Below are 288358 nucleotides of genomic sequence, written 5' to 3'. Positions count from 1 at the left end.
CACCTCCCATATCTTCTCTTTCTCTATACCTGTATCTTCCACAAAACTGCTCTACGCCCCTTCCATTCTCTTCCACTTTCTTCCTTCTCCCTATTCTTCTTCTTCTTCTTCTCCTCACCTCCTTTCTCTGTCTCGTCTCCCAGAGTCCATGATCCTGTTGGGCTCCATTGAGCGCGCCCAGCTCCAGGCGCTGCTCTCCCTGCAGCTCGGCCGCCCCAGACGACTAGCGTACATCAGGGAGCGAGCCGTCGAGGATAAGAAACGCCTGTCGGTCGTGTCAAACGACAGCAGCGAGAACAGCAGCCACCGGGCCAGTCAGGAGGTCCGCTTCCAGGTCAGAGGTCACAGTGGGCAGAGATGTAAAAAGTGTTTCCAGCCATTCAAAGCACATTATTTTCAAAGCCACAGGAAGAAATGCCTTCAAAATGTAACTGCAGAGTTTTGCATGAGCAGTAAGGTCACTTTTACTAAACAAAAACAAGGAAATGAGCACCACCTACATAATCTCAAACTCCACTATTGATTGGCAAGTGAGACCGAATAAAAAGCATTCTCCATAATATGCTCAATCTTACTAAAGTAAATGTGGATGTACTAAAGCAATACTTAGAGTCTACAGCCATGCTAGCTGCTCTGTGAGACACATAGACACATATTATCAGCTTTGGGCTGATAATCTTTATATCGTTTCCCATCTAGTCAGTTAAATAACATTTGCTCAACTGAGACTGATGGCAATGTTTTCAGATTTTTGGTCATAAACCAAACTAGTGGACAAATTCAAATTTTGACCTGATGATGGCGCTAAACGCAAAGTTAAGGAATTACTAGAGTGAAGTTACAATTTATTCTGAGGACACATTAATGTCTGTACCAAATGTCAAGGCAATACGTCCAATAGTTGTTGAGATATTTCAGTCTGGACTGAAGTGGCCGACTGACCAAACGGCCGCTAGCCATAAAGGCCACTAGCATAGCTAAGACTAACTTTGTAAGAGTAACATTTTTTATGCAGCTGGATTCTTTGTGACATCCTCCCTTTTCAACATCTACTAGAGGAACACATCCAATATTAGTTTACTTGAACTTTTTTGGCTTGACAGTAAAAATTGAGAAAGATATTTTAGGGAAAAGAAAGACAGAAGAGAAGAATAACTTTAGTAAGACAAACATTACAGGGTCTGATTCAGAGTCATTAATCTGCTGCAGTAAAAGAGACGTTTGGAATAAGAAGGAGGGTAAAAGTGTGAGATGTATTCTGAAACAGTGTGTTTATGTGTATGACAGATGGATAGCTTAGAGCGGTATTAACATTCATTATTAAGCCATCAATAACAATAATAAGGAGATGGTATTGTGTGTGGGTTTGTGTGTGTGTGTGTGTGTGTGTGTGTGTGTGTGTTCTTGTTTAACTATATTTGTGGGGTCCAAAAACCGGGAATACAGAATACTTGTGGGATCCAGACAGCTTTGTGGGGCCAAAATGCTGGACCCCACAACTTTAAAGGGCTGTTTGAAGGTTAAGACTTGGTTGGGGGATTAGGGTTATAATTAGGTTAGGGTAAGGGTTAAGTTAGGCATTTAGTTGTGATGGTTAAGGTTAGGGTAAGGGGCTAGGGAATGCATTATGTCAATGATGGGTCCCCATAAAGATAGTGAAACGCACTAAGACAAAGACAAAGAAGGGAAATAGGCAGCCATAGTTTAAGGTAGATGTCTAAATTGGTTCCAGGTCCTGCAATGTAGTGCTCAAAATGTCTTCATTTCTATCATCATTTTGCAGTGAGTGGCTAGGTAAAACACCCTCAGGCATGGATGGATGTGGGGGTGGGAGGAAGGTGTGTGTGTGTGTGTGTGTGTGTGTGTGTGTGTGTGTGTGTGTGTGTGTGTGTGTGTGTGTGTGTGTGTGTGTGTGTGTGTGTGTGTGTGTGTGTGTGTGTGTGTGTGAGATTTTCTTCACTTCTCTGACTTTCTACGTCTTTTTCCTCCCTTTTTTTCCTCCACTTTCTTCCATTTCATCGTTTGCTTTCCTCACTTATGCTTTTCTTCTAATGCACTGATTTGCTTAGCTGAACAGCCAATCAGTGTGATCCTTCTCACCAACTTCACAGAATTACAGCTGAATATATTTCTAGATTTACAGCATTTGATCTGTGAAACATGTTATGGCTGAAACCAGAATATTCCCTTACTTCCGAAAGACATTAACATAACCCAGCAAAAATATTTTGTAGGTCAGCATGGAAAGTCATTAAAGTCATGTAATTTTACATTAAGGCCAACAGAAGAACCCTTTTTTTTTTTTAGCTCTCAACTCCCGCTGGTTTATTTTCTTTCCTGCTGTTTCCCCCTTTTGATTTGCTTCCATCTCATCACTCTGAAGAACATCCATTTGTCTAATGAGTCTGCAGAAAGAGAAAGAGGGGTTGATCTCTTAAGCAGGATTGGGGTTTGTGAGTTTTGAGTGCTGTTTCTTATGCCTCTGTGTCTGTGTGTGTGTGTGTGTGTGTGTGTGTGTGTGTGTGTGTGTGTGTGTAGATCTCTACTGAGGACTCATCCTTAAGCCCTACTCGTCCAGTCCCTCTGAAGCCCCTCAAACCTGCACTGAAGAGATCCTCTGTGGTGGAGAGACCCACCGAGATCCCCACCGGTAAGAAACACACACATTTTGAAGGAGCACAGTACAGTTTCATGTGTTGTTTTGCTGTTTAAAAAGGCAAAAGCAGGGCTAACTACTTTATATGGTGTTTGCTGTGCTGATTGGTAGGTAAAAGTTGTAAGCCATTGTCAGATAGACTACGGCTGCAACTAACAATTATTTTTATTATTGATTACAGTTTTTTTTCAATTGCTAACAAGCGTTTACCTAAACTTAAGATACCTACCTACCTACCTCACACAATTAGCCAAATTGTGCAAACCACATTTTGTTCATTAAATATCAACTCTACATTTCAAAATACAAAAAAACATTCTCTTCATACACTAACTTTATCAAACCACGACAAACCTGACTCAAATCATTCGGTCAAAACACTAGAACATTTTTTCCCCCAAGAGGAACAGTTGATGACATTACAAAAACTGCATTACTTTTCATGTTTCAGTTCTACCTGCATACAATAGACAATGTGAAATCCATTGCTTTTTGTAATTCAGTTTCCTTTTACTTTAAACCACCCTATATTTTTGGCTTGAGGGGGTCGAACGTGTGCATTTTTGGCAACAAATTATGTAAAAGTAAATGAGTCATCTTTACTTTATAGAATGTACAGTAGAAAGAATTGTACGTGACAGAATTGCGGAAAGCTTTATTAGCAACAGGAAATTGCAGCCAGTTATCAACATATAATCGAACCTATGTCAAATACACAATTACAGTGAAACAAAAAAAAGGCACAGAAGGTGCTGCAGTGATGATGCAGCTGTATTTGTAATGCTTCTTTAGATGTGACCACTAAGATAAGTTCTGCAAACAGAAGGGACATAAGTATCAAACAAACGGAGACCAATGATGTCTGAACATTTCACTGTTTATGAATCTCTGTCTCTCTCTCTTTCAGGTCCACATGATCATTCGGGCATTGCTTTAAAGAACCTGTTCTGTGCCAGTCCAGACACAGAAGCCCTGGAGGTGAGAGAGCCCTGTCCTCAAATACACCCAACATACACAAACACACACACACACACACACACACAAAGTGGCTCGCTTCCTGTCGTTTACACATTGTGCACACCCACACAGTCCTATCAGTCCCTCCAGGAATTTGCGATGTCGGATCACAATAATTCATGCAAATTCAACCAATCACCGTGAATTCAGTGTGACTCGCAATTTTGACCAATCACCGCAATTTTACCGCAAATTTGACCATTAACCGGAGTTTCCTGCGGCTTCAACCAATCACAGCAGTCCCAAGTGTCAGACTTTGTATCAGTATGTGACTCTGAGAGCCACTGACCAAGCGGGAGTGAGAACGGGTTGATGTAACACACGTACGTCGCTGAACTCATTTCCTTGTTTCTGATATGAAGAGGAGATGTGTGTGACTCGAACATCTCACATTTACCAACAAAACATACAGCGAAAGACCGTCAGACCGTATGGCCAACCTGTATACATTTTAACATCAAAGTCCACTGTAACAATTTTTCACTCTAAAGTCGCTGAAAGCTGCTGCTGTTTCCTGTCGGCTCTCTGCAGCGGGCGGGGCTGCTGCAAGTCCAATAATTGCTTTATCAAACCGTATGAATGTGTGTCCCAGCCCAGGCCAGGATAGGAAATTAACTAACAATAAAAGATGAACAAGCCATTGACAGAAATGTTCAAATTTGATTCATTCAATAAATTATTATTTTTTGTCTTAAATCCACCAGACTTTTTCATATTATCCCAACATTTTCAGCATCCTGAGTCGTTTTGGTAAGGTTACTAGGAAAACTCAGCCCAGAGTAGTTTTATTCTCCCCGAAACAAGTTTATTTTTATTTTTAAAGAAGAATACCACAAAAAAGTCGCAACTTTTTTTTGCAATTTTACTGTCTCTTGCAACTTCATTGCAACATAAATACAAAAGATACACTTTTATCGCAATCTTTTACAAAAGCTGCCGCAACAATCTCAAAAAAAGGCTGTGAAATCCTGGAGGGACTGTCCTATGCTATTTCTCTCCATCACGCTCTACATTTCAGTACTACCCACACAAACAGATAAACACATACATACACTCACACACACACACACACACACACACACATACAGTATCTCAGTCAGCCTCAATATAAAAACTTTTTCACTTTGTGTCAGCATTGCATCCTGCAAGGCTTTAAGAAAAATCTCTTTACTCTTGCTCCGCCCTGCCAATGGCTTGTTTCTTAGAAATAAGTTTTCAATTAAATCCCCCCCCTCACCCCAGTGCTGAAGTGAAATTTGGTCATGTCAAAGTGGCGGTGCACTAAAGTGTTTTTGCGATGACGTTATTGTTAACGTTGTGTGCTTGTCTCTGATCGCCCGGAAGAAAAACAACAACATGGACAGCCCCATGTCTCCTGAGCTCAGGAGGCCGCCCAAACGAGTCCGGATATCCGTAGTGGTAAGAGCCACCGATCATGGCTATCGATATGCCTGGAATCCACCCGGCAACAGGTTCATCAGCCAATCAACCGATTGTCATTCTGCCATTCCATTCCAGGGCTAATCCCAAATGCCGATGGACTGAGATCTGGACCAGGCTCAGCCAAAGCCAGTCTGTGCCATCGTGCCAAAAAAGTGTTGAACACCCTCCTCCTTGTACAACCTGTAACCCTGCTTACTGTCCTTTCACTGCCTCTAGTTGCTTATGTGATTAGGTAAGGCTAGGATCCATTCAGCTTAACCTCTTTTCATTGGTCTGTTGGTCAGTTGAGGTTATAGATAACACTTGACAACTGATATACCACTACTGCTAATTGCTAATTATTAGAGGACTTGTTTTTTACCACATGGTTTCTAGTTTATACTTAGGTCCATTTTAATTTTGTTGCTAATAAGAACTGAGTGTACCAACTGATACTCTACATTATGTGATGCCTATTACATGTATTAAAGTATTAAAGGCAGAGGTAGGCAAATAAAGCAATGATAAAACCACAAACATTTGCTAGACCAACTTTAGAGTTATATAAAACACAAGATAATGCAACATGACAACTACTTATGGAGACCAAAAATGTTCCAAATCTAAAGAGTAATTTAACACCCTTTGTTGATCTCCAGTGTTTTAATTTCTCGAACCTAAGGATAGCCTTTAGAAAGCAAATTTCATCTGGTAAAACTATGATAAATTACCGTCAAAATCAAGATGTGGTTGAGTTGTGGTCAAGTGGTCTACAAGGACGAGGCTGTTCAACCAAGCATGCTATGCTGTCCATCATCAGCTGTGTCACCCGAGGTGTCCAATCAGTGACAGCCTCACAGGGCAGGCCTTGTTCCTGGAGTGACTTAAAATCCCATCGCATTTGTTGTAATTGATGAAAGAAACTGTGGTATTCCATGTGTTTACAGGGGTGTGGTGGGAGGGTTAGAGGGGCAAGTTCCTCTGTGCATGCAGCGTTTAATATCCGAATAGGAGACTCTTAATTTGGAACAGGCAGGTATTTGAATGACCACGTTCCAGCACCAGCTCAGATGAGATGATGATGCATGAGAAGTCCTGGGAGGTATTGGAAAATATCACCACAAACGAGGATGTAGCCTGCTGTCCAATTACAAGCAACCACATCCACTCCAGCAGCGGTGCATGCCAATCAATGAAACAAGCGTCTGATTATGAATTGAGAAAAATTATTCCCCGATACAAGAACATCCAGCGTTGAATGACAAATTATTAGACTCAATTTCTGAAAATCAAACACTATCAAGCATTGCCTAATCATGCATTCAGACAAATTCACACATTTTATCTTTGTCTGTTAATCAGCATCAATGATTTATTCATAATCTAGCTTTTCTCACATTAAGTTTGCAAATCATCATGAGATTCTTTTTCACCTATAATGTCATTCCATTTACTAGGAGCCACCACCCAACTTAAAGAGTTACTTTGGGGTGAGCATGTTATCCACGTTATTCTTCTGAACATTTCTGTTTCAATCCAGTATTACAATGCAAGGCCAGATATTGACTTTCAATTTAATACTTGCTTTCTTACACACAGTGGATCTTTGTCTTAATAATTTTTTACACTGTTTGTTAAAGTCACAGCTATTCAATTTTGCCACCCCTTTCTACTGATTCATTGCCACCATCCAGACATTAGAGAATCATAAGTTTTGGTACTACTATATAATCAAGAATGACATAAAGCTGTGTTCATACTGAAGTGAATTTGCCTCGCATTATTAGGGTAAATTAGACTGCCAGTCTGTGTTTATCTACCCTAAACAACCAATGCACCACATGTAAAGACATTAGCTAGTCCTTCACAAGGACCATGTGTTTGTGTGAGTTTATTTTTGTGATTGATCCCAAAAATGTCTTCTCTGTTCTCTGGGATAAGCCCAAATTTTTCGCTCAAGGTGAAACAACTCATGCGGATGCATTTTTAAATCAGTTTGCACTGCCTACAGCAAATTTGTGTCTGTTTGTGCTCAGTCACGTTTAGTGTTGGGTAGTAGCAACGATACATGTAGAGAAGCTGCAAGTTCAACTACATTACCCAGTAGCAGTTGGGTAGCGTAGCTACTTTAGGCTGGACCAAAGTAACTGTTAGCCTTAAACACGAAAGTCTGTCCCTGACATACTGAGTAAGTGATGAAGTTACACCATTGGTTGGTCGAATGTTGGAGTTTCCACATTGGCCTTTGCTCTTTCAAAATAAACCTCAATAACGTTCTCCGGCCGTTTTTACAGCGGGTCCACTTATTGACTGCCATTCATTCCAAATCTGGCCATACATGGTCCACCCATATACTACTGTAGTGTTTTGACCTAGTCTTGTTCCACTAAGTAGCCGGGTTCTCTGACAGATATTAACTTGTTTTGTAGTGTAATAAATTACTCCACAAAATAATGATGATGCATTTGTTCACCTAACAGTTATATAATACCATACATAGCTTGTCAAACATCAACAACTAATTATGTGTGTTTTTTACACATATGGTTCATTTCCTTTAATAGTTAAAACAAATGTTTAGTTTCCAGGGAGACAATATTTTACAAGACACCAAACTACCAAAAATCAGGTCTTTCAAAGATAGGGATCTCAAAAAGCTACTGCCCAATGCAATGGGTGACCTTCATTTATTTATCCAGCAAAGTTGCACATTATAAAATGTCTACATGTTAACCACAGAACTTACTGGAAATGTGTATTTGTCCCCAACATCACTTGAATGTAAATATAATACAAGAAAACACACAATTCTTCCTTCTTATTCCCAGTCATTATTGTGTCTGTGTAACTCTATTATCACTATTAATGATGTATACTTGAGGCACTTAAGGAGCTCCATTAGTTTCACATGTCAGTGACAATTATTGAAGTCTGTACACATTTTCAATCATTCACAAGCACAGAGCGCTGCTCCGAGGCCAATGTGTATACCTATGGTAAACAGCTGAGAAATTACACTGGGAAGTCTTCATCTTGTTGATAAGTAAGAAAAAACACTACAAGATTGGGTTCTAAAATCATGCACTGCTCCCATTAAATCGGCTAAGTCTCGGCTATAAACCCCCCCAAAAATGACCCAAAATTCAGCACTTTGGTTCCTTAACAATCCATGCTGCACAGTTACAGCAGTCAGACTTGCCTTGAGGAACTAAACGAAAAGTACAAAATGACTAACAGAGGAGGCGCTGGGAGTGTTTTTTCATTTGGTGGCGTAAAATGTGAACCCTCAGGTGTGTATTTCACACCATGACGCCACAGTGCTTGTGTTGTGTTGCAGCAAAAGACCATGGAGACTTTATTAAACCAGAGGAACTGAATGACGAAACACATTTCTTCAACTGTAGTAATGAAAAAGATAAATCAAAATAAAATGTACTAGTTTCACACATTTACAGTAGAAGCGCTGCTCATTACATGGTCTGTCTGGTTTTGAGGCAATGTCTGTGCAAAATCACAGCACGTTTGCACTCAGTCGGCTTACAAACACATTGATTGTCCCGATGGGGTGCTATATTAAAGGTCAGAATCTTAAAAAACTTCATAAGCCATAACTGTTACACTACAGTTTTTATTTAGGTGAAATTCAAAAGGGATAAAGTGTCTCGTTATTGATTTACCACAGCATGCTGCATTATTCCTGGAACTTGTTTTATTAAGCTTATTAGTAGGTACAGTACAGTGGGGGTCCAGGGACATCCAATAGTCATGTAGATGGTTTCTTGGCACCCCTAGCAAAATAAAGCCCTGATCACACAGGAGTAATATTACATGGGGGCTTCGTGTGATTTGAAATATGTGATACGGTCAATAAATCTGAGGAAAAACAGACATTTAATAAGTGTAAATTTATCACATGAAACAGAAATGGGGTTTTCCTATTTTAAGGTCTGGGGTCTCCATTTGTTAAAAGTGCTGTGAATAGGATTCAAGGAATTGTGTGATTGATTTATAAAATGAGTGTGCATTTATAAAATATTACAAAAATAGGGTTGTTTTTTTCAGGTGAATCTAATATTTTTGCTCTAAATTTGACAATTTTAAGACAAAAGACTAAATACATTAAAGGTGCAATATGTAATACTGACAGCTAGTGTTTAAAATAGTTACTGCAGTACAAATTCAAAATACTGGAGAGAGTCGTCTCCCCCGTCCCCTCCTCCCCAGACTCAGAAGTTCACGTTGGTTGCCCCGCTGAGACCGCAGCATCCACAACAATGTTGCTAGACGCTTGTCTCACATAGCCAGACATTACTTCACAGCACAGCGGAGTAGCTAACGTTAGATGCTGGCTATATTGACAGTCATAAAAGCCCGTGCTCACACGGAGCTCTGTACCCAACTGACAGACACACTTTATTGGCTTAGAATTACGGTAACAATCGCTAAACACACTGCAAACTCACGGTCCTCTCTTCTCGATTCACAGCCTCCCTCTCTTGGCTTAAAATAACTCACCGTTGTCGGCTACGGCAGCTGAACAGGCTACACGTTGTAAACTTGCCTGGTCCTCCGGTAACGTTATCAGTTAGCAGGGTTAGCATGGCGGCGTTAGCCAGGACCAGTCAGGATCACTTTACTGGCTGTGTCGCAATTGTTTTTGCGAGTAACCAACTCGGGTGCTATAATTCAATGTGAGTACATGATTGTTGAAATGACATAAAATGCCTGTGCCTTGTAGCCGTGATAAATTAGCCTGAAGCTAATGCTTACCTGTTCAGGTGAAAATTAGCCAACTTGGCGTCCTTTTGGACTCTCTGTCTCCATCTTTAAAAACATCTCCAATGTTTACCAGGGGTTTGTTACGTCTCTGGTCACGCAACTGTTAGAAACATGCTGTTTTCTTTTAGGTCGGGTAGAATCTATCTCCGTTGATTCCATTTGTTTGCTGCTTTCATGGCTGTACTAACGTTACAGCTGTAGCGCGATGGGATTACTTTTTACAGGTATATCTGGCAACCCGACCTGGCTGTCAAACTGGGCAGTTGATAACAACACACAGGCCAAAACACAAACAGAAATTCCGTCACAGAACGGAAATTTCAAAAGGAGAAAATACTGTCATTAGCATTGTTGTCAGAAAAGATAGTATTTCAACTTAGCATGTCTCCTAAATAGCTGATGACACATTGGGGTCATTTTTGGATTTATTACAGTAAATATATTACATATTGGACCTTTAAATTCGAATGAAATGGATTTTGTATTTTCCACCAAAAATACTTTGTGCCAGACTATAATGTAGGAAGATAATCAAATATGAAAAATATGGTGGAAAAACAAATAACATAATAGAACACTAAAAATAATAAATAAAATGTGATTTAAAAAACAACAACATTAAAATGTTACACTTTTGGTTGCATTAGACTATATTGCAGTCTTGCACTTGATAAGAAAGATACAACAGCTACATTAAATATTTTTTGTTAAGCACTTGGTGAACAAATCTATCTCATAAAATAGTTAACATGAAAGCTGTAGTAATAAGTTCATAAAGTTACATTTCAGCACGTTTATCCCCTGCATACGCTGGAACTTTTTTATCCCTGAGTAGTTACACAATGAAGAGCCGCCTCAGTAGAAACCTTTTATTTCCTGAGATGAAATAGAAATACCTATACATTTGTATAGTGTTTAGCATTACTTGGTGGATACCAGTCAAGTTTTCAATGGCCCTCATTTGCCACAGCTGGTTGTAATTTAATAAAGTACAGTGATTTGTTAAGTGTACCCATGAGGAGCATACTGTATGGTCAGTGCAGAGACAGATGGTACATTAGTAGCGCAGTGAATTTTTGGAAGTGTGGATATGTTAGTCATTATTGCCTTGCCGTTAGCTAATTAGTAATAAACCCCTGTAGCACATGGTGCATGTGCATTTACAGTACACTAAGCCTGTAGGCTTGTTCCCCCTGTCATCAGGGGTTATTATTAACATTCAGCAGTGTATAAGTGTATGTGGTGGAGCAACCGTCAAGGCTCTGTGGGCCCGAGCAGAAATATGGACAAACAAATGTATCAATTTTTTCTCCCATGACTTCCGAATTACACCCCCGCGGCGGAAGAGAAATCAAGTTATTACACCTCTCCTTCCTTTCTTTCAGCTCCACTCTCACAGTTCCTTTCTATTTCATTCTTTGTTTCTGGATCTGGTTTAATCTCTGCTTCACGCTCTTGGTCCATCTTTACGACTTTTTCAAAGCCCTTTTTGTATCTGTCATACAACTCCACCCTCCACTCCCCTCTTCTCCTTCCATCTAGGCTATGAAATATTGATGCAGAGTAAATTACATCAGTAGTCTGTTGCAGAGAAATGATGCCATCCAGCCTCTAGGTCTCTCCTGGCTGTTTTTCTCATTATTTTCCCCCCACTCTTACGTCTTTGTAATGCCTCCATGCTTTATTTATGATAGTTTGTGGGCTCAGTTTTTTTGGAACCTCGCCTCTCCGTCCTTATTTCTTTTTTTAATATTTTTGTTTCTTGAGATTGTTGGGCAAAAGTTGTCTTTCTTTCTTGACATGGAGAAGTTGACAGGGATATAGTTTGTGTACTCTATCTCCTTAACAATTGTGCGTGCGTGCATGCTTGCGTGCGTGTAATAGCCTTCTGTCTCAGCTTCATACGCCACTGCATCAGTATCACCTACTGCGGAGAGCGAGGGAAAATAAGGCCCAGGGACAAAAACAGGTGAAGGAGGTGGTTTGTGTAATAGATATGCATATTGTTAGTTGTCCACCTTTGACAGCAATCAAAGAACATTATATAGAATTTAGGGAGAGAACAGCAGATCTTAGAGCCTGTTACAACTTTGGTGACTGCTTTTTGTAAAGAAGAAAGAAGATTGATGTAAAGGAAAGAATGAATGACTTAAGAGGAATGATTTGACCTTGTCAATCTTTTATCAACCGTTTTGACGTGTTTATCCAGCTTTATTATGAAAAATAACAGCAGAATTCACAATCATGAGTGATGCAGGGATATAATGAGCTAAGTCCCTATGACATCTGGAGACTAGTCTGGCGAGGCCAATTACACACATTTCACTGTTGTTGGCATCCAGCTGCATAAAATTTAGGGACATTCTATTATAAATGGCTAATGTGCAGTTTAGAAGAAAGTACAATGTCTTTCTTTCAATTGTTCAGAACACGGATAAAATTAAAGTGTGTCCAAACTTTTGACTGGTACTGTATCTTAGTGGCATCAGCATAAAAATGGAAGAAATGGATGATGTTTTGGATTTGCACCAGCTTTTCGCAAGTTCGAAATGAGCCTATTGGTAGCATCATTGTTTACTAAATTTAGATTCACACAGCACTAAATTAAAACAGATTGCACCACATAAATCACTTCCTACAATAAGTTGTTAATAAATATTCACACCTAGCATTTGACAGGTGTAAACTGAACCAACGGATAAAACTAGGATTAGCTTGCTAAACCCATTTAAAGTGAGGAGTTAATGGGACATTTCTGTATCATGTAACCTCAAACTTGATCAAAATGCTGTTTAATAATGAAATAAACAACTGAGATTTAAAATAACATTTCACAAAAATAACATACATACAATAATATACGTTAAATTACAAAACTTAATGCTAATAACTTCAGACTAAATTACCAAATTAGGTTAGCATAATTGGATGTTTCACCCTCATTCTGAATTACATGAATACTAACAACTTTGAAACACACATTTTATCACATAAACAAGCCAAAGTCATCCCAAGACTTAGTTATGATGAGGTAAACAATTGGCTAATAAAGTAACAGAAAATGTAAGTTCTCAATGTTGTAATGATTTCTGACTCAAACAGTCCTCATTCATAAAATAGAAGAGTTTACTGTATAGGACACTTTTGTTCAAGAACCATATAGCAAGAAAGGGGGATTTTGATAGAGTTAATTATTAAACTCAATAGGGTCAAGTAGTGTTAGTACTTTCATAGTAGGTTAAATGAAAGCAATTTCTAAGTTGTAGAACAAAGACACTGACTCCATTAAAATTGTCCTTCAGTTATCTGATATGTAGAATATTCAGGGGACAGGATGAAGTTTTCATTTCTTGAATCATTTTAGACAACACAGAAGAGATTCAAGGGAGAGTGTGTGAACTTATCTGGAGAAGATGAGTGTGACATACTGACTGTAATTTGTTTTGTGAATTGATTTGTTGCTTGATATCAGATTCTTTCAGGGTGAAGAATTAATTGCATTTTTTAAAGCATCAGTGGAAGGACTTACAATATTAAAAAGAACTTTGGGTGGTTTTCACTCAGATATTCTCATGTTTCCAAGGTGCAGCTAGTGATCTCGGGTTTGTTTACCAAACAATAGGGGTGGTCACTACCACAGTGCGATAATTAAGATTAAATACCCACCATTTCACAACTTTTCCCAAAGCTGTTAAGACACAGTTCACAGCACATCATTATTGTTCGCACTACTGTAGTTTGCACAAAGTCATTAATGATATTTCACAATTGTGTTAAAGTCTCTGCAATCTAATCAGATACACAGATAAGGCAGTAATTTAATTTGAAAGCAATAGGCAAAGGGAGCATCATCAGCAAGAAAACCAGCAGTTAATTGCCTGCACATGAGTGATAAGTAATTATTGTTGCAATGTTTCCCTGATGCACGATTCAGTGGTGTGCAGGCAGCAGTTAGAGAAACAATCGCCATCACTGCATTAAGCATAAGCATGAGGGACAAACTTAATAGTGACTTTTGTCATCACTGTACCAATTGAAACTGCTGTTCAGAGGACAGAGTTAAGGGTCCTAATGATAATTATGTCAACTTCAGGGTTCACACATATCTAGACAGGCTGCATCCAACAGACACTGTAGAGCATCAGAGCCTGATCAATAAAAGTGTATCACTAATATTCCATTTGTGTTTGAGATCATCTGTGATCACCAGTTCCATCCTGCTCTGTGTCATCTTTGTGTGGGCAGTGTGTGCATATTAACAGTGTGTGGCTTCCCTCCGTGTCGCCAGTGCACGGAGCTCAGAGCAGCCGAGGTATACTCACACCTGGCGGAAGACACGAAATGACAGATCTCAGCGTGACCGTGCGTTGTGACCATGGAGGGGAAGCCACAGTGTTCATCTGCGCACACTGCCCACACAGCTATGACACAGAACTGTATTAAATAACAAAATATCTCTTTAAGAACAGTAATAACTGTAATAATAAGAACATTTTCATTAATCAACAGCAAAGCAACTGTAAATTAGCCAGATTTAGCTCAGCAGTCTAATTTTCATCTGTTGTCCCTGGCCAGTTTAAAAAATGGCAACCTAAAAAATTAAAAAAAATACAATAAAATGACAATACAGTCAAAAGACCAACATAAAAAAAATGCACAAGTGACAAACAACACATCATCATACAACAAGCAATAAAGCGGTAATTTCTTGCTTTTCAACCGCGGTAGAAAAAACTACATACCGCCCCAGCCCTAGGTGGCGGAGCAGTGTTGTGTAAGATCTTATAAACTAGACAAAGGTTACCATATTTACTTAGGTTTTCCCAACTTAAAAGTTTGTCTATTTAAAATTTGACAGCTGTGATAACTGTTGGATTTCTGATCAAGAACTTTTAGAGTACGTTTATAGTTTAAAATGGTTTCCTTGTGGATTTGTTAGCCTGAGCAAAGCTAGTCAAACAATAAGTAAAATGTGAGATAATCATGGCGTTCATATACATAATAGCAGTTTTAAAGCTGAGTGATTGTCTGACAAATCTCAAGTTACTCAAATTAAATCTAATGCTTTTGTATACTTTTTACATGACATTTGAAGGACAGGTTTGAATCAATCCAGACACCCAGATACTTGTATTTAGACACAACTTGCAAGTTTTGCCCTGATATCAATATATCTTGGTCAGGAGTGCTACATGGTCGCTTTGAAAAGAACATACCAACAGTTTTACTAAAATTTTATTTAAGACATGATTTGTCAAGCCATCTTATAATGGCTCATTGCACTGGTAAGTTTAGAAGCAGCCTGCTGCTTTGTGCAGCTGTGCACATAAATCACTGCATCATTAGCAAATAACTGTATTTCTACGTCAGGACAAACCAAAGTCAGATCATTAACATAAAGGCTGAACAACAGTGGCCGAAGTATAGAACCTTATGGAACACCAGTGTAAGTTTTATAGGCACTAGATTTATGAGTATGAACCTTAAGATATTGTGTTTTTTCCTTTAAATATGATTCCATCCACTTAATAGTATAATTTGAGAAGTTGAAAGAAAGTAATTTGCTAATAAGTATTCTATGATTCACAGTATCGAAAGCCTTTCTCAGATCCAAAAAAAAAATAGCCCCAACAGTACCACCTTTATCCGTCATGGATTTAATGTTTTCCAGAAGGTATAGGGTAGCAGTTTCTGTGGAGTGTTGAGCTCTAAAACCAAATTGCATTGGATGCAAGGTGAAGTCACTGCTGTTCAAATAAAAGACTATCAGCTCAGACACCCACTTCTCTTTCACCTTGGGATACAACAGGCAGATTACTAATAGGTCTGTAGTTACAGACAAGCTGGGGATCTCCTGCTTTAAAAATTGGTGACACAATAGCAGTTTTCCATGCTTTCGGAAAAATCCCTTGAGAGATTGAGAGGTTGATGATATTTGTAATGGGTAGGGCTAAGGAATCCTTTAGAGACTTGAGTATTATAGAATCCATGCCATAGCAGTCTTTGGCTTTGGACATCTCGAGTCTGTTAATTATCCTTACTACCTCATGAGATCAGAGATGTTTCTTAGAAATAATTGGGGTTTGGAAGTTTGTAGTTTACAGTCCACTAGAACTTTTTCATCTAACTCAGTGAAACTTTGTGTAATCTCGTTTACAGAGTTTGTAAACGAGATTTTGATGATCCACTATTATTTACACCAACTAGCTTCTTAATATGTTCCCAGATTTGTTTGGTGTTACCTCTGGCCTCATGAATAATACTGATAAAAAAAATTGCTTTAGCCTTTCTCAGTTCTCTGGTAACACTGTTAGTACATCAGTGTTAGTGTAGTACACACTACACTAAATATCACATTTTAATATATAATTAATACATCTCTACACTACACTACACTAAATATTTCATTTAAACAATAATAAATAATAAATAACCAGCTTTTCAAAATAACAGTTGAAATGTGCAATTTTAAGCTCGTTAAACTATTTGCAAAAAAAAGTGCTATAACAGTTTTACTGGCATTGCTCCCATTATCCTCCGTGACACGCTCTCGTCCACTTTGCCCGACAACTCTTCTCCAAAACAGCTCTGAGATAACAGAGCTCAGCCCATAGCTTCACACACTCCAGCAGATAGTATGCGTGAAATAAAAACAGGACACGTAATTTCACTGTGTGTAACTACGCTAACTAACCGTGTGTTGTGAACCGCGTGTAGTGATTAAAAAAAAACAGACAACAGCTGTGTCTCAAAGACCTGGCAACAGCCGGGACATTGAGAATCCACGCGCGAGAGGATGATAGTTCCAGTCACTTCGTCATGTATTCACTTCGTGGAAACAAGAGAAGAAAGCCTCACTGATGTGAAGAATAGGAAAGAGAAACATATATAAATGTTCTCTGCCCACCGTATGCCAACACTCCGGTAAGTCCACTCACCCCGTCTCTGCCCGGGCATGCCCCGGCTGCCGCACATTTGTTGACAAACTCCGACGCACACGCGACGGTGAATTGGTGATTGTTCTCACAGACACACACGCTGGCTATCCTCCAGACAGCGACGGACCACGTCTCTTTTTCTTTCTCTCATTTCGGCCGTGGCGCGCGTGCCCGCTCGCGGTGTCAACCGCGTCCGCGCTATTGTCCGAGATTTTTTATTTTTTTTGATGACCTAGTTAAGGCGGTGGGGTTCCCCAGCTTAGGCGGGCCGCCCGACCTGCAAAGTGCTGTGGGAAACCCTGGTGACATCCACCAGGCCGGGTGTTGACACGATCGCAGAGAAGCTCTCCCCGCCGTCCAGACTACAGAAGCGGGCAGGGACACGGCGCCTCCAATCCACAGGCCCACCGGCAAGGTCTCTGAATTCCTCCATTGGTTGAACTTGTGCAGTTGGCCCAGGCTGGTTTACACTGGTTTTACAAGTTTGAATTGGGACCGAGGCACTGATGGACATCACTGGAGAAGAGCAAACAGACTGTAATGATAAAATGATTGCTTGCCTGGTATTTGGCTCTGTGTTTCGTCTGACGTTGGCGTGGGTAGATGAGTGTAATGAAGGTATCTTTTCCATAGAGCTTAATACATTGATTGCAGTTCAAAGCCATTGATGCAGAGGAGTCGAGCCCGTCATAGATATAAATATCATTCATTAGAAAGGGTGGACCTGTTTCTAAAAACGTTTAGATAAAACTGTAGGCTAAAAACGCAAGGTAATTTGAGAACTCAATTTTTAAAATGTGTGCAGATTAATTAGTGTGTTTGAATGCGGATCACATGTGAAAGTCATTTGTCTTGAAAAAAGAAATTATGTCTTTTACTACTTTTTAGCAATGACACATATATTCACTGCCCCTAGAGGATACATTCTATTGGCTTTGGTGAATTTCAAAATGTTCACTTGATGTATCGACACGTTTGTACAGATACTCATGGTTCCCAGACAATGTATCCTAATGATTTAGATGATGACCTAGCTTTTCCTTATCTTGAAAACTGTTGGATGGATGAAGATTATTGCTTTGACATCCTGGCATTATCATTGTGACCATGTTAACATTCTGATGTCAGCATTTAGCTCAAAGCACCACTGTGCCGAAATATAGCCTAAGTCTTGTTACCAAAGAAATGGTCTCAAAGACAAACTGTCAACAATGAGGCCTGTGGAAAATCCTGAGTATCCAGGACATTGGTTTTGGAAAACACATTGCTTTTGAGGTTTTTCAAATGCTGTTTTTAAATGCTTTGGGCAACACAAATACAATTCTATTCAGAAAAGATAATGGATCCCGTGCAGAACGCCTAGTTACACACAGGAGTTTTGAAGAATATTGACACCAACCTCTCAGAGTTCTGTAATCTACTTTTTTTGTTGTTGATGTAGGAGTCCTTCTGTGGTCAGCCCTTGTGAATACTGTGCAAGAAGCAATCCTGCTTTGTTGATACAATTCTACTCACATCCATTGTAGTAAGGTGGCAGCAGAATTTCCAGATATGGTGCCTCAAAACCTGGCTACATAAAATCGAAACTTTCTAAGCAGACCCTTTTTAAAGCAGAGGCTTTTGGATTTAGATTAGAAGACAAAGATGTTAAGCCTTCCCTTAAGCAAAATTGGAAGTGTAAAGAAAGCCTTACCACCACACTTTCTGTCTACTGTGGGCTGAAAAAAAGGAAGTATCCTGGAGGGGAGGCTCCTTTTTATCCAGATTTCCACAATCATAAAACTCTCTACATTATACATTTTTTAGCAGAAGACATAATCCTACAGTGTGCGTGTGTGTATGATACAGCATTCTTTGGTGGTAGATTGTGTGTGTTCCCCACTGACCTAGTCTTGGATGGTTGCCACTGATTGGTTGATTGGCTCACTGGATGGAGGGAAAGGAAGAGCAACAAACCTTTCTAATCTTTGTCACGGAAACCGTGTAGCAAGCAATACAGCTTTATCGGCCTATTGTCAGCACGCTGGAGCGTCTCACATGCATCTGCACACACACACACACACACACACACACACACACACACATACACACACACACACACACACACGGTCATTCAAATTCCATTTGAATATGCCCACACGGTTGCTCTGACTCACAAAGTTTACTCTCCCACTTCCTGTACACACAAACCAACACACTGCCTAACTCATGTATCCAGAAGCAGAGATTTGCTCTCTTAATAGAGCAGCTAATCGCTCTGAAAGAACCAATTTTGCATGCAAAGTCCAACCTCTCTCTCTTTCTCTCTGTATCTCAAAAAAACACCTTCTTCTGCAAACACTCACACACACCCAAACACACACACACACACAGTGATTTGATTTTTGCATTTGTCATTAGTTTACATTTTACCCCTGGAACACCAGTGTGTCTTGGTGACATTCAGAGTGCCCTTGTGACAAGCAGAATGATAAGTGAGACAGCAGAGATAAAGTGGTGTGTGTGTGTGTGTGTGTGTGTGTCATCAACTCTAGGCACGTCTGGCCTGTGCTTGCATAATGCTACAGTAGGGCACCTCTTTCTACCCAGCGGCAACAGTTGCTAGGGTTACCAACAGGTCGACCACCACAGCGATGAGGATAAATGAGCTCAGGGCTCCCATCAGCCCCTGGATCTCACTCACTCTGCCTTTCTCTCTTTCTCCAACGCACGCACACATACATGTTCTCCTGCATTCAATCCTGAGAAAGAAAGTACCTGTACTCAAGCACATGACTAAACACTTTGAAATCATATTTCACAGCCCATCACACACACATAGAGCTGCATACACACCCTGCGGTAACGTTCTCTCTCTCACACACACACACACACACACACACACACACACACACAAACACTCAGTTGTTTATTTCCATTACCCAGCTTTCTACGGTATTTTCAGTGCTCCTATGCAAAGCACAGGGTTGCTAGTTTGACTCCAGCTTGTCAAATAACGTCTGCAGCCTGTCAGTTATGAGTTGCGAGCTCTTGAGTGCGCCACAGATCTGTCATTATAATGATCATCTGCTCTGACATCTCATACATCACATCCCTCGCACTCATTAAATGTACTGTAGTCGCTCCTTTAGTCACACATCACATTTTTGTCCATCTGTCTCACGACGGTGTCGCTGTATCACACTCATGATGTGATGCATGGGTAGTTATGTGTTTTGCATATGTCATTTCACCTTCTGTGCGCAGTGTTGCGCAGTTGAAAAGTACAAATAAGTGTTGAAGATAATAACCAACTGGACACTATTGTTAATCTACTATTTGTTTACCATTCCTTCACTGCTTCTGTATTTGTGTTGTACACTTTTGGTTTCTTCATTTTACTGTGTTTGGAGTGTACACTGAATATCTTTATTTTTCTGTACTGACCGCTCTCCTGTCGCTGCTGGTCTACAGGACGACGTAGATGTGGAGGATGACATGACTATTAGAGAGGTAAGACAGACAGCCGGTCACACAACACGTACACACCTTACAACCAATTAGAGTACAGCAGTTAATTAGAGTCCCTCAACCAATCAGAAAACAGCTATTTGACAGTTAAACCTTACACTGTAAAGTACTAAAATAGCTCTGAAAAAAAGAAACCAGTCCAGTGTTCGTCTGAACTGAAAGTGGTGACATTGAGGGAAACGTGACATGAATTTGTTTGCATTTATGTATTTGTGTGATTATTTATTTTTTATTTTTTCATTGAAAGACAGTATGTCATATACCTTCTTTAGTTAAAGGGTTTAGTTCTTCCATTGGTTTTAGAAGATCATTTCCCTTCATTGGGAGTACCACGCATCCTGTGAAAGAAGTTATAATAGTATAATAATGTCTTCTTTGGTTCTGGAGAAGACATAATCCTGATGATGTCATAAAGATCATCAAGGTTGGACTACATTTATAACAGAAAACCTGCATTACAAACTGGGTGAATTGACTTTCTATAATGTGGGTGTTTACCGGCAGGGAGAGTCTAACAAGGGGCACTATTGAGTTGTATTATGGGAAGTTTAGGATTCAGTGTTTTGATCGAGCTTGATCCATGCTAGGGACTAAAAGTCAGAATATCATGGCCCCTGTTTCTTCAATTTTGTCAATTTCTTCAAATCCCATGAAAAGACTAAAACCAATAAATTGTCAGTCTATCTTGCTGTGCTTTCTAACTTCCCTACCTTGTCTGTTGCGCTCAGCCTCAAATCCATTAGTTTCAACTGAGTACCTTAAACCATTTTCAATTCGTAAAATAGCAGGGTACTGTAGTTTTTATCAAATGTTTTCAGATGCAGATTAATCCACATTTGGTGCTCTAGTGAGTATTTCTGCAGGTGGTGTACATGGGATTTAGTCAAAATAATCTAAAGTGTGTGTTCATGGTAAATTAAGCAACAGGTCAGCCAGGGCAACAGTGTGGCTCATTGATGCATTTTTTATAGTTTTTGGACAACAACTGAGTTCTATGGCACAGGAGAATAAGATGTATCAGGCTTTGGATTGGTTGACAATCAGAAAAACGTAGAATGTGACCATCTTGTCCTTCACATTCTCTATAAAATACAGTTGATTCTTGGTATGCACATCAGTCTTCAAAAACCTGTATTTGTCTAACTCAAATCTTGGCTTGGCAGTTCCTGACATCACACTTTGACAGACCTGACTTTTCATATTCCTCAATATCCCCAGATGGGCCGATTACCCTGGAGTCTTATATTTTTGGATATGACATCATTCATAATTCATCCATCAACAGCACCTTTCATTTCCTCTCTGTCAGCAGCACATTCCTCACACTGTCTTCTTCCATCCCCTCTTTTTGTCTCTCTGTATCACTCATTGTTCACCTCTCATACACCTGCCATGTCATTGCTTCTCGCTACGTCTCTCTTCCTTCTTCCCCATTCACCTTCCCCACACTCCATCGTTGTAGGCCTCATATGATTTATAGAGTCATTCAGTGCGGTGCATGGTCCACTGATTGTCTATCAGAGGGAGGTGATTTGTCAGGAGGTGGTATGGGATTATTTGGTGCCTTTGCCTTCTGATTAGGGACTGACACCAGGCATAAAGACATCTTCTTTTAACAGCATCTATTGTGCACGCTGTCACTCCAGGTTTTATAGTCAGACAATCAAACAAATGTTTGATTTGCCAAAACAACAGGGTGTAACACTGGGGGTCAACCTTTTATTAAAGATTAAAGTCAAGTCAGTGTCATCTACCTCCCGCTATTCCTCAGTGATGTTTATCCCTCATCCCTAAACTCCCTCCTCCTCTGTGTGTTTTGCAGATTACAGAGTGGGAGGAGAAGCAGCTTGATGAGCAGGTCAATTTCAACAACTGCAAGATCGACCCCGCCCCATTCCAGCTGGTGGAGCGCACATCGCTGCATAAGGTCTGATTGTAAATACAGCTGTTGTTTAACCTGTGTGTGTGTGTGTGTGTGTGTGTGTGTGTGTGTGTGTGTGTGCGTGTGTGCGTGTGTGCGTGTGTGTCATACTGAAGCTGTCCTCGCTACTAGGTGTGTCTACAAGTGCAGCAGCACGTATTGGTAGATTTAGGAAAGCTATGTTTATTTTTATAGCACCTTTCAACAACAAGGCAATTCAAAGTGCTTTACATAAGATATTAAAGGCATTAAGACAAGATTTTAGAAAAACACATTGAAAATAGTGAAATATAATACAAACTATAAAAGAAAACCCAAATAAAACAGTAGAGTAAAAATCCAAGCGCCGTGCAGAATATGCATATGTGCTCCCAAATTTAATTGATTAGAAGGCAGTGGTTAACAGATTTTTTTGTTTTGTTTTGTTTTTAATATCTATTTTTATAAGTTTTTCAAACAAAGGAAAAAAACAATGACAAATACATTATTTTTTACTCAGATGTCTAATTACTGATTGTCACTAAGTAGACACCTACAGTATCCTTCAAATAGGATTTAGTGATCATGGTTATGCCCTGAAAGATCAAGTCAACAATTAAGGTATATTTTTATACAGTGGTCAAACAGCTAATTAACACACTTAAAAAAAGATAAACTGGACTGTGGAAGAGACCATGTCAAAATCCATCACTAAATTCTGGAACCCTAACCCAAATTAAAACAAATGGACAACCTGTTTTAGACCTTGGACATACAGTTTTCAAGAATTTATCACATGTCTGAAGGTAGGGAGACACCATAAAGTTCCTATTACACTAAAAATATTATGCCCAATACAGTAAGTATTGGTGTGATACCATCTTGATCCCCCAACACAAACAGAAGCATAACAGAATTGAACTGCCACCAGTTCAGATACTTTTGGTGATGCTGTGGTGTGATTGAAGCAGCCCAAAATAACACACACACACACACACACACACACACACACACACACACACACACACACACACATTTAAGCCATTTTTCCCCTACTGAGTGAAGGAGAGTAAAAGTGCAGTATACAGAAAGGAGCTGTAGCTTGTGTTGATTTAGTTTTCTTACTGCAGCACCCTGAAAGAGGCTCTGTCTCCAGCACACACAGGCTACATTTCAATGTTGAAACAATCACTTCCTACCAAGCACACACATATAAACACACACACTGACTCTTTCTGTGGTGTGGCAGTGCCTAATGTCCCCCATTTATAATGCTACCTTTTCTTTCTCTCTCTCTCTCTCTCTCTCTCTCTCTCTCTCTCTCTCTCTCCCCCTCCCCCCCCCATCCTTTGGGCTCTGTGTGAATACTCTTTAAACATTTAAGAGAGGGATCCTGCACCAATCCATCTCGCTCCCCTCCCTTCACTGCACACTGCCAAAAGCCAATACCACGCACAATCTCCTTCAGCATATTAAACACAGCCCGCCGCCACTTCTGCTGCTGTATGCATCGTGTGTGTGTGTGTGTGTGTGTGTGTGTGTGTGTGCATGAATTTGTTCTCTCTACATCTTGCCCTGCTCTCTTGCTCGGCCTCTCTTGATCTGGCTACCGTTTATCTCAAGCTGTTTACTGTTGTTGTGGTTTTGTGTTTGCGTGCGAGCACTTTTGTTATGGACAAATCAGTTTCTTTGATATTTACATCACAATATGTCTCTGCAATTACTGTGGTTTGGGTTTTGGCTCAGGGCTGCTGTTAGTCCATTTGAGATAGTGGCTAACAGGACATAAAGCAACCCACACTATCATTCCGTACATTTTCAGAAAAGAAGAGAACTCATGAAGCTATTGCATATATTATTTACAGGATAAATATCACAGTTAAAACAATTTAGCAACAACTTTCTCTCCTTTTATGTCTCTTTTTATCAACAATTTCCCAGACACCCTGGATAATAATGAAAACTCACTGTCAACAGTTGTCTGCATTAAAAGGTAGCTCCAGTAATAAATGTCCACATTGTGTTCTGTGGATTTTCCAGAGTGACCGCAACATTTCTTCAGGAAAGGATATACCCTTATTTGCTTTCTTGCTCAAAGTTAGATGAAAAGATTGCTACCACTCTCAAAAATTAAGCTGCAGCTTGTTAGCTTAGCTTAGCACAAAGACTGGAAACAGGGGGAAACAGCTAGCCTGGCTTTACCCAAAGGTAACAATATCTATTTATCAGCACCTCTAGAGTTCACAAATTAAACATACAATGTAATTTTCTGCCGCTAGGGGTCTCTCAATGTATGGTAATCACAGACTTTTAAGGATGTTGTGAAGTTGCGTGGAATTATGGGAGTTGTAGTTTTAATTGTTAAACACTATCGCTACCGATTAGAATGCATCTGTTCACGGACAAGTTTATCCATTCAAGTTTATTCACGTTACGTTTATTAACGTTTATTCATGTCATTCTAATAGAATAGCTGCAGTTTCCCCAACATAATTGCGTTTTTCTTGATTTGATTTGTATTGGTAGCTGACCAGTTAGCTAGTGAGCAAGCAAGCTAATATTAGCTAAAACGACAATATCACAATATATTTCACTCGTCAATGTCACCTTTTGGATGTTTTAAACACCGGGGTGAAAGGGGTTTGTTGTAATGTTACGCAACGATGCTGAGAGACAGGTGTGGGTGGGGATGGCTGGGGGAGTCTCCGGTTTGGCGTCCAATGGCCATGTTGTGCAGCAGCAGAAGATCTCCCAGCTGCCCTGAATTATCTCCCCTTCACCGGATGCGTTAAAAAAGTTGAACTCGTACGACAGGCAACGGACGGTTCCTATCCAACAATCCGCAACAGACATCGAACTATTGACATTATACCGCTATAGCACATTTAACCGACCTGACATATCAACATCCTGGGCAACTTTTCTCCACGCAGCAGCCTTTCTGTTTATATCTCTATAGCCCTTAGATGAGCGGTCATAGAGAATTGGACATCCGGACACTGACAGTCGTTCTAGTCTCGCCGGCATTTTTTTTCTACTTGCTTCCGATGCTTTCAACGGTGTAGTACGACGTCCACTGGGGGCACATTACGGAGCTGATTTCAAGTGCCAGTGTGAAGGCGGCGTAACGGAGACGTATCCTTACGGAAGGCCGCTGTTCTGACTCGGGTGCCTGGGTCTGATATGGTCTGTTTCCCAACGGTTCATTAAACTGCTGTTAGCATTGTAAGCACCCGGCGCTGGAATTAAAGGAGAATTCCGGTCGATTTCAACACGTAGCTATATTGTTTGTCACATAGTGCTGTCAGTAGCGAGAAAAACGAAAATAATCGGTGTTGGCTACACAAAGTTATGCTACTGCTAGCTTTCGCACCCAGGCAGCTGAAATGGGGCAGGTTTTAAACGTGCTTTTAGCCTTTTAAGATGTTCGAGATGTCATTGGAAGTGCCTTGCCATGTGAACTGATTCCTTCCGAGTGAACACAGTGAATATGGCTGCAGTAGATGTGAAAGAAATGCATCAAAGTTGTGCTAATTCATACCTCTGTTTAGTTCCGATGTTGAGACGGCAGTAAGACGAGTGCTTAGGTACCATCTACAAACTACAACACCGAAAAGAGATACAACAAAAATATTTATTAATTTAATGATTAAATAAGGTAGTGTCTCCAAACTTACATCAATTGTAACTTGTCACCTGCTAGTTGTACTACAGCACTTACTTTAAAAAAATAAGGAAATGCCTATTTTAGAAAATATTTTTGCATCGCTTTTCGGTGTTGTAGTTTGTAGACGGTCCCTAAGCACTCGTCTTGCCGTCTTACCACTACTGACAGCACTACGTGACAACAAACAACATAGCTACGTGTTGAAATTGAATTCTCCTTTAAGTGCTGACCAGGTTTGGATTGCTGTAATTATAATGGCTGGCTGCTAGCTGGCTCGGGGCTAACGTTGTTAGTAGAGACTCAAGTCTGCCATACACATCCCTGCTGAACCAGTCATTAAAGTGATTATTAATAATCTTAAAAAATAAATAAAAAAAACTCGTCATAAGCATTATCAAGCAAAATCGTGTCTCAATGTATTATCGTGTCTCAATATGTATTATTAATGATATTGTGGACATTATTGTAATTGGTATTATCACAGTATCCACCAAACTTTCCTGAAATATTACTATTAGAGTTAAAATACAGAAATTGCTATCAGCATTGTTAGCATCAGTATGTTTCAACTCCAGCATAAACTAAAACCAGTATATGCAGGTTTTCAACAATTCAGTGGTAGTTTGTTTTCTGTTTTAAAATAAGCAACATGAACACTCTGATTGTCCCTGTATCACATTTTCCAAAGTGATCGTATCCGATTTAACTGAATGAATCTATTGTGAATTGACTTGTCAGTGTTGGATAATTGAAGTCAGTGGTGCATTTCCCTAACAGAGCATCATTTTCTATTTATAATTAAGTAGGAACCCAGCACAGTGTTGTCTCTGGTTTGTACTGTTTTTAACGTTTCACTGATTGTTCCCAACCACCTCTGCTCTTTTTCTGCAGACCCACACCATTTTCTCCCTGCTGGGCCTCGACCATGCCTTTGTCACCAGCATTGGACGCCTCATCGGGGTGGTTTCCCTTAAAGAGGTAAGAATCTTGTCACAGGTCATTTTGGGGTGTTTGACTTTTTGGTGGATTTGGTGGTTTTACATAATTATTGTGCATATTATATCAGTCTCAGTATATAAGTCAGTGTTGGTTGGTTTCATACCTCTTGAATCTAAACTCACAATCCATCGATCCATTACGATAACCTTCAATACCTAGTCTCATCTCATGTAAAAAGTTGTGACTGTCATCATTTACACAGGCAGCATATTTACTGCTTTCATGATTGTAAAATCACTGTCAATATCATCAGTAGTGCTGTCACTGTGCTGTACACACACACACACACACACACACACACACACACACACACGTACACAAAGACATTTCAGTCAACATTAAGGATTCCTCCTTCCTCTGCGTGTTATGTACTGTGACAGACATATGACTGCTTAATATTGCTGTCTCTATCTATTGTCTCTCTATCTGTTCTCTGTCCCCCTCCCTCTGTCTATATCTCCTGCCTCACAAACAACTGAAAATCCCTCGCTCTTTGTGAATTGGCTAGGAAATGGTGGATTGTTGCTAAGTGCAGTGCTGCTTGTCTGTCCCTGACATTTAGGCTTTTTTGTTCTGCGTTCCACAAGCAGACAAAAACAGATAAAGCCCAGCCTCTCCCAGTCTGCCTGTCACACAGACACGCTGTTATATCAGAGCTTTGCTGGTCCATGTGGAAGAGAAGAATCACAGGGATGTGTCTGTAATTATAGTCCATTATTTCCATCCTACAGCATGCAGAACTCAGTAATAGACTCGCAAGAGATGGGAAGAAAGAGACTGTAGAGAATCACAGCAAACTTTCTCACAGATCCAATATGTTGATTAGAATGAATTGGATCTGGAAACTTCCAAGAAGGTATTTTTAATTATCAAACATAAGAATAAAGTGTCACCATTTCTTTTAGTCTGTAGATCCTATATCCAACATGTAAAAAGTAAAAAACAAATATAATGCGAGAGGATTCTGTTTTTACTTGTGAGTTTCTATTTGTATTAACATTTCCCAAAATCAGCAGTATGTACAGTAGCAGCAGCAGGTCTCACCTTATGAGTTGACCTTTTGTGATCTACTTTCACTTCTGCCATGTGTAGGTGGCAAGGAGAGCTGCAGAGTTTAATAAATGTGCAGTAATTTCCTCTTCTTCCTTCTCCTCTGCTTATTCTGTGAAATGTTTCAGCAAACAGCAGCATAGGTCAAAGTCACTCTGACCTCACTTTCCAGTGCACATTACCCTCTGCCCATGATCTTTCTCTCCATTACATTTTGAAAAAGAGGTTCCTGTGCAAAATAGAAAATGGTTTGTGTGACTGTGCATCATATTGTAAACCACCTATCTTTCACTGTAGAGCAAGGCCAGCACAGTGTCAGGGTTAGCAGTTATATTTCCACTGGGGCCACCCCTGCCAAAACTGTATGCAGCACAGCATAATAAGGCACTGAGAATAAAATGAAAGTTACTAATGTAACTACGGTTCTATGGTCCCTAATGACTGCCAGAGGCAGTGCTTATAGGGGTGATAAAATGATTATATAGGGTATTTCACACTGTTCCTTAAGGTCTCTTAATAGGGTATTTAACACTGATTTGGCTGAAAATGTCCCGGTTGCTATTTTATGGGCCCTTATGCATCCCTGTGTTTTGGTCCTATTTGGAACGAGAGCTTTTCTTCCAAATATGGTATGCTCATGAATATTTAGATGAGCTGCGCGCTGATTGGTTGAGCGAACCACATACACATACATTGGAGACGAGACAGCAGGTCTCATATTTCAGACACTGCAATGTGTCATTACTAAATTCACTTCTGAGACTTTTTTATGCGAGAAATCAACTATATAAAGCTCAAATATGGGCCGTTTTACGAAAATTGATGGTTAATTGCAAATTTGGTAAGACGTGTCGGACTTCATGAGCTCCACACAGTCTGACGAGACAGCTTTCTGGGTTACTGGACTACCGGGGCTCCGCGGAGCTGGCCGGCTGAATTTCAGATGTCTCGTTCATTCATCAGGAGGAGGCAACACTGTCCAATTTCAATTTAATGCATTTTTGTGAATGTGAGGGGTTTCGTTAGCTGCTAGTGTCCCTTCACTCCTATGGGTAAAGATCGTGGCTAGCTAGCTAGCTACATTTTCGGCATAACTATAGTATATTTACACTTTGAATTTCATCACGGCATGTATATCACAGCTACCCTTAGGTCTTACAAAGCTTAGCTAACACTTTGTACGATTTCAATTTAATGCATTTTTGTGAATTTCAGATGTCTCGTTAGGAGGAGGCAAGCTAGCTCTCATTGATAAGCGCTCCATCCAGCTCACTTGCGGATAAGAGGCGTTTATTTCCCCGATCGTTTGTTTAAATAACTCAACACACATATCCATTATAAGATCAGCTGGAACCTGTGGTAAGAGATTGCGGGCGTAACAAGCTCGCTGTCCGCGCTCTCACTCTCACACACCGGCCATTTAGCAGGAAGAGGGGAGAGAGAGCAGAGAGCTGCAGGTCCTGGAGCTCCGTCAGGGCCTCGCCATTTGGTAGTCCAGTAACCCAGAAATGGTGACTTTGCAGGGGTATGGAGCGCGGGCTGCCAGCCGTGATGGAGATCCATCTAGCTCACAGCGGGCCGGGGTCTGTGAAGGATAACATGCCGGGCGGCGAGGCAGCACCGGCCGCTGTCACGTTAGCCTGCTGAACTCCGACACACAGTCGGACAAAATTTGAAGTTAGCCATCAATTTTCGTAAAACAGCACATATTTGACCTCTACATAGTTGATTTATCGCATAAAAAAGTCTCAGAAGTGAATTTAGTAATTAAATAGCAGACGAACAATGTATACAATTTTTGAGCTCTGCGTGACCTAGATTCAGAAGACTAAGCTGACCTGAGGTCAGTGGTGTAGCCTATGTAAATGTTGGGGCGTGACAAAGACTAGAGACTAGAGCCAAATAAGGTAGCAGTTGAGAAGTTGACGTAAACTTTTAGCTTTGTTGAGATTCGCCCGTTTTCAGCAGCAGTTTCAAATTGTGAGATTTGCAGAGGAAAGAGGTGTCAATGGGATTTTGAGGTTCTATGTATGTCCTATTTACCCTTCAAACTGTAGTTTTTCAACTATGACGAGGTAAATCGTTTTTGCATTCTATCACCCCTTTAAAGCACTGAATGTTCCCTTTGCACATGTGCAGTTTGAGTATGTATACCAACAATGTCACTTGTGACCCCTGGATGACCCTGGAGAGACTATATCTTCCGGTGTCATCAGTGGATCTGTTCCTATGGAATCTTCTCGCGGGATCACGATGATTCTGCGGTCATTCGGGATAGTTACTTTCGTAACTATTTCATCTCTGCTGACCGCCAGAGGCAGTGCTTAAAGGAACACGCCGACTTATTGGGACTTTAGCTTATTCACCGTAACCCCCAGAGTAAGACAAGTCGATACATACCCTTCTCGTGTCCGTGCGTGTTGTAACACTGTCTGATGGTTGCACCAGTGGCTTAGCCTAGCACAGAACCTGCAGGTAACTGGTTCCAACTAGCCTACTGCTCCGAATAAGTGACAAAATAACGCCAACGTGTTCCTATTTACATGTTGTGATTTGTAGAGTCACAGCGTGTACAAAAAACAACGTAACATGAGACACAGCCATCTTCTAACCGTAAACAAATCTGGAACTATATTCTCAGAAAGGCTTGCTGCAAAGCAAATCACTCCGCCCAAGTAGCAGAAGTAGCAGAGCTTCGCCTTTCTGAGAATATAGTTATAGCTCAGAAGGGGAACCCCACATCCTGCACAGAAATGTGGATCATCCATTAAGACAATGTATGAACGCAAGCTGAAGGGTGGGGGTGCAAACGACAGCCTGTACAGCAAAGGGTAGCATCGGCAAGAAAAGAACAGCTAGTCAGCCTGCTGCCAACTAAACTATGGCTCAGCACTGTGAGCTCAGGGAAGAGGGCACGTACACCATTTAACCCAACAGAGGTTGCGCAAATGGGACGCTGTGAAAACAAAAATAAGTAGTGACAACTAGGGGTGGAACAGTACATGTATTCGTATTGAACCGAAACGGTACGGGCGTCTCGGTTCGGTACATGAATTTACATGGAGAATACATGGTATAAAAATAAATAAAACTTGCGTGCAAATGAATTAATGTGATGTGGAACTACTGTTATACGCGTTTCTTAGGGACACCTTATCTTTAGCCCCGCCTTAGCTCTGAAGCTCCCAAGCTCCGCCTACATCATGTCGAGTCGGTCCCTTCTTATATAGCCTAGCCTACTGTCTATGGTCGGTCCAGTGAGTCCACCGAAGCAAACTAGTCCCTTCCATATACAACCAAACACGGATGTAGCTACTGTAGCTGTATCCCTTCTTGCCTCTACCACAAATGGCTTCCAGGCCCATTTGCTTCGCTGTTTGCTCCGCTGTTTGCTCCGCTGTTAGCTCCGCCGTTAGCTGTTAGCTCCACTGTTAGCTTTTAACTCCGTCGTTAGCTGTTAGCTCCGCCGTTAGCTTCGCTGTTTGCTGCTAGCTCCGCTGTTAGCGTGTGAAGCTAACGCCACAATTCGCCAACTGCTCTGTGTAACCGAAGCTGCTCTTTTAACACCCCTGCTCTGTGCATTCACATATGAGAGCAGCGCTTGTCTCCCATATCACACTAGCCTACTAGCTGATTGTCTTATTTTGTTTACAAGTTCCAGATGGAGTCTGGAGATGATGTGGGGTAGCCTACTTATTGTTTACTGTTTACATCTTACTTTATGCTCAGGGGAGAGACTGGATGACACTAGGTGGTACAGTCTGAGACATGCACAATAAAAAAAATTGCCTTCTGCATTTTTGTTATGCTTTTCCCTCCATTGTACCGAACCAAACCGTGATGTCTGAACCGAGGTATGAACCGAACCGTGACTTCAGTGTACCATTCCACCCCTAGTGACAACTAACGAGCGGGAGGCACAGACGCCGCCTTCACCGTCAATGGTTGCTAAACCACTGAAAAAAGATAGCTTCGGCGAAAACACAGCCATGAAGTTAATATACAGCAATGAAAAAACACCTTAATACAGAGAGCGGGTGGCGCAGACGCCGCCTTCACCATCAGGGGTTGCACACCACTGTAAAAAGTTAGCTTTGACGAAAACACAGCCACTAACTAAAGAAAAAACACAACTTAATACCGAGAGTAGGAAACGAAAAAACACCGCTGAGGGTTGCAAACTGCTATACAAAGTTAGCTTCAGTGAAACAGAGCCATTGATGCAAAAGAAATGCAAATGAAAGAAAAAACAACTCAATAGTGAGAGGGAAATGCAGACACTGCCTTCACGTCAAGGGTTTTAAACGCTGTAACAAGTTAGCTTTGGCTGACACTAACAATGTAAATCACATACCTTTCACCCAGAAAGTAAACACCCTACGGGTAAGCCGTCGCAGCCCTTGGAGGACGAACAAATTGTTGCTGCTCTGACCAACACGGTCACAAGGACTCCAGTGACGGCAATGTAGAAAACGTTTAAGTTCAAGGCTTTAGCCAATGTTAAGTAAATTGTGCAACTGCACGCAAGAAGAAAAAAGGAACAGATCCCCTTATGCAGGGCATGAAGTTAACTTTTTTGACCACCAGCCACTGTGGCAAGATCCAGGGTACAAGCGGCCGAAATGGGTTTCCTCAGGAGGGTGGCTGGCGTCTCCCTTAGAGATAGGGTGAGAAGCTCAGTCATCCGTGAGGAGCTCGGAGTAGAGCCGCTGCTCCTTCGCGTCGAAAGGAGCCAGTTGAGGTGGTTCGGGCATCTGGTAAGGATGCCCCCTGGGCGCCTCCCTAGGGAGGTGTTCCAGGCACGTCCAGCTGGGAGGAGGCCTCGGGGAAGACCCAGGACTAGGTGGAGGGATTATATCTCCAACCTGGCATGGGAACGCCTCGGGATCCCCCAGTCGGAGCTGGTTAATGTGGCTCGGGAAAGGGAAGTTTGGGGTCCCCTGCTGGAGCTGCTACCCCCGCGACCCGATACCGGATAAGCGGACGAAGATGATGATGATGATGATGATGATGATGAGCCACTGTGGCAGGTGGATTTTTAAATCCACTTGCCACAGGGACTTTTTACCAGCCAGTTTTCTTCTTTTGCGTCATAAAGGTGAAAAACAGGAATTGCTGTGTCTCTATGATCCTATCCTGTCCTATTGATGGTAGCCTACTCGTGGACATTGCGCCGTCATCACATGCTGTAGTAGGGGGGCCCGCCTTGATAATCCTGCATAGGGGCCCGGTGTTGGCTCGTTACGCCACTGCATATAAGAGATAAGATGACTGACAAAATCAGGAGTAGCCTACGCGCACCACAACAACAACAAAACACTGGTGAATGCGCACCATAACACATGAATTTTTTTTGTATAGTTCTTAAAAATAAAAAAATAAATAAAAAGGAAACTTGTTTTGGGGAGAATAATACTTATTACTATTAATGAATTACTCTGGCCTGAGATTTCCTAGGAACCTTACCAAAAAGGCTCAGGATGCTGCAAATGTTGGTAAAATATGAAAAAGGCTGGTGGATTTAAGACACAAAATAATAATTTATTGAATGAATCAAATATGAACATGTCTGTTATTGTCAGTGGCTTGTTGATCTTTACATTGTTAGTTAATTTCCTATCCTAGCCTGGGACACACATTCATACGGTTTAATAAAGTACTTATTGGACTTCAACTTATCATTGCACTTACAATAACGAGCGTAGCTGTCCTCAATTTAGGTCATCCTGTACATCTCATCTGCATTTTTTCCTGCATCCACCGTGTGCGTTTGTGTGTGATTGTGTGTGTGTGTGTGTGTGTGTGTGTGTGTTTGTGTGTGATTGTGTGTGCGCGTCAGTCGCGGGGGAAACGGAGCAGCCGTTTAGAGTGAAAAAACGTTACAGCGTAGATTGATGTTAAAATGTATACAGGTAGGCAGGATGGTCTGAAATGTTTTGCACGGTCTTTCACTGTATGTTTTGTTGGTAAATGTGAGATGTCCGAGTCACACACACGTCTCGTCTTCATATCAGAAACTAGGAAATAAATTTTACCCATTCTCACTCCCGCTTGGTCAGTGGCTGCATGTGGGACTGCTGGGATTGTGTGAGTAATGAAAATGCGATAGGGGGCCCTGGCTGTCAATCAGTGTCTTCCAGTGATGCAGGCCCCTGATTGGACCAGGCCCGTAAGCAACCGTGTACCCTGCTTACCGATAGTTATGCGTCTGAATCACTCAATTCTCATTGGCTACCCGCCAATGTGGCAGGTAGATTGACAGTGTTACCCGCCAATTGCAAAATTCACCCGCATTTGGCGGGTGGTCGGGTGTTAATTCCATGCCCTGCCCTTATGGCATATAGATATAGATATAGTCTCTCCCAGGTCATCCAGGGGGTCACAAGTGACATTGTTGGTATATATACTCAAACTGCGCATGCACAAAGGGAATATACAGTGCTTTAAGGACCTCCTCTGGCGGTCAGCAGGGATGAAATAGAACCATGTACCAGATAAAATTGGCAGTTGTACATATAGTGCATAGACTTGAACTCTTTTTGCCTTCCTCAGTAACTGTCTTGTCTTTCTCCATCCAGCTACGCAAGGCCATTGAGGGCTCTGTGACAGTGAAGGGTGCAAAGGTGCGTCCTCCTCTGGCCAGCTTCCGGGACAGCGGTACTAGCAGCAGCGAGAATGAAGCCACCGAGCTCCACAAGCTGTGGGATCGCCACAAGAGCATGCCGCTGCCCCGCGAGCACACCCCCTCCGAATCCGACGAGAAATCCCAGTGAGGGAAAGTAGAGGAGGAGGAGGAAGACGAAGAGCAGGTAGAGGAGGAGAAGGCATTGAGATCTTTAATCTCACAAAGCCACAAAAATGCAAAAATCCTCAGGGCTTAGGATCAATATTTAATTATGGAAAGGGTCTTACTGCTAGCCTCTTCATAACTCCTCATTTCTCTCCTCATCTACGCCTTTTTCTCTCCACCATCCACTTTGCTTCATGGACTCACCAGTGCTCACTCCAGGAGTCATGCACTGACCAAGCCAGACACTCCACGGGAGAGAGGAAATCAACTCAACCTGTGCCAATCTCTCCATTTACCTTCGGGAACCCACAGCAGAGTGAATGTGGATAGGGGTTGGGGGACTCATGTTGGTTGATTCCAACAAGGTACTGGGAATAAGTTGATCTTTAAAAAGGGATTTTTTTTTAGCAGACTTTGTTTAGCTTGTGAATCTTTAGAATTGAGTTCAAAGTTTGGACCTGCAAAGGTTTTCTTTTGAACAAGTCTTCCACTTGAGTAGAGAAATTCAGCAATGATGACAAGGAAGAATAATGTGTGTGTGTACTGTACTTTAAGTGTGAGTGTATGAAATAAGAAAATATGAGTGTGCATGAAGAGGGAGGTAGCAAACGACTATTTCTTATAGAATTTTTTTATTGCCTTTAGAACACATTTATTCTTTGTTTTCCAGCTTGATTAATATAATTTCTGACTGATCAGGTGGTCTGGGTTTAACTGGAATTTGCCATGGAACTATTTTTTTGTAAATTACTCTACAGTTTGTCCCATTGACAAGCACTGGACTAAGGGGACTAGTGTTTTAGTCTGCTGTTTCTTCTTGTTTCCATTTTACCTCTTTTCCTTTTTCTTCTCATCTCTTCACTGCAAGTCTTAATGGTCAGGTTGAGAGTACAGTCTATGCAAGCAGACATGCCTGTTGGGAGTGGCGGAAGCACCTGTTGCCCATTTCATAATGTACACTTTTCATACTGTAGCTACGGCCTTACATTACAAAGACACATAGAAACGCACAAAAAAGATTGCGGTGATGCACTCTGAGAGACGTGGTTTTCTGTTTATCTAAATATAGCTCTTAATAACCGTTCCAGAGAAGGTTGGGGCGGATGGAGAGGGCAGGAAACGAGGGAACAGGGAGCAAATGGATGGCTGAAAGAATGAAGACATCATTACCTAACCAGCTGCTCTGGGCCCTCTCATCAATCTGCCTTTGATCGCCGTGTTAGCTAACCTCCATTACTATCAGAGACACAGACGCGCCACCCCCCCACGCACCAGCTATATGATGTAATGGTACAGGGCTCAGACAGACACTGCTCTCAACATATACAGCAGCAGATGGCAATATGTGAGCAGAATCAGCTTGATTAATGCAGAAAAATAGCAATTGAAGCATGATCCAGTGAGATTAAAATCACTAAGAGAAATCCATAACTGACCAATAGTGAGTTGTTTAACCATTTAAAATGTATCTCGTTTACTACTATAAGTCCAAATCGTGACAAAATTATCGCTCCAGCTACTAGCCCAACGTAGATGACTGATTGAATCTGGAACTTGAGCCATGAATGATTAATGGCAGCATGGTTTCTGATTCAGCAAGCAGTCTGATATGACAGATCATGTATAAGTACAGTGTATTTAATAATTCATGTCTGCCATAATGCTTGAGGCTTGTCAGTGCACTCTCTGCTCCTTGACAGAAAAACATTGATTTGCTTTTTGCTTTTCCTCCACCCCTTCATCTTTTCCACTACTGACCCCAGATACGTCCTTTAAGAAACACTCCTTTTCTTTAGTTTTTATCTTTAATGTATTTTTTGGACTAGGCAAGGATATCCACTACTACCTACAGAATCTGCTCTACTGTTTGGATGCCTCATACCCAACTTCATTGTGGTTTTTAGCATTTGACGTATTAGGTGGATTTTATTTTTGGTGGTGTCTTGCTGCGCACCACTGAGTAAAGTAAAATACACACAGTAAAACAGCACGGCTTGGCATGACAGAACGCATGTGATATTTGTTTTAGAACTCAAATGTACCAAAAACAAAAGCTTGATGGAAATGAATATGGGACTAGTGAATTATGTTGTGTCTTGGTATGTTTGCCATCTTGTGCCTGTATGTTATGTGTCTTTACAGTATCTTATTTTATACGTATTGAGTCAGATTATTTCACTTTGATAGGCATGTTCCATTCACCCATTGAGCTTTATTTATCGCTGATTTTAAACTGGGGATGATCTCTTTGCAAACTTATATTTACAGATTAATATATTTAACATCATTCCTGTAATTTAAAATCTTTAATAAAAATGTAATGTCTTAACCAATCTTAAATCTTTGACTAATCTCTATTTGAAAGAGATTTGGGGTTCTTGTTTTATATTGTTTTATTCTCACATTTGACTGATGTTTTCACAAAGAGATTGATTTTAATGCTGTCCTTTATGGGTTTCTTATCTGTTGACATGCTGTCTGTAACATTTCTACTAAGACATGTATTTTTAAAGTACAAATAACACTAAAGGGGTGAAGGCTTGCAATGGCTGCCGGATAGAGAAAAAAATGTTATTGTGAAGCCAAGGGAAGTTAATGTTGAAGGGACCTGCATGTGGTCTGTTGGTGACATGTTCATTCCACAAGTGCCTGCATCGACTCCTCTTCTTTATCAACAGGAATAAGCAATCCCCTAATGTTTGGGTCTGGTTTTCTAGTCATAGGCAGGTAGACAAGGCACTTTTCACACACAAATATGTAAGCAGGGTGGATGATGTGTCAGTGGGGTGTGCAAATGTCACCGTGGCAACCTGTTGTTGTCGTCAGTGCCCCCCCACATCTGTTACCCCTGAGACTGACAGAGATCCACTAGTCTGATTTGGTTCTGTTCATTTATTTGCGCTTTTCATCGATTTTCATTATTCTGCCTTCTGCCAGAGCTTTCCCCTCTGCAAATATTTCAAAATCTTTCATCTCATTTGCTACCAGACACATATAGACCCAGGTAGATGCATATTTATTAGTCTGTATTAATCAAAGTAGAAGTTGTAAAAAAAAATTGTTTTTCATTCTTTTTATGGATGATCTTGTAGGTAGTCAATTTGTGCAATAACTGTTGTTCTTCTCATTTTGTAATCCAGTTTTAATTGATGACATGAAAGCAAGATAACCTTATTTTTGTAAAGAAACCTGAAAAGTGTAAAAAGATGTATGTATATGAGGAGAACTGATGCTCACATAGGAGCTTGTGAGTGGTGAAGTGATATTTGAATGATGGTTTAAGGGGGAAAGTTTCCCAAAAGCCTAAATAAAAGCTGTCAGAATCTCACTAGAATCAGCATTAAGATATTTAAGTACAGCCTTTGTTCAAGAAGAGAAGTGGCTTAGATTCTTTATTTCGGCTTTTGGAAACCTTCCCCGTCTCATCTTAAAAGGCTCTGTGGTGAATCTGCTGCATGAACTGTAGCTGGCGCCCCCCCCCCCCCCCACCACCACCATGTTGAGGGTTATCTTGTATGCACTCCATGGGCTTAGGGAATGTACATTGTACTGGAGGTCCTCCACTACAGCAAACCCCAAGGGCCAAACCAGACGGAGCTAAACAAAATCCAGAGCTATTTTTCACACCGAAAAATGAAACATTGTTTTGTATATCAGGGATGAATAAATGAGATTTTAACAATTATTTTGTTGAAGATTTTTTCTGTTTTATATCTCCTGATATTCTGCAGCTGCCTGTCCTCTTTTTCCATTCAGTAACAGCTGGAAAGCACCTGGAGTGTTGTTTTTGTGTTCCGATGATAATCCCAGTGGGGAAGCAAACACTGTAATGCCACAATAATGTTCAAATTAGTTATTTTTGTCCCAAATCTTTTTAGAGCACAGGGATTTAAAGGCTGTATACAATATGTGTTCCTGACCATGCATTTTGATCAGATGAGCATATTCATACCCTATAATTCAATCTGCCCAAATCTACCTCAGTGAACAAACCATTTAACGAGGTGTATTTCTTGCTATTGGAGAACAGATTTCCAGTTTAAGCTTATTTCATTGCACCAGTAAAGGCATTTTATTTAGGAAAATACACATAAATACAGACACAAATAAATTAACTTTAAACAAGAACTGACCAACAGATTAACAAACGTAAAGGCAAAAATACAAAAAGATTATGAGTCTATACTAGTATAGCCATACTAGCGTCTTAAGCATAGTGGTACAACAAGAACACAACAAGAAGTAACTTTACAGCTACACTAACACTCACATATCTCTATGGAAATAAGCTGAAAACAATGTGCACCACAACCAATTCTATGAAGTGTTTGACCGATGGCAGCTAACAGTTAGGTTTTTTTTAAGAATGAATTCAAAATTATGGCAAACATTTCATTTCACTTGTGGGAATGCACCAAATTTGTATCCCACTCAGGGTCTGGACCCTCATTGAACATGTCGAAGGCTTCTCCAAATACAACCAAGATATGCAACCTTCATGCCCTTATTTAGAGAACTCAACCAGTGTAGACTTTGTGGCCCTTCTGCTGCATTCACATTATATGGGATAGAAGGTAGAGATTTGAAATATTCCCATGTTTACAGCATTTATGTCATCAGACAATTCAAGACAATTGAATGATATAAGCATTGGTTGGGTAAGAGTTAAAAATTGTTTGCATTGATTACATATAGCAGTATTATATCTGTTCTATTTTGTATAGGCTTCGCCCTCTAAAGGCAGTGGCACACCAACTCGATAATCGGCCGTCGGACAGTCTGGCGAGGTTAGTGACTCGAGTCTGTTTGGTGTCTTCCATGCCGTCGTCTCACCGTCCGAGGAGCTGTCAGCCTTCATTTTGGCCGACCTGACTTGTTGCGTCGGAGGGCGGGCAGTCGGACTCCATGACCAATCTGACTGGTGGAGTGTTAACCCGGAAATGACGAGCGGGATAAGCGTAACTAAGCCTCTCAAAATCTGACAAAAATATTTTAGACTGACCTTTATCGATCTGAAATGAAGACAGATTCAGCAACTGCATGGCCTATTTCTCGCTTAAAGGAGAATTCCGGCCAATTTTTACGTTAATCTTGATCGCTATAGCTACGCAAGTACTTTCAATAGAAAAAACCCCGACCCGAATTAGGGCAGGCAACACGGAGTAGCTGCAGCTACGTACTACAAGCGTCCCCTGAGCTAAAACGGCAGTTGTCAGGGCAAGTTTTAGAGTGCCTTTGTGCCTCTTAACAGACACAAAATGCAATTAATATGTCTGTGCCACATGAACAGGGTCCATACGTGTCAACAAGATGCGTTTTCAACTCAGACATTGTTTAAATTCACCTACCCAGCCAGATTTTTCTATCGAAAGTACTCGCGTAGCTATAGCGATCAAGATTAACGTAAAAATTGGCCGGAATTCTCCTTTAAAATGTTTTTTAAAAAAAAGGTAAAGACATTTTACCGAAACGGTGAACTATCTTCGTGAAATATGAGATCGTATTCTGAACGAGCCGCCATTATGCCCATTTTTTTGGGGCGACAATACAGATTAGCGCCGCTTGCTGTTATGGAGACATATTACACGCTCAAGTCGGCGTTCTGATGCACTTTTTGGACCTCGGGAGCCGACTGATCAGTCCAACTGCCTTTTCTGCCAACGGTCGGCCGTCGGGTTAGTGTGTCAGGGGCTTAAGAGCTGTTGCTATTGGGTTTATCCCTCGCGCATGCGCAGTCGTGAAGATTTCTTTCACGCCCTAGTGCCCAGCACGGGCCTCTCTTACGTCCACAGTTACTGTCTATTACAGCTGCGCGACCAGAGATCTGCTCCCTATTTTTCTTCAGCAACAAGCAGTTTGAAGACTTCGAAGAACAGCGTTGTCCGCCAGCGTACCGACTCACGGACCGGCTGCATCCGGCCGCCAGATCTCCACCCGAGCTACGAGGCGTCCCTCAGCCCCTTCGGTGGGCTGGCACCCTGCGGGACCCCCAAGGAACCGAAGTGGCAGACGATGGCAGCCAGCCGGACAGTTGGGTAAGGTAAGGATACCACCAGTGGCGACACCCAGACATCCCGGGAGGGGACCTCTTTGGCGGGCACGAGTCCGCTGACTCATTCCCCCCCGAAAACGGTTCTCTTGCCGGCTCTCCCTCCTCCCCATTGGCAGAACTGGAGCTCGAAACAGCAGAGGATTACGGAGCCCCACCACTTGGCTGTCTCCGCTTCCAGAAGAGGAGCACTGCACCAGTGACTTTTTTCCTCCGAGTCCTCCATGTCTCACTCACTCCTATCCACACTTGACAGCAAATGATGCACTGTTGGATGTGGTTTGCTGCTGTCTCCATCCCTCCTGCACTTGGCTGTGAGGAATGTGGGGGTTTTGCAGTTATTTATTGTGATATTATTTTTTTATCATTATAAAGCACTTTCACAATCATGACATGGGCCTTACGATCAAATCATGACATGGGCCTTACGATCAATAATAGGCCAATTCATAATCATGACTAATCATTGACATAATCAAAATAATATATTGTTTGATACATTAAAACTTGTTCAGTGCGAATAGAAGAGGAATTAGTTTATGTTCTGCTTGTGGACCTTGTGTCGCAGGTGGCATTGACTACATCAGCTTTGCCCTTAACTCAATAGCAACAGCTCTTAGAAAGCGAAGCCTGTACGAAATAGAACGATAGTTACGTATTGTAACTCCAGATTCTATGAGTATAGCCATAGCCCTCTAAGATCCAGGCCACCTGCTTCACTAACAATGGCTGAAGAAAAATGCTGATGTTGGGAGCAGATCTCTGGTCACACAGCTGTAATATACAGTAACTGCGGACATAAAAGAGGCCCGTGCTGGGCCCTTGGGTGCGAAAGAAATCTTCATGACTGCGCATGCACGAGGGATAAACCCAATAGAAACAGCTCTTAGAAGGCTATCATAGAATCTGGAGTTACAATACGTAACTATCGATACAGTAGGCACTTCCATAAAAATCTGTTTCACAATTGTAATTTATAACACGTTTGCTTGAGCAGTATTTACATCTCAGAAACTGGTAATTATGGTAACTCCAACAACAGCACCCCATAATCTATTGCAGACTGATGAGTTTAATGGTGCAGTCATACACTCAGTTGATCCTTATCGAGTCGTAAAGTCAGGAAAGTTATTAATTAAAAAATATTAAAAATTAAAAATATTACATGAAAATGTTCATCAGAGCATCCATCCATGACGTGGGACACAAACAATACTTCCAAGTGTTTTCTACCACCCCTACAAGAATGAGTTTGGGTGGGGCAGGGGAACTAGCTCTGCTCAGCCATGATGTCCTTCTCTTATAATACCTCATTGTGCAATTTTGGTCCTTCAGCATGTGAACCTTAATTTCTGACACAGCGGCTGAAGTGTTGTAACCATGAACCACTCACAAAATATTAAAGTAAGTCAAGTGCAGCACTTCAATGCCAGTAATAAACTCTAAACTCAACTAAAATTGTGTTCCTAGTTGTGCTTTCCCATGGGGAGTGTTAAGTGCTCCAGTAATGATCTGCACACTTTTTTCACAGTCTCAATTTTGTGACTATGTGTTTGTTTCTTTGTCAGTGTTTTTCTGTCCCCTCCATCTGGTGCTTCCTCATTCACAACACACACACACACACACACACACACACACACACACACACATACATGCACACACACCTTCATCATCTGTTGTTTTGCTGTTTTTGAATGAAAGGAAAGCATCTGGACTGTAATGGGTGAAGAGTGCGTAATGAACTAAACAAGTTCATATTCGTTGAGTAGGCTGCAGCTCCTTCCCGTGGGGGGGGGGTGTGTGTGTGTGTGTGTGTGTGTGTGTGTGTGTGTGTGTGTGTGTGTGTGTGTGTGTGTTTTTGTTTTTGTACCTATATAATCCAGAATCCACTCTAATTGCAGTAGTGATGTGACACCAACACCTTCCTGTTACAAAACTCGGTTATGAACATGTGTGAGTGACTGTATGCCTATCTGAGTGTGTGCAAGTTTTCAAGACCGACAAAATACTGCTGCAGTAGCTCATCTGTATTGCGAATGAGGTTAGAAACACTTGAGTGGCGTTGGGCCCTGTTGAGCAGGGTGCCATCTGTCTGTGCTGACGTGGCCCTCGTTCTGATGAATAACAAATAAAGGTGTCACTTGAAAAAGTCTTCCTGCCACCCAGTAACTGCTACAGTGTAGGAAGTGCTTGTCGCACTTGGAGACTGATTGATGTAATCGCTAGTAAGAGGTGCAGACAGGCCTCTGGAGACAACTGCACTGTTTTTTGTCTGTGTGTATGTGTCTTCATCAATGTCACAGCTCGTAAAAAGGAAAGAAAACTTCAGAAAAGTATGTAAAGTACATTTTTGCTGTCTGTCAGTCTGCAGTTTTATGCGTAAATGTAATAATCAGTTAGGTGTTATGGCTTTGCTTTTAAAACTCAATTAGATTTTGCACTAACAAACTGAGGGAAAACCCAACTCCTGGTTGTCTTGGAAGTAGGAAATAACGAGTGTAACAAGTGCACTAGCTTTAAAAGTGAGTTTCTTCAAGTGCTGTGGATAGAGACTTAAAAGTAATAACCAACTTTATTTATGGTAAGTGTTAAAAGTGTACATTTAGAACAGATAAAAAATGATATATTATTTGCGATTAAATATTTTAGCCAATTGACAGCCCTAATTTCTATATTTTACAATGGATCGAATGACATTTTAAAAAGGGGTTGCTTGTAGTGACAAACACACGAAGAATAGGCTAACCACCAACAGCTCCTATTTAGCTTCTTCTTAATCACTGTTATGCTTGTTTATTGGCCTATAACTTTTTCTCCAGTTGCTTTCAATGGAAAAACCTTATATTAATGTACGCTACCTGTCTGGGATCAAACAGCAGACAGACAAAGTTAGCGACTAGCAGGTGAACAGAGCATTTTGCAACTAAAGAGACGGATAAATAATATTAATAACTAAAAAATGCATTTCCTGCAGAAAATGCTTGTGAATGCTGAAAAGCTAAATTGCTAAAGCTAAACTGGATTGCTGGCATAATTGCATAAGAAGAAGGTGAAGTACAAAAAGTCATGGTATAGTTTATCAAAAAAAGTGATAAAAAGGTCATAGCAGCTAAGCCGAGTGAATGTAATTAAAAGACTTTTCTCAGATCTAATGATTGTAATTGGACTTCTTTAACTTTAAGTTTTGTCTTTAACCTTTTTTATGGGGGGGCATTTTAGGCCTTTCTTTTTATAAGACATCTGAAGACATGAAAGGTGAGAGAGAGGGGGAATGACATGCAGCAAAGGGCCGCAGGTCGAGTCCAACCCGCGGCCACTGCACGGAGGAGTAAACCTCTATATATGAGCGCACGCTCTACCAGGTGAGCTACCCAGGTGCCCATCTTTAAGCTTTTTGAGTGTCATTTATTTATAATCTCCTCTAGCTTTCCCAACGTTTTAGACACAGATATGTTGACAATAAGGGTCCAAAATGATGTGAAAAATAGACACATAACTACCACAAAGGGACACAAACTGACTACAAAGAGACTCAAAACAACCCCAAGGAAAACAAAAATGACAAAAAAGCGATAAAACACGACTACAAAGAAACCCACGAGACACAAAATGTATGGGGCAATTGCTTTTTTTTTTATTATTATTGAAAAACGTCACATTTTTTTGAGGAATGGCGTCTAGACCCCCCCGCCCAAATATGCGAACCTAAGTCTTCCACAAAGCCAGGGAAAACACTGTATAGTAGGTTGAAAAAAGTGATAAAAAAAAAATAGTATAGTGTGTCATAAAAAGTCATAGCATAGTATGTCGGAGAAAGTCATAAAAAAGTCATAGTATAGTATGTTGAAAAAAGTTGAAAAAAGTCATAGTATAGTTTGTTGAAAAATGTCCAAAAAAGTCATAGTGTAGTATGTCAGGAAAAGTCATAAAAAGTCAAAGTATAGTATGTCAAAAAAAGTAAAAAATAAAGTCATAGTATAGTGTTTTGAAAAAGTCATAAAAAGTCATGGAAGTCATAGTATAGTATGTTGGAAAAAGGTCATAGTATAGTATGTCAAAAACAAGTCAAAAGTCATAGAATGGTATGTCGAAAAACGTCAAAAAAGTCATTAAAATGTCATGGTATAATATGTTGAAAAAAGTAATAAAAAGTCATAGTACAGTATGTCGAAAAAGTGATAAAAAGTCAGTATAGGATGTCGGAAAAAAGTCATAGTATAGTATGTCGAAAAAAGTTAAAAGTCATAGTATGGCATGTCGAAAAAAAGTCAAAAGTCATATTATAGTATATACGGTCTGGAGGAATAAAATGTTATGGTATAGTATATTGAAAAAAGTCATAAAAAGTCATACTATAGTATGTCGAAAAAAGTCATAGTATAGTATGTTGAAAACAGTGAAAGTATAGTATTTAAAAAAAAAGTCATGGTATAGTACGTCGAAAAAAAGACAGTAAAGTATCAACATCTGGTAGTTTCTGTGTAATAACCATGAATCAGTGCTGCAAAATGCTAAACTGCCTGTTTCTATTGTATTACACGGTAATATTAGAATAACAGAGGTGTAGAGATTACCTGGAAATGCTTCTGGTAGTTTCTGTGTAACAACCATGAATCAGTGACGCAAAATGCAAAACTGCCTGTTGCTATTGTATTACATGGTAATATTAGAATAACATAGGTGTAGAGATTACCTGGAAATGCTGTTGGTAGTTTCTGTGTAACAACCATGAATCAGTGGTGCAACATGCAAAACTGCCTGTTTCTATTTTTATTACATGGTAATATTAGATTAAACAAATCATCCAAAGGTGCAGAGATTACCTGGAAATGCTTTTGGTAGTTTCTGTGTAACAACCATGAATCACTGCTGCAAAATGCAAAACTGCCTGTTTCTATTTTATTACGTGTAATATTAGAATAACAGAGGTGCAGAGATTACCTGGAAATGCTTCTGGTAGTTTCTGTGTAATCTATGCAACTCTGTTATTCTAATATTACTTTGAAATGTGTCTTTTCCTGCATGCATGTAACCCTGTACAATCTGACCAGCAGTTAAACACCTTCCACCATCAAGCACTGGAGACTGGGATCGTCGTAACTCAGTTTATTTGACTTAGAAAGGGTGAAACTGGGAAATTAAACAGAATGACCAGCACATTTTGCAGCACTGATTCATGGCTATTACACAGAAACTACCAGATGTGTTTCCAGGTAAGAAGTCACAAGATTAAACATATAATTTGTAAAGTATTACCTTGAAACAAAAGCGAAATGTTTGGAACATAAAGGGTGGATGAATTTCAGCATTATAATATGGTAATTACCAATTTTAAATTCCAAGAAGTTTTATCTAATTTGCGCTGATAGTCTCCTATAATACTGTGAAAACATCAACATATATTACCCCATTATTACCATGTTATTACAATATTAATATAACTATATTACCATTACCCAGCTATACATATGGTTATTATCAAACCCTTTCCTACTTATTAGATTGGTAACTGCACGTTATTACATCTGTTACCTTTTTATTACTCCAGTATTACATCTTATTACTGTGATGTATTATCCAGTTATTACTTTGGTAATTACATGTTATTACCTATATATTACCTCTTTATTATCACACTGTTACCCCACTATTACCATCTTATTACCAAGCCGTAATTTGAAGTGCTACCCAAAAGTCATTAAAAAGTCATGGTATGGTATGTTGAAAAAAGTCATAAAAAGTCATAGTATAGTATGTCAAAAAAGTCATAGTATAGTATGTTGAAAACGGTCATAGTGTAGTATTTAAAGAAAAAAAAATAATATAGTATGTCGTGAAAAAGTCGTTCTATATTTAGTCAAAAAAAGTCATACTATATTAAGTCGAAAAAAAGTCATAGTATATTATGTTGAAAAACATAATAGTATAGATTCAACATTGTTGTACGAAATAGCTCTGAACAACAATCTCTTCTTCATGTAAACCACGCCCAACATGTGGTTGTAAAGCAACCAGAAACCAACATATAGTTGCATGATTTAGTTTAATTGGTGTCACAAGTCAAAACACAGAAGATTCTGGACCTGGATTGGACATTTACTATGAAAACACTTCACTGCAGACAACGTGGCAGAGTGGTTCATGTAATGGACTTCTAATCCATTATGCTCTGCACGCATGGTTTTGAATCCCATCCTAATCGCACTGCTGTATGTTTTTCTCACAAGTTTACATGGTAACAATATACCTATCTGCATTCTAACAACTGTCTTTGGATCAGTAGTATCAGTTTCTCCCACAGAAATGTTTGTGGTCTTTTTTTCTCAGTATAGTATGTCGAAAGAAGTCGAAAAAAGTCATAGTATAGTATGTCGAAAACGTCAAAAAAGTCTTAGTATGTTACAAATGCATAAAAATGTCATAGTAGAGTATGTTGAAAAATGTCCAAAAAAATTCATTGTATAGTATGTTGAAAAAAGTCAAAAAAATGTCACAGTATAGTATGTTGAAAAGAAAAAAAAAGTCATAGTATACTATGTCGAAAACGGTCATAGTATTGTATTTAAAAAAAAGTCATAGTATAGTATGTCAAAAAAGTTATTCTATATTTAGTCAAAAAACGTCATACTATATTAAGTCGAAAAAAGTCATAATACATCAGATCGAAAAAAGTCATATTATAGTATGTTGATAAACGTCATAATATAGCTTCAACATTGTTGTATTAAATAGCTCTGAACGAACAATCTCTTCTTCATGTAAACAATGCCCAACGTTGTAAAGCAACCAGAAACCCACAAACAGTTACAGGATTTAGTTTAATTGGTGTCACAAGTAAAAAAAACAGAAGAGTCTGGACCTGGATCAGACTTCTACTATCAAAGCACTTTAAAAGCACTGTAAAGCAGATGACCTGGTTGAGGGGTTAATGCAATGGACTGCTAACCCATTGTGCTCTGCATCCATGGGTTCAAATCCTATCATAATTGCACTGCAGTATGTTTTTCTCACAAGTGTACATGGTAACAATATACATATCTGCATTCTAACAGCTGTCTTTGGATCAGTAGTATCAGTTTCTTCCACAAAAATGCTTGTGATCTCATTATTTATTTATTTATTTTTTTTTTTTTTTCTTATGTTGAAAAAAAGTGATTGTATTGTGTGTCGAAAAGGTCATAGTATAGTATGTCGAAGAAATTCGTAGTATATTTTGTCCAAAAAAGTCACAGTATATTATGTCAGAAAAAGTCATTAAAAAGTCATGAAAGTCAAAATATAGTATGTCAAAGAAAGTCATTGTATAGTATGTTGAAAAAAGTAAAAACGTCATAGTATAGTAAGTTGTAAAAAGTAGAAAAGTCATAGTATAGTATGTTGAAAAAAAGTCATAAAAAGTCATAGTATAATATGTCGAAAAAAAGTCGTAGTGTAGTATGTTAAAAAGACATGGAATAGTATATCGAAAAAAAGTAATAGTATAGTATGTTGTTAAAAGTCATAAAAATGTCAGTATATTTTGTCGAAAAAGTCATGAAAAAGTCATAGAATAGCATGTCAAAAATGGTCATAGTATAGCATGTCGAAAATGTGATAAAAAGTTATAGTATAGTATGACGAAAAAGTGATAAAAGTCATGATATGGTTTGACAAGTGTTTAAAAAAAGTCATAGTATACTACATTGAAAAAGTCATAGTATGTTGAAAAGAGTCATAATATAGTATGTTGGAAAAAAGTCATAAAAAGTCATATTATAGTGTGTCTAGTAGGCGATCGAAGATTGTACGGAAGAATAGGATAACAATACTGTGAATGCTGCTGAATCAGCATTCACACAATAATAATAATAATAATAATAATAATAATAATAATAATAATATAATAATAATAATAACTGCAGAATGCAATTTCTGAACAAATTGCGGTGTGAATGCTGTATGTTGAAAGGCTAACACCACTGGATTGCTGGCTTGAATTGTGTAAGAAGAGCAGTGAGAATAGTTGAAAAAGTGGGAATGGGTTTAGTTAGTATGAGAGAACTGTTATGGGTTTAAACAGTTGAATAATACTCAGAATGTTTGAAAGATGTGGCGTAATTTAATTGTTTTTAATTGAAAAAGTGGGAATGGTTTTAATTAGGATGAATGTAATTGAAAAGGATAATAAGAATAATGTCTTAAAGATGTGGAATATTTTTTTTGGAAAAGGCTAACGCTACACTGGATTGCTGCCTTAAATGTGTAAAAAGAAGGTGAAGTAGTGAGAATAGTTGAAAAAGTGGGAATGCGTTAAATTAGTACGAATGTCATTGAATAGTTTAATAACACCAATAATGTTTGAAAGATGTGGAATTTAATTATATAATATTTGTAGTTAATTTTAAGATGATAGTAAACGGGATTGCTGGCTTCAATTTGAATGAAGAAGCAGCTAAAGGAGAATAAATGAGTCTGAAAAGTGGGAAATGTGTCAGATTAGGGAATCTCAATTGACTGACACACACACACACACACACACACACACACACACACACACACACACAGTCACACACAACACCTACAACAACAACCGTCACAATAAAAAAGCTTGTTATACACTTTTTATTGTTAAAAAAAACATATTTATTGCATGTCTGAGAAAAGACAAATTCCTCATACAATTTAGTTTGACGCTACAGACAAAGTTGGCGGCTTGCTGTAATTGTACAATGTTAAATGTATAGTACAAATTTAGAAGATGCATATAAAAAAAGTAGATTATAGTTAAACATGCAGTTTTGGAGGGTTTCATGGTCTGTGTGCAGTATGTCATAGTAAAAAAATGAAAGCCACTCAAACATATCTGACTTTGGCACTCCCCGGTAGTAATTCATTAATAAAAAGATACTGTGGCAGACAGCAACCCCCACCCCATTGATGAAAGGAAAGATTTGACTTGATTGTGGTGCCGGAGAAAAGGTCCAGGGATCACCAATTTCAATGATATAAATAATCATTATTCAAGTCATTAATGTTAATGTTAAATGTCATAGCAATCTTCCCAGAAGTTGCTGTGATATGTTCCAATGGACCAAAGTGTGCTGAACAGAAAAATAACTTGGTATTCACAGACATTTAAATTGTAATGCCTTTATCGGCTTGATAGGAGAGTGTACCTCACAACACTGTCATAAAATAATATTTAAAAAAATAGCTGAGATGCTGTGAGAAGATGAAGCCACATTACAGTAAGTCAAAGGTGAGCTTCACTGCGATAGGTGGGGACACCCAGGGGCTCCAGCCCACCCAGGGTCGTGGTCCGGCGGACACTCACCACCAGGGTACCATCAGGATTAAGGGTCCCACTGACCGACAATGGGTCCATATCCTCCGGAAACAGGGACTCATGGGTGAATGTGTCACTGATGCTTCCATCATCTAGTACCTGAAGGACAGAGACAGAACAGAAGGTTAAAGAAAGATGGGGCTGTGCATGTAGGGATTGATCTGTAGAAGGAGGGGGCAGCTGTTGGAAAAGGGTAAATAGAGGGAAGAAAAGATGATGAGAAGAAAGGTTGTCCAGCACTGGAGGACGGGAGGAGAAAGTGAAAGGAGCAACAGGGCCAAACAAGGTGCGAGGGCGAGAAAAGAGAGTGAGAACCAGTGATAGAGAAAAAAGTGAAGAGGTCAATGCTGCTCAGGTGGTGGAGAGAGACAGAAAAGGGAGGAGAGGGGAAAGGAAATGAATACGGACTCGTTCTCTCTGAAGACGTTTTTTAATGCTGTTACAGGCATTTAAGGTGAGTTGAACGTGGGTTTATGCCAATTTGTTTGCTGACCCCTGTTAAAACGATTTTCCTCTGCACAGCAGAGGCTTTCCCTCTTCTTCTTCTTTGACTCTCACCTTTTAAACATGATTAACATCAAACAGTGAGGGACGAAAAGGAGAAGGCTGGACGGCAGCAAGCAAGCTGACAGAACATGTCTGAGTCTGACATGATGGATGCAGTTTGTTTGATTCTTTCTACTTTTGTAGAACTGATCAACCCCTTTGTTCATGAGAAGACAATCATCTATATGTATATCTATATACATATATATATATATATATATATATTGTTTTTTTGGGGGGTTTTTTCAGCGGTGGAAAGTTTTGTACTTTACTTGAATATTTCCATTTTATGCTACTTTATAATTCTACTTCACTACATGTCAGAGGCAAATACTGTACTATTCATTTAGGCTACATTGACAGCTCCATTCACTGGTTACTTTGCAGATATATGGTCATCTTATAAAATATGACACATTGTTAAACACATTATATTATGTACGTCCAATTAGCTCTATCTTTACCAATGTTAAAATTCTGCTAATTTAGTAATGCATCAGTAATAATAATCCAGCAGTATAACATAATAACTAGGGCTGTCAAAATAACGCATTCATTTCGATTAATTAATCTGAGAAAAAATACATTCCAAAATCCATTACATGTTGAACTTTGACCCAGAGCCGTTCTAGCTACCATTCGACTGTAAAATGAAGGAGGGAAATGAGAATGCACTGCATGGATCATTAATTGGAACATTTACTTATAAAAATCTTCTTCCTGAATAGGGTTGGGTACCGAAATCCGGTGCTAATACGGCACAGGTGCCTTCACGACCGGTATCTACCAGACCGAATAGTTCGGTGCCACTGATATGTTTGCGCTTCTCTCCGATGCTCTGAAACAGACGTTACAGGCAACAGAAAATTACACTCAACAGAAAATTACACTCAACAGCAGCTAACGTTAGCTACCGCTAGCTAGTAGGCTAGCTGTATTAAACACGGTTACAATGCTGACAGCTAACGCTAAACGGTGTAAAGTGTGACTGTATTTCACTGTAGAGGATTCCGACACCGGGATATAACAATGTGCAGCTGCCGTTGTTGGAAAAACACAGACATGTTCAATGAAACTGGTAAACTACAGCCTTGTGGTGCATTCAAAGTTGTTGTTAAAGGCCCTTTTCCCATCTGGTGGTTGTTTTTCTCATTCAACAGCAATTTACTAGTGAAATAAGTTATTGTTATAGTTATTACATTATTATTAAATCATTTAATTTTGACCATATGGCCTAGCAATAAACAAGCCATTCTTTAATGTTGCCGACTGTTGTTTAGTACCCTTCTTTTTTTTTTCTTTTTTTTAACTTTCTTAAAAAGTATCGGTTAAGGCACCGGGCAAAAATTATGTATGTAATTAATAAGATTAATTTTTTTAATCGATTGACAGCCCTAATAATAATACTTAATACTTAATAAAACTAATAATATAACACAAACATTTTTGATGCAGGACTTTTACTTGTAGTAATATGTTTTATGATTTAATTTTTTTAGATTTTTATTAGTTGTGTAAATATGTGAAATGTTTATATTTTATGGATCAGAATACTTCACCACCACCACAATTGCTCATCAAAGGTTACGGCATGGAAACCAGTTGTGCATAAATGAGAGAAAATCCACGCAAACAACTTTGTGAAACAGAAATTTAAAAAATTATTCTGATCCCCTTGTGCTCTCAGATTTAATGAAAATTATAAAATGAATTTATTCATTTATAAAACAAAGAAACGCAGCAAATCCACACATTTGAGAACCTGAAAACATTATAGAGTTTGTGCTTGATAAATGACTTAAACAATTGATCAATCAATTTTTTTTAAATAATCTTTATCTTTTTAATTATATTTTTTAATTAAATTACCAATTATTTCTGCACTAGTGTGCAGCAGTCGCTGTTTCATTTTTATCATTACTGTCAGCAGAAAACATTTTATTATATTATTGGCTTTAAGCCAAGTGTGTGTGAATCATGTTCACATATGGTCTACTTTACACACCCTCAAAAGTACAACAACACACCTCTGCTAATTTAAGCATACACACACACCTTCTGGGCATGAATAACAACATGGTGGTTGTAGGCCATCACCACTACGTCATGTGGCTCAAACTGGCTGACGTCAGCTGACATGTAGTAGCTGTCTCCCAGACATCGCACCCCGCCACCTGTGCTGCTCTGTCGGCCTGTCAAAGTGCCACCTACAGGAGCTGCCGGGAAACAACAGAGGAGGGTCTGCTTAGAACAATATAGAGCATGGATGGTTAAACATTTTATTCCATACATATTGAATATTTTGGAAATATCAATGGGAATGTTGAGAAGTATAAATGAATGAAATGTATAAGAATTATGAATTATAGCATGCTTATGCATATAGATTATAATACATGATCTATTTTACTTTCAGAATACATTTACACTGTACTGTAAATTTATTGAAAGTTTAATGTATTTATACATTCAACTTTTTCTTTCTCTGTATTATTTTAAAGTAATTGTTCTTTTCTTTTCATTTTTAATGTCATTATGGACTTTTGAAAAAAGAAATATACTCTATAATGAAATAAAAGTGAACTCCATTAAAACCCGTTTATTATAAATATCAGAATGACAAAATAACATTTCATACTAATCGTTTTCTTGAAACATTTCACAAATAGTGGTTAATTTTTACATTTTACACAATTTAGTCATGCGTTATGTATTTCACAATGTCTTTGGTACTCCATATGTTCAGGCCAAGCATCATCGCTCTGTTGTTTTTTGTTTTTTTGGTATTTTATGTTCGGAATAGAACACAAAGGCCATTAAACACCACGACAATGAAGCTTCTGTTTTGGCTGTAAATGTGGTTTACAGTCTGGAAGGAGACAATCTTTCACTAAAGAAGATACTCAGTGGGAACATTTGTAGGTCTTCTTTTTCATTTTATTTGACATTTGAACACTAAAATATTCCAAATGGGTCAGTGAAATCAAATTTAAGCCTGATTATTGATTATGCTATAATCCACCTGTAGCATCACACTAGTAATAAACCTTTTTGGTTGTTACTGCTTTGTGCGGAAGAAGAACTGTTTTAATACTTCATATTAGGCTCCTGTGTTTTGGATTAGCACTCCAGTTTTTATTTTATTTTTTCACCAATTATTTTTTTATGTGGCTCAGTAGACAAAGTCTGGAGCAATACAGGCTCTTTTTTTCTCACAGAGAAAGCACAGAAGCTCTCATGACTCTGGCTTATTACTCTGTCTGAGCAGCAGGTCTTTTTCTTCTCCGTGGCATTTGTTCTTTCAATCAGCCCAACACTTTAATGTGATATACTAATATCTCCTTCCTGCTGGTGAAGAAAGTGATTGAAAAAGGCTCTACCCTATGCCTCAAAATATGCTGCCAAGGTATAGGCAAGGCACTAAAGCCTTGACTGTTCCAGAGCTGTTGATCATGGTGATGCTTATGTAACTTTTTCATAATATAATAACAAAAAATACCCAAGACAGCTAGACTGGGTAAACCCAGCCCAATCTGCTGGCAATTTGATTTCGCACTGCAGCTCAGGCTGGAAACCTGTACGTTTATCTATCCTGCTTCCGTTCCAAATCTGCGGGGACCAATCACAAACTGGCTTATCCACCTGGCGCGCTATTGGCAGGTTTAACACGATGACGATAAAAAAGCGACGGCAAGCAGCTTTCTGTTTACATTCAACATGGCAACAACCGAAGCTCAGCAACCTGTTGATGTCGCTGTCGCTGCTGTTTTAAAAGATTTCAAAGGCAAGTTTTCTCTGAAAACGGAACAGAAACTTGCCCTGGAACAATTCCTACAAAAGAAGGATGTGTTTGCCTTACTACCGGCCGGCTTTGGTAAAGCCTAATTTACCAGTTAGCCCCGCTGGTGGCCAAAAGAATGGAGCTCAGCTGTACGTCACCCGGATCGTTGGTCTGATTGGTTGAAAGACTATCCAATTGCATACAGAGTCATTTGAACTATGCCCATTGATCACGCCTCTTGTGTTATAATGTTATAATACTCGGACTATCTACCCTGCAATAAAAGAACAATGTTGTTTTTTGATTTCCTCATCTTCAACATATATCATCAAGTGGTAAGGATGCTGACTTTTTGTCTGACTATCACCAAGGAAACCACTGTTCGTGTCCCGTGTCAAACCAAAAACGTTGACTTATTTACTTTACGTACCTAGGTTACTTACGCAACATACTTAACTAACGTCACGTATGAAAGTTACGTAAGAAACATACCTATTTTAACCCAGGAGACCACTGTTCGTGTATAATAATGCCAAAGAGGTACAGAGAGAATGAAAAATGTGACACCAAGGGGTCCTGACCAAACAATCGTATATGACAAGTGCATATTTAAGACCCTTTTACAGGATTTCATCATGTCTACTTCTTTACGAAAAATGTAGGGCCAATTCGTTCAAAAATTACTAAGAATTTTGAGTGGTAATCTTGCCACATTATAAACTGCATTTGAGTACAATAACAGAAAGCTTGGCATAGCAACAGTAACTAATGGGGACGGGGCTTTGCAATCAATCAATTTCCTTACCAGTGTGTCCATAGGATGATCTGCTGTGTCTGCTGAAGGGGGCCAAACAACTGGGTCCTCCGGGGCTCTCTTCTACAAACAGACTGGAATGATCAGCAGAGTCAAGAAACGGCTCAAAAAGGGGATCCAAAGAATCAGATGACCCACCCAGTGAGCCCTCTGACCGATGGGAGCTGGAGGTGCTGTAACGTGACGATGAGCGGTAGGATGAGGAGGATCTGCGGCTGGAAGATGTCAGTGATGCCATGGCAGAGGATATGCACACGTTCTCAATACGCCCCAGCCTCAGAAAACAAGATCTTTCTCTAATTTGATTTCTGTTAAACCTCAGAATGAATACTGAGAATACAGTCAAAGAAGTGGTTTATCAAAAGCCATTAACCTCTCACTCACTGTCAAGGGGTCTTTGTTGTGGGTTTTTATAAAGCCCTGGTGCATTGTGGGTCAGTAAAGCACAGCATGTGCTCTGTAGTGTTCTTCCTTTAGCCATAAATGGCAGTTTGTCTAACCACTGGTGCCAGGAATGTAACGGACAAACTGATAGGAGTGGAGACCCCTTCTTATTCAGACACACAGCAGAGATAAGGCTGAAGGGGGCCACTTGGAGAGGCTGCCAGCATGTGGTCAGAAATAGCAGAATGGTGGAGTGGTCAGGTTGTCCGTTAGACTGACTGAGCACACAATGTGAACCTTATCAATAATGCAAGACAAAATTGGCCATTTAAGTTTCGCAAACCTGCTAATGGAATTGCAGACACACTCTAAGTTCAACTCTGAAATGGAGAGTGCTTCCTGTGAAAACAAATGTAAGGCCAAAATCACAAAATGTGCAAAAGCCAGGATAAATACAGCTCAGGTTGACCTTTAAATTCCCTCTTTAAAAGCTTTAATTGAAATGACATTTACCTATTGACAACACAGTTGTCCTCCAGGCAATGCCTATAATGTCAACAATGACATTCAAGACTGTCATATTATTACTTTTATGCTTTGCACGTGTGATTTTTTTGTATTTTGCCTTTCAGGATAATGTAGCCTCAGTATTAGCAAGGAAACTGAAAAAAGTGCAGGATAATAAACAGATTTCTAAAATGTAGAGACTGTCTCCTTCAGCTCCTCGCAGTCAGCAGTAAAGGAGTTCATCCATTCAGCTCTCCTGCCAGAGGTCCAGTGTCCCCACTGGGAATACTTTTAGTCTCTGGGTGGCACACCGTGGTCTCCAGAGCCCACAACACAGTATCTCTCCTGACCTCCAACAGATGGTGTATAATGAGGTGCACTCTGGCTGAATTCAGAAGAGAGGGAATGATGAAATTATGCTAATGAGGCAAAAGCAGACATGCCACAGAACAGCTGAGGAGAGAAAAAGAAAATCAAAAAAGCTCCATTTAGCGTTTTTGGGCATCAATTCATCATTGTCAAATCAACCATGAAACTCCCAAACAGTACTCCTAAACTCAGAAATTCTCTGTGAACACCACGGTCAGGATAACTGCTGTGTCTTATAGCAATGTTTTTTGAATGCCATGTAAGTGTTGTAACTGACAGAGTTTCTGGAAAAGTAGCTGTTTGCAGTGAAAAGACAGTTTCTTGATGTATGCATATATCCAGCAGAGTTCTTCCTAAATGTAATTCCTGACATAATGTAAAGTTCAGGGATGTTGGTCTGTCTGTCCACCACTTTGGTCCAGACTGAAATAACTCAACTACTATTGGATGGAAATTTACAGACATTCATGATCCAATAATTTGTTTTATGACCAAATAGCAACTAGCAAAACTAGTTACAATCCAGTTAGCCTCAGCTTTGTGTTTAGTACTAATTATCATATGTTAGCATGCTAAAATAGTAAACATGGTGAACAATATGCTGCATTTACACAATGTTGGTAGAATTGGAAGGATGGGACAACCTCAGGCATTATCCCGTGATGGTTACCCCCACTGCTAGCTTTGTAGTAACATAATATGAATAGCATAAGAATAGCATTAACGTTAGTGTGTATAAACTCCTTCTAGATTAGTATTGGATTGGATTTAGGCTAGATGTAACCATTATAGGTCATTTGGAAATATTGTAGTTGTCAAATTCCTATTCCGATATCTTTAACTTGAAATTAAATTTACCTCTGACTCAATTGTAATTACAGTCTAAACGACATGACATGAATGCGGCATTATACCTGCCAATCATCAACATGTTAGCATTGTCTTGAGCATTAGAATGTTGATGTTAGCATTTAGCTTAAAGTATAGTCCCACAAAACTGCTAGAGTCTTATCAACATTTACATTTGTTTGCAATGATTATACTGTCTCAAAAGTAATGCAGGAATGATTTTTTGATATGAAAGACATACATATAGAACCTGTAAAGAACCATAGATATCTGTCCTGTATTGATGTATTGAATTCAAAGACTCACAGACATCTTAAATTTCAGAAATTAAACTTCAGATATTTGAATTTACTTAAGTCTTGACCCAGATACTGCTGGTTATGTTCAGAATCAGTTCACACCCTGTGTTGCAGCCACTCAGGTCGGTGCCCTAAAAAGCTCATTTTTTTTAGCTCTGACAGATTAATCTTTTTTTGTTTACCTTGCCAGCTGGGATTATATGACATAAACCTAGGCTATATTTTGAACATGGTTGTGTACCATAATAAGTTGTTTAGGTTGTTTTAGAACCCCCATTTTTTGCCAGACTATCCACTTTGTTGGACAATTACATACATGTACCTCTTTTAGGTATATTGTTTCTAAATTTCAATTTAGACCTACTCAACTTTACTCTGACATCAGGAACTAACTTAGACTTTTCTTTACTCCTTTCAGGCAATTATTGTTCTTCCTTTCATTTTCACTCATTTTTAGAAACCTCATCAAAGAGCATCTTATTGACACTCCAACAAACCAGAGCTGAGGGGTCCAAGGACTCCAAACCCTGATGATCACACACACCAGGCTGTGTTCGAAATCCATCACGTCCTGTCCTGTTATTTCCCTCCCCTCCCTCTCCCTCACCCAACCCACCAAATGGATTACTGAGCTTCCCGGGGGCCCATGATGTCATGGAAAAATGAAATACACCAGGTGTAGGATCATTAAGACCAGCAATACTTTGTGCGGTTTCTCTGACTGCTGCCCTTTGCCCTGAAAATAACTCAATAATGATGATGTCATCATGTCAGGGAGCTAATTGCAGCAGGCTTTATGGTGTGTGTACCACAGTGAATGTCCAGTCGTAAATGGTGTTGAAAGAGGTGATAGTTCATTATATAATCATAACCATAAAACACTACATTAATGGAGCTCTCCACTTCCTCCTCCCATCTATCTGTATATATTGTTTAATTGTATTTCATTTTATGCTATTCTAATTTAAATATTTATATATGTGTTCTATGTGTGTGTAGGAGCTACAACTTATATTAAATTGTGCAACTCTGTTGTAAAATGACAAATACATGAACCTTGTAACCTTGTATGACATAAGAAATAATCACATCACACCAGATTTGTATTTTTTGCAAAGAACAATAACAATATTTTAATAACTCAAAATAATATCAGATGCAGCAAACAAAGATTCATTGTTCAAATCCAAGGTGACACTATTCAAATAATTACATTCAGCTAAAACAGGAAGAAAAGTATTAGAAAGTAGAAAAAAAAGGAAAACAGGATTGAGATTTCAGAGGGAAGAGAAGGTTGAGTGTGTGTGTTTGACTGATGCTGATATGCAACCGACTTAGGATGTGGATGGGACAGTACATTCATTTTGGGTCATCTATATTTCTACTCTGTTAGTTCATAGTGTCTTTGTCTCTGCTGGGTGAGTTGTATGGCTTTGCTCTCTGAACTCTCATAAGCCTCATTTCATTATGTGTGTGTGTGTGTGTGTGTGTGTGTGTGTGTGTGTGTGTGTGTGTGTGTGTGTGTGTGTGTGTGTGTGTGTGTGTGCCCAAACACCCCCGAGGATTGTGGGACGTTTTAATTAAGACGGTGGAGGCTAATGTGGGTTAAACACAGACCATCTCTCTCTGTGAAGATGATCTAAACTCAGGTCCTACAGCAGTTTTCACAGTCCTAGTTGTGTTCACAAGTTTTGTCCTAATATTCACCGATGGGGCCCAGTGGTGTGGTGAGAGCGGTCCCCAGGCCCTTCAGCTTTGTTCTTAGATGGTAAGTAGGCTATAGGGTGACAGGGGCTGAACGGAATATTCATACGCCCTCCTGCCTTTACACTGTCCGACAGATGCTTGTTTTGATGTCTTTTTATAGCGCTGGGTTCTCCTACCACTATCACACACACACACACTCACAGAGAGATATTCTGGAGCACTTCTCTCTGATAAGTATCCAATGTCAGTGCTTGCCTGAAGCAACAAACTACACTGCCCAGAGACACACACACACACACTCGCACAGAAAGAAACATGTGTCACCCTAAAGACATCTGTCTCAATTAAGGACAGCTGGGTGCTCTTCTGTTATTGCGCTATGAAATATGAATCGCTTCCGAACAGAGAGCGAGGAACACTTCCCTTGATCACCCATTGCTTTCCACAAACCGCTAGGAGTTTTTCTGGGACAGCTATCCTCAAAAGATGTGGTGGTGAGGAGTAGGTGGAGAGAAAGGGAACGGAGGGTGCAGATGGAGTGAAGGGGAAAAAGACTCAAGGGTGAAATAAAAAGACAGACAGGAGAGCGATACGCATCTCCTGTTCATCAGGCGGTTTTATAATCGCAGGCTAATTGCCTGTCGGCAAAGGTAGCACTCAGATGTCCTCTTGGTTACGTAATGAGCCCCCTGTGGGGATAGATGGAAGGTGGGAGGGAAAGAACAAGAGGAGGGAAGGGTGGAGGCAAAGAGGAAAGGACTGAGACAAAGGGGGAAAGGAAAAGACAGGACAGTGACAGAAGGATGGAGAGGGGAGACATTCATCAGGCTGTCTGTGTGTGTATGTCAGCGGGTACTCTAATATTTCTATTCTTATCAGGACAAAATGTTCTCACAAGGATAGAAAGATGAAGAAATGTGCCACTTCGACGAAGGGATTAGGATTTGGATTTAGGGTTCAGATTAGGTTTAGGATGGGGTTAGGGTAAAGGTCAAGACTGGATGAAGGAATGTGGTCATGGTCCTCAGACATTTAAAAACACATGCATGTCGATGTGAGAGAGACAACAAGATAGCTGGGTGAATGAAAAACGCATCACACCAAGGTGCCCGTCTTCTCTCTCACACACACACAGTTGCACACACACATACCATCTCACACACACACACACACTGTTCACACACACTGCTCGGGGAGAGGGTGGAGGACACTCAGAAAGACAGACAGAGCAAATGCACCGTGGTGGACAGAGCAAGCTGATAAATAGAGGATGGGGGAGGGCGGAGAACAATAGCACGCTCTCGTCACCGCGCCAGGACAAAAGCACAACCTCGCCTCGCCAGCATCGGCCGGCTTTTAATGTCAACCAAAAGGACAATGACGTAAACCGGCCCGCTGTATATGTGAATACACACAGTCAGTGCAACAGGATATTTGGTGCCTCTGTTGATCAGATTTGAGAAGGGTTTTACTCTGCACTTATTTTAAAAAAGGGAGAAGAGAAAGGAAGCCAAGCTATGGCTGGAGTGACAGCAGGGAAGATGTTATGATGATGATGATGATGATGATGATGATGATGATGATGATGATGATGATGGAACAACTTGGGAGGTCAAAGGTGAGGAATGAAAGGCACAGCTTCAATGGTTCCCCCTGAGTTGTTATGTAATTATCCTGACTGGGACTCCTCCTTTTTATGTAGTTTTTAGTTAAGTTAGCAATGTCATCCAGTCTGTATTTTCAAAACAATTTTCAGATGTATCTACTGTATGCTTTTTTTTTTATCTCCAGCATCAGTAAAAATTCAACCTCCAATGAGAGCTCAGCTACACCAAACACTGTTTTAAAGGGAATCACTACATTGGAGGGGTTTCGGAATGGATATACAGTGCAAGCTTAAGGAGCTTACTGACATCATACAATACAGCCACACACACACACAAACACACACATTTGCACAAAACGTCAAACATACAGACTCTCACGTTGAGGCTTTTCTAAACAGTCAAACAACATTAAAGAAGGATGTGGGGACTGAATGTGCTTTAATTATTTGTAGAAAATAACTACGCACACCAGGCTTTTTCTACACAAACACACACAAATGCACACACACAAGCACACACACTGAGGATGAGAGAGAAGTAGCGTTGTGCGTGCGGGTAGGATGCATTGATGCTCTGGTCCAATGGGATTTCCTGAGTTGTGTGAATGCCAGTCCCTCTGGGAGAACCTCAACAGAGCTCCTCATATCACCATGGAGATGCAGGAGGTTTCTGCATGCGCACATAAACATGCCATTTTGCAAATATCATAAATAAGAAGAGAAAGTATAGAATAAAAGGCAAAGCTTTGCAGGAGTCAGTATTAGAGGAAAGAAAGAAGAGCAGTTAAACATGTTTGAAAAGAAAACAACAGGCTCTTTTTGAGGATCATGACAGATGCCAAAACAAACCATATCACAGTATCCTCTTTTACAGTAATAATAAAATAAAATAAAAACTTTTTTCACATTTGTATTGTATCTACAGCCACATTAGCTTCGTGCAAAAAAACACATACACTGGCACGCCATATAGGCAAAGAGATCAAAGCAAGACGACGCATACAAAAATATAGAAAATCTCCAATGCAACTCATCTCTTCACAGAAAAAAACTCTTTTCCACCTGTGCCATTTTCTGCCCAACAACTATCGCCAAATGGTCACTTCAGAAACATTCTGTCAGCGTTTGTTGTCGTCGCTGCTGCTTCTGCTGCTGCTTCTGCTGCTGCTGTGTATTTTTTTTTAAGACAACCAAAGTTCTCGGTAGGATCTTGTGTGGATTCCTGCATGGAAGACCCATGCAGGAATCCACAGGACCACAAAAATATCCAGTAGCTATAGTTGATCATTATGGCAGATGTCCATCATAATGATGTTTGGAACTATGAACAACAACATGTTTGAGTGATAGAAAACTAGTACAATAAAAGCATATCATTTCTCTTTTTCTTTTTTAAACTTTGTAATTTTAAAATACATACTATCTCCTGTCACTTTGAAGACATTCCAGCATATGCTCATAATTGGTAGTGACAGGGTTAAATAGTTTGGCATACTCAGCAAGCCATGCCCAAAAGGATGCTATTTTGTGTCTTGCAAAGGAGGGGAGAGGGTGGGAGGACAGGGAGGTAAGGGCAGGTCCCAGGATCGGTGCCAACCCTCCCTCCCATGGGAGATGCTGGGGAGGTGGGAGGGGGTTATACAGAACAGCTGAGATTGCAAACCGCGCTCAGGGCCAGGTCAGCCCATCGATTTCAGCACTTGCAAAACACATGCAAAGATAAGTCAGAGTTTTGGACTCAGTCATGTCAGTCTGTCTGCTTGATGGTGGCGTCAGTTTTTACAGTCGCTACGCAGGTAGGGACAGAGCCGGAAACTGTGTGCGTCACTTCCACGAGTACATCACTTCACATCCAGCACTCCTGTTTTACAATGATAAAAAAGATTGTTTGGACGCCTTCAAAGAAAATAAAAGTTGATACATCGAATGGGGACAAAGCAGTCACGAGGTGGTAAGGAGGATTTGAAATGCTGCAAGTAAGGCAAAGACGGATGATTTATGCTTCAGTCAGAGAGGGAAAAAAACAGCATGCACAGAGGTTCAGAGACGCCATGGAGGAGAGGGGAAGTTGTTGCAAAAGAGAAAACCCTCCAAAGAGCTTGGAGGGATTAAACACTGAGGTGAGATGAGAGAAGTCATTGGTTGTTTGGCTCTCCTGCCCTCTCTTCCTCCTCTTCATCCTCCTCATCAAGAGACACAACCCCAGAGGAGGCCACATCAGAGACCCTCCTGTGTGGGTCGTAGTCAGGTGGGTACTCCACACCGCTGCCGTCTGCCTGGCACACAGTGCTCTCATAGTCCTTGCAGGGGGTGTCGTCATCCTCGCCGGGTGACAGGTACGTCTCAGAGTAAGATCTGGAGTAGCAAGGAGAGTCCTGACCCCCGCAGGGCCTGATGCCCCGCCCTCCCCCGCCAAGGCTATGGAAGCCGCTGTCCCCCCCACCGCGCCCGCTCTGCCCTGCCCTCTGAAGTCGGGCCAGCAGCAGCTCCTCCCCTCCCTGCAGCGCCGACAGGATCTTGGCCGCGAGCTCGGCGGCATTGCTGTAGGAGTGGGTGCCACGGTGGCCGCCCAGGTCACGCAGAAGGGGGTGGTGCTCGTCCAGGCTGCAGAGGCTGGAGCACAAGGTGTCCGGGGAGCCTACCGTGGGGGAGGGCTCTCCGCTGCCACCTCCCTCTCCGCCTCCTCCACCCTCGCAACAGGGCCCTCGCAGGCCGAGGTGTTGGCAAAGCTGGCTGTGGATCAGGTCCTTCAAGTATGGCGGATATGATAACACATCTAGAAGGAATGATATAGACTGTGAGAATGAAGTCCTGAAGAACAATGATAAGAGAATATGAGATGAGATGTTGGTCCTTAGCCTGCATTGGAAAAAAAACTCTTTCTAGTCATTATTTACATTTTTACTTATTTCAAGATACCCTGTGGAGTTTTTGATCACTAGCAGCACTACAGAGCAATGTTTTGATCAGCAGGTCTTCATTTAAGTTTGTATCTCATGCTTCACTAACGCGTGTGCCTTCCAATAGTTTTTATGCTCTTCCACAGATTAATAGTTGGCCCCAGTCAAAGTCCTCGCACACTGAGTCCGACATTTTCGTTTTTTTTCATATCTGTCATCCAAAAAATGTGTCACGCATAGAAACCTTGCACACTGAGTCCAATGATTATTCATTTATCTGTTGCGAAACATTTCGCAAAACAATACAAAATGTGACGCTGCTGTCACTCTGCCTCTCTCTCCTTCTCCTTCATTTCATCCCTTGCTTCTCTCCGTTGACAATTACCTCTCTCTCTGTCATCTCTAGAGAGAGTTGCCCTCTCCATCACTACACTGTTGCTCTCCTTTTTCTGTCTGTGTATGTCCGCATTCTCTCATCTTCTCCTCCTCATCATCATCATCATCCTTCTGAGTATTACCATCTGACCTGTTGACAGTAGACATTGCATTCTGCCAGCGTCTTTCTGTGCTGCATTTCTGGATAGGCTCATACCTTCTCCTTGTCAGAATACATCAAAATGCTTGCTTGAACCCGTACGGAATTTATTTATGACGGATGAAATTTTCGGAGGCAGTGTGTAAACATGATTGACACAACGTGAGGTCGTATTTCTTTTTTAACATCCGAAAATTTCAGACTCAGTGTGCAAGGACCTTAAAAGAAGAAACAGGAATGCACCAACGAAAAAGAATCCTGCTACTTAACATACACAAATGTAAACAATGTAAAAGAAAACACGCTGTTTGGCCTCAAAGGTATACACCATGTGTTTTGCTGAATGTACACTGAATGTAATATAAGCTCCACAGGGTACCTTGTAAGAATAATAAGTTTGCTCTGTTTTTTTCAACCAAAAGCCAGTTATTTATGTAAAAAAATAAAGTTTGATTTCTTTCTGTTTCCACTGCAAAAAGAAATGTCTGAAAGAATAATATCAATATATTGATTTTAAAAAGCAACCAATACACAAATTAAGGTAGCATGTATTAGATACCACAAAAATACCTGAGTATACAGTAGTTATTACCATAGTCCACAGTCGAATGTGTTTCAAAGAAATATGTCAATGAGAAGAATGGAAAAAATATCATTCACTACATTACAAGGGTGTGAAAAATACCAGCAGTGGAAAATTATGAGAACAGTATGTGGGAAAATGTCAAACATATCACTTTATATGTGAAAAAATAAACAGTTTGATTACAGTGGGGCTAAGAAAAACAAACAAAGCTAATGTGCCCTCAGAAAAGTACTACAGCACTGTTTCCATGTAGAGTCGATTACTGTAATATCACATACAGGCAGGTACGAGTGAAACTCCATTTACTAAATGGGCTTTGCCAGAAGGTAAGAAGCCACAAATGGATATATGAAGATAGAGAAGCAACACTGAGCTGAATGTTATTAGCTGCAGACAGTACAGGTTATTGATGATTCAGTATAATCAAGATGAAAGCTCTGGTAAACACACACACCCATGGTCAAATACACTCTGTGTATTTATAACCCGCTCACACACCATCCTCACACACTGTGACACTGTCTCTGCAGCAAAGGAAATTATATTAAAGTTGCAGGAGGGATATCAAATTGCTCCAAGGAACAAAAAGATGTTGGGAGAGGATGTAAACTAGGGCACTGGGACAATGAGAGCTACAGAGAGAGAGAGAGAGAGAGAGAGAGAGAGAGAGAGAGAGAGAAAGAGAGAGAGATGGATGAGAAAGAGGCTGTGTGATGGGTTATTAGGAGGAGGGGTACCAGATGAAGCAAATTAATGTGATTTACCAAATTGTGGTGTAGAGGTACAGTGTGTGTGTGTGTGTGTGTGTGTGTGTGTGTGTGTGTGTGTGTGTGTGTGTGTGTGTGTGTGTGTGTGTGTGTGTGTATACCTGTGCTCTGTGTGGTGGGCTCGTTGGATGGCAGAAAGTCCTCGTCATATGAGTCATCGTTAGATTCGTCGCCGTCCACAGAGGACCAGGCCCTCAGCTTAGCCTCGGCTATGGCAAACTGCTCTGCCACACCTGCGCACACACATACACACATAAGTTTCACATGTGCACACGCAAATACATGGTTGGCATGGTAACAGGGAGGTAGCAGTCCATTGTGTCTCCATGTCATGTAACTGTTTTTGATTGGCAGGCCTGTGTGAAGAACAAAGTGCACTCGTAGTATTGGACTGGACAGAGACAGCATTCCCATTACACTCAATGTTCTTCAGTGGTCATTTGGCTGGTGCACTTTATATGGCTTTTACTGAGTGCAGTGGTGGAATGTAACTAAGTACATGTACTGAAGTACTGTACTTAAGTACAAATTTACTTAAGTACAAATTTAAGGTACTTGTACTTTACTTGAGTCTTTTCTTTTCATGCCCCTTTCTACTTCTACTCCACTACATTGATCTGACAGCTTTAGTTACTAGTTACTTTACAAATTAAGATGTTTTTACACCAAATTTTTTTTAACTTTTTTTATTCATATAGCACCTTTCATGCAAGCATGCAGAACAAAACATGTAGTTTTTATAACAACAACCAACAATACAACGGCCTACAAGTCCAACTAAAATGATTAGCATTTTAAACACAGGACTGTTTTGATCGTTTACAGCTTCTAAAATGTGAGGATTTTTCTGCATTGAGTACTTTTACTTTTAATACTTTTAGCACATTTTCCTGATGATACTTACATACTTTTACTTAAGTAACTTTTTAATTTTTTTAATGCAGGATTGTTGCTTGTAACAGAGTATTTTTACAGTGTGGTTTTAGTACTTTTACTTAGGTTAGGGATCTGAATACTTCTTCCACCACTGACACCTGTATGCATACTTTTTTATGTCACTGACCCACATACCACACAAGAAATAGGGATAAAGAGATAATGTACATCAACAGATAAGCACACACAAAACTACACCTGTGTTCCTCTGTCTGTATGACAAAGAAATAATACCCAGCAATGTAGGAGGTTACTTAGTTTAATGCAAACCATAACAATATTTTAGCAATATTATTTCATGGCAAAATACAAGCTAAACAACATTTAAATTCAGACATTTATGTTTCTACTACGACCAAGACTTCATCACTTCAACAACTTCCACCACTGACTGAGTGTTTGATGCTTGTTATGCAGATAGATAGATAGATAGATAGATAGATAGATAGATAGATAGATAGATAGATAGATTTTTATTGATCCCAAAAAAATGGGAAATTCCAGTGTTGCAGCAGCAAAAATATCAGACACACATCACACATACAGAATATACATGAAGTAAAAGGATACAATATACATGAATAATAACAGCATAGAATATAGAACAAATAGTTTAAAATATCTATAAGTTGGCATGCAGGTTGCATTCCTAACAGTGCAGAGGAGACAGTAAGTTAGAAGCTTAAGGCACAGACAAAATCTGTATGTCACTGGGAATGCCAAGTAAAATAATCGGTGTTGATATGATGATTATTGTATTGATGAGTAGGGTGGAATCACCTGTATCATAATGGCTCACGTGTTAAATTTAGCACAATGTGCATTTCCACAGCAATAATTTCATCAGTGCAACAGATTAACATCATACCCACCCCTCTGCTACTATTAGATTGTCTTTTCACAGAAGTTAGTTTAGTTTCATTCATTAATTAAGTCTTTGTCTTTACATTTGATTTTGTTCTCTATTGATATAACTGTAATTAACATCCTGAACTATTTTTCTTCATATTCTGCAAAATTCTGCATATTCTGTGTGTGTGTGTGTGTGTGTGTGTGTGTGTGTGTGTGTGTGTGTGTGTGTGTGTGTGTGTGTGTGTGTGTGTGTGTGTGTGTGTGTGTGTGTGTGTGGGAGGTCTTTCTTGTTTTGTCCACCTCAATTACATGGGAGCAGAATATTAAATGCACCTCTCGGTATAATGCAGTCTGATACAACACATCTACTAAGTACAGCTTAAAAAATGACCACATAGTTAAATGATACAGAGTAAAAAGAAAAAGCACTACATGCTTGTATTGCATTTATTGGATGAACTGCAGTACAGTACAGTACAGTACAGGTGTATTTCAAAACCTAAAGTAAGCTGCTGTGAAGTGTTTGTGTAGATACACTTTATTTACCAGGTTTATCTTCCTGACTGCATATTTATGTAAAAGCACGTCATCTGCTTTTTGTAGCATGAAATAAATTTATATTGTAGTATAATCCTATAAACATTATATTCATGTAAAAACATAATTTTGAATGTTAGAAAAAGCTGATTTTAACGGAGGCTGTATTCCTGTAGTGGTTATTTCCCCCCACTATCAGGCCACAGAGAGGACATCAATGTGTGTGTGTGTGCGTGCGTGCGTGCGTGCGTGCGTGCGTGCGTGCGTGCGTGCGTGCGTGAGTGCGTGCGTGCGTGCGTGCGTGCGTGCGTGCGTGCGTGCGTGCGTGCGTGCGTGTGGCTGAGGTGACTCAGCTTGTGCCAAAGTGCGACAAGGTCCAAGTGACCAATCACCTCCAATCATCATCAGGAGCTAGCCAATCATAGATTGTTTTTCGTTTTTTCCTCTTTATCTCTGTGCTCAGACTTGTCCACTTCCACACGATCCATCTGTTTTGTATTCTTCCCTGTTCATCCGCTCTCTCCTTCGACTCACCTGACTCTCCTCATTCCTACCATTCCATTTTCTTTCACAGTGCATTTCAGTCTTGCCCATCACTTCTCATTTTGATTTCTATCTCTCTGAATCTCTCTCTTCATTATCTTTATGTCTGTCTGTCTCTCTGGTCAATGCTCAGTATTCATGCATTGTCTCCCATGGAGAAAGATCAATACTCTCATTCATCTTCCACTGTAGCTGGGTTCTCAACTCTCCTCACAAACACTGGCACGTCCTCCAGCAATTGCAGTCGTGCAGGCTGTTCTGTAGCTCTCTTTTGAAAGACTTTTCTAATTCCTTTAACTTAAGAAGAAAGAATAAAGAAAGTTTTCACCTGTATGCATACTTTTTTATGTCACTGACCCACATACCATACAAGAAATGGGGATAAAGAGATAATGTACACCAACAGATAAGCACACACACAACTACACCTGTGTTCCTCAGTCTGTATGACAAAGACATAATACCCAGCAATGTAGGAGGTTACTTAGTTTAATGCAAACCATAAGAATATTTTAGCAATATTATTTCATGGCAAAATACAAGCTAAACAACATTTAAATTCAGACATTTATGTTTCTACTACGACCAAGACTTCATCACTATTATCTGAAGTTGTCTGAACACACAGTGATACAGTTTGGATATACTGTAACAGGCTGTAGGTGGAGTGTTTAGCAGTTTTACACTTATAAATATTCAGTAGGTTAGAAGGCAACAGTAACTCCTGTGGGTAAATATAACATATGTATTCAACCTGATGCATTGTTAGATTGGGCTATATCACTTCTAGCAAAGACATTTTTTTCAATTACTAATGCCAATTTTCCACTTTAGATTTTCCAAAAGACCCCTTTGCTGCTGAAATATTGAAAACCTGGTAAGTAGGACTTGGTCAGGCCACATATACCTCTGCTACACTACAGTGCACCAGAAACTGGAATATGCCATTGGCCACTTTTTAGCCCCTTTCACACATACACTGCAAACCTGAACTTATCTAGACATTACCATTAGGAGCTGTGTATGAGAATGTAAATACTGGAATCAGTTGGATTGGACATTAAATGGATTTACCTGGCCAGCTACCTAGTACAAAGTTTGTGGAATGTCCGATTGAGCCCATGTGTGAATGGAGCCATTCATTTTCCGGAGAATTTACAGCAAGCGAGTGGGCATGTTGATGACGTTTCTATCATAAGGCTCATTAATTCGTTGGAAAATAAACATCCGAGGGTGAAGAAAAAGGGTGATTTACACCAATGAATATGTCTAACTGGAGAGATGACGAGATTCGGGAACTTCTGTCGGTAAGGGTCAATGCCGAAATCGTCAGACAAATTCTTCAGACAATGTCTGCACCTGATTCATTGGACATTGTCTGGAGTTCAAATGAGAAAACAGCTTAATACACACATACTCACACATGTTCTCACACTTTCTGTCTCTTTCATTCACACACAACACACACACGCACACACACACACACACACACACACATACGCACAGTGACATAAGCCTCTCTGTGTCAGCCAAGGCTGGCAGCCAGTTTCATGCACTACAGAGAGACACTGAAGGATTACCTTCAAATAATGTGTGTGTGTGTGTGTGTGTGTGTGTGTGTGTCAGTCAGTCCATCAAAAGGATAACCCCACATGCATTTTCAAGTCTCAGGGTGCCTCCTACAGTACACAAACACACCATTGCGTGTACCACTGTAAGTAGCTTGCATACAGACAATACACACCGAACTATGAGAGGCCGTATAGGCCAAACACTCACTTCACACATTCGCACATTCACACGCTCACTGTACTAATGTGCTCCCTGACATTCACGCACTGTCCAGTCACCAACAGCAACACCATCAGCAGGCTACAAGGAGAGAGTTGACAAAAATAAAAGGAGTCAGCACAACTGGCTCCCTGATGGAATGGATGCACGATGATGTAAGCTGAAGAAACAAGGAGAAGTATAACATATAGAAATGTCTCCCCAACTCTTGACTACTAGTCAACTTACAGTGTAATTGTAAATAAAAGAAAATGGTGTGCAGAGCATCAGAAATTCTTGCTAAGGATTAGACCCTGTTTATGTGCTGTGTACAATGAAGCAAGGCTTAATAAACTTAATGTAATGGCCAGGTTAAAAACAAAATATAAAATTAAAAAAAAAATCATCTAAAGAGCTGTTACAGTAAAGACTATTTAATGAATGATGATGATTGATTTTAAAAGTTTGAAGAACTATTTTGCCTGCCTTTATAAATCATCTTGTTTGCATCATCATTACAGTTGCACAGGAAACCACTTTCCTAACCAAAGAATACTGAAATGGATCCTTCATTATGATGATGGATCACAAAGATGGGTGCATGAGAAGAGAAGAGAAGTCATGTCAATAGTAAGATATAAAAGAGGAAAAAAATAAATGAGAACAGAGGAGGCACAAAGGAAAATCGCTCAGTCATGGTGGCACTAGCCAGGAGCAAAACCTGACTGTGCAAATTAACCTTGAGAGTCTGCATTGCAGGGAGTGAGCGAGAGAATGGAAGAAGACCAGGCAGGAGGGACAAGGTAAAAAGACAGAGAAAAAGAGGAGATGAAGAGAGAGGGCAGAGATCAACATACAAAAATGGGACAATGCGAATAGGATGAAGGGGGTATTGAATAGAGGGGGCAGGAGTGACTGAAAGAAGTAAGTAGAAGTAAAAGATGAGGTGAGTGAGTAAAAGATAGCAGACAGATGAGCTGTGAGTGAGCGGCACTCCGAGAGGAACAAACCATATGTATGTGTGGAGGAGAAAAGTTAAGGGCAATGAACGTGGCTGCATACAGCAGCTAAAGAATCCAACATCCCATTTACACCTGTCATTAACATGCAATCTGTATCTGAAATCTGTATCTGGATTATGACATCTGATCATGGGCCTTTGAATTTACACATCTGGAATTAAAAAGTAATCTTCTTATTATGGTTCTCTGATCAGATGGTTAGTATTGCTAAGCCTGTCCTGACGGCGTGTAGCCACGCCCTATAGCATCCCCTGCTTTATCGTCAATTTTAAAATAAATGGGACCATAATTTACAAAATGAACATCATGCTGTATTGAAGAAGACTTGAAAGTAGCAATTGAGGCCATAAACTCATTATATAAATGTTTATTGAGGTAATAAATCAAGTGAGAAGTAGGGTCATTTTCTCATGGACTTCTATAGAAAAGTTCTTTTTGCAACTGGGGGAGTCGCCCCCTGCTGGAAATTAGATAGAATGCAGGTTTAAGGCACTTAGGCATTGGCTTCACTTTTCAGGCCCGGACGGTTTGTCCATTACTATTATACAGTTTCTGTTTTCGACAGATGCAGAGGTGACCTTTCAACTTGTTGGGTGGATATGAGAAAATAACCATGATATGTCATTGTGATGTCATCAGGGTTATCTGAGTTTGAGTTTGAAGACAACGGATTTGATGAACAGAAAGCAGTTACAAATGGTTGATGCAGTGTTTGAAAGATGCCATGGAGTTGCATGATGGGTAGTATAGGATCCAGTGTTTTTGGAGCGTGAGCAATACTAGGGACTAAAAGTCAGGATGTGTTGGCCTCTGTTGCTTCAATTTTAGTCATTTTTAATCGATGTTTTAGTTTTTGCCTTGACGAGATAGTGACAGTGAAGACACAGACAGTAAACTTTGAGAGAGACATGGCCAGGACTCCTCTACCATTCTTTTTTAATCTGTCTCTTGTGGGCCCCCCCTGGAACTCAATACTAGAAACACTGGAGTGCCCTGTTAAATGAGGCAACGCTGTCCAGATCATCTCAAGGGGCTATCCTTCAATAAATTCTTCATAATTCACACCTTGCTGAGATCTGATCACAGTGTGAAACAAACAACCACCAGATGTGGTCTCACTGATCCAATAGTATTCAAATTGCAATGCAGTCTATGGGCATTAATACCTTGCATTAACATTTTCATATCCAGATAAGATTCCCAAAGTGCATGTTAACAGCATGTTAAAATGGGGTAAAAATTACAGTTTTGTGAAAAGTATATTGTTGAAAAAACTAGGTTGTTTGAAGCAAAAGTCTGCAAATTACTATTGCATTTACATGTGTTTACCTTTTTGTTATGATGGTTTTTCATTTAATTGGGATCTCTTTTGTGACCTTTTATCGTTATTTCATAAACTCTCTTGCTTAACCCTAAGCCTAATCCTACAGTGTGTGTGTGAGTCACATCTTCAGTGTATTTGTTCTAAACTGATCTGTGCACATTCAAAAACCCTCTGTCAGCTTAAACTTTGAGTATAGCTAAGCAGGGTGTTTCTCCTGTATTTATGTAATAAACAAGTCAACAGAAGTCTTACCTGCAGCGAAGCGTGCCTCCTGCTCTCCCTCAGTAAGGTCAGAATAAGAGTTGAAGTCGGATTCCAGGGCTGCAGGAGTGTCCATAGGCTTACACCAGCCTTTCCACTCTATCAAGTGGGCCACTCTGCCCTGAGCCATGGCTGTAGGCTTTGTCACATGGTCCTTCACTACCTGTGAAATACCTGCAATGAAAAAGCTTGGGGTTATGCTACAGCATAACTTTTGTGATGATTACACATTTTAGTATGTGCCTGAATGCTTTTACAGAACATACAAATACCTATGCTTGAATATTAGCTTGCATTAGAACTTTTATGTTAAATGTTGCACTCACCATGTAGGGAAGATCGCGCTAATGCAGCAATCTCTTGAATGGTGAGAGCTCTTCTTGATTTTGGTAACATTTCAATGGTGTCATCAACATTCACCTGAAACGACAAGAAAAAAGTATGACTCAGGGGGAAAACTGGTGCAGTAGCTCAGCTCAGCATGAATGTGAGCCAGCATCTGAATCAACCTGATCTCACAGAATTCCGTGAAATGAACACGGCCCCTTAACTCAAAATCTGTGTCAGTTTCTCGGAATAGCAAAAAATTCGGGGATGAGCCCTCGGAAGAATTCCATGAAATGAACACGGATTGCCGAAAATTCCGTGATGGGCCCACGGAAGAATTCCGTGAAATGAACACGGCCCCTTAAGTTAAGGAAAAGGTCGTGGGTGGGATTACGTTTGCATGGCACGCGGGACAACAACGGGACGGTTGGGTTTAGGTAAAGAAGAACGGGATGGTTGGGTTTAGGAAAACACTAACAGGACGTGGGACAACGGGACGGTTGGGTTTAGGAAAAGAAGAACGGATGGTTACGGTTGGGTTTAGGAAACGTGACACGTGGGACATGATCCCCGGTTTCCTGGGTGAAAGTCCTGTGTTTGACCCATCCACCACCCACTCACTACCGTAGTCGCTCCTAATGCTACGTCATCTTCTCATTGACTTTACATTGGCATTGTTTTCCGTGGTGGCCACACGGAATTTTCACACATTCCGTGCCACCACCATGTAATGCGATGTTAACAGTTTGTGATCATTTCAAAAAAGGGTACAAACGACAAGTTGTGGCTTTGTCTTGGCTGGGCGCAGTGACTTCCTGGAGTCTTGTTGCCCAGCAACCAGCGGAGACAACAACTAGTTTGACGTCCCAAAATGCTGTTACATCCCAAAATGTTGTTACAAAGTTACAAATAATTATGACATCTGTTCAGCTAATTGTTGCTGTCTAATGAAACATATCTGCTTTGCATATTAAAGGCATGAAAATTTCACTTTATGAGTTTTTTTAACATTAATATGCGTTCCCCCAGCCTGCCTATGGTCCCCCAGTGGCTAGAAATGGCGATAGGTGTAACCCGAGCCCTGGGTATCCTGCTCTGCCTTTGAGAGCATGAAAGAAAATGAAAGCTCAGATGGGCCAATCTGGAATCTTACCTCCCCTTTCCCTGCTTTGCCCGCCCAGAGAATTTGGCCCACCCATGAGAGAGAGACATCATGGCTTTCAAACGAGCAAAGTGGCAGTTGGTCAAGGCCACACCCCCACCCTCCACCTTGCCCCCCCTCTCTCCTCCTCAATAGCTACAGACACAGAAATGGCACATACTAAGGAAAGCTCATTGTGGGACTGGCTCTAGTGGCTGTAATTCTGCACCAAGGCTGAATTTTGGGAAAGAGACTTCAGATACAGTATTAGGGGACCACTGAGGCCTATATAAAAGCATCCAAAGAGCACCATGTCATGGGACCTTTAAAGCAAAAAAAGGGAACTTTTCCCGCTTCTGTCCCCCTACAGGTTGGAAGCAGAATTGTCCATTACATTACATTGTCCAGTTAATTCGAACTACAGATCCGCTAATCTTGCATAATGTAATGTAATGGACAATTCTGCTTCCAACCTGTAGGGGGACCGAAGCGGGTAAAGTTCTCTAGTGTTGCTTTAATTCACATAGAAGAGTAGAAACCAAAGTTGAAAAAACTACAAGCCAAGGATACAGGTGTTTAGTTGCAGCCACGTGTTAACTAAAGTGGTTTGGCTAATGAGCATACTAATAGCTTGTTAGGGTAACTGAGCAGACTCTTCTCAACTAACTCAACAACTAAAGAGTATGTTGCTGCATCTATGGCTGCAGACAAGAAGGCATAAAAAGAAATATAACTGGTTCTAGATTATTTGCACCTTGTCTGCACATAGTCAATACACAAGTGTACCTCTCCAGTGGTTCCAGGTGTGGCTGTTAGGAGATTTCTGATCAACTGCAAATATGCAAGTTATTGTATAGGACAACTTCTTGAAAGGAAACTGATAAAGCTCTGTGTGCAGACAGCTAGGGAGGTAATTTCCCAAGTAGTGAGTTAACAGAACCATACAGTAGACAAAAGATGGACCCCCCCCCAGTCTGTCCACCATCAAATCTGTCTGCTCTGTGAAGTCAAACCACAAAGGGTGTATCAGGTGTTGACAAGAGTCTTTGTCTGCTAACTCTTTTTATAGCCCTACCTGTACTCACGTGGAAAATGGGCACGTCAACAGCAAAGGCCACATGTTGAGCTGACGCCACCATGTTGTTACTTAATATGGGTCAACACACTTGGCTGACTGAGCAATTTGATGACGGTTTTAGGCAGACAACTATCATGACATATCTCAACAGATACAGATTGTGTCCAGTCCCATGACTGACCACAGGTCTCTGACATACTAGTTTTACCTGCTTTCATTAAGAGACACAACACTGAGCAACATCACTAGCTAACAAGTGACCCACAGTAGTAAACATAATAATAATTTGAATTGTTGAGTCATTTTGAACTTAGATCTTCCTTTTTTCCTTCCTTTCATTAATGATTCACCATTCAATACTGACCACATCTGATTTGCAGTGAATTAGAAAACAGGACAGCACGAGTTAGATCATCCCAGAAGCATCACCCTGACCTTTTCCTGTCAATTCCACTTAATAGCAACAAAATACCAACCGAGTAACAACCAAACAACAACATAATTATCTGTCAGAAGAGCAAGAGCAAGAGCAAGAGCAAGAGCAAGAGCAAGAGCAAGAGCGAAGGGGAATCCCCAGCTTGTGATGGTATCAGAGGCTGCCGCCAGGCGTGATAATCCTCTTGTGCCGCAGAGCAGCTCACAGATCAGAGGGAGGATAATCTGGAGGAGATGTGACATACACTCTCGAGGAGGGTTAGAAAGATATATTGTGTTGGTCTTTAATTAAAATCAGATGTCAGACAATAAATGTTGTCCACCCACAGCTGAATGTTTTATTTGTTTTCAAATAGTTGCCCAGCGAAATCATTTCAGTATGGTGTAGGAGGATTTTATACATCTTCAGGGAACTCAAAAACGTCTTTTCTTTCCCACTCTAATGAGCCTAAACTTGATTTCATTACTATTTTTTAATGCTAGAGACATTTCTGCCCTGACAAGAATAAAGTTTAGAAAGACAACTTGCCATTTAGAGGCACAAAATGGCCAAATTGAAGTATTACATTCAAATATATCAGTATGAATTTTTAAAAACAGGGTCCATCTGTAAGCTTGAGCATCACCTTGACACACAGCTCCACTTAACAGCACCGCTCGCTCCCAGCTCCCCTCTCCTGCTCCCCCACTGCCCTACTATACAGCAGAGCGAACACGGAGGAGGACATGAGCAGCACTCAGAACAGAGCGAGCGCTTCAATTAGACCTCTGTGCCACAACTTTTCCATCATTGCACACTCCAACAACATGCAGCATACTTAGGAAAGACTTGTGTCTAAAGATATTTAGCCCTCATAAGAATAGCAGTACAAACACACACACGCATCATGTCAAGCAGTCATGAATCTTCATGGTCTTGTGAACACAGACAGAGAGGCTGTCATGATGCTGCTCAGGTTCACTTTTATCTTTGAAATCATTGGTTAACTGTTGTCTCTGTGAGTCAGTGAGGGCTGAATAATGCGGCCTGGAGACAGCGCAGAGAGAAACACAACAGATTCTTCGACACAACACGTACAGTATGTTAGGAGCTAAGAGCAGGCAGAACGCAGGCTGAGAGTGTGTGACATAAAACTGACCTGACTAGTGTATTCCCACACACAAAAAAGCACTCTTCAAGGATTTAAAAATATTAAAATTAAATTGTAAAGTCAAATTTAATAACCCAACATGGCTGTTCAGTAAGCCTGAAAAACAAATGTTAGTGCTCAAGCAAACCCTTTTCGTTATTGTACAGCTGTCACACCACGACACAGGTTTCCGAAGGGGCTAAGACGCATTTGTATTTATTGCTCTGTTTTTTAAGGTAATTAAAATGACATCACAGCAGAAATCTCTTTTGTACCTTTGTCCTGGCTGATTGAGTCAAAGCCCTTATCTTATTCATCAAACGTCAACTGCGAAAAACAATGGTGCAGACGCATTTTGCCTGTTGCTTGGGTTGCTATTTGTTCAGTAGCACATTCTTGTGTCGCACACATATACAGGCATACATGGAAGTCATTATACCAAATTATATGAGAAGGCAAGCCGTGAATTGTTTCAGTGGAACATAATGCCGTGATATCTGCTTCCCCGGTGGAAAATAAGCTGAACATCCATCTCTTCCTTCGACATGCCATGTTTCTGTGCATACCTTTCTCCTTTTTTCTCTCTCTCTCTCTCTATGTCTCAACTTTTCCACAATGGGGAACATTTCTATGGCAACTCTATGGCAATTCCTCGCGGTATGCCTGCCCGCCTGAATTACTGATGATGTTACACACTCAGAACACCAACCAGCTGCCACAACAGCCAAATTAATAACTCTTGCACGTGCCTTCCTGCTTTCATTCAGTGTAGACATTGTTGCTTAGTGACGCCATAGCTAACACGGCGTCAGAGATGACGCATTTCCAACATCATAAATTAACTGAATCTCTTTGGCAGCTTTAAATATGAAGCAGAAAAAATGCCAGATATTTATTTGAAAATTTTAATTTATTTTATGACCAACAGGTCTGATAACTTTACCAAATGTACAATTGCTGCTCCAATACTACTTTGACAAACAACTCAAATCTGAAATGTAAAGCATTAGAGATTTGATCAGATCAGCAATCCAGCCAACCTCTCTCTCATAGTGCCCAGTATTCAATAACAGGCCTGTAGCAGTATAACAGTGAATAGTGAGAGGCTGCATTTCATAATGGATCACTTAGGCACTGCTAATAATCACCTGGCTGGCTCACAGCAACACATCACATTCACATCCAGATGGTGCGCACTGATGGATAAAAGAGGCAAGGTGGATTCATCATCCTTATTATCATCTTCATCATCATCTCTGAGACAATTGCAAGCATCTCAATTGCTTCTGCTCTTCAGGTCCAGAATTTCTAGACTCAAACTCTTAACTGTATAGCAACAAATGGCATGTACTGCAGCAGAACCGATTTTGCAGGTTTCTTAGATTATGATGGTCCTTGTAGATCTTCAAAACCCCTTATTTTCTTACCTAATATCTTATCTACTTCATTGCTACACATCTCAGGAGCAGAGTATCCTGTCAGTCCATCTGCCTTTGTCATATGAAACCCCACAATTAACTGGATCAGAAAGGAAAATGTCTTTCTTTAAGCTTTTAAAGTCAAATGAACGTTACAAATGCAGCATTTCAGAGTTGATCTAGCCATGCATCACAGTGCAATCAGTCTAGCCGTTCAGTAGTAATCTCATAAATAGAGACTGTTATGTTTTGTTCGAAGGCAAGAAGCATTACACTCAGTGACACTGAGATTCCATTTAAAATCCCAAATTAAAAATTAATTGTTAATTACACTGAATGGCTTCCAAAAAAAAAGATAAACCAACTGGTTAACATTAATGAAGAATAAAATGGAGAAAGAACTCAGGGTTGAAACACACACATTAATAAGGTAATTATCAAACCAGGAGGGGTTAAGAAAATACATTTCTGTTTCATGTGGCGAACTACTGAGAGACTGTCATCTTTGATTAGGTATATCTGGCCGGCGCCTAACTAGGTTATAATACACAAGGTTGATAGTAGCTTGGCTCAAATCATGTAAGGTGATCTACACAGAACATCCAGTAATCTGTGTAACAATCAATACAAATGTCTACAGAGATTGGAATTGAGTTTTCTTATACAGTTGGAAAAACAATACTGCAGGCTCATTTAAACATTTAGGTACATTAAAAAGGCATTTTTTATCAGTTATCTGATGGTATGATATTATGACTGAAATTGCAACACTAATTATTTAACACAATAATAACAACAATTGTGTAATTTAATTTAGGTACTGTCCTTTTGTCCCTTACTGTACAATGAAGGGTCACAACAGCAACACCTGACAGGTAGCCTATAAAGAAACATTATTGTTTATTTAAAAACAATAAAGTTGTTCTTAAGATACAAGTGTTGCTGGAGTTCTGGCTCTTTTGGACTATTTTCCTTCAAGCACCAAGTAGATGAAGTTGTGTCAGCATTCTCCATTAACCCTTTTATTGTCAGAAATGACTATAGGCTACGACTTTTAAAACAAAAATAGTTTTCAGACTCTACGAAGTGATGTAAGCCGTTAAGACATTGCACGAGGTGTCAGTGCAGCTACATTAGCTAGGGTATACGCTAGGATATTACCAAAAAAAAAAATGTTAAGGGCACCTCGCTGAAGTCCAGTGCGCTCAAAGGTGCTGTCAGAATCAGTCTGCGCGCCAAGCAGGTCCGCGTGCTCCCCAAAAGCGCGAGGTCAGACAGGGAGCCGGCCGCGCTCCAGTCCACGCGCAACGAACCGTCAATGGCCACTGTCAGGAGGAAGAGAGCCACGTAAAGATTATATCAAATCAACAATCGCAAAACTCATAGTCTCCCCGCACCATATTCTCACTCCAAAATGAACAAATAAAACTAATAATATGACAACAACGCTTGCACTTTAACGTGGCAATAAAATGTTATTTATCATAATATTTGTTTTATTACTGGAGCAATAATTACTAACTATGAGTTTCAAGGATTAAGCTAATCCTTACGTGTTGCTTTATGGCCAAAGTTGCAGTCACCATGCCAACCCACCCATGCCTCCACGGTGACCCCAGCGCAGCCACTATGAGGGACGATGACCTTGTAAGGGAATGTAATGTTGCCGTATCTCACTGCAGTTTCCCCCCAAAGAAAACCATATTCAAACATCTATATCAAATAGGCCTATAAAAAATAGGTAATCCCCCCAAGTAAATCTACGCCCACCAGCCAATTTCTAAAAGGCTTGTTAAAAGATACCTCGGCTCTGCTACAAAAAAGAGGGTGTGTAAAGGCAGCTGTGAAGCAAAAAGACTCAAAGAACTGTCTGTTTTGAAAAATCAAATTGTTCTGAATAAAGAACTCAAAATATTGAAATGGAATGTTGTTCAAAAATTACATTTTAAATTTCTTTTTACACCACCATCAAGATGTATAGGTGTATTTTAGGGCGTCTTTAGGCTTTTACCATGCACTTTCAGAAAGTATTTATAATCATTGTATTGTAGTTCTGGAACACCCTTCTTTTTATTATGTTTGGTACAAGTCTAAGTTAGGCTTATCATTCATAGAACCCTTTATTGTACGTATTGTACGTACTCTATTGAGACTAGGCTACTGCACTTGTAGTGAGATAACATGGGGGTTTGGGCACAGAGGCCTATACTTCCATGCACTTTAAAGCCATGCCATGTCATGCAGGTAAGGCCCTGGCAGCAGCCCAAACCTGTTTGATATTTTATGAAGTCGGTTATGCTTTGTCGGAGGGAGAGAAGCAGTATAACACATGAAAAGCACAGAATATGGAACATGCCTGTGATGGCATTATGCAATTTTTATCTCCTTGATGTGCACATTATCTGACGTGAACAGGCCACGTCATCAACACAACCAAACAGAGGCAAGCTACGAGACCAAAAGCAGCGCTACATGGATGGAGCGCAAATGTCACTAAGCAACCTCCTGGCTGCAAACGTCACATAACTGCCTACAGATACAGGACTGTTTCGTTGACTACATGACTTTAACCTTTCTATCAGCTGCCCTCGTCATGACCTGACAGACTCGTGGACCATCATGGACCAAAGGTGCTTATAAACGCGCTCCTGGGCCTCCTGCAGCGTGCAGCAGAACATTTCAGTACCTGGACAGCTCCCATCCGCCACATACTGAAGCTCCCTCTCTCTCACACACACACACACACACACACACGCACACACACACATGCAATCCTGTGCGTGCTTGCCACTCTTCAAATCAGATTTGCAAAACGAGATTAAGAGGTGGGCCTCGAAATGTCAGTGCCTGGCTCCTCTTTCCAGCCCTCCACTGCAGGGAGGCGTTTCTAGTTACTGTCTGTGAAAAGAAGGACTCGCTCGATTAGTCGCCAGCACCCATCTCAAATAGTGAGTCCAATATCAAGACCAATCACTCATCCACCGGGTCAAAGACCTGCCGTTCAGCGTGCCGAGCTCAAGTTGCCCACCAGCAGAATTCAATATGTGCCGTTTAATTGGGTGTGATGAGATCAGATGCCTGGTGTGTATTGTATCGTTGAATCTAGGCCACCTTGGTCAATGAAAGTATTGTTAAGAGGAGTGAAAGATGTGCACGTGTTTTGTATAGCACGAGATTGATGTCCAGAATTTGACAGACATTTGAGCCCGGTGGATGTAGGCAGTGCAGCCTGTAACACCCAGAGGGATTTCATGGTGACACGTCAGGAACTGATTGTCAGAAAATGTTCACATTTCGCATGGATCGCCACAGCCTCCTCCTCTCCGTCGATGAGTTTGTTGGGCAGGTTTATTGCCCTTTACTGCGACACGCAGAAGCCTAGATAAATGACAGTGGCATTGCTCACACTTCAACAGAAATATTTTGCTTTCACATCTGCAATGCACAAGTCCGGTAAGTCATTGTAGCCACAGCTTTGTAGCAATGACCCTGAGCTAGACCAAGGATGCAATTCAAGGGACATGACTGTGGGCTATAGATCTAAACGGAATGGAAATGAGCACATGTAATGGAATAAATTGATGGGACTGAGTTGCATTTTGGATGAAACACGGAGACACATAGGCTAATCATAATGATCTTGATAAAACTGAGGTTAGTCTTTTTATTGAAACTTGTGGCGGCTCTCTTGAATCTGATCCATCCATCTGTGGCTAATTTGTTCATTTGTTCTGCCTTTTTATCTTAATTAATCTCCTTCCCCTGATCTTTCTAAAACGGAGCTGCAGCGCCAAAAGTGTGTCCTCCTCCCTCAAAGCAAATTAGATTGCAGTCTTCATTTTATTTCTATTTATTTATTTATTTCACACACACACACACACACACACACACACACACACACATTTTCTCTCTGTAGTTCCCGTTGTCGTGGAAACTGCAGATAGAGAGACTTCGGCCGTGCATCGCTCTCACTCTCTCATGTCTTCGGGCTCTCTGAGAGACTTACGAGCGAATCAACACAATTAGGTCAAGACCAGCAGCAGTGTGATGTCACACATACAGGCTAAATATGAGAGTCAAACAGGTGGCTGCTATTGGCCTACTGTATATCACACTGTTGATACGTGCACATACGGTGGCTTTATGTGGGGTTTATGGGACAGGGCATGTCCTTACGCACTCCGCGACAAGAAGACAGGGACAATGCGCTATAATCGTCAAGTGACTGAAGCGACAAATTACATAACCAATTAGAGGCGAAGAGAGGAACTGTAAGCATGGATATGACGGATAAATCACAGTTTGAAAGGTTGCATATATCATTACCATCACCAGAAGAAATAAGCGACCACGTCTGTGTGTGTGTGTGTGTGTGTGTGTGTGTGTGTGTGTGTGTGTGTGTGTGTGTGTGTGTGTGTGTGTGTGTGTGTGTGTGTGTGTGTGTGTGTGTGTGTGTGCGAGAGAAATGGACAGATGGATGGATGGATGTGGAGAAGGTTTGATTTATGAAGGCTATACAGAGGAGACCCAATCGAATAAATATATCTGGGGGAGACACGCGTCAGAGGTCGGGGTAGCACATAGAGTACGGGGCCCTTGGCGACATGTAGCCGCCAGCGGAATGGATGGGAGACACGTACAGCAAAGGTGTAAACAACCATGAGAACAAGTAGCCTAGATGCAGTGGCAACAGGGAGCTTGTTTCTTGGCAACAAGCAAATGATATCTTGCTGCATGTGTGTGCGCCTCTAAACACTGATGGTAATGAAGCCCGTTTAAATTTGCACATGTATGCGACTGCAAACTAATCTAGTTATTTTACGTTAACACCAAGAAGCGGTTGTGTCGAAATTCTTTGAAATAACGAGTAATAAACCTGAAGATTTTGTTCGGTCGCATGCGTAAGGATACGAGCAAAAAGGTGTCCTACCTTGCAACTAAACTGGGTCAGCGCGGTCAGAACCATCGTGTCCGGATGAGTCTTCTCGTCACAAATATAACACGCCGTTTAGTAGCGCATCCCTCAATGGTGTCAAGAGCACCTCTGTCTTCTCTGCCTCTGACTTGCGTGCTCACCAAAAAGCTTCTTGCAACTCTCGTAGCATCGCGATGTTTAGGGTGCAGACACCAGCCCCTCAAGCTATTCCCCACTACCACCCCGCTAAAATGCACCCCTTCACGCACACCATTTAACATCTAATATGATATTGTTTAGATTCCAGTAATCTTTAACGGCTTATTATTAGGATCCTCATTCATATGCATATGACTCAGCACTGCTATCATATGTCTCATATCTCGGACACAGCATGCTGTGCACTTCAAGCACCCAAACTCACTCATAGCCAGCCCCTGCACCCGCGAAAGGCTGCAGCAAAACAATGCGAAAAATGTCAGGCTTCCTCCAGCGTGCTTTTATGAGAGCAGATTAAAACAACTCTTACCAACTGGCGCTTTGGAGCTGATACAGCCCATTTTTGCAGCTGCATGTAGAGCCTTTTAGAAGAGCAATCTACCAAATCTCTTTCCCCAATTTCCCTGCGTAAAAGACGTCGAGCGTACCTCACTGATCGAAAGCCTCTGTTCACTCTCCGCATCTACGTAGGCTCCGCTGGGTTCGCGCTGCTGTGCTCAGACCGCCGGATTGACGCCGAGGGCAGGGGGAATGTCCAGCAACTTCTTCTCTGAGTTTTCTGGTTCTTCTTTGTTTTTAACTTGCTTCAAATTCATATATATACAGCCTAATGTTGTTGTTTTTTTAGCTTGAGTCTTGTGTTTCTTGAATAAGTCTCAGCTCTACGTCACCGGTTGAAGGGTCGAGTCCTGCGGTTCAGCACCACAACGGACGGACAGCGCTCTGTGAGGTGGCGGCAGCATGGGTCTCTGTCCTTGTCTGGCAGCTGCAGGGGCTGGGGTTTCCCCTCCAGGTCACTGCCGATCAAGTCCACACCACGCACCAGCACGGATCTCTGGTCACGGTGCGCTTTGTGTTCGCTCTTGCTGTCGCCCGATCAGGCAGAGTCATTGGAGGGTGACACTGATACAAAAAAAACCACGCTTAACTGCTTATATACAGCCCAAACGAGTTTCCCGCCTCCTTGTACTGTTTCCCCCTGCTAGGTATAGAAGCGGAATGAGATGTGATTGGCTGGTGTTAACTTACATGCAGCAGACATGGGGAGAAGGCGGAGTTAGCGGTGCACACAAGAGATGCAAGTTGTCAACCAAGGATTGCATTTCTTCTCGGCTGACATAATGATAAATGAGGAACATACTTCATATTTCAAAAGGTCTAAAAAGAAAAATAGCAGAGTTGATGGCAGCTTGAAGGTTATGATGCTTAGAAATAATAATAACAGCAACTCAACTTACTTGTGCGGAAGGTGAGATATTAATTCATTTTTTTTCCCCTGTCGAGAACAATCTAACAGTCCGAGCGAGAAAAGGTCGTGTTGGACCTCTACGTGCCCACAGGCTTTATACGTGGTGTTGTGCAGCGATGCAACAATATGACCATCCAATTATGGCAGCAGGAGCACATGTGAGGAAAGAGACATTTTTCACACGCAGTCTGACACGTTTCAGGACATCAGAACCCTATTTCATACTCCCACACTGTGATGTGGGATGTGGCCTAGCTACAGGCTTATTACGCCCTCAAAGTCCATGCACCCAAATATAGGCAACGTTTCTAAAAATAAGCGTTTGACATGCTCTGTTCATGCGTGTTCAATCAAAGTAACCCATTATAGCGCAACGCACTCGAAGAGGGCGTGGATAAAAAAAGATTGGTCTATTGTGAGGCCTATTGTGGCCTATTTGTAAGCGACCCACTCTTGTCTCCAGGCGGGTCGGCGTTGAAGCATCTTCATTCTCCCACCGTCTCTCTTAACGCCCACCAGGACTCTAAACACAGACCTGCAGAGCTGCTGACCCACGCGGCAGCACCCCCACTAGCCTAGTATGTGTTACCTACCGGAGGACGGATCCGGGGATATCTAAAAGGCATTTTGAATTTTAGATTCAATTCATCCACAAAACAGGATGATGAAACGGTCCCTGAATGGGTGCCCAGTGGATGCTTTGTTACATTTAAAGATTATGAACCACAATTACGAGCACACCATACTGACGATATCTTATTGAATTTGTTCCTGAGCGCAGAGAGGTGCAATGCGTGGAATAATTTAAAGACATGGAAAGATTAATCACATATCTGGGTGGTAAAAAATATTTGTTACCGAATATTTGTTTTCAGGACTCTGAATTTGATGTATTTTCAGTCATAATACTTCCACAGATTGTCACTAGAAATGTAATTATTTATAGTGGGTGTTTGGTGGTTAATGGTGGCTGTTAGATGCCTAAAGTCCTTGTTCATTGGAAGATATTTACTCGGCAATGGTGCCGAAAGATCCCAAAAGAGAATTTAGATTGACACACCAGCTCATGTTGTGTGTGCGTAAATACGCGCGATAGCTAGCCAGAGAAGAACAGAATTATAGAGTTAGAATGAAAAGCCGTTGCTGCCACAGGTGTTTTTCCACTGTGAATGCAGCCTTCAGGGCCATCAGTAGAACATTAAGTGGTTAAAAAATGACCAACTTTATTAGTAGTAAATGCTCTTAAAATGGACGAGACACACAAAATAACAAAACTCAAAAAATAAACTGGGGGAAAATGTGCGGTATGTGCCACTTTGTTCATCAGACATTCAACACGTGTGAGGACAGACATCCGTCACACTGTTATTTCTTGCTCATGTTCTGTGATTTTACAGTTTAAAGCGCAGGGGACTCTAATCTTCTGCACTTCCTCTTTTCCTGCAATGCGCACTCAGATCCCATTTCATAACACATGAAATTGCGGCAAAGCCACAGCTTATGTAGCCTGATCAGCCCTCTCCATGCCACATGGTACTTTGTCCGGTGCTCTAGCGCCACCGAAAGGATGGCTGTAGTACGGACAGCTGTAGGAGCCACAGGAGTGCGGAGAGCCTGTTGCGCAGTACTATATGACTACAAAGCTGATTCCGCATGGCTGGTAGAACATGAGGAGATGCCATTATCAGAGCCTCGGGCCATAATGTGTCCATTCTGCAAAACTGAAACCTTCATATCTCCTTCTGTCATGAGTGCAAGAAAAAGAGTGCATAAAATAAAGACAAAAATATTAAAAATGCCAGTTAAAATATTTTCACCTTTACATAGCACATAAATGGCCAAAATGGCATGTTTTGCATATTAATATAGTTGGTTATGGTAAGCCACCATAGGATGTGCCGTAGTTAACTGCATAATATACTGTATGTATGTGTGAAAATAAATGATTATGTGATGATATAGATCAGTTTGATATAAATAATGTTAAAATAGTAAATCATAGGATAAAACAAGATAAGGGTTCCTTATTTCCTATTAATCCAATTAAAAGCTATATTTTTCTCCTTTCAAGCTTGTAAAATGGCTGTAAAACTCAGCATGGAAGTTCATTGCTGACTTTGGAAATAGTAGTTTGACCAAAAATGTTCCACTTTTTTGTTTTTGTAGCGTTCAAGCTCATTTTACAGTCTTCATCAGTGGATGCAGTTTGTTCTGACTGAACTCCATCCACTGATAAAGACAGTGAGATGCAAGTGGAATGCGTGAAACAGCAGCTGTGTTCAACTCTATTTCAGTTGGTTGGATGGATTCCAGTTGTGACACTTTTCACTAATGAAAGTATCAAAAATGTACATAAAAGCTACTGCAGCATCTGTCTATCTGCCCATTATAAAATAAATCAAGCTTTTGGTGCAAGTCAGTGAACAACATCAGTGAATAAGGTGTAAGATGCGCTTGTTTTCTGTCAAGTCAACCAAGACCCCAGGCTGCAGTGTCTGCAGAAGAAGAAAATCCAAACATGTTCAACACCAGCCTTTCATCAAGAGCAAGTCCTCTGAGCTAGGCCATCAACAGCAAAAGTGAACCAGGAGCTAAAACCTGTCAAGCAAAATTATTGAATAATATAAAAAGGCTTTTAACCAAAGCTTAGAAAACTAGCTGTTCCCTTTTCCAGGGAGCCAAGAACAGCACATAACATCGGGTCAACAAGTGCAAGGCCAGCAATGAGATTGAAGCATTCAGCCAGCAGAACAAACATGCCTTAATATCTATTCAGTTTTAGTGCTGAGACTGCAGACAAGAAGGAGATCAAGCTCCTGCAGACTTCTTGGCTTCTCGGAGGAAAATCGCATGAAGAAAATGAGGACGGATGGCATTGGAGAGGCGCCTGAATGAGTAGAGAAACAGAAGAGAAGAACAGAGTGACAGATGCTTTGACCCAGACTGCTGTCTCCAGTGGCAGAAGGAGACATCCTGTCCCCTCAGGGCTTCAACCGAGTCAGCTGGCCTTAGTGGAGAAGCAGCAAGTGTGGGACATGAGCAGAATTTGTTGGATGGACAGGAGTATTCATCTTGAGCAGGAGATGAAACAAGCCCTTTCTGCGAAGAACCTGGGTTCCAACCAAAACAAACGAAACCAAAATAGGTTATAGTTTTTTTTTTAATGGTAACAAAATATTTTCCCCACCCTCTCACTGTCCCCAACATTACCCAAACCCTCTCTGACCTATTTAGAACTTGATTTCAAATTCAATTTAATTACAGTTACACATTTTTATTTTTAATGTACACCTTAATTCACAAATATAATTATATTTTCCAAACAAAGGAATGCCTGTATAACTATTATCTAAGTTGTGTGGTGGTGGGGGTGATGGCGCAGTGGATATGACCCATGCCTTTAGTGTGGGAGATTCAGGTTCGATTCCCACTGTGATACATCAACCAATGTGTCCCTGAGCAAGACACTTAACCCCTAGTTGCTCCAGAGGTGTGCAACCTCTGACATATATAGCAACTGTAAGTCGCTTTGGATAAAAGCGTCAGCTAAATGACATGACGTGTGTTCACCCAACACTGACAGTGGTAATTATACATATAGGTTTTCCTTGATTTCATTTGTGTGTTTGATTTTCTTCTCACTTGTTTTAACCTGGTCATGTGCTTTTGCCTTGTCAATGGTAGTATCATTATTTTTTTGTTCTATTTTGTGTTTGGCCTAGGACACCAGGGCAGTTATGTGTTTTACCTGATCTATGACCTGTAGATCCAAATGTAGACATGCCGTGCCACATGACCTGTGGTGGAAGAAGTACATCTTTTACTTAAGTAAAAGTAGCTATACCGCAAAACAATCCATAGCCCATTACAAACAAACATCCTGCACTGAAAATGATACTTAGGTAAAAGTATTATCAGTAAAATGTACATACGCATCGAAATTAAGAGTAATCAATATGGAGACGGAATGGCCCCTTCCATTCTTTTTTTATATAATGAAATTATTACTGATGCATTCATTTTAACATACAGTTGATTGACTGTGTAAAGTAGTACACCACATTTATAAACTCATCCTAAATTGTGTATATACTATTTGAATGTGTACAGTAACAGGCAACTAAAGCTCTTAAATACATGTAGTGGAATAAAAAGTACAATATTTCTCTTGAAAAAGGAATAAAGGTATAAAGTAGCATAAAACAGAAATACTCAAGTAAATTAAAGTATGGTACATAATTACTTTCCACCACTGCAAATTATGTACTGTATAACATTTGAATGACAATATGCTTATAATGTTTTCTGTTCATGTATTGAGGATACTGCATGTTCAAATGTAGTAATGAGATCAAATGATGAAAGAGACCATGTGTCAAAAGAGTCAGTGTTCCTGATTGCTGCCTCGTCCTCCCTTTAAATATAACTAAATACCAAACAAAAGAAATAAAAACTCACCTGCACTTCCTATTAAGCTGTTGAGCGTCACTCCACCATATGATCTATTAATGTGTATTAACTAAATGTGTGTTAAAGATGAGAACAGGCCCATCATCTGAAACCAAAATGATGGCCCCCGGCCAGTCTAAATAAGTACAAGGAGAGTCAAAATCAGGTTTAATAAAGTCCAAACCCCAGCAGATGTCCAAAATAATTACTACAATCTGTCACCCAAAGATAAAAATAGGTGATCTTTAAATATTTTGCATTATTAATGGACTGCTGTAGTAATGTCATCAAACGAAGTCGCCGGGAGCCTCAATTAGCACTGCGGATATTGGAGAGGATCAAAGCAATAGAGTCCTTTCTACACTCATCATGCATCAAAGGTTGGATAATTTCAGTTTTATAGACTAAAATGTCATTGGCAGAGACAATATCAGCATCCTGTGTCGTTTTACATATTAAAATGTATTTAATCATACAAATATGGTCTGTCATGTGCTGTTACTGAACACATTACAAGTAATGTATACTGACAATCTTTCAAATATAAACGCAGCTAAAAGGGATAGTTCGACATTTTGGGGAAATGCATTTTTTTGCTCCTCATGAGATTTAGATTGATACCACTCTCATGTGTGTTTGATAAATATGAAGCCAGAGCCAACAGGAGATTAGCCTATTTTAGCATGAAGACTGGAAGTCAGGACATAGGCTAGTCTGGCTCTCTCCAAAAAAAATTTAAAAAAACAGCCACCTGCCAGCACCTCTAAAGCTCACTAAGGTGAAATATCTTCTTTTTTTAATCTGTACATAAAAAGAAGCTGTGATTTTACAGGGATTTATGCGCTGGAACAATTTTTTGCCAACATCAGTCACCGTGAGGTTGCCAAGCAACCAGCAGAAAGAAAGCCATAAATGTCAATACATGACATATACATTGTTTGTATGTAAGCTATAGAACACTTTATATTAAAAAAAGACAACCCAATTCTCTATTTGGACTGCTTCAGCCAAGGCAAGTTTACTTATATAGCACAATTCATACACATTGGCAATCCAAAGTGCTTTACAAGTGAGAGTGAAAGAATCATAGAGAAAATAAAACAGATTTGAAGCTGGCTGCAGTTGGAACACCTTTATTTCTCTGACTTACCGGAAGCCTTAAGTCTTAACAACAGAACTCTGATCCTGCTGAAACTACCTTGAGCAAATCCCTGCTCACTCCTCCTATGACCCGGACCTCTGACCTCCCTGACAAGTGGAGTGAGATCAATAGGATTCACTAAGGAAAAGGGACCTACATCAGCACGACAAGTGCCAGCAGTGCACTGAGGAGGCTACTGAGCAGAGCTGGCAAGCCACAAGCCGCCCCGGCTCCATTCTTATCGTTGGTGAAGGTGGTGTGAACCGCAGGTGCTTCAGTTTGCCCCTGGCAGTGCCTAATGTCGGCGCCCACGCAGGCGGCGTAGGCCATGGCATGGGCGATGTAGTTCTGCTCCTGGATGCCCTGGAAGAGGTGGGCCATAGGTCCGCGGGCAAGCACTGCCACATCCTCCCCGCTGTGGGTGGCCGACTGCATGGGGACGGCAGCCAGCTGGACGTAGTCTTTATTTTCTAGAAAAGAGACAGAAATATTGCATTTAGCCTACAACTTCTTGCGCTGCCCCCAAGTGGCCAAACTAAATCCACTAATGCAGCTTTAACTAAAGTGTGACTGAATATTTCTTACAGATGCTGAAAAGATGATGTGAAATTCTAATCATCCATGTGGGGAAAGTAAAAAGAGCAGTACTTTTATACATACTACTTTCAGTATTCATTTCTTACTGCAACAGTTACACTCCTATCTATTGAATTGTGTTGTCATATTACCTGAAGTGATCATTTTCTTTCTTGGTTTATAAAAAAATAATGCAAATGAAATTAGTAAAATGTCAGTGAGAGACAAAAAGTACACCTGATTATATTATAAGGAAAGGTCACACTGTATTATTGGACATGGATCTCAAATGTAAAGGTCATTCCAGTTGTTTTGAAATAGTTTTCTCTCTCCCACTGCGTGTTTCCACCTGTTTGTCCTTGATAGATAGAAAGATAGATAGATAGATAGATAGATAGATAGATAGATAGATAGATAGATAGAAAGTAACTATTAATTACTGACTGTTTAAGGAGTGTTTGATCAACTGAAGTCTGTGATATTCTCGTGGGAAAAAAAAACAAAGAAACATTGAGCGTGTCTTACTAGTGTTGACATCACGGATGTCTGGACGCTTGCCGTTGGTGATTTTGTGTCCGGGTCCGTTGCCGTACATTAGTGTGGTGTAAGGCAGCACATCTGTAGCCCACAGTGGAGATTTACCTTGAAAATCCAGAGAGACCATCAAACATTAACTTCGATTTATCTTTCTTATTTTTATGTTTTTTCTCTCTGCCTCAAAGTGCTAAACACATGAACACATAGGCGCGCACACACACACACACACACACACACACACACACACACACAGAGGAGGAGTCTCTGGATCCCTAGGGTGCTGCAGGAGGAGCTTGTTGAGTGTTTCTCTCCGGTTTAGCCATTAGCCTGGCGAGTCTCCCTGCTAATGGAGAGCTCAGAGTTTCACAAGCACATTAATCACTGCTGCACTGGTACACTGCTGGGAGGAGGAGGAGGAGGAGGCTAAAATAAGGATATGACTGAAAACAGTGTAGAAAGCTGGGAACACCACTACATAACATAACCCATGTGAATATTTTCAAGCCAGAAGCCAGAAAATCCCCCAAATATCATTGTTTTCCCTAGGATTGTTTTCTGTACTGGGTGTAAACGCCTCTGAAGCAGCATTTAAGACCTTTTAGGAGACACTAAAATTCTTCATTGAAAACCAAACAAGGAAAAGTCCTCATTACACTTTATATTACTTTATAAATTCCACTGTAAATGTTTCGTACCAATGAAAAACCTTCTGAGTACTACTGGTAGGGGAGAAGTACATGGAGTAAGGAGGTAACAAATTTAGCGTTTAAGAGAGACCTAGAAAGAAATTACACCACAAGTAATTACCCTGTACATATTAAAGCCTTTCGGGGTACAGACATCCCAAAAGGCTTAGCCTATATTTCCTTTCACAATAGCAATGTAATGAGCAGGAACCAAACTACGTGTGGCACAACATTCTTTTTCAACGTCAGCTTTGATTGTAAAATGGACCCAATAACTACATTACTGTTCCCCAATATTTTCACATCATTTTAAAAAACATACACATCTTTATATTTAGCTACAGCTGTTTAGGTACACTCTTTTTACCAGGCTTAGCGTAATTATTTGTGTAGCGACAATAACGTACACCATATTTATAGTAATAAGTACGCACAATACCAGGACCCATGAAAGCCATCGTTAGTTTTATTATTTGCACTTGTGCTTTTCCTATTGTGACATGTCAAAATTTCTTCTGTGTAAAAGCATGAATACATACAATGTGCTTTGATCCATTATATAAAACACTGACATCTACTACAATACAGGCCAACCAGTAAATCAGTTTAAGCCTTAATAACATCCTCTCTCGCTCCATGAATGTGTTAGGTTCAGCCCGGGTTTTACGCCTCCAAGTAAAGGACAGGGAACAGTGATGGAGAAAGAACAGAGAGTTGAAGGAATAGAGGTAAGGAGTAAGTAAGGTCAATACAGATACGCACCAAAGGGAGATTAACAGGCGAGAAAGACTGATAGAGCGAGGAGAACTTAGGGAGAATTATATAAGAGAGATAGAGAGAGATGGTCAATGTCGATGGTCAGGGACAATCAGAAGGAAGAGAGACGAGGAGAAAGCAAGGGACTGAAATAGAAAGGCTACCAGCTTATGTGTTTACCCAGGCTGTAATTGCAGGGGAGAGAAAGCAGAGGAAATGTCAAGCTGCTGGTGGCAGAGGCACACTGAAGCTGAGAGGAAGCAGGCATCACATACACACACAAAACACACACATAACAAGCACAAAATGCCACCTTGGGTGTCTATTTTCATGGGATATAAACACACCTGGAGGGGGGAATGGATGGGAGGAAAAGGAGGAATAGGGGAGAATGTCTCCTGCGTCAAAACTCAGAACTCTCTTGTCATACGTAAAAAAAAAAAACAGTGAGCTGATTTCACACGCTGGCAGTACCACATCAATCTATGCATTTTAGAAAGAGAGTAATACAGGAAGACAGTTCATAATTACCCAGAATGCTCTGCCCTCGGAATGGATATCCATTGAAGGTAACAGAGTGGGAGTGGTCAGCCATCACTATAGTTAGAGTTTCATGCTCTTTGGTGAGTTCAAGGCCCTTGGCGATGGCGTAGTCAAAAGCAACCGTCTCATGGAGTGCCATGTACGCCCGGCCAGAATGGTGAGCCTGGTCAATACGCCCACCTGACCACAGAGACAGGGAGGGGTTAATGAGGAGGGAAGGGAAAGTAATGGCTTCTGGTACTGCTTGGTAGGTACTTTAAGTGACAGAAAGGACAATTGATTCATTCTCTTCATTCAAAAGTAAGAAAAAGTGCTTGGTTTTGGAAAATGTAACCAGAAACCACTGGTTCATTTTTTCACGTATCTGTATTTAATTAGGCTGACTCAGTAAGACAAAGATTTATTTTACTCAGAAGTAAAAGAAAATAATGTGACTCAGCCACTGGGTCCAGCAAAAAGTAAACATAGTAGAGCTGTAGACTTGAAACTTGAGTCAGAATTAAATCCCAAAGATTAGGATTTGAGACTTAACTGCTGTAAATTGTTTTGAGATTGGACTGCCTAAAGACTTGACTTGAGATTTAAAGTCTAAAATTTTGACCTAGTGAAAACTGTGAATGAAAAATGAATAAGAAAACAACTATCAAGACTTATTTGATTTGTATCCATTCACTTGACTCAAACCTGGACAAGACTTTGAATTGTATCCATTGACTTTGACAACAAATACTTTACTATGACTCAAAAGTTGGTTCTGACTTGTCTTGACTGGTGACTTGTCACCAACATGCCATTGATTATTTTGAGATTTGACTCTGACTTGTCTTGGATGACTTGAGACCTGTGACTGGACTTGTCTTGAAAGTGTGATAAATCACTGAAGAGGACAGTGAAATGTATTTAAAGAGCTGTCAAGACTGTATAGCTGTATAGTTGAGCCCTTACATTGTTAGCGCTGAGCAGACTACTTGAAAAATGTCTCTTGGAATAAAACAAAACATTTGGGAAGGGGACCTACTTTCTCTTGCAAAGAATTTTAGATCAAGCTAGGGGATAAAGCTGATGTTTTTTTGTTTTTGTTTTCCGCTCCTGTCCTCTCCACCAGCTGGCAGCTGTATTGGAAAGTGAGGCAGGCTGGTTAATAAGTTGTGGTCTCAGTGAGCTGTCAATGATTGGGTGCACCATATGCCTGCTTCTATTTATACATTTGCTTGTTATTTTAAAGTCATTGTGAAGACACTCAGTAGCACCATGGAGTCCCCAGGCGGCTGCCTCAGATTAAAGAAGAGATGGATGAGGAGGCCGGTGAGGCAGCCGGGTGGAACAGAAACACGTCAGCCAACCACACTCCACTAGCACACACTGCGGCAAACTCATTGAGCTGTATGCAGAATCAATGTCAAGTCACCAGATCCACTGCAGGTATGCACTGTTCTCCAATGTGATGTATTCTGGAGGTTGTCGCTATGGCACTACCACGCAAACAAACTCAATATCAGGGCTAAAGTCGCTATAATATAAATGTAAACACATATTGATGTTTTAGCAAACCACAACAATTACCAGTGTATTCCTTTAATTGTCACCTGGGGGCCCTTTGTAATTATAACAGGATCAATGATTCAATTGATCCACCTAGAGCATCAATGTGTTTTTTCCTTATTTTTAGCAGAACCGTCACCTCTCTGCAGATTTTATTATCCAACCTTTAAAGGATTAAGTGATGGGGGTGTATGGAAGGTGGGTAAAGCTGCCGTCCTCACCTTCCACTAGCAGGAAGAAGCCTTTAGGGTTTTTCTGGAGGATGCGGATAGCCTTTTCTGTAGTCTCTACAATGGACGGGTCCATGTTTGGGTCCCTTTCCGTCTCAAAGTGCAGATCACCAGGTTCAAACAGAGCTCGGGGAGAGAAGGACAGACCAAATCATTTTTATGTAAGAAGTACAATACATCAGTTTTATCAGCCTACAGTGGAGGTGCAGCAGAAAGAAAAGCCCCATCTTCCTCCTACTACTGCTATTTTCAGCACACATGAAGTGATAAACCACAGTGTGTGAGCCTAAAATACAAAGTCTCTACACAAGTGAGCACTCAGTCCAGCATGATGACTGAATCTCGACATTTCCTCCACGCCACCACACACCACAAATAACTGAATACCTTTCAAATTTATACCGGTGAAGGCAAAGAGTAGCACAGGAATAACCATGATTTGAACATTTGGACACAAGTGGGTTACACTTGGAGCAGGGCCACTTTTTCTGCTGTCAGTGTATGCTGGTTGGTTAGAATTCCTTTACAAGATAAAGTTAAGGGAATTTCCTCCGCCAAGGAGGTTATGTTTCCGGCTCGGTAAGTCTGTTTGTTTGTTTGTTTGTTTGTCAGCAGGATTACGGAGAAAGTACTCGCCCAATTTGCATGACACTTGGTGGAAGGGTGAAGCATGGGCCAAGGAAGAACCCATTCAATTTTGGAGCGGACTTGAATCACGAGGCAGACACACAAATTATTTCTTACCTTCGTTAACATTCCAAGATAGGCCATTTGTGCTGCATTCATGTTGTGTGGGTATAATCATATTTCATGGCTAACCTGATCCAATTCCTTTGCTCTTCGTTCACACAAATACTGGAAACCAATCAATGTGTTGTTTAATCACAGCAATAAAATACAACACATCTTGTTTGTAGCGTCCATGATGTTTCCACATTACAACTTAAAGCTCAACTCTGAATATAGGACTATCCAAAGAGCACAGGAATGCACCATTGGTCTTGGCGGAGGTCTGCGCTCTCTGAGTGCCATTCTAGTTCTACAATTTTCCTGACAAGAGTTAAATGAGAAGATCAATACCACTCATATGTCTGTACCTTTAATATGAAGTTGGGGCCAGCAGCCAGTTATCTTAGCTTAGCATAAGGACTGGAAACTACATATAAAACAGATTAAACTAAAAACAGTTTTGGTCATTTGGGGGTTTAAGAGCTGCTGGTAGTGTGTTATCTTCCAAAAAAGTCAGTGAATACAATGAATAACTACATCATAATAGTAGGAAAATAACAGCAAAATGATGTCATCATGACATCATCTATAAATAGTAAACATACTATATAACAACAGTGAACCTTGCACTGTCCATAGATTTCCTAAATGGCTCACGCTGTGAATGTTTTTGCACCTTGAAAATATTATGTAGGTCAGGTACCGTAGTTTGAGATAAAACGTTCAAGACTGACATCGCTGATACAAGATGAAATAAATAAGCTGCTGAGTAAATCAAGGACACTACAAGGCTATCAATGTTGTGTTCTTCAAGGGCCTGATGGGAATGCTTTGCCTTCATATACTGCTCTGCTGCAGAAAAAAGCATAATAGGGCAAAGGGAGGTAAATAAATAAAATAAATACAAACTCACCCATGAGGTAGTCAGTGGTTTCAGGGTCAACAGCATTGAAATCTGTTTTATTCCACACGTAGTGGGCTACCTGTGTCAGGACATAAAAATGCACACACTGAGTAGTATTTGTGGTTGTTGTTAATCACAACTTGCCATGCGCGCCCCATAAACTTGAATATAAGTGGAACGAAAGTCTGGCATCAATGCAAAATTCGAATGCTGTCACTGACGTTAACACCCATCAGTCTTTTATAGTTTCCTTGCAGCAAGTTGAAAAGTTCTGAAAGAAGCTGTTGCTATAATTAAGGCTGTTTTCTTGGTTACTGTGTCTGGTTAAACAAGTGTTACCTTTCCAATTTTCATGCTCTGCCACTCATCAATGAGGTTGCGTCCGTCTTTTCTTTTGCCCCTAGAGGAGTAATCCCTGGGGTATTCGGGATCTTTTGTGCCCTTAGGGGTCATGTACTTTCTACCACCACCAATGATGACCTGGGAACACACACACAAGCACAAACACACACACATTTCAATGTAATTAACCATTCTAAAACAGAATACAATTGTTGAAAACAAATGAGAATGATCTGTGTTATGGAGAACCTCACATCTATGTCAGTGTTTTTGAGGAGCTGGGAGGCGATGTCGGTGCAGCCGTCCATCTTGGCGGCATCAGGCATGTCAGCGTCACTGTACCACTTCCTGCTGGCGCTGTGGGCGTAGCTGGCTGCTGGGGTGGCATGTTGCACCCGCGTTGTTGTTACAATGCCGACAGACTTGCCTAGAAGATTGATTTGTTTCATGCTTAATGCATAGTGGATGTATAGGCCTATTATGTACAAAATATGCACTCTGCTGTATGTTTGTGTAATATATGAATGAGTTTGCTGAATGTTTGGAAAAGTTTGAGCAATTAATGAAAAACTTTCTCAACCCCCTGCAGATACTGCATATTACAGTTATGTTAAGGTATGGGGTAGAACATACACTTTTGCCCTTTTAACCACCTTGATGCCCAACATTGCTCTTTAAATCACCGTTAAAGCCCCCCAGTGGCATTATAAAAAAGACACTGTGGAAGACAGCAATGCACTCCAGAGACACTGAGAAGCTGGAAGCAACATACAGACTGCACCAATTTTCACTGGGATTGTCTCAAACATCTATACAAATATATATATAATTACATTCACATTTACATTCACTAAGGATGTTTTTGGTTCGGTATGTCCGTTCGTTTGTTCGTCTGTCAGCAGGATAACAGAAAAACTACAAAGCCCCGATTTTCATGAAACTTGGTGGACGGGTGTAACTTAGGCCAAGGAAGAACCCATTAAATTTGGAGCGGATCATAATAATAAGGGGGTGGATACACAATGTTTTTTTTCACTTTCACTTTCGTTAGAATTTGCATTTGTGCTGCATTCATTTGGTGTTGGAATAATCGGAAATTTGTTTCCCACTGCATTAAAATTGTGAGATAGGGCATGCCTTGGCGGGAGTCTGCGCTCTATGAGTGCCCTTCTAGTTAATACTGTATATAATTCAAATCTTAACATAGTGGCTTTAAACAGCTTCACAGTTACACCGTTTCTAATTACTATACTGATTGACACATGGACAGTATATGCTTTATCTGTTTGTTCCTACCAACACTTTGAATTTCCCATTAAAGCTGTGATAATATAATGCCACTGAGTAAATATTTAAACCCAGACTGCAATTTGTATATCTGCACCACATGAATGGTATTGTTTTATGCATCCTTTTAGAAATATATTTGGTATCTTGGGTGACTCCTTGGGATGTTATCAAGAATTTCAATTTAATGATCTATCACTTTAATTGCTTATGCTATTTTTCAAGCAAAAGTGCATGGCACAAGTATCTGTTTATAGGCTCTCAAATGTGAATATTTTCTTGTTCTTTCAGTATTCCATGGTAGTAAACTGAATATCTTTGCATTTTGGACTGACTGAACATGTAATCATGGGCTCTGGGTATTTGTGAAGGGCATTCAATATGTTGACATTTTAAAATAATTTATTCAAGAAAATAATGGTAAATGTGGTTTGCAATTAGAATTTCAACAAAGAAGTGAAGTCCCTTTTCATATTTTTAATTAAACAGCTGAAGAGAGTTTATTTCAGTTTCAGATTTGAGAAAAGTCCCAAAAAATAAACATTCATTTTTGTGTAGCGGTTTTTGTTGGTTTAAATAGTCCTTTCCATCAATATAATTTAGTAGAACCATTTGAGGACTTTGCTATGAAGATCATTTCTAAAAGGTGATTATATGACACATACTTAAAATAACTTCCTTGTACTATATAACACATGCACAAATTCACACACCTGAGTCTCCAAGTGCTGTGCTGGGGTCAGGGTCATGGTCAGGGCCATGGTCAGGGCCATGGTGCGCTGTGTGTGTGTGTGTGTGTGTGTGTGTGTGTGTGTGTGTGTGTGTGTGTGTGTGTGTGTGTGTGTGTGTGTGTGTTATGAGAAATGTATGGCCGTTGGTATCACAGGAACATGATAAGAATCAAGGTGCTTCCCTTTGAAGCACATTGCCTTGCAGTGTAACCTGCGGCTGCAGGCTGCTATCGCTTTCAGTTACCTGGTGGTCCCTGATACCGCTCTGACGGGACACTGCGGCTCACAGCAGAGCGCTTGGCGGTAAAATCGGGTTTTGCTGAGGCTGTGTAAGACCTGAGGGATTTTCTTTTGTCAGGAGCCAGAACTAAAGTGTGACACGGCAGGGCTGTGTGTCAGGTATCTGCCTGCTCTCCGACAAAGTGTCACAAAATCCCATTTGTTACTTCAATCACAGCACCGTTTGAAGACATCCTGCTGCATTATCCCTTCAGAATTGTCAGCCATGGCAGTATGCACTATATTTGAGTTTATTTACATTAGCAGGAAATTACCACTATCACAAGTGCAGTAGTTGTTGTATTAGCATATTCTATTTTACATTTGACATTTAGCATAATGGCCTGACTGGTAAAACAATTACTTAATAAAGGAGTTGCCTCCTTTGAGCCTTCGTAAAACAGTGACTTTGCTGCAGTTGATCAACACTCATTTTTAAATCATTCACATACATAAATGTAAGCAACCCTTTATTTCAACCCGCTCTAGGCATTACAAACGTTAAAATGGTTTATAACACACAATGTGGTTGTAGATGTAAGTACATTTTAAAGTGATTATTGATGTATTTGTTAACAACTATAACTCCTCTGTACTTCTCCCATTACAACTTAGCAAACACCATCCGCTGAAGGAGATGCGACTAAAAACCCCGGAAATAATCTAAAAGGTGGACCTTGAGTTTTTTGTCAAACTACCATTTATAAGGTCATGAATTAATCTTTAAGCTCAAACGGAACTACGTCACATTCTGAGTCACGTGTGTTACCAGAAGTGAAGCAACGTAACAAATGCACTAATTGTAACTCACACCACAATCCTTTTCTAAACTTAACTGAGTAGTTTATGTGCCTAAACGTAACCACACCAAACATTAACGAGGTGTTTAAACCTGTGACAGTTACGTTCTCTGGTTTAGATATAAGGATAAGGACGGAAAATGCTACTGTTGGTCATAATTTCCTGCCACCGCTAGGAGCGCTACTTTATAAACACTCCCGTGGGTCGTATCAGAGGATAGGAATAAATGACTTATATAGTCGTATGGTTGGGAGGATTTGTTGTTTTAACACACTGTAAGGATTTGTTCATGTTATGCTGTTGTGCACACATCATTCATTTTCTGTTCATAGCTTCACAGGGCAGTTATAATTGGTGTCAAATACAATGTCGCTGCTTGCAATTACTTTATAGTGATTTATTAACCATTTATAAAATGTTTTTATAGTGCTTATGAATGCTTAATAGGAGGTTAAAATGTTACCAAACTGGGGGAATTATAGACACATACTTTTCCAGTGTGTGGCATCTTCTATAATAAAAACACAATGGTGATGTTTTAGCCTGTATTCTTCTTGTGGTGTCTTGTTTTGAAGGAGTTTATTTTTGCTTCTATGCACAGTCTATTGCGCACTAGTCTTACCCGCATCTTTGGCCCACTTCAGGATGGACGTGACCTCGTTGCCCTTCTGAGTCTTGCAGACTCCGTTGCGAGCCGCTGCACTAACTCCGATAGTGTTCAGGTTGGTTTTCACTCCACACAGATACGCTGTGGCTGTGGCTGCACTGTCTGGAATCTGGAAGTCCACACTGTAGGTCTGCGCACACACACACAAAAATGTCAATTTGGGCTATATACTTACAATTGACTTGTTATTTGACAATATGACAAACTTGCGATAGCACCCATGGGTGACCTATAGTTGGCACAGCAAACAACTCTCTTGGATTATATTAATGCATATATATCAATGTACTGGGCATTTACATATTTGTGTGCATTGAATGGAATGTGTGTGTGTGTGTGTGTGTGTGTGCGTGTGTGCTTGCGTGCCTTAGCAAGTCCCACGTTAGGGAAGGTGTCCATGGTCATCACTGTCTCCTCTCCTGTCTGGTTCTCCAGCTGTCCCTTGAGGATACGAGACGCTGTGTACGTTGTGATTCCCATACCTGATATACACACACACACACACACACACACACACACACACACACACATTATTAATTCCAGCCTCGATAAACTCATAACTTCCTCTACAATAATTATACAATACAATAACTGAAATGTCTCTCTGCAGTTTGTTCCTGCTGTAAAGATTAAAGTATCGTTGTACTTAGCCACATCTTCTTGTTGTGTGTGAAATATTTGTTTGCACTGCACATTGATGAAACAGACAGGAAACAGCGTAGACCAGGACCAAAATTACAAAGTATTTAAAGTGGTAGGTCAGACACTGGTTCCTGATTCTCCTTATCTTACCTTTTCAGCCAGCCAAGACTGTTTAGTGTTATTAGAGTGTTGTGTAACCTACCATCTCCGAGGAAAAACAGGATGTTCTTGGCCACATTGGTGTTGAGCTTCCTGTCCAACGCTGACTGCAAAGTCTTCCGGGCTTGTGACCTCCAGAACTCCGGGTTCTCCTCTTCAACTACAGGCGAAGACACAGATCAGACTGGTTTCAGTGCAGAAATAATAGTAGTGGTGTTAATTGTGTAATTGGTATGCTCTTTATGCTTTGTAGGTTTTACAGTATAATAACCAAAAGATGATCAAGTACAGAACAAAAGCTGCCGATTAAAGCACAACATGCTTTTTGGGGAATCGCAATTCTCACTACAGGTGCAACTCTTCTTTGAACAAACTTCAAACTTAAATGTATTATGTATTTGGTTGCATCCTGCAAAGATCAATGTGATCAGAAATTTAAAAAAAAAAAACAGATGACTGCTCTTTGTTTAGGCCCTTTGGGACTTGAATGTGTGTGTATTAGCATGTTTGTTTGTAGCTGTCATATGTCCCTGACATGCTCTCATTGTGCTGTAACAGGTAGTTTGATACAGTAGTCCACTAACAAGCAGTAAATGCTGATCAGCAGCTAGTTACACAACACCACAAGTACTGAGTGTGCTGATTTGAAAAGTTTGGAAGCCCCTTACAAAACGAGTGGGTAGGGAAGTGCACAAAAAGAGTAAAGGATTGTAAAGGATGAAAGGAAAGGTGGAAGCTGAGGAATCCTTAAGGAGGAAAAGGAAAACCAAAATGAGGGTAAAAGACAACACAAAGTTAGAGGAGAAAATAAGCGCTGAATAGGTGGTGATTAAATTTTAAAAAGCACACGGAAAAATAGAAAGGTGAGGATCATACATCAAGCTCAACATTTTCAGGCCTTTGTGATCCGAAGGAAAAACTTGCTGGTTTGTGTGTAAGGAGGAAACAGTTGGAAAACAAAAAAACTATGTGCAATTTATGTACCTTCACTACTGAAAATGTACAGTTGAAACATTTGAAATAGTTGAAATACTAAAGTTGTAGTTGAGGCGGCAGTCGAAATACAAATGCTGAAAGAAGTTGAAATAGCTGTTCAAGTGGAAGTGCTGAAGGAAAGTCAATGTGTTGGCCGAAGTGTAATGCAAGCTGTTGGAATAGATTGTGTATGAACAATGGCAGTTGTGGTTCAAAGGTGAAGATCCAAGACCTGAAAGGGTTTGAAGTGTCCATCAAGGTATAAGCATTGAAACTGCTGAAATGTCAGTTGAAGAGAAAATGATAAATGCAGTTGCACTGTTAGTTGATTTGTTGGTGGTGAAAGCAGTTGCATTGTCAGTTAAAGACTAAGAGATGAAAGCAGTTGAACTATAAGTTGAAAGAGTACGAGATGGAAGTTTCCAGAACAAGTATAAGGATGTTAAACCTCACAAACAAAGTCCAGCAGAAGAAGAAGCTGAAGAATAATACAAATAAAGATAAAAATGTATGTAAAATGTGTGCATCACTGAAGTGTAGTTTGTAGTTTTGCTTATTTAAAGCTAATGTACTTGCACTTACTATTGTTGTCTGGTGTTTGCACCTTCAGGGTTGAAAGCACTTAACTGGAAGTCGCTTTGGATAAAAGCGTCAGCTAAATGACATGTAATGTAATGTAATGTAACTGAAGTGAGCACACCGACTAGTTCACAAAACAGGTCTTCTTTTTTTCTTACCTTTGGCACTAGACAATCCAAATGCCACCAGCAGAAAGAGAGCTGAGATGACCACTCTTGTCAACTCCATGTTCAAGCTGGCGAAGCGCTCCTCTAACCTTCCCAAAGATCACTTCCACGACTGAAATAATGCTTGTCTCCAATCACACCAGCTGCCAATCGTCTTTAACAGCATAAATGCATAATTACCCATAGGCCTTTGGCAAATTTATGACCTGACTGGAAAATGTGTCGCGGTGGGGTTGGAGTCAAAAATAGGTATAACAATGCACAAATAGCTAAATGACTGAAATAGTAAACGGATAGATAAGATTCTGTATATGTGTCAGTTTGAACCAGTAAACAGTATTTAACAGTTTAAATCTAAGGCATTAATTATTGACAGTAGTTAAAGCTTTATATGATAGTGTTTAATGATAAGAACGTATTTAGGGCATTATTTATGACCCTGTGCTAAAGATCAAAGGAATGGTAGGGAATGTACCAAACAGCTATGGAAGGAGTGTGTGTGTGTGTGTGTGTGTGTGTGTGTGTGTGTGTGTGTGTGTGTGTGTGTGTGATTTTGAATCATAAATGGGCTGTATCCGACAGATAATGCAGCAGGGGACATGGTTATGTAAGTGAGAAAGACAGAGTCCGCTGGGTCTGAGCTGAATGGCACAACCACTCAGCCATCTATTTTTCAATGAATACATTAGCTAGAGAAGAATATTTGTATCTGCAATCATGTTTTGTTTGATTGCTTGTCAAAAATTTCTCCATCACTGACGGTGATGAAAAAAGAGGTAACATGGCAACTGATGCAAAAGCGTGTTCTTTCTACTTATTCAACAGGTACCATGAGTCACACTGATAATGGGACATTTATTGGTGTACCCTAATGTTCCCAATTAGTTCACTGATTAGCATTGTTAATGCGGAGGGGCAGTTGATGACGAGGACTGTGGTAATGTTATGCAAAATGAGTTAAAGACAGTGAATTATCTGAGGATTGTGTTTTTTTACAACTGTCAATGGAAGCATGTAGAGCTTCTAAAAGGAAAACATTTACATGTGGAACTACTGATCATATACTATAATACTGGGTGTGGGGGCTTCACATGTGAAGACCTAACACCGTAGTGGAAACAATTCAAGATATCTGCATCTTTCACAAAGGACATTTTAAATGCAGTGTTGGGAAGTACATTTACCCAAGTACTGTAGCCTACTTAAGTACATATTTGAGGTATTTGTACTTTACTTGAGTATTTACATTTTATGTTACTTGCTAATGAAATATTGTAGGCTACTATACTACTATACTATATTGTACCCTACTACATTTATTTGAAAATTGTAGTTACATTGCAGATTCAGATTATCAATACAAAATATTATCAACAAATAAAATGATGATGAATTATTATAGGTTAAGATAAGACTTTCTTGATCCCTGGAAGGAAATTCACAGGCTACACAGATTTACCAGCTGCAACATTAAAGTGATATGTATACATTGTCCTAAAATGGACTGTTATGCATAATGATTACTTTAAAAGTAAATTTACTGTTGGTAGGCTATTATTTCGATGACAATACTTGCTTGTTTGTTAGTACTTGTTTTTATTGTTGTTTATAGTTACATTCCACCACTGATAACAGACCTGAGTACTTCTTCTACCACTGGGGAAGGTACACTGCGTGGTGAGTTGAACTGGCTGACATGTTGTCAACCACTGTGTCCTCACTGGTGTTGGTCTCAGCAGCCAGTGGGACTGCAGACTGTTGCACACACACCCGCTGCCATCTGCTACAGGGTTATGATTCATGATGGTATGATGTTAGCTCATTACCTTGCTGTACACACGGCCATGTGTGTTTGTGTGCAACTGCAATGATCCACCATGGGGAAAAAAACGGGTCATCATGACAGCTATTAGTCGGGTAGAGAAAAAAAGTCAAACATAACATAATGGACGGTTCTAATGTTACAAGAATATAGTTACTGGAAAAAATGGACAAAAAATAAAAATGTCATTTAAAGAAGACATTTTGATAAATATTCACTTTCTTGCTGAGTGTTAGTTGAGAAGATTGATACCACTGTTATGTCTGTACGCTAAATATGAAGCTAGTTGGTTAGCTTAGCATTAAGACAGCAAGCAACTTGTCTGAACTTCAGAGGTGCTGGCAGGCAGATTTTGTTTCCTTTATACAAGATAGCTAGCATTTCCCCAGTTGCCAGTATTTTTGCTAAGCTAAGCTAGCTAACTGTTTCCTGGCTGTAGCTTCATAAATAGCGAACACACAGCATGCTATCTATCTTCAAATGTATGCCCTGTGGGGTATGCTGATGCGTCAGGGGAGCTTTATTATCACTGGCCCCCAGAGTAAATCCTGGGAGGTCTTCAGGCAGCCAGAAAGAGAATGGCTCTGTTTAAATGCTGTTATATGTTGGTCCTAAACTCACAATAGTCAATTTAAAGCCCCAAAGAGAACATTTTCAACATTTTAATAGTAGAAAATGAGAAGATGAGCCTAAATTCTCCCGTAGGCCTGCAAGTAGCTTTAGCCTATGTTAAGGATACTCCAAGTGTCATGGCATTGGGAGGTCAAAGCAATTCAGCCATTTAAACCCTCCACAGCTGGATGATGACTGGTGCATCCAGGGGCCAGGCTCAGTCCAATCTGAGTCCATGTTCCACAGAAGTAAATATCTTGTAAAAGGTGAATTTGTGAACTTAAAAGTGGCTCTGTCACTTTGTCAGTCTTTGTCCCCTCCTGTTTTTAGATTTTTATTTACAAAAAAATGGTTGTAGAAAGATATATTTGACTCAATTGTCTTCAATCTCACGTCTTTTCCATCAAACACAGATTGTAACGTATGTTTCCAATATGAAAAGCTAATAATTACTATTTTACCTAAATGTATTATATTTGGATATGTTTTTTGGGTGGGGAATTATTTCAGAAGAAGCTGTCATGAAAACCTACTGCTATACTGAATGTGGGTAGTATACAGTGTAAGGGCCCCCTCTAGTGTATTTAAGATGATACTTTAGTTGAACTCAAGTGAGTGTGAGGAAGAGACCGATGCTGTCTCCCATTCCATACTTCACTAACCAGCTGAAAGAACATGGTATAAGATATGAATAATAAGTATGATATACGTAATAATATCTTAAAGTATAGTGTTATATATGTGCAGTACTGTATATGTAAATTTTTACAAACTATAAAGTAATAATACAATGCTAGGACATATATAATAACAATAGAAAATAACACATGATACAGCATATAATACAATTCTAACAACATAGTAGTTATAGTGTATTATTATCTAGTGATATAATATAAAGTGAATGCAATGTCACTTGAAGTGTCCCTTGACCTGCGATAATTTGTTTATTTCCTTTGTGCATTGCATTGTGGCACAATAGTGTACATCAACAGCACATTTGAAAATCAATTGTTTCTTAGTATACATACTGAACTTTCTGAGTGTTTTTTATTGTATCACTTGTCCATTGTAAACACCCTGCAGACACAGGAAAAGAGCACAGCTAGAACTGGGTTTTTGATATTTGGATAAGTTTTGGATTTACCTGCCTCAGTTCACCCACAGAATACAACAGATGAAATCCTGCATCCCTTCTTCAACAGTCAACAGATGTGCACAGAAGGGTGTTCTGTAAACCATTTAAAACCCATTAACAGGCTGCAGATGCAGATAATACTACTGAAGAAATGTATTTAAAAACATTTTGCAGATGGCTTCAAATGATATTCAAGCAATATCCACAAACCATCAAGCAGATGTGCAATCTTAAGTAAATGTCAAACGAAAAACCAGAAACTCATCTCCTCATAAACTTACATACTGCTTTTTGAATCATATGCAGCCAGTCTCTTGTTTGTTTGCTGATGTAGGGAGTTGCTGGAGGTCAGGGTCCTACAGGTCACGTAGGTTTGTCTTTCAGGGGAAGATCTGGACATTAGAAACATTCACATTTAGCACACATGTTCACTGATAGTGCCTTCACAAATCAAACACATAGCCTACAGAAGAAAAATAATTTTTTTCAAAATTTGTAGATTTTGTTGCTAACAAGCTGTAGAGAAAGGTCTGGCAATGCGAGACTACTAACAGAGCAACTTTCAATAGGTGTAATTTAGTAGATTAATACATTCCAACAACCATGTCATCATCTCACTGTTTACTCATCTAATGTGTCAAGACTTTGTGAAGTGATGGATCTCACCACTGCAGATATGGCTATTACTTAAAAAAAAACCTGTGCATTCATCATCAGAATAATAGTAAACAATTGCACAAACATGCTGATCTGATGAAATGGGAAAACAAAAATATCTGCTAGTAGGAATGCAGTGTCAGTAAGTCCTCTCAGGATTTCCCCTCTGGATTCTGAACTATAACAAACTGTACAGTGCCTGTCTGGCTGCTAACCTTTTTTTATAATGTGTATTATTTGCTAGTGTCTGGGCCCCTTTACACAAGCTTTGAATGGCTTACCAGGGTGTCCCATTTCACATATCTTCATTATGTTCTATGATTGTACTTGTCTTTTAATTTTTTGTGAATAAATTGAACCTTGAACCTTCACAATACACTGTGCAAATATACTTTGGAAGAATTACATAGAAAGGAATGATAGGTCTACCTATGACGCAACAGTGTGAAAATTTCATCTGAAAAGTGGGACCAGCTGACTGTGATACTGCACCTGAGTGAAAGCAAGTTGGAGATAAGGCAGAGCATGGCAGCAGGGATAGAGCAAGTCTTGTAACAAGAGAGATAAACTGATAAAGGCAGTTTGAAATTATGGCCTGACTCTGGGTAAGGTTACACAGAGGCTGAATTACAGCCTACAAAGGTTTCTGCTGTATTATGTGTGAAGTGTTGCTTAACAGAGAACATCTGAACAGTTGAACAAGGAAACGGTTATGAGGTAGATGGGACTCCAAAAGTGTGTGGGCTGTGCAACAGAGCTCTGAAGTGATCAAATATAATCGACTGCCTGTAAATGTTGAAAGTAAAAATGTGTAAACGCTGAGTTGCTAAGTTATTTTTAGATTTTTTATTTGCTGAAGTGGTTTGCTGAGCATACACACTCTTTTGGACCAAGTTGCATTTAGGAGCGGTCCAGGACTACCACACTTTCTATTTCTGGCTGGTGTTGGGGGCTGAGAGCCAGAGTGAAGCCCACTCCCCTCCCCAGCACTGATATTTCTACTTCTTACTGTCTGGGGACTTGAACAACTTTCTTGCAATATGTTTACTTCTCAAGCTTATTCAGATGATTACACCTAGTTCTTCTGACAAAAAGGCAGTGATACATAAGCATAAGAACAGCTTTTTGAATAACTACGTTGGACAACAGTCTAAAAGCAGTGATTTCTGTGTCGCTGCTTAAGAATGCAGTTTTATTTCGAGGAGAGGCTCCAGCTAATCTGGCCTGCATGTTTTTGGACTGAGAGAAAACTGGAGCATCCAGAGGGAACCGACATAAATGCAAGGCAAACATGCACACTGACCATTCGTAGTGCGAGTGCATGGAATTTATCACTGCTACATACAGTAATTCTGTACTAAATCATGTCTTTAAGTGAACATTAAAATCTTAGTGAACAGGTCTCCTGCCAAAAAAATGTAAAAATACTCTCGATCGCTTTATGGCTCCTGTTTGATAGAAATTATTTGTGTTCTATTTTGTGGTGCCTTAACCAAGTGCCAATGCTAGGAATAAGTTACATGTACTTTTATGTCCAAAAGCTACCAAGCTTGATGCTGGTTACAAGTGAACACCCATTCTACGTATCTGGGGTTTACAGGACAAGACAGACACAGCTGTAGAGTCTGACGTGCCGCACTGCAACCACAGAAACCAGCTCTCTATCTCAGTTTAAACCTGCCCTTCTTGTATGTGTTAGGTTCATGAATGTTGGATGAAATCAGCGATTATATCAGCAAAAGAGACTTTTTTTTAAATACTTTGAGAAAATTCAGCAAATCATAATTGTGGCAATGGATAAAATCATTTCATTAAGTTATAATTAAAAATGCCCCCTCAAATTAGGCTGTATTAAGAAAATACTGCGGTGCTCCAAAACTTTAGGATGCAAATAATTTGGTTTAAAATGCAACTTTGGCAAAATTATTTAATAGCACCATATTTGGAGAATACACAATAGAAACCCATTGCAATCATTCAAATCCTGTGTATGGAAACCTTGACAGGAAGAAAGATTTAGAGCTTTGCAGAATCATTGTTGTGTTTCTGTTTATCCATCTGAAACTTTGTTTGAGCCAACTACTCATGTAACCAAATAGCAAAGATTGGAGGATGGCCAAATTTTATTTTCTGGAGTTTCCCCAAGAAGTCCAACGCTGTGTGTTCAGTCAGTGTGAAGCCCTGTCTGTGCAACAACCACTTTAGAAACAGGGGGATGACATCACAGCTGCTTCATCCATTTTCTCTAGCCTGTTGTCCGAGCTACCAGTTACATTATTCCTCCCAGCAACCACGGCCCTCTTGGCCAGCTGAAGGGCTTTAGTCAGCAGGCTGTTGGTCACAAGACACTGCCTCAAGGACTTGGAGTACCATCAGTGTCCAATCAAGGATATCATAGAACAAATGATACTACTGCCCCCATGACTTTAGACTAGCTGGGATGGGAAATTGTTTGAACGCTTGTTAGAATTAGGGGTATCAGAGGCCAGCTGAGAAAGAGGGGCACCATCTTAAAATGTGACAGCTTGTGTTTGTAATGAACGCCAGTACAAGAGTTGAGCGTTTAGGTTCATTAGTTTATAGTTTGACAAAAAAATAAATCAAGGTCCACTTACTAGCTTTTCCAGAGCTGTCGACCGCTGAATCTGCCTTCATCAGTAGATGGAGTCTGCTCGGTTGTCATCCCGTGACCTAGGTGACACAACTGGGTGTTGGGGAAGTGATAGGGGATGACAGAGGAGCCATCTCCATGACAACTAAGCAAACTTCATCCGCAGATGACGACCATGAGATGTGGGTTAAAAGCTCTGGAAAAAGCTAGTAAATAGACGTTGACCCTTTTTTTCTGTTAATTCAAAAAGCCTATATAAAACTGTGGCACGCTGCAAGTTAATATTAGGTGGCTGCAGGGGGAATGTTTTTGGAAATTCTGACTGGAGACGCGGCATGCCCATAAGAAAATAAAAAATAAAAAGAGTAGTACACAAAACATTATAAAAACCACATTCGTGTAATTCACAGAGCTTACTTTGAATGGCTTTAAGAACACAAGCACACCAGCTGTGTTGTGGGGCAGAATAGAGGTAACGTAGTATTTAGGATCAGATAGGCCAGTCCCACATTAGCAGGACAATCCGCCTTAAAACAGTCTTCACAAACGCACAAGTATGGGAGTTTTTCTTTTATTGGCAACGATCTTTATTATCTCTTCCAGTTTTGGATGTGAAAAGAGGCATTAATTTTACTTTAATTAAATATATTTTTAATAAAGTAAAGCAAAAAAGTATTTACAAATTTTCAATTAAATTGTAATCAATGACTTGGGTTGGATAATTACAAGCACCTTCTGCCGGCTGAGGAGAGAAAAATATAAATATAGGGAAATGACTTTGTTTAAGATGAGGGGAAAATAACATGGCATTACCTAAGCATTGTTCTTTGAAAAAACAAAAACGAAAAAAAAACAACCATTTATATATTTACAGAACTCTCCTGAAATGCATTTCCACTCATGGAAGCAGAAAAGGCCGTAGGATTCGTACTGTTTAACTTTGTTTTTTTAAAAGTTCTTTTTCATTAAAGTGGATTCGTTTGTATACTTTTTTTCAAGTCTTATTCATTTTATTTTATGTTTTTTAAATCCCACAACAGGCTTTGTAGGAGGTTGCTGATGTGAGCCTTCACTCTTGCTCTCCCTTTCAGTCCAGAGTTTGTTTTTTGAAGCGCAGGAAACAAGTCAAACAGACACATGGGAGGGTATTTCGGGGTTTAGGGTACCCCACAGCAGCAAAATGGTCAATGTTCATTGCCCCGCTCCTCAGTGACACTGTCCACATAAAGTCTGTGAAATCCTCGGGAGTCAACAACCGTTTACTTTAACTCCTGTCCGAAATGTCCGTTACACAGCTCTCGCCACTCTTCTTTGTAGTTTTCTATTTTATTATAAAATGCACACTCCAACCATCCAACGCCGGAAAAAAGAGAAACAAAAGCTTGCCGTCTACATAAGCGCCTCATGTAGCTCAAACACCGTACACGTGACATGACAATGTTGCTGTGCCGTGTTCACATGCTAAAGGATGAAGTCATCAAAAATATAGATGTGAACAGCCTTTTAAAGGTGTTTTAAATATCTGTCATTAAGCAGTGTCTTGAATAGTGTTGCTGTGGCGAGGACAAGCCATTTGAAAACAGGAGATAAACCTCAAAAAAATACTGAAGGAAACAGTATTATCTCCCACGGCTTGTAACGCTTCTCAGCATTCTCTTTCATAACTAATCTCTCTATTTAATTCTGTAATTTAATTCATTTCAAAAAAGACATTCAGTTGCGCAAGGAAAAACAAGAAACCCCCCGAAAAAACAAAAAAACAAAAAAATAACATGATCGAACGTTCGATCCATAATACAATCTCTCCCAGATGAAGAATTTTTTTCTTTCTTTTTTTTTCTGTTTATGCAGAAGGTTTTTGCTGACTCGGGGTCTTCTGAATCATCCACAGAACGATTGCTCTCCCCAATGATCCTCTCTGAACTCCCAACAGTTCTCCCAGCGGCTCGAGGGGCCCCTAGCTATTGTCGGACTCGTCCTCGTCTTCGGCCTCGCGGAGCCAAGTGAAGAAGGCGGTGACGGACTTAAGAGCCACGCCCTTGCCCTGCTGCTCGGCGGGGTCTTTGCTAGATTCCCACTTGTAGAAGGCATCCTCTTTGATCACGTCCTCGTCGTAAAGAGTGTCAAAGAACATCCGCAGCAGATCTGAAGGAGGGAAGAGACGAATAATGTTCACAAGACATTTCGTGGCAATTCTAACTATATTTGAAACCAGTTCCACGTGAAAAAGCTGAACAAGAACTGATCAGAATTTACGTCTGAAAAGTCTGCCCGCATTATTTTTGCAGAACACTAACATAGCAATAATGCACACAAACAAACATTTCTGAAAGTAGCAACAAAGGATAACAGGGAGAACATGAGCTTGACAGCAGCCACTCACTGGCAGGTTGCTCCATCTGCACCATCAGGGCCTGGAGGGCATACAGAGCCTGCAGCTCCTTCTGCTCATCCTTCAGGTATTTCTGCAACACCTTGGCCCTCAGTTTGATCTGCTCGCTGTCCACCTTGTTGGGGTTCTCACCTGCATGCAGTCATTTTGGAAAAACATAATTTAAAGGGACTCGAATAGCATAGTTTGAGTTAGGTTTGACTTGACGAGTATTGATGAGTAGTAACTCGCTGACATATTTCCATAGTGATTATCATCCTTATCCGAGTCCTGCATGAGTAGGTTCTAATGAGGGATGTAAAGGGTACATGCTGACTCACAGATGATTGCTGACTGGCAGACGCAGGTCATCAGAGCTCTGACAAACATGTTGGAGGAGGTCTGCTGCTCATCTAGGTTGGCCTACACAAGACAAATTCATTAACACACATGCAGAAAACTGGAGGTAATCTAAACAGCTTCATTAATAGCAGACAGAAAGGAATTTGTAATAACAGCTCGTTGGAACCTGGAACCTGTAAACATTGAAACTTTGAGTTCATCACATTAGTGATAAAGGTCTTTTGTTGTGAACGTGCATTGCATGTTTTCTTTGTGTGATTGATTCCCCAAAAATGACAAAGGTGACAAATAAATGTACTGAATCCCAGAGGATTTCATTACACATTTGGTGTGTCTCAGGTTCAGGTTCTTGAATTTAATGACTTACCATATGAAGTAAGAAAAGTCCTTTAACGCCATTACAGCCTTTAACGTTCTGGAAGTCTTAAAAGAAAATGTCTTACATGGTGTCATGCAGACCTAGTATACTAAAACAAGCTTTTTCCCTGCATTTTTCCCAGGTGCATTTTAGACAGATTTGGTCTCATGTTGATGTCTGAATAGCAGTCATGACTAGTTATCTCTCAACTTTAAGAACCAACCTGAAATGAGTGTGGATATCATTAATATGCAATTTAAAATATATATATATATATATATATATATATATATATATATATATATATATATATATATATATATAAATATAAAAATATATATATATATATATATATATAAAAATAAACATGTGCTTGACACAGACATGACCAAAGCCTGAAGCCTAAGCCTAAGATTGTGAATGGAAACAAATGGAAATGAAGATGGAAGTAAAAGAATGTAATAAATACTATAAATCAGAGTTCCCCTACCACTGGGTCATTTGGTACTTGTTTAATTGATTATCAGAGTCTAAAAGATGTTTTATTTTGAAAAATGTCCCGTCTCTTCCTCTTGACACATTACCACTCAATGAAACCCACAAACATGGAAAAAAAATGAGTAAACAAACGTCTTTGCTGAGCTTTTTCTGCTCAGGGGGAAAGGCCCACGGAGGAGGAGACAGAAGAAGAGCCTACAACTTACAAAAAAGAAATTTAACAGACAATACCAGGAGCCCTACTTAAAATACGGATTTATCGCAACAGGTGATTCTCCCGCTCTGCATAATATGTGGCGACAAGCTAGCAAATAAGGCAATGAAGCCTTCAAAACTTATTTGGCACATGGAGACAAAGCACCTTGATTTTCTGCTGTGATAGCAATCAAAACAAAATCACGGAATAAACTGGACATAAGGAACGCACTTCGGGAGTCACTGTCTCCCGTTACCCCCAGATGGGTCCGTTTGGTTGCACAGAAACAAGCGCAGGGCTCCCACTGAAGGTAAATTGTGTTTTTCATGCATTTTACATTTGTTTTCATATTATATATATTATTAGATATTTGTTTTCATGCTGGTCGTATCATTTCATTTTGTCGTGTTTATCCGCCACACCTTGAAGAACGGTCCGTCAAAATATTTCTTAAATGAAACCGGTCCGTGGCTCAAAAAAAGGTTGGAGACCGCTGCTATGAATTACACTCAAGCAGGAATACAAACCTCAATCCAGTCAAAGATCCTCTGGTTGTTGGCCTTGTCCTGGATCAGTCTCTCCAGCTGTTTGGTCAGCTCTGCAGAGCTCAGCTTCTTTTTGCTCTCCTCCGACTCGTCGCCCAGTGTGAACTCCACATGCTAGTTAGCACCATGGAGACAGAAACAGGCTTTTTGCTCATCTTTTCAAAACACTCATGTTACTTCTACTCACTCCACTTCTCATTCAGTGCCTGAAAGCAAACTCACATTCAACTTCTACACAATCACTTTTGACCCCAGTAATACGACAAAGGGAATACAGTGTTCACAATCATGAAGTTTGGTTTCTGGTGTAACACAAAAACTGGAGCTTACAATATTGTAATGTTGCACTTCATAAATGGTTTCTATTGAAATTTAATCCTGTCAGCAAAAACGTTTTGATACTATAGTGGGGTATCATACCTATACTAAAGGCCTCCAATATAATGGATGATTAACAACTGTTTAATATTGTGAAAATATTGTTCGCAAATTTCCTCAGCTAATGATGAAGCTGGTGAGCGACCTCTCACCTCTTCTGTCACAAACTTGTTGACGTCTACGTCCACGGGGAGGAAGTCTTTCCACCGGAGGCCAGCCTCCCTCCACATGGTGCCCGCTTTTTTATGGCTCTAATGAGGGAGATGCAGATTGGTTGTTAGACTGATGGACACATACACTGATCACACTGGCATCAACAGCCAAATGCACGGATTCAAATTTACATATTTGCTCAGTGTGATTGGCAAAAAACAGTACTAAGTAGAACTGCATTCAGTTAGTATTGGTTTTCAAAAATATTCAAAAACCCTTATCAGTCAGAAGAATACACTATTAGATACAATATAATATAGAAAGGATTATAATTGATTGGTTCTTACCATTCCTTTGCAGAGTAAAGTGAGGATATGGACCAGCAGGACTCCAGCTTGGCCCAGGGGGATCAAAGGCTTTGAAATCTCCCTGGAAGCATAAAAAGGTCAACATAGGTTAGACAAACAGCCAAAAGGTATCTTCTCTTGCAGATTTCCCTTGCTGACATGCTGAGGGGCCAAGTAAGGCCTGGGGACTAACCTGAAAAGTTCTCCCATGGGGATGCCTCCCTCATGGAGCATGGGAGTGATCAGTTCTGCCAGGTAGAGCCAGATGTGGGGGATGTCTATTGCCATGTCTTCAGCCACCTCCAGGAGCTCCTGAAGCCTGAGGAAACACACAGTGCACACATTTCAAAGTTTATTCAAGGTTTAAAGGATGAAAAACAAGTTCAAAATGACTTCACAGATGGGAAAACTAAGCATTTATGGCACCTCACTGACATGATACATACATATGGAAACGTCTTGGCTAAGCATATTGGTTAGAAAGATTACTCAATTTCAGCAACTGCTTTCAAACATATGACTTTTCAGAGACTAATTCACTAGCTAAAGCCTGTTCATTTTAAATCCTGTTGTTATAAACTTTATTTCAGTCAACACTAAAAACTCTGCTAACACATGTCACAGAAGAGTTTGGTCCAGCTGCACTTGCTCTCAGATTTATATATTTACTTATTACATGTAAACATATTCATAGTTTTCTATGAAAGTCAATGACACCTTTTATGCACATACTACATTACTTATTGTACTGAACCACCTCTCTGGGGATCCATACTGACCCATTATAGTACTGCTGTGTTGGGAGGATGTCGTTCTTAATAAGCTGTTGCAGAAGCAGGCCCATGTGCTCCCTGGCGATGGTGCTGCGCTCCAGCGTCGACTCCAGCCCGTTTCGCACAAACACGAAGAGCAGCTGAGTGCTGTTCATCTCCTGCACACACTGTAGAGCCTCCTGTAGAGACAGAGAAGAACATACAGATTGTTGTAAGGCTGTTAGTGGGTGCAGGAACGCTTCTGTAAGGATGAAACTGTGCCTGTAATATACAAGTATAAGGGATTCACAGGAAACAATACAGGCAGGTAGTAAAACTTTACTGTTTGTAATTGCATATTATTGATAGAAGCCTATCTGTTCAGCGATAGGCCTCCTACAGTCGTAATATAGGCTGTATTTTCAAACCAAACATTTCCTGCTTCGGCGTATTCAATGAATTACAGTGTGCCTTTTATTGTGAGGCAGCCACAGGAAATGCACCGAGGTAAAGACAGAACAAGACAACTGCAATTTTAAGTGTTTTTTGTCAGCGGGTCATTTTTAATTTTTACAAGTGAGCAATGGAACAAGAAAAAAGTGATTTGTACTTCTGTGTAAGGGAAGTCTGGATTCTTTTCATTTTCATATGCATTTCAGTGTGTACCTTCATGTCGTTGATATGGAGGTACTCCTCGATGATAGCGGTCGACTTCTTGCTCAGTTCTTCCTCGGTCAAGGCAGGCTTGGTGGTGGTCAGGGTCTGGAGAGGGGGAGATGGGGCAGCTGTCTCCCGCTTAACTGTTCAAACAAAACACATTTTATTTTATTTTAATTTATGCTAACTTTTGCTGAAAGAAAAAAGAAAAGTAAAAAGCTTTCCTGTTGTATAACCTTTTTTTGGTAAGTAGAGTATGTAGTTCAGAGTTTATAGATGGCTGATATAAATGGCTGAAATGTCCAAAACATATTTTCTGATTATTTGGATTTCCCAGAGAATTCTATTCTTAGCACAGTAGATTATTCTCAGATTTAAATATGTAGTTTAAATCTACACTACCGCTACGTCACGCGTCCTACCATTCTCTTTGCTCCTGGCTCTGTCTCTGCTGCCTCTGTCGTCCGTCATGCTCGCTACTCTGCGGACAGGATCGGCCGGCCCACGCTGCTCTCTCTCCCTGCTCCGCTCTTCGTTCTCCCGACTGAAGCTGCGCTTGGTGACCTGCAGTCGGTTACGATCACGGTCGTCCCGCCGTTCATCCCGTCTTTCAAATCGGTCAGTGCCACGATCAGAGCGGTCGAAGCGATCACTGCGCTCTCGACTCGAGCTGTTTCTATAGAAGGACAGAGGAAGAGCAGAGTCAGGAAAAGATAACACAAACACAGAGTCTGACTCTGTAGGGTCCCACTGTGCATTTGCTAGTGGAGATTCTGAATAGGCTTCAAGAATTGTGTCCTGTTCCTCACCTCTGAGGAACTCGTCTGTCCGAGTCCAGGGAAGAGCCTGAGGAGGAGGACGGCTGCTGTAAGGCTGAGAACCTGTTCAGAGTGCTGGTGGTTGGACGGCCGCCTGGCTCTGAGCCTTGGGATGAAAGTACAACATAGCACATGTTGAGTTTCTGCTTTAAGGTGCTCAAATACATATTTATTTGATTTATAATCATCACATCAGTATGGGACACCTACCAGAATCTGCAGGTTTGGCGCTGGTGCCACCGCTGCTGCCCTTACCCCAGCTCCCCCATGTGCCTTTACCTCCTGGGGCAAGCAACTGATTGTTGAAGTCAAGAACAGGAGTCTGAAAGAAGAAACTGTTGGTTAAATACACACTACCTGCTAAAACTACAAAACAGGCTAAGTATGAATTTGCTGCAGTTGAAAGTTTAACTAATTTAACCATATGGTTAGCAAATTGAATGTGTGCAGCGTCATCCAACTGGTTAATAACTCTGATACATATTAACACTGGCCTCTCTCCCCTACCTTTGTGATTTTGCTAAGGCGAGAGGCGTCAATAGGCCGGTTCTTGGAGATGGGCACTGTATTCCAGCCCTCGTCCTGGGGAGGACCACCACGGCCTTGGATGTGAGGGCCTCCACGACCCCCGGAACCTCCTCCACCCATCCTGCCTCCAGGGCCGCCACCCGTCTCTTTCTTGGAGATGAGGGCTTGCTGCACCTTCATATGCTCCCTGTGCTCCTCCAGCTCAGCTTCTTTGTGGATCTGGTCTATGGTCTTGGGGCCCTGATCGCCTCGCCGGGGCACCCAGTTGTTCTGGGATGGGATGAAGGGACAGATTGGGAGTACAGGGCAGAGGTGAGTGATGACATTGACAGTTCTATTTTTGACATGATTTGTCTTCTCTGGAGGTTTTGGATGGGAAAATATGTCAATCAAAGTTTAAAAATCTGAAAGTATTAGTGTAAATTTTCTGTTCATATCACCATGGTAACTAAACAACTTAAAGTAATAATCTTAAAGATTTTCATTTAAATAAATGTCTGTTAAGTTACTATCTATTGCCAAATAGATGATGAAAGCCCTTGCATTTGCAGTATTACGAACTGGGTGTATGTGGCGACATTTCCATGAAAAATCGCAAGCGGTTTGGGAAGTGTGATTCAAAAACACACCTGCAAGCTTATCACCATAGGTGCCGCCAAAGAGATTGAAACTTTACATTTTTAAAGAATATGCAGCAGGCGCAGTAGACTCATCACACTGACCTACTGACCTAACTGCACTGAAGTATTTCTCATTTTGACTGGTGATACAAAGGCATCTAGGAGTATTAATGCTGACAAATGGTAACAATGGTTACCTATTATTACGACGGTGTTTGTGGGAGTAGGGATGTCACGACTCTCGTTACCCAGTTATATACCACGATAAAGAAACAACAGTAAATCCTATGTACCTCAAAATACACTCCTTTATAACGTGTATTTCAGCATAAGGATAACAATATGTTTAGTGTTTCACACAGAATTAAATTGTATTTGTGGTGGTAGCTGATGGACCCACAGCTCCAAATCCTGGCATCACCACACAGCTAGCAGCATACGGTATTATCTTTAATGAGTTCAACTTCCAACAGCAGGTATGTTAAGTTTGTTTCGCTCTGCTGTCGTTTTTCACACAGAACCAGGCTGGTTAAAGTTAACCAGCGTCATAGAGACGAGGAGCTATTCACTGTTCTTCCGTGCTGGTAGGCGTTCTTCTTTGGCATTTAATGGCAGACTAGAACATTTGAGGCTTTTATGCTGCCCCCGTCAGGTCCGGAAGAATTACATCCCGGTAACTAGGGTATCTGCGGTAATCTAGGTAAAAACGAGTACCGTCACGTTTTCAGAATTTTTTGGCATCAACTTGTTAACTAAGTATCAGTTCTCATGACATCCCTACATGGGAGAGACTAGACCTGGAATGGATCAGGAGATCAACATCCTAACTTAACTTTTCTCTTCAGCCTTTTCCTAGAAAGGAACAAAGTGTGTGTGTGTGTGTGTGTGTGTGTGTGTGTGTGTGTGGGAGCCTAACTACAGGACTGCAGCATTCCTTAAGAGAAATAAGCTTCAACAGTACTGGACTGGCTTAATAGCACAACTAAATGGAAATGTCAGAAGAAGACACAAAAAGATGAAAATACTAGATACATTTTTTTTTCATGAACTAGTTAAAGACGACGGAGTTTGTGTGGAACAGTCTGTGGCACAGAGCTGTGTTTAGGAGCTGCCGTGCATTAAAGAGCTGAGAAAAACATTTCTTTCTTAGCCCATATTTTAGCGAAACACAGCCAGGGCTAAAGGACCAGTGTGTATAGCACCACACACAGTCACACACACTAAGTCCAAGAAGGTGTGTGACATGAGAAAATGACAAGATTCTCTCTACACTGAAATCCCCACAAACTGAAACTCTCATAAACAATTACTGGAGGTGCTCAAACACAAAACGCATGAATGCACACTACAATATAAAACAAAGAATATGCTAAACATGATCATGCTAAATAAAGAAATGATTCAACCTTGAAGAACACTGATCCTGTGGTGATCAGAAAAGTGTGTAATTCATTGTATTTTGCAAGTATTTCCAAGTAATATGCTGCAATGCCTTGTTAGCATGCGTGTACTGTATATGTGTGCGTGTTGTTTATGCTTTACCCGTCGAAGGTCCAGCACATCCTGCAACATGAAGCGGATCCTGGAGCTGGTCTTCCTCTCCTTTATTATTTTATCCATCTGATTGAAGTACTGGTCCATACGAGGCTGAGGATGACCACGACAGTTTGGTGAGTCCATTTCATACGCTACATTTACAACATCAAATTAAAACACAATCCAACTGCACATTTATCAGCATGCATTCATGTATGTGATGTGTGCACTTATGAATACCATTTCCCCTTCATCACACTATCTAACACTGTGTGTGTGCGTGTGTGTGTTGTACCTTGGCCTTCTCAAAGTCTAGGTCCTTGCCGATAGTGGACAACAGTCTACACAGGCACTCCAGGGACTCCTCGTCATGGTTTTTGAGCAGCTTTACAATGCAGTCATGCATGATGACCTCTGTGAGCATTTTAAGCTTGAACAGCTCACCAATGAACTTGATGTTGCCCAGTGAGCGCCTCCTGGCCTGGTCTTTAGCTTGTTGTAGCTCATCGCTGAGCCGCTGCTTCTCTTCCGCCTGCCAGAGAAACAATGTCACATAGAAAAGGGTGATGACAACAAAGGAAATCGTGTTGAGGGATGGTTAGCTGTATGAAAAATCTTAGCATAGTGGCTTCCTCCCGATATATGGTCACCTTCGAAAACTTCCCACCATATACCCAAGTTTAACTACCAACTTGACTTGTTTTTGTGCTTAAATGAAGACCCCAACCCATATATTGTGAGGTAGTACTATACCACTGAGGCAGCATCCAGCTCTGTCTGCTTCCTCTCGAAGATCTCGTCATCATCTTTATCCTTTTCGAACTCCTTCTGGCATCGATTTAGCAGCAGCTTGCGGAAATTCACAGTGTTTCCCGGCTTATCTGTGGTTTCGGCTTTAAGCTGAAAAGAGCAGAGAAAACATACATTAAAAAAAGAACAGGAAAAGACTAAGTTACTTACGGTCATCACTGGACTCCGACAAAGGATATTATAATATTCCTGTTTTTTGCCCGTTCTTTTTTTTTTTTTTTTTTTTTACATATTTGTGAAGTAATCTAAATTATAAATACATAATTGAAATTCTTCCACTATTTTTAGTGTTTCTTCATTTAACTATTTCCCCCGTTTTAAATGATTTTTTGGTCAATATCTAAGATCAAAAACTCATTCCGACTGTTCTAATTTCTGTTGTGGGTCTGTTGAGTTTTTTTTTAGCAGTAAGCTGAATTTTCAAAGGTGTGTCCTTTTTTTACTTCAGTCCTTGATGCTGACAACAGATTTGTAAGGGGGTTAGATGCAGTAAGATAATGGAGCAGGTACTGGTTTGTGTGTTACAGAGTGAGCCTATTACATTAAAAGAGTGTTTCATTATGGGTCGTTTGTAGCTTAAATGTGGCTTGGCTGCAAGTTTCTTTAACTCTATTTTAAGAGTGTGTTTTAGAGTTAGGCAGCCATGTTAGTGTCTAGTAGTAAGTAGTCTTTATCTGTCAACCAGCCAAGCATCACCGGTGTCACAGAATGTCATGAGCTCAAACCGTCCAAAAATATTGACTAAAATATTCTGACAAAAAAAGTAATTCTGACTGCTTTCAAAAGCTTGATAGGAGAGTGCGAGTATGTGAACAAGCTACATATAATAAAGTGGGATTTATGATTATGTTTTAATGGAAGCATTTTATGCTTTACTTTGATTAGAGAAAAGAGGATTATTTTCTCCGTTTAATAATAGTATTTTAGGGAACTTTATCCAGCAGAACAAATAAAATGTTTCTCATCTTTACAAAGTATTTTTCGACAAACAGGTGTAATTCTAAGAAAAATCAATTATGAAAAAAAATGCTTGTGTTGTGTGAATTTAGTTTTGGCTCCAGAAAAATGTATCATTACCACACAATAGTCTGAGGTTTTTAAATTTCAACATCATCATGCAGGCTTAGGCCTTATTAGAAATGAAATTTATTTAGTTTATCATTTAATACATATTAGCTCTGTGCACAATTGCAGGAGTGAACCACCAACAGTCAAAGAGTAAGCATTCAAGCAACACATATTTCCATGTGGCAAAGTGTGTGGTATCACTTACCCCCATAAGGCAGCGGCACATGTTGGCATAGGCCACTGAAAAGTCTGGTTCAGAAATGGCCTTTTCAAAGGTAAGATCTATGACTCCTTTCAATCTCTCCTCAGTGTCAATAGTCAGTTCCGTCACCTGTTTCATTAGCTGTTGAAACTTTTGGGGAGTCAGTTTGTTGAGGATGCCGCGAACCCGTTTAAACAGGTCCTGAGTCTTAGCATGCTCTGAATCGTTCTCAGGCTCCTCTACTGCACGATTGTGAACAACTTTTTTCACTGTAGGTTTCCAAGCCTTCTCTGCCTTGTTCAGCTGCACGTCGTCACCGAGTGACATGGTGGTGATGATCTTCCTTGGCTCTTTCCTCTGCATCTGCTGGGAGCGACGTGGACCACCAACTCCCATACCCATACCTGGCGGCTGAGAAGAGATAGGGGATGACCATTTTATTCATCGGCTATAAAGTTCAAGTGCGGAGCTCTTGAAACACACTAAGAACATGTTAACTTACTGGTCCTCTGCTTCCTCCTCCCATGCCAGGCCTGCCAAGATTGGCAAAGGAGGGTGTGAAGTCAGGTCCACAATTCATTCCTGTTAGACGACTGGGGTCCAGTTGACGCAGAGGGGTCTTATTAGCCTAAAAAGACAGAAAGAAACACCAACTGAAACTATTCAGATCATTGCTAAGATGTAATTCTGTCAACCTTTGATCTTTTTATGTTTCTAGTCACAGGGACATTAGTTACATTCCATCAGTGCTACTGTGGTGATCAAACACCTAGCAAAAATAACTATGACTGACTCATAGGATCTAGGTCGTTTTCTCAACATGGGGACAGACAGTCTATGGCAAGGGGCAGCAAGTGTATCTATACAGCACCATTTAAACCACACTGAGGCAATTCCAGAGTAACAGAAAATCAATAAACTAATAATAGAAAAATAAAAAAAATCAGAGACACATTTACATAATATAAACATAACAGAAACTATTCAAGACTGTATGGCCATGTCTTTAGTGTGAGAGGTTGCACCTTGTCTAAGACAACATCACTGATGGCTGGTAGACCCTCAGGCTTGTTCATGCTGGCTGAGATGAACTGGAAGCCCAGAAGAAACTCTCGGTCATATTGCTTCTTCTTCTCTGGGTCGATTGGCTTCCATTGTTCTGAAAGAGAAACCAAAACAAAAAATGACCACAATGTTCTTTTTATTGAAAAGATTTGCAAAATGTTTAAGTTATACTTCCCTCAGTATCAACTCAGAATGAAACTGGGACATAGTGTCGTTTACTGTAATAAAGGAGAGAAAATAAATCTAGGTCTGTGTAACTGTTGATACCGTCATGCCTCATAATGTCCACAAGGTGGCAGATAGGCTAGGAAATGAATAAATGAATGTATATTACAGTATATGTAATCTCTGTTTTGTAAGACATTACATTTTTGACGCCTTTTTTTCACAATTTGTTTTTGCTTTTTCCAACGTTTTAAATTTTTAAATTTTTCTTCTACACATTTTCAGCGCTTATTTCTACGTCCCATATTTTCTGATATAAAACAAAAATTTAAAACGGGTCAATGTGACCCGAGGTCAACACAAGGATTAAAAAAGCTGCTGAAATTATTTATTATCTTATGCTTTGATTTTGAAGGCAGATGTTCAATTAACTGTGTTTTTGTGTTCATATACTAGAACAAAGCTGCAAGAAGGCAAAGAGCCATGACCTACAATTAACTAAATTCACCTGCAATTTAAAAATGTTCTTGTTCAATCTTCTTCTTGTGCTTATTGTTCAAAAATGATGCCTTGCCATAACATAACTATCATTTTCGACTGAACACTTATATCAACAGGGGAACATAATGTAAAATGCCACTCGTTTTCAAAAAAGCAAACATAAAGGTGGATGTAAGTGAGATAAGATCATTGTTCACACTGAAAGGTATCAAGGTTCAGAGACCAACCCTCTTTGTACTGGTACTTCTTGTCAGTGTCGGTCTGCTTAGAGTCTGGCTTAATGTTCTCAGCGTCTTGCTTGTCCTCTTTGTCCTCCTTGTCCTCCCAGGTCAGGTCCGCCTCCTCTGGGGCAGGAGGGGAAGCAGCAGGGGGCTTGGTCTCTGGTGCTAGGACAGGAGCTGGCTCGGGCTCCGGCGCAGCCACTACTTGCTCCTGGTTTAAAGATGGGAGAGGGGTTAGGACAGTCAGACTGCTATCTTAAAAGTTATATGTAAAATAAAACCATCCTGGTGGGCCACATTAAAATTCATTAAGCCTGTGTCTTTGCCTCTGTCAACAGGCATGGAGTAACAGTAGGCTAATTAAATCAGTTGTAAGGGCATGAAAAGTAAATAAATGGATTATTGCACACACACCTCTTTAAAGGCATCCAGGAGGTCTCCCACTGCCTCCTTTTTGTTTAGATCTTTCATCTTCCTCTTTTTCTTTGGCACAGACACAGCGGCTAAAGAAAGGAAGACGAACACAATCAGCCTCAGATCAACTCAAACATAAATCCGACAGAAGAGTCCTGCCGAGGAAGGTTTTCTATTAATGATGGAAGAGACTACAATTCTAAACTATTAAATATTTTAGCATGTTGTAACCAACTGACCTTGCATAGTAGTTTCTACAAGGGCAGGGGTGACTGTCTGGGGAGGAGGGGTGTCCTCCCTCTCCTCTGCTGTGGGAGGGGGAGGAGTGGGCACAGTTTCTGGGGTGCGGTCATTGTCAACTATGGAAACTGGCTCTGCAGGAGATGGCTTCTCTTCCTTGGCGGTGGACTGGGGCACTGGGATATCTTCTTTGATGTCCAGGGCGACTGGAGGAACCGTTTCTTGTACCTCAGGCTGGGTGGGTGCGGCCTGGATGGCAGGCTCAGCAAGAATCTCCTGGACAGCGGGTGCAGGGGCAGGCTGATCAACAGGGGCAGGTGGGGCTTGGAACACAGGTGTAGGCGCTGCCTGAGTGATCGCTGCGGAGGTCTGTATGACAGACTGCTCACTGATGTCAGGCTCAGCGATGGGGCTGTCGTCACACTCAGTCGGGCTGGTGGCAGGCACCTCGGGGTCTTGAGGGGCTGGCAGCGGCAGGCCGTTGGGGAGGCGTAGCTCCTCTGGCTGTGCAATGGGAGACTCCAGAGTCTCCAGGTGACTGGGTGGCAACATGACCGTCGGGCTTTCTGGCTCCACCTCTGCGACACCGTTAGTCGATGGAGGTGCAGCTGCCTCCTCTGCTTTAGCCTCCTTCTCTTTCAACACCTCCTTCTCCTTTGCCTCTGTGATTTTCTTGTCTGTTTTGTCTTGTGCAGCAGAGGTGGGAACAGGGTCAGGGAGGGGTGCAGGGTAGGCGGGCACCTCAGGCGCTGACTGGGGGGGTGGGGTGGATTTCCTGGGAGGTGGGGGAGCATCCATCACATCTGCAACAGGAGCACTGGGTGCAGGTGTAGGAATAGTTTTGAGAGGGATATCGTCTGCTTCTGATAGTAGAGGGGGTGCAGGTGGCTTAGTGTTCGTGTCAGAGGAGGTTGCCTCTGTCGGGATGAGGTCACCCTTAGCAAGTTCAGGGGTCTTTGACAAAGGAGGGGGCGTAGGTTTCCCTCTGTCATCTGGAGGGTCCAGAAAATGTTTGTTAGACTTCTGAAAAGCACTATTATTATTGTATGTATGTATTAAGGCATGGATACCCGAACCGAGCCCGACGGGGCCCAACGGTACCCACCGGGCCAGGCTCGGACAGATATTTAGAAATTATGGTCGGGTTCGGTCACATCAGCGCGATAAGGCATTTGTTGTGAAATGGTGCTGCGGCTCCTTTAAGAGAGCTCTGTGCGTGTGTAAAGTGGGCAAAAGAGAGATAGAGAAAAGAGGAAGCAGACGTGTAGATGCGACTGGAGCAGAGTTGGTGGAATAAGTTTAAGTTTGGAGCCAACAGTGTGTGCGGTGTCCGAGATAAACCCCAGACTCAAAGCCAAGTTCATTCATCTGCTCACCAGAAACGGGATATGACCCTAACGTTATAGAACGTTGGCCCTGGAGGTAACGAGTCTCCCCTGGTTTTCTGATCACGGTCGGAAACGAAGCAATCAGGAAAGGTTAGCACATTGAACATTTTAAATTAAACAGCTTATTAACATGCGCTTGTTGCCCCGTGTGTGCTGATGAGCTCATCTGTTGACATTTCCGAATGCCTTCCTATAGTTGCTTAATAAAAGCTTTCCACACAAACAAACGTACATGTGTCATTAGTATGAGAAAAAAAAATGAGATTTTAACTGGGTCGGGCTCGGACATAAATTTCTTAATGCCTGTCAGGCTCGGGACGGGTTCGGAGTATATATATATATATATATATATATATATATGAGTATATATATATATATATATATATATATATATATCTATATATATATATGAGTATATATATATATATATATATATATATATATATATATATGAGTATATATATCTATATCTATATATATATATAGATATATATGAGTATATATATCTATATCTATATCTATATATATATATATATATATATCTATCTATCTATCTATCTATGAGCTCAACTATGTTTTCTCAATTCACACTTAATATCAAAACTCAATTTATGGATCACCTGTGGAGACTTTAAAGACATGGAATCACATGCACTAATCATCTAATGGGTACTGTAGCTTCAAACATGCTGATTTAATAGAAACTAAATATTATGTGACACTCCTTACTCTTAGACTCCGAAGTAGGAGTTATAGATTGACAAATTATCATTTTTTTGATATCTACGTATTGTGTTTGTGACTCACACCCTCATACGTTCCCCAACCACATGCTTATTTCAAACCTTCCTGACAAAAATCTGATTTGAATCACAATGTATTGTTTTCCCCTAAAACGGATCAGTCCAATCCGCCTCTAATCAGGTCAGTTATTTTAAAAGATGTATGACACTTCGCTTTACAAAGTAAGTTTCATTGACGGCTAGAATTAAGATTAGAGTTTCTACTGAAGTGACTTTGTAGAATAACCAAACCAACAAGCTCTCTTAAGGTGCCACATTGTCCGATTATTAATTCCCTCTAAACAAGCTGCCTTCATAGCTATCACTGAACTACATCATATAGTTGCTTCTACAGATGAAAACCCAGTTCAAATAATAGCTTGAAACATTTGTCAACCAAAACATGTATTGCTGTCAATAAACACATATGTGGGTAAATATACATTCTAGTGTCCAAATCATTTAATTTTAATTGAATTTAGTTTATAGTGTCAAATCATTACAGTCGTTATCTCGAGACACTTTACAGATAGAGTCCCTAATTATTCAGAGGCTGCCATTTAATATCACTTGGTCACAGTTTTTGTCCCTGCAGGCTGCAATTTGTATTATATTCACACAGTTAAACAATTGCAACATGTAACCTCACAAAATGTTGGCTTGTTTTATTAATTAGGCTTTTTCCCTTGATAACCAAAGGCTAATTCATGAAACATGAGCTCAACAACACCAACCTTTTTCTTTGCCTAAAGCTCCATACCCCAGTAAAACTTGCTCTTAACAGGATATTGATCTTAAAAGGAAACCATTAGCTGGGAAAATTGAAGTGTCATTTTTTACACAGTAAGTAAAATGCTTGAATTTAAGACCTATATTAAATGAAAGCTAATGACAGTCTTGAAAATGCAAATAGATTTTTTTTTTTTCTGTACTTATCTTAAAGTACTTATGCAGCACAACATAACCTTCTACTGCAAATAATAAAATAATAACTTCATTAACTATATCAGAAGTACCAATACACATACCTTGAAAATTAGGAACAATATTAAAATGATAATTTGAAAATTGTACATATATCTTTGTGTGACTGTGTTCGAGGCCCTGTGCATGTGGCACTCACCTGGTCTAACCAGTGCTGGTGTAGCAGCAGCTGTGACACTCTCACCGTTGGCCTGCACAAAAGCTGTACTTTCTGATCCCGATATGGCTGTCTGTTGGGAAACATACACACACCAGAAAGTAAGGTATGACCTTAGCGGTGAGGACAACACTCATTTTCCACTTGACTAGGTGGAAAAAAAAATAGTTTCACGTCATTCCCTTGGTGGATATATTAGCCACACGTCAGAACTCAGAAATCATAGATCAGTTGGCAATCTGCATCATTCCCCATAAAGAAGTAGCATGTGGACAGAGCATTCCATTCCAATTCCATTTAAATCTTTTAATATACTAAGCTGACATTTACACAGTAGAAAGTATAAGACCCCAGAGAAGAGGAGGTGTTGCCAGGTAACAGCCACAGACAGTAAACAGTATCTAGTATATAAAGTATAAAAAAAATGGTGATCCAAATAAATTTGATACCAACATGAACTAAAAGCAGTTTGGTGAACTACACCAACCCTGATTCATTTCATCAATGAGCGTTTAAACTGAATTTTATCAGTGTAACTAAACCTCTGATGCTCACTACATTTGCACTGATCTGATAACCGATTTGCAAGTGTTATGTCTTTTGTCTGTTAATTCACTATACTTCCTGAAAAAATGTCATTGGTGTCTAAAACCTAAATTTAAACTGTAACAGTGTGCTAGTATGTCTGATGTGTTAACCATCTTTGGTCAGAATCATGGCATTGTAGCTCACCTGTGGTGGGGTTGGGGTAGAGCCACTGCGGCCCCCTGACATAATCTCCTCTGTAATGTCTCGACCACCTTGGTTAGGGTCTCTTATTCTGATCTATGGATGGAGAGGGAAGAGATCCACTGTCAGTGTGAGAGCACAAATGATTACAGAAAGGAAAGAATAGAAAAGAATAATCTCTATGTGTGGATAAGCACTTGAGAACTAGCTTATTTCCTACCATAAAGGCAGAAGATAAGGAGAAAGGCAAAGTGTTAAAATGTTTAAGTTGAGGACGACAGCATTAAAAAGAAGAGTTGCCATCCCATGATGCAATGCCTATAGTTGTCAGCCCTTTCTCTATGAATATCTAGCTGCCTCTGATTCAATGAAAGCTACATTTCTCACATTGTGAACACTGAGGCACACAAAATCCGAACACTAACCACCATGCAAATTCCTCTGCTGCACAGCTGAATGTGCTTCTGCCAGTTAGACACCAGGAATAATGTTCGACTGAGCGAGAATCAAGTTGACCAACTTGATGCAAATTGTCAAACAAATTCCACTGCTGGCTTAAGTTATTGTGAAAATGCCTGTATCTCATGAAGGCAAAGCACGATCAGGGCAGGCAGACAACCGAAGGGTTTCCTGTGTACACACACACACAACACTCAGGCAGAGGGGGGGAAAACTGCATGAAAAAATCTGATCACTCACTCATAAGGAGTGCCCATACATTACAAACACATGCTTTCTATTCAGCACTCTCTCTTTTCTCACTCTCACTGACACTCTACATACTTACTCTAGGAAGTCAGAGCTGTCATGAAACTGGTATGAGCCACAGCGCTGCTAAACAAAGTGACGAACACAGTCCCTGAACAAGGATTAAACTGTAAAAGTTAACAGTGAGCTGCTACAGTTCTGCTGCTCTCCGGCCTACTTTGGACTTTAAGAACAACAATATTTGCTTGTCGCCACTGACCTTTCACTGGTTTAATTCCACTCTCGGAAGCATTACAAACCGTAGCGGGCCTCTCTCATCCTGGGGCTGGAGTAGCTGTTCCAACAGACTTGTGGCTGGACTTTAAACCCCACAAAGCAGGATGGCGGGTGGACGCAGCCAGTCGAGTTTTATCTCAACTTAACTCATACACATTCAGGCTGTGATAGAGTTCTACAGGCCAGCAGAACAGGACAGAGCAGGGCTGGACCTGACTGTCAGTAAGCTAGCTAACAACCTGAATCACCCTTTCTCATATGCTGAACAGAACAGGGAGGAGGAAAAAAAGGATAAAGCGAGTGGGCTTGTAAAGCTATGGTATTGGAATGCACAACCCCTCCCACACAACCCCTCCCACACAGACTAACAGACAGTTAAAGGGGCCGGAGAGTGAAGGAGGGGAAGAGTAGGGGGGAATGGAAGGGTTTCTAGGAAAAGAAAAGTTATCGTTATCAAATGAGCTGCAGCGAGCAGAAGAAACTCCCCCTTTTTTTCCCCCCATTCTCTCTGTCTGCTCTGTCATCCTGCACACTCAAGTCGCACTTCAGATTTTTTTTCAGGCTCACCCCTTCTGAGAGGAGAGGAAACCAGCACAGGAGGAGGAGGAGTGTGGTGCCACAGCAGCAGAGGAAGGCTGGTTGGTTAGCCCTTCCGGCACAGAAGGGGGAGGAGACCGGTGGCCACGTGGAGCTGAGCTATGTGCTTACACGTCCTTCACCCCCACTCCCCTCTGGTTTTTCTCTTTGACACAGCGAGAGGGAGAGCAAAAAAGTAGAAAAAAGGGCAATTTGCAAAGCTACAACTTTTGCATGTAACCAGGTACTAAAAGGGCCAAAATTGGGTCATCGGTGGCAGTTAAAAAGATGATTTCAATAGGCTGGAAAATACTTATTTTAAAATCCAGACAGTTCAAACACACACTCACCCTCTCTTTCTCTATACGACTTACATGCAACTACATACTGTAAAGGTTGAGTACCTTAGGGCAGCTGCACTGTCCTGTAAATAACGGTCACAGATTGCCCACGCTAGAGCCCTGTGTCCTGTTGACGTGTCACAAAATCTCTACCTACTTTCTCAAAATGCATCATTCCCAAAAACCAAGAATGCAAAACTGGGGGGGTGTATTTTTACACACACAAATGCCTTTGCCTAGTCTTATGGCTGAAGCACTTACATCACTCACTCAAGCAGATGTGTGCTGCAATTCCTCCAGTCACTCCTTGTCTGTCATCTTGAGTTTAACATGGGCATTTTACATTTTGTGTGGATGTGCGTGTGACAGAGAGAGTGATTGTGCACAGGGTCTTAGAGCCAGTCTTATAGCATAACACTGCCTATGGGAATGGGCCAAAGTCCACCCAAGGCAACCACAGTCACTGATAAGCAGCCAAGTCCCCCAGCGAGAGGGACCAGACATCATGTAAGTCTTGTGGCAGGAGAACAGAGTCCCAGCATTGAACACTAAGAGCATTTTCCTGGTAATACTGGTAAAAGATTAAGGGATTGACACTATGCTAAGCCTAAATTTATGAAGGATTCTAAATAGAAACTACAAATTATGTTATCTTATTTCTCTAACAGCGGATACATTTAGGAAGTTTAATCAGATGAAGACAAACAGAAAGGTTACATTCTAGCCTCCATAAAGTAAAAAAAGAGCAGACCAAAACCTGACTACAAACCCATACAAACTGTGGCAAAAGCTCAGAGCTAGCCAAAACTAGTTTAAAGACACACTGACAGTTGATGAACAGGGCAATGAAGGAAAAACTATGCAAATTAGGTAGATAGACTAGAATTAGATAAGCATGTTCAAATAGCTCAATTTTGTGCCACTCATGTTGTGAATTTTTACATTTGAGAATTTTGCATAGATGATTAAGGTATAATAAGAACATCCAAAAATACAAAACTTGAAAATCGCCTGAAATCTTTGGTAGAATGAAAAGAGTTGCACTGTGTAAAAGGTTAAAAAAAAGACGAGAGAATTTTATCTGGACAGAGGAGTCTGAGAAATCTGGAAATGTCTAAACATAATTATTTGTAAATGTAAACAGCATCAGTGTCAAATGTAAAGATGATGATTACATGAGAGGCACAAACTGGAGCTACAGTTCACAGAGAGCTACCACATACCAGACGAGGGCCATCTTAGAGAGCAAAGGAAACACTAGACATACTGTGGAACTGAGGAATATGTCGTACAGCAGCTTACTCTTACAGCACACCAAGTTAAGGTCGAGTTCCCCACTATCTGCTTCAATCAGTAAACTGAACTCTACGTCCAGACTTAAGAATGATTTTAGAATCATATTCGGAGAAATTGCAACACCCCTGACTAGCTGCATTCTCTCAAAACCATCAGGTCATTGAATTACTATGGAAAAAAAACAGTAATATTGGTTATTAGTTGGTTAAAAACAACTTTTACATTGAAAAGGTAAATTCAAAAGAGACATTGCCAAAGTGACTCTAGAAAAAAATCTACTGTGGAGCCCTTGATTTGCCTGGAAACAGGTAGCCCTCTGCTTTGGACAGATTTCCAGTGGCCTGAGACATGCCGGGCCAATCAACCGGGTGTGTTCGAGACCATGACTGTACAGAGGAGCGCTTTTGAGGCATTTTTGAAAACAACCAAGATGGCTGCAGCCATAGACTGCATATAAAGATGGAACACACATCTCCACTTCCTCCCACTGTACAAAAATGAAGCCAAAATATACCAGATATGGGCACTGCCATCTTGTGCTGGTGACATCATTTGGAGCCCGAGTCTGCGCAGTAGCGATCGGGATGTGGAGCCGCAGTGCTCACAGATCTGACACCTGCCCGCCCGTCTGCTCTCATCCCCCGGCTCTCTGAAGCACTGTGTGCAGGCGCGCCTGGCAAAGGCAGTGGTGTCAGCAGCATGGAGGTCTCCAGGGACCACGGGTAGACAATAACCTTTTATTTTTTGTTTCATAAAATGTACCCAAATTTACAAATATGTACAATATTACTAATGCTTCCCCCCAGCCGGTTAAAAACAACAATGCACTGGGTCTTTGCAAACGCAAATGATGTACCTGTTTATTTGCATAAAGAGTGGGAAACTGAGATCCGACTACGTAGCTTGAGTGACCGAGTGGTCACTCAAGACACATGGAGACGTATTCTAATGCCAGGTGTAAACTGACATACTTAGAGCTGTCCACTTGTAATCAGATCCCCCAAGATGCATGTTAATGCCAGGTCTGAACAGGACCATTGTCCATGGGCCGTTCAAATTGATATTAGAACTCATTCAGTTTGTTTGCCAGGCACAAGTCGTTAGTGGAGTGAAGGGCTTTTGGTTGGCAGTTGTCTGCATCTGTTTGAGTCCCTTCCAGACAGAAGCAGAGTCATTCGACGAGAACCGTTGTTGGACTTTCTCAGAATACAGTCTCTAGCATCTCTCACCACCTTGCTAAACCTGTATTTAGCCTCTTTAAACTTGTCCTTGTCCCTACTCCTGAACACCACCTCTTTTTGCAACCAAAGTTGTTTGAGTTTAGCTGTTAACCAGCATTTTTATAACTCAGCCTGGAGCGTGATGGTCAGGGGCAGATCTACAGGGGGGGGGCCTTGCCCCCCAGCTGCCCCCCTAACTTTGGTGTTCAAAAAACTGTGCTTGTAAAAACAAACTGCCACTATGTCCAAACGCTTCTTAAAACATTGAAACAAACAATTTATATTAATTAATAATAAATAATAATTGTAGACGTAATCTTAGTCCCCTGCCCCTCAAATACTTAGCTACGTCCCTGCATCAAACGTGCACAGCGGCGCTCTTCTGATTTTATGTTTGTTAGGCTACTTATTAGCTACAGGGCCCTACAGTGTAATGTAATACAAATAGATAGATACTGTATTGATCCCCAAGGGGAAATTCAACCAGAGCTTTTCACATCTCGACTTTTGCAGTACCTGCAGATATTAGCTGAAGCCTAAAAGTGGGGGAACTGCCAGCTAAAATCGCAGGTGCACAGGAGGAAGAGAAGGAGGGAAATGAAGAAGGAGAAGGCAGTAAACTGGAGAGACTAGGCGGGTCAGAGCAGGAGAAGACCACAGAAGGAGATGTAGAAATAAGTGAAAGAGAAAAGGGAAAGGAAGAATTGACGGTGAGGGATGAAGAGGAGGCTGCAGATTCAGAGAGAGGGACAGAGGCAGGGAGTGATCAGGAGGAGGCAGATGAAGATGACAGGGAGGAAGAGGCCTGCAGTTACCCCTGGACCATATGGTTTGTTTATATTCTCCTTCCATATAAATTGCAGTAAAGTAGCATAACATGTCATGTCACTCAGTGACATGACATGCTTTCAGTTTTTGGCTATTTCTATTCTGTTGTATATGTTATAGGGTTAGATATGTAAATATATACACATATTATCTAATGATGTTTTACAGTTTCTCTATCATAGCATTTGTTTGATCATAATTACTGATAAAATAAGACACATTCTGTTCCATTTTCCATTTTCATATGATCAAGTCACTTAATTCACTTTCAGCTAAATTCAATTTTATTTATAGTATCAAATCGTAACAAGAGTTCACTCTTCTCAAGACACTTTACAGATAGAGTAGGTCTAGACCACACTATAATTTATAAAGACCCAACAATTCCCCCAAGAGCATGCATTTGGTGCAACAGTGGCGAAGAAAAACTTCCTTTTGGGCAGAAACCTCAGACAGACCTAGGCTCTTGGTGGGCAGCCATCTGCCGCTACCGGTTTCAAAATGATCCAAAAATATTCTCCTCTCTGGTTGGACATTTGATAAACTGTCTGTATTTGGAGATGGCTGAGGTTACTCAAAACAGCTTGTAGAGCATAATACATACAGGATCTGAAGCCAAACTATCATATTGTGCATCTGGAAGTCCAATTATTTACCTTGAGATTTTCCCCTCACACAAAACTGTGGTTTTCCCTCAGTGATCTTGTAGAAGAGACTTGCTGCCTTTATGTCCTCCCTAGTCTAGATCTTTCTCCATAGGTGGATATGTCCCATTTTTGAGTATATCTTACTTAGAACTTAAAGTTCATGATGTATTCAGATAAAATTAAGATTAAATAATACTGCCAGTTAAAGTACCTGACCCACTGATAAACAAATCTTATCCAAACAGGGCTGATAACAAAAGTTTCCATTTTAGGTAAACAGTTCTATAAAGTCTGTGTTCCCTATTACATTTCCACAATATTAACAACATAAAAAAGGTATTCTATGTCTACTAGTGGTTTATTCTGCTAATAAAATGTTAGTACTTGGAAGTGTGGTGAGACAATAAGTACAATAGGAAGAATGCCACCTGGTACGTTGTTTTGTTTAGGATATTAACTAATTAGCGTGTTTGATAACTCTGTACATGCAGTGTTTTAAGTCTGACTTTCAGATATGTAATTTGGGGATAGACTGACAGAGTCAATCAATGTGTGTATGTATGTCGTAATGTCTGTGTGCTGTCAGTGTTTCTATCATGTATTTATGTGGACCCCAGGAAGATTAGCAACCGCTGTTGCGGAAGCTATTGTGGATCTGAAGAAGAATAAAGAATATGTGATAAGAAGGTAATATGTAAATCCTGAACCAGATATCCATTTTCAATAAGTCAATTTAAAGTGTAAGGTGTTTTGTGTAGTAGAATACTAACTGTACCTGTTTACGTTCCCGTTTGGTGGGGATGTGTTGGGGAGGCTGAGGTGGTGGTTGCTGCTGTTGAGGGGCTGGGTTCATAATAACGGGTGCCGCCTGCACCGATGGGGTGAACTGAGGCTGGGCGGGGTAGTAGGCCCCTGCTGTGGATCAGACAGAGATAAGAATGTAAACCAACACATACTGACTTAATCCTATAGCCATAACTTGACACAAACACGTCTGTCTGTTGCACACAGACGCACAGGATATACACACACACACACACACACAAAATCGCTTGACAGCACAAAGCTCGTGTTTAAACAATGGCATTTAAGTCTACATCACTAATGTTCTGAAAGTCCTGTTAGGCTACTTTGAGGCAGTTACAAAAGCTGCACCTTAATTGTGAAGGTTTCAATGATTTACGGTGCAACAGCTGCAGTTTTATGTCAACAGCAAAGTTATGTCATAAAAGTTAGGTAATTGCACTTTTTTTAAAATACTGAAGTCTGCTCACTGCCAACTGAGGATGTATTATATTTCACAGGGCAACTATGAACACACTTCAATTAAAAACAAAATTTCTAGATTACAAAAATAAACAATGTTTGCATTTGTGCTTTAGTATCCTGGCAATATTCCTCTGAACACTGTAGAGACACACTGCAGGAGAGCTAGTTAGCTAGTCTTTTCATAGCAGCATTGTCACAACTATGATTAATGAGGGAATAAACAAGTGAACAAATGAAGAGGTTGGGGACTTAAAAAAGACACACTGATCATTTAACTATATAAGAGCATTCACACCAAGTCACTTATTAGATAATTTAATAACTGAAATACCACAAACCATGCCAGCATGTTCTTTACTTTTATACTTTTAACAATGTGAAACTATGGTATTAATGTCTGGCCATACAGCCTGTTCCAACAAAACAAGGCCCTGCAATAGTGCAATGCAAAGTGTAAGATACAAGTTACATTTTTTGTTTTGCTACACTTAAAAAGGTATAGTAAACCATGTTAATCCAATACACTATTTGTCAAATTCAGCGAATATCTCCTCACGGTCACCTAGCTCTCTATATTCTGTGTGCACTGAAAAAAAATCTGGTGTTCCCTGTGTAAATGGAAAACAAACAGAAAGGTGTGCAAGAGCCTCCAAAACACCATTCCAGTAGGTAGCGCATAGCAAGCAACGAATGTGGGCGGGGGGAGGCAGTGTCTCGGCCAGGAAGAGATGGTAGAGAAACAGCAAAAAAAGAAAAAGGACTGAAGAATACAAATTAAAAAAGTTGTATGACTGGGAAAAGAGGAAGAACCTTGTTAACATTGGTGAGGCTTTTCAGCGCTGCAGAAACCTCCGTGATTTCATAGGAATGAAAACTGATGAGGGCTTTCGTCCTTATGGACAAGTGAGTAATAACGTTAGCTCTGTTGTTTCACTGTTAGCTGTTGTCAATAGGTCAGTTTAACCTTGTCCGTTTGCTAATGTTTGTGATGGCTGCTCCCAACTGGCTGGCTTTACAGCAGTAGCGACAGTTTGCTAATCCACAACCTGACATGAGCTAACATCGACTCTGCAATATTTCGTTTAGTATGGCAGTCCATGCGTCCATGAATCTAGGGGGGCGGAGAGTCTGAAGGGGGGGGGGTTTGTATGTTGGGCAGTTGAGTTCAAATATCAACAATCTTCACGCAGCACACTTACTGCACCTTTGAGCAAATTTGACCACCTGTGAAGTACTGCAACTACCTATCATTTTCATTATTGACTAATCTGCAGACTATTTTCCTGTTTTGTCTATATGTCATAAGATAGTGAAAAATGGTAATTTTTGATTTATCGACCAATCGTTTCAGCTAGGGATGTTAACGGCTAACCGTTTAACTGTCAAAAGCCTGATCAGTTAAACAGTTAAAAATAGTATTTAATAAAAAATAAAAAATAAGGTGAAAAAGGTTTCCAGATATCTAGCCTGCTAGATATCGGGAATGTGTCTGCGAGGCACCAGCAAACAGTTCACAGAACATACATAGTACTCGAGCCAACGCCAATTTGCTTCTGATCTGGAGCTTTTGTCGGGGAACTTCAAAAACTGTCGGCGAGTGGCAAATCACGGCTAAAGTCATAGTGTGAACTAGGCGTAACAGGTGACTGAAATAAATTATCAGGTGATGGTAATTTAAAATTTTCAAAAAATACCACAAACTCCAATGGCTTCATTTCCACCAAGCTCTTTTCTTATTGCCATCTCCAAACATTGCTGCAGTGGAGCAATGCATCTTAAGATACCCCTAAGCTTCAACTGTCAACTTGTCCTCACTCATAATAATTCTGCCACTTGAACAGACATAATTGTTTCAGATCTGTCTTTTCTCTGACTTTTAATGCTTTTGTTCCATCTCAAAATCTCCCTTGATGTTGTATCTGAAGGCAACAGTTAACAGAAGCAGACATGGCACCTAGAAGGGAGCATGGGTAGGCCCTCACACCATGACATAGCAACCTCTCCCTCTGCCCAGCCTTGCATTAGTGCCCCTTATTTCTTAAGGCAATAGATATTTCTTATGTTCACAAACTTGTCAAGTAAGCTGCAGCCAACATGGCCATGAAAAAAAAAATTAAAGTTTGCACAAGTTCAAAGAACCTCTATTAGCCTACTCAGTCAATAATGTAAACAAGACATCCAACCACTCAGTAATATTACCTGGCCTTTTAACTGGCCTCAGCTACAGTTCAGAACCAGTTGTAGCCCACTTTCAAAGGACTGGGGTAAAAAAATCCTCAGATTGCAGAGGCCTCTCTTGCAGCCCGACGGTAACAAGTTCCTGCTCTGCCTCTCTCCCCCTCAGCATGCATTTCAGTCTAACTCACATTACTGAGTCTGCATTGTTGACCAGGAGCAGAGCAGCCTAAATATAGTCAAAACCCTTCACCGGCTGGGGGAAGAGAGCACGCAAGAGGGAAAGGGAGGGAAGACAGACAGAGAGAGAGAGGACAGAGGGAGTGAGAATATGAGCCTGCTCAAAAACAAAAAGCCAGAAGGCAGAATGAGACTTTTTTTGGACAGTGTCCAAATACTAAATAAATGGCTTGAGATATTACACACAGCATGCAGGAGATTGAGACAGCAATGGGAGGGGGGGCTGCAAAGAGACGCACTTTCTAGACGACACCTACCCTCAGAGTCCTGCTGCTCTTGAGACCCACGATTCCCCATGCTGAATGCAAAACTGCGTACGGACAGTAAAAGGAGAGGGGGCTTTCTCTTCAAACCCCCTCTCTAACTTCTTCCTGTCCTCTTTACAGGTGCCCTCTCAGAATGACTTCTTTTAATGCTCAGCCCTCCCTCTTCCAGCCTGTCTCCATTTTGCTCCTCCCTCTGACCTTCCTGATTCCTCCCTGCCTTTCACTTTTTTCACCTTCCTTTTTCCCCTCCCTCCCCCTCTCTCTACAGTGTACTGGCAGGCAGGCTAAACTATTCAGTTGTGTCATTCGGAGCAGCTCTGATTTGCCTGAAGACTATCTCTCCACCCTGAATAAGTGATCTGATCCATGCTGGCATCACAACCTACTACAAAAGGGGTGGACAGTGAGTATGTACATACAGTATATGTAGCATGAGTTAAGCAAATCACTCAACTTAGGGGGTGGGAGTCTTAAAAATAGTCACCATACTCCGTCAGCACAGTGAATGTGTGTGTGTGTGTTTTTTTACCTGACTGCTAGAAAAGGACTCAATGGTCAGACAGACTGCACCACTTAGAGGACCAGAGGAGGGTGGAGTAATGATATTCTGGGACTGTTACTATGCAGTTACCAGAATGTTATGGTGGTCATTGTAGATCCTAAAGGCAAAAGGCCTAATCATTTCCAGATATATAGTATTTCTGTATAACTTCCATGTCTCTGTGACATGGTGGAAACCTGAAACAGCCCTTGGCACCTCTGCACTTTCAAAGCCAATATAGTGGTCAAGCCCATAAGAGAGCAGAGTTTGAGAGCCATGTCCCACTGTCACATGACCAGTTATTTAGGGTCATGTACCAACCTCATGTGACGACATTGCCATGCGATTTGCAGAATGACCAATGTGACACACACACCAACACACACACACACACACCAACAGTCATACAAATAGCTGGCATAAATACCAACACAGCTCGCTCATACAACCAGTAGCTTGCTATTGTGAAGAGAGTAACTTATTTGGACAACAAATAGAAATCCACTAAATTAGCACCAAGTCTGTCAGAGTCACACCAATAAACACAGCAGCCTTTACTTGCATAGTTCATAATAAATAGTTCATAATATTTATTATGCAAAATGAAATAAAAAAAAAAAAGAACTTTGATTTTGGAGATTGGTTGTTAAGTCTGGGACAGTAGAGAGTAGATGTCGGGACTGTTGTGGGACACTGATGACAAAAGTTGGTTATTTGAGCCCTAGTGCAAACAATAGTTATATAATAATAGAGTTAATAACCATTTACCAAACTTTTTTTTTTTATTTCTAGTTGAATTTTTTTGTATTCAAGTACAATGACCATCATACAGTGTACATACACTGTGCAAAGGGCAGGACATGGAAAGCCTGATAGAAAGAATTGTGTGTTTGCAGTCCTGTATTCAGGCCAGCCCATTCTACTGCTGATGAGCTACAGTTTAAACAAAGACAACACATAGTTCAGATGCCTGCTGGTGGAGGGTCAGCAAGTTTGTTTTCAGGGCATCATCATTTCTTGTGATGTAATGACACATAACCACCTCTAGAGGGTGTGACAACACATTGGATCAACAGCAAACATATGTAGTGCTACTGTATTTAGCCCGGATTTCCAGAACAATGCAGTCACAAACAACCTTGCTTAGTGTCTCTGTGTGTGAGTGGCTCAGGTGAGGCCCCAGGTAGAGCCTCTTACCATAAGTACCATATTCAGCGGGGCTCGTGCCTGGGTAGAAGCCTGGGGTGCCTGGTGGGACCGGGTATTGCTGGGGCGTGGCCACGTAGGTTGCTGACCGGTACTAAGGAAACAAAGAAGAGGGACCAGGAAAGACGGGACAATATCATTAGATACAGTCATAAGAGCAATATAAATCGTGAGTACAAACGTAGGCCTGCACAACAAGATGCTTTTCCTTCTCTTCACATTACACAGATTTAGGCAATTTAAAAAAGGTACTAATCAATGTTTTTGAATACAATGTTTACAGATTTTTTTCAAAACAAGACAAACACAACACAAGTTCTATATTACAGAGATTATATGAGGAAAGATTTGGTGGGGTGTGTCATGTTAGCTGTCCATATACACTGTCGGTACACGATCCGTTCTGCCTGCACGATCCGTTCTGCACATGCGCAAGATAATACTGTTTTACGTATCCATACGACCTGCACGATCTGTTCCACGCTAGCCTATGGCTAGCCTCCACCGGGAAGCTAACGTTAGTTTAGCTAACAGCTAATTCGGCTAACCGCTAGCTGACAGCTAGATTCAGTCTAAAATAACGTTAACTCAAACGTAATGGGAAAAGCAGGCTACAGCTAAATTAAGACTTCACAGTAATAACAATAAAGACAAGTATTGAGTGATTGTATTTTAAATGAGCACAAGTAAAGTAGAACTGACGTAACAGCTGTTATATATGTCAACGTTTATTTTCAAGTTTTATTTTGAGGGTCTTTTAAAGTTATTACATGCTGTCTCAGCTAGCAGTTAGCCGAATTAGCTGTTAGCTAAACTAACGTTAGCTTGGCTGTCGACCGGAAGCGTGGAACAGATCGTGCAGTGTCGTAAATTCTCGTACAACCGCGCATGCGCGAACATTTTGCGCATGTGCAGAACGGATCGTGCAGGCAGAACGGATCGTGTACCGACATACACAAGTTCACGCGCCAAGGGGTTTCAAGATGGCGGAGTGAGTGGCAGCACTTTTTGCAGGCTCCGGTAAAAATTTTCTTTTAGTCATGGAAATGTGATAAACTAGTGTAACAACCCCTCTACTAACCAGCTATTCAATGTAGGGTCAAAATCAAGTGACAAAAGTAAGCTACTACATCATTTTTTTTTTTTTCTTCTTTGTTTGGAATCATGTCTGACCACAACTACAACTTGGCTGCTCTCCACGAGGCATGTGATGATCTTGACATTGAGGAAGAAATGGAAGCGGAGCAACACTCATCCAAGGAAGACAAAATTAACAAAGAACACACGCCAATTAAACAGCCGAATCCAAAGAAACTGCGACACCAAAAGGAAAGTGAAGACGCGAATACTGGCGCCGCAATTCTACAAGCTGTACAAGTTTTGACCAAAAAAATGGACGAGCAGATGGAACTTTTGAAAAGTTTCGACAGACGTATTGAAGCTAACACAACCGCAGCAAAAGAAAACCGGGAAGAAATCTGCGTGCTTCAGAAAAAAATAGGAGGCCTTCAGAAAGAAAACAGTTTGTTGAAAGAAGCATGTGCAGAGCAAACCCGGTACAAAAGAAGGTGGAATCTGAGGATGATTGGCCTCACTGAAAAGGATGGCGAGGACACGAGAGAAGTTGTCATAGGAATACTGACAAGAATTGTTCCAGTGTCAGTGGAGCGGCTGCGTGACACCGTAGACACCGTTCACCGGCTGGGAAGGAAAGGCGACGCCGCTACCTCAAATAACACACCGAGAGCAATCATCATTCAGTTCGGGATGAGAACGGTGCGGGATGATGTTTGGAAGAAGTCGAAGGATGCGAGAGTGTGTAAAGACATGCACATACGCTTCAAAGAAGACTTCTCAAAAGAAGACCGGGAGGCGCGTGCGAAGCTGTGGCCACTGGTCCAAGAAGCCAGAAAGACAGGTAAACGGGCATTCTTGAAAGAAGGATACGCTGTGATCGATAACCGGAGAGTGGACCCAAACTGAACACTTGTTTTGTTACCATTTGAATGGCTGTCAGAAATTTAGCTTACAATCACTTTTTTCAGTGAAACTTTAATCTTTTCGTTTGTTTGACATAATCGCTCTGATATGTAAGTATTAACACTACCCGCACTGTTTGTTAATGCATCACTGAACATTCGAGGTTAACTAACCTGATGTTATGATTGGAGCATGGTTAATGTTACGTTGTTGACTCCAATTTTTTTTGCGCGCCAGTATATGGCAGATACTGAATGTTTACCTTGTTTACCTGTTCATATATGGCATTGCAACTGGTCACCTCTTAATATCTCTTGTTATGCCAAAATTAAGAACAGCATAACAAAGTAGGTGAAATTGATTTTATATTTAAGTAGAACTATGTTACAATAGCTGTTCGGTTTATAGGTTTCCCTTTCCCCCTTTATAGTTTTTAGAGGGCTAGCTACACAAAACATATAGATTTAGGACTAATTACTCATTCCTGCGCATCGTTACACTCTTTTGTGCATTGTTTATAGATTATATACCTATTACCTAAATGTTGTCCTTTATTTCTTTAAATACTAGGGGGTTGAAAGATAATGTAAAACGTAAGGCTATCTTTCTTTTCTGTAAGGAGCAAAAGGCTAATTGTGTTTTTCTACAAGAAACTCACTCAGCTGAGACTGACACAAAATTTTGGAAATTGCAATGGGGAGACTCCATCTTTTTCAGTCATGGAACGTCACACTCCGCAGGAGTTATGATTTTATTAAATAGATTTCCTGGGAAAATTATTGACCATAAAAGTGACTCTACCGGTTATTGGTTAATGGTTGCGACAGAAATGAACGGTATAAACTACATCTTATTATGTGTGTATGGTTATAACAAGCGAGCACAGAACAAAAATCTCTTCTCATCCTTAAGTAAGTACTTAGAGGAATGGAAAATGCTTTTTTCAACAGATAGAGTAATAATTGGAGGAGATTTCAACCTAGCCCCTGATCTTTGGTTAGACCGCTTACCATCAAAGAGACATTGCCACACACTTGATGAAACAATACTTGAATTGATCACAAAGGCCAATCTAATAGATTATTGGAGAATGAAAAACCCAACCAGAAAACAATTTACCTGGTTCAACTCATCTAATAATGGCCAGTGCTCAAGATTGGATTATTGGTTGATATCAGACAATCTCATTAATGAGGTTATTATATGTGATATTTCAGCATCACCCCTGACTGATCATTGTGTAATATCCTTGACACTTTCTCCGGGTGGAAGAGAGAATAACACAGATTCCATATGGAAATTTAACAATAACCTTTTGGAAAATACTGAGTTTTGTAATGTAGTTAAACAACTGGTTAAAGAAGTAGGTGAATTGGAAATGTCTTTTCTGAGTAAATGGGAATGGTTTAAATTCAAAGTTAAACAAATGGCTATTAGAACAAGTAAGCAATCATCAACCCTTAAAAAGATAAGACAAGGGGACATCATTAGTCGCATCAATACATTATGCAGTAAAAATGATTTGACTCGGCAAGAACAGACTGAATTAAACAATTTACAATCCCATCTTGATAATATATATTTGGAAAAGGCCAAGGGAGCATTTATTCGTTCAAGGGCTCGTTGGATTGAAGAAGGGGAGAAAAACTCCTCTTACTTTTTTAGTCTGGAAAAACAAAGATAGACGAAGAAAAAAATTCGGAAGTTAAAGGTCAATGGCATTATTGTTGAAAATCAAGAAGAAGTAAACGAAAACATCAAATCTTTTTATAGTAACTTGTATAAATCCCTTTTTTCTAAAGAAGATTGTTGTTTTTTCTTAGATAAGATCCAGGGGTTTAAAAAGACAATAAATGATAACTTTAAACAACTTATGGAAGATGAGTTAAGAATTGAGGAGCTAGACTTAGCAGTTCAACAGATGTCTAAGGGGAAGTCACCTGGAATAGATGGGTTAACCGTGGAGTTTTTGTCTTTCTTTTGGAGTGATGTCAGGGAAATGCTCTATAATGCCTATCTAGATTGTATCTCAAAAGGTAATCTTTCTCCCACTATGAAACATGGTCTCATCACCCTAATTCCCAAACCTAACAAAGATAATCTTTTATTGGATAATTGGAGACCAATTACCTTGTTATGTAACGATTATAAATTGCTGGCACTTGTCTATGCTAATCGTCTGAATAAGGGATTATCACATATTATTGACGAGTGTCAATCAGCTTTCATAAAGGGTAGAAATATACATAACCATACCAGGCTGCTACTAGACATGCTTGATTATCGAGACTTCATTAACACTGATGCTTTTATTTTATTTCTTGATTTTTATAAGGCATTTGACACTGTTGAACATACCTTTTTATTTGAAATCTTAGATTTTTTAGGTTTTGGGAGTAACTTTTGTAAAATAATTAAGATGTTTTATACTGACATATATAGTTCTGTGTCCCTGAATCCTAATATAACTCCTAGGTTTGAAGTGCTCCGCGGTATTAGGCAGGGATGCCCAATTTCTCCAAAACTGTTTATTCTAGCCACACAATCACTTATAATGCTCATTAATCACAACCCTGACTTGCATGGGATCACAATATTTGACAAGGAATTTAAAATTAGTCAATTTGCAGACGAGGAATAAATTCATGGTTGATGTTGCCCTTGATTCAGTCTCGATTTTCTCTAAAGCTTCAGGATTAACCCTCAATATTAAAAAATGTGAGCTACTTCCCATTCACTCATCAACGGATTCCATCATCTCTTCAATTGAGGTTAAAGCTGAAGTGAAATATCTAGGAATAGTTTTATCTAAAAATGCTATTAGAAGGGAAGACGTTAATTTTTCTAACCGTTTAATAGATATGAAGAAATCCTTAAGTCGCTGGCTTATCAGAGATCTCACCATCTTTGGTAGAGTCACTCTATCTAAATCAGAAGGTATTTCCAAAGTAATCTATCCATGTCACTCCCTGTATGTTTCTTCCGATAATGTTAAGAAAGCCAATTCAATTGTTTTCCAATTCCTGTGGAAAAACAAAACCCATTATATTAAGAAATCACAGCTGGTTAAAGACTATGATATGGGTGGTATCAAAGCATTGGACTTCGAATCAATGTTTGGGACCTTTAAGATCAACTGGTTGAAAACGTATCTATCACAACCAGATTCTATGTGGTTTCACATACCTAGACATTTATTTAAAAAAATAGGAGGGCTTGATTTTCTTCTGCAATGTGATTTTGAGGTGACCAAAATTCCTGTTAAGTTGTCAAACTTCCACAAACAAGTTCTCCAATATTGGAAAATGATATTTACCCATAACTTTTCTCCACATGGATCCACCTTATGGAACAATAGGGTCATTATAATCAATAGGAAATCATTGTTCAGGTATGATTGGTATGAAAAGGGCATTGTTTTTGTGAATGATATTATAGATGACAATGGTCACCTTTTGGAATATAAAGCCTTTTCAGAAAAATATAATTTAAACTGTACTTATAGAGAATACAATACGATCTGTAAAGCAATACCTGTACCATTATTACAGTTAATTCATAACACATTGTTATATGCAAGAACAAGACCCTTACCAACTTTACCAAATCTTGTTATCAATGATTGTACTTTAATTGACAATAAATGTAATAATAAATATATTAGTGATGCTTTGAAATCTAAATTATGTCTTGGTTATGAAAGAGGATTGTGTGTACAGGTTCCGAACATGGATGCATTGTCCATAGGAAAAACACATTTTAAATTCATTAAATGGCCCATTTCCCCAAAAGTCAAAGAGACTCACTTTAAAATAATTTATAAGATATATCCAGTCGCTGACTTTCTTAGAAGAAGATTCAAATTTGATGTAGACCCTTGTGTTTTTTGTGAGATAGCTGATGAGACACTGGGACACATGTTCTTTTTTTGCCCTGTGTCCAACAGCTTCTGGTCTGAGATACAAAATTGGCTGTCACTTAAGATGGATAATATCCCTACTCTCACCTTGCCACACATCCTCTTTTATATGGATAATATAGATTCATCAATATCAGATCTAGTCAATATGATTATTCTAATGGGTAAATATCATATTCATTGCAGTAAGTGGAGATGTTCTAAACCTTCCTTTGTTTGGTTTATAAATGACTTTAAATTATTTTTTTCCTCACTGAAAAAGATCAAATCTACTAAGATTGCAAGGAAAATGTGTAGTGACATATCTAGGAAACTACTGTTTTGATTAGTCTCTCCTTGTGTACCGCTCCAAATGTTAATTTTACTTTTTCTAGCCTTTTTGCTTTTGACTTGTATATTTTAAGCAGCTCCCCCTTTTTGTTCTATTCTTTGTTTCTTTTGACCAGGTAATTCTTTCTTGTACATTGACAACATTTATATTGTATATACGCATGTATATCCTTTTCCCCAACAAGAGTTTTGTATGTTGGTACTTTTTGTCAATAAAATTTATAAAAAAAAAAAAAAAAAAGTTCACGCGCCAAATCCCGGGTGGCGCCATGACACTACACAAATGCACTTAACTTCCGCCGGAAGTGGTTTGCGCAGCGTCTGCCGGTGTAAATACAGCGATTTCGATGCTAGCTTGGGAACACGGTTCTACTACTTTGACTGGAGATAGCGTTACTCTCCCCTACCCGAATTAACACAGTCTGACAAGAAAGAGGCAAACTCCATACCCAGTGAAAGTCACCGTTTCTCGGTTATTGGACGACCGGGGCTCCGTGGAGCTCCGGAGCTGGCTGGCTGCCAGCTGCCGGCATAACTTTCGTATATTTACAGTTTGAATTTCGTCATGCCACTTATAGAACATCTACCCCAAGGTCTTATAAAGCTAATTATGGTGTCCGATTTCAATTTAATGTTTTTTTGTGAACATTAGGGATTTCGTTTCAGAGGTCTAAGAGGAGGCTAGCTAGCTCTCATTGATAGAGCTCCATCCAGCCGCAGGCTCTATCAATGAGACTCGCGGACAAGAGGCGTTTATTTCCCCGATCGTTTGTTTAAATAACTCAACACACATATCCATTATAAGATTAACTGGAAACTGCAGTAAGAGATTGCGGCCGTAACAAGCTCGCTGACCGCGTTATCACTCACACACAGCGGCCATTTAGCAGGAAGAGTTAATTAATTGTTATATCCTCTTTGTCACTGCGATAATCAGTGCTTTGTCGGCACAACGGAGAAGTGGATTGCATCGACGGGAGGAGTTTAGGATGTAGAGCGGAAACGGCTCAAAAACTTGTGTATACCATCTGGCTCCGCTAAAAAAGAAAATTTGGCAGGTACTTGAACACTCCCCAGTCTGTGCCCCCTACCTGTCCCGGTATAAAGTAGGCGGGTCCCTGTGGTGAGCTGGGGAAGGGCAATTGCTGCCCAGGGATCATCATCATTTGGGAGCCAGGGCCCGGCTGGTAGACGTGGGTGGGCGTCACCGGCCGAGGGCCGCTGCTGGGAGGGACACCCCGAGGCCCACTGTTGGGAGGCAGGCTGGCCCTGTTGGTGTAATAGGGCTAGAGAGGAGGCAGTGATTGAGAGGACAGAGAAAAATATGTAGATGATAGTGGGAAAGACAAAAGAGAGGCCACAGGACAATGTGGGAAGAGGAATGGGATGGAAATAATGTTAGGAGAGAGAGACAAAGTAGGGCGGCAGCTATTGATTATTTTAGTAATCGAGTATTTTAGTAATCGAGTATTCTACTGATTATTCCATTGATTAATCGGATAAGAAATACTTTTGTTTTATTGAAGAGCAATAATATACAATAGTTTGGTTTAATTTTCGGAAAAAGCAACATTTGTATTGCCTACATTGCTTATTAACATATTAAGTGCATTTAAGTGCCATATTACATTGTTTTTAAAGAAAACATTTTCTGAAATGCAATAACAACCTCAAACTAAGGCATACATTACACATACATAAACATTACCTTAAGTTGTGCAACTTAACTTTCACAACTACAAGTTTCAACCTGAGACTGATCTGTATATAGGCCTATATGTAAATATTAGTTAAACTCAACCTATTTTCGTTTATATATTTGATTACAATGCTACACAGCTCTGTTACACTTATGCTAGTAGATCGTTGATCAGCTGTTTTCCGTGAAGAGTGAGAGAAAATGGTGCGCAATAATCAGCTGTTTTTCCGAAGGGATAGTCAACAAGTCAGCTCTTTAGATCAAATTGTGGTCACCACTACGTATATTCTTGTCTTTGATTTTGGTAGTTGTTGTGTTTGGTGTAGTTTCATCGTCGTTTAAATTATTATATAAGATATATATATATATATATATATATATATATATATATATATATATATATATATATATAATAATTATTATTATTTGAACTGATTCCAAACTTTGGACACTTTCTGTCGATTTCTCCAGCCTGTCTCCTCTCTTAAGGCCCAGACACACAGAGCCGACGGCCAAACGTCAGCAGAAAATGCAGTTGGGCTGATCAGTCTCCCCAAATTGGTCAAAAAATGCCTCGGAACACACCAAAGCGACGAGACGTAATACGTCTCCATAACAGCAGGCGGCGTTAATCTGTATTATCGCCCAAAAATGAAAACCGGCAGCTGATTGGACAAACGCGTCACGTGGGTCTGGCGGCTTGTTCAGAATACGATCTCATATTGTACTAAAATAGTTCACCGAAACATGTTTCTGAAAACATTTTAAGCGAGAAATAGGCCATGCAGTTGCTGAATCTGTCTTCATTTCAGATCAACAAAGGTCAGTTTAAAAGATTTTCGTCAGATTTTGAGAGACTCTAGTCACGCTCATTCTGCTCCCGGTTCCGGGTTAGCACTCTACCAATCAGATGGGTTATTTGAGTCCGACTGCCAGCAGTGCCCGCCCCGCCGATTATACATGCCAAATCGCCCAAATTAAGGACGGCGGTCCCTCGGACAGACGACAGCACGGAACACACCGAACCAACGGCCAATTATCGGCTCTGTGTGTCCGGGCCTTTTGCCCCTTACGCTCTTTCATCATTTTGTAATCAGTCTTCATGACATGTGTCGCCAGCAGCGTCAGCCCGGTGTGCGACAGTAATAATCCTCCGTGCAGAAACACCGTCGTTGGTAACATTAATTAAACGAAGCTTTGAGGCAAATCATTTTTTATCGAGGATTTTTAGTATTCAAATTATTCGAGTTAGTCGAGGAATCGTTTCAGCCCTAAAATAAAGTAATTTTTAGTTACCTTTCTGAGACCTCCGACATAAAAACCATCCCCCATGCCCTCGTATGATTTTATCTCTTGGACCAAGTGGATCTAGCTTGTCCAACCTAATAGCTAGGCTCATAGTTTGTCTGTGAATCTATGGCTAGACTCCAACTGGAAACATATTGGCCCTGCCTGCCTGAAGAGATAAAGCAGCTAATGCTGGTTCATTCAGAGCCTCCTCATTGACATTCTGCTGCTGGCCTGGGAGCTAACCGCCGTAGCCAGCAAAATGACACCAAGCCAACAAAGCACAACACTGCTAAATATTACACACACACACACACACACACACACACATACATACACATACACACACATACATACATATATATATATGCACTCCTTAAGATGGTGAAAAAAGGACAGGTAAAACTGGAAGAAAGAGGACATTGAGTTACCTGCAGCGACCTGAAGCTTCCCTTCAGCAGCGCAAACACAGATCACATAAAGACACGTCAAATGGAAGCAAAAAGAGGGTGGGAATAGAAGGATTGAGAAAAAGAGAGCACCACACCATCAGTTAGAGCAAAGCACCCAGAAACTTCCAGTTCTGAGCCAAGCAGTGAATTAACAAGCAGCATACAGATAATAGGCAGAGCAGTAAATCCAAAAATACTAGGTCTAGTTACTCTTGAATGAGATGCAAACTAAAACTTAAGAAATATAACTGGAAGATGGGCAGTGATCACCTAGATGTTTACCGTTTTCGATAAAGGGAGAGAGACAGACTGTTTCTAATTAGTTTGTTTTGGTATCAAACTTCAAATCACTTTCTCAGAACATTTTTATGAAGGATAGTGAAACACCTGTTTTCAGGTATACCTTTACAGAGGATATTATTACGCACTTATATTTAGCTACAGCTATAATTCACAAAGGCACTTGCATTCCCAGGTACAGTAGGTGAAATTAAAAGGCCTTTTATAAAAATAACATGACATATTGTTAAATATGTATTACCAGTAAATAAAATTAAATACCATCAAGCTATATTCTTTGGGTTTATCAGAATTTTTTGTGTATCATTTTATGAAATAAAGAACTTACCTCTTTAATTTTCCTAGTTAGGTGTCACTAAGACTTGTCATCACATTTGGAAAACTATTCTGATAAATTTCCCTTAATTTTATTTATTTCCTAAAAGCAATAATAGTCGCCCATAAAACTGCCCTAACAGTAGTGTAGCTCTCAGTGAGGATGTCCAGCCTTTTCTGTAGTAGTCAATGCACACATTCTCTACTGCTTCTAATATATGTTAAAGGATAGGAAACCCCCCCACCACCCTCGCGTTATACAGTTGTACTGTTAGTACCTGTTGGTGTATAGGTCGGGGCCCTGGGGCAAACTAGAGGAGGAGAGGCAGATAGGACAGAGGTTAAAGACAAAAGCACAAGATCCATGCTTCACTCTCCACTGACAGGCATCTTCCAGTTCTGCACCTTTACAACTGCACCTAAAGGCTAACATAACACTGTTGTTCAGACGGTCTAAAAACAATGGAACCGTGATAGTTTGGCGCGAATACACAAATTACAGCGCAAGTAGATAGGGTCAGTGTGAGCATGTTGCACATTAAGCAGTGGTAGGGGTATTGGTACATGTTGACACTGACAGGTAAAAAGAAGGTGCAGAACTGGTTAGAAATAGGCACACAGACATGCAGGCATTCTACGAGATTAACAGATGTATTCAGGAGACTGTACACTATGTTTTCCATTGAGAAGATTTCAGATAGTGACAGTGAGCAGCAATTAAGGCAAACTTGCATACAGGCACATTTGCAGCAGGAATATAAGACCTTGACACACTCTATCCCAACTTTTTAATCTTGTTGGATTTTGTCTGTCACTCATCTGACATAAGTGGGGGTTATGAATTATACAATACAAATGTTTTATTTGCCATGCACCAAAGCAAATAATCTAAACAATTTTTTTTCTGGAATGGAGCCAAGTCCACCATAGTAGTGGGTAAGGTGAGCAGTGGTCAGGCCTACCTGTCGGGGCTGTGGTGTTGGGTTCATTTGTGGAGGTGGTGGGGAGGCAAACACAACAGAAGGGGGTTGCCCAGGGGGGAATGGGGGCTGCAAGAGACAGGAAGTGATATCAACAGCAGAAAAGTGGGACGCAAGAGAAATAGAGAGGGAGGCAGAGTAGTAGTAAACGGTCAACAAGTGCACAGATACACAGGCTGATATTTGTGGTCACATTATTCTGCTCTTTCACAATATCAGCATCCTTTCTGCTTCTCCAAACTGGGGGCATGCCGACAGGCATCTATTGTAGGTAATAGACTGTCTATGGATAATACAACCCCACTTCAAAATATCCAAACTACCCCTTAAACTAGGAGAAGAAAAGACCATGGGGAGTTGTTGTAGGCCTGCTAACAATGAAGATGTTGCAAGCTACAATGGCAATAGACAATGTGATGGCAATGCTGTAAATGGATAACGTAGCAGTCATAAACATGGCAGTAGTTATTTCTGATCACTAATCACTATGGAGTACGACGACTGTGTTGTGAGACTTTCTACTGCATGGTTGAGTATGGTCCTATGCTGCATGGTTTTAATTTTTTCCAGATTCTGTTTTATTTTTTCCCAAATTCCGTGTTTTCCATTTCATTCAGATTTTGATGAATTTTATGTAACAAAAGATTCCACTTTTTGTAAAATAAGGTGCTTCACATCGGAGCTTCACATTATAAATAAAAAAACATTCCATTCTTTTTGACATGACGTGTGTGCGTGTGTGGAGAAGCAGCATGCCTGTAAATGACAAAACATAGCAGCATAGTTTTTTTTCTGTTCATTCAGCATAGGGGCTGTAAAAATATACTTAGAATGGTAGGGAAAACTGATGTTTCTAAACTGCATCCACAGTTCGGCAAATTCCACAATATTCCAAGTTTTACAGTTGATTACATTTTTACTATCTGTAAAACTGAATTACTGTCTGTGTTTTCCACATCGTGGAATCACAAAATACCAAAGAACGGCTTGTGGCTGCTGTGACCATTCTCTACCAGAAAGTACATTGTTGTGCAATCTGCTATTCATTACATGCACACAAAGTAGGGCTGCCCCCTGAAAGTCGATGAGTCAAATAATCCGTTGGTGACCCCTCAGTCGACTTGAAGTATCCGTTTGTTTTGTTGTTGTCCGTCAGTGTGCATTACATTATATTGTAATATTCTAGCAGGAGGAGCGTACTGATTACAGCGTTTCCTAAGGGTGGTCTCTACATGTGAACGGTGATGACACGGCAAAAAAGTCACACTCACAAAGCACGGTAAACGAGACGTGTCTGAGTCTCAAAAACAGGTTGGGTGCGTTGCCGTCATCGCCGCTGACCCCTGATGCACTGAGGCCTGTCCGCCCCAGTTGACAGCCGTCCCTCCCCGCAGAGAGAGAAGGCGCAACAGGTATTAAGTCCACGGCCCTGGGAAGCAGCGAGGGGTGCTGTAGGCTCACAGACTGACACTGTCACCCCTAACATTTCCAAGCCTACCTAAATCCAGTCGCGGTGCACCACCACGGAGGAAATGTAGGGAGACGAGGGGATCCTCCCACCCTGAGTGGCCGTCCCTGACCTGCTGATAGGGCTGGGACAGTATGAATTTTTTCTTACCGCGGTTAAAAAGCAAGAAAATATACCGCAACCCCCTTACGAGAGTAGCGTAAGTTAGAGCGAGAATGGCAGGGAGCCTTAAGTGAGTGACGTCAGTGCCCGTGTGGTTGCGCAAGGAGAGCGAGCGGTAACGGAGAGCAGCGTATGAGTGCTGCTGTGAGGAAAAGAGAGAGGAAAAAGAGTTGATAGCGAATGGCGTTACCCCCGAAAAAACATCTGCTTAAATCTTACAACATGTTGCAGCCGTCTAGCAGCTGAGCAGACAGAGAGCCGAGAGGGCGACTCGGCAGTTCACCAATTTGTTGCTCTCTCTACCGATATAGGCCGCTCTGTTTTAGGCTACGAAACGTGCATGCAGGCTGAAATTCAACCATGCTGTTTTATCGCAATAAAGCTATAAACAGAAGGAAACTCTGCTAGCTGCTAGGCTAATGTACAATGGTAAACACTTCAGCTGCAACGTTAATGTGTCTACCTCAGCTGAGAACGGAGAAATATCTTTGCCTTTCCTACGGTAATACACGGTAGGAAAGACAAAGGCATATCTCTGATACAAGACATTACACAGGTACTCTCGCATATAGGCCTAATAGGCAACACAAATGGAATGTTATTATGTGTCATGGAACATTGCGCTCCCCAACTCGCGAAAGGTCGGAATTGCTCCATCTTTTGATGATAAGTTTTATTTAGAAAACCTTGAATCCATGTAAGACACAATGTCATCAGACACAATCCATGTCATTAGGATCAGTGAATCCATGTCATTGGACACAACGTACACACATGTTCAGGCCAACTTTTTTTTTGTGGTGATGAGCTCAGACCCGCAGTAAGCGTCACATGACCGCGGTAATGCAGTAACCGTCCCAGCCCTACCTGCCGAGTTAAAGCCCACGGGCAGACAGCATGGACTGCCGCCCCGAGTAGTGTAAACATATTTTCGGTTCATTATGAACTGTGGCGGGCCGCATTTGAATATGTTAACGTTGTCGAAATCATCACTGAAACTTGCAAACTGCAAATGGGTTTTCTGATTGCCAGATAGTATGAAAAAAGAAAGAAATGAGTAGTCAAATCTTTGTATTGAACAGCCAAATCCGATTAAAAAAAATCTGATTTGTGCACAGCCCTAACACAAACACTGTCACGACATCCCTTTTTCTTTGAGAAACAAAGTGGGAGGAAGCAAAACAGGAAGTAGCAGGGTTCCTTACCTGTGAAAGGCCAGGGGAGGGGGCAGGGTGGGGGGTGGAGGGGGGTCCTGTTATGGGCTGTGGTGCTTTATTCATTTCATGGAGTTCTGCATGGGGAGGCGGATGTGGACCTGTGCACAAAACTGACGGAGGAGAGAACAGGGGTTAAATGGATCTAAGCTGAATTGTCACATTCAGTACCACACAAGTGAGGCCCAATGGCCGACAATGTAATACAATGTGTAGCAGAAATGATAGAGTGGAATGTGGTACATTTTGTTTTTAGAGAATGTTTAAAGGTTTACTTGAATGGGTCTTTATAAAATGTGTGTATACTTACATTTATGAATCGTTTTAGGTCCCAAGTGTAGTTACACTAAGGAACGTTTTTTCCTAAAAGACAGACAGTAAGAGAAACCTTGTTAACAATGTGCGTATTGGCTAATAGCACATTCCAAATACTTTACAGCATCCACAGTAACCTAATCTTTTTCAACCAAAGAAGTTACTATGTACCAAACAGACAACAGTGTAAAGGCTGACACAACATTGAGAAGAGCATATAACAGATAGTTGATGGGTTTCATGATACAAGTATAGCTGTTACCTAAAGTGGAGACCATTACATCAACACAGTTTATAGAATTGTGCAAATTTGAATTATATTGTAATGTAAACGTGCAATGTTTATAATAGTGATTAAGAAACTGTGTTTGGCACAATGTTGGGCATGTCCGGTTGATTATAAGATCAATTTAATCAAGCCACTACTGGCAATGATACCAATCCAATGTATTGGATCAATTCAAGAAACAAAGCCTACATATAGTTCAGTGTTTGTCAGAATGAAGCTAAAACTATGCAGACAATTTTTTTTTCACTGACCGAAGGGTAATTTCATGATTCTAGTGTGATCATCTTTACGTTATATGGTCCTTGCAATGGTGACAGACTTGGTATTTATAGCCGAAGCCTACATTATCCATCACCGAGACACACATTCACCTATTTTCCCTGATACACACACTAGCTCCCACACACACAGCAAGCAGCAGTGAAAAAAGCCTGAGTCATGATGAGTCTGGGTGTTTTTTCTTTTTTCAAAGAAGAGGAAATCAGCTGCAGAAGTGGTTGTAATCACCATGGTTACAATGACTATGTCAACACACAAACAGAAGAAGACAAAAAGATGATGGATTTTAACTTGGCGAGTGTTTTCATATAGCCAGATGAAATCCCAGCCTAAGAAAAACACTGATTGACGGACATGGATGGTAAGCTCGTCCCCAAAATAATAGAGCCTTGGAGCTTGGAGAACGGCAGACATATAAGGGTTAGGAAAGAGTACACTGTAAAGGGGTGTCAGGCAACATTTTAAAGGCTCATCCACAGACAGAAAGATTGTCAGAATGAGCAGGGCTAGCTGGGCGATGAAGTGCTGAGTAAACAACCTCAGAGCTAAAAGAGGGTCTCAGACAAACAACCTACACTGTCTCACAAATTAAAAACCTTGAGGTGTTTGGGGAAATGCTTTACCTTTAACTACTGGGCCAGTGACGCACACTGTCAACACCACAATGGTTAGTCTGCATAATTTATCCAAATGAGTAACCAATACAAATTGTGAAAACAGTGTGCCAGCACTACAGAACTAGCAAAGAGGGGTACCCCAGTGGCCCCCATTTGTGCAGGAATCTGTGTTTTATGGGAGTGTAAGCTAATGCAAGGCACCCACACCTTATTCCACCCGCTAATCACACACACAGTCTAGTCAATCGAGCTGGTCTGATTTGCAGCACTGTGGAGATCCAGCCACCAGCAACACTGCTAGTGAAACATGCTCCTTCAACTGTTGCATAAGCCTCTGCATGCACTCCCCTGTCCTGCTAAGGAGGAAAGGGAGAACATTTGCTTGGGATAAGTTTGCTGAAGAAGTTGGCTATCATGTCACCTATAGAGTGTAGCCACTGTGAGTTTTCCACTGTGTGCACACACCATGGTCTAGACTCACTGGCTAATTAACTGCTTACTGAAATAGCCTTTTCCCAATACTATGAGAACTGGGCAAACTTTACTGCCTGGTGAATTCAGTGAAAAGAATACACAAGTCAGTGGCTTCATGAGTTGGTGGTCTGCTACAGACTTCAAGATACTTTGCAAACGCCATACATTGTATATGGTTACTTATAAGGACTACTTATAATGCACACACACAAAACAATTCCTCAGCTTCTGCTAAAAGCCTATTGCCCCTCATTTATCCATTCAGTAACTCCTGTAACTACGTTTTTGTTTTGTTTTTTTACAGTATATGACAGTCCTGTACCTTAACATTCTGTCTAAACCCACACATGCCCAGACTCTAGGCTTACAAGATTCCCAACAGGAAGCTCAGTAGTGTCCTTATGTCAGGCAAACTGTGACAGCCTGGCTCTGACAAACATGCATTTGTCATGTGATTGCACTTCTGATATTAGTTTCATTCATTCACTCACTCACTCACTCACTCGGAATAAAGCATGTCTGAGATCATTGCATACTATTGGGGCTGATACAGGGCTGATGAATGATAAACAATGATACATGTTTGTAGATAGACTTGGGATAAACATCTGCCTCGATTAGCTTTATGGTGCCCGTTGCCATGGATAGAAAACTGCAACCATTTTGGACCCACATTCTCGGCTAAGGTCACATGTCTGCAGTCCTCAACATCAGCCTCATGCCTGCCGCAGCAAGCAGGGTGAAGTGATCGACAAACAGCTTAAACATGTCGTCCTCTAAACCAACACTTTGACAGTGTCAGAAGACAACTGCGACGCTCATACCAAGCTAACCATTCATTGGGAAAACGCCGGTGTTTCGTCTGCTAAAGCTGCGGGACACGTTTTCTATGCCACAGGGGCGTGTCTGCCTGTCTACTCACACATACACACAACGGACGACAAGGCAGTTATTTGCATGGGGTTGTACTAAACACGCACCTTTCAAACGCTCGGTCATGCCAAAACACATACAACTATGGTTGCGTAGACGTGCTGCTGTATGTTGTGCTATTAGCCATGTTGCTAACTTTCCTAGGCCCAATCTGGATTTACCACGTGGTTTCTCCTGCTATTGGCGCGATGCACACCCCAGCTGCCGGCTTCATGCCAGCCACGCCTCAGACGATATCGGCTATGACAACTGCTACCTAATGTAAATCATAAACCATACCATACTAAACAAACGCCGTTTTATTAAAGAGTCAACAATGAAGACAGACCGGACGGAGGACGTGTCAATGAATGGGAATACTAACCTAGATAATTGTCAAGCTAAGGAGGTGGCTACCGGTTAGTAGCTTGTACATTCCAGCAATAGCGGTGTCGTGACAATCGGTAACGTTACTGTAACTAGCCACTATCCAAAATGAGTCAGACGCCTCTGCTTCATCTCGCCCAGTTTAACATCACCACCGGGACAGCCTTCGTTCAACAAACTCATCAAGGCCCTAATGAATGTGTCACACAGGCTTCAAGGTTCAAAACAACTATCCTGTTAAATCAGTCTACAACCCTCTTTAACTTGAACTCGACCAACAGCGTTTTATAATTCCTTTATTCATGTATATATACTGTGAACTTTTGCACATCCAGATTAATATTGTACACACCCTGCACAAAACCGGTCAGCCAACAGTTATATTGTACATATTTGTTGTAGTGTCTCATATATTTTTATTGTAATATTTTCTAAATGTATGTTCTTAGCTGTTGCAGTACTTTGCTCTATTGTTTATTCTAGTATCATGTTTATGTATGCACCAAACACACCAAGGGAAATCCCATGCAAGTGAAAACCTACTTTAATAATAAATCTCAGTCTGATTATGATTAACGTTATGCATGTTAGAACTGTCACTATTAATATTCGACAATACATACATGTTTTTAATGTCTGAGAACGAGAGGAGTAACGTTTGTTTGACTCATAAACAGAAACCATGCTGCATGAACAGGCATAACCAGATATTTTAACCAACTGTAATACTTTACCGCCTGACAGAAATGGTTTCAGTTTGCTGGCATCAACGTTGCATTGCCATCATATGGTTTCAGGTATCAAGTTATCAGTGTGCATGTTATTTACAATCACAACTGTCAACAGACATATCTTTATATGCAACCAATCTGGCAAATTTGAGTAACGTTACACAACCCCCATCCCTTTCTGCTAGGAGGCTGGTACCAGGGCAAAACACGGCTTCGACACAAATAGAGTGATTTAACCTACTGCTACCTATAAAGCCACTGTCTAGCTAGCTAGCAAAATGTTGGATAGCTAGCAGCAGAAATTACGTTGACCGGCGAAAATAACAACATTGTGATGCGACAGTCTATGTGTCGCTTATCAAATAAAATATATTACCTTACTGTCTATGTATATTACACACACACAATATAAACTATTTCTTAACTTCCCACGAGTACGGACTCATCTTGGCTGTCTATCGTAATGTTAGCTTGCTAGCTGGACTAACGTTAGCTAAAGTGAAGAAAGAACACCCACGTCGCATTAGCATTGAATGCTAGAAACTAGCTAGCTAGCTAATCCCTGAAAACACAGCAGGAACACCAGTCAGCAGAAACCACTGAAGAAAGTCAACACAGCTAGGTAAATCTCCACACTAAAAGGCAAAACGTAGATTTGACTGTCCTTTCATAGTCTCTATAAAATAGCGACTTGACACCTATCTGAAAATTTGAGCATTTTAATAATCAATTTAGCTCAGGACTGTGGCGTTACCTTTCTCTCCTTGAGTCCGCAGAGCCGGACGGACGGAAAACCTTTCCGGAAGCCGGTAGCTAGGTAATTCCGGCAAAATCCCATCACGTGAAACTTTCCCAGTAGGAAATTACATATATGGAAACACAATTCCGTTAAGTTAAGTCATTACTATTAGTTAGTATCTCGAAATAATGAGTTATAGTATCTCAAAAATAATTATGTATTATCTCACAATAATGATAGTATCTCAGAAATAATGATAGTATCTAAAAAGAAAATGACTTAGTATCTCAAAAATAATGTCTTTGTATCTTAAACTAATGAGTTAGTATTTCAAAAATAATGAATTAGAGTCTCAATATGAGAAACTATCTCAAAATAATGACTTAGTATCTCACGATAATGACTTAATATATTTTGGGGAAAAACTGCATTATTTTGAGAAAGTTTCCCATTGTTTTGAGATACTAACTCATTATTTTATTTGGAAAATTCTACATTCACAAGACGAAATGTGAAGAAAAAGAAACTTTCCCAGTAATCATGTTCTCAGCTGTAAAGATTTTCATATCTTTTTTCGCCCGTGTTATCTTTATTGTGTTTGCATGTGAATAACCTGCTTCGAGGCGTTTTGATATTTTAATAGTACCCATAAGACATTAACCTTTTTTCTTAAAATACAGTTAAATTCCAGTTTTTAACACAGATAAAAATAAGAAGTGTTTAATTTCACTTAAATTATCTCTACATCTTTGCACAACATGCATTAGGTTATAAATAGGTTCCATTATCATAAGCTAAATAATTGCTCTGCAAAGAGCATTTAGATAATTGATTTTAAAATATTTTCATGGGATAAATCTGGACTAAAGCAAAAACACTTCTCAGGCATTGTTCATGGGACAAGTCTGTAAATGAAATGGTTAGCACAGCCAGTGCAGGATATCAGGATATAGGATTTAAATTGCCTCATAAAACAACCATGCAATTGTGTCAACAATACATCTTCAAAAACAAAACCCTTATTAAAATTTTGCAAATGTCTTTCAGGGTAAACTGAACTCAGTGACATGAAAGACCAAGGAAACTGTGCGTATTGTCATACACTTGAAAGCAGGCCCAGAAGAGGGATGCAGAGGCCAGAGACGTGTTATACCTGCTGCTTAGAGGTTTAGAAAGAGAAACGCATATTTAAAAAATACTTATAAAGCCTAATTACAGTTGTTTGAGCATTCAAATCCACTGGAAGTTAGTGGTTACCATCTTACTTTTTTTTTTTTTATAACTTATTTCAACAGGTATATAGTAGAAATCACAGAAACACAAAGCTATCACTTTTGTTCCTTATAGGTGACATTGATGTAAATCTGCAATTCTAAACCACTGCTGCAATTACTGCAGGTGTTTATATTTGTATGTAGAATATGTATACATGTGTAGTAAATACAACTTTTCATAGCCCTAGGTAGCGCTGATAATGACTAAACGGCTTCTCCCTATGTAGAACCTGCACGCTGCTTTCCTTGAATAACAGCACTCTGCGAGTTTAAGCAAATTATAAAAAGCCAGGTGTGACATACTTTTGACCTAATTCAACACACAACCATCACATTTCCAACATGTGGATCTCAGTTTTATTTTTGATTCAACCTTTTACAGTACTGTAACAAAACCAAAAAGAATAAAAATAAAAACAGAAGCAAAACGTACATACTTTTAAATGCTCTAATTACAAAAGATGACTGAGGATGTAAGTAGTGGGGAAAAGAAAAACATTTGAAGCACTGATGTGTACTGAGCAGCGGTTATTCATTAACTGATGACATATACAGGAGAGTGGTGAACAGTTCCCACTTTGAACTGGCCCTGGGTCAGTCAAACAGTTGTTTCAGTACACATGGGAGAGGTGGAACAAAATTAGGGCAATGAGGAAACCATCAATGTAGAGTGGATGAGGTCCCAGTTTCACCCCTCCCCCTGTGTCATCCCAGTCCAATTAACCAGACCCCAAGCATCCATTTTTTATGACTGCTGGAGCTGGGCCACAGACAACAGTGAGAAGACACAGCAAGGAAGAAGGATAGACCTGCCTTGCTCTTTTCAGCCATGCAGTAAACAACTAAATATAACAACTGACAAGAGCCATGGAGGGCTACCCTTACAAACAGAGGGAGAGGCCAGTGAGAATGAGGGTCTAGGTTTCATAGTTGGGGTTCTTGCGGAGGATAACAAAGCCCTCCAGAATGGGGGTGACAGGTAGGTACTCCTCTGTTGCCAGCTCAGCCCTCTCTCCATGAGCCAGCAACACTGGTGTGGTGTGGGTCTGGAAACCTGTGATGGCCTTTGGCTTGCCTGCCTGGCCCACGACATCCACAGCCTGTAGACAAAACACACAAAGATCAACAATCATGTTAAACAGCCTAAAACCAGAATTCTTGGATTTTGGTTGCTGATAAAATTCCATAACTTATCCATAAGTTCTAAATAAAATATTTATTTTGGCTGAATAGGTCTAGCATTGGATGTTGTCTCCACTCCAACATTCTCACTTAGAAGAATAGTTCTACATTTTGGGAAATACGCTTATTCAGTGTCCTCTGGCGAATTACATAAGACTGATACGCTTATTTATCTGTTAAATATGAAGCTACAGCCAGGAGAATGTTAGCTAACTGGCAGCTGGCTCCAGCTTCACATTTAATGGCCAGACTTGAGACTGGTATCTCTCTTCTCATCTCATTCTTAGCAAGATAGAAAATAAGCATATGTCCCAAAATGTCAAACTAAGTCAATAAAGTTTGAATGGCAAACTTTCTACAAAAGTCTGTCCAATACTAATTTTCCTAGGCTTCACCTGTCCAACTCTGACAGACACAGGCAGTGGTCGTAGCTCCTCATCGAAGGTGACCAGCATACGTGGCTGCATGGCAGCGACCAGGCCGTAGAGAATGTAGTGAGATTTCCCCAGGATTACTGTAATGCACACAGTGAACACCAAGGGGAATGTTAACACAGGGGAATCACTGATGGGATACAACCTTCAAATTCTAAAACAGAAATGGACAATGTTAAGCATGTGTGGAAGCAGAAAATTGATGCAAAAGCAGCAGAAGAGAATACACTAACTGTTCTTGACGTCAAGGAAGGAAACCAGCACGGTGAGCAGTCCAGCCACGGCAACCTGACTCATCAGCTGCCTGTCGCTATGGTAGGGACAGAGTGTCAGTGTGCCTTTGCCCAGGTGAGTCAGACCCTGTGGAGGCACAAAGAGCAGTCAATAGCCACTTGTACAAACACTCGTTCCGCAAAGAACACTTGTGTCTGGTACAGAGTGCCTTTCGTGTTACCACCCACCTGAGCCAGTCGGACCATGAAGAGATTGTTAGGGTCTTTGGCGTGATACTGTGCCAGCTGCCGTAGCATGGCAGCCAGACGGGCGTTATTTGTGCCTGAGGAAATGGAAAAAATGAAGAGCCTGTTAAATATGTTGAGGAAGTCAACACTAGAGGCACTCTAAGAAGAGGCGGCATTGTGCCTTATCCAAAATGACAATAGACCTTCAAGTATTCAATGCATTATATTCAATATTTCTAGTGAAAAACGCCAGTGGGATCTGTAACAGCATCTTATCGTTTGTACTCAAAATACTTTTTTTACCCACTTTGATTTTAAGGTTTTTGGTGAGTGGGTGCTTATTTGTTATTAAATAGTATAAGCTTAATTTATTGCGTTTAATTTGATATTTAAAATTTTTCCATCACATTTCTTAGTTTTGTCAATTTTATTTAATACAACAAAACACATATATGCAAGTCATGATACTAATATTGGTACCGTTACCTATTACATTAGCTATTTATTCCTGGTTAAAAATAGGCAACTGTGCATCAAAGCCCTAAAGACAAAAATTACACGTGTTTAGTATTGTCGCAGCCATTAACATACAGTTAACATTATTCTATGTAATGCCTATAACCCGACTTACCGCTGCCCACCATGCCCATGGCGAAGATGGAGTTGTGGGACACCTCGGGGTCGGCATCGTGGGAAAACTTGCTGAGGGTGTCCAAGATGTTCAAACGAGGGTTGGACACGGAAATGAGAGCCAGGGCTAGTGGCACCGCTCGCCTCAGGGTGGGCTCACCATAACGCAGCTGATGATATGAATGCAGAGACAATACGACAGAGTAAGGAACAAATATTTGGCTTTAATTATTTTAATTGCCTACTTTGCAGTATACATAGTTGACACATGACAAAAAGGAAGTCTTCATGCAATGATCTTAGTCTGATTCAGTTATGACATCAGGATAAGTTAGAACAGAGTAAAAAATGACAGACCATAACAGAGTATAGAGAGAAGAGAAAATATATGGACCAGGATCAAAAGTACTGATGATGTAACGGGGATCAAAAGAATGGGAAAAAAGCAGCAGATGGTGAAGTCTGAAAATATGACAGTACAGTTAAGTCAAGACAACCAGATGAAAAGGTCTCTTTTTAAAACAGACTCAGCGGAAAAAAAAGAATAAGAAATGAGAGGTGGTGAGATGGGGGAACAATAACGTAGTCACTTAAGGTAAAGGAAAATAAAACAAGAATAGAAAATCAACAGTGAGCAGTGCTACTGACCAGATGTCCAAATGTTCGCAGTGCCATTTCAGACCCGATCTCCTCCCCCATGGCAATCAGGGCAATACCAAGAACAGCTACACCCTGAGAGGAAAACATAAACAATTCAAACAAGAACTCACAATCATCCATAACATAGCTAGTAATAACTACTAAATAGAGATTTGGCAAAACATTGATGATTGAGGATAATCAGTAATAAGTTAGTCCTTACCTGGTGGGAGCCCATGTCAGCAGCAGTCTCCTTCTTGTCTTTGTCCTTCTTATCTTTCTTGTCCTTGTCCTCCTCTTTTTCCTTCTCCTTGGCCTCGTAGTGCTCACTGCAGATATGGAGGAGCTGCTGCACCTTCAGCACATTACCAGAACCTGAGATGGATGCAGATTATACAACGAGTTATGAAGATTTCAAGATGATTAAAATCTGCAGACATTGCACTATATGTAGATCCACATATGGTTGGCTTATACAGAAGTGAATGAACGCAAAGATTGAGTGATGGATATCTGCATGAGTGCAAACAACAAAACAGCTTTGGATTGGCTGGAACCCAGGACTATGAGACTGACCTGCATATGCACAGATATCCACTAGTGTGTTGGCAAAGCTGCGGAAAGGTTCAGGTACAACCTGTAGAGCTGCCAGGGTCGTCTCAATCGCCTCTCCTTTACCTATGGAAAGTGAGTAACACAAACAGAATACTTACAGCTGCTATATTAAAAAGGGAAGGGAAGAAAATATACAGTGATAATGGAATTGGCCTTTTTAATAGATCATGGCCTACACAAAGGTTTAGAAGAAGTGGTCACACATACACATATTAATCACTGTTAAAGTCCTTCTTACATTACTCAATAATAAAAGTCATAATTTTTAAGAAGCAGAAAGTTTTGGATACATTTGCGATAATATAATCCTACAATGAATCATTGTGAAAACAAAACAGATGTGTTGTTACTTTGGCCAGGTCATCATCAAAAAAGTGAATTAGTACATTCATGATTTTGTCCATGTTGATATTAGTTGCTTCATGTACATTTATTAAAAATGTTGCATTATATAGCTTTTCATATATCTAGACGTCTAAACTCTGGGACAAGGCCGTTGTGTTTAAATAACTGCCATGCTGATTCCAAACAGACAGCTTTGTCAAGGCAGTTTGGGCTTCAGATAACTTTTACACAGTGGCCATCGTTAATGACAAATCGTGTTCCGCTATGAACATGCACACACGTATTGTTTATATCACAAAGTGATGACTCAGTGAAGGCGCAGTCGCAACGGTTGCGGTAGCCGCCGTTGCCGGTAACATATGACAGAGTGCACGGACCGAAGCTTTGTGACTAGCAAGCACTTTCTTACCGCTGCTGCCGTACAGGGTCTTCTTTGAACATACGCTGCAGAAGCACCCAGCTCCCTCAATTTGAGACACCAAGTGCTAAACAGCTTCCCGTCTCCACCAGTTTCCTCTTGTCCTCTATTCATGCCCAGCACCATTTGTTTTTAACTCCTTTCTCAACTAAAGCTGTATCTACATGCTCCAAGTTTGATAAACTTTGCCTCCACCACACCGCACTCTCGCTTTTCGGCAAAGACCCGCCCTACTTTGCAGCTGATTGGCTAGAACCATAGACTGTATATAAGAAGAGGCTAGAACTCGTTTCATTGGTAGGTTGAAGTTCGATGATTGGTTAAATCCAGGGCATCAAAAGAAATCCCATGTGGACTTTTTAATTTATTTATTTTTCTAAAATAGTCAAACGCCAGAAATCAGGCACCAGGCCTGAGTACTTCAGCCCTGCGTTAGTTAGAGCTGCGTTCCTCTCATATGATTGGTAGGTCAAATCAATAGACTGGAAAATAATAAACGGCATGAAAGTTCCCAATTTTTTTTTTTTCCCCTCACGGCAGCACGCCGGAGATCCGGCACGGTGCCGGAATACTTTAAGCCCAGCATATTGCTTAGTTTTGTTCGCCTTAAAATGCTTTGCCGCTGCACCTCTGTCACACTGTTTTGAACAATGTCTAGTTATTATTGTAGTTAGTCTGTCCATGCTTACCCAGGTGGTTGAGTCCCAGGCCTAAAGGCAACCAGCGGGCATATGTGTCCTTCAGCTCCAGTTCGCTCTTCTCCATGATGGTCTGGACGATGGTGGAGGTCACATCACCGTTACAAGATCCTACTGCGATCATACCACATGCCAGCGCCGTCACTCCAACCACCTAGAGATTATACACACACACACACGTTGCTAAACTGCTAAACACGTGGAGTGAGAAGATCCCTTACACCAATCACACATCCATACCTCCATGCTGGATTTGGAGTCCCCCATGACAGGGAGAAGCAGAGAAAGGACGTCTTCTCTGTTGGAGCCAGCATAAGCCAGGCCCAGTCTGAAACCAAGAAGACAAGGATCAAGACACATAGCCAGAGAAGAGATTCAAGTGTTAACAGCAGTACAAAAAACACACCAAAGAGATAGGTAGAGATAAGTAGAGAAAACTTAACAAGCCATAAACAGCACTGTACCCCAAGACCCTGAATACATTTTCCTTGTATAATTTGGAAAATGTCCGTGTACGTATGCTTTAATGTTTAACTTTCTACATGTGAACAGTCTCCTCACCCAAAGATGGCTCCTATCCTCATGATGTTGCTGTTGTGGAGGACATAGTCAGAGAGCAGGGCGAGTGCCGGGTCACATTCATTCCTCACACCTGAGTTGACAATGCCACAGGCCAGGAGGGCACCAGACTGCAGAGAGAGACGACGCAGGTGAAAGAAGAACAAGAAAGACACTTTAAATGCTTGCTTTTCATCGTCCTTCCTCCTGGGGAATAAGCTTAAGAAACATTATAATAGTTAGTAGATAATATACGTTTAGAAGGTCAAATTCAAAACTCCGTAAGGAAGCAATCCTGACAGAGTTGCAATCTAGTCAATCCAATGGATTAACTTTAAATCTATTTGTGGTTGTGCCTTTCTTGAACTGATGGCATGTAGAGTATCTCATTAAGAAAGTACCAAGATAGGAAGAAAAAAAGCTGTGCAAATAGTTAAAGATGGGGAAATGACATTAGGGCTGGGACGGTTACCGCGGTCACGCGACGCCTACCGCGGGTCTGAGCTCGTCACCGTCATCACCGCAAAAAAACGTTGGCCTGCACGTTGTGTCTAATGACAATGACATGGATTCACTGATCCTAATGACATGGATTGTGTCTGATGACATTGTGTCTTACATGGATTCAAGGTTTTCTAAACAAAACTTATCAAAAGATGGAGCATATCCGACCTTTCGCGAGTTGGGGAGCGCAATGTTCCATGACACGTATAACATTCCATTTGTGTTGACTATTAGGATATGCGAGAGTACCTGTGTAATGTCTTGTATCGGAGAAATGTCATGACATTTCTCCGTTCTCAGCTGAGGTAGACACATTAACGTTACAGCTGCAGTGTTTACCATTGTACATTAGCCTAGCAGCTAGCAGAGTTTCCTTCTGTTTATAGCTTTATCCCGATAAAACGGCACGGTTGAATTTCAGCCTGCATGCACGTTTCGTAGCCTAAAACAGAGCGACTTATATATTGGTAGAGAGCAACAAGTTAGTGAACTGCCGAGTCGCCCTCTCGGCTCTCTGTCTGCTTAGCTGCTAGACGGCTGCAACATGTTGTAAGGTTTAAGCCAATGTTTTTTCGGGGGTAACGCCATTCGCTTTACTGGCAGTATTGACAATAGATAAAGCCACCGTGTCTTGAGAAGCTTTAGCTTGTTGTTTTATTGTTCACTTTTAACTCACTTTACATTAACTCTTTTCCCTCTCTCTTTTCCTCACAGCGGCACTCATACGCTGCTCTCCGTTACCGCTCGCTCTCCTTGCGCAACCACACGGGCACTGACGTCACTCACTTAAGGCACCCTGCCATTCTCGCTCTAACTTACGCTACTCTCGTAAGGGGGTTGCGGTATACCGCGGGAATTTCTTGCTTTTCAACCGCGGTAAGAAAAAATCCATACCATCCCAGCCCTAAATGACATTTGTAGTACCTCATCCTGAAAAGGTTGTGATATGACCACCAGATCACTATTAGAAAGTATATAGTATTATTAGTGTATGTATGTATGTATGTATGTATGTATGTATGTATGTATGTATGTATGTATGTATGTATATAAAAAAGTTTCCGATGTTTACCTTGATGTAGTCCTCAGAGGAATAGAGATATTTGTCTATCTGGGTCAGACCGCCATCCACGTCCCACAGCAGGATCATACCAAGGGAAGCTGCAGCACTCAACATACCTGAGGACATTTATGTCATCTTTAGTCACCAAACAATCAAATTAAATGCATTGGAATACAGAAATCACAAATATTTGTGTGGGTGTGTGTTTTCATTTACCGTGGTCCTTGTTCTTGTACAGCCATTTGTTGCCGTCGTCCGTGAGCAGCTTGTCCTGTCCAAAGGCTGCGTTGACAAAGCCATTCACGAAGGAAGAGGCCAAGTTCATACGAGCGGAGTCAACCTGTGAGCCACTGCCTCCAAACCCTGTCACATACAGCACAAAGGTCAAAAAGCCAATCAATGAACAACCAATACACAAAAATCATTGAGTTTATTTGGCACAGTGGCCAGTAAATCACAAATACAGCAGCAACCTTATTTTACTTTATCCCATGCCCTGACCGATTTGAAATGAGTTACAGTATGTCTCTGCCACCAATACCGTACCTAACTGAACACACACACAAAACCTGCAGATATGGACTCACTGTTGTTTTCCAGGTGTGTTTTGTAGATGTCATCTGGGACTTTGGGTTCCATGATGTCCAGCTGGGGAGGACAAGATGAGTGTGTTATTAATGAAGGTGAAATGTGTTGAGGCATCATGACGTTGAGTTTAGGTTATAATCCCACATTTATGAACCATTATTCAGGATTATTACGATGTGTGACGCGAGCACATCACAGAAAGCAATATGGTGGCCAGCTGGTATCAAACAATCTTGTATTACAGTTAAAGTAAGCTAAAAATGTGTCTAAAAACATTGTAGGCGAGAAATAGGCAATGCAGTAACAAAACCTTGGTTCATATTTGATCGGCGCTGCCTAGTTTTACTGTTTCATCCATGTTTTTTTAAGGCTTTGTTTTTCGCAATACAGGAAGAGTACGGCACCCACTTCCTGTTCACAAACTCTCGTGTTATTGCCAAACAGTGCACTAAAATATGTTTCTGAAAACATTTTAGGCGAGAAATAGGCAATACAGTAACATAATCTTGGTTTATATTTGATCAGCACTGTCTAGTTTAACGGTTTAATCCAAGTTTGTCTGTATGCGGAAGTGCAATCTGTAGTTGGAGCCCTCGAGCCAGCGGATGACGCAAAATGCGTTTTTGAGCAGGTAGATGTGCACAAAGATCTAGGCGCTGGCAAGATGGAGGGAGGTTTCCCATACTTTACACAAACTACCAACATTGTTATGATACAAAGCTGGTTAAAAACTGTCAAAGTATCCTTAGAAGTTTAGCCTCCCTTGTCCTGTTTTTCCTCTATCTCAAATTACATTAATTTTGTCTTCCCTCCTCCTTTGTCTTACCTCTCTGGCCAGGGCCAGGAAGTTGCTGTTGAGCTGCACGTTGGACATGATTTCTGTCAAGTCCTCGTAGTCTTCTACGTCCTCATTGAGCTCCAGGAACATGCCATGGCGACCCAGCATGAAGGCCATCTGCTTCTGGATAACTCTGCATGGTAAATAGGAGGTTGTTTTTCATACACCACCCACTATGACACAGTGGGCTTTACATTACAAGGAGAGCACATATGAGAAGGGTCAACCTAACTATAACAAAAATAGTACAGGAACAGTACAGGGTCAAACACAAAGACAAATTTTAAGAATTTGGAACTGATCCTTTACACATTGCTGTGCTCATCCACCTTGATGGGTTAATACCTTTTATCATTACCATGACCATCTTTAGTGCTCTAGGAATAGTGCTTTGTATGGTGCTCACATGTCTTTGCAGGATGTGAAGATGTTTTCTACTAGCTCCACGTCGTTGAGCATCAGGGCCAGGCGCAGGGCCTCTGGGTAACGGTTGAACTTCCTGAAGATGTTCAGGGCACATCTCAGCAGCGCTGAGTTTTCTGGCTCAGGAACGTAACTCACACAGCTAGAGGAGGGGTGCAGACAGTTAGGAGATGAAATGGGCATATTTCAAAAGTCAACCAGTCCTATTTTTTAAATGTATACTACATGCTAATAAACAGGGTTTGTGTTTTCTAAGCAAAGTGTGAAACCTGAACATACCTAGTGAGGTACAGGCAGACTTTTCCGTAGGCATTTTCATCGATGTAGTCCTCCAGCATGTCCAGCCTCTCAATCTCCATCAGCAGGTCGCACGCCTCATGTTCAGCATTGTGGGCCATGTTGTAGGGCACAATCTCCTTCACTAGTTTCAGCAGCGTCTCTTGCTGCGTCTTGTCATTCTCCTCCACCTCCTGCCACTCTTTAGCTACCTCACCAGCCAGGTGCCTGGAAGACAACAGACAGAGAGGAAGTGTAATTTTTGAATGAAGCAATTAGCAGACACAGAAGAAGGTGTCCAAATACATTAAGATTTGCGGTTTTCAATACATCTGCCAAGTTCTTGTATAAATGCTTTCTCTAACATCAGCCATGCACTTCATAATTTCCTTATTCATAGAGTGACTGTTATCCCATACTCCACACACAATGTGTCTCATGGCAACACTGATAGTCGGTGGAGAAATGGCATCAGTCTCTTTTTCCAAACCATACAATTTGTCATGACATGATTAACAAGAGGATTAATAGAGCCTAAGCTCTTCTGTCCCCCTAGTTTTCTCATAAGCTTCTTTCATTTTTCTTTATGAAAAAGCTGAAACACTTTTTTTTGTCCATATTCCAAGCTTGATGGGTATTAACTATCATTATGATTGGTAAATTGAACTGTCATTTTGTTAAAAAAAAATAATAAAAAAAAATTTAAAAAAAAGGACTGAATAGCAATCAACATCACCCATTTTTCTTGTTTTTCTAACGATTTGACATCGAACCAAACCTCATAAGAAACAACTATCATCGAAGAATCTCTGCATTTCCTCCGTTTACAATGCAGCTTCTCCAATAACCACAAGAGCATTACATGCATTGGCTGATGATGCAGAGTCTTGTCTTACCTGACATATTCATGTCCCCAGGAGGCCAGCTCTTCCTGGGAGCCTAGCAGACGGTACTTCAGACACTCCCTCTCGCCACTCATGGTCATGGCCAGCACTGACACCACATCCGCACAGAAACGCTGCCAACACAAACACCATCTACAGTTTGAACTTAAGGTCTTTAGACAAGACTGCAACGATTAGTCAATGAACCGATATGTGATCGTCAGAACATTAATGGGCAACTATTTTGATCCTCAATTAATTGTTTAGGTCAAATTTCAAGGATGCCAAACATTTGATGGCTCCAGCTTCTCAAATGTGAAGATTTTTAGCTTTTCTTAGTCTCACATTGTAATATACTCAGGGGAAATGTTAATATCTATTTTTACAGTTGTAGTTTTACAGACCAAACAAGTAATCAACAAATTGAGAAAAGAATTTGAAGATTAAATAGATCAAATATGGAATGCCAGAAGAATTTCAGCCATTTATAGCGTCACTTCATATATCTGCACTAGCCTTTAAACTATATTTGTTTCAAACTACTTTGGCGTCAAGATTGCCATACATATTCCTGTGCATTCTTTGTGCTCAAAAGAATTGTGCACTATTTTTCATATGGTGAGTCCACTGAAAAGTTGTCCAAAAAAGCATGAATTTATACATTTTCCAGCATCACAGTAGGGCCTTACCTTGTTCTCTCCAGCAGCCATGCCCTCATAGATCTCTTTGAGCTTGCCATAGTGTGGGCGCAGGAATTTGAGGGGCTTGGGTACTGAGGTCATGGAGGTGGTTGAGGAGCGGATTAGTCTGCGCAGCTCTTCCAATGCAGGACGGTACAGCTCTGTGTTCTTCTCCTGCCAATGTAAAGAAAATGTGAGGTTTTTGCCTTGTAAGGGCTTTTACACCCTGACACACTAGAGTCATTAAAAAAAAAAATTAATAATACTTACACTCAATCTCTCCACCATCATCTCCAGGTCCTCTTGTAACTGTTTGTCTTCCTCTGACTGAGAAGTAGTGAAGAGAATAACATTATCTGTTATTAATTTTAATACACAGACTTATTTGCCACTGCTGCCTTTGGCCTCATGTTGGAGAGGGATGGCCTTAGATTTTAGTTGATAATGTAATAGTATATATCCTTGATGTTACACTTCCGGAATTGCTCCGGTGCCACAGGAAATTCCGCTGGATGCATGTATTTTCCATTTCCTTCTGCTTTCTTTGTATTGGAATTCGGTGGATTAATGAGGACTATTTTTGACTGCTCCTTAGATCTCTGGAGGGTAAATTGAGACAGCTAGCTAGACTATCTGTCCAATCTGAGTTTTCTTTTGCACAAGTATTTTGCAGCGGCTCTGTGCGGAGCTTAGCGCGAGCTTAACCGTGACGATTCTGATTGGTTTAAAGAAATGCCATTAAACCAGAGCACGTTTTCCTCCCACCCCCAAATGCTATGTGGAGTAGCCAGACTCTCCTTCAGCGCGGTATGGAGGAGGATCTGGCAAAGCAAGACTAATAATGTAATAACAGTGATGTTTATTTACTTTATGTTGCCTTCTTGAAACTGTGCATCAACACCTTGCATTGCCAACTACCTGAATAATGCTGTTGCTGCCTAGCAGTATAGCACGTTGTAATGTTTTTGAATATTTGCTGTTAAACCCATAGGGACAAATAATGATGAAAAATGAACTTGGTAACACTGTGACCTTGTAGTTGCATGATGTCAGAATGCTACACAATGCATGAACAAGACAGCAACAAATTCCCATGTTTTCACTAAATTTCACATGGCTTTCCACTAACCGGAACAAAATAATCTGACCAATGACACTTACCACTGGCTAACTGAGAAAGACGACTACAAGCTAACGTTACACTGACAAATCAGTCTGTTGTAAAGTTATTAATAAATACATTTGTGTTCCAAGGAATCGAAGGCCTAAAAAAAAAAAAAAAAAAAAAAAAAAAAATCTAAAAACAGCATAAACCTATTTCCATTAATACATTCAGAATAATAAATATTGTTTGCAATATGCCTGTTTGACATAAAGCTAGATTGTGATTCGTCAATTAAAGAGGCTAAGGTTTTCTATTGGCAAGAATAAAAGCCAGTACTAGTAGTCATTATTGAGCAAACAGGTAGGAGGCCAGTTGTTTATCAAACGTAAATATTGTTGGGGTTTTGGAATGGAGTTTTTCTGAATGAAAAGCAACAAGACAAACTATTCAATACTCTACAAACCCCAACGCCTTAAAGACTCGATGTAGCGTAAATGGTTTAACGTTAATTGCCTGAACGGCTGAATCCTTTTTTATTTTTTTCTTGATATAGTTTAACGTTACCACTTGAGCCCCGTTATATAGCTAGCTAGGTCTACTTTGTTATTTCTCATTGCACTTGTTTAAAATAAAAGAAGAAAAAAAAATATTGTAACTATAGACAGTCTATGGTTGTAACATATAACGTTAGGTTGATGCAGATTTAATTAAATTACGTGGTGTAAGATTTTATTCGACTTCACGTTAGCTGCTGTGTCATACAGTACATTACCCAATGTTAAACCTGGCTAGTTGAACATGCTAGCTAACATTGATGACAGTACAGACGGCAGCGATAACAACTAACGTTAGCAAGCTAATGTTAGCTTACCGGCTGAGTTGGGCTAGGCTAAAGTTAGCTAACTGGTCGAGTTCATCTAGCTATACGACTTTCACGGACCGCGAAATTCTAACAAATCAAAGTAAGGGTGCTTTATATGATACATTACTGTACAGTTAATGATAACCTCTCAGTTATCTAATAAGTGGCAATGACTTCGGCCTGCTCAACCATGTTGTCAAAGCAGCAGTGACTAAGGCAAAATAATACCTCTGGCTCCTGTAACGTTAGTTAGCACACATTTGAATGATCAAAACACCCCCCAACTTACCAATTCTTGCTCCTCTTTCTTCTCCTTGTCCTTCCCGGAGGACTGCTGCCCCTTTTCCTTTCCCTTCTCCTTCTCATCGGTCTTTTCGGTCTGCTTATTCTCTTTATTTTTTGCCTCCTCCATAGTTGCGGCTCTATGAACTATCGGCTACCAAACGGAACTGAGGAGGACTGATGTGACCGGACCGCTTCTTCGTCAGTACAGAAAGTGTGTTGTGATTTCACTTTACCGCCCCTGCTGGTGGAGATTTAAAATCGTTGGATGTGGGTATTTCAAGTCCTGCAAAACTCGGGAACTTCGATAACACCTTCACGTTACATCTATGATTAAAATAAAATACATTTTCCGTTTTATTTTCAAAACCGTTCAAATACCCCAAGAAAAATACAATACAGTTGCTATTTACGCATTCCAGTTTTGGGTGATACATTTAGGGCCACATTTTACAACACGTTGTAGTGTCTCATAGACACAACACAAATTGTGTCGATCAATTTTTAAGCTTTTCAACTGAATACATACTAATAATAGAAATCAACCACGTTCACTTAAAAAACATAAACACATATGGTGAGAATGTCCTGCAAGTGGTACATGGAAATACGAATGCTTATCTCCCATGTTTTGCGAGTCATTTAAAGTAGCAGAAGAACTGGTCATATGACCACATGGAACTAAATCACATGCCCCTGACTGCTTCCCTGTTTATATTAAATGAACATGGCTCTCGAAAGGTGTGAGTTGCTGTGTAACGTAACCTTATTTTTATTGTTTTCTTTGGTTGTTGTTGGAGAGGGACAGTATAAGGGGTTCAGGAAGTTTAATCAAGTGCAGGATACCAGCCAGAGGGCTGTGTCTGAGGAGCAGTGGTTCACTCAGAAACTGGATCACTTCAATGGGGCAGACAGCAGAGAGTGGAAGCAAGTAAGTCTGCTTATATGTTGTATATGTGTATCCTTACAAGGGTTGGAATATATTTTGGAAAAAAAACCCTAGGTGATCAGATCAAGCTAGTCATTGCTTTCCCATGGGCTTAAATTAGGATAAAGCATTGTAAATGTAGTCAGAGTATGATCCCTTCCAATAGTAGACAAGTGTATCAATGTGCACCTGTCCATCTGTCAAAATTCTAATTAAAGATTTCAGACAAACTGATGAATACCTTTTTCCACTCTGAAAAACTTTCTTTTTCTTTCCCTCAGAGGTACTTTGTAAATGAGACCTACTACAAGCCGGGTGGTCCAGTATTTCTGATGATAGGTGGAGAGGGCCCGGCCAATCCAGCCTGGATGCAGTACGGCACCTGGCTCACCTATGCCAAGAAAGTAGGAGCTCTTTGCTTGATGCTGGAACATCGCTTCTATGGCAAGAGTCACCCGACCATGTATGTTTGACCTTGCTGATTAAATTCTTGACTTTGTATGGGGGGGGGTCACTCCAAGTCACTCCAAGTCACTCCAAGTCTTTTTATATCTGTTTATTCAAACTCTCTAGCTTTTACGTCTTTGGTTTGTCTGGGAAGGCAGGTGACAACAATACTTTCAGAAAGGTTGCTTTTAAGACAACAGATAGGTGTCGGCTTCCTTACCCTGGCAGTTTGATTCGTCACGCTGTAGTGTTGTCACCTACTGTACAATGAACAAATAGTTTCCCAGTGGGGATTGAGGAAGTATCACTTTACAGTATGACCCTACCAAAGGCTTTTACCATCACCCTCAACATGTGTTCACAGCAGGTTTAGAGCTTTCAGCAACTCTGGTCTAACAATACTGTGGGATCAACAAAAGGACAAAAATCCATTGTGCAAACAGCTTCATGTGTTTGGTGTGCACAGCAGCTGATGCTGGTGTAGTTGTTGTACCACTAGATGGCAGCCCTGCATTCAAAAGTCAGTCCTGCCTATGGGCAGTATTGTATAGGCTGAATGATGGATTTACTGTAGATACTTACGCAAATTACAATTTTATTTAAGCTTTCCTCTTTTCTCCATTTAGTGACCTCAGCACAGACAGCCTGCGTTTCCTCAGTAGTCGTCAGGCGTTGGCTGACCTGGCACACTTCCGTACTGTGATGGCAGAGACCCGAGGACTAACCAACCGCAAGTGGGTGGCCTTTGGTGGGTCGTACCCAGGATCTCTCGCTGCTTGGTTTAGGCTGAAGTATCCTCACCTGGTCCATGCCTCTGTGGCCACAAGTGCACCTGTTTATGCTACTGTTAACTTCCCAGGTATAGACATTGCATGATATGACAACACACACACACACACACACACACACACACACACACACACACACACACACCATATTTTTTTCATAATCTTTCTTATCTCATAAAGATACCATACCTTTTTGGATAATCACAGTTTTATGCTAAACTCTATCTGAACAATTTAAGTTAGACTTGCTGTCAGGAAATAAACTACACCCATAAAGGGGACTTGAGATTGTTTATTCATATGCTTCACTATTTCATTCAGCTTTACATAATGCACTAAACAACCGTTATTTAAAGAAAAGTTCCTCTTTTAAATAGATTTTGCCTACAATCCCTACAATGTGCTCCTGTCCATCTCTGTAGAGATGTGTTAAATCTCAAGCGTTCACTTGAAATGTACTACAATTTTCCAGTTTTGTTCATTGTCTTGGAAGTAAGAGTCCCAGACAGATCAAAGAAGAGAAGATTTTCACTTTCTGTCTGTGGTTGTGTTGTGTTTGGCTGAGCCCGTTGTTTTCCTCCGGAAGGCTGCAGGCGGGAATTCAGGTCAGAGTAGCTTTGAGCATGGATCTGTACCGTTCCACCCACACACCACTGCTATCTTCAAGACATTATCACACACATTCAGGCCACATTCTCTTTGACTGTGAACAATATCCAAGACAAAACTCAGAGAATAGTGAATGTGGTGTACTACTGACGTCCGGTATCTTTTCCCCACCCAAAGTTATTATTTCCCAAAACAGCACTGCAGTTAGTCAGCATTATTACCAGTAAGAGGTTGGCTTTCACTCCAGGTGGAATTATTCCAAGATTTTGTAATGTGGAGTTTCTCTTTTGAGAGACTGCTTTTAGAGTTTCATAAACTGTAAAATTCACTTTGGTTGAGACTCATCATTTCACTTTAAACCTCACCGAAACCTTTTAAATAGATACTTTTGCGAGCACTTGACTAGAACTGGGATCATACATTCTTTTGAAGATGAATTGGTGCTTTTGCAGTGCCTCAAAATAGTCCTGTATGTTTAACCAGGGTGTATTATTGTGGTCTTTTTTTATAGCAGCCAAGGTTTAAGTGTCCACCCCTCCCTCTGTCTTTATGTTTTGCCAGAGTACTTGGAGGTTGTGTGGCGTTCGCTGGCCTCAGAGAACGCAGAGTGCCCCTTGTTGGTAAAAAAGGCTTCAAGTACCCTTGTGGAGCGCCTGAAGGACCCCAAGACCTATGACAACATCACCAAAGACTTCAAGTACAGTGTCTAACTTTCTGTAACCTATACCTTCTCTATCCTGTCATTTACAAAGAATTGCAAAGTTTGAGCAGACCAAGGCCTTGGGTGATGTACGTACGACATCCTATAAGATCTGGAAGACAAAATGTACCCTCCATCAGCTAACCAGCCAACCATGTACAATCATTTCTCTTTGATCATCTGGTAAAGGATGAAGGTGGGAATTCCAAAATAACTAAATTATTCTACAATACAGTATGTGATGCTAAGACAGCCATCATGATATCTGTGTAACTGAGGAGGAAAACACACCGCTAAATTGGCAAAACTCATTGCATTTTGATGAACTTTCAGTGTGTTATACATTGTCACTCTATTTTAGCCAAGAGCCAGGCTAGTTGTTTCCCCCTGATTCCAGTCTTTATGCTAAACTAAGTTAACTGGCATATTCACCGTACAGGCTTGAAAGTAGTATCAATAGTCTTATCTCACTTTCGGCAAGAAAGAATTTCCCCAAATCTTTAATTATTCATTTAAATATGCTAATGTTCAGACAAGTGAGCAGTGCTGTGTGTGACACAGCACAATTAGATGTGAACAGTTATAGCATCAGTTGAAGAACTGTAGTGATACCGGGAGCTATGTGAGAGGTTCAAAGAGCAGCGAGGGTTGTCTTGGTTCCTGGTTTGAGTCAGGTCCTGTTACAGCTTCATGAGTGTCCCTCAAGCCTTTTTGGACTGAGCCAGGGACTCTGGAATGTCGGACCTGCTCCAGAGAGGAAGACAAGGATGTGATCCACTTGATTTACATCTGTTTATTTTAGAATTGGTCACTGCACTGGTTGTCTATGGCAAGCCTGTAAACCAAACTACATATTTTAATCATACACACTGTTATTAATTATTAATTTAGTTCATTATTCATATTATTAATACTGTGGTCTAAGATTTCAATTGATAGCTTTAGTGTCACATGTTTTAATTGTCGTTTCAAAGGCTTTTACACCCTGACAAGGATACAATTCAAATGGAAATAGTGAACATAACTAAGAGGTCTCATATTATGCTCATTTTGAGGTTCATGCTTTTTGGGGGTTTCCACTAGAACATTTACATGCTTTACTGTTCAAAAAACACAATTCATTTTCTCAGCCTCTGTCTGAAATGCTCCATTTTAGTGCAGCCTGCTCTGATTGGTCAGCATTTCTGGGTCTTCCGCATCTGCGCTCTTGGCATCTCTGCACTGTAGCGGCACGTTGCCTATATAAAGTATAGTTGTGACATCAAAACCTGACATAGTGACATAGCACCTCGACCTGCTTTATAATAAAACATAATGGATATCTCACTTTTACAATATGGGTCCTTTTAAAGCTGTCTTCCTTCAGCATTTATTTGTATTGGCACATTATTTCTCAGCCCCTTTTTTACATTATTTTCTTCTTCATTTTCTCTTTTCAGTTTTAAGCATGATGTAATTCTTAGCATGCTTGTTCTACGTCTGCAGTCATTATGGCTGTCTCTGGTGTTGTTTTATACTGTATTTGCTTATTTTACGTTGTTATAGTGACTGTATGGTCAGTCAACATGATGAATAAACAGGCTTAAATGGCTATTATAATGGTGCAGTTAGTCTCCCTGAAATAATACAGTCATTGAGACACACTAAAGCCTTTACTTGACTTCAATGCCCTGACCACATTGGACATCCTTTATATTTTAGCTTCTTGCGGATCATGCAGACATGTCCTCATGCAGACAAAAAGGTCACAAAGGTGGTTTGGAGGCTTGTCCAGCTTCCAAACCACAATGCCTCAGAGGATACAATACTTGCGTCACAATTTCATCATAACGGGAGTATCTTCTCACACTCACACACACACACACACACACACACACACACACACAGTTTCTAAAATCAGCATGTCACGACGTCAACATGTTACCTAAATTCACCAGAGTAAAGGTCTGACAGTAAAGGAAACTGTAATTTTACCACCTCAATCTTCTTCCACAGACACGTGTGTACCTATATCTACACACCCACACTTCAGGAAAGTATAACAAACACTGTTCTTTCAGGACATTGCACCTCATTACCGTAAATTTGACAGATGACTCTCATCGGCATATGTGTATTAACATAATCAATGTTCCTTTAAGAAGTAAAATCAGCTATTCAGACTGACTTCTTGTAATCAAACTAAGACTATAAGTCTACAGTCATCCTACTAAGTTATTCATTCGTCCTCCCATTGTCTGGAAATCATGTATGTCTGTACCAAAGTCCAATGCAATCCATCCAATAGTTGTCAAGACATTTCACTAAAATACTAAAATGTTAACCTCATCGTGGCGCTACTGGAAAAGTCAGGGGATCACCAAAGTCTGTAGGATTAATCCTTATGGGACCATGAATATCTGTGCAAATGTTTATGGCAATCTATCCAATATTTGTTGAGATATTTTAGTTTAGACCAAAGTGGTAGACTGACTGACAGGCATTGTTGTCCCTAGAGCCACGCCACTAACATAACTAATAAAGTTTGTTATTCTGTATTCTGAGGGATAAGTTGTAACTTTTTGAATAGAGGTCAACACAATCTATCCACATGCAATGTTCAACACATCCTCTAAAGAAGTGCTACTGCTTTGTGTAGCTGGTTATCATACATAAGAAGCTCTACACACTTGCTGGTGGCTAGTTTTCTACTTTTATTAAAATGGCCAGAGGTTGTATTTCCTGAGAACACAGGAAAAGAGAAAATATTACTAGATGCGCTGTACCACTGCCAAAACAAGCTTTGGTCTAACTTTGCACCCATTTTCCTGTCTGTCTTCCCCACTGTCCCCCAATTCCCCCTCCTACTTCACTTTTCTTCTTCATCTCCCTCCCTATTCCTCTGCTTCCTCTCTTCTGTCTTCCTCCTCTTCCCCTCCAGCTTGTGTTCCAAACTGCAGATCCAGACAGAGATGGACTCTGCCTACTTCCTGGAAATGCTGGCTGGCAGCTTCATGGATGTGGTCCAGTACAATGAAGACAACAGGGGGTTTGAGGTGAGGTTGAGTAGACGCATGCCAAACAACATCAGTAAAACATCACCAAACATGGATTAAAGATGCACATACTTTTGGATTGAATTGACCAGTAACTGACATTGTGACATTACGACTCCTTATTGCATATCATAATTATTCTTTACATAGGTTATTAGCTGCTCAGAGGAATAGTTCATAAATCATATATGACGCTAGAGCCAGTAGGTGGTTAGCTTAGCTTAGCATAAAGACTGGAGGAAAATAGCTGTCCAAACGTAACAAAAGCCGCCTACCAGCACCTCTAAAGCCCTAAAGACAAGCTAGCTGATTCCACTTGCTTCCAGTCCTCCTGCTATTCTTTTAAATGATCATATCAGCTATTTTCAATGTAGACCCATTTTTAAGGTCCACATAGGCTGGCACAGCAGTTCAGTCCTAATGTTTCATAGAGCACTGACAAATCTATCTTTAAGATCCCCCAAGCATGCCTTCACAATTTAGTATTCATATACTGACTTGAAAAAAAATAATATGATTGGGAAAAAAATCCAGGTTTGCAGTAAGAAATGTTGTAATTTTTATAGACTGACCGGAGAGATTATTCCAGTATGGTTTACTAAATCCCCTTAAGGATGACATACAGTACATCTCTTGTAGAAACAGTATATCAGATGTGACATGTTTTTGTTGCATGTTGAACTGAGACAGCAGAGGTGGCGCAGAGGTGGCGCAGAGGCTTTTGTGGGTCAGGGGATGACGTAGTAACCAGTCTTGGTTGAGTGGAAGGCAGCTATGAGGTGTAGGAGGGTCACAGACAGCCCAAGCTGTATACTGAAACATAATAAACCCTGCATTGTTTAGCAGCGAGGGGCCCAGAGATACTGCCCTGCAAGAGGGTCTCCAGGGTTGCTCCTGGGGCCGCTTGCTTACTTGCTTACTTGCTTACTTTGTCTGTATCTCTATATGAAGAGTGGAGCCCCTTTTTGTAACCTACACATTAAAGATGGCTTGTGATTCAGCATTGGAAGGAGGGAAATAGACTTTTTTACGTTTTCGAAGAATGACCACAATCTAGTTTGTTTTACACTCCCCATGTTTTGTGCAACACATTGAATCTTGCAAACTGTGTATTACAATTCACATTGTAAAGAAATTCCTACAATTATATTGAATTATATTGCCCAGCCCAAGTCCAGATCTTTTGGTAATTCTTACAGCCCTTTCATTTTGGTTTAGTACACACAACACGTCTAACAACATGTTTTCTTAGTATCTGTTACTGTATATCTGTCCCATTTCTTTTTCCCTTTTGGTGCCTTTTTTGTTTTACCAATCACCCCTTTTTTCCCCATCCCCTTTTTACATCACATCCCCTCTCTGTCCCCTGGTGCCTTGAGGAGACGTGAGTCCGGTTACCAATAAGCTGATGTGAAAAAGTAACAAAAGACTCTGTGGTCTCTCTGGTTTCCTGTCGCCCCAAGCTAAAGAGACGCTTATAAAAGAACCGAGAGGAGCGGTGGGCCACAGAGTCCACAGCACTAGCTGACAAACACAGCCAACAGCTGCCTCTCTGACACAAAGGGCTGGGTATAGAGCAAACTACCAGGTTTTAGGTACCACTGAGGAATTTGGGTAAGAACTAGGACCGAGGTGTAACTCAATCAGAAGGGGCAGAGCAGTGGCTTCACAGTTGAGGGGTTATCAATGGGGTGCTTTATAAAATACGGTGGGGACTTATGTAACGCTACAGCTTGTAGAACAAGTACTAACAGTTCCTCTTTTACTCAAAAGATGCAGACAGATGCAGGGATAGTTGTCATGGGTCATTTCGTGAGAACAACTAACCACTGGCAAGTGTTTACTCCTCCAACCCGCATTCCAATACTACATTTTGTTTATACCTGGAGGGGCACAACCACAGCGTTGGACTGATGCCACTGAGTAGCCATAGTGCATTTCTGAGGAGCATTATGGGTTGGTATACAGGCAAGGGATCACCACAATTATCCACAAGTTGCCATGATCTCTCCTTCAATTATTGGGCCTTTTGATTCATGTTTTTCTTTATCTATATAGAGCAGACCTTGAGCTAACTGGGAGATAATAATACAAATGTTGATAAATTTGCTTCAAACTGATATATCGAAAAGGTAATGAGAAATCATCTTAATTAATTAGCATTTTTTTCTTCTTCTTCTTTTTGGCCTGGTGGTGTTCTGTCAATTCAGGGCGTGCCAGGCACCAACATCACCATCAAGGTGCTGTGTGGCGTGATGGGTGACACCTCGCTGGGGGAGCCTTATGCGCGCTATGTTGCTGTGGCCCGTCTCATGATGGACACCTTCTCAACTAAATGCCTGGATGCCAGCTTTAATAACTACGTCAGAGACATGACTAATACATCTTGGGATGGGCCGGCTGCAGGGGGAGGTGGGTATGGACATGTACTGGGAAGTGTTTTTGTTTTGTTTGTGTAAACATGGTTACTTTAGTGTGTTCTACCTTAAAATGTCACCTTAATAACTAACCTATTTTTACGTACCTTCTATGTTTTGGGTCCATTTTGTGTGTGTGTGTGTGTGTGTGTGTGTGTGTGTGTGTGTGTGTGTGTGTGTGTGTGTGTGTGTGTGTGTGTGTGTGTGTGTGTGTGTGTGTGTGTGTGTGTTTTTTTTTTTCTTATGACCGAATAACATGGACAATGTGATGTCACAATGAAATGTTCCAATGTCCAAAAATAATACAGGAGCAATCAACTGCAGTAGAGACAGAAACACCAATGTATTCATCATCAGTAGCGTCAAGAGCCCAGAATAAAACACAGCACAAGTCAGGTTATGTGAGGTGTGGTTACAGTGTGGTTACAGCAAACCCATTTCTGGGTGTTGTTTAAAGGCTTATTTAGGAAATGTTGAATAAAATAAACTAGGCGGGTTCTGGCAAAGTCGGGACATCAAAAAATGTAATTACATCATTACTAAATAAGTACCAAAACAAGTGTTTACTTCATCTTGGGGTAAGGTTAAATTCAGAGCATTACACACCAAAGTTTTTAACGGGCTTTAAAACAACCAAGCGGTGTTTATTTTGAAACTTTTCTGAAGAAAGTAGTATGCTACTCAAAGACTAGGTATGCTACTTTTTGAAATGATGTTTTCTCTTATAGGGGCTCTCAGTATTGAGTAACATTGTTGTATATTTAAGCAAAAATGGGTTCTCTATATTCCATGTTGTACCCTTGCCCTGGGCTGTGGTTCCAGTTCCCAGCTTCAGTTTCATGAGTGGGAGGACTGGCGGGGGACACTGGAACAGGAAATGGTCTCTTAAAAAGCTACTGGGATGTGTCTGCATAAAACTCCCCCGACCCCCCCCCCCCCCCCTTCCGTGTCTTGTAGGTTTCAGTTGCACTCTTTCCTCTCTTAATTGGGGCTGAATAATGGAAAGTTAATACTTTTTGGGTGTAAAGGCATTTTAAATGTATTGTTTGCTCTACCTGCTATGTGTTGTTAGTGCCTTGGTTTATATGAAGCAACTAAATATGCTGGCCATGGGTACATTTTGTGTTTGTGTGTGTAACCAGGGAGACAATGGGTCTACCAGACCTGCACTGAATTTGGATTCTACCAGAGCACCGATTCGCCCAACCAACCATTCACTGGCTTCCCTCTTGTGTGAGTACACCAAATATTGCCTCTCTGCCTAATGAACTCATAATTATGTTTTCACCCCTGCACCTATTATTTCCACATAATACACTAACCATTTTCTTTCCAGTTTCATTAGACGTTGCATTGTTAACCTGTGTTTTCTTATCTAGGTATCATGTGAAACAGTGTGCAGACTTCTACAATGTCAGTGCTGAGCAGCTGGCGGAGGCCGTGGCCCAGACCAACGAGTATTACGGCGGCTATGACATCCGCTCCACCAGAATAGTTCTTCCTAACGGGTCCATTGACCCCTGGCACGCCTTGGGAATCACCCAGGACATCACACCTGACCTCCCTGCGGTTTTCATCAAAGGTGAGAAAGAATATGCGTAATGGGAAATCCAAATGAAGTAGAAGCACTGTGACTTTGTGTTTACAGCTCAAAAGAAGGAGCCTTCTAGAAATATGATTTTAAAGGGATTATTATGATTCAGTCTGATTATAAAAAAAAAACAAACAAAGGAAACAACATCACACATCTATGCTATCCAGCTTGCTAGATTAGATAGCAAACTCACTAGCAACAACCAGTTCACTAGTTTGATGGATGGCTTGTTAGCTAGTGTTTACCAACTTGAAGGATAAATTAGCCCATTTATTCTCAATAAGCAAAGTATTTGGTGATTGCTGATCAAACTCGATCAAGACATCCAGATAAAAACTGGATTGAGTTTGAAAAAGTTTTTTTTTCTGACTTTTAGGTTAAGTATAACAATTGTTTCAAGCATAGCTATGTGTTAATAATATTAATAATTACTCTATTTGTATAGCACCTTTTAAAAACAATAGTTTACAAAGTGCTTTGACAGTGGAAACAAAAGCACATATAAATCAATACATAAGTATACACATCAATTCAATACACATATCTATTAATGCACAACGTAGTGACAGCGAAAAAAGAGGGATGGGGCAGCACTAAAGGACAGAAAAAATCATGATTCAATAACAAAATGGAGTTAGCAGGCAGACAATGAGAAAGACGATAAAAAGACGGCATCACATAAAAGCAAGTCTATAAAGGCGCTGACACACCAACCCGATTATCGGCCGTCGGACAGTCTGGCGAGGTTGGTGACTCAAGTCTGTTTGGTGTGTTCCGTGCTGTCGTCAGTCGGAGGAGCCGTCGGCTTTAATTTGGGCCAATTTGACTTGTTGAATCGGCCAGTGGGCAGTCGGATTCAATGACCAATCCGATTGGTGGAGTGCTAGCCCTTGACTAGCGAATCAGTGCACTTATGTTAAAATACTTACTGGAAATGACAAGCGGGATAAGCGTGACGAACGCCTCTCGAAATCTGACGAAAATCTTTCAAACTGACCTTTGTCAATCAAAAAAACAGACAGATTCAGCAACTGCATGGCCTATTTCTCGCTTAAAATATTTTCCGAAACACGAGCCACCATTATGGTCGGCTTTGAAATTCGGGAGAAGCCAGACCCACGTGACGCGTTCGTCATTTCTGTTTTTCATTTTTTTTGGGGCGACAATACAGATTAGCACCGCCTGCTGTTATGGAGACGTATTACGTCTCACGCACGCGCAGAATGTACACTCAAGTTGGCGTCGCTTCGGTGTGTTCCGAGGCACTTTTTTGACCTCGGGGAGCCGACTGATCAGTCCGACTGCCTTTTCTGCCGACGGTCGGCTGTTGGGTTGGTGTGTCAGAGCCTTAAAAGTGTGTTTTAAGAAGTGTTTTAAAAGAAGTCACTGATTCAGCGAGTCTTATAATAATAATAATAATAATAATAATAATAATACATTTTATTTGTAGAGCACTTTTCATTGAAAAATCAATCCCAAAGTGCTACAGGAGTTTAAGAACAGGGTAAAAACAGAAGCTTATCTCCTCGGGCAGGTCGTTCTAAAGCCGAGGCACCTTGATCGAGAAGGCACGATCACCTCTGGTTTTGAGGCTAGAACTTGGAACGGTTAAGACAGTCCAAAAATGTAAATAAACATGAACAACTCCACATTAACTGCTCCGTAGACAATAATTTGGGAAAGCACCTTGGGGAACATTCTGAGTATATGGGTACATTTTATGAATGTAAACAGTAGAATGAAGCTCATTTGTGTATAAAATAGAAAACAATCAGTCTCCCATTAATTGTCTATGTAGCAGCTCCACACTTTATATGATATTTTGATGACATCATAAGTTTGAGACCTACTTATCTGGTCTCTGCCTTTGAGAGAGTAGCTCATGTTTACAAATATTGATTGATCTTTCATGAAAATAACGTATGGTATTCTTCATTTAGGTGGTATTCCCTTTTTAATGTTTTGATAAAGATGCAATTCCCAATTGGTCCGTTTTATAATCCTTACAAAGTTGGTAACAGTAACTAGTACTTTAGTAAGTGATTTAAAGGATATCAAACCCCACTAAGTGCAAAACTCCAGCCAAAGATCATACATAGAATACATCCGATTACAAGTCCAGTTTTGTGCAGGTGCCTTGTAGGTAGACCTCTCCTTAGACACCAGTTCATCATTAAGCCTTTGAGGAACTATTTTTTAAATTAACTTTTTTAAAGTGTATCTCAAGGTCTATCAATCTGTTGAGTCATACAAGTTAACTGAAGAATGACTTTTGTTTGTGATTGCATAAGCCAAGCAACAGTTACAGAGTAGAACAAGGGCTCATTTGTTTAACTCTGACTTTATTAGGTGGATAATTGTACTTGTAACTGAGGAAATCTCAGTTTTACTGCTTTTCACTGCCATATCCTTTATATTTATATGTTTTGTCTATTCCAGGAACAGCCCACTGTGCCAACATGTACCCTGCCAGGAGCAAGGATCTCCCCCAGCTGGCTCTGGCCCGTGACCACATCTTCTTACTTCTCCAGAAGTGGTTGAAACAATGATGAACAGCCAAACAGGCCATTTGATAGCTTTGCAAAGCAAATGAAGTACTCCTTTGTCCAGATCATCAATAAATCAATACATTTTATTTGTCACATGAAAATCGTACAAGGTACAATTCCAGTGAAATGATTTCACTGACATTGGAGTGAGATTGCTTATTTACTGCCACGTTTATGACTGCTTGAAAAGGCACCTTTACTAAAGCATCAGTAGGTATTTTGAATGAGTGAGACAAGTTTAATCTGATGAATAAATAATACTATTTTTTTTTAAGACTGTAGAAGCTATTTTCTTTCTGCATTTTCAGTTTCATTCTGAGTTAACATTGCAAAGGTTGATATAATGTATTTCTGGGCAGAATATACATTAAACTAGGAGTAGTAGTAGAGTTTGCTTTCTCAGACATAGTTTAGAATAGTCCTAGAGAGCTTCATTAAATTCAACTTTAAATTAATGATGTCTGTCAGTGGACCCACATTGATTATTTGAACTATTCAACTGAAGACCAACGAGCATCATCCAGAAATACTTCACTACACTCAATCATTTCTCATTTTGAAAGAACATTTTCTTGTGTACCAAAAAAAAGTGTGAATTTACTTTTGGATACAAAATGCAGTGCCACTGCCTTTTGTTGCATGGTATTGACCAATCCTTTCTGCATACAGGACACTCCGTGTGGCTAACTCTTGGCCAATACAGTTCTTATTGAGAAACACTATTTCATTGCAACTTTTTGAAATTTCAGGAACTTAAACAGCACACATAACTCTTTCACTGTAGCATTTGATGGTTCCGTAACACACTAAATATCATGTTTAAGGCAGAAATGAAACAGAAAAAACTTTTCAACATAAAATTTGTCCAGAAATGGCTCCGGTTCATGGGTTTACATGGGATACGTGTTGCACAAACATGCACACATCTGGTCTTCTTCAGCACAAGTTTAGTCTTGTTGTGATGATAAGAGTGTTATACAGTGTTGTTGTGTTGGCTGCTCAACAGGAGCATGATGATATCTCCAGTGGGACCTAGAGATGGCGTTTTGGGTACACCCAACAACTTCTGGAAATCGTGTAATTCGGATGACATATTGCAATGTTCTCATCTTTTGTCTTAAAGTAGATGGATTTGGTTTAAAGCAGGATCTGAAATAGAAAAAAAAGAAGTGGCCTTGCATGACATGATTAAATTCGACAGCTGTGTGTTCATTTACTACCTCCAAAACACAGACACAATGACCCCACACAAGCAGTGTTTATTTACACAACAGTCCCATCTCTGTATCTCAGCTGGACATGCAAGACCCCCACTCCAAACACAAACCACATACCCACAAAGACTGTTGACCAAAATCCTACTCTGACTCCAGCCCCACTATGGTTGTCCCATGCTGTGGCAGTGAATTCTTAAAGCCTCCACCTTGTTATTCAGTTAGAAGCTGTGTGAAACTAATCTGTTAAAGCGGAGGTTCAGCCGACAAAATATACATGTGAAGTATATAGTATTATCATAGCCCACAATCATAAAAGGATGGATTTAGTCATAATTGCCCATACACTCCCATTTAATCCACTGTAATTCAAATCCCCATGCACCTACTCATAATCCTCTTTGGCTGCAGCAGGGATGCAATTGAGCCTCAGCCTCTTTTCAGGTGTGTGCATGTTTTGTGTCGCCATCCAACTGTATCACCTCACCAGACAGAAAAGCATCAGATGTTTTTTTGTGAATGGACGTCAGTTGTGGGCAAGTAATGCCAAAATGTACCTGTGTACTGTTCACTTAGGGATTGTACAAAATCACATAAAAATAAGATAAAAACCAATATCCCCCCTAATATGGCATATGACACCTGTTAATTTTGCAAACTGACCAGTTAATGGTCTGTTAATCAATGTTCTGTTCAGCTAATATGTGATATTAAGGCACTACTTTATAATCTGAGAATGTTGTTGGTGTTAATGATCTGATCTGTATTTGTGTTGTTACTAATGCATCAAGGTAAACTGGAGGCCCACAGCGATTTTCCATTGAATATAACGTTAACTAAAAACTTAAGATGACTGCTCTTACATGTTTCTAAACACTCCCCATCATTGTCACTTCCTGTTGTAAACAATTTACAAGTTCTTATCTGCGTGAAGCTAGAGTTGGCCAAAAGGTAGGCCTATACAGGAAGTAAATACATGGCCCTAAACATGAACACTTTTTTTTTGCTTCTTCAGCTAAATATGAGCGAAAACTCGGCAAAGTACAGCAATACAATTGTATCAGAATGTAAAAGTATGGGCGGTATATTATAAATGATGTGAAACGTTTGTCATTAATTGGGGTTTATTTTGAAAATGTACCGGAAGCTCACATTCTGTTATTTTGAGTTTGACACTAACGGAGACCAGTGACCGTTTTGCGGAGACACACTCGCTTCATGCTCGGTTTGAAGGCGGAGTTCAGTCCAATAAAGTCCTCTCTGAATCAACAGAGAAGTCAGTAGCAGTTCTCACTTTCACTGGAATAAAGAGTGTTTTTCATTTACATTGCGGACGAACCTTCGTTTCTCGTTTTGACGGTAGTGAAAAGCAGACTAATAAGGTTACAATTTCACCTGCGGCATAATTCGAAGTAACGTCACCTCGTGATAGGTAAGTTAAGGACTTTTTTTTTAATAACATTAACGCTACTTTTACAGTAGACCCAACTAATGCAGCTAACGTTATTCTAAACAGTTAACAAACAGTTCCAAACGTTAACGTACCTAGGTTGAGCACCACCTTGTAGTCAGAATTCTAACCCAACGCAAGAAGTTGCTCCTACCCGTTTAAATAAAAACATTTCAGTTAGCTAAATATAACATACATCATGTGGCTTTTGTTGACACCACCTAACGCAAACGTTAAACGTTATTTGTGTAACGTTAAGTAGTAGCTAGTTAAGTTATGTTAACGTGACTTACATTACAATAGTTCTAGCAAAAAGTGGCCTCACATCCAGTGTGGAGCTGCTTTGTTGGACTCCCTGCAGGTCTAGGTGCATGCTTAATGTATGATAAGCCTATGGTCGTCAAGGATGCCTTTTTGTCATGTGTGCGAGTGCTCCTGGACATTTGACAGACAAATACAAATAATGATGATGAAAAATTATCTCAAATACAGATGATCCAGGAGTCCTAAACTCTCGGCAAATTGTACATCCACTTCTCTCATATATATCTATATATATAGATTTTTTGCCACCAAAAGAAAGCTGCATTACTGTGGCTTAAAATAGCAGTTTTATTTAAACTACTGCTGATTGGTCGGTCATATTATGACAAACACTACCTTTATTCGTACATGGATTTCAAGTCACTATATCAAAATGCCATCAAATTGCCACATTTTTGTAAATGGAGTTTGGTTTTCCATAAAATAAACTGCCTGTCAAGGCTATTGCCCTGCCTTTTCCAAAGCTTCTGAGAACAATCTCAGAGATTTAACTGCAAATCTAATGGGTGAATAAACCATGAGGACTATAACGAATAACCAAAACCTTTGCACAGCTCACACTGAAACTGTTGAAAGATAAAACATGACTATCACCAGTAGGTACTTATACAATACATCACAGATGTAGTATGTTCCTCTAAGCCAGCCAGCAGGCATTCTGGCTGCCTCTTGTGGCTACATTCATTCTGCTTCAGTGAGTGGGGTGCAGGTTGAATCATTTTCCTAAAATGGTCTGAAAGATTTAATTTAGTCTCAAATTAAAATTAAAGAACTAAAACAATGTTAGACAGTGTGAGTAAGAGTTAGTCAGATCCTGCAGCACTGAATAAACTGTGATTTTGCCAAGGACAAGCAAAGGGGAATGTGAAAATTGCAGTTACTTATGAGTCATATGAAAGTGATATCTGACTCTCTTGGGAATTATTATTTAAAGGAATGCCTATTGTTGTGAATTGATAAATCTGTTGTTCAGATGGTACTTAAAATGAAATATTGATGATGCTCATAGGTAAACAATACATGCTACCTGTAATTTGAACAGATGAGACTGCCGTGGTTCTTACAAGAAAATATATCTAATATTCTGTTCTTTGTTTCGTACTAGGTGCTGTGGAGTTGATGATGAAGCATCTCTCGTTATTCTGCCTGTATGCACTGGTGACCTTGTATGGCCATAAGGGTGTGCTTTCCCAGGCTCCCTCCTACGGCGAACGGGGCTCTGATCTGGGCATACAGGTATTTCAGCAGGTAGTCCGCTCCAAGCCCCTGGAAAATGTGGTTCTTTCACCCCATGGTGTAGCTTCCATCCTTGGGATGTTGCTACCAGGAGCACATGGAGAGACTCGGAAGCAGGTCCTCAATGCTCTACGTTACAAGAAAAACGGTAAGGACTCCTCCTGGCAGTATAAGTTCAAGCGCTAACTGGAGTTGTGCTGGCGAACATTATATGCCAGTTGTTTCTCAGTATTAGAATTTTGTCGATTAGCTCTTAACATGAACTGAAGTCACTGCAGTCAGATGAGCTAGACAGACAAGAGTTAAAACCTAAGAAATAATTGAAAACTAATTCACTTCAGTTTACTTGGTCTGCACAGGCCCTTACAGGATGTTGAAGAAGCTACACAAGACCTTGACAGCTAAGTCCAACCAGGACGTTGTGCTGATTGCCAACGCCATGTTCAGTCAGGAGGGCTTTCCCATGGAGGAGGCCTTTGTATCCACCAACAAAGCCAACTTCCAATGTGAGAGCAGGGACCTGGACTTCAGCAACCCCGATGTGGCAGCAGATGAAATCAATGAATGGGTCAACAATAAGACCAAAGGTAGGAGTCATGGATGAATGTAGCAGCAGTACACACACAATATAAAATATTCTCAAACAGCCCTCGTAAAGGCAGATGTAAGCAACAGCTGTAAAAATGGGAGGGGGGGGGGGGTTGCTTGGGGTGTTTGGGCCCCTGTATCCTTACCTGCAAGTCTATTCATTATGTTCATACATCAAAGGCACAATAGGAAGCCTCGACTTTGTAATGTGATCACTTTTCTACTGCGTTGATTGGTGGGTTCTAATATGATGCTGCATTATTTCTTTCTTATCTGTGCTGAAGTGAATATGAAAGAGATGTATCAAATATTTCTGATTGAATAATGTTCCCGTGTTGCATATTTATCCAGGTCACATCCCCAGCTTGATCAAAGCAGACATGCTGGACTCGGCTCTGACCCGTCTGGTTGCTGTCAACGCAATCTACTTCAAAGGCTTATGGAAATCTCGCTTCCAGCCTGAGAACACCAAGATGAGGCCCTTCAACGGGGGAAATGGAAATGTATATAAAGTTCCAATGATGTCCCAACTATCTGTCTTCAGCATTGGTGAGCGGTGATGTGTGAGAGGTTTCCGCTGATGGCCTTCTGTGTGAGACTAACCATTTGAATATTTTTAATCGAGAAATTAGTCAGTATTAATGATTTTGCTTTTATATAATTGACTTGCTTACATACAGCCAAGGGTGTAAATCCATCATGATGCTGAATAACAGATGTTCTTTATTACATTTTCACCACTAAATGAGATTTAAAGATACTATATGTAGGGCCACAATTAGAAGGTAGGGTTCGGTTGTAGATAGTCGTACTATTGGATTCCAACTAGTTGAAAGTAATTGGCCTGATAAGAATTTAATTCTAAAATAGGGGCCATTCCTATTTTTTATACATGCTGTATTTGTGGGTAGATTGTTAAGGTATGTTGTTTAGTCATACAGTAATACAGATTTTGTTGGGTACTGGATTAGTGGGTTTTCCATATAGTAGTATAGCATGAGTGCCAGACAGTAACTTAAAGTTCATGCGTTTCCTTTGGTAGGAATAATAGTGATGTTTACATTCAGTGTTATCCACCAAAGTACTCTGTGGTTATCCTTGAGGTCTAACAAATGGGCTGAATGCATGTCCTTCCTTATAAAACATTTGCAAAGCCAATTCCTTAAATATGTCTAAACCGATATTGTTTACATCCATATTTGCTAGCTTGTCTGGACTGTCTTGACATGGTTAAACCTTTACCAAATCAAGTTCGGACAAATGGCAACAAATAGGCTGTCAGAAGCTGCTATTAAAGTAAGGTCTGCCAACTTGATATACTGTAGATTTAATAATTAATTTTGTTTGTTTTTATGATGCAATCGCAGCCCTTTGCCAGTTTTTGATTCATAGGTCAGCTTGTGTTGAGTTGTAAGGAAATGCAGGCTAAGACATACCACATCCATAGGATATTATTTAGTTCTGTGTGAAATATAATGATGTACTAGTCACTCGTCTATATTTAGATGAGTTGTCAGAGTGGTGTTAGAGTGCTGTGGCTAGATTCTCGTATACAGTGCTGGAGTTAAACTAAGGCCATGTTCAGCTGCCAGCCACAGACGTTTGTGTCTTTCGTCCGTGGCCTGTTGTGTGTGACCAGTTGATTATTGTCCCCAAAGTACCGTACCTAGGTCATAAAGAGATTGCCATTGAATCACTTGGCTGTGGCTTGATACAGTTATGACTATAATGGGATTTACACATACTTGGCTTTATGACTTCGGAACATAATGTGCCGTGGTTTAGTTTAATGGCTATATGAAGCGTGGAAAAAATGTAATGGAAGTTTGTGGTATGAGGCAGGTACTGCTGTGAATTTATGTGCTTCTTTTGGCCAAAAGCATTTGTCTTATTTTGCAGCTAAGTGCCTTACAAGATGGAAATGTGTTGTTATTTAATAAGTCAAAGGACTCACAGTCAACCACACTGAATGCCATCTCAGGTGTCATGCAATATTAACAACATATTTGAATGGTGAGAAAAGCACTCTAAAAAGGCATCCTAGAGCACCCCCCCCCTCCCCCTTTGCTGAAAATAACAACCTGTCCAAGAGAGCCTGTTGCTTTGCTAAGATAAAACAACTGCTGTCTGGTAGGTCATGTCTGAGGAAGAATCTGTCTGTCAGCATTTTCCGTTTCTAGTTTGTTTATACTAAATACAGATTCAGAGCTGCAAAGAGAGAGACAAAGAAAATAGTGTCACCCACATAAACACTAAGTTCTTCAACCGACAATCCTGGTAAAATGGATAGTTGGATAGCATCACACAAATAATGTGGCATTGTACAAGGCTTGACTCAAGTTTCATCCTTACCACCATCACCAGACCTTTGAAACAATTAACCCTTAACCTCTCCTCTTCTCCTGCCAGGCATGGCCAGCACACCTCAGGGACTGAAATATAAGGTAATTGATCTGCCCTATCACGGCAACACGATCAGCATGATGATCGTTGTGCCCTCTGAAGAGGACACACCTCTGTCCCGTGTCATCCCACACATCAGCACAGCCACAGTGCAGAGTTGGTCCAAACTGATGCACATGAGAAAAGTCCGCCTGCTCATCCCCAAGTAAGACACACACGTACAGCAGTTGCTCTTAAAACTTCTTTGACTGAATGTGTCAGTAACACTGTGTGTGTGTGTGTGTGTGTGTGTGTGTGTGTGTGTGTATATATGTATGTGTAGGTTTACTGCTGATGTGGAGGTAGATTTGGAGGCCCCCCTTTCAGCACTGGGAATAACAGACATGTTCAGTCAGGACAAAGCTGACTTCAGACACCTCAGTGAGTCTGTCTTCTGCCTCAAAGTATTTACAACAGGTTTATTTGGATACGAGGAACGCTTGAAAATATGAAAGCACTGTTGGCTCCAGAGCTAGTAAACAATACTAGCTGTCCAGTGTGACATTTTTTTCTTTTTCTTTCCCTCATCTCCTCCCTGAGTGATGGAATGTAAGGAGCTCCAAATGTAATGCTCTATTGCCATCATGTGGTGTAAGCTGCAAAGCAGTTCATAGGATTACTCCAGGAAAAAATCAATCAGGGTCTGAAAGATGTGGATTTTTTGCTGTAGTGCCATCATGCGGTGTAATTTAGCAATCAGTTTATACTTAATACTTTACTCAATGTCGTCTTTATTGATGACATGAGGTCCAGTTCGAGTATTGACTATTAATGCTCGTAATCGGTTATTTCTTTGTGACACCAGAGAAGATAAATACACACATAAGGCTCAGTAAAGCAGTGCATGACCTGCTGACAGTCCCTGGAATTTGATTTCCCCATGTGGTTCCACGTAGCGCTGATGATGCAGGATGACAGCCACCAAAACTGTCCAATTTATGAGTTACCTGTCAGTCTTTATAACTTCATGTTTACGCATCTTTCTTCTTCCGTTCTAAGTCAGTGTCTGTGAACGGACCAGGCCTAGCACAGGTGTAGATAATAAAATGAATGATTACATTTAATTTGGCTAATTTGTTTCAGGGTCCTGATATTGTGCGTGATGGCTTACTGTCGCACTGTCATGGCTTACTCACCTGTTATTTTCCTACTGTGACAAGTCAAAATGTCTGCTGTAAAAAGGCCTGTTAAATCAGGTTAAAGGCTCTGCACTCCCGTACATGTGCAGTGTTGTAGCTGATTGGACCTCTGCTCAGTCACCAAACGCAACTTACAAATAAGAATAGTACATTTGACGCTGATGTGGCCAAAAGCAGGGGGGACTGGAAATAGCATTCTAGCTCCGGCAGTTTATTGTTAACAACCCTACCCACGCTTACAACAGCAGTCCACACATGTTCATTAAGTTAATATGCATTTTATCACCAACATTTTATCTCTGTCACTGTCCTTGCACTCATTACAGACAAGCAGCTAAGCTTCTTCTCTGTTGCTTGTATTATTTTTATAGTTTAATATAGAGAAACAATAGGACCTTTTTAAGGAGTTCTCGTAAGAAGTTTAGTTCACTAATGCTATTGATTACTTGTATATTATTATAAAGTAACTCCATCATACCCATAATGCTGCATGTGGACAGCATTGGCCGATCAATATCCTGTTGATAATAAAAAGCAATGATGGCATGTCTGTAAACTAACGTACTGTACGTATATGTCTAAAGCTAATTAACAGTTATTGTTTTCTCAGGTACTGAGCCTGTGCATATATCCAAGGCACTCCAGAAAGCCAAAGTTGTGGTGAATGAGGATGGAACAAAAGCAGCAGCTGCCACTAGTGAGTATTTGTTCTGTGAGCCTTGTCTTGGACTCAAATGTTTTGCCAAACACAAAGCTGTAAGTTAATGAGAATGTTCTATGTAACGGCTGATAACATATTATTGTGCATTAACCTATGCTGTAATATTTTCAGACATGTTTTCACAATGTGTTTGCTTTTGTGTTAGCTGCCATTTTGCTGGCTCGATCCTCTCCACCTTGGGTTACAGTGGACAGACCTTTCCTATTCCTCATCAGACATAACCCAACAGGTAAAGTATTGTATTTTCATCTGGATTTACCTTTTAAAGGTTATATCTATATGATTTATTTATGTAGAAAATCTAACATTTGTGCAACTACATGAGAAATGAACTAGACGTATTGCCATTTGAAATATGGGAATTAATCACCAATGTAAGGCGTAGTGAAACCAGGTAACCCAATCAATCAATCAATCAATGACCTTTATTTCAACTCGTGAAACACTGAGGTTGCCCTCATTTACAGTGACGACGAGCTGTCCCTGAAGAAAGCGATGCTTGACTATAATGAGTTCTCCCCGTCTCTGTCCCAGGTACTATTCTCTTTATGGGCCAGATCAACCAGCCGTGAGCCCAGCCATCACTGGCCAGCCCCTGGTAGCATCATAGGCCAGCACGGGAAATGCCTCTACACTGCCATGCATGAGCACACACACACACACACACACACACACACACACACGCACACGCACGCACGCACACACACACACACACACATATATTCAAACCTGTATTTAACCAGGATAAAAACTCCTTGAGATTACAAATCTCTTTTGCAAGAGTGTCCTGGCAAGCAAATATATACACAGACACATACATACATACACGCACACACTTTGCTGTAGACTAATGTACAGTATGGACATGATGTTATTTGTTTTAAATATTGCTTTTTATGCTACCTATTTTCTGTAACGCATAACATGCTTTATACAAATGTTTTGCAGACTAAATTTTCCAGCTGTTTAAACATTTTTTTTATACTTTTGGAATTCATTACATTTTTAAGACTTTGGATGTCAGTTGTGTATTTTCTCAACTCTGGAGTAGGATGATAATTTTATTTATCATTTCACAGTTTCAGTTTAAAGGTTCTTCATCTCAAACCATGTCACTCCAGCCTGTTCTAAGTTTCACTCCTAAGTTTTGGCAATGTACATCCCATCTTGAATGCTTGCATTCAGGTACTTTACAATCATTTTTCTCCCTCACTGAGGAAATCTTCTGTTATACTTGCTTCATATTTGATCAAATAAATTCACATATTTATAACATCAATGCTTTTGCCTTATTTATTTAAAATCTTTTTGGTCTTGAGGCATCAGAGGATTGGACGGCCAGTAGCAGAAGCCCAAGAGGCATGTGTCCTCAGAGCAGACAAAAGGGATTGATGGCGATTTGGGCACTGCTTTTACAACATCAGCCTTCGTGGTCTTTAAATTTGTGCATGAGGGGCCTTTCTTGCCTTGGGGTGGCATTTTGTTTATTTACCACTTTGCCAGGGACTTGCAAAGACATTTTGATGGGCAGTGGCTAAAACATACACATACATCTAACATACATGTATAGGATAGAATGTAAATTAAACAATAAATAATACATTCATAAATTGTGTGTTTGTGTATTGTGTTTTCTGTAAACCCTAGAGATGGTTGTGCATGACAATCCCAGTAGACCAGCAGCATGGATGTATTATATTGACCAGCAGTTACCAGAAACTAGCAGTTTCTGAAATACTCAGACCTGCCCTTCTGGCACCAACAACAATGTCACGTTCAAAGTCACTGCAATCACCTTTCTTCCCCATTTTGATGCTTGGGTTTGTCTATATGCCTAAATGCATTGAGTTGCTGCCAAGTGATTGTCTCATTTTATATTTGCATTAAAAGCAGTTGAACAACTACCTAATGAAGTTGCGGGTGAGTATTATGACTGCTTTAGTATGTTGTGCCATTTCGGCCACCACTGTGGTCGCAATTGCATATCGTGTTTATCTTGATAGTCTCTTTTCTTTACTGATATGTGGTGCTTTACAAAACTTTAGAGATCCTTCAATGCTTTGTGCATGTAGCTATACGTAATAAACCCGGCTCTGTGGCACGTCTGGCCCACTTGCCTTGTAGGAAATACGCATCTGGCGAAACTGAATTCTCGCTCATTTCCCATTCTTGCAGTCATTACGGTAATCCTGACAGCGGCTCTGGGTGTCAGCTGATCCTCCTTCATTGTCGAGAGAGTAGGAAAATCAACTGAAGGAAAACACTGCTGGATACTTAGCTAAACCATGGCTGCGGAGATTCATTCGAGGCCCCAGACCGCTAGACCGATTCTTTTGAACAAGATCGAGGGACACTCAGACGCTGTCAATGCAGCAGTTTTAATACCAAAGGAAGATGGAGTGATCACGGTCAGCGAGGACAGGTGAGTTTTGCCAAACAAGCTAACCCAGCCTCACGGCAGTAGCTAGCGGGCTCGGTCTATTTGCTGGTCATTACACTTTTAATTCTTGGTACACTGGTTGAAGAAGGTCAAAACAAAAGGAGAAGAAACAACAGTTTAGAATGGAATGTTTTGGTTGGGATATTCCATAATGGAACCAAGGTTAGCGTAGGAGGGTGTGGGGATAGAAATCCATCCAGAATGAGTCCTTTTCGTAATATATCCGCGATCAAACAACCAACCATAATAGTAAACGGGTATATAACATTTGGTTTAATTCTATAACGTTGGGCTTTACGACTCAATAGTGCTGTACATGACATTATTATCATGTTTTAGGCTATATCGACTTAAGCTAATGTTAGCTAGTCTGCTAGCTAGCTGCTCGTAGTAAACGTTACTTTGTGTTTTAAATGGAACGCATTAAGCAGGACCTTGTAATAAAAATCCATTTACTGCCCGCTCTTTGATTTGATGAAAACAATAATAACCATCCTCTGCCCAGCAGCTGGACCCCCTTAGCCGGACAACCACTTTTTAGGGAGTCCCCTAAAAAGTTTTTTTTTACCCACATCATACACCTGCACCTTTGTACATATACATACTACGAACTTTTGGACATCCCCAGATCAATATTATATACTACACTAAATTTGACAGGCCACCTCCTTTCTCTTACTGAAACTGTTATATTGTACATATGTTATTTTGTTGTCTTTTTACATACTACAAACAAATATCTTATTCTGTATTTATGTCCTTGACTATAGCAGTACTGTGCCTTATTGTTTTTAATATGTTTATTGTAAGCCATTAATACACCAAGGCAAATTCCTTGCAAGGGAAAACTTACTTTGGTAATAAAAATGATTCAGATTTAAAGTTGTTTATTAATCTTATTTACAAGTTGCTTCATAATGCCTGGCATCTAAAGCCAGGTATGACTTAATACCCTTAGTAAACATGACCTCGTGACAACCTGGGTAAAGTTACAATAGGAAATCCTTTTGTTTTGGAGTTCATGAATGATTTAACACATATAAATGTAATAGCGTATTTTTAACGCCACCTGAAGACAGCAGTGCAACTACAATCTGACAGATCTTCACTTGCTCTCACTGTTGCAGTAGCCAGATAATCTTAGACGTGAAGGTGTAAGAAGTATGGTCAAATCAGTCCTTCACATTCACCAAGTTATAAGTATTGTTAGGGCTGTTCTGCTTGGTTACAAGTGTGAAGAGGCAACATCACCATTCAAATATAAAGGAACTTAGTTTCTGTGAAGAAATATGATGCAGTTTCCATCACATATCTAACCCACTTGATATTCAAAAGGGAAGTTGTGGGGCGATGATGCAGCAGTCTAACTTCCAGGTTTCTTGATGAAACCGGGCTGGACAGATGCTGCTTTTGATATGAGTGTGTTGCTTATTACTGGAATAGAAGTAAAACCTTAAACTTGAGTCCTTAGAGGTTTGCAGAAGCTTATTTTATATGCACCTGAACTGAAAACTTAATGTTGTTTTCAAAAGCACATGACACTATATGATCTTGCAAAGTTATCCAGCTTTTTAATATTATATTTTGGGGGGCATACTAAAATGTGTACCGTTAATTATTAAAATACACAACAATTATTGTAAGAATAATGATCAAATGAGCATCAAAAGTGCTTTTTGGTATATACAACACAGTTTCGCCACCCTACCCCTTTCAGTGCTGTTTTGTGAACAGAATCAAGCATTGTTTGTTAAGAGTATTAGGGTTGGTTTTCCAGAAGAGGATTAAGCCTAGTCCTAGATGAGAGCTTTCTTCAGTGGATATTTCCATTGAGTATTTCCAATGAAAACAAGTCTTATTTTTACATAAAGTATATATCTAACTGCAGGGTAGGTCCATACAAACGGTAATTAAAAGATTAGAAATGCACTTTCAGTTCTGTATATCAAAAATTGACCTTCATTACGCGAAATAGCCTGCAGAATGACCCCTTGAGAAGACATTGGAGAGTGCTTTGAATGTGATGTTTTGACATTTGCCTTCAGGACTATCCGAGTTTGGCTGAAAAGAGACAGCGGTCAGTACTGGCCAAGTATCTACCACACAGTCTCCTGTAAGTAAGACTGCATTGCTTCAATGTGAAAAGATGTGTGTGTGTGTGTGTGTGTGTGTGTGTGTGTATATGTACGTGCTTATCTGTGTTAGGTAAAAAGCCTTTTTAGTAATTTTTGACAGCAATACAATGCACACCCCTTTACAACATGGCATGTGTATAGGGACTTCCCTGCTCATGGTCAATGTCTACTTCTTTCTCCTTAAGCTCCATGCTCTTGCATGTCGTACCACCATGACAGCAGACGCATCTTCATAGGCCAGGACAATGGAGCTGTTGTGGTGAGTGAAGCTAACTCAAACAAATGGCTTTATATTCTTGCGCCAGGCTCACTCTTTTTGTTGTTCAAACAGTCTAGTTTTAAAAAAAAAAAAAAAACCTGCATATCTGGTTTTAAATAGGCCACAATTTCAATATTTGCACTCCTCAAAATGCCTGTGGGAGAAGGATAGTTATTTGATTTGAAACAAATGTTTTTTTTCCGTCTGTTTGCTTGCCTTCCAGGAGTTTCTTATCTCTGAAGACTTCAACAAGATGAACCACGTCAAAACATATCCGGGTAAGAACGTAAGATTAGAAGACATAACTTGTATCCAATTCAGCAACAAATTGAGATTGGGCAGAATTGTAATTCATTGATTAGTCATTTGATACAAAAATAATCAACTATTTTTAAATAATTGATAAGAACGATTGTTTCAGTCACTTTTCAAGCAAAGATGATGAAAAAATGCTGGTGAAAAAACATAATCCGGTTCCAGTTTATCAAATGAACAAATTTGCTGCTTTTCTTCCATCATTGTAAAGTGAACATCTTTGGGTTTTGGACTGTTTAATCAAACAGAACAATACATTGTCGCCTTGGGCTCTGGGAAGTTGTGACGGGCATTTTTTTCACCATTTTCTAAACATTTCATCAACAGAACTATTAATCGAGAACATAATCGGCAGATTAATCGATAATGAAAATAATTGTAAATTGCTGCCCTAGCCATTTATATCTTATTTTTTACTCCCACCCAAGTAAGCAAATAAATGTATTATTGCGGGTTTCATTATGTCACACAAATAAGTATAGCATATTAGCACATACTGTGCATTGACTATCAGCAGGGTTTGGGTATTAAATTAAGTATTATATCAATATAGAGTTCTGCACAGTACAGCGTTTCAAAAGGGATATTTTTTTCTGTAAAATGAAAGACATTGATTGCAGAGTTGACAACAAAAGTGTGCACCTTTCTTTTAGAGGTGATCCCCAGATGGACCACTATGCCTGTTTGAAGGGATTTGTCTGGATTACAGAGACGCTAAGCAGAGAGCTTCTGGGTGGATCAGCACATGGAAAGGGCAAATTAGTCTTAGGTGGTGCTCATCCATGATGGCTCAGATATAAAGCCCAATGGAAGATGTGATCTTATTTGATCTTTATCCAACATGACTTGTGCCTGTTTAACACTTAACGTGTGTGTGTGTGTGTGTGTGTGTGTGTGTGTGTGTGTGTGTGTGTGTGTGTGTGTGTTGCAGCCCACCAGAACCGTGTGTCAGATATGGTGTTCTCCCTGGAGAGTGAGTGGGTGGTGAGTACTGGCCATGACAAGAGTGTGAGCTGGATGTGCACCCAGAGTGGCAGCATGCTGGGGAGACACTACTTCACAGCCTGGGCCTCCTGCCTCCAGTATCCTTCAATCACTCACTGTGTGTACACTCCATAGGAGTATGTAGCAGTATGTCTGTTTCATCCCTGACTCCCTGCTCAGATACGATCACGACACGCAGCACGCCTTTGTCGGCGATTACTCAGGACAGATCACACTGCTGAAACTGGAGAAGCAGACGTACTCCACCATCACTACACTAAAGGGTCATGAAGGTAAAGACACACACTTGCCTATACATAAAGAATTACATTTGTCATTGAAGCGGAACTATTAGGGGTGGGGGAAAAAATCGATACAGCATAGTATCGCGATATTATATCCGTGGCAATACTGTATCGATACACAGACGCCAAGTATCGATCTTTTATGATATGTGTGTTGGTCAGTTTCTCTGCTTGATAATACCATTTTGCAGCAATACAACTGAAGTGAGATGAACAAACGGAGAAATGTATCTTTTTAGATAAAACAGATGTTGACAAAATTTTCCTTTGGAGACATGATTTGAAATTGGGAAAAATTTGAAGTTGGAAAAAAGGTAATAAATTGCAATATATCGCAGAATAATGCAATATGTTTAAAATCACAATAATATCGTATCGTGACATAAGTATCGTGATGATATCGTATCGTGAGGCCTCTGGTGATTCCCACCCCTAGGAACTATTGTTTTCTCCCAGCGTAGGGGAATCACACAAGGTCTCAGCGCAAATAGTTTGTCTACTGCATACTTCTACGCACAAGCAGGCTTCTGATGCTGAAGCTAGATATGGCAGATGTGGCCGCAGTAAATAATAGATGACCCAGATTCCTCCACATGACTTCATAATTCAAGAAAATGAAAGAAATCCAGTATGACGAGACACGCTCTGTGGTTCCCTAAACGGTCTACCTGCTTCTAAACATTCAAAAATGCATTTTGCATGACAGGAAGAACAGTGTTAATATTGGTCAGTTAAAGGCATACTATGCAGTTTCCGTTTTTTTTTTTTTTTTTTAAAGATTATTTTTTTGGGCATTTTAGGCCTTTATTTGACAGGACAGCTGAAGACATGAAAGGGGAGAGAGAGAGAGAGGGGGGAATGACATGCAGCAAAGGGCCGCAGGTCAGAGTCGAACCCGGGCCCGCTGCGTCGAGGAGTAAACCTCTATATATGGGCGCCCACTCTACCAACTGAGCTATCTGGGCGCCCGCAGTTTCCGTTTTTGTCAAACAGCTACCCCTAGAGTCGCTGTGGAGTACTTCTATTTAACATTACTGTCGTAAATACCACTCAGGCAGAGCTGTCTCTGTGCTCACGGCCTGATCCCCTCCCCCCTGTAGGACTGGTCTTATTATCAACAATGGATGAATCAACCACTTCGTAGATTAGATTAGATTAGATTCAACTTTGCTTTCGGGGTGATTCGCCCTACTACGAGTTTGTTTACCATCGAAATGACTTCGAAGCTGTCATATTAAGGTACAAATCTTTCATAGTGTGCCTTTAAGTGCCAAAATAAAGGAAGTGCCCACATACATCATGTCAAATAGAACATTGAGCCACCACACACTGCCACGCAAGCTTCATGGGGTCAAACATGTATTTTTCAAGTGAGTAGAGCTCAGTTGGGCAGGATGTGAGACTACTTATCTACAAGAAATCTCATCATTTGGTTTGAATGATGATGATGATGATGAAAAATGTTTGCTTACATACTGCTCTACAAATTCCAATATCTGCCAATATCTGCTTGTTTGAGTTGAGATCTGGGAACTGTGTTTTCATTCACATCAAGCCGTCCAGTGACCATTTGAGCCGTTTAGAGTATTGTCATTCTTGAAAATGGACAAATGCATTACTCAGATGGGATTTGTATTCAAGGGTCAGTCAGTGTACTTGTAGCTGTGCCAAGAAAATGGATCCCAGAACAAAAATAAGCCACTGTGTGAAACAAACACTTCCCTGTGTTCTTGTCTGGGCATTTCTCATACATGTGCGCATGAGCTTGTTGAGAACAGGGTGAGGGATGACTCATCTGACTGGGTCTCTGTTACTCAAAAAGCCTCTTTTTTTTTTACCACAGAGGTCTTGCTTACAGGTTAGGCAGTTGAGATAGACATTGTTAGTGTGCTCTTGCCTTTAAAAAAAAATACAAATACAAATCCTTTCACCATAACATTTTTTTATGTATATTTTTTATGTTTTTAATGTTTCAATTTCCTACATCTCTCTTTGATCTGCCTTGGAGCTCATGATAATACATATTAATTGGACTTATAATAATGCGTATTAATGGGTGTGGTGCTGGGTTCGAGCTGTGCACAAGCAGGAGTTCCGCCCAAATATTTAATGGAAATTATGTTAGATCAAATTTGGAAAACAGAATGGAAAGGTCAGACCTCCCATCAAGGTTTTTATACTTGCTCTTGTTTAAAAAGCTTCTTTTTTTTTTTTACCAAATTGTATAAATGGATATGAACAGGGTTGCCAACACCAATAAATTAGACTCTTCTATTTTTGTGACATTGTTTCATGTTTAGATATTGGTTATTTTTTCTCTCATGACAGCTGATGGAAACATACCTTCAGCAGAGGAAAATTAAGTTATAACTAATGATTCTTTTCCACATTGGCTTTTAACAGTGTCCATGAATGCAGATCCCAGTGACTTCCTACAGTTGTCTATTATAATGTGCTGTATGCTGCTCTACTGTATGACAATACTGTTTGTATAAGGTGAAGTACGCACAAAGGTTTTAGATGCCGGTTCAATGATTCCATGGTAGTATGGTGCTCTGTGTATGTGTGTCTCATCAGTGTACAGTTACTGCCAGCCTAATCACTCTACCACCACTGGGTACAGGCTATAATTATCATCATATGACTGGTCTAATTTCAATCCCAGAGTTCTTTTCCCTTCTGAAGGCTTCACTGGAAACATGGAAAGAATTAAGTCTTTGCAAGTTTTCTGGAAAATCAATGATTCAACAAAATCAGAAAATCAGTTAAAGCATTTAAAGTCATGGACTGTTCACTGTACTGTAACAACATACCTGTGTGCTGTTCTTGTTCCACAGACGGAGAAGGATAGTGAGTGTTTAGCATGTGTAATATGCTCTACCCTCTTACAAGAATATGACGGTCTGTGCCATGTAGTTGATGTGCTAAATGCAACAGTTCCTAAATGCAACAGTTCCCTGCTGAATTAGTGCCAAGAACAGGACATAAAACCTTTGCTAGAACAAAGGCATAAAAAAAACCTCCAAATAGTAATTCTGTTATTTCATAAACTGTAATCAGTCAAATAGTTCTGTGGCCACCCATATTCAGACCAATGGGAACAGCTTTTTTTTTTTCTTAACCCTTGTCTGGTGTTCGGGTCTGTGGGACCCATTTTCAATGTTTGCTAAAAGAAAAAATATGCTATATGCTATTTATTCTAACTCAAACTCATTGGCCTTGGCTCATTTTCTGTGACATTTAAATGTAGGTGCTTTCTGCACCTGCTATTCCCACACAAAGTTACATAATTGTTACATTTCAAGCACTTTCACCTGTTCTGATTAAGTTCTAAGAAATAAGCACCAATAATGATCAAAAATCTTGTTTCTATTTTTTTTTTTTTACCTTTTTTTATAATTATATATATTATTATTTATATATAATAATATTGAATTTCCTCACAAAAACCGAAAATGATCATGTGATCTCACAGGGGTAAATGGCAAATATGAACCATAAATGATGTATATATCATTGGTAATTGAGCTAAATCTGTTAAGTATTTTTAAATAAATTGTTATGGCTGTATTCATTTAAAAGCCTAATAATGTGGTGGGTCCAACAGACCCGGGAACATTGGCTGTGTAACAAAAATATGAACACCACACAAGGGTTAAACATGCCTTTTTTAAATGGAGTGCCACACACATTGGCAAGCAATAATTGAAGTAGTCCTATAATGAAGCCTATAATGAGATCTTGGTCACATTAAGTCAGTATGGTGCACAACAATGGAAGAACAGGACTCATTCAATTTCAAAAAGAAGGGGGTTCTGTAGCTCCAGCTGTAATTAGCTCCAGGTTTAAGGTGTTTGGTCTGAGCTTCCTGTAGTTCTCCCAGCAGGCACCAGGTGGAGCCAACAGGTCAGACTGTGACACTGTCGCTCAACAGGCTCTTGCAGCACATAATAACACATCTAACAAGTGTGTTTCTTTTTCTCTCTGTTCATCCCTCTGTACCCTCTAGGTAGTATAGCAACACTGTGGTGGGACCCTGTCCAGAGGCTGCTGTTCTCAGGGGCCTCCGACCACAGCGTCATCATGTGGGACATTGGGGGCCGCAAAGGGCGAACGTTACTGTTGCAGGGACACCAGTAAGTCCATCGGTGTTTTGTATATGCGCGGATGCTGAGTTAACTATACCTCTGTGTTTGTCGGGGACTGGGATGCTTCTAAACTAAATCAGGGTAGGTCAGAAGTTGGTGTCAGCAACAGCTATCCACAGGCACTGACTGTTGTGATAAAAGCAAAGTCCCTGTCAATGGTGCTTTCAGGATTTACAGAGGTTTGTCTCTCAGACACTCATAAAAAGGAGAGTTGTAATACTCTTGTAGTTCTGACAGGTCCTACATCCTGTTATGACCCTGTCTTTATCTCTTTTGTCACTCCTTTTATTATTATTTTTTTCTATTAAAATGTATTTAATAGACTTCCATATATGGAGCATTACGGTACAGAACAGTATGGAAGTTGAGCAAAAATGCTATTGTCAATGTAGTCAGAGTAGTCAGTAAAAATGATAAAAGTATGTGTGTGTCAGCCTATTGAAAAAAACAATTCAAATGGCCCTTTTGATATTTAGGAATTTGAGTTGTAATATTAAAGTTCTGTCAGTTTTTTTGTATTATTGTGTTGTTTCACCTGCTCTTTGTATCTTTATACTTGCTTTATTGTGCTTTATGTATTAAAGCAGCATTAATCCATTTTTGGCCACTAACTCTAATTCTTTAATTCTAACGTTGTCTGTTTGGTGCTAGCAGGTATAGTGGGTGTATCAAAGCTTTTTTTGCTGGAAATGTTTGCCTATGGGCATTCATAAGACTGAACTACACAGTAAACATGCAGCCTACATATCCTGACAAATTGTGATGAAAGGTTAAAACGCTCTGTAAAGTTGCAATTTCACTGTGAAAATATTGCTTGATGCAGGTTTGAATTATTATTAAATTATAATTATCTTTCGTTCTCTCAGTGAGCGTGTTCAGGCCATTCGTTACCTCCAGTTGACCAGGCAGTTGGTGTCGTGCTCGGCCGACGGAGGCATGGCAGTGTGGAACATGGACACGCAGAGAGAAGAGGTCTGCTTTCTACATTTTTCTCATAGGTGTTCATGTAAAAAGGCAATAGTGTCCGACATAGAATTTGAATTGACTTTTAAAGGCAGATTAGCTGTACTCTACGCTGATACATTTGTAATTTCTTCATTTTTAGTAGACAATAAATTATAGTATAATGGTCAGTGGAATGTGCAGTATTTCAGTATTAGAAGTTGGTTGTAAAGACTTGTTTCTCCTCTCCACTTTTGTCTCAGTGCTCTTTGCATGGGTAAATATGATTTTTGCAGCACTTGTCTATATGGAGCATTCATTTCGTCATATTTAATGGTAGCTTTCAACTGCATGTGCATCTGCAGGCCCCCCAGTGGTTAGACAGCGACTCTTGTCAGAAGTGTGAGCAGCCTTTCTTCTGGAACATCAAGCAGATGTGGGACACTAAGACCATGGGGCTCAGACAGGTAGGAGAGTCTGATCAGTGTCATTAGTGGTTGTGAGTCCCTCAGTCTGTCAGTCACGCTAATATCCCTTGTGTTGTCTTCCCGTCGACCGTGCAACTTTTTGTTTTTCTGGGTCAAAATTTAAATTTTTTTTTTTTCAACGTTTTGGTCGTCTTTTTAAAAACCTTTGTTGCTATGTTTTTGTCACTTTTTCCAATGTTTTTGTCAGTTGTTTTCTGCGCCTTTTGACATTTTTGTGGGGTTTTTCCCCCACGTTTTGGAAGCTTTTTTTAATGCTATAAAATTTAATAAAACATCCAAATTTAAAGAAAGTAGTGGGCTGATCATTTATTTTAAGTGTTGTGTGGAACAATCCGCGAAAATTTGGTTAAAATAAACCCACTTTTTAAATTTAAAATGGGTCAAATTTGACCCAAGGACAACACGAGGGATATACAAGTGTTTTTTCTTTTGTGCAGCACCACTGCAGGAAGTGCGGCAATGCTGTGTGTGGGAAATGTAGTTCTAAACGTACCACATTCCCAATCATGGGCTTCGAGTTCCCGGTGCGGGTGTGTGATGCCTGCTTTGATACCATCAAAGAAGAAGAGTGAGTAAAGGGCTTCTCTACATTTTGTAATAATTGATCACATTATATCCCTATTTCAGAGTACTGAGGGCAACTCTAAAGTGTGTGTGTGTGTGTGTGTGTGTGTGTGTGTGTGTGTGTGTGTGTGTGTGTGTGTGTGTGTGTGTGTGTGTGTGTGTGTGTGTGTGTGTGTGTGTGTGTGTGTTGCAGTCGAACACCATTGGCCACGTTCCACGAGGGGAAACACAACATCGCCCACATGGACATGGACCCATCCAGAGGCCTGATGGTCACTTGTGGAAGCGACCGCATTGTTAAGGTCAACAACAGTTTTTTGATACCAGATAATTCATGCATGTATTCAGGTTGTGTCAAACACAGGAAATCAGTGTGTCTGCAGGCAGCCCAAAAACCGCTGTGCAGCCACGCAGGCCTGCTGGCACGGCTGTAGAGTCTTTTTAATCCTCCAGGAATACACAAAGTACAGTACACAAGAAAGTATGTGAGTGAACAAAGTTGCATGCATCACAGGCATTGCCTATGTGATCGCATTCTTATAAAACAACTATATAGACACTCTTAAAATGTTGCAGTAGCTGTGGTGAACTTGAATTCATGTTTGTTACAATGTACTCAAGTTTTTCACGGAGAAAACAAAGTAGCAACTCTTTCGTAATTACTTCACTGCTGCAGCATAATCTACTTCTCCTCCGCAAAAAGAATTATTGTGCTGCCAAAATGCTTTCAGTACTTTCTGATGGACATTTTTGATTTTCACATTTTTTCTTCACCAAGAAAAAAAGCAAACACACAACCTTTTTAATAGGTTCCAACATTTATGGTGGTCAGTCTTTCAGGCAGATATGTTCACAAGTCATTTTTTGGAAGTCCAAGTCAAGTCTCAAGTCTTTGAGGGGCAAGTTCAAGTCAAGTCTCAAGTCTTTTGCTACGAGTCCAAGTCAAGTCTCCAGTCTCTGGCCATCTGATCTGTCCCTAACACTGTATTGTTAAATCTTATGAATTCAAAGCATGTCCTGTAGCTACCATCTATACAGTACAGTATCAAAATCAGTTGTAGGATAACTTTATGTGGCATACTGCAATGCAATCTGAAGAAACACAAATTAAGAACTGTATTTTTCAAAAAATGTTTTTGTTTGTCTGTGTTACTAACTGGCTGTAAAGCCCAACCTCGTCATGCATTACATTTTTCAGTGTTTAAAGTGTGAGGGAAATCATCTGTATTGGAAGTTAATACACCAACCATGGTGCAAACATGAGAGAACTGATACTTTCCGTATTGCTATTTAACAACAACCTGGTGAAATATTAACCTAAGTCTGTCACATCATATGGATACAACTATAAAGATAAAATTTGCCTGTTCCCAGCATTAGCACAACACTTTGCGATGGTTAGCTTGTTACCTGTGGCGATATATGCTAAATATAACGTCTCTTTCACATTAGCAAGTGACTGACCTATCTGGGTGCATTTTGAGATACCTGATGAAGTTCGACGTTGTTGATCCGGCATCATTTATCTTGGTGCCACACACCTTGCATGTAGCTGTTCGCTTACTGCCACTGTTTAGCAAGTTATTGAAAGCAAAACTAATGACAAAAGGCACAACTCCGGGAGGACTTGGTGTCGCCATCGTCGATGCATTTATGTGAGTGCGTGCACATAAGGCAAAGGGCAGGGGACATGCAGCTCGTCATACGTTTCCCCAACGTATATGCGCCAATAAAAGAAAATAGAAATACATGAATGAATTTAGATTTAAAAAGCAATAATTGCATGAAAACAGGTTGTTTACGAGTCTCGAAGCTCGAGTCCGAGTCAAGTCTGAAGTATTTTTGGTCAAGTCACAAGTCAAGTCTGAAGTCAGCTGTCCGAGTCTCAGACTTGAGTCCCCATCTCTGCTTTCAGGTGTAGAGTTCTTCTATATCTTGTGGTACTTTTTTGTAAGAATCATGTTTTCATTGGTTCCTTTATTTCACCTTTCAATTTATTTCCATTGTGCAATTTGGTGTAAATTACCAGTAAAGTCTTAAGATAACCTAAGAGGGTTTCAAGAAAAAAAAGAAATGGTTCATGAGTCCTCTCAGTAATAATGCAGAATCCTTAAACGTGGCTTTGCACCAGGCCTTTATCATTATTATTGGCTCTTTGTCTCCACAGATCTGGGATGTGACGCAGGTGGTTGGCTGTAGCTTAGCAACAGGCTTCTCTTCACGCTGATTGGCCCAGCTCACTACATGGTCCCCCCTGTGCTCTGCCCACTCTTCAAATGTCATGGAAACCCCTCTGTACAGTATATCTTCCCATCACCTACTGGGATCTTCAGCTACAACCAGGCTGTGTGTGTGTGTGTGTGTGTGTGTGTGTGTGTGTGTGTGTGTGTGTGTGTGTGTGTGTGTGTGTGTGTGTGTGTGTGTGTGTGTGTGTGTGTGTGTGTGTGTGTGTGTGTGTGTGTGTGTGTGTGTGTGTGTGTGTGTGTGTGTGTGTGTGTGTGAGATGTAGCCCTCCACATTTCTTTTGCTTCTCAAACATTTATTTTCACCGTCAGTCCGACATGAAAGTGTGTGTGACTTGTTGATCTGATCCGAAACAGAACCCTAAGCACAATGGTGTGCATGCATTGTAATGATTTCTCCTATGGGAGGAATAGTATTGATATTAGTGTTTACATTATATTACTATTTCCTATGCTTCTTTTGACAAAGGTAATTTTTTTATTACCCTTGCACTGTAAAGTTAAGTTTCACTAAATCGCTGACCTAGAAATCCTGTACAAACATACACTAGCTTGCTTTTTACTGTGGCCCACTAACTGCATATTACTCAGTCACTGTAACATGTAAAGAAAAACAAAAACCTAATCATCTGTATATACCCCTGCATCATGTGTATAGTAGATAGTTGCTTGAAATGACTCACTGATCAAAGTGATCAGCTTTTTCTGTCTTTTTTCCCTTTCTTTTTCAGTTTTTTTTTTTTTTTCACTAGTTGGCCTTAAATCATTCTCAGGAGGTTTTACATCAGTAGATTGTCAGTGGGCGGATGCTCTTCATGTCAGTTATAACCATTATTAATGTGTAATCACTCCAGCTTGGTAAGACAGCTTCTTTCTTGTTATATGACGGAAATCGTTTGATACCCTCAAAAGATGCTGCCATACAAATTTGATGGACTTGTCAGATGTTTGCGGGACATCGCTGACCCAGCTAGGTGAGGCAGGGGAAATTGAAATATGTTGCCATAGTAACATGCACTGACAGCGGCAGCATCACCGCTGCCATCCTGAGGTGAACCAGTCACTATTCAAGATTTGAATAGTGGGACTTCACTTGATCGTTTCAGCTTTATGGGTTTTGAGTCCTTCCTCCTTCATTTGGGTAAAAACAAGTTTAAACAATAGCACAGGATCACCACCTCCTAGATATTTATCACTCTCTTAAAAAACTTTTTTAGGGTAGGTAGATGCCACTGCCATGCAGCACTGATTCTAATGCCTCATAAGAATTACTTTTCATCTGTAATTTAAAGAAAATCTAAATATTGCAAGTTTTTTGTGGCGCAAAAATTGGAATTCCCCCCCACCAAAAAGGCACTTAGGCACTGGACAGGTACTCTAAACTACATGTAGCACTAAATGCTGAATCGCGGGTCAGATCAGGGCTGCCTGTGTTCCTTCAAAAGCCTTAAAGAGAGAAAGACACACTCACAAAGCCTTTTTAGTGGTTTACCAGTGCTTATGACTGTTCACTCATTCACTCTCAAGCACTCACCTCGTTCTAAAGCTCTGGATGTCTTGTTTGCGTTTCTTTCATCCTGTTTTTTTGTTGTTGCAAATTCTGTTCTGAGCTCTCCTATATTTTCCACATACACATCTGTGTATCAAGGATGTCTCATAACGCTCTCACCACTGCACTAAATTGCACAACTCGTGGTCTTTTGTCTTTGTATTAAACAAAACATTTTTGTAAGTTCAGAGGGGTTAAAGCTGGATATGATGTAGCGTCCTTGTAAATAATGACTGGTATCTTCTAATGTTAGACTAACGCTTGCCTTATTGTAAGTGGGAAAAATTTGCATTATAATGTTGGAATTCCTGATTTCAAAATGTAGTCACATTCCAGGTGTTTGATCGTGTAGTGTATATTTATATTTGTAGTAAAGAATTTATCTATTATCATTGTAAATGGTTGTTTACTTTTCTCTGTGTCCATCTAATAGAAATGAAGCACATGCAAACTCAGTAATGTTGAGATGGACTGCAGTGTCAGATCATGCAGTATTTTACTTCCTAACATAGACAGAGATTGACCTTACTCCATGATTTTTAGACATAACACAAAAAATACTTGGGGTTAGACTGAAACTAACTAATTCAATCTGTCAGTAGCCAATATTCTGCACGAATGTTCATTATTTTAAAGTTTGAGTGTTTCTGTCCTTTTGGTCATCAGTAGACACATCTGTATTCTGGAAGCTGACTTAAATCATTCTTCATAATTATCAGAAAAGAAATACAAAATATATTATTAGCCTCCATTAATTGACTGATAATTGCTTTTTATTTAGTTTGGTGCAGCCAAACAACCGGAAAATACAACATTGACATATCACTTTATAAAGATGTTATGGTGAATATGTAATCAAGCAGTTGCCTATTTACATGACATGGAGCAACATTAAAAAAAAAAAAAAAAAAAAAAGCTAAAAGGCTCCATAGACCACCAGGGGTAGCAGAACAAGTCCAATATTAACTCTCCTCTAAACTTGAAACTCTGGCTCTTAAACGCACCACTATGTTCGCCAGCTAGCTGCTAACTTTGTCTGCTGTTTAATGCTCAGCTGCTGGAAACAATGTTGATAACAGTAGAGTTTGAAGGCTGGAAAATCAAAACATTTGAGCTAAAAGAAGCTAAAAATGGTCTTTGCTCCTGCAAAAGAAGAAGCTGCAGTTTCAGTACAGCAGTTCTAGGGCCACATCCATTCTACAACCCTAGTTACTGAACATCCTGCGCAAGCTTCATCATTTAAGTTAACAGCTAGCTATGAAGGGTTAAGGAAGGTCCAGAGTTGGGTGAACGTTGTCTGTCAGTTTGTCACTTACTAATTTCTTTTGGCCACTTGGTGGCAGCAGAACAGCACATAAAGAGCAGTAACATATTATCACCTTATTTTACCTTGTGGCGAATATGCTAGCAAACATTCTGAGAGAAATATCTGGCTCTTTAGTTGCTACATACATGTAAATGTTTTAATATGTTTATCATTTTTTTATGGAAACATGCTGCTGCTTCTTGCTGCTGGAAACATGGTTGATATAAATCGGTAAGGGCCATAAAAAACAAAACAAGCTGAACCCTATGTAGACCTGAGGAAATGGAATGGGGTGATAATTCTACAAGTGACCCCTTTATAATTCCATGTAGTCATTTGATGCATTATTAATACAAACATACTGATTACAACTTTTTCATGCTTTCAAAACTCTTAATGTAGCTGAACCATTGTTGTATTAGAAACAGACATCAACAATCTCATGAACAATTTTCAGTCAAGCATAGTATTGGCAAAGTGATCTCAGTCAAACCAAGTATCACATAGAGTCATGTCACAAAGCGTCATGTGGGATCAACAGGGTTATTGACGATGCTACCGTACAATCAGGAGTCACAGCTCTCCTTTCCTTTTTCAGTAAACTGGACATGCTTCTTCCAGTCATTTTTATCATGTAATTGTAAGAGATTGTGTTTGGTGATAAAAAAGGCTTTCTGGCTATGGAGGCTTAACTCCACAGCAGATTGACAAAATGTTAATGTTATGATGGATGGCAAGATTAGCTGTTTACAGAAACAGCAAATAAAATAGATCTTCAGAACTGCCGGCTAGTCGCAGGAAGGAGGGCATAGATTTTCTCATGTTGTAAATGGTTTATTTCCTTTGATGGAGCAGTTATAGGAGTCATTTTTTTGTCATCTGTAGTTCATCAAACACTACAATGGATGTTCTTCATGTTGATGAGAGGCCACATCAACACTTTAAAGATGACTCATTTTCCACAACATCATGGCCCATAATATCAAACTGTAAATTGGTTTCCGTTTGGTTTGACTTCAGATGCTTGTAAAAGACACCTGCTGTTGTTAATGTATCTCTCAAAAGGTAATTGTATTTTTAAATCATTTTGTTGACAATACAGTACTGATTTAAATCTGTCTGGCTCCTCAAAACAGGGCACAGAGAGAAAAGATGGATGCTTAATAAAGATATTCTGATATGTTTATTTGACTGTTTTTGGTTATTCTGGGTAGTGTTTTAATCAAATCAAAACGTTACTCAGCAGCACAACTAGACACAAAAGAAATCTGTAATTTTCTTTATTTAAGCAGACATTTACAAGATAAACTGAGTCAGTAAAAGGAATTTTAAAGGTGCTGGCAGATATTACTGAGTCACTAATACAAAGGGTTTATTGCACGTCAAGTGAGCTGCTGTGTGGTGTATTAAAAAGGCACACGGCTAGTAAAGAGAGCACTTCACCTCCAGCTTGAGCTCAACCTGCACAGTACAGAAGCTGCACTACAGTATAGCAAATACACAAGTTACTTACATTATAGCTATTAAATACACATCACTTTGCACGTTTGCAAGTCGTCAAGACGAGAGATTGAACCCATAGCTGGTGTTGTGATTTAATAATATAGGGTGACTTTGGTCACATCAGATTCCCATCTGATTGACAACTTTCATAAAGTCACAGTAACAGACGTGGTTGTGTGTGTGTTTTTGTGTGGTTTATGAAGGTGCTCTCTCTATCAGCAAGATAATATCCTTTGAAAACTCATATAAAGGCACCATCACTATCAAACACTCTTTTACAAATACATGTTAGTCCTTATAAAGTTGAATGAAAATGTGTTATATAAATAGTTATAAAGCATTGCAAATATGGCTCATCCCTCTGTTATATGTAGGTGAGTTTAATCTGGCATTGTAAGGCTGGGTTTCACAGTATATCTTCATAGTTTTCCCAAACCAGTGACCACAGGTAGAGTTAACACTCCAAATGCTTTGGATAAAAATGGACCTAGAAATATTCCATCTCCTGGAGTGTATTGTGCCAGGTGGGATAAAATACTGAGCCCAGCCTTGGTCAGTGTGAACAGATGTTGTTAGTGTTGATGCTGTACTGGTAACCAGTTCCTGCTGCCTCAGTGTGGCTGAAATGTCTTGGCCAAGTCCTCCAGCACAGACATTAACTTCTGCTCCTCCAGGGCAGAGCTGTGGGTCCAGGCAAGCGGCAGGTGGGTGGACACCATCTTTCGGTCTGTGCACAAACACACAAATGGATTGAACATAAAGGTGTGTCCATGTAAGAACTACAGTATCTATTGACTCTTGTATATTCCCTAGCCTGGTTCTGATGTTGAAGTAATATTGATTTCTACAAGGTGTCAGGGAGTCAGCTCTGATGTGCCCTGTGTTTAAAGGGCAATAAAGGCCAAGCGCATGTACAAACAGCCTGCTCAGATTAGTTGAAGAAAAGCAAACACTGGATTCATTTTCATCCCTCATTCCCAATGGCAACAGACTCAGCTAGGCATCTCTCCTGACTCGATTCAAACACCAGGGTTCAATTTAAGACATTTTTAATGCCACATAGAATGCAATTTAATACCGGTTGCACAATCATCATCATTAATGATGGAAAAATATATGGCCCAGGAATATGTATACTGTATCACATTTTTTCATTACTTCCCAGCAGCTTAACAATAGTTTCCAATTATATAATTAATTAAATTCTTGGACAAGGATAAGAATAAGATAAGACACACAAAATGGATTGATTAACCAATGAAAAATGATTTGTAGGCCTTTTTTGAGGAAACTGAATTTAAAGCTTCTTTAACTTCAATAATTAAAATTTTCAGAATAAAATGTCCACACTATCTTAGCTGTGCACCTTTATTATTTTCAACAAGAATAAACATCAGCAAACTAGGATTGAAATACTGCAGCCTAATTGATGTGCTCATAGTTTCAAGAAACATTTTTTTTTTTATGATTCCACAATGCCGGCCACTCAAGGGTGTCAATAGTTGCAGGCGCTCAGACATTAGTCATCCTAAAACAATCTAAACTGTAGTATGTTGTTATACATTGTATTTCATGTTGCTTGTGAATACAGTATTGAAGGTTTAATTTTCAGTCTTAATGTTTATACTGGACAACAAATACTATTTGAAGTTTTGATGTGGATAGTAGGGGTGTGCAAAAAAATCGATTCACATTCGTATCGCGATTCAAGCTCTACCGATTCAAAATCGATTCATAGAATTCCAAAAATCGATTCATATATATATATATATATATATATGTGTGTGTATTTATTATTGTATGTCTACTGCAATCACATGGGCAAAGTAACTACATTTACATACTGTGAATCGTTTTTTAAAATCGAATATCGATTTTGAATCAAATCTTGAGCCTAAAAATCAATATCAAATCGTGACATTTTCTGAAATGTGCACCCGTAGTGGATATGTACAAGTTTGGATGCCAGGTTTTCAACTTGCATGGCAATGCCAAAATCAAAATCTGCCAGTGTTTCCAAGATAACAGTAAATATTGCCTTGTTGACAGCTGTTACAATTTTGGCAACTACAGCAGTTTTGCTTAGCGAGTGTTGAAATGAAATGAGATTAGAGGAAAAAAGCCAAACAGACTGGTGTTTGGATTTTTTTTATCAGATATGAAGGCTTAACCTATATATTACATCACATTAAATGAATGCAGTGTGTTTGTGTCTCTGTTAAAGTGAGATTTTCATATTAGGCTACAGTCTCCCTCTTCAAGGCCACTGGGGCCATTTTGCGTGTGTGTGTGTGTTTGTACACTTTTTTGCACACACATTTGTGCGTATATACTCATAGAGGCACTGTATTCTCTGGCAGTATCTGGCACCAAAAGCAGCCCACTCCAGCTGCAATGGACACAGGCCAAACCCTCAAGCACTCTCTCTCTCTCACACACACACACACACACACACACACACACACACACACACACACCATGCTGACCCACAACTGACAAACAACATATAATTCAGCCAACAGTGTCTCTTCAAAGCCTCTCTTCTCTTCTCCCTTTCTTACCGTTTTTTTTGTAATCTAGGCATGCTAAAGTTGTATCTTTGTCTCTTTTGCCAAACATTTTTTTAAAACACAAATCCCTTATAGATAAGCAGGTAAATGAAAATAACAAAGATTGCTTTTGCAACATACCCTGGTAGAAATGCCCGCTGGGGTTTGTGGTTGCAGCCTCAGAGACAGCCAGCCAAATCACGGTGTCAGCCCCCTGCTCTGGGGTCCGCAGACTGTCCTTCATAGATTGATGGAAGTCTGGCATGGCATTGGCCACCGCTAGGACAGACAGACAGAGACAGAGAGGGACAGAAACAAACTAGGATAAGGATTAGGAAGCAAGAAGGGCAGTTTTTTTTAATAGAGAATGATGTAGCGCAATTTTTTCGAAAAAGTGGTGGTTGATTCTTAGTGTTGTGCATGTGTCTAAAGGGCCAGAACCTGGAGTGTCAACCCAGCCTGGATGCATGACGGAGAAGTGGATGTTAGTGTGAGTCTTTGCCAGCTGCTCTGTCATCACCACCTGCTGCCTCTGGAACACACACACACACACACACACACACACACACACACACACACACACACACACACACACACACACACACACACACACACACAGAAATGAATAAACGTGTCTTAAGAGACAGGATGTCTGAAGGGTTGGACTCTAAGCAGGTGAGGCTCACATGTCTCTTTTTACATGTCAGTGTCAGTTTAGCCTAATATTGCAGCAGCATTTCAAATGATCACTGTAAACCAAATAAGACACAATAATAGACACAGACACAGATTTAAAGCACCCATGCTTGGATGTCATTTGATGAATCATAGTTCTCTATAATATCATACAAAACAGGATGTACAGTCCTTCCAGAAAAATGCGGAGTTTTTTTGTGACTGTTGCGGGCAAAAATCCTTGATTATGCGGCAAAATGCGATGCAAATGTGCGATATTTATGCAATTTTATGCGATGAAATTGCGGGAACTTCAAAAATTGCGGGAACTCATCGTGGCTTCATCGCGGGGTTTGCAGCTTTTCGATGATGTTCACGTCGCGTAATTACGTCACGTCATGACATTCCCATGGCAACAGGGGAAAATGGCTCCTCTTGTGTGAAGTAAATGCAACATTTTTCAACTTTCTGCTAAGATATATGTGACTTTTTTGCAACGAAAATGCGGGGATTATGAAATCATGCAAGCCCTGCATATTTTGCGCGGAAATCGGCAATTTATGCGGCAATTTATGCGGCGAAAATGCGGCGCATTTGAAAAAATACGATCCCCGCATAAATATGCGGACTTTGGCTGATTATGCATTGAATTATATGATCGCATAATCGCGTTTTTCTGGAGGGACTGGATGTAACTTACATGGGCTTTTGAAGGCTGATACTCTTTCGAGTTTTTGAACGGAAACTTCCATTTGCCAATATTTTGACTCATACGCAACATAAATATATTAATATCCTAGCAGGATAACATGCAGATTAAAATGTGACAGCACCATTCACATCATTCAATTGAGGTTAATTGTAGTACTGATGAACTCTACAATCAGAATATAATCTAAAACCCTGCACCAGCCATACACTTCATTAGGGAAAACAAATATTTTAGTGTCTGACCAATGAATCACGAATCATCAGCTGCAAATATCTACTGTGCATTTTATTAATCACACTTTTCTATTTCTCTCTATAATACATTTAACATGAAAATACGGTACATTTGATATGTCCTGTCTGTTTCCTCGCAAACACTTAAGGACGGTAAAGCCTGACAGTCCATCAGCTGCGATCTTTGCTGAGTCTTAACACGTGGATCAGCAGGTATTAAAGCAGTCGTCTTACTTTGTGCTGGGCGTAGACCATGGTGCCGTCATAGCGGCCTCTCTCAGACTGCAGGTTTCCCGTCCTGAGCTTCTGCACCAACATTCCCCCTGATGACACTGTGATCTGACCATAGACAAAGGGCAACATGGGTGAGGGGCGGAACAGGGAGCTGGGGTTGATATAGGCTATGCATGATAAAAAACAACCAGTTTTTATATCATGTCTATATGCTATACACAGTGGTGGAACATAACTAAGTACATGTATTCAAGTATTTGAATATATTTTGAGGTATATTAGTATTTCCATTTTTTTGCTCCTGTATAGTTCTACATCACTACATTTCAGAGGTAAATATTATACTTCTACTTCTATACTTCTATACTCCACTTCATTTATCTGACAGCTATAGTTGCTAGTTACCTTGGAGATGACGATTTTACATACAAAACTTATGATAAAATAGGATACATAGTAATAGATCAAACTACCAAACTCTTTATATAAAATGGTTACAATTAGCTACATTAAAAGATACATAACATGTAAGCCCCTATAATGCTGCTTATATGTTATGCATATTTTATTATAATATTAACATGAAATAACACTGACAGAGGTCAGTGAATTTTCCAAAAATAATACTTTTGTTAATGCAGAACTACATGTAATGTGGTGTTTTTGCATTGTTGTATTATTTTTTGTAGTTTACTAAAGACATTACTTCTTCCGCCGCTGACTGTATATACAGTTTGATTTTTTACAGTGAAATAATAAATACATTGGATCTTTTCTGCAGCCTGTGATCCTGTGTTATTAGTAAATAATTCCTTATATGCCTAAAATGTTCTTTTTACTGATGTTCAGTAATATTTCTGAGGGTGTGTCTCATTGATGTGATCAGCAATTAACCATTAAAATAGCCACAACTCAGTGGCCCAAACTTATAAAACGTTAATTAAAATGATGGATTACGCTGACAAGTGCAACACTACCTAAAGTCTATGAACTTTTCATAAAGGTTTTGAAAACAATAAAGGTCCGTAACTTCTGTGAGGTAAGACAAACCTACAGTCGAGCAGATAGTAGTAGGAGATTGTGGGCAAACAAACACAGGTTGTGTCTCTCAGACTCACCACTCTGGGATCTGCGCTCTTCTCCAGCAAGGGAATCAGACTCTTGGTAAGAATGTAAACCCCTAGTGGACAACAAAAACAAAACATAACTATACCATATTTACGTTTTTTTATCAGCGTTTCCTTTACACCTCACCCCTGAGCTTTGACTCACCAAGGACGTTGGAGGCGAAGCTCTTCTCAAGCCCCTCAGCGTTCGTATCCCTCTGACTCATGATGGAGCCTGCGTTATTGATCTGCATAGATTACAACACATGGGAGAAAAGAATAAGAGAGGAAAAGTGAAGTAGGTGCAAACACAAAACCAAACGTCAACCCTGATGGAGTGAACAACAGTAAAATAATAATCATATTGCCGTATGTTTCCAAATATGAAAATAGGTAACTCACCAGTACATTGAGGGCCTTGTACTTTTTCTTGAAGGCCTCAGCAAACTCCCAGACCTTCTTGGTCTCAGACAGGTCCAGGATGTGGACATACACCTCCTGTAATGACACCAGTCATTTAGAAGAATGAATAATGTCACGTCTGAAGAACCAGACAATTTGAAGGCTGTCTGTCCCTGTGTTTTTTTGTCTGTGTCTGTTGAGAAGAGAGTCATACTGTACTTTATTTCCCGTCTCCTTCACAATATCAGCCCTCGCCTCCTCGGCCTTGTCTTTGTTCCTGCACACCATGTGGATCGTTCCACCTGTGAAAAAAAAAAATGGAATAATGTTTTCCAGCTGAGAACTGATCTGAACACATTTTCAAGAGGAGAAGAGTGTTCGATTTACTGTCAACTTTGTTGGATGCAGCTAATTTTATGCAAACTTTGTAGGAGTAAAAGTGTCTGAAGTACAGCTATGACATTCTGAAATCTGTTTGGGAGCATCAACTCATTGTGTGGCTGCCTTTTTCAAGATTTTTTTTTTGTGTGCCTTTTTGTCATGCCTAATTTGCATACATTGTAGTTTTGATTTACAAATTAAGGGGAATGTGTAAGGGATAATGGTTTTTACCATTAGCACCAAATGTTTCTCCTTTCTTGTAGTGTAGGAACTTAGAATCTGGGAGATCAGGTGTGGTAGTAGTTGCTAAAAACATATTTTCATTGCTGTCTTCTATTGGTCCAGCACCTGCCTTCAATGGTATTTGGATTCTATGCACTACTATGCAGTGTTAGTAGTTGCTGCCTAAGTCATAAAAGTCAAGAGTGAGGTTGCAAATGAATAAACTGAATGTAAACAGTAACAAGCAAATATTTGTGTTTTTTTGCTATATCTTTGTATTTAAGCACAAATTATTATCCATTAGGTTGTAATAGTGTTTTGTGCTTTAAATATATTAATAATGCTGGTCCTTTGTCTATTTGAAGGGTTTCCTGGTGGAAGCCAGTTCCTTTTCATGTGGCACCTGGGTTTGTACCTGTGTGATTATAACCTGGGCCTGGGCTATTTTATGAAAGGTTTATCATCACTACGTGGTATTGGCCTTAGGTAATTATTGTCCACTATACTGTTACCTGTTACCTTTTTGATTTTGTTTGTATGATCCAAAATGGGAATGTTTTATGACTGCTAATATGTTGTACCATTGCTATCATTAAACAATTACTCCTCCTAAAAATAGTATTAAAAATAACTTTTTCCAATGCAATAGTATCAAACACAACACATGTTGTGTTTGTCTTCATACATGAGTTAAATGTTAAAAACAGGCGGTAGGATTGGCACCTTTCTTAGCGATGGTCATAGCAGTAGCTTTCCCAATGCCACTGTTGGCTCCTGTTATCATGAAGGCACGTCCAGCCATGGACACCTCCAGGTCCTTCTCCACAAACCTCTTTGAGGCTGACAGGAAGGCATTCCTGCGGATATAAACATCCACTGCATTATATTCATGTCAGCAACATCTTTACTGTATCAGTACTGTATCTGTTCAGGTCAGAAAGGGTCAGTGCTTGAGGTCAGCCTGGTTACTGTATGTCTGTTCACAGCTTTACTGTACAGATACAATGAATCTCTCATGAGAAGTGGTTTAGGGTGAGACTACCGACGGTGACGACAGGATCGTGGTGTGTGTGTGTGTGTGTGTGTGTGTGTGTGTGTGTGTGTGTGTGTGAGCGTGTGGCACCAAGGACTTCAATTCCCCCCATTGTCCTGGATGTCATTGTTGAAGGCGGCACAAGGGGGGATAAAGGGGACAGGGAGGGGGGTAATACTGAGGCTAAATGCCCGCTCTGTTCGATGGTGTCATGCAGAGAGCTATTAGTGTAGGGTCAGAGCGGGTTGCCAGGCAGCTCTCTGGGAGAAAAGATAACACAGAACAAAGGAGAGAAGGGAAACAATCACAAAAGCACCTCTTCAGACAACTTGGCTTGCTGTTTACTGATGAGGAAAGGCGCCTTAGGGCTGCAATAGATCAGACTGGACTGATAAAGCATTTAAAGCCCCATTGTGGTTGAACAACTGAGTTATGTTCTCACATGGCTCCTGCTGAGTCACTGTAAACTTTGCTCAATTGATAAAGAAATTATATTCAAAGATGTGTTGCAGTTCCATTCTGTTCAGTAATGCAGTGGCAATCAAAATGTCAGTAAACTGGGGCGACCTCTAGCTCATCCAGTAAGAGCGTGCGCCCCATGTAGGCTGAGTCCTCTGCAGCGGCGCGGGTTTGAGTACAACCTGCGGCCCTTTGCTGCATGTCATCCCCCATCGCTCTCCCACCTTTTCTGTCTATCCACTGTCACTTTCAAATAAAGGGAAAAGCCCCCCCAAAAAAATCTTAAAAAAAAAAAAAAATGTCGGTAAACTAAAACCTCCAGTCAGTGATCATCAACCACCAGTTGGTTATACATCTTATCGCTTTTAAAGATCCAGCCCTTACATAACCTTTGACCCTACCTAAGTTTAATATTAATATTATTAAGGCTGAAACTAAAGATTATTTTTGTAGTTGACTAGTTACTTGATTAATTATTTGGTCTATTAAATCAGAAAGTCAGAAAGTAGTGAAAAATGGCCATCACAGGTTCCCAAATGTTATGTTTTGTCCGATCAACATTCCAAAACCCAAAGATGTTTAACATGTTGATGATGTTGTGAGATTTACACTGATCTAAAACAAAGTAAAGCACAAAAATCCTCACATTTAAGAAGGTGAACTGCTTTGCTTATTATTAAAATAGCTGGCCAATCATGTTTTTCTTGATTAACTAAGTGATTAATCATTTCAGCTCTACATACCATAGTTTCATCAGTAAGATTTGTATCAGTTTAAAGTCTTCTAATGAAAAGTCATGGAGGCAGTTTAGGTGGGGTTCCCTCATATTATGATATATTTTAGAAAATGAGTCAGCGGGTTACTTATTGGAGTGGTCCAAACCCATCCCATCTCTTAGGATCAACCATATTGGTATATCATTTTATTTTTCCTACACTTAACTCTAAGTGCCCTGTGATGTTTACTCCCATTAACAGAAATACAATAAAATTGCAATAAAAGCATGAGGCAAAGAGCAGATTTTAATATAAGGCAATATAATTAGCCATTAACCAATAATGTATTCAATCTTAACATTTTCTTCCATGATAAGTTTCTTAAAATTACACTTTCTGTGTAGGCTACTGATCTGAAATAATAATAATAAATGGATTCACACATGGGACACACTAGTAGGTCACAGACTTACTACAGCTCCTAAAACACTACAGTGATGTCTCAGCAGCATACAGGGCAGATACACAGTAAAGGCACCTTACCTTGTGAACTCGGTCATTCCCTTCAGGAACCAGGCAGAGTTGCGGTACAGAGACATGGTGTTGCCCTGGAAGCCTCTCGCTGTGCTGCGCTCTCTCCTCCGCTTTTACCCTGGACCAAAACCACGTGTAGCTCCACTGAATTAACATCTGTGGGCGACAACTCCACCAGCCACCCAGCGGCAGGAAGGAACGATGTATTAGTTCAATTGACTGTAATTTAACCTAAAGACAAACATAAATATGTGTATTTGTGGTCCTTATTTCAGTCAGTTTGCGGTTGGCAATTCAAACTGACTTTAACGTTAGCTAGTTACCCTGCGTAATTTCTTTTTTTGGTGACATCTCCCATGGCCCGCTCCAGCTCCTCTTCCACATGTGAACCGTACACAACCAGGCTAGTAGTAAAATACGACATGAAATAAACGTATAACAATAAAACATACTAGCAACGTGACAGACAGTAATGATGCAGAACCTCCGTGTAACGTGTAACTAGCTAGCTAAGTTAACAATTTAACTATTTAATTACTAACTTTACTTAATTAGCTACTGTAGCTAGCTAAGTTTACAATTTAAACTAGCAATATTTAGTTAAAAATAACTGAAGTGCTATGAAATGTATACTGCTTTTCTATTTAATATAAAATAAATGAATATAGCCTAGGCTACCTATGAAATATATGGCTATAAAATAAATCCTGAAATAAATAAATTAGGCAATAATAGGCTACATTGATTACATTTGTATATATATTTATTGCCTCATTTATTTATTTCAGGATTTATTTATAGGCATAAATGTATTTATGTAGCCTAGGCTATTATTTTTAATATAGCCTAAATGGCATTCCATAAAAAGAGACTAACTGAAGTGAGACTAGCTTGAACAGTATTGTACATCAAATCAAAATATGTCCTCTCTGACTGCACTGCACTTATTAACCTGTGTGTTTGCCGGTAGCTCCTCGGCAGCCAATCAGCAGCTGGAGCGCAGCGGGGCGCGGCTCGACTGGAGAAGGTATGAACGCAGTGAACTCTGGGAAGATCAACAATGTCGCCGCATCTCAAAACCACGCACAAGATACAGTAGGACAGGACTCTAGGGTTCTGAGATAGAGTTTATCATAAACCTGAAGGATTTGAGTGTGGGGACTTATCTCAGACTGCTGTCACAAAATGGTGAGTATCCGAGCTTGTTGCTATAGTTTCATCCGTTCACCTGTTGGCAATACAATGTGCTACACTGCACATCAATGTGTCCTCTACATTGGTCTTGTCAAAAAATAAACAAAGTTATTCTAAAGATCCTGATATCCTGAAATATAGCAGGATAATATGTCAGATGTATCACATTTCATTATAAAAGGAGCTCAAAGTGAAAAGCTTGGAAAAGGATTGACAGTTTTTGAAAAAAACGTGTTGACAGGCAAATAGATTAAAATCTGCAAACGTTGGTTTCATTTGCAAGTTTAAATTAGCTTTTTTTTTATGATTTAAACAATATCATTAAACAATATAACTGAGATGAATCTGGAATTTCACACAATCTAATCATATAGCTTTTAAGTATTTGAACCCAAATCATTCTTCATCTAAGTCCAGCAGACACTTGTGTTAGCCTATAGGTGCCTGTTTCTTCACATGCCCTGGTATATCTTGTTGCAGAAGCAGTGCTGCTTGCTGCTACGCTTCAGGGCAAAGATCTCTCATTAATTGCCCTTGCACAACACACACACACACACACACACACACACACACACACACACACACAATGTATTTACTGTTATTGCACTCAAAGGTGATATAGATGGTGTTATACTTCCCTGGTGATGTTCATTCACATTTCTAGTTGTAAAATCTAATTGCTGTGTGGTGCAAACCTCACTCATGGGTGGTTTTATTTCATATATACATGGCTCTAATTGAAGGTGGGAGTATTATTACTGTGTGTGTGTGTGTGTGTGTGTGTGTGTGTTTTGTCTCAGTGAGCGTGTATAAAATTGATTCATTGTATGTCTGTGTCTGGTTTTCTCTGTTGACAAGCTATGAATTAACGATATTTAGTTATATCTGACCTCATTGCACAATATGTTCCTCCTGTTTGGTCATTGTTTCCTCAACACAGTATCACAAGATCCCTGAACCTTTCATAAGTCAGTGTTTTTCTTCTCTTTTCGTACTTTCTGCCCTCACCAGATGCGCTTCCTGTTGCTGTTCAGCCGGCAGGGGAAGCTGCGACTGCAGAAATGGTTCACACCAGTAACAGACCGGGAGAAGAAGAAGGTGATCCGGGACATGATGATGTTAGTGTTGGCCCGTCCACCACGTTCCTGCAATTTCCTCCATTACAGGGACCTCAAGATCGTTTACAGGAGGTGCCTACAACAGCTGCTTTTTCATTTGTGCTATAATTACTTTTTAGCTATTTTCAGTGTTTTGTCATCAGCAGTCCTTTCCTGGCAGGTAAAGACTTGGGTGTTGAGCAGAAACCACATTAGACTGCGTGTATGCTTAATGATTAACTTGTGTCCTCTTTGATAATGCTTCAAAATACACAGAGAAAACCGACACACCCATTCTCAACAATGGGTTAACAAGACCTGGATAGAGTAAAGGTCCAGTTAAACAAACAGAGTGTGACCTAGATCGCTGATGGGACCGTGGTAGTGATGGCGCAGCACATTGCTTATCTTCTCATGTTTATTTTTTATTTCCTTTACTCACAGTAACAAACTTGTAATAAAAGTAGAGTTAGTGGGAGTGGACAAAATAACAGGAACACCTCACAATGTAACGTGTTCCAGTGCAATAACAAATCCAAATAAAATAAGTACACAATGGTATTGTTTTATTGGAACTTGTTTTGCAAAGTGTGTCTGTTATTTTGACCACCCGCTGAATATGTATGTGCATAATATGCCGGCAAATCCTCAGTAAAACCATTATTCTGTGTAATAATTATGTAGAAACGTTTTTATTCTTGTTCTTAAGCAACACTTTTTCCCTGTCTTTGAAACACATTTAATCCAAGGACTTCCTTACAGGCAGTCATATGAGCACACATTCTCCTCAGAGTACGGTCAAATGTGCTTGTAATGTGTCTTAGTTTGTTCACAACATTTTGGCAACTATTGCTGTAACATCTGACCTTCATCCTTTTCAAATGCAGGTATGCCAGCCTGTATTTCTGCACTGGTCTTGAGAACCAGGATAATGAGCTGCTGGGCCTTGAAGTGCTGCACAGATATGTCGAGTTGTTGGATAAATACTTTGGCAACGTAAGTAGAGCTGAAAGTCATGGCCCGAGCAAAAGTGAGGAAGATGTGGAAGAAGTACGATGCGCACATGCTCACACTGTCCTCAGAAAAGGTCTAATCGAGCAAAGTGAAAACACAAGTGTAGGAGCCTTAAACAGCTGTTGTGTAGTCATCTTAAAGCTGTTTCCTCATCCTGCGGCCCTTTGCTGCATGTCATTCCTCCTCTGTGTCCCATTTTCCTGTCTTCTGCTGTCCAATCTAATAATAAGGCTTAAAATGCCCCCAAAACAATAGTAAAAGAAAACAATGTTTCACCATTCACCCAAGAAGCTTCATCACTTCATCAGTTTAATACTGAAATAACAAACATATAGTATGAAATGGCAATTGAAAACATTATATTTTGCTGTTATCTCTAGGTATCACTTTGTATAGTCATGCCGTTGTAACAGAGACATAAATGTACATTAACAGTAAATACACACAAACACCTGTTGGACACCTCATTCCAAAATCCACTCTTCTGCGGAGGCTCTCCGCCAGATTTTAGAACCTGTCTGCAGACATTTGCTTTCATTCAGAGACAAGAGCATTAGTGAGTTCCACAACACTGATGTTGGGTTATAAGGCCTGGCTCGAAGTCTGTGTTCAAGTACATCCCAAAGGTGTTGGATGGGGTTGAGGTCAGGGCTCAGTGCAGGCCAGTCAATTTTCTTCACAACAAACTCAGAAATCCAGAAATCATTCTTTATGGAGCTGGCTTTGTGCACCTGGACATTGTCATGTTGAAACAGGAAAGGGATAAATCCAAACTGTTGCCACAAAGATGGAAGCACACAAGTGTCTAAACATCATTGAATGCTGTAGCATTAAGACCTCCCTTCATTGAAATTCAGTTGTAACAAGGCAAAATGAAAAGAACAGAAAACAGTGAGCTTCCTACCAATGACGTACTGGTCAAAGGTATTAGAATCTGAACTATAGTGATTCCTGTGTTACATTACTCTGCAGGAGTTCCGCAAAATCTCTTTCCTTTCCTCCTTGACTCTGCACAGATATATCACTGTGCTCTATACCAGTCAGACTCCCCCTGGTGTCCCGAAGGTTCCTCTGCTCCTGATCCACTTGATTTCCGTCCTGCTTGTATTGATAATAAAACAGGGCGACAGCCACGCCGTATTATTTTTTTAAACTCAAACAATGAAAAAGGACAGATATGAAAAAGAGGCTGTTTATAATTATCCTAAAGGTCTTCTCTGTTTTTTATTTCTTTTCTCATGTTTCTTCATCAACTTGCCATTTCTATATTCTTTATAATATTTAAATAGGGCCTGATGATCATCCGTAGTAGTACAGCATACACATTGTTTATCATGTTCTCTAATGGGTGGAATTACCTTCCTTACCATGGGGAGGAAGTGTAATTCATCTTTAGTCTAATAGATGGTATATTGTTCTGTTTCAGGTGTGTGAGTTGGACATCATTTTTAACTTTGAGAAGGCTTACTTCATCCTGGACGAATTCCTGATGGGAGGAGAAGTTCTAGAAACATCCAAAGTAGCTGTTAGTGTATCTATGGAGGAGGCTGACACACTCCAAGAGGTACTTTAAGGTTTAGCAGACTCTTTAGTGAACTTAGCTTTTTCTTATTACTCATATGAAATGTATCTCTGCTCTTATTACAGACAATGGAAGAATACATGAGCAAACCTGCCTACTGAGCCGAGGATGCCTCACATTTCACCACTCGAAGCAAAAGGTTTATTAATCCTCAACATTTTTATTTAGTAACAAATTACTCATTTGGCATACTGCTGTGGTCATACAATAACCTCAATCCTGGTGATTTTTCATGTTTCTGCTTAGTTTTTAAGAATTGTAATTAAGTAACTTTTAAGCCTCATATTTATTAATCTCAGGGTTTGATGACAGGAGATATGATAGAAAAAAAGTTTTTTTTTCCCAATTTATCGAAATACTTTCTTTCTTTTTTTTAAATATTTAAACATGTTTTTTTGTAATCATACATGTGAGTCAAGACAAGTTTAAACATATGCATTGTGTGATGGTGAGTAAATGAAGAAACACAACACAGTAAGGAAAAAATAAAGTCAATGCTTTATTAACCTCAGGTATGTCACATATGACCACATTTAAAAAATAATTACCAAAAAAAACACAAGTCAATATAAGGGATCCAACACTGATTTTGGTTGTGTGTGTGCATTGAAGGGCTGGTCACATGTACTGGTTGTAAAGTGGTTTTGAGCAACAAACTCATTAAAAAAAAAAGCATCAAGTTAATGTCTGAACACTCATATTTCTGCTAGTAAATATGAACCTTTGTAAACCTACAGAATAACTAAAGTTGACTGCATGTTATATTCTTCAAAATACTTTATTTTCACCATCTCCCTCCACCAAGACATATATATATATATACATGTTTATCTATCTATAGCCTTCTTTATATTCCTGGGGCAGTTTTGGCATTAGTATCACTTTCTTCAGTTTCTGGGTTCAGGTAGCTCAGCAATTTCATCGCCGCCTCATTATCAAAGCCTTGCATTTGTGTTTCACCGCCCCTCTCATCATCCTCAGTCTGTCTCTTATCATTTGGGTTTTTATCTGAGTCTATTTGATCAAAATAAGCCTGTATCGCCTGTTCAAAAGAGCCCGTCATGCTCTGTCCAACTTCGTCCCGCTTTTGGCTTGCCTTGTTGTTTCTGTACACGGGGTTTGGATACTGTGCCAGCATCTGAGCTGCTAAGTATGCTGCCAGTTCATCCTCATCCACGGTGTCATCATAGTCGTTTTTTAATAAACTGGGAAGGCGCCGTTGCGTGGGAGCGGATTCCCCCGAACGTCCAGGAGGCTGAGTGTGAAGTCGTAACTGCGAGCTTTTGTACTGCTTCTGCTTCCTGACAGGAGCTCGATCCTCTTCGCCCTCTAACCCCAGGATGTTTAGTATCTCTTCTGTCCTAATCTCCTCTGGTGTCTTTTGTCTATCAGGAAAGCGTCTGTTGTAGAATTTAGCTTCAGGATGTTTGTGTGTCTTCTTTGAGGATATCTGAGAGAGCTTGTTTTCTGCTCTGGCTAATTCGTTGCTCTTTTGTAACTTGTCTTGATTCGTCGGTTCTCCGGTTTTGAGCATGTCCACCAGGTCTTCAGGTGGGATCTGGTATTTTTGGGAGATCTGAATGAGCTCGTAGATGGCCCGTGGATCTATGTTATCTCTGTACTCTGTCTGAGCCACTCTCCTCTCTGCCCTCTTTTTCTCCTCTTCCTCAAACTGTCGTTTCTGCTCTTCTTCTGTTTTCTCCAGCACTTTTAGGAGGTAATAGTCTACCAGGTTAGCAATGTCATCTGGATCTTTTGATCTCTTGACTGGGTAGCTTTCATCATCTTCCATTTCATTATCCTCATCAGCTTCTTCATCATTGTCATCAACATAATCAAGCCCTCGGTCAGCCTCATGTTTGTTGTCCCTCTCCTCCTCCTCCTCTTCTCCCTCTTCCTGTTCTTGTAGCGAACCCCAGTCTGCAAGATTCCCGCCTATGTCATTGTATGCTACATTCCTCACATTAAACATATCATCATCTTTTTCCTCATCATCACTCTTCTCCATGTCATCCTCCTCATCTTGGCGTTTGTGCATGGTCTTCACACTTGTCAGCTTGTCCAGTTCGTCAAACACAGACTGCAGAGTTGCCAGGTTCTGAGGCGTATACTTCTCCTCCACGTTCTCGTTGGTGCGTTTGAAGGGGCTCTCATGCTCCAGATCTGACCTCTCCTCATCCTCTTCCTCATCCCCCTCACCCTCTTCCTCGTCCTCAAACATTAGCGGCAGCTTCTTGTGAGGCTTGATGCTGTGTTGCTTCTGCTGCACCCTGGGATACATGCCGTCCTTTATGCCCGCTCCTTCGACGCTGGGGCGAAGTGAAGGTGGCTTGGAGGCTTTTTCCGTCTGCTGGAGGGTGCTGAGAACAGCCTGGAGCAGCTCTTCACTCTTGTCCTCCCTTCCCTCCTCCTCCTCCTCTTCCTCCTCCTCATCTTTGCTCTGCATAGGGTTAGAAGCCAGTCTCAGCATGGCACGCAGCTTCTCAGCATCATCCATGTGGCTGGCATCGTACCCTGTAACGAGAGGGGCGTGCTGCTGGGAGTCTGTGCCAGTTCTTTGACGGAGGCTCTCGATGTACTCCAAAGCTTTGAGCATGTCGGCATCAGGAGCCTGGTGGACATCTCCTCGCTGGGAGTCTGATTCACTTCCTCGCAGTCTGTGTTCTCTGAGAGAAGCACCGTGAACGCCAGAGGAACTGAGGAAAAGAAGGATTAAGAGGAGGTTTGCAAAACAGATGAGGAAAGGTTTGCCTGTGGTGGAGGTCTTGCGGAATGACGGCATGGTGACGCCTGCAGAATAAAGACAAAGAGACACATGTCAGCACTGACCTTTACACATTAAGCTAACAGGTTCACAATGGTTACCGCTCTGGCATTTCTTAATGTCTTTTGCTATTATCATTACTTTAAATGTCCGGTCTGATGATAGCATCACAGACCAGAGATTTATTTGTATTGATTTTAAAGGCAGGATATCATGTTTAAAATCTGACCCATACCTTTTGCTCTGGTATAAACCAGGTCAAATACCTCAATTTATCTGAACAATATTTCTATTGAATGTCTGAACTGCCTGACAAAATCCAGTTAAATAAAAATAAACCCAGTTTCCTTGTTTGGTGAAATATACTTATACTTATATTTAGGCTTTATTTACTTATGCTTGTTGTTTTAGTCCTAATATTGTTTTAGTTTTCATATTTTTGTCATGTTTTATGTAGCTCTTACAGTTTGCATCAAAGCAAAAATGGCAGACGCAGCAGCAGCAATAAAGAAAGAAAAGAATGATTGCTAAGAAGCAACCGGTGGCCAATTGTCTATTTAATAATAATAATAACAACAACAACAACAACAACAACAACAGCAATAATAATAATAATAATAACAATTAGTGGTATATTACTGGATCATCAGTGTCAAATATAACCCAGAGTATTTGTACATCCTCCATTTTCCTGCCTGTTGCTGGTATTTGAGGATCATACTGGAATCCTGCCGCCTGTTTGCCAGCAGCAGTAAAAGCAGCAGCATTCAGCTCCCGTGCAAATCTCATTAGTCGTCAAATTGCTGCTCTCCGTGAGTCATGGCCCCGTTGTCAAGGTAACCCGGTAAGGCTGATGTTCCCATGAAACCTTTCCTTTACCCGCTGAAAACCTCTCCAATGATTACTGTTTTTAAGCTTGAACTCAAATTGAACATTGTTCTGTTGAAACAAACTGCCCAGTGGGGTGATTGCTGCCTATGGACTTGCATTAAAACGTGTTAATACAAATACCTGCAAATTGAAGATTAACTTAGTATCTTTTTATACTTTTTTCTAAAGTAAGATTGAAATTATATTTAAATTGCCAAACTTCGCATAGTTATATTTGTTTAACATGTGACATAAAAGTAGAAATAATAAGCTTCAAAGCGCAAGCATTCTGGATTCTGAAGAGAAATGAGAACAAAGAAATCGCGGGCAACACAACCTCTTCGGCTCAACAGCTGTGGCGGTGCATCAGGTTGGCAAACAGCTACTGAAACAGAAGGTAGCTTTACTAAAAATACCCTCTCCACTCATACAGCGTGTGATAGGAAACATATTCAGAGTAGTGCAATGTGGCTCGTGCAGTTAATAACAACCAAGTCTTACCTTTGTAATTAGTTTCTATCGAGGGTCGTGAGTGAACTGAGCATCTCTGTCTCGCAGTGTGAGTCTGGTTTCAGCACCGCGGACAGCTCCTCATGGTATTAGAGGAACCACCTGACTCGTGCGTCAGCGAGCGAGGAGATACGCAACACCCACGCGCGCACACATATAGGCTACATAACACACACACACACACACACACACACACACACACACACACACACACGCGCACACACACACACACACACACACACACACACACACACACTGCTTCTCTCTTTGAATATGAACTGAAACTAGCTCTGACCCATCTCTGTGACCGCATAATGGCTTTTGTCACAGCTTATGATGAAATGAATAAATTCATAATAAAGCTATATTTAGGACCATTGACTGATAAGACTGTTCTGTCTCGGCTGTGCGCAATCATGTGTTTACTAGCCTGTTAGAGGACATGCAGAAGCAGACATCGTCACTTGATAGTGGTGAAAATAAAGACGCTTAACTTATTCACCTGTTAATGGTCTTTCTCTGCCCTAAATTGGGGAATACATGTTGTTTAATTGCTGATAAACGCTCAATAAATGATTTTTTCCCCTGATTAATTTCGCTTCTTCACTGGCTGAAGGCTATCTGAGGCTCATAGTCATATTCCCACTGTAGTAGTGACTGTTACGGCTGTTGTCATTGACTGCTGTTGTGTCTCTGCTGCAGCACTGAGGGACAGAGACAGTTAAAAAGTCCAGCGATGACTCACATACGGACTCCGCCAAAGCCCGAGACGGGCGGGGTGACAGGGACTGCAGAGAGTGTGTGTGTGTGTGTGTGTGTGTGTGTGTGTGTGTGTGTGTGTGTGTGTGTGTGTGTGTGTGTGTGTGTGTGCGTGCGCGTGCGTGCTTGCGTGAGTGAGTGAGAGAGAGAGAGAGAGAGAGAGAGAGAGAGAGAGAGAGAGAGAGAGAGAGAGAGAGAGAGAGCACTTTTGTCGTCAGCCAGCCTGCACTGTGGTCTCTATTTTTGGCTGCCTGTCAGATCTTGTCTAGTACAGATCTGTGTGTGTGTGTGTGTGTGTGTGTATGTGTGTGTGTGTGTGTGTGTGTGTATGTGTGTGTGTGTGTGTGTGTGTGTGTGTGTGTGTGTGTGTTGCTCTCAGATTCATTCATAAATCCCCCTCATTGCTGTGTTTGATGTGATCTCAGGCTATCCTCCACTGACATGCTTGTCTGATATTCAGTGAAGCTATCTTGTTTTCAGCTTTGTCACAGTTGCAGACAGTATATAAATAGTTTTCTGTATACAGTACAGACAAACAACGCTTTCTCATGAACGGGAGACAAAAGTGGTCTTCAACATATTTAGCTTTGACATTCTACCCACAATGAAGCACAAACCATCTAATACACATGTACACTGACTGAATGAAGAAATCAGTGTGTTTGGTGACATTTCTGTCAATATTTCTGGTTTGGAGCCTATGTAACCTTTCATTCATTTATTGCACCAGAAAAGGTTCTGACATATTACAAACCAATATAATTATTTTCTGGTGCTTTAAAAACAACAGTGTTTGTAGTGTGAAGAAACAAAGAGTGATGAGTCATACACAAACATCCTATGAAATGTATTAAGGAACTTTAAAGGCTCAGGCCTGTCACATTCACATCCTTCAACTATGGATTCATATTCAAATATTATGATGTCTTCTTTCCCGAAGGACTGTAGCGAGAGTAACCTTCATTAGAATAAAGTCAGCGTTTTCTAATGCTGTCATGCCAGACATTTAAGCAAAAAAAACAGGACAAAAGAGCTGATTTTAATCTCATGTTTCCCTCAGCCTAATTACATTTTCCCTCATGACTAACATATGTACACACCCAGTGCCAGTTTTGTACTGATAAAGCCTGAGCTGTCTGGCTAATTGCTTGTGGTTGTGCCTGTGGCAGGATTACTGGTAAACAGAAACCAATTACAGCTCAGTTCCACCCGCATTTCCACTGCCTGTCCACTAAAAAACACAAGCTTTTTCTCAGGTCAAATGAGAAGTTTCTTACAGACAATTAGTAGTTTTCCCCTTTCGCATAGCAGTGTGGTGTGACTGTTTGGGGTCACATATTTTTGGCGTGATAATGACTGATTTATGCAGTTTATCCTGCACTGGAATCATAAAAACCGGAACGCTAAATAATACAAGTTTAAGAAGTTACTGTGACCTCGAATGAAGATGGAAATGATTTACTATCATCTCTGATGTCATGTATCAAATTCCACTTCTTAGCTTTTTCTGGTGTATTCAGCCATATAACACACTCTTCATCAGCAGATAAAATACGTACAGAAATATAAGAAATAAAAAAATACATACTTCATCATATTTTAAACTCCATCTGCTGATAAAGACCTTGTGATATGGTCGAAAGCTCCAAACAAAGCCAGTAAGTGGACCTTTAATACTTAACTTCCAAGCCAAAAGGGACAAGAAGTTCTAAAAGTGCTATGGGTTGTTAGACAGTTGCTAACCTTGCATTTCAACCGACCCATCTCCATTGTAACTCCATCCACTGACGAGACCTTTAGATACAGTAGAAAGCTTTGGAAAAGCCAAGTAAGTGGGCCATGAGTTGGGTTTGTTATGTTGTTTATCAGGTATTATAGAGAATGTCTAATAATGGATGGACAATCCTGTGTCATGTTCACGGGTTATGGGTAAATCCTGTAGTGCAGGTCTGTGATGATAGCCCAAAGCCATTACAGTTAGTAAATTGGTACACAATGCCATCATTGACCAGACACGTGATTCTCTGGAATTTGGCACTGAAGCAAATTTCTAAGCATTTCATATACAAGTCAGGTAAAGAAGAGAAGAGCACAGACAAAACATAAAAATTGGACTCTCATGTTCATTGTGAGAAGCTGATTGAGAAGATGTGTTTTCAAGGACACACCAAGGAAGATTTGGTGTGTAAATCATGATGTTTGATGGGTCTCAGGCCCATCAAAGCACGTGAAACTCTTACTCACAAACACTCACCTATCCTGGTCGAGGGCATCGTCTCCTCTCCCCTCTTTACCTGTTCTTTCTATGTGTTTGTCCCCTGGCGACTGAGCAGCTGCTCCCCATTCATTACCACCAGGCTTGACAGCCAATAATTCTGATCTTTAACTTAGGTTGTCAGAAGCTTGGCAAGCACAATTTAGATAGAGAGAGAGAGAGAGAGGGAGAGGGAGAGGGAGAGGGAGAGGGAGAGGGAGAGGGAGAGGTTGTGAATGGGTCTACAGGGTTTGACGTCAGCCTCTTTTCTCTGGTCGATTACGTTTGTGTGTGTGTGTGTGTGTGTGTGTGTGTGTGTGTGTGTGTGTGTCTGGGAATAGGTGTGATGCATCAATTTTTGCTCTTTTGTGAAATGTGAGATGTGGCACCAGAATCTCTACAAGGCATTTATAGCACACCAAGACAGATATACAAATTGCTCCCCACCACATTTGTCACCCTTCCCTGAAATGATGAAAACAATGAAATCATCCAGTTCACAAAACTGCATGCAGGTTTGCAAATGCCTACATGAGACTGAATGTATTCTGCTGAGAGAGAGAGAGAGAGAGAGAGAGAGAGAGAGAGAGAGAGAGAGACAAGGGCAGTACACAAAGCACCTGACATTTATTAAATATTATTTTGTGAGACAACCAGTAAAATATCCATGTTCATGTTGTGTTTGTTGTTCTGATGCACAGAAGAGTCCTGCTGGCAAAAATGATTTTTGTATCCACGGGAGCATGAGTCACTCGGTTAACGGACGCTTTGTGAGGAGAATACAGCAGAAACAATCAGACCACTTTGGCCATTTATGAAAATTAAAATGAAATTGGCAGGACCTTTAGCGCATATGGGAATTTAAAACAGGAACTGCATGATGCAGGAGATTTGAACAGGTAGTTTGAGGCATAACTGAGATCTGTATCATTACACAGATAATAGCATGGCTCCAATAGTTTAGTACATAGCACATCAGATTAAATGATTTAAACACCAAAGATATCATGAAATAAATAATCACATGAATAAACTGATTAATAATAAGTTAAGAAATCATTAAAACTCCACCCCATTATCATGAAATGTAATTTCATCATTCTATATACACATCACATTATTTCACAAGGGCATTTTTCCAAATGAAACGTTTATTTCATAATGTTGCTTTTTGATAATGTCACATTTTATTTTAATGCATTACACTTTTATTACTTTTCATGAGAGTGGTGTTGTCACTACCCACTGCCCCCTCACCTTTTAGCCAATCACATGTCCTCATGGTTGTCATCCTCATTTAGCTTCTGGTAGCTAGAGCAGTGGTTTGAACACTTTTTGGCTTCTGCTCTCCTTAATACATCTATGGTTTACACTCCGCAAGCCTTCAGTGATCACACACCTCACCCCCAACCCTCCTCCATGCAGTTACTTGTAGCCAAGGAGGACACGGAGGATTAAAAAAACATAATGGACTCTTCAGAAGAGGTAATTATCTTCACTCGAGCTTCTGCGTGCGAAATCGCCGGACCACACCATTTTCTAAACATAGGCATACTGAGAAATACATAGAGAGTTTTGTGGAGCTGATAGGCTTAATTAGCTTTGTATCAACTCATCTGGCAATGGCTTGAATGTAACGGACGTCCATTATTATAAAAAAAGTTATGCATTAAAGCTTTAACACACAACAATGTCTAATTGTGTTGATTAATTGCTTTTGTATGAAACCAACCTGATTTCAATCAGTTGTAATTAGTGTTATTGTTCTATCATACTGTAACAAGAGATGACTTTCTGTGAAGTTAACTTCTTTACACCTGTATAGAACAAAATGTCTTGTGTTTTATATGACAATGTTCTCTTTTGTTTACCACCTACTTATTTGTGTCTAATCAAGGCCACTCTTTATCAGTGTTGTCACAACACATCATACAGAAACGTGGCTTTGCCACTGTCATGCTACAATTGTGCATGATATTTCTTCTCTTTTGTTTCTGTCTTTCTTGCCTATGACAGCTGATGAGACCCAGAAAAAGAGGGAAGATTAAAAAACAGATGAAGAGAAGTTTTCTGAAGGGATTAGAAAGAGGGGAGCACATTTTCTTTCTCTCCTGCTTTTACAGACCTCTGCATCTTAACGCATTAGCATCTATTTTCATATTATTGCTGCCAAGTTACACTCTTAGGTTCACTGCATTCTCTTTGAGTAATATAAAAACACATCCACACTTGGATGTTTATGAAATACAGAACAGCCTCATGCTGCCTTTTCATGGATCCTGGGCTTTGATGTTGCTGTTTTTGAATAAGACCTCTGCTTCATTCCTCCATCTTAAAGTCACAGAGCAGATGTTGTGTTGCTGGCACATAAGGGAATATTTGTTGTTTACCTCCTCCTGAACGACAAAAATAAACCTGCCCCTCCCTCCTCTGCTACCCCACTGGCATCTCTGAGAAACAGCCTCTTTCTGCTGCAACACATCAGAAAACAGCGAGGACACTTGTAAAGGAGCAGGGGGCTAAATGGGAAGTTTCTGAAATAAACCAAATTGCATTACTATTTAACATGTATAGAGAAAATAAGAAGGGGATAGAGAGGAGAGGGGGATGGTAGTGACTGTTTAGTTTATCTACAGGGATCAAGCCAAAGCCCCAGTTTATGCTCTCTGGCTTCATGGTCTACTTACTGTACAGGGAGGCTGGGGCATCCTAAAGCATTGCATGAGGATTTAGTAGCTTAATTGTGTCCAGACATTCATGGCTCCCAGGTGACGTAGCCTATCTTAATAACTTTGGTGATCACCTGACTTTTCTTCTGGCACCAACAGCTACAACAGTTTTGGCCGAGACTGAAATATCTGCACAGCTATGTTCCCAACAGGATGAATTATAATAAATGTTATGTACATTGGTAGCCTATAAATCTAGATGCACCCTAGCGGCAGCAAATGTAATTTGCAGCCAGGGTCGTCTATCAACTCTCCGTTGGCTTGCGAGCTGGAAAAAACAAACTCTAGTCAGGCCAATCACATCGTGTATAGAGTCGGTGGGCGGGCTTAACATAATGACGGCAGAGTTGCGATGGTTCCGCGGGAATTCCCTGCTACTTGAAAACAAAGAAGATGGCTGCTGCAGCTGGCAAACAGCGGTCTTTCGAATCAGCTTTGGCAGCTTCAGCTCTGGAAGACTTGGTGTTAAGCTTTTCTTTGAGAAAAGAACAAAGAACAGCACTGAAGTCATTCTTAAAAAAGATGATGTGTTTGGAGTTTTGCCAACCGGATACGGCAAAAGTTGAATCTATCAACTAGCGTTGCTCTGGTTGGTTGTAGCACTATCCTATTGCGTGCAGAGGGAATTTGAAAGACAACCGTTTATCCCGCCCCTCGGATTGAGCCCTGCCAATGGTGAATTCCCACTCCATTGTTTGTTTTGTGTTAACCTTAGTTTAATAAATGATGTTTGTTTCTTGCATGGACTCCCTCCTTGTCACATTCCCTGAGTCAGTTTGTGACAAATGGGGGCTTGTCCGGTAAATGGAGGCTTGATCATTGTTATATTTGACCAATCTGGTTTGTGACCCTTTTTGGTTTGTTAATGTTAAATTGAGTTTAAACACTTTTCAGGAGTACAGATTAAAGTGCCTTTGGTATTTAACATTGAGACTGTGATTTTTGGGAGTATCATGCACGGATATTTGTTGTGGTGTTTGACTGGTTACTTATCAGTTACTTACTATTATAATCTCACTTATACTTCGTCTGAATTCTGTTGCACATTTTGACCTGCAGTTCCTACAACCTTAATTTTTCATTCCATTTCATAAATTTGCTGCAGATCTGCTATCTGTTGCTTCTGGTTATTGATTCTTCTCCAGATCCCATGCTCCCAATGCACAGATCTCTTGAATCATTTATTATCAGCTATTTCCTTTCTCAGGTCAGAAGTCTGGTCCTATTCTCTGGCCTCCAACGCCTGTTGTGCAGATTACCTTGTAGCAATAAATTCATAGTCCGATAAATTGTAATGGATGCAAAGGTCCATGTGATTAGACTTTTGTATGTTGTTGGACTAGAATATAATTATATGAGTAATATATATGTTTATTTTTCCTTTTCCAAATGTATCATTTGTGATGTACCATACATCCACCATTAATTATTATGTTGTTTCAATATTGACTCTTGTAGAATAGTCTTAGTAGCCAATTTTGAGACTGTTATAGTGAGTGTACCAATTTCATATCAAGAGCATAGTCTAGCTACTTAGCCGGACCTGCTGTGCTGTCCTTTCTGTGTCTGTGGCATAGACTGTATAATATCAATATACAGTCTATGGTCTGTAGCTATTGAGGAGGAGAGAGGGGGGGCAAGGTGGAGGGTGGGGGTGTGGCCTTGACCAACTGCCACTTTGCTTGTTTGCAAGCCATGATGTCTCTCTCTCTCTCATGGGTGGGCCAAATTCTCTGGGTGGGCAAAGCAGAGAAAGGGGAGGTAACCTTGCTCCTTATGACCTCATAAGGAGCAAGATTCCAGATCAGCCCATCTGAGCTTTCATTTTCTCAAAGGCAGAGCAGGATGCCCAGGGCTCGGTTTACACCTATCGCCATTTCTAGCCACTGGGGGACCATAAGCAGGCTGGGGGAACTTTTTTTTGGTTCCTGTTATGGTTGCTAAGCTATGATTGGACAATCACTGTGTGGGGGAGGACTTTAGTGAACGGTCAGTTTTACTATGTAACAGTTTGACTGGATGTACACTGAACAACCTGTCATTTTCCCGCAAACCCAGGACTCTCCTCCATACCCTTCTCATGTCAGAAGAAAAACTAAGGCTTCATTCAGGGACCTCCCAACAACAGCACTCACCTCATGAAGGTCGAATGCTTCTTCCAGTAAGCACAGCTACTGCTGCTTACCCCTCAGGCTGGAATGTGTGTTTTCCCCCCATACAAGACCCAAACATCTTTTGTCAAGAGTTTTCACCTTCACTGATGCTTTTTTCTTGACTTCTCCTCAGCTCTCAACACCCCACAGGCACATAAATGGTCAACAAATGTCAGTGTGCAGTACGTGTGCAGTATGTGCAGTATCTTGCTGCAGCACGATAAAGATCACAGGTTCTTCAGTCGGAGTTGTCAGAGAATGACAGTCAACAAAACCGTCTGTGATCTTAGGATGCTGGCAGGGCCAGCTGATCTCCAGCAAGTTTATTGATGGATTTCGGGAGGTTCGATATCAAGTATAGCATAATGTCAAAGTTATGCTATAAGTGGGTATAGCTAATAGATGAATGGAAAATATCTCTGGAACAAATTGAACAAATGTGTTACCTGATATGTTGTCCCCCTCCCTACTCAGGGTAGACAAAATAAGAGAAACACCTTACAATATTAAGGAATAACAACTCAACTACATCACAAGCTACAACCTCAAAAACTACCATTCTACCATACTACCATCATCAATAGAACTCTGTTTGTGGAGCACCCCTAGTGACCCGAGGTGTGACTCGAAATCTTAACAGACTTGGGACCATTGTTGCATTCCCTCTAGCTTTCTCACAGTTTTTACTCTCTGTCTCTGCTGTCATCTTTTAAGAAGTCTAAATGTTTGTGGGGTCTGTCTACAGCAGGTTTTATTCTCGCAGACACACCCTTATGTTTGTCAGTATTACAGTCCTCCCTCTAGGCTCTCTTTGGCTAGGACCAAAAACCTGCCATAACACATTACATTCACAGCTGTGACACTTCCTGTTTAGAACTCAGTGTCTGAAACACCACCCTGCTGTCATATGGGAGTACAATGCATTCTCATGAACAGGTTGGTATGATATTGTACGAAAACTTATGCACGACAATTCGTATGATATCCAACATTGACTTGACACTTTTTAGGTGTGCACATGTTCAGGTTCATTAGAAGCTGTTAATATACTACAGTATGAATCAGTTGACATAACGGACTTTGGCTGCCCTTTATCAGCTTTTTCATGTATTTGTATGTTGTTACAAATGTATTTTACTTTTAATATGTCCCCAGTGTGGTTCTGGCAGAGACCTTTATCATAGTTATTTATGCAAAAATACCACAAAATTAACATTGTCATTTACCTTTTTGTCTTCACTAACTGAATAAATTTGTTTTCATTGCGTCGTGAAATTTCCATGCCCATTAAAATCAAATCACAACACAGAAAACAAAGTGAAGAACACTGATTGTTTTGGAGGACTGGATGAGGCTAATGCTAATAGAAGTCTGCAAGGTAGATAGCTAGAACTGCCTGAAGGGCAATGAATATGAAAGCACAGGTTTGATACATTGTGCAGTGCACAAACATTGCACACAAAAAATTGCCCTTTTAACAAATGTTTTTCATTTAATTATGACACAGTGAATGTATCCATAAAAGAGAAATACATATTCCAATGTGTATTGTATTTCACTTTATTTCTTTGATTTGTTTTTATTAAGGCTCTTTAAATTACCCACATGACAGGACCACCAGAGCTCACACCAATTTGATATATGTGTATAGGTGAGTGACCCAGAGGCATGCAGAAGCTGCTTTTTCTTTTCCACTTGCAGTTAGCAATAACCTGACCACGGAAGATCAATTCAGGAAACAGATTGAGCAAATTCAAATTCCCATAAAGCCATGAGTCATTCTGAACCAAGTGTCTGCCAGTTCTCATTCCAAACAAACCCTTCTCAGCTGATTTCCCACCCTTACAGGCTGGACATATGATTGATTGAAATCTACTTTTACATTCAGTGTTTGTTGGTAATATTTTCAAAGCTTTTGTTTTGGTTTATCCAGTCCTGCACCTTCTCCGTGATGGTGAGCGTTGACGACCTGACGAAACTGGGCCTGCGCCTAGCGGTTGCTGAGTGCCCAGAGAGAGAGAGACAGGAAGCAGCATTAAGACTGCGGCTGTCTGCAGCATCCATATATGACATCCAGTGGGTTAGAGAGGGAGGGAGGGAGGGAGGGAGGTAGCAAGAGAGAGAGGGGCATCTGGAAGTACAGCCAGGATGACTCATAGGTCAGATTTGCGTGAGTGAATGAGAAAGTGTATGTGTGTGTGTGTGTGTGTGTGTGTGTGTGTGTGTGTGTGTGTGTGTCCCTGTGTGTGCACTTGAAATCACTGCTGCATTTGCACATTATGCAAAGTTGTGCCTTGGTGTTAATTTTGTTCTGAGGGAGATCAGAAAGCATTCAGGTCCCTCCGCCCTTCACTGTCGTGTCGTCAGTCCGTGAATCATTCACTGACTGCGGTTTTACAACATTGATGATAAAAATGCATCAAAGTGATATTTCTCTTTGCTGGAACATTTACTTTTTACAACATGTGCCCTGTCAGTGTGAGTCCATCTCCATTCTCTTCATTCACACTCTTCTCATTGCAAGTAATGTACAAATAGAGTGAGTTACAGTGGCAGACTTCACTGTAATGCTTGGGGATGTTTCAACAGGAAATAGGTAGCTATTTAGAGGAGACCTTATGAAACAGGCTCTGCTATTATAAACTGCCCTGATTATCCTAAATAACAGCTAACACTCTGTATTTTACAAGAGTCCAACGGTAAAGGTAAGGACAGGAGCAAAGATCAAAATAGATTATTGTTTATGTGCCACAGTGAGCGATACCTACCTTTAAGCTACGATGGACTCTGTGTTTCTTATATTCACAAGAGACGGTTTGTTCTCTGAAAGCAGATACAATCAATATTTTATAATTACAATGGATCAAATGTAGGTGAAAATGAAGGTGAAATGGATCAGTGTAATGTGAAAGGAGGTCACTCATAGTGGCATACCCCAAAGAAAATATAAAATATCACATAATTCTAGTCAGCTCTGTTGAAGTTTGGTGATATTTTGAGCCTTTTTAGTGGTATAAATAGCAATTTGTTTTTACGTTCCCTGTGCCCCGAATACTAGCGTTGTAAGCTAATCAGCGGTCCGCGCTAGCGTCTTTCAAGCTCCAAACTCATTCGATTAGCATGAAAACATGTCCCAGAGAGCGACAGAGTGGGTACACATCTGTTAATAACCCCTAGGTTCGTTTTGCGCCGGAATTGTCCTTTAAGAGAAAGATATTTCTCTCAGGAGCAACCTGATCTCACAGAAATATGTGAAATGATATTGACCTCCTAACACCACAATACATGATGGTAGAACGTTTTAAAATTACGTGCCAGCACCAAGGAAGTAGGTTTAGGTTTAGGCAACAAAGCTACTTGGTTAGATTATGGAAGATATCATGGTTTGGGTTAAAATAAGTACGCCGTCTCCTGGGTGAAAGTCCCGTGTTTGTTTGACCCTTTCATCCACCCGGACCTCCTCCCTACGCAGACTTTAAACAGGGCTGCGTTGAACCAGGGAATATGTGTCCACCACGACAAAGGATCCTAATTGACTTTCCATTGGCATTGTTTCCGTTATGCCGGCACATAATTTTAACACCACCACGTAATGCAGTGTTAAGAGGTCCTGGCCTAGCCTGGATGCCAGCTGAACTTAGCCCTGCCCACAACATTTGAGGTCGGGAAGTTCGGTCTGGACTTGGTCCCTTGTGGAGCGAACCAGAGCTGTTTGGAAGAATCAAATTGTTACGGCGGGCTTTATACGATGATGGACAGATGATCAACAGTCAACCACGTCACCAAAGAGCGCTTGGGTTGAATTTGTTTACAACAAAGATGGCTGCCGCTGGAGAATTGAGATGTGTAGATTCCGCCATCAAATCTGTTATAGAAGATATCGACAGCGCATTAATTTTAAAAGAGGAACAGAGAACCGCGATCAAGGCATTTGTCGATAGGAAAGATGTTTTTGCCGTCCTTCCTACGGGATTCGGCAAAAGTTTAATTTTTTATTCGCTCAACATACGTCACATACTCCGTTGCTCTGATTGGTTGTAGGTCTATCCACTTGAGTGCAGAGGCATTTTCTTTCCTGGTTCGGTTGAAACACACCCCATAATCACAGCCCAATGGAGCAGTATCAGACTCATATTCTGACTAGAATCTGAGTATGACGACGTCAGGCTAGTCCTGGCCATTAATGTATTTCTGTGAGATCAGGTTGGACATTAGCTCCGTAACGTACTTAACTTGCATACGTAACTTAAGATATGTAACAAATACTTATTTTAATCCAAACCATGATCTTTTCCTACCACCAAATTTTATGGCAAATTACCCACAGTTGTTGAGATTTTTCAGTCTGGATCAAAGTAGTGGACCGACCAAAATGATGACATGAATTCAGTGTGCGATAGTTCCAGAGAGCTTAGGGAGAATCGCACAAGATGTCTGGACGTCATGATGGGTGACTGCCTTGTCAGTTAGCTGGGTGTATTTGCAGCTTGACAGAGCAGACAGCACTTGTAGACACATACAGCATACACTCATCTTCTGCAACTGAACCAGGCTGCTAATCTGGAAGAGCTACAAGGGCTTAACCCCTTTCAATAAATGAGATCGATATAACCAAGTCAATGAAGTCTAAAAAAAAAAAAAGGTGCCCACTTTAAACAAATTACTGAAAATCAAAAACTGACTTTTATTTGAAATAGACGCATCTATAGTCAATACTGCATGCTCTTTTATAAGCTTGCCAGTGATTACTCTCCCTTTTTGTTTTTCTAATCTTTCTCATTAGGATGTTTGGACCAGTCAGGAAATCATTTAGCTAACAAAACACCCCCAGGCAGACCAAAAAATTGATTCTTTCTTGGCTGTCTGAATCAGTACGTACATGCGTTTCTTCTCCCCTGTCACACATCAGACGGCTGCCGGGCCCGAGTTGATATACTCAGTTGATATCTCACTTCATTAGCTGCTTCATCTTTTCATTTTATGGCTCCCATACTGCGAACAAAACTAATGCAAGAACTCACTGGTATATACACACATAGGGTACACTGTGGTGAAAGGAATTTATTGTGAAAAGTGTCAAAACAACTGGATTAGCTGAGGTTTGTTGACAGAGGTTGGTTGTAAATTCAATGAGCTCCCTTGGCACTGGAGAATGTGAACTGAAACCCTGTACTTTTCGTGTCATGTCCTGTTGACGCCAATGCCCACACACAGAGTTCGATTACTGAGGGAGAAAAATGACTGCAATTATACTGAGTCACTGGAGAGAAAGAAGAGAGGAAGGGACTATGAGGGGAAATGTGCAAGAGGAGGGTGTGTGTGGATGGTGTGTGTGTGTGTGTGTGTGTGTGTGTGTGTGTGTGTGTGTGCGCGCGTGCGTGCATGAGTGCATGTGTTCATGTTCTATTGAACATATTATACTTTGCTTTTTCTGTTACACAGTCACGATAAACTCAGTTAAAATCCAACCGAAGCACACACAACCACACACACACACACACACACACACACACACACACACACACACACACACACACACACACAGGCCTAGATATCTTCACACTCCTAAAAGGCGATCTGATCTGATCACTTTAAGCATTGCAGGTATGTAATATTTATTGTCAAGCAGTAGCCTTGACACTTGGCTTTATCAAAATAAGCTTTTCTGTTGTGGCAAATCTGTTCAGAGAGAATCATAGAGAAAAATGTACAGGGCAGTAGTATTAAAAGACATTTCATAAAAGGTTGCTAGTGATGTGGAGATCCATTCGTATTGAATGTATGTCAAGTATGGAGGGAGTTAGTTAGTCTTTTTTGCATTGAGTCAAACTACTCTGTGATTGCGGAGGTGGAGGTTGGCCTGCCTTCTCTCATTAAGGGAGAAAGACTGAATTCAGCAGGGGATACTGTTGGATGGTTCAAAGAAAACTTTTAGTAACTAAACTGTTCAGGGAATGAAGTCTTTTGAGTGTCAGAGAGCCCTGGTTGGCAGAGGTCACAGTAGTCAGCAAACTCCTCAGGGGCACAGTGGTGGATGTGGATTAGATTGGTCCTCAAATACTGGAAATTGTTAGGCTACGGCGATCAGCACGTCTGTTAGGTGTTTTGGGAAGTATGACATGGGATTTCAGGGTTTTCTTTATATTGGAAAGGCGTATTAACTCTGTTCCCTTAAGTATTCTTGGAAGGTGCAACAGTTGTATGGGGTGTCATCATTTCTGCAATTAATTCATTACCTGTACACTTACAGTATTAAAGTGATTCGCCATCCAAAATCTTTCTTTTGAGTACCAAACATTTATCCAAAATACACTTCAAAGGTGACTTAAAAGGATAGTTTCCCTCATACCCCTGGTGATATCTAACCATACTGATAGTGCCTCTTCTGAGACTTCTTCCACCACCTCAATAAAATGGAGGTGATTGGAATTTGATGTATGGTGCTTCAGCAAAATGGAATTTGAATAACTTAAAAGCAACATTTCATGTCTCGTTTATTTTGGATAATCCCCAGACCTCTGTGGAATTTAACATTTTCAATGGTACTATTTCTTCCGTATAATGTAGTTCCAAAGATATATTTATCATACAAATACTGACTGTGGAAGAAAAGAAGGAAAGAAGGATTTGCACTTTAGGCTGCACAAACAACTGCACTAGGTGTCTGCTCGCAAGTGCAAATCTAAGGAGAAAATGGAGGAGAATTTTTTTTGGGCTTTTCCGCTTTTATTTGATAGGACAGCTAGGTGAGAAATGGGGAAGACATGCAAGAAATCGTCACAGGTTGGATTCAAACCATGGACCTCTGCGTCGAGGTATAAACATCTCAGTATACGTGCGCCTGCTCTACCCACTGAGCCAGCTTGGCCACCATTGAAATCCATTTTGACCGCTGTAAATCCAAACTGACTGCAATCAGCAGTGGTGTAGATGGCTTGAATGATTGCCTTTATTGTCCCAGAGGGAAATTAGTTTGCAGTGTAGGCACAAAATTAAACATACAGCACACAATAAACACACAGTAAAAACAGTCTCAAGTGGCTTGAGTAATGTGGGAGTAACTGTAGTTATGGAAGTACTGTAGCAAAGAAATAACTGAGCTACAAAGCAAATTCGGATCCTTATCCTCTCCTGTGACCACAAGCTCTGAGTAGAGACAAAGGACGATATCACAGATGAGTGGCCAAGAAGAGATTCCTCAGCAGAATGAGTGGATTAAAGATAAAAACAACTCTTATTACACTATTTACTATAATGTCATATTATATCCCTTTTGCAGTTCACATTGGTTTCTTTTAACAATAGCCGTGGTGTGCCATTTTGTTGTTGTAGATTGGAGGATTTATTGCTCTTTTTTTGACTCTCTTTTGCTTTTTTTGCTTTACTTTAATAATCAATCTTTACTCAGGCAGGAGGATATTGAACTGTGTTTCCAGCAAGTTATCATTTTGTGACATCCGGCCTTGACTATAATTGCTCTGTTTTGTCCCTTTGTCTATAAATAGTACCCTGAGTGGATGAGTCATAATTCACTACTTTAATTGTATACGGCATCTCTTTCTCTTTACCTCGCATCAGATCAAAGTAATGTTGTGAACAAAAACTTTAATTAAACAAGTATTAGCAACGATAATATAAGAAAGTTTTAAGACCTAGTCACTCATTCCGATTTGTGTTTGCCTCCAAAGTGCAGGCAGAGCAGAGAATAATGCTGGGGCTGACCAGGTGTCTGACAGATGAGGGCAGCCATTTGAAGAATCTGATGGAGACGATGCATTTCTGGTTCATTTTAATCTTAGTACACAGTTCAGCTGCATTGTGTGAGTGTGTGTGTGTGTGTGTGTGTGTGTGTGTGGGTGGGTGTGGCAGCAGTTCAATAAAAGGGCCGGCGTGTGTATCTTTATGTGTATGTCTTTAGTTTGGTACAGTCTTTACTTCTCCCTTCACTCTCACCGTCTGACTGTTTCCATCTTTCTCTACTTTATTCTGTCACCCCCTCTCCCACACCTATGCACAGCCCTTGTTCATTAGTATAAATGCCTGGTATGAATATTCTGCCTCTACTCAGTCACTGTATACACTGTTGTTATGCAGTTAGTCCCCAAACAGCCAGTTACAACATCAGCAGCTCACTGTTGAAGGCTACTACCTACCCAGTGCTAATTAGGCAGATGAGGATGCTATCATGATCTTGGTGTTAATGAGAAACAGTAACAGAATATAAACTGGGTTCAGCCTACTGGTTCAAGTTCACATCAGACCAAGTGATGTAATTGCGTGTTTTAGCATGATGAAACATTTGACTAAATAAGGATAAACTTCTCCCCAACATCAGTTGAATTTCTGTGTTAGTGTTATATTCCTTTATTCTTATAAACACACAGTGTGTGCCTAACTGTCTATATTAACAGTGCTGAGAATTACACTTAAGAGTGCTCCAAAGAGCCAACTTTTAAACTTTTTTAAAACTTTTTTTTTTTAAGATAAGAGACTTTATTAATCCCACACTGGGGAAATTCCTGTGCTACAGCAGCTCAAAAGAAAATCATTGACACACATCAGAATAACGGGGTGGTGATGGCGCAGTGGATATGACACATGCCTTTGGTGTGGGCATGTGTCATATCCACTGCAATACATCAACCAATGTGCCCCTGAGCAAGGCACTTAACCCCTAGTTGCTCCAGAGGCGTGTGACCTCTGACATATATAGCAATTGTAAGTCGCTTTGGATAAAAGCGTCAGCTAAATGACATGTAATGTAATGTAACATGTAATGTAACACAAATACACATTAAGTAGACATAGGAGAAAAATAGACATAAAGTATAAGAAATAGAAAAATTAGAATTAGTTATAAGATTGAAGAATGACACACTTATCAAGTGACTCATTCCTACTCACAGCTCAACTTTCTTTCTTTTTGTCTTTCTCTTAAACCCAAAACATCACTTTTAGCAATTTCAGTCAAAGCAGTTAGATTTGGCGGGGAAAGCTCTGCTGTTTAAGGGAGCTCTCAAAGAATCTGAGTGCGATGAGGAGACCAAATCCCCCTTAAAAAACACATACGTCAACATTAAATCTCAGTTAAAGTAACTGAAATAAGGATCGTAGTAATGATGAGAGACATGATGAGATGACAGATGAGACAGACTCGTGATCTTATATTAAATACAGTTTACTCTGTACGGGGAGAGAGGGTGCTGCAACGTGGCCATTGTTTCTCTATCTCTCAGCAGCAAGATACAAAGGTCTTACCGGTATATGTGGTTTGAATACTCAGAAGACAACACAAATAGATATGCATGACATCATCTGAACATAACAACTCTGTACTAATATGGTGGAAACAACTTTGCTGACACAGCCTGTTGCTGACAAAGCCACGGTGGCGTCCATCACAGCTTTCTTATTGTACATTTTTGTGCACAATGCTACCTACTTATACCCTTCAAAACCTATTGTACATTTAACAAAGCACTTTAGACTTCTCACTTGTAACGCTGTACGTTAAACCCAGCAGAAAGTTCCTTATGAAAGCTGATAATGCAATAACTACCTGAAAATTTAATACCTTCTCAAAATGTAATGAAACCCTTTCGCTAAACTGGTTTGCAGCAGTGTAACATAAAGTATTTTGAGCTAATAAAATGCTAATCACACACTGATGAAATAATTGGGTGTTATTACGTGCATCACTCAAGATGTAGCCACATTAACGGGCTTTATTAGATTCTCAAACCATGCAGAATGAAATTTTAGCTTATAAATACTATATGGAAGTTAATACACAATTAGCCTCCTTGTATCATTTAAATATAAACAAGGTGGGATTTAGAAACTGAGCTGTTGCAGCATTGAAGAGGTATTGGAGGCATTTAATCCTTCTCCAGGGGAAACATTTCCCATATGTATCAGCTATCAGCGCACAATGGTGCCAGTGTGCACCACAGTAAAGTACTCACACATGTGACTCAGACTCTTGACTTAAGGAGACACACCACACCAGTCACACAGATAGAGGTTAGTCACACAAAATGTATACTAAAATAAGTATTAACTGATTTTTCTTGAATCAGTTGTGTTTAGTGACAGTAACATAGTGCAGCTTTCATGCAGATAATGATGGAGACTCCTGCATTGGCGTACAGTATGGTTGTTATGGTAACAAGCCTATAGGGGACGTGCGTAATTAACCAGTGTGGCTCAATTTGCGATTCATTCGACAGGTGTGTTTAGCCAGTAGAAAGCCACACCTTCTGCCATTTGCTTTGTTTGCCTTTAAAGAGAAGGATAGTAGTGTGCAGCTAAGCAGTTTGCTTTTCTTCACTTTGACAATGAACTTTGACTGTGCTCATTAGTAGTGATGCAGGAAGGAACAACACCTCCCACTGACTTAGTGAAGCTTCACACTCAGCACTAACAAATACATGACCAAGTATTTTCAGACCAGGGTACCACTTGCTGCACCCGACTTGGTGTCACACGCACCCCCCCAGTGTTTCACATTAGTCCGACTCTTTTAGAAAAGGGACAGCTCATGCAGTATTTTTTTTGTACTTTTAAGGTGAGTGGAAGGTCGATGGAATCTTCTCCAGTAGTAGATTTTGTTACCTTTGGACAGAGCAAAGCTAGCTGTGTCCCCCTGTTTTCAGTCTTTATGCTAAGCTTAGCTAAATTTCTGCTGGCTGTAGTCTTATATTTATCGGAGAGAATAATGGACTGTGTTCCCCCCCTTAGAACCCCCACACTTTTGAAATGGCTGCTCCACCTCTGCTTATCAGAGCGTTTTCACTGAAATCAGCTGCCTGCTGCTGCTGCTGCTGCTGGGAACAAGATTAACAAGAGCAGTAAGACTGAATCAAAAAAGTTGTGGGCTGCAAAACAAAACAATCAGCTCAAAGAGGCAAAAAGGCTCTGTAGAGCTGAGGGGAAGTTGGTAATTTAGTTTGTCACTTCAAGCAACACCGACCATTGATCACTTGGTATAAAAATGTTGATTAGAGCAGCTTCAAGAATCAAAGCCAGCAGACAAACCCGTATTTGTCTAAATCTAGTATGAAGCTGATTTTCCTTTGAACCACCTGCAGCTCAAACTACAATCAACATAACAATGAGAATGTGCCATGTGTCACTCTATCAATTAATCTATATTATCTAGGCAATTCATTGTCTTTCTCATTTATTCAGTATTTTGAAGGCTTTCCTCTTTCGTGACTTGTAGGAATGATCCCTCTGGGCTAGCAACTCATATGCAAATTAGCCTTTGGCTTCCGTTTCCATAGTAACACTCATGAGGTAAAAGGTTGACTCTTGCGGTTGGTTGTACTTTCCACACTGAAAGAAACATTTAATTTGTCGACAAGCAAACATTTGAGCCCATTTGCTTTCTCTTTTGTTTGTATTGACAGGTGTGTCAATACAAACAAAAGGAGAGAGGTGTGTGTGTGTGTGTGTGTGTGTGTGTGTGTGTGTGTGTGTGTGTGTGTGTGTGTGTGTGTGTGTGTGTTTGTGTGAGTGTATTTTTGGATAAGGGTTTGGATGAAAACAGACAGAAGGACAGTTTGTTCAAAGAGGAGGAGGTCAGTTACACACACCTCTAATAATAGTAATACAGGCTCTAGATGAACAGGTAAACACCTTCCGTTTTTAAGCCAAAATCCCATTAAGTCCGTCAAGATTTAGCGTCTCACAGACGGTGACAGGTGCAGACTCCTGTGATTGTGTGAAATATTCATTATGATCTGCTCAGGAGAATGGCACATTAAACAAACACCGTATAAGGAGAATCTTTCTAAGGTTAGACTCTAATAGTCTCTGAGATGAAGATGAAAAGTTCAGGGTCAAAATGAGAACTCCAGAGAAAGTTGTGATTCTTATAAGAAGCTCATCAGCAGTGCCTCGTGTCTCTGAGTACATTTACATCACTGCAGCACATCTGCTTCCAAAGGATATGTTTTTACTTTGCAAAGAAGCTGTGAACTACATAGTACAGTAAATGGGATTAACCTGACATACTGTAATGTCCAACAGCAGGAGACTGATGGAGCTCAGATGAGGAGTGTCAGCTCATCTTCTCAAGGCTCACCATCCCAGTCAGGTGAGAAAGGAAGGTGAGTCATCAAGCAGCTATAGATTGGATTTCCAAAAATAGCACAACAAGAGAAAGAAAAGGATTTAAAGGTCCCATATTATGCTCATTTTCAGGTTAATACTTGTATGTTGGGTTTCCACTAGAACATGTTTACATGCATTAATGTAAAAAAAAACCCGTATACCTGTATTCACCCTGCAAGCGCTCTGTTTTAGCACCTGCCTCTTTAAGCCCTCCTCCCAAAAAGCCCAGTCTGCTGTGATTGGTCAGCGTTTATGGGTCTTCCGCATCTTCGCTCTCAGAGTCTCTGCACCGTCATTGCAGCCGGGGAATGACTGTAAGGGTACTGTAGCAGTACTTTCTACCTATAGATAGTTAGAATAGTATATATAGTAAAAGTTGTGACATCGCAACCATACCAAAGTCCTGAAGACTCCTTTAAAGGTACAGTTTCTGAATATGGGCTGTGTGCATTTTTGCGGGGTTTGAGCGTTTTTATATTTTCACAGTACAGCACCTAGACCTGCTTTATAATTTAAAAAAAACATGGAAATCTCACTTTTTACAATATCGGACCTTGAGGACTCTTAAATATGAATTTAAGGCATATTATTCTTATTTTATTTTATTCAAAAATAATAAGTGCATCACCAAGATGAGTCTTGCATGCAGGCTGATTGTAGTTGGACCATTTGAAGTTACTTCTTACATAGATTACATAGAAAGATTAATAATTTTGCTGTCAGCCCTGGCCCTGGTGAGATCCTGCGCAAACCTGCTGCATTGCTATAATTACTTTGAGGTCATATTATAATTTGCTCAATCTGGTAATTTATCACAGCCAATGCAGGATTGCATTTCAGATGAAAACCTGATTTAATACCAGTTGCTACATTTATGAAGTTTTGTTCTGGGTTGATATTGATACCAACTGGTTTTGAACAGAAGGTAGACACATTTTAAAGCAACATTCCAGCATTGCATGAAATAAGTTTGAAACACAAATTTTGCTTTAAGGACAAGTTACACTAACATTTCCCACCATGACAGGATTAAGTTTCAAGAGACAAAAGTTGTAAAAGAAAAAACTCTTTAAACCTGTATTCATTGATTTTCTTGCCACTAGGGGGCAGTGATGGAAGCTGTAAACACCATATCACCTTATAAAGATGTTATGGTGAATGTGTTAGCAAACCGCTGCCTATGTACACTTCTAGCAGACACTGAGAAACATTAGCATTTGGAGTTTTGTCTTTGGTGAAGTGACTAATGCAAGTCCAATATTCTTTTAGCTCTGTTTTGGTCTCCACCATCTTCTGAGGAAAACATTACTCCTTGGCTTCTAAATGTTCTGTTACTTTACCTACCAGTTGTAGAGCTGTAATCGGGCCTTAAAAGTTAGGCCCGACAAGGCCTGAGCCCGACAGATTTCGGCCCGAGCACGACAAGTACATTTTGATTGACAGCTTTTTAAAAGCCCAAATCCATTTATCACCCGACATTATTCAAATGTGCGCACGCAAGCCCGGCCCGAGCCCATGTAAATTGATAGAAATTAAGACAAAGGCAAAGATCTTCAGCTCTAACCAGTTGCTTACTTTGTCTGCCTGCGAAGATTCAACGTGGGTTCGTTGCGATGAGACACCTTTTATATATTTGATAAATTAAATATAAAAATATTGGAATTTGCAGCTTTGCTGCTGGAAAGAATGCTGATGAGAGCGGTGAGAGTGAACAAAACTGCTAATTTGCATGCCAGATATGCCAACACATAAAATGATGGGCATTCAGTTTCTCCTCCAAATGTTTAGTAATGGTAATGTGAAAGGCTCCTGATAATTATATTTTATGGGATGTGAAAGAAACCAGTGTAGTGTATGTAGTGTAGATCAATTATACAAACTCACATTACAAACCCCCCTTTCTGCTGAAATCTCAACTTAATGAAAAAGAAGTTTAACGAGGAGACAGAAGGGAGGGAAGAAGGAAGATGAAAGAATAGAAACAGGGAGAGAAATGGTGGGTTTGAAGTGACTCGTTTCATTAATGGTGTGTATGTGTGAGGCCTGAGGCACGACACAGGCCCCACCACCGACTCCCACAGGGGGACACTAATGACAAACATCCTGCTTCACGATGCAGGAGACACTCTCATCTGCTTCTTATTCTCACCCTGCTTACTCTTACTCGTTCTTTCTCCTGAGAAAATCCCTTGCTTTCTATCCCCCTATCTCTCTCTCTCTCACACACAAACACGCATGCACGCACGCACACACACACACACACACACACACACACACACACACACACACATGCACGCACGCACACGCACACGCACACACACACACACACACACACACACACACACACACACACACACACACATGCACAGCTGCTGTTGCACCATAAGAGAGGACAAGGCAGCTTGCACATAGTTTTTTTTGCTAGAGAAACAGCAGTGCATCCCTCTCAACTTCCTTGTTGATAATAAATGAATGCTTCACTGTGTGGTTGTGTGTGTTTTTGTACATAAATTATACAGTGGGGTGTTTATGTTGCGCAGGAAATAAGATTTCAAATGCTTCAACAAGTCTGTTATTTGTGTCAAGCTGCCCGGATGGTAAGAAGACAGAGAGGGAGAGATACAAAAATGCTTCTGTCTCCCTCTTTAGCTCTTCTTTTCACAGCAATTCACACTTTTACATTTTTATGAATCAAAGTAGGTTTAATGTGGAGGTTTTTACACTGAGCAAAAAAAGATCCTTTAAAGTCAAAGTATAACAACAATAACAAATATATAACATCGGTCTAGCATCTTTCCTCTGGTTTTTATCTTCAGATAAACTGTTCATTGTTTGAGGGATAAAGGCTCAGTGACTGTCTTCTATGTCTGCTATACAGTCTGATGGGTCTTTAAATGGAGTCCATGATCCCTCAAGGGGTCTTTTGCGTGATCATAAACCTCCACACCTACGTTACAAATTAATAATAATAAATGATCAAATAAATCTTTATTCAGTTTTAGGATCCATCAAATGTTTGAGCATTGTCATTTTAAAACAGGAACATAATTGGGATAATTGGGACAGTGTGCTGCGTCTGGGTAAGAAATAAAGGGTTAGAAAAATGTTTGCCTGAAGATATGAGCCAAAAAAGAAGCATTATGCTGCTTTGTTGGTACTGATTCAGTTATTATCTGCCTTATTCTGCATTATTCCAATGATTTAGGTAGGCTGGCTATCTCTAAAAATATCATGATAATAATAGTCACTCTTTCCATGGCTTCATCTCCCTTTCATCTTCCTTATTCGTTAAAAGTAACCACAATCAGAAAGCACTACAAGAGTGCCCTCCACTGGTGAAACATTAAAGTTAAAAAAAAAGACACTTGTATCAATTCAGAAGCATTTATTGTTTTCTGAAACACTACAAAGCCTCATGAAGTGAAAAATACCAACAATATGTAGAGTGCATTGCTTTCATCAAGTAAACCTACATTATTGACTGTGTATGAGCAGTGCTGATCATGAAGCTACAACAAATACATTTTAGTTTAGACAATCTTTCAAGTGGGTTCCAGGTACGTTTCAATACTCAAGACCATGTTGGCAAGAGCAAGTCAAGTTCAGTCCAAAGAGCCAGAAAGGCGGTCTCTCACTCAGTCCCCTGCAGGGTGAGTCATCAGCCCAAACCAGTGAGTTGGTTCTCAGTGTAGCGTCAGGAGTGGGCTCCAGCAGGGTGGGGTCACCATTGAATCAGGCAAGTCATAGTTATACAATGAAATAATAGTATATTATATTATTAATATTATATATTATATAGTATAATAGTGTACTGTATGATCAATAATACAAATTGTAAATCGTATTTCATTCTTTTGTTCAGTGCAATTATTGTATTATAGTTTTAGATATATTTGGATATTTATATTTATCTGTTAATCTATTAATGAATTATTACAACATATAGCTATTGATGTGTATGTGTGTGTGTGTGTGTGTGTGTGGACCTGGGTGGTGAGCTGCTGCATACAACTGCCCTTGCAGGGATAAATAAAGTTGTAGGATTGAATTGAATAACTGCATTACTATCAATAGGTTATGCCAACATATAACATAAAAATGACCATTGTAATTATATGTTTCACTCTCACCACGATCACTTTTCATTAAAAAAAAAAAAGAAACATGGCCAAATGTGTGTATGTGGTTTCATGTTGCTACTGAGAATGTAGTATGTAGGTGTGGCACTGAATCAGAACTTGTTCTTACTCTCCTAAATATAGAGAGTAGAGATCATGGAAAAATATCAAACATCAAACGAAAAATATTCTGGACCAATGCCCCCTCTCTAAACTGACTACCGTCTAATAGCCTACGTATCACATTGACCACATAGTGTTGTTTGACTTGTTCCAGCCCTTTTGTGGATAACACATGGATGATGTTGACTGTTTGGGCCTCTGTGATATGAAGAAGCCTGATAACATCCTGTGCTTCTCTCCAGGTGATGTTTCTTCTCTTTTTTGGCCATGGACGGTAACACACAGAGTTTTTTTCTGGGTGAAGTTCAGCCTGAATCATCTGCAATTCACGTTCCCCTCCAACCCATCGGCCGCGCAGTTGTCCGACTCCTCCTCTATGACGAAGCGCGTGTCCGTGGAGCACAGGGAGCTGATGCTGCTCTCTTCCGTGCACTGTGCGCACGCCAGCGGTGATGGCAGCGCGCCCTCGTAGTGGAGATGCCCGAAGTTGTTGCCGTGGTTACCGCAGAAAGGCAGGGACACCTGCACCGAGCGCAGCTCCGAGACAGCGGCGGGAAAGGTAAGGCTGTGTTTCTTGGGGAGCGCGCCCCACTCCCGCTGCTCCTCCTCGTGCACGAGGCGCGTGAAGATGTTTATTCTCCTTTTCTCTCTCCTTTTGGAGCGGAAGTAGCCCAGCATTATACCACAGAGGAAGATTCCGTAGAAAGACATGACTATTAATATGTACAAGTACGCGTCGCTTTTATCCGCCTGGGAGTGCGCGGTGCTCTGTGTGTGCAGGAAGAGGCGTTTGGGTGATGCTGTGGAGTTTTCCAACTGTTCCATTTTTTCAGTGCAGCCTATGTGGAAGACCTAGAAAGTGCGCTGAAAAAGATACAGAAATACATCCATAAATATGAGGATTTCTTTTCAACTTTATGCACGATTTACGCACAACGATACGCTCCCAGTGACTGGAGTTTTGCTGTAAAGGGATTGCAAAGTGATGAAAAACTATGAAAACATTTGTAGAGTCATGGTTATTGCAATGAAAAGCAAATATAACGCAACAGCTAAATAATCGTCAATGCTTTTACCTTTGCCATGTGATTTTTTTTTGCAAATGGAATTCAGAACGGTTTATTGCATTTTATTTGAAATGCAACTTTAAAGTCTTAAGTTTATGTCAGGATACTTTAATAAACAACCTCGCGTTCTTCTGAAAATATATTGTTGAAGTTTTTTAGTTTGCTATTTCTGTTCATTTTTTATGAGGAAAACACTTTCAAGTGGTTTAGAAAAAGTTACTAAAAGTTAACACAAAATTATTGAGTATATATAAAATTAAACTAACAATAGGCCTATGTAAACAATAACGAATTCATAAACTGTCTACTCACCAAACTGAAGAGCTATGTCTCGTGTGAATCTCTTGTGTCTCCTTGCAGCTCTTCTCGAGTTTGTCAGCGCTACTAAATGGATGAAGTTATTTATATAAAGACCCTGCAGTGTCATAAGTCACGTGATGAGGACTGATTGTAAGATGAGTCCTGGGTGTATGGAAGCCCTGAAGGGACGGCATGTTAAAAATGAAGAAGAAGAAAAAACGACATGTATCTTTTAACATTATTCACGCCTCTAGGGGGTTCTAATGAAAGCAAATGCCCATGAGTATATTAGACTTACTAAGTTACTGATAGGCCAAACAGAAAGAGACCCAATGGAATGGAATGGAAATTTACATTTAAGAAGAACGGTTTAGAAACTGGTGATAAAAGTATATTAATCCTAAAGTCATTCAGTCACACTCTCTGGATGCATGGCCATATCTACAAATGCCAGGCTGGTCCAGTTTCATTATTTTCCATCAAGCCTCCTGGAGTACAAACAATAAATACATCTACTCTCCTCATCTCATCACACAGGATTTTTTAATTTCCTTTCCTGAACCTATGCCTAAGCCTATGAATAAAATCATGCAACACATTCAGGAATGGCATGGTGGAAATTACAGAAAACAATCAAAAACCAATTATGTCTTTCAGTACACTCACCATGGCACATACTGTAATACAGAGAGGGACAGTCAGAGACACACCATGATACCATGATGGTATTCATGCTGACAAATATTCAGATGATTTACAATAAGTCTGAAGGGACATTTATTATATCCAGTGAAATTCCAGTGGTAAAAAGTACTCAGATTACTTAAGTTTAAGTACCAATTCAACAATACAAAAATATGTTGGGGCCCCAACTAGACACTGCCAAAAAGATTAGAAAGCTTTGGTTTAGCCCTGTTGCATGCTTCTTGTGCTTCTCGCTCGCCCAGCAATGCATTGTATTTTATAAGCTTGTCATATGTTTAGTCAATGCAAAGTCTTAATCTAAAAAGTAACTTTAACTGTCAAATACATGTAATCGAGTAAAAAGTGCAATATCTCCCTCTGACATGTGGTAGAGAAGAAGTATAATTCAGCATAAAATGGAAATGCTCAAGTAAAGTGAATATATATCTAATAGTTTAACATTGTACTTAAGAGTAGCACTGGAGTAAATTGTTACTTTTCGCCAGTGCAGAATTCTATGAAGCTAGGATTTTGGAAACAGCGCAGGTTTAGAGATAGAATCCTGCAGCTGCTTAGGGCATGCATCACCAACTCTGTGGGAATACAGAAACAATTTAGAACAATTTAGAAGTAAGACAAGTAGACAGTAAGAAGTAAGACAAAGGAGTCGACGCGGGAGTCTTCGTGGGAGGCTAAGTGGGCTTAACCTTATCTTTATCTTATCTTTATCTCACTTAACTGCTCGGTGTCTTCATCTGGAAATGTGCTGCTTCTCCATTCCTGTCCGTGTTTCCTCTCGGAGATACTACAAACCACGCATTAGCTCGCAACATTTCCGCAACCCCACCTCTCTTACCTATCCCACCCGTTCCACACACATTCAACACCTTGTTGCAGGTGGCCTGTGGAACTGCCAGTCTGCCACTCGCAAGACTGAGTTCATCTCTGGCTTTGCCAGCCTGAAATCCCTTGACTTCCTTGCTCTCACTGAGACCTGGATTACACCGACCAACACATCCACCCCTGCTGCCCTTTCTTCTGCCTACTCTTTCACCCACACACCAAGACCCACTGGTAGAGGTGGGGGGACAGGCCTACTCATTAACCCCAAGTGGAGATTTTCTCTCTACCCATTGCCACAGTTCACTCCACAATCTTTTGAACTTCATGCTGTCACCATAACCCATCCGGTACAACTAGTCATCATTGTTATCTACCGCCCACCAGGTCCTCTGGGAGAGTTTTTGGAGGAGCTGGATGTCCTTCTTTCAAACATCAAGACAGAGAAGTTAGCTGCCTTTTCTCACTTTCTCTCTTCTTTTGCCCTCTCACTCTCTCCTTCACCACCCACTCACAAAGCTGGCAACCACTTAGATCTCATATTCACCAGAAACTGCTCTACAGCCAACCTCACTGTTACTCCACTCCATACCACAGACCATTTCTTCATCTCTTACTCTCTCCCGCTCTCCCAAGCTCACAACCATATGTCAAGAGACACCATACTCTCTCCTTCTTCTCTGGTGGTATGTACTTTATCAACCCTCCCTCCATCCGACTCTTTCTTACTCATGTCTCCCAATGATGCCACAGACACTCTCTTCTCTACTCTATCCTCCTCTCTCGACTCTCTCTGCCCTCTTACTTCACGACAGGCTCGCAAATCCTCCCCAGCTCCGTGGTTATCTAACTCAGTACGTGCTGAAAGATCAACTATACGGGCAGCGGAAAGGAAATGGCAGAAATCTAAACACCCAGATGATCTGCTTACCTATCAGTCTCTTCTTTCCTCCTTCACTGCCTCTATTTCTGCAGCCAAAAGCTCTTTTTATCAAACCAAAATTGAATCCTCTTTCTCGAACCCCAAAAAACTTTTTTCCATCTTCTCTAACCTCCTAGATTCCCCCAGTCCACCTCCTCCCTCCTCCCTCCTACCAACCCACTTTGTCAACTACTTTGTAAAAAAGATAGGTGACATACGCTCTTCATTCTCAACCACACCTCCTGAAATCACCTTACCATCCATCACTTCCAGTACTCTTTCCTCTTTCACCCCTTTATCTCCAAACCAAATTCTTACTTTGATTACCTCTGCCCGCCCAACCACCTGCCCCCTGGATCCTATCCCTTCTCACCTTCTCCAGTCCATTGCTCCGGACCTCCTTCCTTTCCTCACCCATCTCATTAACATCGCCTTGTCAACTGGCTGTTTCCCCGATGCTCTCAAAGAGGCAAGAGTGACCCCACTGCTCAAAAAACCAACACTCGACTCCTCTGATGTAAATAACTATAGACCCGTCTCCCTTCTTTCATTTCTATCTAAAACTCTTGAGCGTGCCATTTATAATCAACTCTCTACCTATCTCCACCAGAACAACCTTCTTGATCCCCACCAGTCTGGCTTCAAGGCTGGCCACTCAACAGAAACTGCCCTCCTTGCTGTCACTGAGCAGCTTCACATCGCTAGAACAACCTCTCTCTCTTCCATTATCATCCTTCTGGATCTTTCTGCTGCCTTTGACACAGTGAACCACCAGATCCTCATTTCGACACTACGAAATCTGGGTGTCGCAGGCTCTGCGCTCTCATTACTCACATCTTACCTGGCAGACCGAACCTACCGGGTAACCTGGAGAGGGTCTAGCTCAGAACCTTGCCCACTTAAAACTGGGGTTCCTCAGGGATCAGTCCTGGGTCCCCTCCTCTTCTCTCTGTACACCAACTCTCTCGGGTCTGTCATTCAGTCGCACGGCTTTTCTTATCACAACTACGCAGATGACACCCAACTAATTCTCTCCTTTCCTGAGTCTGAAACTCAGGTAGCAGCACGTATCTCGGCCTGTCTGACTGACATCTCTTCTTGGATGTCCACACACCATCTGAAACTCAACCTCGACAAGACTGAGCTCCTTTTCCTTCCAGGGAAGGGCTCTCCTACCCAAGACCTGACTATAACAATTGACAACTCTATAGTAGTTCCCACCAAGACTGCTAGAAACCTGGGTGTAACACTTGACGACCAACTCTCCTTCACTGCTAACATTGCTGCAACCACCCGATCGTGTAGATACATGCTGCATAACATCAGAAGGATACGTCCCCTTCTAACGCAGAAGGCGGCTCAGGTTCTGGTTCAGGCTCTAGTCATCTCACGTCTAGACTACTGCAACTCTCTCCTGATTGGCCTGCCTGCATGTGCCATCCAACCCCTGCAGCTCATTCAGAATGCAGCGGCTCGACTTGTCTTCAACCTCCCCAAGTTCTCTCACACTACACCTCTCCTCCGCTCTCTTCACTGGTTACCAATTGCGGCCCGCATCCGCTTCAAGACACTAGTACTTACGTACAGGGCCACGAACGGATCAGCACCCGCTTACATCCAGAACATGGTCAAACCATATACCCCAACCCGCCCACTTCGTTCTGCATCAGCCAAACTGCTGGCTGCTCCCTCACAGCGAGGGACAACTAATCACTCAACGAAATCCTTCGTTCACTGTCCTGGCTCCCAAATGGTGGAACGAGCTCCCCATCGATATCAGGATGGCCGAAAGCCTACACATCTTCCGCCGAAGGCTAAAAACGCATCTCTTCCGACTACACCTCGGATAAATTCTTGAACTTGCACTTTCGAACCTGCACTTTCATTTGTCTCTTTGTAGCTTTGCCTATTTAAAGCTACTGTATTTGCACTTACTACTTGTGGTCTGGCGTTTGAACCTTCACAGTTGAAAGCACTTAATTGTAAGTCGCTTTGGATAAAAGCGTCAGCTAAATGACATCTAATGTAATGTAATGTAAAATACCCAAATAGACCAAAGCTCTAATTAACAGGCAGTGGACATCTTTTTGCTGGTTTACTGGTTTGCTGTTCATACTAGCGTTTTGATTTAACAGTTTAAAGTGATTTTTCTAAGGGCGGCTCCTTTTCTTTTAAAAATGTCATCTCTATATGACTTTTTAATTTAATTTGACTGAACTTCTCCCTTTTCGCCAGACACAGCCAAGGATCAGGCTGAAATGGTGAGCATTAATGAATGAATTGGATTAGGTTCACTCATCACTTATTACTATTATTAAATCAGTAAAGGCTGATTTCACTCCTTTCAGCTGTAGCAGACATAAATATATGTCATCATCTGTCTGTCTTTTAGTCACATAGGGCTCACTTTCCCACCCAATGAGACTGATATGCTGAATACAAAATAAGTATAGTGCTTAATACTTTCAATTGAATTAATTAGACTTGGTGACTGTGGCAGAAATATTAAATGATCTTTTTCAAGACAATAAAGGACACCTTCATGTAGACCAAACACAATCTTTATTTTCTTCATTTGAGTAGTTTTCCAAAGGCAAATTACAAATAAATAGTTAGGTGCACTTATGTTACAATGCAGGCTCTGGATACAAAGGGGGAGTGGAGCTTCAAAAGAAGTCTATGATAACGAAGTTAAAATAGAGGCTATACATGTGCTTCATCTGCTGATCACCGCTCCACATACATACATATATATATGTGTGTGTGTGTGTGTGTGTACATATACACTCACGGAGAAAGTAAGGGAATAGAAAAGGGGTGACTCAGAATCACAAGAGAAGGCAACAGGTGTCACATTGTGAGGGATTCTGGGGCCATGTTTGTGCCGAGTATGGACTTGAGTCACACACTTAGTCATACTTGTGAAGATGACAAAAATATGTGACTTTAAGATGGTAATGACAGTCCGGCAGAATAAATGTTTGCTACACACACCGAAGTCGCACTTGTCAAAGTGAGCTAATTTTGCAACCCACCCAGGCACATTGAGAAATTTGTATTTATGTCCTAACTGTAATCAACTGCCTTATTTGGACAGACATGATACATTTTCATAGTGCACTATGATTTTTCACATATGACAATGATTACACAGTCATTTCATTTGTAATACAAGCAAGTAAATGTGCATTTTTGTGAACAATGTGGTCTGTACAGCACATAAAAAAGTATACTCTATCACTGTAGGAAAATATAATAGACTAAACAACAGTGCATCTTTGTTTCTTTTCTTTCTAAATAAGACTATTAGGTGCAATTTATTCTCATTTCTGAAAAAAAGCCTTAATGTTGATAATGAAAAAGATACAAATTGTTCGACCAGATATGACCTTAGCAGTTTTTTGACCAAGCTGCTCTCATTAGCCCTCAAATGACTTTGTGCTTTTGGTATCAATATGTACTGATGAGAGACGCCCCACGTCCAGGGGAGTCAAAGTCCCACTGTGGGTGGGAGACAAAATAAACAATTGTTAGAAAAAAGAAGAAAAAAAAAGAAACAAAAGACTGTCTCCTGACCTGCAGGAAGTATACATTTGAAACTTTTAAGTTAAATAAGAGAATCAACATGAATTTAAGGAAAGATTTAGAGATATATGTAACCAATCTAGTGTCTTATAGACAAAGCAAACAAGGCAACAAACCTGTCCGCCTAACCTGAGCTTCTGCTGTGGCATTCAGAAAGAGTTCAACAGACAACATCAGCTAACACACCATCTGTTTCATAACTCGCATCTGGAACAATAAAGATCCCCACAAAGAGGTCATACACCTGGGCGAAAAGAAGGGAAAAGGCTGGGATCTCTTGTGTTTTCTTTTTCAGCCTGTCTTTAGTTACAAATTCAAGTAAAAGCTGGTTCCATGATGGAACTGGTAACAGCATACCCTTAAGCTTCTTTCTGTTAATATTTACCACAAATTCAGGTCAGGCTTATGCTCATGGGAAGGGATATACTGTAGAGGAGCAGTGAAAGAGTACTAGGCGTGTTCAGAGTCAAGTGTTGGTCGGTGCTTTGAGAGTGAACAATGCTGTTCTGGTCCTTGTCGTTATTTCCCACCGTACATTCTCTCAATGTCGTCCTGGTAATGTGTTTTCAGCTCCTTGCGTTTGAGCTTGAATGCATCAGTTACTAATCCTGTCTCGGGAGTCCATGGGTCTGGGCTCAGACAGATCTTGAGAGGGATCTCAAAGCGCTCTAGCTGGGCTACGACAGAAAGAAGAAGAAGAAGAAACATTATCTCGTAACTCAACCCTAAAACATTCCAACACAGTAAAACCTCTTCTTTAACCTCCTCTGACCTGCTAGAGCAGCCTCAGTGATGATCTTGAGGACCAGCTCCTCCATGGCCTTACTTTCGCACAGCTCCTCCCATGTGCCTCGAATACCGTACTGGTCAGCCAGAGCCAGCAACTGCTTCTGATTGGGCACCACAAAGCCAATCACGTATGTCTCGTCACTGCAAAGCGGGAGGAGAGGAGACCACAAGAGGGATGTCAAAATGAAAGAAAAACAAAGTCATTAAGTATATTCTAGAGAGTGAATGTTCAGCCGAATAAGGTGATGCAGCACAAACATGTGCTCGCGCAAACCATAAATTCTTCACCAAGTGAGATATTTAACCATACAAGGAAATGGAAACAGTGTATGCCTGAGCAGAGCGTGAACAGATTACAACCACCAAATATCTTGAAAACACTAGGCTGTTTCACTGACACAACTGAATCACATACTCACAGTGTCAAATATGATACTGTTAAGTTCTTAACAAACACAGTTTCTGTTTACATTCAGTGTTACTCACCAAAACCCGTTGTGCGTATCCTTGAGATTGAACATGTTGAATGCATTTCCTCATAAAACATTTGCAAGGCTTCTTTTTTTTTTAAAGTTTATAATCTGCATTGTTTACATCTATGTTAAATTGCTAACGGTCTTCTTCTTGCTCTCCTTCCCTGCCTCTGGCGCATTACTGCCATCTGTAGATCAGTGGAATAGTGGGCAGGAATGTGTATCTCATCACCCGCTTGCTAGTGCTCATGTGCACATGCATGGGAAGAAACAAAACTGGGACCCGCTCATAAAGACATGGCTTCACAGGGCTCACTTGAAGCATTGCAGTTATAATATGTAATAGTTATTGTCAAGCCGTAGCCTCAGCACTTGGCTTTATCGACAGTAAGCTATTTGCTGTAAATATCACTGGAAATAGAAAAAGACCATGCTGTGAGAGGTTGGTTTTATAGCTGTTTGCTACAAGCAGCCGCCTGTGGTTGATAGAAAACAGGGTTGGGGGTTGATGAGAGTGGTGAGACTGAACCTGAAGTAAATTTGTAAAACGTGAAACCAAAACAATGAGCTAGAAGAACTTGGCGGAGCAGCAGAGTTGGGTTATAATTCTCTGCAGGCTTGTGACTCTTCACATTACTTCTAGTCATTTTCCTTATTACGTTTGCTTTTTAAAGTAAAGTTTTAACATTCAGTAAGTAATGGGGGAGACGCTAAGCTATGATCTCATGGATCCTCTTACATCTAACTGAAAATGTAAGCACTGAGCAACACAAAAATGTTTAACAGTCTACATACACATTTAAACAATAGAATCACTTTTTAATTCACATACACACACACACACACACACACACACACACACACACACACACACACACACACCTGTTAGCATAGGCACAAATGTTCTCGACCAGAGGGCAGTTCTTCAACACGGCCTCCACCTTTCCCAGGGAGACGTACTCTCCTGCCTGCAGCTTCACCAAGTCTTTCTTACGATCTGGAAACACAGCAGAGACAGCTGCCTGTAATAATGTGTATTTCCATGTGAATGTCTATAAGTGGGGATATGTTTGTATTTCTTGAAAAAAAGGGAAGAAGCTGGGGCAAGGGCCCAATTTACACTGAACTGTGTATATCTGACCAGTATCATCTAGATAACAGAGAAGAATTGGGGGTTCTGGCTGACTAAAGTAAACAGGACTGTGGAATATTTCTGGGAAGTGAGGTACAATCTGATTTGTTACAAGGCTTCCTGCCAGACTGATGGATGAAAGTAGAGGAGAGAGGTTATCTGGAAATAATCCAGGAATCTGGGGCACAATGTTGATATAGTAGCGAACCAGGGCAGATTCATCCAAGTGGTAATCTGCATCTATTAAACCACCTATATATCCTCTTCTACTCAACAATTCCAACCATTTCTCATTTAACCATCATCCATCCATCCATCCACCTCTCCTCACCGATTATCTTGAGGCACCCATCTTCTTGAAACTCTCCGATGTCTCCTGTACAGAACCACCGCTGGCCGTTCTCATCTACAAAGAAATCTTGGTTTTTCACCTCGTTCTTGTAGTATCCCATGGTTACGTTGGGTCCACCAATCAGAATCTCTCCTCTTGGATGTGGCTTGTCAGTTCTGCGATAACCACCTGAAAGCAGGGTTTAAAGTCAGTGGGTTGCAAATGAAAATGCAATAAAACAAACCTTCAGTTCTTTTATTCCTGCTACATAATAATTTTGAGGAGATAAAAACCTGACAGTATGTTTACTCTAGATTCTATTTTTGTTCTGCAAGCCAAGCAGGCAATAAACTCAACTTGATAAGTATCAAGATTTAACGAGCGTATTAAATAATGAGTTATGATCCCTTACGTAAAAAGATGGAGGTTTTACAGTAGTGGAAGGCAAATAACTTTCCTTAAAAGGTTATGGACCAGCTACAGTGGTCTCTCCTGAAAAGCAGACTGGGGAATGATTGCTGAATGCATTTGTTAAGAAAAGTGTTTATGTGTGTTTGTGCATGTGCTGACGTGAAAGAAAGAAAAGCAACAAGGACTGATTACCTGACTACGTACCTGTGAATCCATGTGACACTTTATTATTTTATCATGGAATCTGTGTGTGTGTGTGTGTGTGTGTTTGTGTGTGTCTCCAAATCACTCACCCTCCACCCAGTCTTTGAGCTTGATTTCACAGCAAACCAGCGGCCCTCCCACTCTCCCAGTGCTGTAATCCCACACTAGAACACACAACGAACACACACACGTGATCAGAAAGCACCATAACATCAAGGTAAGACATTTATTACCATAGCAACACAACCTCACTTGTTCCCTCGCCATGGAAACCCCATCCCAAAGGAATGTCCACAAAACAATGTTGTGCTGACCGCAGTGGAGAGTGACAAGCAGCGGGCCGCTCTGTTGGTTTAGTCTGTCCTGGGAAAAGGCTGGGAGTATTTCCATTATTTGACAAATGTGTTGGCAATGAAAGCTGATAGATAAGCTACACACAGTTCATAACCGATTATTAGGACAGCTATAACCACCACAGCTATGAGTGGCATTCATTTACGCACAACCCACGCACAAAATATCTACTTATTATTTACTCTGATCTATTTTCCCATCACTGCTGTAAAACTATCTTTCCATATTCATGTCCTCCCAATGATTGTATCTCAGCTTGCAGGTTGTGGAAATGTGAAATCGTTTTCCAAGTAACTTCCCACATTTGCTCAATGCAACTTTACCAGCTAATGAGTCTTCATTTGGAGCAAATTACTTGTTTAATTCTATTCTATATATTCTGATATATTGCTGTCCTCTCACATTGAGTTACTGCAGATAAGACTACAAGTCTACAGCCATGCAAGCAGCTCTGTAACACTGGCACAGCACAAGATCAGCATGCTAACATGCTCACAATGACAATGCTTACATCCTGATGCTTAGCAGGTATTATGTTTATCATGGTCATCAGCGCACTTTAGACTGTTAGCATGCATGTTAATTTGCTAATTAGCATTAAACAGTATAGCTGAGGCTGATGTCATTAATTTCTTTATTTGTTAAATGTTCCCACAGACTGTATAAAAGAAGTTGATGTAGCCACCGTAATTTCATCCATTGGACTACCGCTTTAACGCCTTAAGTTTGGCATTTTGGACGTTGCCATTTTTGCTTTCTGGTTGTTTTATGGAGCCAACGGTGACCATATATGGATGAGAGAGTGGAGCTAAGGTATCAGCTTGCGCTAGCTAGCTAGCTTGCACCTTTTTCAATCACAAGGTAGCCACGCCCTAAATCATAACCTGCTTTATTTTTCATGACTCAAATTGGAACATAATTTACAAAATTCATTTTTCTGGCCAAGAGCTGCCGTTTAGATAATTCTGTAATATTGTATTTATTATTATTTTTATTTGTTTTTCTCTAGACCACTTTTTGACTCTCATTGCTGCTTACGCTCGCTAATGGTTCCAGCACCGCAGGTCTCCGTCAGGCCGTATCCCTGACCCACCGGACAGCATAAACACACATTCATGAAGCGTTGCGTGGTGGCAGAGAGCGGCGCTCCACCTGATAACAACACCCGCGTCCGACCTCCCAGCAGAGAGCGAATTTTCCTGAACACCAGCCTGGTTGGATAAACAGAAGGCAGAGGTACATTAACAGGGGAGTGGAGAATAAAAACGAAGAAATGTGAACCCTGAGAATAACATGAAGAAATGATTTAACTCTTATCAAAATGCCACTGTAACAACTCATCTACACACTTGTCACATAGAGGTGTGCTGTATCCTTTGGCAAGCTGCTCCAGTTTGTAGTTGTATGCCAGAATGAAGAGTGTTCTCTGGACACAGTTCATCTCCTCCACCTTGGTCATCACGTTCTTATAGATACGATCCATGATCTCCTGGAACCAGGAAGAGGAACAGAGACGGAGGTGAGATAGAGTGAAAGAAAGAGAAGTGCCGAGATATAGGGTAAGACTAACGCACAAATAAGAGAAAAAGCGGGAGTAATATGTAAGACTTGAAAAGGTCAAAACCAATATGCTTTATATTTGTTTTGTTTTTTTAGTTTGTTTTTCTTTTTATTAGGATGGTTTAAAAAAGCTTAAAGGGAAAGTTCACCCCAAAATCAAAAATACATACATACTATTTATCAATCTAGATTGTTTTGATGTAAGTTGCCCAGTGTTGGACATATTGGCTGTAGAGACGTCAGCCATCTCTCCAATATAATGGAACTAGATGACAAAAAATACATTTGAAAACTCAACAGCAATGCCTCTTTTTAGAAATCATAACCCAGTTACTCAAGATGATCCACAGACCTGATAGTGAGCAGTTTCATGTAGGAACTATTGTCTTTCTACCGAACTAGACCTGCCAACTGTATCACTGCGCACAAGGAAGCGCACTCATGGACGAGAGGTTTAATGTTACTACTTTAGTTACTAGTCTGATTGGTGCTAGGCAGGTAGAATAAAGTGGGTTTAGGCGTGAGAATTAAGTGAATGTGTTTATTTGCCTTGGATTTTCTTAGTCAGGTATAAATAAATAGGGTGAACTGGTGATAGGAACAGGACTGTGCTGGGAATATCAAAGGCATTGGTATTATTTTGTTTCTTGGCTAGAAAACTGTTGCATGCCTTATTTATCTTGGTTTTTTCAGTTTCCTTCTAACAGTCTAAGGGACTGCAGTGGAGAGAACTGAAACCCACAGATCAAGAACACTTCATTATCCAAATCAGCAGAGTGTTTTCAAAAGCTGGACTCATATTAAATAGGGAAAAGGGCACAAATTAAAAACAATAAAAACCAGCTGGTCCCTGTGTGTATGTGTGTGTGTGTGTGTGTGTGTGTGTGTGTGTGTGTGTGTGTGTGTGTGTGTGCGTGTGTGTGTGTGTGTGTGTGTGTGTGTGTGTGTGTGTGCGTGTGTGTGTTTGTGGGTGAAGCTAAAGCAGTGAGAGAGGAAGTCGACACAGGATTCAAGCAGCAGCCCGTTGTCATATCACAGCAAACAAGTACGTGTGCATGAGTATGTGTGTGTGTGTGTGTGTGTGTGTGTGTGTGTGTGTGTGTGTGTGTGTGTGTGTGTGTGTGTGTGTGTGTGTGTATGTGTGTGTGTGTGTGTGTGTGTGTGTGTGTGTGTGTGTCGTGGGGATAACCACATGGGGCTTTCTCACGTTCTGTTTACAGCTGTGAATGGTTCCAGACACTGGGGCCCTCTGCCCTTTACACTATGACCACTGGGAGATGGGGGGTGGGGGTGGGGCTGAGCTCATGGTGTGAGAGAGAGGGAAAGAATACAGCGGCAAGGGCGTATTGTCTCCAACTAGCCGGCATACAGTCTAGCCAACAAGAACAATGGAATTATAATCTCCTATTGTCAGGGGTTTAGTCATTTCGTTTCATCAACTAGTCACTGAAAATAAGCCACACACAAAAAGTAGACCACTTCTCAACTTTTGTCATTACTCATTGACAATGCATGCAAGTTTCTTGTATTGTGGTGCATAGTAAATTATGTGATATTAAAGGGACAGTTCATCCCAAAATCAAAAATGTGTATTTTCCTCCTACCTGTTGGGCTATTTATCAATCTAGACTGTTTTGGTGTGAGTGTCGGAGTTGTTGAGATGTCTGCCTTCTGTCCAATATAATGGAACTAAATGGCACTCGGCTTGCAGTGCTCAAAGCAACAACAAAAAATTACATTTGAAAAACTCAACAGAAATGTCTCTTTCCAGAAATCATGACCCCTGGTTACTCAAGATAATCCACAGACCTGGGCCCATATTCATCAAGCCTCTGAGAATTACTCACAAGAACACTGCTAAGAATTGACTGAATTCACTGATTCTTGGCTCAAAGCTGCGTTTAAAAGTTAGTTATCAAGCATCTCAGTCGTAATTTAAGTGAAGTGTAGGAATATATCTTAAGTGTCAGTCTTAGAGGTGATTCACAACACCTTGGTGTGCCACAAACGGGATTTTGGAGGACGACATAGGCATGGACCAATCACTGAATAGATTTCCTTATTAAGAATATTCTCAGATAAATTCACATCGAATGGTGAAAGTCCTGAGAGGAGTTTACAGTCAACAGACATTTGACAATAAAGAATTTCAAGATAATACAAATTGTCCAAGTTGAAAATGAAAGAGAAACACGTTTTCCACCATGTCTTAATTACAAATTCTAAACCAGTGTGCTGTTAACTGACCTGCCTATATATAGCCTAGATGTTATGATATTTTATGCCTGCTCTGTCCAAACGATACCGTTTGATTAACTGCTCGCCGTCAAACATTTCAAAAACGTTCTTCCTCTCCTGAAACATTCGTGCACGTCTCCTCAGTGCCATCACAATCCCATACTGGCAACTCCTAACCACTTGAGAGACCTCTCGAGCTGTCTTATATAACTGGGAGAGTAAGAGTGATTCTTAGCTTTAAGAAATTTGATAACTTGCTTTTATACTTAAGTTTGAAAGTAGGAGTAAATGTCATTAATTCTCAGCACTTAAGACTAAAATGGCACTTTGAGAAGCTTGATAAATACGGGCCCTGGTTGTTAGCAGTTTCATGTGGGAACTATTTTCTATTTCCTTGAATTATAGCAGCTTTAAACCTCAGATTTTGGAGTGCAATGATCCATCAACCATATCAATGGCTGTGTGGATACCCTATTAGATTAATTTATTGGTAACACCCTGACTGCACACTTTCATTTTTCAGCTCACACTGCATGCCCTACTTTTGTTCCCCCAAATTGTGAACTCTTAAAACTAACAAAGCGCTTAAGAACGGTGGAACAATAGCTCTGCTTTTTGACAAAATAAATACAGCCCTGCTAAATTTTAAAAGCCCATCCTGGTGTCATCACTGCTGAAATGGATTAATTACTTAAATATTACTTCAAAGACAAGCAGGACTAGACAACCTCGAATATGCCATTTTAGCCCCTGGGTGTCGAACACTGTTGTGATGAAGAGCAGAAATTGGCAAGCGGTAAGAGGCAGAGAGTATTTACGTCACAGTCTTTCCAGAGACAGATCCAGCAGATCCAGGCCTGCTGGACTCTGTCACTGCTACTCCAAAGCTATCAACAAAGACAGAGTATCTGACCTGCTTCCAGACCAGACCAAACAACATTGTTTGAAACACTTACACAGACTTAAAGATTGACTCAATGAGAGATACTGTAAAGGTTAAGGCTTCTCAAACATTATAGTGTATAATGCATAGTTCTGTGCTGAGTGTACTGTCTACGTACGTACCGGGACAGCTGCCATCAGAGTGGGCTGCAGGGCGCTGGCATCCCCCTTGCTTCCTTTCTTGATCTTGGTTGACTTTTGGTGGGAAAAAGAAGCACAATAATGGTTGCACATATCAGATTTGGAGCGTATCATTTGTATTAAGACTTGAAATCTATTTTCCAGAGGAATTTTGATGAAATGCAAAAACAGTTGAGTTTAATGTCATACGTTACCTGGTCAGCTAGAGTCTGAGGTGAGGAATAACCGATCCTACAGCCATGAGAAAAACATACGAGCTCTGCACTGAGCTCCAGTACATGGGCGAGAGGCAGGTAGCCAATGTAGGTGTCCTCCTCACTGTAAACACAAATCACTCTTTGAGACACACTCTAAAAGTAATCACTGCCATCTCATTCAGGCATTAGCTCTAGTTATTATTATTATTATTATTATTATTATATAATAATAATAATAATAATAATAATAATAATAATAATAATAATAATAATAATAATGTATACTTTGTTAATTCCTCTTGGGAAATTTTTTTCAATCTGTTATTTCATTGTTACACTCACAGGAAATACACACACATGCATTGGAGAGACGTCAGAGAGAGGGGGCAAAGGGGGCAAAGCCCCAAGGCCCAGAACAGTTGGGGGGTTGCAGTGCCCAGGAGGTGAACTGGAAACTCCAGCTACCAGTCCACACTCCATACTTGGTCTGTGCAGGGACTTGAACCAGCGATCCTTCGGTTCCCAAGCCAAGTCCCCTCAGACTGAGCTACTACCACCCTAAATTAAGTTCATCAAGCTGAATAAATGTACATGTACAGTCTCCTGTATAATCAGTTTTAATCCAAACCATAATGAAATCATAAATCATATTATAGTAATCTTTCGAAGATAAATGCTGTGCATCAGAAAGATTATCTGAACAAAAAAGAGGGCATATTTTCCTTTGCTTGGACTTGAAAATGATCCATCTGGCCACATATGTATCCAAACACAATTTGTGTCTGCAATTCAGAGCATACACAAGGAGGAGGTTTACACAATTATATTACTTAATATGCAACGGAAAGCCATAATTTCTATAAGAAGTATGATTGAGATTGTAAAATTCGTAACCCCTCTATCGTTCATGCTTCTCACCCTAACTTCCAACCCTCCCAGTTTCTTTTTTCCACACATACTGAACTCCCTTCCTTCTGCATTTCCTTCCACCCCCGTCTCATTCCCCAGAGAGAAGGGTCGGTTTTTGTTTTAATGTAAACACTTGTGTTGTATGATGGTACTAGATGGCTCATACTTGTGCACGTGCTCAGTTGACATGGAAGGCCCGACCAAGAACTTAGCCCCAAAGAGCATTTGGCGTTTTCTTTAAACACAGTATCACTCAACCTTATAGCCAACCAGAGCCAGTGGCAGTACATATTAGTCAAAGAGGAGAGTTTGAAACAGCAAAGAAGTGAATGTCCTCATTGTGGTGATATAATGCAATTTAAACTGCCTGTCTCTTTTTCAGATACACTGAGCTGAGGAGACATTCTCATGCATGAATGGAGGTAGGTGTACAGTGCCCTGCTCACTTTGGGCAAACAGTAATAGTGATAGAAATAAAAAGGCAATAGTGTATATTATTCTGCTCACAACAAGAGTAATGTAAAAGTACAAAGATATAATATTTTTGTCCCGGAAAACATCACTTTCACCCGGCAGCCCACCTTCAAAAGAAGGTCCACCAGTCAACTGGCTTGAATTGGTTTAGGTTAAATAAATAGTTCAACATTTTGGGACACATGCTTATTTGCTGTGTTGCCAGAAGTTAGAAGTGAAGACTGATACCACTCTGGGGACTGCCCATTGTTCCGACGATTTATAATTCCAAAGCCCCAATAGTCTGAAAAATGTCCCATTGGACCAAAAGCCCATTCACACAGACCGTTATCCCGAAAACAAACACGCGTTGCTCCGAAGGGCCGTTTCTCCAAATATACGCTCCACACTCAAACAGAAGCATATTAATTATTATGCAGAATGACGTAATTAGTAAACAGAAAAGGTAACTGTATTCTGTTAAAGTTACAGAGTTCAAATTATCAATACGTTTAGTAAAAATGGGGATTATTAGCTAGATTACAATGTTAAATCTCACTCTAGTCTCAGTCAACACTCTAATCAACACTCTAGTCTCGAGTGAAACCATAGTTTACAGTTGCCAATTCATTATCATGGCCTCTAACGTAGTGAAAAAAATGCTTTCACTGGGTGGAAATTTCGCCATTATTTTGTATTTTAAAGAGAGAAGGGGAACAACATCACAGTACAGTGCAAGTTATGCCCATATTTGGTATTAAAGTAATCCAAAAGTAATGGAAAGTAATAAAGCTGTTACTTTAATATTGTGATATTTTAGATTAGGTTACTGACTACATTTTTTTAGATTTATTGTCCCAGAGGGATATTCGATTCCAAGTTCACATAGCAACATAGAGACATACACATTACATTACATTTAGCTATATATATATATATATATATATATATTCCAGAGGCCACACGCCTCTGAAGCAACTATGGGTTAAGTGTCTTAATCAGGGACACATTGGTTGATGTATCACAGTGGGAATTGAACCCAGATCTCCCACACTAAAGGGATGTGTCATATCCACTGCACCATCACCACCCTACTGGGACAAAACTCTGAACTCGCTGAAAAGAGCTCTCCACAGATGGAAGTAATGTGAAGTGTTGATTGAGGGGGTGATCAGTGTCATTTGCTATTGTGAGTACTAGGCGTGTGATGGCTCTGAGGTTTATATCTGAGAGATTGGGAATGGGCAGGCAGATGATTTTGGAGGCAGTGTGTGATGCTGGTACGTACTGTACAGGTAATTAGTAATTGTATCGGAATGGAGTTTTAGATATGAGTTTGTGTTGCCTACCACAGGTTGGGTATCCGCTCAGCCATGCCTGTGATGCAAGCGATGATGTTGCTATGGGAGATCATGACGCCCTTTGGTATGCCTGTGGATCCACTGGTGTACATGATGACTGCAATGTCTGAAGGCAGCGCCGGCTTGCGCTCACGTGCGGCTGTGAAGTGAATGTGAAAATACACATACATGCACAAACACTGAGTGTGAGCTGAATGCGAGAAAACAGCATTACAGTAATGTCTTAAGTAATGGCTGACAATACATTGTGATTTGTGTTTAGTGACTGACCACACACAAGAACACAGACTAAACTAAAACAGCCATGCCCAAAAATGCATCCAGGTTTTTATATTGTCCACACAGCCACATTCTTGGAGTAGAGTAATAGCCTCTGTTCCATTTGTTGCATGGGTCCAGGACTCCACGGACTGTGCTAGCCAAAAACACAATTTCTCCTCTCTCTCATCTTCCTCTCACTCTTGTGCACTTTTGTCTTTCTTGTTCTTTTCCTGTCTCTGCTCTTTCATCTAATCCTCTTCTCTTTCTGACACTTTCTTTATCTCTCATTTGCCTCAGTCTTTCCTCTTTAATCTTGTTCCTTTATTTTTCCGTCTTATCAGGACTTCAACTGTGTACATTTGGTAGACACTATGTTATCTTCTGTTAATCTAGCCCTGGCTGGTTTGTGTGTGTGTGTGTATGTGTGTGTGTGTACTGTGGACTTCCCAGTCATCTGTAGGCCTAAATCTCTTTTTTTGCATGGATGCAATCTTTGCATGTTTTCAAGTACCCTAATAATTCAAGTACTCTAATACAAGTGTGATTCTTCAGTTGACACTAAAAGGTGTTAAAAAGGTGTGCAGGCTGAGGTAAAGGTCAGGGCTGTGCTTGAAACAAAGCAGTTTGTACTATGTACGAGGAACAATAAATCATACAAATGGGAACGTTATGACACTTGCAGGGTAAATAGAAGAAATACATTGTCCTCCTTACAAAGTAATTCACATCGCATTATGCCAATGCAGCGTCTTGCCAGATGGCGTTGAAATTAATAAGAAGGATGAATTTGTGATGCCTCTAGAGCTAAAGTGGGTCTGATCGTTGCCTTAGGGAAAACCCTAAGATCTTTTTTCCCATGATTCATGTTGCATGAAGTTACACAGTTGATGGACTGTTTTCATCATTGCCTGCAAGTGGGCGAGATTTACAATCAAGACCTTGAATCATGACCAAGAATGGTTTTGGTGAATGTTTCTTGAAATTAAGAAATGCATAACTGGGAGATAGTTGAAAATACAGGGTGCAGAGTGATGATCCCTCTCTGGGCCTCCTGTCTGAATAAATAAGTAAAGATCAAATGGGGGAAACAAAACCAGTTGGTGGTTTGCTAGGCTAGCAGCAGTGTACTTTTCATTTCTCAATGTTCAGCATTGTGTGGAACAAAAACAGAACTAAGACGTCCGAGCGCAGCAGGCCCCGAAACCAAACAAAGGGATGAAGGGAGGCGTAAAGGACATTACAGTCAACAGGGGGAGACCCACTTGTCTTCCTCTTTCCTCTTACTCGGATACCAGGCATGTAGGAGTGTGTGCTCTGAGAGTTGATGTCATGTGAAGTTAACAGTGCTGTGTGTAAACATGACCCTCCCCTATATCCCAGTGCTCCATCCTCCCTTCCTAAACATCCGTCCTTCACTCTTTTCATCTGCACATGACACGAGCAGCTTCTCTTGTTTTGGGTCAGTCAGTTTAAGGGGCCACAATAAAAGGCGAAGAGGGGACGAAGACCTTTCCTCATCCATTCAATCCACTAACTGAATAAGCATCGTATGGATCTTAATATGACACAGATGTGAGCACTTCCTCATTCACATGACCTAATGGGACCAATACCAATCCGCCCCGAAGACCATGACCATCCCTATTAGAGTGGGACTATCTGTTACTAACCTCTAAGCTACGAAAACCACAGAGATGCACAGTATGAAAGACATGGGTGAAGCATTAGGTTTGATAAGAAGGTGCTCTTTTGTTTTAGGTGCTTGGGACTGGCTGCTTTCAATAAAAACTACAATAGGTTTTTAAATATTTAAAATACATGAAAGTGCTTTATTATTTCTTAATTTAAAGCTTACCATTCTCAGGCCTGGCTCCCAGCTTCTGAACGGCAGCCATGTTGTGGACACTGATGCCACGTGGATAGCCGGGCCACGAGGTTGGTGTGTTATCCACTACAATGATATGCTGCAGTCTCGGAACTTCAATTAGGATAGCCTGACACACACACACACACACACACACACACACACACACACACACACACACACACACACACACACACACACACACACACACACACACACACACACACACACACACACACACACACACACACACACACACACAGATGTTAGCACAAATATGACAAACAGCACATGATGAAAACCAGGTTTCTTCTTAGACAAGTAAGGAAAAACCCATGCAGAGTGAGCAGAGGAGCTGTGTTTATGTCATCTTGATAAAAGGGTTGATGAATTGCCAGAGCACTGTATATATTTGGGGATTGAACCTGTCAAAAACAGCCCTTAGCATAAGGCATATGCACATCTCCTTATTGTTATGTCTCTATGGTGACACACTCTGCCTCTCCTCAGTCAGCACTGCCTCAACAGTGGTCTAGAAATTGCCTTAATAGTATTGTTGTATTCATATACTACACCAGAGACAATTTGATGTCAGGAAGTCTTAGTTTACTTAGCTTTTTATTTCACAGGAATAGAGTTGTAGACTGAGATGAAGGAATGTGTATTTCAAACTGTAATATTTTGTTTAGACTTCTTATATCAGTTTGGGACTTTTTGTAATTCTATTTTATTATATTTATTAACTAAAAACCTTACTTTTCAACCTTCAAGCATAACTTAAATCTTTGCAACTTCTATCTTCCATTTACAGCTCCATAAAGGGCGGATCTCTTAAATTTTTACCAATTACCAAGAATACTTTTTCATTATGTCCTTGGGACAAAATTGTTTTGGGCCAGAAGCTATTGCTGGTGTTTGCCTAAGCAGCCCACTGAGATATGTGGTATTGGGCTACACAAATATGCATTTATTACTGCTTGATACTATTTGTCGTATTTCCCCATTACCACAGAACTACTAAACTAAACATGCATAGTTGCACATGATAAGTCTTTGGGAGGATTGGGCAATACCGAAAATGTACAACCAGTGTGGCTGCTCCCTCCATCGAGACCAAATACTCAACAGTGTTTCTCCAAACAATATAAGTACTGATACTTGTTGATCCTCATTTACTATCCACACACAGTTATACCTGTACACCTACATGTCCCTCCTCTGCACAGACCTGAGGTGTCATTGCGACTAAGCCAATATGCCAAAGATGCCTACATACTGCTGCTTGCTTATAGCTTTGTAATGAATGCCATAATCTTTAAATGTGTGTGAACAGATTTTCAGTATACATTTGTGTGTTGGAGTGTATCCTAACCTTGAGTCTGGTCTCCAGGAGTTCTCTGCTGGTGATGACAAGGGTGACCTGAGTCTCATTCAGCCCATGAGCAATGGCTGGACCTCCCAGCGTGGAGTAAAGGGTGACCACTGCAACACACACCCATAAAACAAACACTTTATCACAAATGACTGAAACATATACATCTACTGGCCTTGTTTCGTCATATTTACACACCAGTCATGTAACACAGTTAATCATTTCTACACATGTAACAGCCCCTGCTGACTGTAATGTAGAGAAAGTGCACATCTATAAGTTAACCTATAGAAAGACTGACCAAATCACACTCACTTTCTGATACATAGCCTTGGTCCCTTTGGAAATGAATGGTTAAAATGATACTGATTTCAAAGAGCTGCTCTTTCATGTTGAGTTCAAATTGCAGGGCTGCAACTTTGCCATTTCAAATATATATATATATAAATGCATATATATATTTATATATATAAATGCATATATATATATATATATATATATATATATATATACATATATACTGTATATATCTGACAGCTGTCTAAGCCAAATTCAAGGGAAGTGACACTAAACAAATCCTTGAGGTTTGAAGGCTTGAAGATGCAGTCTGTAAATTGACTGAGTAAGGAAATAGATGAAATATATTGCAATAGCCCTGCAATAAATATTATCTGATGCCTCTGTCAACCTTTTCCCTTAGTCAAACAGGTGCAGAAGATGATACATAAATACACCAAGAGCAAAAGAGGACTAAATATTTACATTTGTGAATAAATACATTTAAATAATGTCTTGAAACTAGCTTAGAGACGTGTGTGTTGTGTGTGTGTGTGTGTGTGTGTGTGTGTGTGTGTGTGTGTGTGTGTGTGTGTGTGTGTGTGTGTGTGTGTGTGTGTGTGTGTGTGTGTGTGTGTGTGTGTGTGTGTGTGTGTGTGTGTGTGTGTGTGTGTGTGTGTGTGCAGTCATCATATAGCCAATGAAACATATGTGAAGATGGACCATGTACATGCACTCTGTCTACACCGCTCAGTTTTTGCTGATTTGGCCCCACCCACACCGATGACATCATCAGGCACCTCAAGAGGCCTCAGCACAGCCTCGGAGCCAATGGGACACAAGCTCTCACTGCCTGAAAAGCACTCTTTTGGGGATAAAAACAGTATTGGTATGTGAGGGCGTGTGTGTGTTATGACTAAGTGCACATGTCTGTCTGAGTGTTGCTTGCATACATAGGAGCATCAGTAGTTGGAGCTATATTAAGTGTTAAGAGTTTGATACCTTTTATTAAAATCAGATATTGACTAGTCAGTGTCTTTCACATCTGATGTGGTGTCACCAGGCTAACATTAGCCTGGTGTCTGACCGACAGTACAGCAGTGACTTTTTTCTCACATCCCTACCTGATTTAGACTGACTGGGCCATTTGCCTTGACTTTTCCCACTTTCAAAATTTCAGATGGTTTTCAGTTTCCCCTGACATTTCCTAGATCAATCAATGCCGAACAGAATCAGACGTATCACATCTCATGACGGTCTGAGGAGTCGGCTCACGCCTTAAAGACCCCCTCCAAACATGTTTATATAAAACATACTCAGTGCCTGATGTGGGTTTTTTTTCAACAAAGAAAAATTATTAAAATTACATTTTCTTCTCACTCATTGAAAATTCCAGAATCTATCATTTCAAAAGTTTAACTGCTGGACACATATGTCTCCTACTTCAATCAAAAATCTATTCCCAGTGTATGTGACCTGGAGGCTTCAAGTTTCCATAGCACACTCTTACACGTTTTATACTGGTCCACGATTGGCTCCAAACTAGTTATGATGTCACAAATCCTGTTGTATGTACAAGCCTTAAACTCAGATTTAAGGAGAGCTGGGAGAATCATTCTCCCTTCAGCAGATGAATGTGAAAACTGCATTCTAGTGACAAACTCTGCATAGTGAGGCTCAAACATACAAGTGTAGTAACAGTAAGCAAAGCACATTTTAAGTGGAGAGGGACATTAAATACATGGCTTTTGCTGTGTGAATAAGTGCCTGCTTGTTTTGTGCTTGTGTGTGTGTTAAAAGATCAGAGTGCCAGCAGCAAATTAGCTTCGGGTCAACCCTTGCATCTGAGAAAAGACAGACAGAGAAAGGGAGTGAAAAAGAGGGAGAGAAAGGTGACAGGAGAATAGACAGATAGAGAGAGCGAGGTAGAAAAACACACAGTAGCAAGGTCTATAACCCCTCGTCTATACACTGACACAGAGTCACAGACACGTGGGTTTATGGGACAGGGCTTAGTGACATCACATTCTTGCATCATGGAGCTCCAATACTTCCTGCTCTGCTACTGTGTGTGAATGAGTGAGTGTGGATAAGGGGCCATGACACCTCCAGCCGTGAGATCTAAACACTAGATTGGGCTCCAGCTTGACACGCACGCACGCACGCACACACGCACACACACACACACACACACACACACACACACACAACTTGGTCACTCTGCATTTTTCACTTCACAAATGGTGTCGTTAAGACATAGAAAGCAGCCAAAACTGAAGTTATGATGTCTTTATATGACAACAGCATTATGTAGAGAATATATGCTGTGTAATTGCTGCCCGTTACATTGTTACATCTCATTCATTTAACTATATGACACATCACTCACAAATGATGATGCCTTCTGACAAAAAGCCAATAAAATACACACACACACACACACATACACACACACACATGCACATACACATACACATACACATACACACACACACACACACACACACACACACACACACACACACACACACAGTGTTTGAGTTCACTGGGGGCCTTTGGCTGACTCCCTGATGCCTCTGTCAACATCAGATGCTCACGTAGACTCTCTCACCCCTCTTCTGACGCCATCACCCCTCACTTTTCTCCCTCACTTTCCTTCCCCCCCTGTCTCTTCCTCCATCGCTCTTTCCAACCTTTAACTCCTCTCTACCCCCCTGCTCCCTACACTACGTTTTATCCACTGCCCCGGGCCTTTCACCGTCCCAGTGTTTGTGTTTGCAAGAGAGAAATATGTTTTATAAAGATGCTTTATTGGCTTGTACTTGCAGCATATTTTAAAAGCATGTCAGTTTAATGGAGCATAAACTGAAGCACACAGAGGAAATTAATGATCCTTCAAGGACATTTAGAAAGATTTAATGAGCTTAAAGTGCTGCTGTGGGTGCTTATAGTAAAGAAAGTCCTCCTTGAACGCAACTCACAGAACATATTAAAGAGTAAATCAGCACATAATCCTAAGGCAATAAGCTGCTGCTGTACTGCTCTCTGTAGTTTGACTGAAAATCTCAACCTTCTCTGTGGTTTACAGTGTTGACTTCAATGTTAACATTACAAACATAGGCAGGTTCTTGTCAAAGTGAAAAACATTTTTTTCCACAAAAGAACATATTGTGATTTTCTTATACATATTTACATGTAAGTCATTTTCTTTTTATGTCACAACTCTTATAATGTTACCTGTAACAATCATCCTTGTGCTAATATGAAATGATTCATCTGGACCTGTTCACCTGAGGAAACCAAAAACTATTTTGGGCTGACAAGTACAGCATTTTACACTACAATATATTTTTACATTAGAAAAATGAGAAAACTTATGGTGATACATGCTTAAAGAACTGTTTTCCAGTAAAAGAAAGAAGCCTTTTTGCTATCCACAAAAGGTATATCCAATGTATAAGTGGCAACGCTGTACATGTATAAAATAAAAATGCATCATTGTAATTATTCGAGTGTTTCCATCACAAGAAAAAGAAACAGATGAAGAAAAAAAGGAGTGAAAGAAGTGGGACACTTATGTAACAGCAAAGCAGAAGGGACAGATTGACCTTCTACGGTCTCAGCTGGGCCCAGCATGTTACAAGTTGTACACTGCAAACACGAACATGTGTGCATACACACACACACACACACACACACACACACACACACACACACACACACACACACACACACATAAAACAAACAGAAATGGCTACAAATCAGCCTAATTCAGACACATTTGGAATATGCGCAGTGCGAAAGTAAACACAGTAAACACTGAACACAGAGCTGCCTTTAAAGTCATAATACAGTATAACTGAAACTGAAAGTACACTGTAGTGTAAAGTACAAAATTACTTCCTTGCTGTTGTCATTAATGCCTATGAAAAAATACTTCCATTTGCCTCAGCCTTTTCTACTGCAGGATCCCATCATTTTCAAAAATACTCTTTTTAACTATTATACTTTCCAAGCATTAATTCATATAGGAAAAAGTAAAAATATAATGATATTTTACTTTGAGTATTACAAGGGTAGACAGGTATACTACGGAACGTTTTCTTGACTTTTTAAAACAGAATGGCAAATGTCTGAAACCAAATATAGATCACGTGAAAATAATAAATAAAAAAGTATTAGGTAATCAATTGATAATCAACTAATCTTTTGTCATTTTTTTAAGCAAGAAAACCAAAATTACAATATTCAAACACATACAAACAGCATAGGCAAACTAGAGGAGTGGAGCAAACCAACAGGGATATGACAACCATATGTATGTAAGAGAGAAATGCTTCTAACTGGCATGCAACTGAGTATGATCCACCTTTACTGCAGTGTTAATAATAGAGATTTACTGTAGTTCCTTTAAGCTCTTTTCATGAGGTGTTAACATTATTTGTCCACCCTCCTCTATGTATTTCTGTGTGTCCGTACTCACAGACGTGCTGGACTTACATGGGAAGTTGTACATGAAGCATGCCTGTGCAGCAATGATCCACTCGGCCCGTGTCTCACAGAAGATGGCAACGTTGTTTTTTGGCTGCTGACCCAGTAATGCCAAACCGCTGCCCAGTTGGGACGCTGCAGTGAGGATTTCCGCATAGGAGAGCCAGCAGTACTCCCCCAGAACTACCTGCAGGGGGAGAGATGGGAGTGGGAGGAAATGAGAGAGAAGTAAAATTACATTTTGTCAGTGATGAAGTAAAGGGGGAATAAAATGTATAGTAGAACGAAGAATGAAGGATGCAATGTTCTCAAGCATTACAATTAAAAGCCCATTACCAAGATTTACATTTTTTATATATATATATTTAGAGTTTGCACTGACGCATTAAATCTATCTGCATTATTCTGACCAATAAACATTTGAGGATTCGTCCTTTTATTGTGTGTTTATGGGTACATTTTACCACAGAAGCACAGTGCTGCGAGTTATATCCCACAGCCACATGCTTGGCCTGTTTCATATTAAAAAGTCCAGGAAGGGGAGTAACAGTTCACTATTGCCAAACAGACCTACTTCCTCTTCTTCTACCATTCTCATGCTGTAGCATTTCATGGTCATCGCATGCATGGGGAGAAGACATAACAGGCATCTGGGTATACTCTTCAACACTCATACATTGATGACAGTAAGAGGACAAAAACAAACACAGGAGCTTCCTGCATGTATTAGTGAGGTTATACTGGCTCCTAATGGTACATAAATGGCAGTGCACACAAACCCAGAAAGGCACACTGTAATGATGACTATACAGCACTGTTTTCCACTTGTTGGGAATAACAGCTAAGAGCTAAACAGCTAAGACGCATTAAATGTTTCAACAGTGGGGTTTAAATGGATTAGAAGAATCAGGCTGTTAGGCTTAATGGGGTAATTCAGAGGTATGGTAGGCAACTGTACGTCAAAGTTGGCAAAGTCCTGACTATGCAGGCACGGTACATACTCCAAAACATAAAGATTACACTATTTCAAAGTGTTTTGCTGGCCAAAGTTTGCAATGAATGCTGAAGTATCAATGCTTTAGTTCATCTGTGAATACAGGTGTTGTGTGTTTTTTTTAAGAGGATTTAGCGATTTGAGGCTATATATATATATATATATATATATATATATATATATATATATACAGTATATGTTGTATATTGCTTTATTTTCCTTCCTTTCCTGTTTTGCTGTGCAATTCCCTCCTCTATCATTATGCTGCTACTTCTAACCACACTTTCTGCATCACTCTTTACCTTCTTGAACACCTTTCCATTGCTCTGTTGCTCGTCCTCCTCACTGATCACCTCCCTCGTCCCGAGACAGTCTCGGTGTGGGAACCTCATGGCTGCGTCCTCAAACATCTTATCCAAGGTGTCCACTCCTGGGTGCAGTGACGTCGCCAACCTCTTAGTGGCGCTCACAGCTCGGTAGGGTCCCTCGGGACATCCCAGCACCGAGTGGGCCTTCATCTTCTTGGCTCGCTCCTCCTCGGAGCCGCAGCAGCCCACGTCGGGTCTGGAGACCCAGCTGAGGATGTAAGAGGGCATGAAGGTGAGGAAGGTGTAGATCCATACCATGAGGTGGAAGAGGAGCAGCAGCATGGGGTTCAGGTCCTCCTTCAGCTTCATCTTGGTGAAGCTACAATGTTGGATAGCAGAGAGGAGAGAGTATGGAGGAAGACGAGTTGTGAGAAAAAGTTCCAACTGCTACAGCTGCAGTCAGTCCCTCTTTTCTTCTGTCCCCTTTTCTTCCTTCTTGCTTTCTTTCAGAGAGCTTGAATCGTACACTGCTGGAAAATAAAAGACATTAACGTGGCAATAGAGCAACAACTGACATATAGTTTAATTTAATTGTTAAACTAGTTTAAAATAATAGTATGCCTGTACTCAAAACGATCCCTTAAAGTACAAGAATCTCAACTCATTGAGAAACCTAACCAAATAGTCACACATCTACTCTAGCACTCATAAAAAGCAAAAAGGGACATTTATTTACTATCAAACCATTGTGTGACAAACAGACCAGCCGGCTCTGCCTTTGAAATGTTCCTTCTCCTTCCTCCAGCCCCTGTATCAAGTGCAGTCACCAAGTATCAAAGAAGAAAAAAGAGAGAGAGAGAGAGAGAGAGAGAGAGAGAAAAGAAAGAAAGAAGCCTGAAAAGATAAGAAAAAACTAGAAGAGACAGTGAAAAAGAAGAAACGGGAAAAGGCCGTCTCTAACAGACGTAAACGACACTAAGTGTGAGAAGGTCCGGTTAGGTACGGTTTAAATGCCATGTGAAGCCACCAGTGTGAGAAATAACCATAATGCATACTGACATTCTATTCAGTCCATCAACTGTTTTTGCAATTGAGCGGCTAAAAAAAAACATGCCCCCTGTCAAAATGACGTGAGAATGCACACACATACACATTCCGAAGGCAGCCTATTCTAGCAGCAATAATTCATTATTCATATGAGGGTGAGGCTCACCTTGCTCCCCTGAAGCATTACATCCAAATCCTCGCAAAACTGCCCACTGACATGCACTAGTCTTTACCATCTTGTCTTCCATATACACTCATCCCTCAAGTGTCCCTTTGAGACTGGTAAATCAATCAAGGATTTTACCAGCAGTGCTCTCCCAGACTAGCATCTGTTCTCTGTGGGATGTGGACTCTACAGCGCTGTTGTTCTACTTGGTGTCTTGTTTCCCAACCTGGATGCCTTGCTTCATCACAGGCACTACAGCTTACCAAAACT

The 288358-nt window shown here is 40.4% G+C and overlaps 14 protein-coding genes across 26 annotated transcripts in view; 5 read left to right on the top strand and 9 right to left on the bottom strand.

The window, feature by feature from the left end:
- The window catches only part of LOC116038902 (chloride channel protein 2-like), a 197285-nt gene extending 158872 nt beyond the window's left edge, over positions 1–38413 (top strand). For 2 of the 6 annotated variants that reach the window (XM_036001480.1, XM_036001481.1), the window contains 8 exons: positions 144–334; positions 2539–2650; positions 3564–3634; positions 5018–5092; positions 20266–20304; positions 22145–22249; positions 26781–26867; positions 34517–38413. In XM_036001480.1, the coding sequence (XP_035857373.1) occupies positions 144–334; positions 2539–2650; positions 3564–3634; positions 5018–5092; positions 20266–20304; positions 22145–22249; positions 26781–26867; positions 34517–34711 (875 nt within the window). In that variant the 3' untranslated portion in view covers positions 34712–38413. Of the gene's footprint in view, positions 1–143; positions 335–2538; positions 2651–3563; positions 3635–5017; positions 5093–6552; positions 6586–20265; positions 20305–22144; positions 22250–26780; positions 26868–34516 lie in introns of all 6 variants that reach the window. The other 4 variants (XR_004897418.1, XM_036001479.1, XM_036001478.1 and 1 more) reach the window with 4 other exon arrangements.
- A 10968-nt stretch (positions 38414–49381) lies between these two features.
- LOC116038905 (heat shock protein beta-7-like) lies at positions 49382–55643 on the bottom strand. The gene is made up of 3 exons (XM_031283615.2): positions 55235–55643; positions 52704–52864; positions 49382–50201 (listed from the first exon to the last, which is right to left on the bottom strand). Exons 1-3 carry the CDS (start codon positions 55479–55481, stop codon positions 50010–50012), a joined length of 600 nt encoding a protein of 199 aa, XP_031139475.1. The 5' UTR covers positions 55482–55643; the 3' UTR covers positions 49382–50009.
- Positions 55644–58755: 3112 nt separating this feature from the next.
- zgc:165508 (uncharacterized protein LOC100101652 homolog) lies at positions 58756–84624 on the bottom strand. 6 transcript variants are annotated; one of them, XM_036001476.1, is made up of 6 exons: positions 84089–84623; positions 79712–79851; positions 73324–73417; positions 72989–73171; positions 65854–65985; positions 58756–63740 (listed from the first exon to the last, which is right to left on the bottom strand). In XM_036001476.1, exons 3-6 carry the CDS (start codon positions 73391–73393, stop codon positions 63100–63102), a joined length of 1026 nt encoding a protein of 341 aa, XP_035857369.1. In that variant the 5' UTR covers positions 73394–73417; positions 79712–79851; positions 84089–84623; the 3' UTR covers positions 58756–63099. The 6 variants fall into 6 exon arrangements, with proteins under 6 accessions (XP_035857369.1, XP_035857366.1, XP_035857370.1 ...); XM_036001473.1 differs by lacking the exon at positions 84089–84623 and adding an exon at positions 83971–84071; XM_036001477.1 differs by lacking the exon at positions 84089–84623 and adding an exon at positions 83457–83643.
- A 5897-nt stretch (positions 84625–90521) lies between these two features.
- On the bottom strand, positions 90522–103728 carry alp3 (alkaline phosphatase 3). Its single transcript, XM_031283517.2, has 11 exons — positions 103623–103728; positions 101954–102070; positions 101476–101591; positions 101065–101239; positions 97599–97771; positions 97342–97482; positions 97012–97081; positions 95361–95495; positions 93586–93777; positions 91601–91717; positions 90522–90969 (listed from the first exon to the last, which is right to left on the bottom strand). The coding sequence occupies exons 1-11, from the start codon at positions 103690–103692 to the stop codon at positions 90653–90655; spliced, it is 1623 nt and encodes a 540-aa protein (XP_031139377.1). The 5' UTR covers positions 103693–103728; the 3' UTR covers positions 90522–90652.
- A 7695-nt stretch (positions 103729–111423) lies between these two features.
- LOC116038850 (eukaryotic translation initiation factor 4 gamma 1) lies at positions 111424–159856 on the bottom strand. Its single transcript, XM_031283516.2, has 33 exons — positions 159771–159856; positions 155323–155375; positions 155004–155125; positions 152151–152237; positions 151467–151499; positions 150553–150573; positions 148227–148421; positions 140898–141000; positions 135985–136124; positions 129321–129413; positions 128571–128661; positions 125277–126269; positions 125038–125126; positions 124630–124834; positions 123697–123830; positions 123174–123299; positions 122675–123082; positions 121345–121491; positions 120887–121123; positions 120598–120702; positions 118415–118705; positions 118118–118229; positions 117899–118013; positions 117512–117765; positions 117099–117232; positions 116460–116632; positions 115874–115999; positions 115681–115762; positions 115333–115431; positions 114785–114916; positions 113184–113265; positions 112855–112995; positions 111424–112616 (listed from the first exon to the last, which is right to left on the bottom strand). Exons 3-33 carry the CDS (start codon positions 155076–155078, stop codon positions 112429–112431), a joined length of 5211 nt encoding a protein of 1736 aa, XP_031139376.1. The 5' UTR covers positions 155079–155125; positions 155323–155375; positions 159771–159856; the 3' UTR covers positions 111424–112428.
- Positions 159857–161358: 1502 nt separating this feature from the next.
- On the bottom strand, positions 161359–174778 carry psmd2 (proteasome 26S subunit, non-ATPase 2). Its single transcript, XM_031283643.2, has 21 exons — positions 174522–174778; positions 172536–172592; positions 172275–172439; positions 171598–171719; positions 170705–170929; positions 170409–170567; positions 169991–170135; positions 169164–169224; positions 168793–168939; positions 168586–168692; positions 167013–167140; positions 166692–166779; positions 166443–166605; positions 164952–165053; positions 164599–164750; positions 164385–164468; positions 163738–163906; positions 163107–163201; positions 162879–163005; positions 162607–162725; positions 161359–162129 (listed from the first exon to the last, which is right to left on the bottom strand). Exons 1-21 carry the CDS (start codon positions 174642–174644, stop codon positions 161947–161949), a joined length of 2721 nt encoding a protein of 906 aa, XP_031139503.1. The 5' UTR covers positions 174645–174778; the 3' UTR covers positions 161359–161946.
- A 398-nt stretch (positions 174779–175176) lies between these two features.
- Positions 175177–187862, top strand: prss16 (serine protease 16). The gene is made up of 9 exons (XM_031283623.2): positions 175177–175445; positions 175724–175905; positions 176516–176748; positions 177848–177983; positions 180907–181021; positions 183232–183433; positions 184581–184671; positions 184818–185020; positions 187472–187862. The coding sequence occupies exons 1-9, from the start codon at positions 175236–175238 to the stop codon at positions 187579–187581; spliced, it is 1482 nt and encodes a 493-aa protein (XP_031139483.1). The 5' UTR covers positions 175177–175235; the 3' UTR covers positions 187582–187862.
- A 2099-nt stretch (positions 187863–189961) lies between these two features.
- Positions 189962–197974, top strand: serpine2 (serpin peptidase inhibitor, clade E (nexin, plasminogen activator inhibitor type 1), member 2). The gene is made up of 10 exons (XM_031283624.2): positions 189962–190227; positions 191675–191953; positions 192165–192392; positions 192745–192942; positions 194803–195001; positions 195119–195216; positions 196585–196671; positions 196841–196924; positions 197230–197371; positions 197525–197974. The coding sequence occupies exons 2-9, from the start codon at positions 191689–191691 to the stop codon at positions 197265–197267; spliced, it is 1197 nt and encodes a 398-aa protein (XP_031139484.1). The 5' UTR covers positions 189962–190227; positions 191675–191688; the 3' UTR covers positions 197268–197371; positions 197525–197974.
- An 888-nt stretch (positions 197975–198862) lies between these two features.
- wdfy1 (WD repeat and FYVE domain containing 1) lies at positions 198863–215557 on the top strand. The gene is made up of 13 exons (XM_036001471.1): positions 198863–199117; positions 201181–201248; positions 201456–201529; positions 201753–201807; positions 202776–202926; positions 203009–203121; positions 207143–207269; positions 208148–208253; positions 208589–208690; positions 209149–209279; positions 209469–209577; positions 211443–211661; positions 211785–215557. Exons 1-12 carry the CDS (start codon positions 198981–198983, stop codon positions 211500–211502), a joined length of 1233 nt encoding a protein of 410 aa, XP_035857364.1. The 5' UTR covers positions 198863–198980; the 3' UTR covers positions 211503–211661; positions 211785–215557.
- Positions 215558–215637: 80 nt separating this feature from the next.
- Positions 215638–225473, bottom strand: LOC116038908 (DHRS-12_like_SDR_c-like domain-containing protein). 2 transcript variants are annotated; one of them, XM_036001472.1, is made up of 11 exons: positions 225456–225473; positions 225142–225288; positions 223114–223247; positions 222007–222089; positions 221788–221883; positions 221552–221633; positions 221398–221459; positions 220280–220384; positions 218867–218957; positions 218567–218704; positions 215638–216603 (listed from the first exon to the last, which is right to left on the bottom strand). In XM_036001472.1, the coding sequence occupies exons 2-11, from the start codon at positions 225195–225197 to the stop codon at positions 216488–216490; spliced, it is 963 nt and encodes a 320-aa protein (XP_035857365.1). In that variant the 5' UTR covers positions 225198–225288; positions 225456–225473; the 3' UTR covers positions 215638–216487. The 2 variants fall into 2 exon arrangements, with proteins under 2 accessions (XP_035857365.1, XP_031139478.1); XM_031283618.2 differs by lacking the exon at positions 225456–225473 and having other exon boundaries at positions 225142–225306.
- Positions 225474–226123: 650 nt separating this feature from the next.
- ap1s3a (adaptor related protein complex 1 subunit sigma 3a) lies at positions 226124–230703 on the top strand. Its single transcript, XM_031283773.2, has 5 exons — positions 226124–226320; positions 227338–227516; positions 228311–228419; positions 229864–230001; positions 230085–230703. Exons 1-5 carry the CDS (start codon positions 226318–226320, stop codon positions 230118–230120), a joined length of 465 nt encoding a protein of 154 aa, XP_031139633.1. The 5' UTR covers positions 226124–226317; the 3' UTR covers positions 230121–230703.
- On the bottom strand, positions 230495–234271 carry scg2a (secretogranin II (chromogranin C) a). The gene is made up of 2 exons (XM_031283772.2): positions 234155–234271; positions 230495–232809 (listed from the first exon to the last, which is right to left on the bottom strand). The coding sequence occupies exon 2, from the start codon at positions 232799–232801 to the stop codon at positions 230867–230869; it is 1935 nt and encodes a 644-aa protein (XP_031139632.1). The 5' UTR covers positions 232802–232809; positions 234155–234271; the 3' UTR covers positions 230495–230866.
- A 17266-nt stretch (positions 234272–251537) lies between these two features.
- Positions 251538–287419, bottom strand: acsl3a (acyl-CoA synthetase long chain family member 3a). Of its 2 annotated transcripts, XR_004897417.1 has the most exons (16): positions 286870–287419; positions 285583–285760; positions 280807–280916; positions 279426–279564; positions 277298–277448; positions 274584–274707; positions 274372–274443; positions 270858–270997; positions 270547–270719; positions 269244–269318; positions 268540–268728; positions 267959–268073; positions 266587–266744; positions 265534–266491; positions 264161–264163; positions 251538–251548 (listed from the first exon to the last, which is right to left on the bottom strand). XR_004897417.1 is itself a non-coding variant. In XM_031283619.2 (14 exons), exons 1-14 carry the CDS (start codon positions 287242–287244, stop codon positions 266334–266336), a joined length of 2157 nt encoding a protein of 718 aa, XP_031139479.1. In that variant the 5' UTR covers positions 287245–287419; the 3' UTR covers positions 264773–266333. The 2 variants fall into 2 exon arrangements, 1 of the variants encoding a protein (XP_031139479.1); XM_031283619.2 differs by lacking the exons at positions 251538–251548; positions 264161–264163 and having other exon boundaries at positions 264773–266491.
- Positions 258033–259902, bottom strand: kcne4 (potassium voltage-gated channel, Isk-related family, member 4). The gene is made up of 2 exons (XM_031283620.2): positions 259796–259902; positions 258033–259280 (listed from the first exon to the last, which is right to left on the bottom strand). The coding sequence occupies exon 2, from the start codon at positions 259239–259241 to the stop codon at positions 258732–258734; it is 510 nt and encodes a 169-aa protein (XP_031139480.1). The 5' UTR covers positions 259242–259280; positions 259796–259902; the 3' UTR covers positions 258033–258731.
- Positions 287420–288358: the final 939 nt, after the last annotated feature.

Source organism: Sander lucioperca, chromosome 5, assembly GCF_008315115.2.
Source record: "Sander lucioperca isolate FBNREF2018 chromosome 5, SLUC_FBN_1.2, whole genome shotgun sequence".
Taxonomy (NCBI): Eukaryota; Metazoa; Chordata; class Actinopteri; order Perciformes; family Percidae; genus Sander; species Sander lucioperca.
The sequence above is the reverse complement of the archived record's forward strand: the minus strand, read 5'-3'. Positions and strand labels throughout refer to the sequence as shown.

Excerpts from the sequence above, each read along its gene's own strand:
- LOC116038905 (XM_031283615.2), bottom strand. The coding sequence starts at position 55,481 with ATGGCATCACTGACATCTTCCAGCCGCAGATCCTCCTCATCCTACCGC. Across the intron at positions 52,865-55,234 it reads ATCATCCTATGGACACACTG|CTCCTGTAGGTGGCACTTTG; the intron begins GTAAGGAAATTG and ends GTTTCCCGGCAG. Across the intron at positions 50,202-52,703 it reads TTGTTATTCATGCCCAGAAG|GTACTAGATGATGGAAGCAT; the intron begins GTGTGTGTGTAT and ends TCTGTCCTTCAG.
- zgc:165508 (XM_036001473.1), bottom strand. The coding sequence starts at position 84,001 with ATGGGCTGTATCAGCTCCAAAGCGCCAGTTG. Across the intron at positions 73,418-79,711 it reads GCGCACTGGACTTCAGCGAG|GTGAATGTTGATGACACCAT; the intron begins GTGCCCTTAACA and ends TTGTCGTTTCAG. Across the intron at positions 65,986-72,988 it reads GGAGGCACGCTTCGCTGCAG|GTGTGGCAGAGCAGTTTGCC; the intron begins GTAAGACTTCTG and ends GTGTGTGCGCAG.
- alp3 (XM_031283517.2), bottom strand. The coding sequence starts at position 103,692 with ATGGAGTTGACAAGAGTGGTCATCTCAGCTCTCTTTCTGCTGGTGGCA. Across the intron at positions 101,240-101,475 it reads CTAACGTGGGACTTGCTAAG|ACCTACAGTGTGGACTTCCA; the intron begins GCACGCAAGCAC and ends GTGTGTGCGCAG. Across the intron at positions 93,778-95,360 it reads CTTCTTCCTGCTAGTGGAAG|GTGGGCGTATTGACCAGGCT; the intron begins GTGAGGACGGCA and ends CTCTGTGGTCAG.
- LOC116038850 (XM_031283516.2), bottom strand. The coding sequence starts at position 155,078 with ATGAATAAAGCACCACAGCCCATAACAGGACCCCCCTCCACCCCCCAC. Across the intron at positions 141,001-148,226 it reads CCTACTTTATACCGGGACAG|TACCGGTCAGCAACCTACGT; the intron begins GTAGGGGGCACA and ends TTGTTTCCTTAG. Across the intron at positions 117,766-117,898 it reads GACAGACGAGTTCCTCAGAG|AAACAGCTCGAGTCGAGAGC; the intron begins GTGAGGAACAGG and ends GTCCTTCTATAG.
- psmd2 (XM_031283643.2), bottom strand. The coding sequence starts at position 174,644 with ATGGAGGAGGCAAAAAATAAAGAGAATAAGCAGACCGAAAAGACCGAT. Across the intron at positions 166,606-166,691 it reads ACTCCAAATCCAGCATGGAG|GTGGTTGGAGTGACGGCGCT; the intron begins GTATGGATGTGT and ends TATAATCTCTAG. Across the intron at positions 163,006-163,106 it reads TCATGGTCCGACTGGCTCAG|GGTCTGACTCACCTGGGCAA; the intron begins GTGGGTGGTAAC and ends GTGCCTCCACAG.
- prss16 (XM_031283623.2), top strand. The coding sequence starts at position 175,236 with ATGAACATGGCTCTCGAAAGGTGTGAGTTGCTGTGTAACGTAACCTTA. Across the intron at positions 175,906-176,515 it reads GGCAAGAGTCACCCGACCAT|TGACCTCAGCACAGACAGCC; the intron begins GTATGTTTGACC and ends TTCTCCATTTAG. Across the intron at positions 176,749-177,847 it reads TGCTACTGTTAACTTCCCAG|AGTACTTGGAGGTTGTGTGG; the intron begins GTATAGACATTG and ends ATGTTTTGCCAG.
- serpine2 (XM_031283624.2), top strand. The coding sequence starts at position 191,689 with ATGATGAAGCATCTCTCGTTATTCTGCCTGTATGCACTGGTGACCTTG. Across the intron at positions 192,943-194,802 it reads ACTATCTGTCTTCAGCATTG|GCATGGCCAGCACACCTCAG; the intron begins GTGAGCGGTGAT and ends TTCTCCTGCCAG. Across the intron at positions 196,672-196,840 it reads AAAAGCAGCAGCTGCCACTA|CTGCCATTTTGCTGGCTCGA; the intron begins GTGAGTATTTGT and ends CTTTTGTGTTAG.
- wdfy1 (XM_036001471.1), top strand. The coding sequence starts at position 198,981 with ATGGCTGCGGAGATTCATTCGAGGCCCCAGACCGCTAGACCGATTCTT. Across the intron at positions 199,118-201,180 it reads ATCACGGTCAGCGAGGACAG|GACTATCCGAGTTTGGCTGA; the intron begins GTGAGTTTTGCC and ends ATTTGCCTTCAG. Across the intron at positions 208,254-208,588 it reads TGGACACGCAGAGAGAAGAG|GCCCCCCAGTGGTTAGACAG; the intron begins GTCTGCTTTCTA and ends GTGCATCTGCAG.
- LOC116038908 (XM_036001472.1), bottom strand. The coding sequence starts at position 225,197 with ATGTCTCTGTACCGCAACTCTGCCTGGTTCCTGAAGGGAATGACCGAG. Across the intron at positions 221,634-221,787 it reads ACAAGGCCCTCAATGTACTG|ATCAATAACGCAGGCTCCAT; the intron begins GTGAGTTACCTA and ends TAATCTATGCAG. Across the intron at positions 221,460-221,551 it reads CTTCGCCTCCAACGTCCTTG|GGGTTTACATTCTTACCAAG; the intron begins GTGAGTCAAAGC and ends GTTGTCCACTAG.
- ap1s3a (XM_031283773.2), top strand. Across the intron at positions 228,420-229,863 it reads TGGATAAATACTTTGGCAAC|GTGTGTGAGTTGGACATCAT; the intron begins GTAAGTAGAGCT and ends GTTCTGTTTCAG. Across the intron at positions 230,002-230,084 it reads AGGCTGACACACTCCAAGAG|ACAATGGAAGAATACATGAG; the intron begins GTACTTTAAGGT and ends CTCTTATTACAG.
- scg2a (XM_031283772.2), bottom strand. The coding sequence starts at position 232,801 with ATGCCGTCATTCCGCAAGACCTCCACCACAGGCAAACCTTTCCTCATC.
- kcne4 (XM_031283620.2), bottom strand. The coding sequence starts at position 259,241 with ATGGAACAGTTGGAAAACTCCACAGCATCACCCAAACGCCTCTTCCTG.
- acsl3a (XM_031283619.2), bottom strand. The coding sequence starts at position 287,244 with ATGAAGCTGAAGGAGGACCTGAACCCCATGCTGCTGCTCCTCTTCCAC. Across the intron at positions 280,917-285,582 it reads CTTCATGTACAACTTCCCAT|TGGTCACCCTTTACTCCACG; the intron begins GTAAGTCCAGCA and ends TGTGTGTTGCAG. Across the intron at positions 270,720-270,857 it reads AGCACACCTCTATGTGACAA|GCTGGTGTTCAGGAAAATTC; the intron begins GTGTGTAGATGA and ends TTATCCAACCAG.